A 252452-nucleotide genomic window follows, 5' to 3' on the forward strand; every position below is an offset into this window, starting at 1 on the left:
CCTGAAACCAGGACCCATCTGGTGTGGGAAAATCTGATTGCAGTGATAAAGGAAACCAGATGCCTAAACAACAAAAAATTATGAATCACATTAGAAAAAATGAAGATGTGGCCCAGTCAAAGTAACAAATTTACATTTCAACTGATATACAGGTGTTCAAATGACTAATTAAATATCTTCAAACAAATATGGTAAATCAATTCAAAAACCAAATTACTGAGTTGAGAAAAGATATAGCAAAAGAGATAAAGACATTGGGTGAACATAAGGAAGAACTTGAAAGTTTGAAAAAACAATTGGCAAAATTTAAGGGAATGAATGGCACAATAGAAGAGATGAGAAAACACAATGGAGACATACAATAGTAGATTTAAAGAGGCAAAAGAAAGGATTCAGAAACTAGAGGATAAGACATCTGAAATCCTACACACAAAAGAAAAGATTGGGAAAAGAATAAAAAAATATGAGGAGGGTCTCAGGGAATTTAATGACAACATGAAGTACATGAATATATGTGTCATGGGTGCCCCAGAAGGAGAAGAGAAGGAAAAAGGGGCAGAAACAATAATGGAGGAAGTAATCACTGAAAATTTCCCATCTCTTATGAAAGACACAAAATTGCAGATCCAAGAAGCACAGCATACCCCAAAGAGAATATATCTGAATAGATCTACTCCAAGACACTTAAAAATCAGATTATCAAATGTCAAAGACAAAGAGGGAATTCTGAAAGCAGAAGAGGAAAGTGATCCATCACATACAAAGGAAGCTCGATAAGACTATGTGCTGATTTCTCAGTAAAAACCACGCAGGCGAGAAGGCAGTGGCATGATTCATTTAAATATTGAAAGAGAAAAACTGCCAACCAAGAATTCTACATCTGGCAAACTGTCCTTGAAAAATGAGGGAGAGTTTAAAATATTTCCACATAGACACAGAGAGTTTGTGAACTAGAGACCTGCTCTACAAGAAATAGTAAAGGGAGCACTACAGGCAGACAGGAAAAGACAGGAGAGAGAGGTTTGGAGAAGAGAGTAGAAATGAAGACTATCAGTGAGAGTAAAGAGAGTGAGGGAAAATAAAATATGACATGTAAATTCCAAAAGTCAAAATGGTAGACAGTAGACATTACGTTGAGTGAAATTAGCCAGAAACAAAAGGACAGGCACTCTATGAACTAATATGAACTAATATTGACAAGTGAAATTTGAGAGTTAAAGTTGAGAACACAGGTTATCAGGAGAGAGAAAGATGTTAGAAATTGGATATTTGATGCTGAAGGAGTGTATAAGGGCGAACGGGATTGAGTGTATAGATCCAGAAATGGATAACATAATACTGTGTGATGGTAGCACAATACTGTAAGTACTCTGAATGAAGATGAGTGTGAGTACAGTTGAAAGAGGAAGGCTAGGGGTTGCATGGTTTGTGAATATATCTCAATAAAATTGCATTAAAAAGAGAATAAAAACTTCAAATCAGAGACCTAACCTCAGAACTGGTAGAACTAGAAAAATAAGAGAAAACTAAACCCAAAGCAAGTAGAATGAAGGAAATAACAAATAATAGAACAGATATAAATGAAATAGAAAACAAAACAGAAAATCAGCAAAACCAGAAGTTGGCTCTTTGAAAAGATCAATAAAATATACAAACCTTTATCTAGACTGATAAAGAAAAAATGAGAGGGTAAAAATAATTAAAATCAGAAGTTAAAAGGGGGACATTATTAGCAGATCTACTGAAATAAAAAGGACTATAAGAGGATATTATGAACAACTGTATGCCAATAAATTTGGCAACCTGGATGAAATGAATAAATTCTTAGAAACACACAAACTATGTACATTGACTGAAGAAGAAATAGAAGATCTCAACAAACCAATTGCTAGTAAAGAGATTGAATCAGTAATCAAAAACCTCCCAACAAAGAAAAGTCCAGGACCAGATGGCTTCACAGGAAAATTCAACCAAACATTCCAAGAAGACTGAAGTCCAATTCTACTCAAACTGTTCCAAAAAAATTGAAGACGGAACACTCCCTAATTCATTCTATGAGGCCAAAATCACCCTCACACCAAATCCAGATAAAGATACCACAAGAAAAGAAAATTAAGGACCAATATCTCTTATGAATATATATACAAAAATCCCCAAGAAAATACTAGCAAACTGAATACCAATGCATATTAAAAGAAGTATACACCACGATCAAGTGGGTTTTATCCCTGGTATGCACAGTTGGTTCAACATAAGAAAATCAATGTAATACATGACATTAACAGAACGAAGGGGAAAAACCCATGCAATCATTTCAATTGATGCAAAAAAGGCATTGACAACATCCAGTACCCTTCTTGATAAAAATACTTAGAACGGTAGGAATAGAAGAAAATTCAATATGATAAATGGCATATATGAAAAATCCACAGCTAACATTCTACTTAATGGTGAAAGAACTAAAACTTTCCCTCTAAGATCAGAAACAAGACACTGTTATTCAACATTGTAGTGGACATTCTTGCCAAAGCAATTAGACAAGAAAAAGATATAAAAGGCATCCAAGTTGGAGAGAAAGAAGCAAAAGTTTCCCTATTTGCAGATGATATAATCCTATAGACAAAAAAATCCTGAAAAACCCACAACAAAGCTCCTAGTGCTAATAAATGAATTCAGCATAATAAGTTGTCCCATGCTCACTTTGAAACTTTCCTTTTCCTTCACCTAGAATCAGTTATTCATTCAAAGAATCCAGAATCCTTTCAGTGGAAAAGAATACTTAGAAACCAAAATCTGGGTGCTACTGGTTATCTTAGTTTCTAGACCCTTTCATTGGGCATTGCTAAGAAATATATGCTTTAAAAATCATGAGTTCAAAATTACAATATGCTCAGCAGTGCAGAATTAAAAGAGGTATTTTTAGTATTAGTAAAGATTTAGAGTATCCTTCACAGTACTGTTTACATCTAAATAAAATTCCCACAGTGCCAATTAATGAGAAAAATTATATAAAAATGGTATAAATATTGTGTCAGAAATCAAGGAGATACTCAAATATTAATGGATTCATGTACAAAAGACAAAGGAGCCAGCATGAAGAAGCATTCAATGTTCGAATCTGAGATACAAAAAGTAATGATGACAATGATACATGCTACAACATGGAGGAATCTTATAAAAGAACATAATAAGTGAAAGAAGCCAGCAGAAAAGACCACATATTGTATGATTCCATTTATGTGAAATGTTCAGACAGGCAAATCTATAGAAACTGAACGTAAGTTATTGGTTGCCAGGGGATAGGAGGTTGAGGGAAAATGGAGAGTAATTCCTCATGGGTATGGGATGTTTTTTAGGTGATGAAAATCCTCTAAAATTGATTGTGGTGATGGTTGCACAACTCTGTAAATACATCAAAAACCATTGATAGCAACTAAAGAATAAAATATCCAGGAATAAATTTAACAAAGAATATAAAGGACTTGTACACAAAAGCTACAAATTATTGCTAAAAGAAGTTAAAGAAGATATAAATAAATGAGATTCTGCATTCATGGACTGGAAAACTAAGAACTGTTAAGATTTCAATACTACCTACAATGGTTAAGTTCTTGTGCCAACTTGGCCAGGTTATGGTATGCAGTTGTTTGGTCAAGCAAGCACTGGCCTGATTATTACCATGAGGATATTTCATGGGCTTAAATAATTAGTAAGTTGACTGCATCTATAGCAGATTACATCTACAAACAACAGATGAGATTGCCTTAACAATGAGAGAAGTCTCGTGCAATCAGTTGAAGGCTTTAAAAGGAGACATTATGATTTCAGCAATCATAAGAGAATTTCCATCTCTACTTCAGCCAGCTGGCTTCTCCTGGGGAATTCATTGAAAACCTTCATCAGAGTTCCCAGCTTGGGGCCTGCCCTACAGAATTTAGACTTGCCAATCCCCACAGGTGGGTGAGACAATTCTCATAAAAATCTCATAATACAATGAGAAACAGAATCTTAAGAGCGAGATTTCTGAATTGGTTCTAGGGCTTTTGGAATTGGCTTTCTAATCTGATTAGATACAAAGGCACTAATAACCATTTCCAGTAACCAAGATGGCACTGATAGTCCATGGCAATAGAGATATGGAAAAATATCAACACTGGATATGGCAACTCAAATGCTTATAAGAGGCAAGGCTCTGGGAGAGTTTTTGCCACCTTAACAGAGCTTTGTGGAATTAAAAAGTATAATAATCTTCGCTGTTTGTTTCTAAATATACCAGATACAGTTGTAAAAGAAAGATACGAGCTCAAGGTTTCAAATTCCCAACTTAAGCACGAAGGATATGAAAGTTCCTGTGTCTTGAAAGAAAATCATATTTTGTGTAGCTGCAGACTTCAGATTTCTTAAAACCAGACTCAGAGTCTCATTGTGCAAGTGGCTGAATTACAATGTAAGCTAAATTCCAAACCTTGTCTGTTATTAATGTGTGGGCATTGATTGGAAAGGAATGGGATCTTGACAATTGGAAGGGCAGCATATGGGTTGATAATGATGGTGGTGGGGACACTGACATCCTAGATTCTGCAGTCTTTGCCAGATAAACCTATAATGGCCTGCCCTGAGGAATCTACATCCAGTCTCCACCTGAAGAGATTAACCCTGCTGTCCCTGTAACCATTTCCCCTGAGCAAACAGCCCTCACTCTTCTGTCTGAAGAGATCAATCCTGTTTCACCAGATGAAACTGAAATGGAATACCCTGAGGTAGCTGGCTTGCAAGACACTTCTAATTCTTCTCATCATATCCCAAACCCTCTTCTTTTCTTCCAGACCTATAACTAGACTGAAGTCCCAAAGGGCCCCAAAAGGTGAGGTACAAAGTGTGATGCAGGAGGAGACATTCCAAAAGAACTGCATGGTTTTTTTTTTTTCCAATTTATAAGGACAGGAATCAGGGGAATATGTGTGGGAATGGGTATTAAGGGTTGGAGATAATGGTGGAAGAATATAAAACTTTATCAAGCTAAATTTATTGATATGGGTCCACTAAGCAGAGATTCTGGATTCCATGTTGTAGCTCAAGGGGTTAGAAAGGGCTTTAATTTTGTTTGAGTGGTTGGCTAAAACATGAACCAAAAAGTGGCTTACATTTTCTCAGGTCAAAATGCCAGAACTTCCCTGGTATAATGTAGACAAGGGGATCCAAAGGTTTAGAGAGATTAGAATATTAGAGTGAATTTATCATGTAAGACCTGCTCACCCACAATAGGAATGTCCAGTGAACACACCTTTCACCAGGATTGTGAGAAATAAATTTGTGATACTAACTCCAACATTCCTAAAGAGCTATGTGGTTGCTCTTCTTTGTAAGTCAGATATTACTGTGGGAGCTATCACTGAACTTGGATCTTTAAGCACAGTGGGGATGACTGGATCCCAGTTTGGCAGAAGCCAAGTGGAAGCACTTAATTGCCAAAGACAAGGTAGGCATGGCTACCACAAAGGACAGCAGATTCAAAGCCGTAATCATAATAGTCTGATTCACAGAGACCTATAGCATTGGCTAGTAGATTATGGGGCACCTAGAAGTAAAGTAGATGGGTAGTCTACCAAATTCTTACTAGATATGTATAAGCAGAAGAGTTCTAGGTCAAGTGAACAAAAGTCTAGCTTGAATTACAAAAAAAGAGAGTCATGGCCCCTTAATCAATTCTCAAACTTGAGACACTTTGCAGACTCAGAGTCCCTTGAATGAAAGGAAGACCAGGACCCCACCCCATATATTGTAAGAATATCTATTGTATGCTATTTATTTTAGTACTGGGAAACTAAAACACACAGTATGTTCATTTCTACTTGCGACTTAATTTCATTATCTGCAAATAAATATTACAGATAGTGTTTCATCCCCAAACTGCTAAGCCAGGCGTTCATTTTTAAGAGTATTACAGCATGTTATAGTATTCGTCACTTCAGTTGACGTGTTTATTCAGGTAGTCATTAAAAGCAGTTATTTGAAAGCTATTTAATTGATCCATTCAAAGTTTATGGGTTTTATTTCCTTTGTATTTTTTTTTCTGGTGATCTTTCTAACTGCATTACTAAAGTGGTGGGAGTTCCATTCATTCTTCCATTTGGAGGCTTAGATCATCTTACTAAGTTCCATATTCAGAGTTTTTTTTTTTCTTTGTCATTAGGTCATTTATTTTTTCATTATGCTTAGTTTGTATTATGACATCAAATTCAGCCTGAGGGATCACTATAAACTATCCTAACATGATTACAGACTTGAGTTTGAATTATGTGAATACTAAGGGGGCATTCCATTTAATACTGTTTCATTAAATTAATTTTGGAATAAAAAAATCATAGCTTTCCATGTTATGAGATCACATATTTACTAAATCCTGGATTCTGTGTGCAATCTCCACATTTTAGTACTTCTTGATTTTTTATCTCATGTAAGATGATTACTAAAGGAAGCAGGCAGGTGGTGCCAAATAAATTTTTTAATGTGCTAATCTCATATCAGTGGAACTTTTGTACAGTCTTGGATCAGCACGTGTAAGTATTTTGGGCCCCAGTAGACCAATAATTAGAGCTCCATTTGGAGCTGTGATTAAAATGGCTAAAAATGCTGTTGTCATCACATCCCTTGAATACTCTTCCAAATGGGGTGCGCTGATTCTTGCTGTTTCTAGAGCCAGAGGACCTAATACAGCCTGCATTTCAGGGCGGGGGGAGATGGGCATAAAGAAAAATGTTAAACAGAGTTAACATAAAATAAGAGAAAATGGTTCTGTTAAAACAAACCAACCAACCACACCATACTATACTATTAGGAAAAAAGACAAGACTATAAAAGTGCTGAGCAATTTACATGAATGACTTATCAATTCTGTGTTCTTCGTAGCAAATATATTTGGAGGAAAAGAGGAATATTGACAAATCTGCATGAAGACATTTTAGGGCTAATTTTGTACTCTTGTGCTCTCAATTTTCCCCCATCTCTTTTTGGAGTGTTCACATAACACTGAGATCTCAGGAGTACTAACTGAACCAGGGATTTGCTTAGTTGCCTTCACCATGTGCCAATGGGTTCTTGGCAACAACAAGACAACACAAAATACTGAAGTCTCTTATGGTTCTCTGGGATTTCTTGCTCTTCTTCTTCTTCCTACTTAAGAGGCAGTGTGATATGGATGTCATGAGGTTTGGAATTCAGTAAACTGGGTTTGAATTCTGGTTTTGCTGCAACTAGATCGTGATCTTGTTCAAATGATTCAAGCTTTTTGAGTTTCTAATTACTTACTTGTAAAAGGAACAACATAATACTTACCTCACTGGATAGTTTTAAGGATTAAATATAGAAGTGCAAAGAACATCTGCTACATAGTGGATATTCAGATAATCAAAAGTTTCTTTCTACTTTCCACTCACTCTCCATACTCTGCCAGTGAGGGGATGAATTCCTTTGGATTCTTTATTGTTTTAGAATGAGGTAAAAACACCCCACTGGGCCACAGATTTTTTTCCCTCAGGTATCTTTTAGCAAATTTCTTCTTTTCTTAATTTAAATGCAATTTTATTGAGATATATTCACACACCATACAATCCATCCAAAGTATATACAATAAGTGGCTCCCAGTATCATCACATAATTGTGCAACCATCACCACAATCAATTTTAGGATATTTTCAATACTCCAAAAAATAATAAGAAAAATAAGAACAAGAATAAGAAGATAAAATAGAAATATAAAAGAAAACCCAAAGTATCTCATATCGTTTATTCATCCCACCCTCCATTATTGACTGCTAGTATTGATGTGGTACATTTGTTACTGTTGATGAAAGAATATTAGGATAATACTGTTAATTATAGTCCATAGTTTGCAAAAGGTACATTTTCTCCCACATAGCTCTCTATTATTAACTCCTTGTAATAGTGTCATACATTTGTTCCTGTTCATGAAAGAACTTTTTTTTATATTTGTACTGCTAATCATAGTCATGGTCCACCAGATGATTCATTGTGTTATACATTCCTGTGTTTTCACCTCTAGCTTTCCTTCTGGTGACATACGTGACTCTAAACTACTCCTTTCAATCATGTTCAACTCACAATTCAGCATATTAATTATACTCACAATAATGTGATACCACCACCTCTTAGCATATTTCTTCTTAATAACATAAAGCAAATTTCCTGCTCTTTTTCTTTGCATTTAGTAATCTAGGCATGAAATTGCCTTAAAATTTTTAGGGGTTACATATAAATATGTATCTTCTATGGAGTTACAAAGTAGCAGCATAATGGTAGAGAAATTACCTCTTACATGTACATTATGGCAAAACAATCCCTCAATTTAAGATCAATTTCCAAATTCCAAATCAATGATTAAACATGGTATAGTTTTTATATGGTAATTTTTTGTTTATTGAACACAGGCCAATATATAAGATGCTGTGGAGAAAAAGATAAATCAGACAGAAAACAAAATCCAAAGACTCTTACAGTTTAGAAGAGAATTTAAGTATAAGAGAACAGTCAAAAAAATAATTGGCCTTTAAAAGATGATGATGATAATGATGAAACTAAGAGTAACATTATTTATAGTTACATAGCATTTGCCATTCAGCAGGTACCATTTTTTAAAGCTTTATGTTTATTAATTAATTTAATCCTACAATCCTGTTATGTGGGTACTGCTATCAGATGATAAATGGTTTCCACCTAAGAAGCTAATTAACAAACTGATCTTACATTTGAGAACTAAATTCTTTATTTTCCCTCTTACTTTATTCCATTTTCGGCTCTACTTTTCAGCAGTATATCTACACAGTGGAACGAGAGAAAGGAGTAAAGCTCAGCCAATTCTATTAGACCAGCAGAGAAAGAGGGAAGAGGATAAATGTGAAAAATCTTGACTAGATTTGAAAGTTTAAATTATTTAATTCAGTTCATTTGTGACATTATCATCATGTATTGTTATTACTTTGACTCTCTACTTGCACAAATATTAATTTTGTATGTCTAGTTAGTCCCTGGAACTAACTTGATATTCTTTGTGCATGGAGTCAGTAGATTTGAGGAGGCAGAAGCAGAATGATACTGCAGGACTTCAGTGAACATTCTCTTTCATCAAACCTGTCTTTCTTTCCCCCCACTTTATAAAAATTATGTAAAATGAAACTGCAAGAGTATTGTTGGAAGGAGAAAGAATGGAGGGGGGGACAGATACTTTTATAGATTTATTATTCCCAACAGCAGAGATCAAAAACAGAAAAGTTAGTATTATTAATTGTTACCTGAAGGTAAGACAAAATAATGACAGCAGCAACATTGTTAACTGGGCATCACCATATGCCAGATACTGTATTAATCACTGTTCTGGTTTGCCAATGCTGCCGGGATACAAAATACCAGAAATGGATTGGCTCTTATAAAGGGGTTTTATTTGGTTACACAGTTACAGTCTCAAGGCCATAAAATGTTGAAGGTAATGCATCAACAATTGGGTACCTTCGCTGGAGGATGGCCAGTGGTATCTGGAAAACCTGTTAGCTGGGAAGGCACGTGGCTGGCATCTGCTTCAAGTTCTGGTTTCAAAATGGCTTTCTCCCAGTACATTCCTCTCCCAGCCACAGCTCCTCTTCAAAATGTCACTCTCAGTTGCTCTTGGGGCATTTGTCCTCTTTTAGCTTCTCCGGAGCAAGAGTCTGCTTTAAACAGCCATCTTCAAACTGTCTCTCATCTGTAGCTCCTCTCTCAGCTCCTACGCATTCTTCAAGTGTCTCTCTTGGCTGTAGCAAGCTCTCTCCTTCTGTGTGAACTTTTATAGGGTTCCAGTGAGCTAATCAAGGCCCATGCTGAATGGGCAGAGCCACATCTCCATGAAAATTATCCAATCAAGGTTATCACCCACAGTTGGGTGGGTCACAGCTCCATGGAAACAGTCAATCAAATCTACACTAAAACATCTGCCCACACAAGACTGCATCAAAGATAATGGCATTTTGGGGGACATAATATATACAAACCAGTACAATCACTTTACGTGGATTATCTCATTTCACAACACTGCTATGAAGTAGCTCTTACTGTAAAGATGAAGAGATTGAGGCATTGAGGGATTAAGAAGTAACTTGCCTATTCTTAAAGGACTAGTAAATGGGGATTCAAACATAGGCATTCTGGCACCATAGCCTGCTTTTCTATCCATGATGCATAGAGAATTTTGTTGCATGGAAACTAACAAGCTTCTGTTTTGGAATAAAAATGGAGAAAAGAATCCTGGGAAATCAAGACATTATGCTGCTGGATTAAACAGTCTAATAATAAGTAGCAGTACCTTTTAGTAAGTGGAGAGTACCATTGAATCACAGGGCAAAACCACAAGGTTTCCTATTCATTCATTCATTCATTCATTCATTCTTGTAGGCATACCATGCATATTTATTGTGTACCTCCTGTGTGCCAGGCACTGTGTGAAGTGCTAGGGAAACAATGAAATGAAAAAATAGCACCAGTCCCTTTCCTTCCCATATTGCCTAGTGAAGGGAATCAGTTGTTAATCAAATAGTCCTACAAATAAATATATAATTTAAAACTCTGATAAATGTGTAAAAAGAGAAATAATAGGTGCTCTGTGAGCATGTAACAGAAGAATGTGACTCCTGCTTGAGCTGAGATTCTTCCCTTCAGGAAGTAGGTATCCATGAGTTGACAAGTGTGTAGAGAAGGTGTCCTGGCAGAGGGAGAATGGCAGGTTTGTGGAGATAAGTTTCAGTAGATAAGACTTGGAGATATGCAGATACCACATCAAGCAGAGCCTTGTTAGCTCCTGGAGAAGGTAAGAATGGTGAAGCTGATGACTGTCTAGAGTAAAAGTAAAGCTTCAACTATTTTGATATATTTAAACATGAAGAAAACATGCATATATATGTGGGTGAATAGGTGGCAGGGGTAGGAAACATACATATATATATTTTAAATTACCATTCTTTCATGAATAGTAACAAATGTACCACACTAATGCAAGGTGTTAAACAGGGTAGTATATAGCAAGATTTGTTTGTAAACCTACAGCTTCTCCAATTAAAAAAATATAAATATATATAAATATATATAAAAAATCATATTATCTCTACGTAAAATAACATATAGCTCTACTATACTCAATAAACTGTAAAAATTCCAATTTACAGATTAACTTATATTTCACATTTTAGTTTAAAAAATAGAAAAATAAGTTTCATAAGTTAAAGAACTATTTGGCACTAAATGCACACTTTTCAATTTCAGAAGAATTGCTTTTAAAATTTGATTTTCAAAGATTACATTAATCTTAATGAGTAGCTATGATCAATCCAACATTTTAAAAGTAAAACTAATAGCTCACATTTTGTGATGGGAATAATATTTTCATTTAGAATTTTTAAAAATCATCAAAACTAAAACTATTAGAATAATTTAAGGCATATTTACCTGGACTGTAGCTTTGGGCATCCATGATAAAGCAATAAATATTTTCTCCTTTAGACTAAAACCAGCAAAACACATCAAGAAAAATGTGGCACAAATTCGTACCAACAATGCCAAACTCACAGTAGCAACACAAGTGCCTACAACAGATAAAAACAAACAAAAATACAGAATATTTGGGAAGAAGTAGTTCTTTAGCTCTAGAGATATGATCTGTAAAACTTTGAAAGCATTTTAGGTTATTACCTCTGTGCATCTTTATTTTTTTAAGTAAAAATAATTATAAAAACACAAATATAATTGAGACTTCTTCTACAAAAGGTGTAAGAGATTATATGATCGTGGAGGTACCATGAAAAATAAGACAGAAAACATTTATTCAATTCTGGGAGAATAGATTGAGTTTTTATCATAAATTAAAGCATTCAAAAGGTGTTGAACTATCTAATATTTCAGTTCAGGGAAGTCTTCATTTCCTCAGCTCACTCAGGTAAGACATTCAGGGCAGTTGTGGGTAACAAAGAACACAAAGGGGAAAGGAAGAGCAAATATATGTTACTGTATCAACATGAGTTGCTGAAGAAGGTCCTTGCAGCCCTTAAAAGATATATTGTAAGTAAGTGAAGAATATTCATAGTTTTATTAAAGATTTTCAAACATTATATTTTTTGTGTTCCTCTAATTATTCTTACCAATAGCATTTGCTCTAAGAGAGAAAACAGATACTTCTGCTCCAACCAAGCCAAAAAGAAGGGGCTGAAAAATATTCCATGCACCTGCAACAATTTTTTGGACTCTAATCTACAGGAAACAAAAATATAGTTATAGTAACACATAAAATTAATTACATTTCAGAAATTTAAAGTCTTATTTAATAAACGACATTTTATTTTTAGAAGAAATGTTAACACCTAATAAGTAAAAATTAAGTAGGTTAATTTTTACTATTAAACATTGACATAGAATTTGACTAAAAGAAACCTACAAAGTTGTAATATAAACAATATTATTTGATAATTTTGTCACAGAACAAGTGAGGTGACTTATTATGGGTCTTTGGATTTCCCAACGTGCTCTGATAAGAGTTACTATGTTCAGTAAGATCTCTAGCTTTTGTTTGTAAGGTAAACTTGTAATAGATTTAGAACTGTGTCAAGCCTGATAACATATCCAGCTCATGCAAATATCTTGGCTCTCCAAAGGGAGTTGGGGAGACCTCCACAATCATGCTGGGACCAGTCCCAGGGAGGTGAATCCTGATATATTGTTGTGCTGGTTTGGATATATTATGTCCCCCAGAAAAAGCCATATTCTTTAATCTTTTTGATTAGGGTATGACCTCTTGATTGAATGTTTTCATGGAGATTTGACCCCGACCATTCAGGGTAGGTCTTGATTAGTTTACTGGAGTCCTTTATAAAGAGCCACATAGGCCCAGATGCTTGCTGAATGCTGATGTTTAGGGATGTTTGGAGATGTGGACAGAAGGGTGTTCGGAGATGCGGACAGAAGGACATTTGGAGATGCTAAGCTAAGAGAGGACAAAAAGCCCCAAGAACAGTTGAGAGAGACTTTTGGAGAGATGTTGGGAGCTGACACTGATGCTTAGAGATGCTTGGAGTCATATGGAGATGCTAGCCCAGAGTTTGCCCTGGAGAAGCTGAGAGAGACCCAGAGACATTTTGGAGAATGCCATTTTGAAACGCAACCCAGGAGCAAAGGAACAGCAAATGCCAGCCATGTGCCTTCCTAGCTAACAGAGGTGTTTCAGATGCCATCGGCCATTCTTCAGCAAAGGTATCATCTTGTTGATGCCTTAGTTTGGACACTTCTATGGCCTTAGAACTGTAAATTTGTAATAGAATAAACCTCCTTTATAAAAGCCAATCCATTTCTGGTATTTTGCATAATGGTAGCATTAGCAAACTGGAACAGTTGTAAACTGCTGGGAAAAAAATTCTTGTCTGTTAGGGCTGCTTCTAAAGATCCCATATTGAGAACTTCAAAGTTACCTTTTCCTTAAAATCAAACCAAAAAGGTACATGAGATACTTATTTGGATGCTTGTCCAGCTCCCCTTTCTGGGAATTAATCCTTTGCAGTCCCCCTTCCCCAATTTGTCCCCTATTTTCAGGATATCATCCTAATCCCTTCCTGTAAATACACCAAAGGTCAACCAGAAGCCCTTCTCCAGGAATTTGAAGGGGCTTATCTTTTATTTTTCTTTTTACAGATGATACATAAAACATTGATGTCCCTTGCCTGAGCACAGAGTGTCTTAATTATTACTCTATGATTTCCATTTATAAAAATAAAGTTTAAAAAAGGGAAGAAAAATAAACAAAGAAAAAATACTATTTTCTTCTTTATAGAGAATTATTCTTTACTTTTAATCTCTAAAACCTATTCAAATTTGTCTTTTATTTCCTTTATCATATAAAAATAATTCTAGTAGTTTTTATCTGATTGTATTTTATTTATAATTAACTATTTAATTTCTTTTATAATTATGATTTTATTGTAATAACAAACAAAATGCCAGCATGATTTCTTGGGAGAAAGTTCTCAGGCTGATTTAAAATTTATCTAAGTATGAATATGGGCAGGGACAGCCAAGAAATATTTGAAAATAAGCACAATGAGGGAAAAATGTCTATATTAGATTTTGAAAAATAAAATTGCAGTGTTTTGAATAGAGTGGTAGTGAAATAGGAATAGATAAGTAGGATAAAAATATATTCCAGAAATGAACCTATGTATATCTGAGAACTAATTCATGATAAAAGAGACATTTAAAATCATCAATTAATGGATTAGTCAATAAATAATTTTGTGAAATTAAATTTCTAATTTATATACATATATATAAGTATATACATGTCTATTATACATGAGTATATATACCTTTGAAGTGTATGTATACCTCAGAGCATTCACAAAAATAAATTCCAGATGGATCAAAGAACTAAATACAAAAACAAAGCAAAGCAAAACAAAAACTACCAAAGTACTAGAAGATAATATGGAAAAATATGTTTATAATTTCCACTGAGGAAATCCTTTTTAAACAAGATGCAGAATCCTTCAAAAAGGAAAAACTGACAGATTTAACTTTAGGAAATTTTACCTCCATAAGATACCATAAACAAAGTTGAAGATAAATAAAAATTATATATATATTTAATTTTATATGAATATATAAACCAAAGGATTAGCAGTGCTAACTTATAGAGAATCCCTATATATTAGAATGAAGAAGCCAAAGAATATGGTAAGTAATTTAAAAAAAACATTTCAAGTGAGACTCCACTAGTAATCAGATGAAAGTAAATAAAGAATAACAATGTCATATAGATTCCTATCCATCAGATTGTACACACACAAAAAGAATAGGAAAGAAAAAGAAAAGAACTAGTAATAATATCCAGTGTTGGTGATGGTTTCAGGTATTAGGCACTCTCTTATACTTTGGTAGGAGTGTAAATTAATAAACTCTTTTGAGAGATAATTTGGCAGCAACCATAAAAATCAAAATGTACCATCTCTTAACCTAGCAATTCAGTTTCTAAGAATCCCTACGGAAGTATTTGCACATATGCAAAAAGACATGGCAGCACAATTTGTAATAACAAAAAATGGAAATGATCTAAAATAGAGGACTGTTTAAAATAAATTATTAATTATGGGAAGGGGGATTTGATATTTGGAAGTGGTGGGGGATAAAGGAATCATTCATTTTCTACTCAACATGTGGCCCTCTGTATTGTTTAAACCTTTTTATTTGGCAGTTTTATTGATATATAATTCACATACCATATAATGCACCCATTTAAAGAGTACAATTCAATGTTTTTTAGTATATTCTTATATATGTGCAACAAATTTTGGAACATTTTCATCACCGCAGAAAGAAACCTTGTACACTTTAGTTACCACCACCTACTCTGGCATTCCCACCCCCCACTTAGATCTAAGCAACTAACCTACTTTCTATCTCTTTCTATCTCCATTCAAGACTTTCATATGACTGGAATCATATAATACATGGCCTTTTGGGACTGGCTTCTTTCTCTTAGTATAATGTTTTCAAGGTTCATCCAAGTTACAGGGTGTATCAGGACCTTGTTCCTTTTTATGGCTGAATATAATTCCATTGAATGGATATACCATATTTGTTTATCTATTCACCAGTTGATGGACATCTGGATTTTTTCCACTTTTTTGGCAATTATGACTAATGCTGCTATAAACATTTCTGTACAAATCTTTGTGTGGACATGTTTTAATATGTTATGAGCATGTTTTCATATATTAATTATATAACCAAAATTTTAATGAATAAAATAATTTAATTAATAAGTAATAAAATCATATAACATAAAATTTGTGAAAATAACAGAAAGAAACCTGGTAACTGAACTTCTAATTGCATTTTAATGTATGTCCAGATGCTTTTCCTATTCATTTTATTTGGTTGTTTCATATACTTCTTCAAAAGCACATAAAATTTTGGAACATATTCCAACTAGAAGAGGGGACATCATCCAACTGGAATAGGGGGATTTCCTGATTGTCAATTATATATGTAAGAAAATCAGTTATTTTATCTTTATTAAATAATTGATGTAGTAAAAATATTCACCTTTTCTTTGGCCCACCTTAGCCCTGCAACGAAAGTCAACACTATTGTGCATAATCCTCCAGCTCCATGTAAACCAACTCGGTGGCTGCCTAAGACAGCAGTAACACACAGACCCAAAATAAGGAATGCTCTCTTCCATTCAAGTTTTGGCTAAAATTAGACAGTTTAGAGATTAATTTACATTAAATATTGAATACAGGATTTGACATTATCTATTTTTGACCCTTTGATGCCAGGTCTCTAAATGCTATATTACATAATGTCTGAAATTTTTACTTTCTTCCTTACCAAATATTGCTTGCTACCAAGTAACAAAGTTTGCAACTATTAAGTTTCATTTTCTGCCATATCTCTGGTGTAACGGTCAGTAGAACAGTTACAATACTTTCACTATAAGTGTAGAAGAAAGGAAAGAGAGCCATATAACCCTCAGTTTCATATAACATATCCAATGAATTCTTTAAAATAAATTTCTGAGTATCTCTTGAGTCTATAACAATTGTTACAGGGAAATTAGAATGGAAGTTACAGAAACACAGGAATAATGGCATGTCTTTTAAGGAAGGAAAGGGTTAAATATAATAACGTTGCCTTTGTTAAAGGGGAATGGGAGCAAATTTAGGTCAGTCATGATCTAGATAATGGGGAGCTACAGGGCAGGACCTTGGACAATACGGAAACATAAATGGGATACTCCCTCCCCCAAAAATATTTGAGGTAAAGTTTTGGGGAAAAAAAAGATTAGGAATAATTGTCAGGAGTCAGTAGCCAACCCAGTGGAGGAAAGGGTGGGGTGGAGTGGAAAGGGGGTACTCATGAGTTAAGCACAGTTTTCTGAAGCAGAGATTTCACTCAAGGCCATTGACCTGGATCAATCACAACTGTGAGGTTCAGAGAGTTGGTACTGGAGACTACTTGGTGACAGAGTTTTTAATATTAAATTTAGTATTTCATGGACCTTCTCAAAGTTCAAATTTTTAAAAGAAATTTTTAGGCACTACACTTCTACAAAACAGATTAATTTTCTTCTTACCTGGTCTCTACTTGGAAAATATTGAAGAAAAAATCCCAAAGCCACTCCTAGCAGCACACCAAGGATTACCTCCCACAAAGAGCTTAGGAGAGTATTAAGTAGATCACCTGTAAAGGCACACAATAAGGAGAACATTTCACTGAGAAATATTTTCACATATCCTACACATCAGAAAATCAAATCTAGGTGGCTCATGAAGCAAAGCAAGCATTTTATAGTATAAGTATGTGAAAATAGACCTCTAATAATCATATGTGAAAACGTGTATCTATTTGTTAAGTTAAACATATACTCTTAAATAATTTAATATAATACATAACTCAGAAATTCAATTGTATAAATAGGCCAGGAAACAAAAAAGTAAGAAGCCCATATATCCCCCCTTATACATCCAGTCTAACATGCCAAGTGAGGTATAAGAATGGAGACTGACAAGGGAGCCCCTTTGGCACCGAGCACATGACTGGTAAGTGCTCATATGTATGTCTTGTCTGATGCTCTATTGTGAAAAAGAAACAAATGATTTAAAAACAAAAAGAGCTGTTAGACAACAAAAATTAAAAAAAATGTATTCCAGGGTTAATTCAAGGAATATCCAAGGGTCAACTAAGTTTCCAATATATTTTATGTATCTGCATTTGTAGCTCATTATAATAAATAAGATATTGACTCTGAGTAACAAAAATTGCTCAATTTGCTATATTTGGCTCAATAAAGTATGTAAATATATACATATTTCCCATGAAAAATAATGAAAAAAACAAACACCAGTATTTACAATAATTCAAATATGCTAAAGATGGCATTTCAGTAAGTGGAGAAAGATGTAATGTTCAAAAACAGAGCTGAAACAGCTGGGTAGTTAGTTGGTTAAAAATAAAGTTATATCTCTATATCTACTATATTCCAAAATATAGATCTATTATATATCTAATGCATAAAATCAAACCATCAAGGTCCTGAGAATTTTAAGTGACAGTTTACACAGTTGTTGGGTGGGAAAGAATTTTCAAAGCATGTACTTGGTTTGGTTTTTTACTTCCTTTGGTCCTCCTCAAATTAGATTTGGTCTCCTGTAATATGTTCCCATAGCATCCTGTACTTCAATTTTGTAAAATTCATCACACTTATAATTACTTGTTAAATATAAGCTCCTTGTGGACATAGGCCAGCTGGTCTTGTTTGATGTTTTGGGAGGTGGATAGAACAGGGTTAAAAGTGAGGATCTGCAGTCAGACTGCCAGTGTTTGCATCTTGATTCGTCTGCTTACAAGATCTGTGACTTTCAGCAAGTTACTTAACCTCTGTGCCTCAGATTTCTTAGGCACAGAGGTTAAGTAACTTGCTCAAAGCCTCAGATTTCTTACCTATAAAATAATCATAGCACTGATGTGACTATTAAATGAGTGGAAATGTTATGGGACTCAACAAGTTCCAAGCAAGTACTCAATAAATGCTAATGTTGTTCACTGTTTATACACAGTACTTAACACAGTGGCTGACACAGTGGAAGCGGAGCTCAAAATTTTTCTTTTGAAAGAATGGCTGATGCTAATGATGAAGGAAATGATTACAACTGGACAATATAAAAATATAAGACTTTTGAATGGCCAATGACATATATATATATATATATATATAGAGAGAGAGAGAGAGAGGGGGGGGGGGGGGGGAGAGGCATGAAAAGACCAATTATGAACTGGGAAAAATTAATATATAAAATAAAGGGTTAGTGTTCTTAATTTTATACAGAATACTGACAAGTCAAAAAGAACAAAAGATGAACATACCCATAGGAAATAGGCAAAAGACGTCAAGAAAAGCAATTTACAAAAAATCCTAAAGTTCCAGTAGCCAATAAACATGAATATTTGTTTAACATCACTAATAATCAAGGTACTGCATTTAAAGAGATCCCACTTTTCATCTATCAATTAGCAAAAGTAAAAGGGGCTAGTAATAAGTCTTGAAGAAGGTGAAGAAAAATGGCAAGTTTATGCACTTTGGTAGGACATGATAGTGGGGCAATGTATTTCAAAAACCTTACAATTATATATACTTTTTAACTCAACAAATCTACTTTTAAGAGTAAGGAAATATTAAGATTGGGGGAAAATATTTAGCAATAAAATGTTCAACAAAGCATTATTTTAACAGTAAAAACGGGAGTCAACTTCAATTTTCAGTAGGTTAAGTAATTATGGTACTGCCAAATAGTGGAATACTTTGGGGGTGGAAGATGGAGGTAGAAATGATGTCATAGAAATATATTTGCTAAGGAGAACATGTTTGTAATATACAGTTAAGTGCAAAACAACTCAGGATACAAGAAAGTACAGTCAATATTCAATAATTTTAATAAGAATATTAAGGATGGAGGGAGAGAGGGAGGGAAAGAGAGAGAAAGGGAGAGGAAGCACTCACAAGCAAAGTTGAGAGGATTCATATCAAAAGGTTCAGAATTATCTCTGGAGGTGTGACTATTGCAGATATATTTTAAAAATCTTTTCCTTCTTTTTTTCCTTCATATTTATATTTATTGATTTTAAAAGAAACTATATATATTACTTTTCAAATTAAAAAGTATTTGGTGCTTCAATAGTATAAAGATTGAATTCCTATCATTGCATATAATTAAAGTATTACTAAATGTGGAAATGCTGACTTTCACAATTTCCACAGAGTGACATTCAAGACCAGGTACCACCTTGGAAGTCAGAATTGGTGTAGGATCTTGTCTCACCGCTACTAAAAAGGCACACAGTTGTCCAGGCTTTTTTGTATAAGTTGCCTTAACAATAGAGCAACCGGTAATTTATAAGGATGGCCAAAAATGTACATTTCTAAAACACCTCTTAAACATGAGTAGTATTAATGATACTGCAACTTAAAATTTTCTAGTGAAAACTGATAAAATTCCAAAGCAACATGAAATGATAATGATTATACAGGTTATCAAATGAATGGAAACACAGATAGGGTTATTAAAATGAAGCAGTGTGCATTAAGTAGTGGTTTCTTAACCTATTGAAATGTCTTCCCTGGTCTAGAATGGGATTTTTATGAAGAATGAAAAGAATTTAAATTTAAAAGTCTTGATTAATAAATTAAGAAAATCCAGAAACCTTGTTCAGAGAACTAACAGAAAAGGCTATGAATGATATGGAGGCTGTTGCATTGTCTTATTTACCTGAGGAGAAGACTATGCTCAAGCATGCATTGAATCCAGTGATAGCCACAATGTCGTCTATACTGCTAGCAGCTACTAGTAAGGTTGGAATGCCTTTCTCAATACCATATCCATGTTCTTGCAAAAACAGCATAGAAGGGACAACAACAGCAGGAGAGACAGCACCTAGTGTAAAACTGAAAGGGAGACTTTCAAAACCAATTTTAAAACATCTTTTTAAACCAAATAGTGTTTTATATTTCTTTACAATTGAAATATTACAATTTCAAATGCAAGAATTTTGCTTGAGTGAATGCTATTTAATGGTGGTATAGTTTTCCATACACTCTTTAGTGTTGGTTAAACTTTTATAGTGATTTAGTTCCAGGTGTTGGACTGAGCACAAATTGCCACCTCTCTCTCTATCCCTAAATCCTTTGAAATGAAGACACAAAATTAATATGAAAATTCATAACCCAACTGCAACACAAAAAGGGAACCCTTGATGGGTAAGACACTAAGTATATCACAAGAAGAATAAGAGACATTTGAGGATTGAAAAAAGGAAACCAAGGTCCAAAATACATGTAAGTAAAGATTGGTACAAAAGATACGGTTTACTCCATATGGTGCTCTAAGCCCTGAAATGGAAGATGCTAGGAGCAGGAGGGGACTCTGGAAAAATCAGAAGGGAGATAATTTGGAGTACCGCTATAAGAATAGCCATAAAAACCTACACTCAACACCATTCCCACCTCTTGAGCAAGGCAGTAAGGAACAGAGATGTCCACCCCCAAGGAGAAGCAATGAGTGTGGGCACCTGTTACAAAGGCAAATGTTCTGGTTTGCTAATGCTGCTTTAACAAAACACCAGAAATGGATTGGCTTTTATAAAGGGGGTTTATTTGGTTACAAAGTTACAGTCTTAAGGCCATAAAGCATCCAAGGTAAGGCATCAACAATAGGGTACTCTCACTGAAGGATGGCTATTGGTGTCTGGAAAACCTCTGTTAGCTGGGAAGGCAAGTGGCTGGCATCCACTTGCTCCCAGCTTGCATTTCAAAATGGTGTTCTCCAAAATGTTACTCTTGGGGCCTTTTGTCATCTCTTAGCTGTAGCTCCTCTTCAAAATGTCACTCTCAGTTGCTCTCAGGTCCTTCTGTCTGTGAATTCCTTTATATGACTTCAGTGATCCAATTAACACCCACCCTCAATGGGCAGGGTAACACCTCCATGGAAATTATCCAATCAAATGTTTCTTTCACAGCTGATTGAGTCACATCTCCATGGAAACATTCAAAGAATTACAATCTAATCAACACTAATATGTCTGTCCCCACAAGATTGCATCAAAAAACATGGCATTTTCTGGGGGGCATAATATATACAAACTGGCATAGCAAATGAGAAAATTCATGGGGTGGTTGATGATGCACAGGAAGAATGGAGGAACTTCTGCTCTTGTGTTGTCATATCCCATCCAGAACTTTGCCGTATCTCTTCCACATTCACTTTGTAGAAACTGAAGTATACCCTGTGTAGAGATGCTATTGGTGCCCCACCAGAACCTATTTATCAGGTCAATGCACATATCCCCCAGCTGCTTCTTATTGTCTGCTAACCACCAACACCTGCACCTTTTTCTGGACTTGCCCTGGCTGAAAAGAGCCTATCTAGGGGTGCTAGGGAGGTTTTGCCTCTTTCTAGTATCCCCCAGACAGCTGCTCACCACTGACTAACTGATGTCTAACAGTCTAGCTCCTTTTCCTCTGCCTATACAACCTCTCTTATGCAGTTTATGCTCCAGATCTCTCTGTGGACTCAGGAAGAGGCTAGACTTCTGTGATACCACATATTTGCCTAGCTCAGTGGTTCCTGAACTTTGCTGCACATTGGAATAACCTGCTTAACAAATCATCCCCAAATTTAACAGCTTAAAACGTTTATCTTAGCTTCTGTGGGACAGGAAGCTGAATATGGCTTAGCTGTTGCCTTGAACTCATTAGATGAGTGAGGGATGCACTTCCAAGCTTACTCATGTGTTGGCAGGCTTTCAGTCCCTCACCAGCGGGGCTTACCACAGGACTGCTTCACTACATGGCAGCTGGCTTCTTCAGGGAAAAGTGATCAAAGAAAATGGAAGGAAGCATGCAAGACAGAAGCCATGGGTTTTATAACTCAATCTTGCAAGCAACACCCCAGCACTTCTTTGTATTCTGCTTATTAGAAGTAAATCAAATCCAAGAGGAGGAGATTACATAAAGGCATGAATATCAGAAAGGAGGGATTGTTATACGTGGTATTAGAGGTTGCCTGCCAAACGTGGAACCATTAAAAAATAGTGATACCTGGCTCCCCTTCCAAGACATTTTGATTTAATTAGTATGGAGTGTGACTTGAGAATTGCAATTTTAAAAAGTTTCCAGGTGGTCATAATGTGTAGCAAAGTTTGGTAATCACTGATTCCCCTAGCCATATCCTGCTTTCTTCACTTAGAAGTTTATCCTAACAGCTGCCTCAACAAATCACTTGCTTAAGAATTCTAATCTCAGTCTTTTTTTTTTCCTACTGAACATACAGTGGCTTCTTTGGTAGACAATAGGAAACTGGCCTATTCCTCACAAGAAGGCAATAGTAAACGGATATAGAAGTCATAAGTTAATAGTTAGTCTCAAATACAAAAATGAAAACTCATTAAAGCATCCCCAAATACTTGGGGAAAGCCAACACTTTGAAATGAGGTACCATTAAATGGAAGAATTTACACCTGAGGAAAGAAGACATACCGGAGACAGAACAACCAGAACATGAGTTTAGAATAAGTATAAATAATATCTTCAGTCACGAAAGCACACTGCATCTAACCATAAAATTTTAACTGTAATTCTTAGAAATTAAAAATTGCTGAAATTAAAAAAAAATAAGTGACATGGACATAGCTGAAGAGTGAGTTAGTAAGCTGGAAGGTTGAGCAGAGGAATTTTTCCAGTAGGTACTGCAAAAGGACAAGCAGATGAAAAGTATAAAGAAAAGTTTAATTGGCATGGAGAAGGTAGTTACAGAAGAAGATAACAAAGAGAACTGAGGAGAAAATATACTAAAAGATCCAAGAAATGGAAAAAAACTCAAACATAGATACGACAATCCTCTGACTGAAAGAGTCAACAAATACTGGGCAGAACAAAATTTTTAGAAGATCCACCTAAAAATATTAAAGAATCATTGAAAATTTAGTTACAAAAATGATCTTATCTTTTAGAAATACATACTGAAGCTATAGGAGTAAAATACCAGGATGTCTTTAATCTACTTTACAATTGTTTAGGAAATAATATGTTTAAGGTATGGTTATTTGGGTGTTCATTTAAATATTATTCTCTTCAATCTTCTATTTGTTTGAAAAATTTCACTAAGAAGAAAGACCTGAGAATTTTCTTTTCAAAGTTTAATATATAAACAAATTATGTGGTGATCTAGGTAAAATGCAGATTCTTCTTCAACAGGTCTGTTTTGGGCTCAAAATTTGGCATTTCTAACAAGCTCCTTGGTTATACCAATGTTGCTTGCTACATGAAGGACCTCACTTCGTGTGGCAGTGAATACTTTATTGGAAAAATTCAGAACACCAAGCTTTCAAAAAGAAAAAAAAAAAAGATTAGTTTTTTTTTTACATCTTCATTTCATTGAGATATATTCACATACCACGCAGTCATACAGAACAAATCGTATATTCGATTGTTCACAGCACCATTACATAGTTGTACATTCATCACCTAAATAAATCCCTGACACCTTCATTAGCACACACACAAAAATAACAAGAATAATAATTAAAGTGAAAAAGAGCAATTAAAGTAAAAAAGAACACTGGGTACCTTTGTCTGTTTGCTTGTTTCCTTCCCCTATTTTTCTACTCATCCATCCATACACTAGAAAAAGGGCAGTGTGTTCCTTATGGCTTGCCCAATCCCATTGTCACCCCTCATAAGCTACATTTTTATACAATCATCTTCAAGATTCATGGCATCTGGGTTGTAGTTTGGTAGTTTCAGATATCCACCACCAGCTACCCCAATTCTTTAGAACCTAAAAAGGGTTGTCTAAAGTGTGCATAAGAGTGCCCACCAGAGTGACCTCTCAGCTCCTTTTGGAATCTCTCTGCCACTGAAGCTTATTTCATTTCCTTTCACATCCCCCTTTTGGTCAAGAAGATGTTCTCTGTCCCATGATGCCAGGTCTACATTCCTCTCCGGGAGTCATATTCCACGTTGCCAGGGAGATTCACTCCCTGGGTGTCTGATCCCACGTAGGGGGGAGGGCAGTGATTTCACCTTTCAAGTTGGCTTAGCTAGAGAGAGAGGGCCACATCTGAGCAACAAAGAGGCATTCGGGAGGAGGCTCTTAGGCACAATTATAGGGAGGCCTAGCGTCTCCTTTGCAGCAACCGTCTTCCCAAGGGTAAAACCTATGGTAGAGGGCTCAACCCATCAAACCACCAGTCCCCTATGTCTGTGGTCATGTTAGCAACCATCGAGGTGGGGTAGGCCAATACCCCTGCATTCTCCACAGGCTCCTCAAGGGGGCACTAAATATTTTTTTCCTTGTTTTTCTTTTTTAAACCAACTGAATGAAAAAAAATTAAAAAGAAAAAAAACATACAATAAAAGAACATTTCAAAGAGACCATAACAAGGGAGTAAGAAAAAGACAACTAACCTAAGATAACTGCTTAACTTCCAACCTGTTCCTATTTTACCCGAAGAAAGTTCCCTAATATAGCAACATTTCTTTGAACTTGTTCCTACTATATCCATCAGAAATTAACATACCATAGTCATTCCTAGGCATCCCCAGAACGTTAAATAGCTTATCTGTTCTTCTTGGATTATTGTTCCCCCTTCCTTAATGGCTCTCTATTGCTAGTTCCCCTACATTCTACATTATAAACCATTTGTTTTACATTTTTCAAAGTTCACATTAGTGGTAGCATATAATATTTCTTTTTTTGTGCCTGGCTTATTTCGCTCAGCATTATGTCTTCAAGGTTCTTCCATGTTGTCATATGTTTCACGAGATCGTTCCTTCTTACTGCCGTGCAGTACTCCATCGTGTGTATATGCCACATTTTCTTTATCCACTCATCTGTTGAAGGACATTTGGGTTGTTTCCATCTCTTGGCAATTGTGAATAATGCTGATATGAATATTGGCGTGCAGATATCTGTTCGTGTCACTGCTTTCCGATTTTCCGGGTATATACCGAGAAGTGCAATTGCTGGATCGAATGGTAACTCTATATCTAGTTTTCTAAGGAACTGCCAGACTGACTTCCAGCGTGGCTGAACCATTCTACAGTCCCACCAACAATGAATAAGAGTTCCAATTTCTCCACATCCCCTCCAGCATTTGTAGTTTCCTGTTTGTTTAATGGCAGCCATTCTAATCGGTTTGAGATGGTATCTCATTGTGGTCTTAATTTGCATCTCTCTAATAGCTAGTGAAGCTGAACATTTTTTCATGTGTTTCTTGGCCATTTGTATTTCCTCTTCAGAGAACTGTCTTTTCATATCTTTTGCCCATTTTATAATTGGGCTGTCTGTACTATTGTCATTGAGTTGTAGGATTTCTTTATATATGCAAGATATCAGTCTTTTGTCAGATACATGGTTTCCAAAAATTTTTTCCCATTGAGTTGGCTGCCTCTTTACCTTTTTGAGAAATTCCTTTGAGGTGCAGAAACTTCTAAGCTTGAGGAGTTCCCACTTATCTATTTTTTCTTTTGTTGCTTGTGCTTTGGTTGTAAAGTCTAGGAAGTGCCTGCCTAATACAAAGTCTTGAAGATGTTTTCCTACATTATCTTCTAGGAGTTTTATGGTACTTTCTTTTATATTGAGATCTTTCATCCATTTTGAGTTAATTTTTGTGTAGGGGGTGAGGTAGGGGTCCTCTTTCATTCTTTTGGATATGGATATCCAACTCTCCCAGCCCCATTTGTTGAAAAGACCATTATGACTCAGTTCAGTGACTTTGGGGGCCTTATCAAAGATCAGGCGGCCATAGATCTGAGGGTCTATCTCTGACTTCTCAATTCGATTCCATTGATCTATAGGTCTATCTTTGTGCCAGTACCATGCTGTTTTGACAACTGTGGCTTTATAATAAGCTTCAAAGTCAGGCAGTGTAAGTTCTCCCACTTCGTTTTTCTTTTTTAGAGTGTCTTTAGCAATTCGAGGCATCTTCTCTTTCCAAATAAATTTGATAACTAGCTTTTCCAAGTCTGCAAAGTAGGTTGTTGGAATTTTGATTGGGATTGCATTGAATCTGTAGATGAGTTTGGGTAGAATTGACATCTTAATGACATTTAGCCTTCCTATCCATGAACATGGAATATTTTTCCATCTTTGAAGGTCCCCTTCTATTTCTTTTAGTAGAGTTATGTAGTTTTCTTTGTATAGGTCTTTTACATCTTTGGTTAAGTTGATTCCTAGGTACTTGATTTTTTTAGTTGCTATTGAAAATGGTATCTTTTTCTTGAGTGTGTCTTCAGTTTGTTCATTTCTAGCATATAGAAACATTACTGACTTATGTGCATTAACCTTGTATCCCGCTACTTTGCTAAATTTGTTTATTAGCTCTAGTAGCTGTATCGTCGATTTCTCAGGGTTTTCTAGAGATAAGATCGTATCATCTGCAAACAATGACAGTTTTACTTCTTCTTTTCCAATTTGGATGCCTTTTATTTCTTTGTCTTGCCGGATTGCCCTGGCTAGCACTTCCAGCACAATGTTGAATAACAGTGGTGATAGCGGGCATCCTTGTCTTGTTCCTGATCTTAGAGGGAAGGCTTTCAGTCTCTCACCATTGAGTACTATGCTGGCTGTGGGTTTTTCATATATGCTCTTTATCATGTTGAGGAAGTTTCCTTCAATTCCTAGCTTTTGAAGTGCTTTTATCAAAAAGGGATGTTGGATTTTGTCAAATGCTTTTTCAGCATCTATTGAGATGATCAATTGATTTTTTCCTTTTGACTTGTTAATGTGTTGTAATACATTGATTGATTTTCTTCTGTTGAACCATCCTTGCATGCCTGGAATAAACCCCACTTGGTCATGGTGTATGATTTTTTTAATGTGTCTTTGGATTCGATTTGCAAGTATTTTGTTGAGGATTTTGGCATCTATATTCATTAGGGAGATTGGCCGGTAGTTTTCCTTTTTTGTAGCATCTTTGCCTGGTTTTGGTATTAGATTGATGTTAGCTTCATAAAATGAGTTAGGTAGTGTTCCATTTTCTTCAATGTTTTGAAAGAGTTTGAGTAAGATTGGTGTCAGTTCTTTCTGGAAAGTTTGGTAGAATTCCCCTGTGAAGCCATCTGGCCCTGGGCATTTATTTGTGGGAAGATTTTTGATGACTGATTGGATCTCTTTGCTTGTGATGGGTTGGTTGAGGTCTTCTATTTCTTCTCTGGTCAGTCTAGGTTGTTCATATGTTTCCAGGAAATTGTCCATTTCCTCTACATTATCCAGTTTGTTGCCATACAGTTGTTCATAGTATCCTCTTATAATTTTTTTAATTTCTTCAGGATCTGCAGTTATGTCACCTTTTTCATTCATTAATTTGTTTATATGGGTCTTCTCTCTTTTTGATTTTGTCAGTCTAGCTAGGGGCTTGTCAATCTTGTTGATCTTCTCAAAGAACCAACTTTTGGTGATATTTATCCTCTCTATTGTTTTTTTGTTCCCTATGTCATTTATTTCTGCTTGAATCCTTGTTATTTCTTTTCTTCTACTTGGTTTAGGATTGGTTTGTTGTTCATTTTCTAGCTTCTTCAGTTGATCCATTAGTTCTTTGATTTTGGCTCTTTCTTCCTTTTTAATATATGCGTTTAGTGCTATAAATTTCCCCCTTAGCACTGCTTTTGCTGCATCCCATAGGTTTGGTATGTTGTGTTCTCATTTTCATTCGTCTCTATATATTTAGCAATTTCTCTTGCTATTTCTTCTTTAACCCACTGATTGTTTAGGAGTGTGTTGTCTAACCTCCAGGTATTTGTGAATTTTCTAAGTCTCTGATGGTTATTGACTTCTAATTGTATTCCATTGTGGTCAGAGAATGTGCTTTGAATAATTTCAATCTTTTTAAATTTATTGAGGCTTGTTTTATGTCCCAGCATATGATCTATTCTGGAGTAAGTTCCATGAGCACTAGAAAAGTATGTGTATCCTGGTGATTTGGGATGTAATGTCCTGTATATGTCTGTTAAATCTAATTCATTTATCAGATTGTTTAGGTTTTCAATTTCCTTATTGGTCTTCTGTCTGGTTGATCTATCTATAGGAGAGAGTGATGTGTTGAAGTCTCCCACAATTATTGTGGAAACATCAATTGCTTCCTTTAGTTTTGCCAGTGTTTCTCTCATGTATTTTGTGGCACCTTGATTGGGTGCATAGACATTTACGACTATTATTTCTTCTTGCTGAATTGCCCCTTTTATTAGTACGTAGTGGCCTTCTTTGTCTCTCAAAACATCCATGCATTTGAAGTCTATTTTATCTGAGATTAATATTGCTACACGTGCTTTCTTTTGGCTGTGGCTTGCATGAAATATTTTTTTCCATCCTTTCACTTTCAGTTTCTTTGTGTCCCTGTGTCTAAGATGAGTCTCTTGTATGCAACATATTGATGGTTCATTTTTTTTGATCCATTCTGCGAATCTATATCTTTTAATTGGGGAGTTTAATCCATTTACATTCAACGTTATAACCGTGAAGGCATTTCTTGAATCAGCCATCTTATCCTTTGGTTTATGTTTGTCATATTTTTCCCCTTTCTCTATTAATATCCTTTATTGTACCCATACCGAATCTCTTTAGTACTGAACCTTTCTCCAAGTCTCTCTGTCCTTTCTTTATTTCCCTGTGTGTAGGGCTCCTTTTAGTATCTCCAGTAGGGCAGGTCTCTTGTTAGCAAATTCCTTCCGCATTTGTTTGTCTGTGAAAATTTTAAGCTCTCCCTCAAATTTGAAGGAGAGCTTTGCTGGATAAAGTATTCTTGGTTGGAAATTTTTCTCACTCAGAATTTCAAATGTATCATGCCACTGCCTTCTCGCCTCCATGGTGGCTTCTGAGTAGTCACTACTTAGTCTTACGTTGTTTCCTTTGCATGTGGTGAATTGGTTTTCTCTTGCTGCTTTCAGTACTTGCTCCTTCTCTTCCATGTTTGACAGTGTGATCAGAATATGTCTTGGAGTGGGATTATTTGGATTTATTCTATTTGGAGTTTGCTGGGCATTTATGATTTGTGTATTTATGTTGTTTAGAAAATTTGGGATGTTTTCCCCAACAATTTCTTTGAATACTCTTCCTAGACCTTTACCCTTTTCTTCCTCTTCTGGAACACCAATGAGTCTTATATTCGGATGTTTTATATTATCTATCATATCCCGGAGGTCCATTTCAATTTTTTTTGATTTTTTTTCCCCATTCTTTCTTTTGTGCTTTCATTTTCCATTTTGTCATCTTCCAGGTCACTGATTCATTGTTCAACTTCCTCTAGTGTTGTACTATGGGTATCCAGAATCTTTGTAATTTGTCAACAGTTTCTTTAATTTCCATAAGATCATCTATTTTTTTTATTTAGGCTTGCAATGTCTTCTTCATGCTCTTCTAGGGTCTTCTTGATATCCCTTGTGTCCTGTACTATGGTCTCATTGTTCACCTTTAGTTCTTTGATTAGTTGCTCTAAGGACTGTGTCTCTTCTGATCTTTTGATTTGGGTGCTTGGGCTTGGGTTATCCATATCATCTGTTTTTTTCATATGCTTTATAATTTTCTGTTGTTTTTGGCCTCTTGGCATTTGCTTAACTTGATAGGGTTCTTTCAGGATTTGTAGACCAATTGAAGTCCTTATCTCTAATTTATCAGACCTACAGCTTCGTGGAGTACACTTTCTCTAACTAACCAGCAGGTGGAATCCACGAGCCACCTGTTCTCTACAAGCCAGTTCTCCCCTGCTTTGCCTTTGTGGTGAGTGGGGGAGTGAGTCTTGTGGGGTCCAATTGGTGTACTAAGCTTGCGTGTGTAGTTGGTGTTGCCTGCCCTGTATACGGGGCGTGTGTCTGGGCGGTCAGGGAGTGGAGGTGGCTGTAACAATCAAATCTTCCTGGTGTTCCTGGAGTTTTAAAGCTGTTGCAACAGTTTAATCCTTCAGTTCAGTCCTGCCACAGTTTGTCTCTGCCACTGACCCACAAGTCCTTGGTATTGGCGTATGGCTCCTGAGACTTGCGAGTGGGTCCCTCTTCCAGGCCATGCACCCCCGGGTCCTCTGTTTAGGGATGACTGTGCTATGTCACAGGTGAGTGCTGTCCCCCCAGGGCAGTTCTGGGCTGCTGGGCTGTGTAGGGAGGCTCCCAGTCTGCTGAAATGATGGCTGAATGGGGCTTTGTTAATTCACACTGCTCCATCTTCCCAACTCTTGGACAACTAGCTGAGTGTGCAGGGAAAGCTAATGTCCACACCCAGTTTTGTGGTGTGTGCGTGTTATTTGAAGCACTTCCGTCACACTGGGTTGTCTGGGGCAGCTCTGGACTATGGGGCTGGCGATGGGCAGGAGTGTTTCTTGTCCACGAGGATTATGGCTGTGAGCAGACACCCCGCTTTTCTTGGGAAGTTGCGGTGTTTAGTGAATTTTCTCAGCGACTGGATTATTGCCTTTTGTCTCAGAGCTCTCTTAGTTCTGCTCTTGTCTTGACCTGCCCAAATTTCAAGTCTTTGAGGCTTTATGTATTGGGCTTCTTAGAGTAATTGTTTTAGAAACAGAAAAAAAAAAAAAAGATAAAGGAAAGAAGCCCTCCTTGCAGATCTAATGGGTTATTGTAATGCTAAGAGACAAAGCAATTAGGGCTATTAAGGAAAGATACAGGGGGCAGAGAGATCAGCTTTTCTTCAGGATTTGCATATGAGCCTCAGGGCCTGAGCTCTGCTCTTCCCCTTTCTATGTTCACCAGAACTCCAAAAAGCCTCCCCTTTTATTTTTGAGTTTGTCTTGCTGTTTTTTGCTATGCCTATCTCCTCTCTGCTGGGATGGCTGCTCTCAGATTCTCTGGTGTCTGGTCTCAGTCTATCTATGGTTGGAGTTTGGATCAGTAGAATGAGTTTCTTATAAGAGCTGCCACTGCAGTTCTCCCTCCTCACTCCCAGCGCTGATGGCCCCTCCTCCCACAGGACTGAGCCTGGCAGGGAGGTGCGCGGGTCCCCTGGCTGCAAAGGCTTACAGATTTCGGTGAGCTCAGCAGTTCAACGTGTTCATGAGTGTTGTATGAAGTAGGCCCAAAGTCAAATTGCTCTGCAGTGTCCAGTCCACGTAGTTCCTGGGTTTCTACCTACTTTCCTGGAGAAGTAACTAAAACATACAGCTCACCAATCCGCCACCTTGTCCTGCCTCCTTATAGATTAGTTTTAAAAGGAATTAAAAATTAGATTGATAAATTAAATTAGATAATTAAATCAAATTAGATTGAAAAGAGATTCCTCATGGGAAAAATTAATGCAAGTGGTATCTCTGAGATAATATCTTCAAAGTATTGAGGGAAAATCATTTTAAAATTAGAATTCAATACCCAGTCATACAAAAGTTATTTTCAGACATTTGAGAATACAGTTTACAAGATGCTGATCAGTTTAAAAAAAAATTTAGTCCAAAAGGAAAAAGATCCGAAAGAAAAGAATATGAGGGGAAAGATGGCCAAGAATGGAGATCCAGGACTCAGTCTGTCCTCTGGGGCAGCTGGTAAACAGTCAGAAACTGCCTGAAACAACTAATCTGGGGCTCTGGAGGCCAGAAGAACACTGTATAGTATCCAGGGAAGAGTGGAAAGAAGAGACCAGTAAATTACAGTGAAGAATTGAGTGCACTCTCCATTCCAATGGTGGTTAGATGCCATCCTCCATTCTCATGGCAGGCTGCTTTGGGATCCAGTCCCTGCCTGGCTGCTGCTGTCAGAGCATAAAGCAGAGCAGTTAGGAAATAAATAAATAAATAAATAAATAAATAAACAAACAAATAAATAAAATATATCTGAATTGGATAGTAACAGTCACTGTTTGCAGATGACATGATGCCATATTTAGAAAGTCTTGAAAAATCTACCACAAAGCTGCTAGAGCTTATAAATGAATTCAGCAAAGTGGTGGGATACAAGATTTACATACAATAATCAGCAGTGCTCCTATAAAGTAGGAATGAGTAATCTGAAGATGAAATCAAGAAAAAAAAATTCCATTTACAATAGCAAAAACAACAAAAAAATCAAATATCTAGAATAAAATTAACCAAGGAAGTAAAGGACTTTTACACAGAAAACTACAAAACACTGCTAAAAGAAATCAAAGAAGACCCAAATAACTGGAAGGACATTCTGTGTTTATGGATAAGAAGTCTAAATATCATTAAGATGTCAATTCTACCCAAATTGATTTACAGATTCAATGCACTCCCAATCAAAATTCCAACAGCCTACTTTACGGAAATGGAAAAATCAATTATCAAATTTATTTAGAAGGATAGGGACTCCAAATAGCCAAAAAACAGGTTGAAAAATAACAAAGTTGAAAGATTTACACTTCCTGACTCTAAAGCATAATATAAAACTACAGTGGTTAAAACATCATGGTCCCAGTGATGTCATCAACATGGCGAAATAAACAGCTACTGAAAACTCCTTTCCAGAGATGCAATGAAACAAAAGGACAATTCTGAATTGTTTGAACTCTGGAAGAAGATATAGACTGGAGAAGGACCCTGCAGATGCTGAACTGAAGAAAGAAGAAATATCAGGTAGGAATCTTCCATCCCAGACCAGCCAGTCATTTCCCCTCCCCTTCACTCAGGCTTAGTGTTGGAAAGGCACAGAATCAGCATATGGGAATCCTTCTACCAGGGACACAAATTTTCAAATCTCTCAAAACATTGAGACATACCCCCACTGTTTGAAGACATGGGGGATAGGTGAGGACATCTCAAGGCCTGGGTCAGTGAGGGACAAAGAGACTGAGAAAATGTGGACAGAGACTGTATTTTCAGCCCTTTGTCTGAAAACCCTACCCCACCCTTGAGGCAAGCAGCAGCTGGTGGCCGTTCCATTGCCTTGGGGATGGCTGGAATACTGGGTCAGCTGAGGGAGTACTCTGCCAGAGGAGTAGCCCCACATCAAGCCAGATTTTGGCTGGCAAATTGAGGGCATAGGAATCCTGCAGTTTCAGCTTCACCTGTGTAGACACAGCCTGTGCTTGGAGGCAAAGTGGCTCTGAGGATGATCAAGTTATGAAACATTTCCATCAGCTGGACAGTCCGGAAAGTGCAAAGGGATAAAAACACTTAAAATGATGTTCTGAACCCTTTATTAGGATCATAGAAGCTGGTCAACATGCCCTACACAGAACCCCAGCCTGGTTTTGGCTGAGAAATACAGACAACCCAATTGTCAACAAAGGGCTCTAAAATAAACCGAGGTCTTGCTGACAAGCAGAAAACAGAGCACCACCGGAAGCCAGCAGATCTATATTACCACACACAGTGAACTTGCTAGGGTATCCAATGCCTAAGTCCCATCCCTGTGGCAGGACACAGTGGGTGCCTGATTTTGGAGGGAGACTTGGTGGGGGGGGGGCAGATCCAATCTGACAACTGGCAAGTGAAAGAAACAAATATAGAGATCAAAGAAAGCCAACAAGAAAACTCAAGGCAAAAGACAGAAAACAACCTCTGAATAAACTAATCAAGAAAATCAGATGCTGTACCAGTTTGTACATATTATGTCCCCCAGAAAAAGCCATGTTCTTTGATGCAATCTTGATGGGGCAGACATATGAGTGGGCATTAAGTTGGAATGTTTGGATTAGGCTGTTTCAATGGAGGTGTGGCCCCACCCATACAGCATGGGCCTTAATTAGTTTACTGGAGCACTATGTAAGCTCAGACAGAAGAAGTGAGCTTGCTACAGCCAAGAGGGACACTTCAAAGGATGCACAGGGGCTGAGAGAGGAGCTGCAGATGAGAGACAGTTTGAAGACAGCCGTTGAAAGCAGGTTTTTGCTCTGGAGAAGCTAAGAGAGGAAAAACACCGCAAGAGCAACTAAAAGTGACATTTTTGAGGAACTGTGGCCTGGAGAAGAACATCCCGGGAGAAAGCCATTTGAAACCAGAACTCTGGAGCAGACACCAGCCACGGGCCTTCCCATCTAACTAAGGTTTTCCAGACACCATTGGCCATCCTCCAGTGAAGGTACCTGATTGTTGATGCATTACCTTGGACACTTTATAGCCTTAAGACTGTAACTATGTAACCAAATAACCCCCCTTTATAAAAGCCAATCTATTTCTGGTGTTTTGCATTCCAGCAGCAAATTAGAACAGATGTCTAAACAGCAAAAAATCACAAGGCACATCAGGAACTCAAAGATATGGCCAAGTCAAAGGAAAAAACTAATGCCTCTACTGAGATTCAAGAGTTGAAACAACTAATTAAAGATATTTAAACAAATCTTCTAAATCAAGTCAGCGAGTTGAAAGAAAATGTGACAAAAGAGAGGAAGGATATAAAGAAGTCACTGGGTGATCAAAAGGAACAATTTGTAAGCTTGAAAAAACAAATGACTGAACTTATGGGTATGAAAGGCACAATAGTAGAGATGAAAAACACAGTGGAGACATAAAACAGCAGACTCAGAGAGGCAGAAGAAAGGATTACTGAGCTAGAGGACAGGACATCTGAAATACTAAACACAAAAGAACAGATAGGGAAAAGAATGGAAAAATATGAGCAGGGTCTCAAGGAACTGAATGATAACATGAAGCACACAAATATATGTGTTACAGGTGTCCTCAAAGGAGAAGAGAAGGGAAAAGGGGCAGAAAGAATAGTAGAGGAAATAAGCAATGAAAGTTTCCCAAGTCTCATGAAATAAAAAGCTTTGAGAGTTAAAATTACAGGTCCAAGAAGCACAACACAACCCAATGAGAATTTATCCAAATAGACCTACTCCAAAACACTAATCAGATTATCAGATTTCAATGAGAAAGAGAGAATTTTGAAAGCAGCAAGAGAGAAGCAATCCATCACATACAAGAGGAGCTCAATAAGATTAAGTGTGGATTTCTCAGTAGAAACCATGGAGGCAAGAAGGTAGTGGTATCATATGTTCAGGATACTGAAAGAGAAAAACTGCCAACCAAGAACCCTATATCCAGCAAAACTGTCCTTCAAAAATGAGGGAGCATTTATGATGTTTATAGCACCATTATTCATGATTGCCAAGACATGGAAACAGCCCAAATGTCCATAAATGGACAAGTGACTAAACAAACTGTGGTATATACACACAATGGAATAGTACACAGCTGTAAGACAGAACAAAGTCACGGAATATATAATAATGTGTAAGATCCTTGAGGGCGTTATGTTGAGCAAAGTTAGCTGGAAACAAAAAAAGCAAATACTGTATGATATCACTAATATGAACTAACATTAATGAGGAAACTTTGAGAGTTAAAAGCTGAGAACACAGGTTATCAGGAGATAGAGGGTAGAGATCAGGCATGTGATACTGAAAGAGTATAGAATGTTAAGCAGGGTTGATTGTATAGATCCAGATAGCAGAATACTGTGTGATGGTAGCACAATATTGTAGGTACACTGAACAAAGACATCTGTGAGTAAAGCTGAAAGAGGAGGGCTAGGGACATGTATGACACCAGAGTAAAGATAGACTTGGACTGTATAACTTAGTGAAAACTAGAGTGGTCAATGATGGTGACTAAATGTACAAATATAAAAATGTTTTTACAAGTGAGAGAACAAATGAATGTCAACCTTGCAAAGTGTTGAAAAAGGGATGGTATTGGAGAAAATATAATCAAAGCAAACTGGAGTCTATGATTAACAGTAACATTGTAATATGTTTCCATTAAATGTAACAAAAGCAATATACCAAAGCTAAATATGTATGAGAGGGGGATATAAGGGAGGATATGGAATTCTTGGTAGTGGTGTTATTGTCTGACCTTATTTGGTTGGGTTTGATAATGCTACCATTATGCAAAATACAAGATTGGAACCTTTTGAGTGTTTTCATGGAGATGTGACTCAATCACCTATGGGCAAGACCTTTGATTGGATAATTTGCATGGAGATGTTACCCTACCCATTCAGGGTGAGTCGTAATTAAATTGGCTTTTATAAAGGGGGCTTATTTGGTAACAAAGTTACAGTCTGAAGGCCATGTAAATGTCCAAATGAAGGCATCAACACAAGTATACCTTCACCAAAGGAAGGCCAATGGCATCTGGAAAACCTCTGTTATCTGGGAAGGCATGTGGCTGGGGTCTGCTGATCCCAGGCTGTGTTCCAGCTCCTGTACATTCTCCAAAGTATCTCTCTTGGCTGCAGCACTGAGTTCTTCTGTTTGTCAACTCTTTTATATGGCTCCAGTGATTTTATTAAGACCCACCCTAAATGGGTGGGGTAACATCTTCATGCAAATTATCCAATCAAAGGTCTTGCCCACAGTTGACTGAGTCACATCTCTGTGAAAACACTCAATAGGTTCCAATCTAATCACACTAATACATCTGCCCCCACAAGATTGCATTAAAGAACATGGCATTTTGGGGGACATAATACATCCAAACTGGCACATTATCATATTGTATTGTATGGCATTTTATTTTTTAATTATCTTTTTATTATTCTTTAATAAAATTTTTTTGTAGTAATAAATATGCTCAAGTGCTGATTCTGGTGATGAATGCACAACTATGATGATACTGTGAACAACTGCCTGTATACTGTGGATGACTGTATGGTATGTGAATATATATCTATAAAATTGCAGGGAAAAACAGAGGGTTATGAGTGCTGGAGAAAATGTGGAGAGAGGGATGTACCTCTGCACTGTTGGTGGGGAAGTAGAATGGTGTAGCCTATCTGGAGGACAGTGCGGTGGTTCCAAAAGAAGCTAAGTATGTGGGTGCCATAAGATCCTGCCATAAGGTACCCTCACTATGGGGTACATATTTGAAAGATCTGAGAGCAGGGATATGAACGGACAATGCTCACTGGCATTTATGGAGGCAGTATTCATGATTTGGAATGTGTGGAGGTGGTCTTAGCATGCATTGACCGATGAACAGAATGATGAAGCGTGGCACATGCATACAATGGAATACTGAGCACCTACAAGAAGGAGTGAATCTGTGAGACATGCAATGAAGTGAATGGATCCTGCGGACAGCATTTTGAGTGAAGGATGCCAGAAATGAAAAGACAAATGTTAAAAAGCCTCACCAATATGGACTAACTATAATGTGTAAACTCTGAGAATTGAATCTTAGAGCACAGCTTATCAGGGGAATGCTTATTGTAATAGTCCCTAGATTGTAAGCCCTTACAGCACTCACATTTATTCCTGAATTGTAACAGTTCTTAGAGGTTGATCTCTGTGTATAACCTGGTTGGTTTCTGGAAATTTGGGTATCTCTGTGACATCTGAAACTCAGAGCTAGAGCTTGGAAGCTATGAATGTCAGTATTGGCACATACAGCAACTGTTAAAAAAGCTGAAAAAGAGTCCAGACTTCAATTAGAGGTATGAATGAAGCAGATCTGGTTAGGACTAAGGCAAATCAGGCCAAAAGGTAAAGGACAATATTGACTGTCCTTTGAAACTTCAACTTCAATGTGAGACCAAGGGTGGAGATGTTTATTTGGAGCAGGATATGTATCTTCTACAGCACACAAAATAATTTAACCTGTATAGTGTGCTGGTTTATATATATTATGTCCCTGTTCTAGTTTGCTAATGCTGCCAGAATGCAAAACACCAGAAGTGGATTGGCTTTTTATAAAAGGGGGTTTATTTGGCTACACAGTTACAGTCTTAAGGCCATGAAGTGTCCAAGGTAATGCATCGACAATTGGGTACCTTCACTGAAGGATGGCCAATGGTGTCCAGAAAACCTCTGTTAGCTGGGAAGGCACATGGCTGGCATCTGCTCCGAAGTTCTGGTTTCAAAATGGCTTTCCCCCAGGACGTTCCTCTCTAGGCTTCAGCTTCTCTCCAAAATGTCATTCTCAGTAGCTCTTGGTGTGTTTGTCCTCTTAGCTTCTTGAGAGCAAAAGTCTGCTTTCAAAGGCTGTCTCCAAAATTTCTCTGTGAGCTGAAGCTCCTCAGTTCCAGTGCATTCTTCAAAGTGTCCCTCTTGGGTGTAGCAAGCTCACTCCTTCTGTCTGAGCTTATATAGTGCTCCAGTAATTTAATTCAAACCCACCCTGAATGGGTGGGGCAACATCTCCATGGAAATTATCCAAACAAAGGTCTTGTCCACAGTTGATTGAATCACATCTCCACGGAAACACCCAAAGGACTCTAAAATCTAATCAACACTAATATGTCTGCCCACATAAGATTGCATCAAAGATAATGGTGTTTTGGGGGACATAATATATCAAACTGGCACAGTCCCCCAGAAAAATCCATATTCTTTAATGGAATCTTGTGGGGGCAGACATATTAGTGTTGATTAGGTTGGAACCTTCTGATTGAGTGTTTCCATGGAGATGTGACCTACCCAAATGTGAGTGACAATTTTTGATTAGGGTGTGACCTCTTGATCCAATGTTTCCATTGAAATGTGGCCCATTCAGGGTGTGTTCCGGTTTGCTAATGCTGCCTGTTATGCAAAATACCAGAAACAGATTGGCTTTTATAAAGGGGGTCTACTTGGTTACAAAGTTACAGCCTTAAGGCCATAAAGTGTTCACAGTAAGGCATTGACAAATAGGGTACCTTCATTAAAGAAAGGCCACTGGCATCCAGAAAACCTGTTAGCTGGGGAGACACATAGCTGGCATCTGCTTGCTCCCAGGTTGCATTCCAAAATGGCATTCTCAAAAGTGTTGCTCTTGGGGCATTTTGTCCTCTCTTAGCTGCAGCTCTTCTTCAAAACATCACTCTCAGTTGCTCTCCAAATGTCACTCTTAGCTGCTCTCAGCTCCTTCTGTCCATGAACTCCTTTATGTGGCTCCAGTGATCCAATTAACACGTACCCTGAAAGGGCAGAGTAACACCTCCATGGAAATTATCCAATCAAATGTTTCACTCACAGTTGGTTGAGTCACATCTCAATGGAAACACTCAAAGAATTCTGATCTAATCAACACTAATATGTCTGACCCCACAAGATTGCATTAAAGAATATGGTTTTTCCTGGGGAACATAATATATACAAAACAGCACAGGGTGGGTCTTGATTAGTTCACTGGAGTCCTATAAAGAGAGCTCACAAACAGAGGGATCTCAGAGCAACTGAGAGTGACATTTTGAAGAGGAGCTGCAGCCTAGAGAGGAACGTCCTGGGAGAAAGCCCTTCTGAAATCAGATCTCCAGAGCAGACACCAGCCACATGCCTTCTGAGCCAATAGAGGTTTTCTGGATGCCATTGGCTGCTCTTTTGTGAAGGTACCCTATTGCTGATGCCTTAGCTTGGACACTTTTATGGCCTTAAGACTGTAACTTTGTAACCAAATAAACACTCTTTATAAAAGCCAATCCATTTCTGGTACTTCGCATAATGGCAGCATTGACAAACTGGAACATATGATCATTTTATTCAAATACCATAATTACATGGAATTTAAAAAGGAAGTGAGATCTGGCAGATTTGTACAGGTTAGTTTGAAATAGTAAATACATCACAAAGTAATCTGGGCGGAGAATAAAAGTATATTTGTAGGGCCCCCCTGAAGAGCTGGGGGAAAAACGCAGAAATGGACATCCCCACCTGGGTTATTGCTGATATTCTCACAAAAATTGAGGACTGAAAATTTGGTATGCTGAGCTCTTGATCTTGGGGCTTGCTCTTATGAGGCTTGTTACTGCAATGGTGAAACTAAGCCTGCTTATAATTGTGCCTAAGAGTCTCCCCCAGAGAACCTCTTTGTTGCTCAGGCCCTCTCCCTCTAGCTAAGCCAACTCAGCAGGTAAACTCACTGCCCTCCCCTCTATGTGGGACCTGACTTCCAGGGGTGTAAATCTCCCTGGCAATGCAGGATATGACTCCTGGGGTTGAGTCTGGACCTGGAAATGTGGGACTGAGAAAAATCTTCTTGCCCCAAAGGGGGAAGTGAAATGAAACAAAATAAAGTTTCAATGGCAGAGAGATTTCAAATGGAGTTGAGATGTCACTCTGGAGGGCATTCTTATGTGCTATATAGGTTATCCCTTTTTAGTTTTTAGTGTATTGGAATAGCCAGAAGGAAATACTTGAGACTAGAAATGCAACCCAGTAGCCTTGATTCATGTATCTGTGTGATATATGAGACTCAGAACCAGAGTCTGGCAGCTATGAATGCAGCATTACCCCATACAGCAAATGTTAAGGAGTCTTAAAAAGAGATCAGACTTCAATTAGAGATATGAACAAAATGGATTTCATTAAGACTAAGTAAGGGAAATCAGACTAAAGGGTAAAGGATGATATTGACAGTGTTTTAAAACTTCAACTTCTGTGTGAGACCAAAGGAAGAGATGTTTATTTGGTGCAAAATCTATATTTTTTGTAGCACATGATACAATTTAACTTGCATGGTCAATTTATTCAAACACCATAATTACATGGAATTTTGAATAGGGAATGAAATCTGGTCTGTTTGTACAGGTGAAGCCCTGATACATTCCAGAGTAATTTGGGCAAAGAATAAAAATGTATTTGTAAAGCCCCCCTGAGGGACTGGGCAAAATGTGGATATATTAAACTTCCCCACCTGGGGAATTACTGATATTCTCACAAGCATTGGGGACTACCAATTTAGAAGGCCAAGCCCTTGATCTTGGGGCTTGCCCTTAGGAAGTTTGTTACTGAAGGTGAAACAATTACACAAAAGTCCAGCCTTAAAAATTGTAGTACACATCCAGGGCAAGAATCAGATGTAGAAGAACCAAGAAAATCTGATCATTTAAACATGGGCTACTCTAAAGGTCTATAATAAGTTGGACCAAGTATCAAAGAAGATCCTAACACAATATCAGTCAACAATCAAACCCTAGATATGAGGGAGAAACTGACCTTCAGAGTTAACTCATAAAGATAATCAGATGGCTAGGAATCAGAAGAAAAACAAATTACATGTCACAATAAGAAATGGGAAGATATGGCTCAGTCAAGGGAATAGATGATAACTTCAGTGGAGATACAGTTTGAAATAACTAATTAAAGAATGTGATGGTTAGGTTCATGTGTGAACTTGGCCAAGTGATGGTACCCAGCTGTTTGGTCAAGCAAGTACTGGCCTAACTGTTGCTGTGAGGATGTTTGTGGTTGGTTAATAAACAAACAGGCTGGTTTATTAAATCATCAGTCAATTGGCTGCAGCTGTGACTAATGTCAATGAAGGGTGTGTCTTCCACAATGAAAGAATGCAGTTGGCTGGATTCAATCCAATCAATCAGTTGAAGACTTGAAGTGAGACAGATGGAGGACCTTCACTTCTTCCTCAGCCGACCAGCAAAGCATTTCCTGAGGAATTTGTCAAAGTTGCCGGTTCATTTCCTGAGGAGTCTGTTGAAGTTGCCAGTTGATTTCCCGAGGAGTTAATCAAAATTCTTCATTGGAGTTGCCAGTTTGCTGTCTGCCCTACAGAATTTGGATTCCTGCATACCCACAGTTGCATGAGACACTTTTATAAATCTTATATTCATAGATCTCTCTCATTGATTCTGTTTCCCTAGACAACCCTAACTAATACAAAGAAGTTCAAACAAATTTCCTAAATCAATTCAAAGAGTCAAAGGAATATATACATAAAGAGATAAAGGATATTAAAAACACAGCATGTGAGAATAAAGAAGAACTTGTAAGTATAAACAGAAACTTAACCGAACTTATGGGAATGAAAGGCATACTAGAAGAGATTAAAAATACACTAAAGGTATATAACTGCAGATTTGAAAACACATAAAAAAGAAACAATGAACTTGAAGATGGAGCAGTTGGAATCATACAGTCAGAAGAATGGATACAAAAAAAGAATAGAAAAAATTGAGCAGAGGCTCAGGGAGTTGAGTGACAGCACAAAGCGCACAAACATAAGCATCACGGGTGTCCCAGAAGGAGAAGAGAAGGGAAAAAGGGCAGAAAAATATTTGAAGAAATGACTGAAAATTTCCCAATTCTTATGAAAGACATAAATATACATGTTCAAGAATCACAACATACTCCAAACAGAATAAATTCTAATAGACCTATTTCAAGACACACATTAATCAGAATGCCAAATGCCAAAGATAGAGAATTCTGAAGCAGCAAGAGGAAAATGATTCATCACATACAAGGGATCCTCAATAAGATTAAGTTCAATTTCTCATCAGAAACCATGCAGGCAGGAAGGCAGTGGTATGATATTTAAGGCACTGAAAGAGAAAAACTGTCAGCTAAATATTATCTATCCAGTAAAACTGTCCTTCAGAAATGAGGGAGAGTTTAATATGTTCACAAATAAAAAAAAAACTGAAGGAGTTCATCAACAAAAGACCTGCCTACCAGAATCACTAAAGCGAGATCTGCAAGTTGAAAGGAAAAGACAGGAGAGAGTGGCTTAAGTAGCATGAAGAGATGAAGATTATCAGTAAGGGTAACTAAAAGGGCAAATACAAAACCCAATAGTACTGTATCCTTAATATACAGCTCTACTCTTACATTCCTATGAGGCAGAACACAATTGAACAAGAAAAAGGCATATTTGTTGATAATGGATATTAATGGAATATTGAAATATTACTCAGCCATAAAAAGAAATGAAGTCCTAATGCCCATGACAATATGAATGAACCTTGAGGACATCATGCTGAGTGAAATAAGCCAGACATAAAAGGACAAATATTGTAGACCTCACTGACATGAACTAATTAGATTAAGCAAACTCAGAGTTAGAATCTAGAATATAGGTTATCAGTGGATAGTGCAGTAGGAGAATCGGGAGTTGACTGATGCTTAATTTGTACAGATTTCTATCTAGGTTGATTGTAAAGGGTTAGAAATGTATAGTGGTGATGGTATGAATGTAATTAATAGCACTGAATTATACAGGTGAATGTGGTTAAAGGGGGAAACTTCAGGTCTTATATGTTACCAGAATAAAAATTAAATGATAAAACAAAGGACTGTATAACACAGTGAACCTTATTGTAGATGATGAACTACTGTTTAGTACAAGTCTAAGAATGTTCTTTCATGAATTATAACAAATGTATGACAGTAATATATCATGTTAATAATAGGGTGGTATATGGGGAAAAATACAGCTAATGTAAACTATGGATAATAGTTAATAATACTATTTAAAAATTTTTTTATTGAGATAAAATTATCCAGAGATCCAAAGTGCACAATCCATTGCCCATGGTACCATCATACAGCTGTGCATCCATCACCACAATTAATTTTTTGCTCAATTTTTAGAGCATTTTCATTACTCCAGAAAAGAAATAAAGACAAAAAAAGGAAACTCAAATACTCCTATACCCCTAAACTCACCCTCCATTACTGACTCATAGTATGGGTATAGTACAATTGTTACTGTTGATGAAAGAATATTAAAATATTAACTGTAGTATATAGTTTGCAATAGGTATATTTTTTCCCTCTATTATTAACTTCTAGTTATAGTGTTATACATTTGTTCTAGTTCATGAAACAGATTTCTAATATTTGTATAGTTAATCATGGACATTGCCCACCACAGAATTCACTGTTTTATAAATTCCTATCTTTTAGCCTCCAACCTTCCTTCTGGTGACATTCATGACTCTGAGCTTCCCCTTTTCACTACCATCATGTATCATTCAGTTCTCACAATGTGCTACCATTACCTCTGTCCATTTGGAAACACTTATGTTCAACCTAGTTGAACATTCTGCTCATAATAAGCAACTGCTCCCCATTCTTTAGCCTCATTCTATATCTTGGTAACTTATATTTCATGTCTATGAGTTTACATATTATAATTAGTTCATATTAGTGAGACTGCACAATATTTGTCCATATGTGTCTGACTTATTTCACTCAATACAGTGTCAAGGTTTCTTCCTCAACCCATTTTTTTAAAGATGGTTTTGTTCACAAACCATACATTCTGTCCTAAGCAAACAGTCAATGGTTCCCTGTATAGTCACATATTTATGTATTCACCACCATCACCACTATCTATATAAGGACATCTCCATTTCTCCCACAAAGAAGGAGGAAGAGTCAAAGATGGCACAGAGAAAAAAGAAAAAGAAAAAAGAAAGAGAAAAAAATGAAAAAAAAAAACCACACCAAACATGACAGCTAGGAAGCAACAAGAGGAAAGACAGCATTAAACTAAAGTAGAATAGAGTCAGACAACATCACCAATACCAAGAGTCCCATACACCCCACTTATGTCCCCCTCTTATATACATTTAGCTTTGGTATATTGCCTTTGTTACATTAAAGGAAGCTTAATACAATGTTTCTGTTAATTATAGTCTCTAGTTTGCATTGATTGTATTTCCCCCCCCAATACCACACTATTTTTAACACCTTGCAAGGCTGACATTCATTTGTTCTCCCTCACGTAAAAACACATTTGTACATTTTATCACAATTGTTGAGCACTCTAGGTTTCACTGAGTTATACAGTCCCAGTCTTTATCTTTCCTCTTTCCTTCTGGTGTCCCACATGCTCCTAAACTTCCTCTTTCAACCATACTCACAGTCATCTTTGTTCAGTGTACTTACATTGCTGTGCTATCATCACTCAAAATGGTGCTCCAAATCTCTCACTCCTGTCTTTTCCTATGTCTGTAGTGCTTCCTTAGTATTTCCTGTAGAGCAGGTTTCTTGTTCACAGATTCTCTCATTGTCTGTCAGAGAATATTTTGAACTCTCCCTCATATTTGAAGGACAGTTTTGCTGGATATAGGATTTTTGGTTGGTGTTTTTTTTTCTTTCAGTATCTTAAATATATCACACCACTTCCTTCGTGCCTCCATGATTTCTACTGAGAAATCCACATAGTCTTATCAAGCTTCCTTTGTATGTGATGGATCGCTTTTCTCTTGCTGCTTTCAGGACTCTCCCTTTCTCTTTGTTGTTTGATAATATGATTATTAAGTGTCTTGGTGTAGGCCTATTCAGATCTATTCTGTTTGGGGTATGCTGTGCTTTTTGGATCTGTAATTTTCTGTCTTTCAAAAGAGACTGAAAATTTTCATTTATTATTTCCTCTATTATTGCTCCTGTCCCTTTTCCCTTTTCTCCTTCTGGAACACCCATGACATGGATAGTCATGCATTTCATTTTGTCAATTTCCTGAAATGTTGGTCATATTTTTCCATTATTTTCCAAATCTGTTCTTTTGTGCATAAGATTTCAGGTGTCTTGTTCTCCAGTTCCTGAGTGTTTTTCTGCCTCTTGAGATCTGCTGTTGTATGTCTCCATATGTCTACCTTATGTTCACCCAGTGTTTTCATTATATGCTTCATCTCTTTTGCCATATCTTCCCTAAACTTTTTGCATTGATTTACCATTAGTTGTTTTGATTCATGTATCTCAGTTGAAGTGTAAGTTTGTTTCTTTGGGCCATAACTTTGTTTTTCTTAGTGTAGGTTGTAGCTTTCTGTTGTCTAGGCATCTGGTTTCCCTGGTTACCCCAATCAGGTTTTCCTAGACCAGAATGGGTTCAGATCTCAGAAGGGGGCAATATTCAACATCACGTCTCCCTGAGGTTATGTCTTAGAAGACTGACACACCCTATGAGGCCTCTAGCTGCTTTTCCCAGCAGGTGGCATCTGTCAGCCTGTCCCTCCTGACTGGTGTAGGGAGGTGTGACTTGCAGTTTCTGTTTTGGCAGTTTTCCCCCAGGCTCTGGGGTCTGGTTCTGAATGGGAGGCTGGTAGTAGGGCTGGACACCACCTCCTTCTTCTTAGAGAAGATACACCCCATAGGGAGTGATCATCAGCATTTAAATAGGTTCTTTGTCTCTTTGACTCTGCTATCTCCACCCCAGTCTGGGTCAGAGAGCTGTGAACTGAAAATGGCTGCAGCTTTCTCCACCAAGCTGCCCAGGTTGAGAGAAAAAGGGACAGAAAGCCCTCCTTCAGGTCCAGTCCATGGCCCCTGAGCTTCACCCACTGGCCAGAGATAGTACCTGGTCCTTGGGCTCCCCCTTCTGGTACAGAGAAGTCCTCCAGCTCTTTAAGGTCAGTTGTCACTAAAAGCCTCTGTTTGTTGGGGATTTGTAGCTTGTATTGAGCAGTCTACATTTGTTAATTAAAACCCCAGTTGGAGTTTGACTGAGGTATATTTGCTTGTTCAGAAAGAGCTGCTCTCTATCACAGTGAGGCTTTGCAGTTTGGGCTGCCATGGGGGTAGGGGCTCCTGGCTCTGTTTGTTTGTTTGTTTGTTTTTCATTTTTATTGAGATTATTCAGATACCATACAATTATCCAAAGATCCAACGTGTACAATCACTTGCCCCTGGGTACCCTCATACAGCTGTGCATCCATCACCACATTTAATTTTGTTCAATTTTTAGAAACTTTTCATTACTCCAGACAAGAAATAAAGTGAAAGATGAAAAAAGAAAAAAAGAAAAGGAAACTCTAATCCTCCCCTATCCCTAACCACCCCCCCTCAATTGTTGATTTGTAGTATTGGTATAGTACATTTGTTACTGTTTACGAAAAAATGTTGAAATACTACTAACTGTAGTATATAGTTTGCAATAGGTATATATTTCTTCCCTATATGCCCCTCTATTATTAACTTCTAATTGTATTGTCATACATTTGTTCTGGTTCATGGAAGCGATTTCTAGTATTTGTACAGTTGATCATGGACATTGCCCACCAGGATTCAGTTTTATACATCCCATCTTTTGACCTCCAACTTTCCTCTGGTGACATATATGACTCTGAGCTTCCCCTTTCCACCTCATTCACACACCATTCAGCACTGTTAGTTATTTTCACATCTTGCTACCAACACCCCTGTTCATTTCCAAACATTTAAGTTCATCCTAGTTGAACATTCTGCTCATACTAAGCAACCACTACCCATTCTTAAGCCTCGTCCTATATCTTGGTACCTTACATTTCATGTCTATGAGTTTACATATTATAATTAGTTCCTATCAGTGAGATCCTGCAATAATTGTCCTTATGTGTCTGGCTTATTTCACTCAGTATATTGCCCTCAAGGTTTTGTCATCAACCCATTTTTATTTTTTTAATATGGTTTTGTTGACTCACCATACATTCAATCCTAAGTAAATAATCAATGGTTCTCTGTATGGTCATATATTTATGTGTTCACCACTATCTATATAAGGGCATCTACATTTCTTCCACAAGGCAGGAGGGAGAGTCAAAGAAGATAGAGAGGCAAAAGAAAGAGGGAAAAAAATGACAGCTAGGAAGCAGCAAAAGGAAAAATAACCTTAAATCAAAGTAGAGGAAAGAATCAGACAATACCACCAATGTCAAGTGTCTAACATGCCTCCCCTATCCCCCCCCTTATCTGCATTTACCTTGGTATATAACCTTTGTTACATTAAAGGAAGCATAATACAGTGATTCTGTTAGTTACAGTCTCTAGTTTATGTTGATTGCATCCCTCCCCCAATGCCTCCCCATTTTTAACACCATGCAAGGTTGACATTTGCTTGTTCTCCCTCATAAAAGAAAATATTTGTACATTTTATCACAATTGATGAATACTCTAGATTTCATCAAGTTACAATCCCAGTCTTTATCTTTCCTCCTTTCTTCTGGTGTCTCACATGCTCTCCACCTTACTCTCTCAACTGTATTCATAGTTATCTTTGTTCAGTGTACTTACATTATTGTGCTACCATCTCCCAAAATTGTGTTCCAAACCATGCACTCCTGTCTTCTATCGCTCTGTAGTGCTCCCTTTAGTATTTCCTGTAGGGCAGGTGTCCTCTTCACAAAGTCTCTCATTGTCTGTTTGTCAGAAAATATTTTGAGCTCTCCCTCATATTTGAAGGACAGCTTTCTGGATATAGGATTCTTGGTTGGTGGTTTTTCTCTTTCAGTATCTTAAATATATCACACCACTTCCTTCTTGCCTCCATGGTTTCTGCTGAGAGATCCGCACATAGTCTTATTAAGCTTCCTTTGTATGTAATGGATCGCTTTCCTCTGGCTGCTTTCAGTATTCTCTCTTTGTCTTTGACATTTGAGAATCTGATTATTAAGTGTCTTGGCGTAGGCCTATTCAGATCTCTTCTGTTGGAGGACGCTGCACTTCTTGGATCTGTAATTTCATGTCTTTCATAACAGATGGGAAATTTTCATTAATTATTTCCTCTATTATTGCTTCTTCCCCTTTTCCCTTCTCTTTTTTTTCTGGGACACCAATGATACATACATTATTGTACTTTGTTTCATCCTTGAGTTCCTGGAGACATTGCTCATATTTTTTCATTCTTTTCTCCATCTGCTCCTTTGCGTGTAGGCTTTCAGGTGTTTTGTTGTCCAGTTCCTGAGTGTTTTCTTCTGCCTCTTGAGATCTGCTGTTGTATGTTTCCATTGTGTCTTTAATCTCTTGTGTTGTGCCTTTCATTTCCATAGATTCTACAAGTTGTTTTTTTGAACTTTCGATTTCTGCTTTACATGTGCCCAGTGTTTCCTTTTACAGCCTCTATCTCTTTTGCAATATCTTCTCTAAACTTTTTGAATTGATTTAGCATTAGTTGTTTAAATTCCTGTATCTCAGTTGAAGTTTACATTTGTTCCTTTGACTGGGCCATAACTTTGTTTTTCTTAGTGTAGGTTGTACTTTTCTGTTGTCTAGGCATGGTTTCCTTGGTTATCCAAATCAGGTTTTCCCAGACCAGAACAGGCTCAGGTCCCAGAGGGAAGAAATATTCAGTATCTGGTTTGCCTGCAGGTGTGTCTTAGAAAATTGCTCCACCCTGTGATGCCTCAGGTCACTGTGCTTTTCTGCCCAGCAGGTGATGCCTGTTAGCCTATAATTCTTGACTAGTGTGAGGAGGTATGGCCATGTTCCCCCAGGCTCTGGGCTCTGGTTCTGAATGGAAAGGGCCCCACCCATTTCCTCTTAGAGAAGATAGACCCCCTAGGGGGAGGTCATTAGCATTTCAATGGTCTCTCTCTCTGCTTGTGCTGTCTCCACCCTTCTCTGAGTCACAGCCCTAGAAACTGAAAATGACTGGGGCTTTCTCCACTGAGCCGAAAAAGAAACAGATAGTCCCCTTCAGACCCAGTCCAAGGCGACCCTCTGGCTCTCCAAGGTCGGTCGTCACCCAAAGCCTCTGTCTGTTTTTTGGGGATTCATACCTGTAGTGAGCAGTTCACACTCGCTACTTAAAACTCCAGTTGGAGCTCAGCTGAACTATATTTGCTTGCTGGGAGAGAGCTTCTCTCTGGCACCACGAGGCTTTGCAGCTCAGGCTATGGGGGAGGGGGTCTCACGACTTGGATCCACAGGTTTTACTTACAGATTTTATGCTGTGATCTCGGGCATTTCTCCCAATTCAGGCTGGTGTATGATGAGTGGATGGTCTTGTTTGTCCCCCTGCAGTTATTCTGGATTATTTACCAGTTGCTTCTGGTTTTTTGTAAGTTGTTCCAGGGGGACTACTTAGCTTCCATTCCTCTCTATGCCACCATCTTGCCCCAGTATCCTGGCTCTGTTCTTACTTACAGTTTCTACTTACAGATTTTTTGCTGCAATCTCAGACATTCCTCCCAATAAAGGTTGGTGTACAATGTGTGGACAGTCATGGTTGTCCCCCAGCAGTTATTCCAGATTATTTACTAGGGGTTTCTGGTTGTTTATTAGTTGTTCCAGGGGGACTAAGTAACTTCCACTCCTCTATGCTGCTATCTTCTTCCATCTTAATCATACTATTTTAATAATCTTTCATCAATTGTAATAAAGGCAACTACTGTTAAAAATAATAGTGCAATTACAAAAAAGTGCTACCATCAATTGTAACAAATGTTCCACATGAATACGAGCTGTTGGTGGTGGGGTGGTATACAGGAATCCTATATTTTATTCATGATTGTTCTGTAAATCCACAAATTCTCTAATTAAAAATTAAAAAAAACTATCAAAGGCTTAGGGATAAATGAAATTATATACAGGATCTGTATGCAGAAAAAATATAAACCTTCATTAAGAAAAATTAGAGAATATTTAAATAAATGGAGGAATATACCATGATCATGTATTGAATGATTCAAAATTGTAAAGGTATATCAATTCTCCACAAATTGCCCTATAGAGTTAACATAATCTCAGTCAAAATATCAATTTTAGGGTGGAAATTAACAAACTGATTCTAAATTTATATGGAAATATAAAGGGCTATGAACAGCTTTCTTTTTGTAGAAGGTCATTAAAGTGGGAGTATTGTTTTAACAAGTATGAAGACTTATACATCTACAGTAATTAAGAAAGAGAATAGACAAATAGATGATTGGGTAAGAATAGAGTATCCAGAAATTGACTAAAACATATACAGAAACTTGATTTATGACAAAGGTGTCTTTGCAGAGCAGTGGGAGGAAGAGGTCTTTAAATGAATTGTGCTGGATCAACTGGATATCTATAAGAAAATAAAGAAGAAAAAAAATTTGACCCTACCTCACACCAAACACAAAAATCAAGTTAAGGTAGATTGTGGATTTAAATGAGACAGGTAAAACAGTAATTTCTAGATGATAAAATAGGAGAATATCTTTATGACCTTGAGGATAGGAAATGATTTTTTAAACAAGACCCCAAAAGCACTAACAGTGAAGGAAAAGATGGATATATTGGACTACATTAAAACAAAGTATTTTTACTATTAAGAGAATGAAAAGGAAAGCTGCAGTACAGGAGAAAATATTTGTAAGATATTTAACAAAGAACTAGTAAGAACTCCTACCAATCAATAAGGAAGAAAGCAAACAGAAAAGCATTAGAAATATGGGAAAGAGACTTAAACTAACACTGTTTACTCTCAATAGAAACCAGGGAAACGAGATATCACAGCATAACCATCAGAATGGCTCAAATTAAAAAGACATGATTCCAAGAGTTGGCAGAGATGTGGAGTAACAGGTACTTTCATATATTACTGGTGGGACTGTAAACTAGAAATACTGAACGATAATTTGGCTTAATCCACATTTAAACAAATACTTATCTAATGAATCAACAATTCCACTCCTAAGTTATATACTTAAAGAAAACTGTGCAAATGCGTAATAAGAGATATGTATGAGAATGTTTATAAGAACATTATTAGTAATAGGCCCCAACCAGAAACAAACTAAATTCACAATGACAGTAGAATTGATAAATAAATTGTAGTTTATTTATGCATTGGAACACTACACAACAAAGAAACTGAATGAATTGCATCTAAACACAATATAAATGAATTTCAAACAATGTTGAGTGAAAGAGAGAAGGCATTAAAGAATATATAATGCATGACTTCATTTATATAAAGTATAACTAAACAGTAAAACTTAAAATTTAGTGTTAGAAGTTAGGATAGTATTTATTGGTGGAAAGAGGAAGGGGAGTGGTTAAGACAGAGCACAAGGGTACCTCTAGGGTATGTACTTTCTTCACCTGGGTAGTGGTTACATGAGTATTAACTTTTTGATCATTCAATGAGTTGAACATTGTTTTTGTACTTTTCTGTATGTGAGCTTAATACTTAATTAAAAAGTTTAAGAATTCAAATTTGGAGAAATTCATTCCAAAGAAAGAGTACCCAAAACAAAATATCAGAAATATTAATATGTGATAAAACAAAATTCCAGATAGATAAGGATTAAAAAGGGAAAGAAGGATATTTAATATTGATAAGGAAATCCACCAGAAACATATAATAATCATGGACCATTGGTACCTAATAACAGCTTTGAAATGTGTACAGCAAAAATTGACAAATATCATCAGATGTCAGGGTGTCAGACAAGAAGTATCAAGAACTTATAATAAGCATAATGAACATACTAATCAAGATAGGTAAAAATAATGGCAAAATAAAAAGAACAAGAAAAGTCATAAATATAATGAGCTTAAAATATTTGGTGTATATAGTTGAAATATAAAACACAAATTGTCATTTAATTGTGTGTTTAATTTAAATATTATCAAGCATACAAGACTTAAAAAAAATGTACCACCCAAGGACCCACATTAACAAAATTTGGAGAAAATAATCAAATAGGAGGAAAACTAAATCCAGGAATTGTTGCAAGAAAGATACAAATTAAGAGTATTCAAATACCTTGATAATGTTTGTACATATCTTTATTTTAGAAAATAAAGTAAGCTAAGACCAAAGGAAATAAAATTCATTTCCATTATTAAACCTGCATTAAAATACTAGATATAAAAATGAAGCGTTTTGAAGCAGAAATGGCATAAGAAGAAGAAGAAATTAAGTTGGGCAAAGGCAGCACTAGACCACAATTCAATCTCATTCATGACCTTACAGGTAAAATTCCTAAACAAGCATGACAAATTGAATTCATCTGTTTGTTAAAAGAAATAAAAAGCAAACCTACTCAGTGAATGTAATGATGTTTTTACATTAGGAAATACCACCAATATAATTCATTACATTATCAGATTGAAAGTAAAAAATATCATACCAAAAGATTTTTTCACTAAAAAAACCATTGGTGAACAAGAAATAGAGGAAACTTTCCTTAATTTAATAAAAGCATCTACCAGCATCCTATAGTAAACACCATATTAATGGTAAAATATTAAAAGTATTATTGAAATAATTTAAAAGGTAAAAATATCCTCTTATGCCATCAATATTCAACATTGACCTGGAAGTCTGAGATTACACAGTAATGTAACATCTAGAGATTGCAATACAAATACTGGAAAAGAAAGAGAATCAAGTTTATTTGCAGATAGTATTTAATATTAGAGCTATTAGGAGCACTAACATGAGCATTCAACAAGGCAGCCATGTACAAGATCAACTTTAAAAAATCAGAGGTAGGATATTTGCTTACTGGTAGGAGGGAATAATAGGTTTTGGAATTGTCCTCCTGCTGGAAACATCAAGGAAAATATGCAAGAAAACTGCAGACATTGGAAAACAGATCACATAGGATTGTCACATATACGAAAAGGGAAATATCTGAAGTAAGTCACACTGTTGCTCATGATTTCTCCTTGGAGGTAATTTCCAGGCTGCAGTGCAGGGGTGGGGCAATTAAATAGAGCCCAGAAATCTTGCTGAGTTGAGGAGACAGAAAACAGAATTTGGGGAATCCAAGACAGCTAGAATTTTCAGGTAAGTACCTGAGATAAAAACTACAAAAAAGAAATGAATTTGCATTGTACTCTCTTTGTGTCTTCAGCTGAATACCAATGAGTACAAGCATAGTTAGCAACCCGGAAGACCAGACAAGCACAACTTCTGGAAAAAGAATTGTGAAGAGATAAAATGAATAATTTCAAGAGATCAAAGAAGGCTGGGAAACCTTTAAATCTCCACAAGCTGCAGTGGAGAGACCTTATCCAAAACATGGGGCATTTAGTGGAGACTCAAAAGTGTCACACCATGGAAGGGTGCCAAAGTAGCAATATGGTAATCTGGATTTTTCCTAAAAGATCTTAAAAACAAGCCACTAAAGGATCAATTAATTTACAAATAACTTAAAATTGCCTTCCAGGACAAAATCCAACACTCTTTAAAGAAAAATAACAAAGTCAGCATTCAACAATGCAAAACCCACAAAGTTCAACATCTAATCAATAATCATTAGTTATAAGAAGAGAAAAGATAATATAACTCATAACTGGGAGAAAAAAAATCAGTCAATACAAACAGACCCAGAAATGTCAGAGATAATGGAATTGGTTTGGCAGAGGAGAACATTAAAACAGCTGTTATAAATATGTTCCATTGCTAAAGAATTTAAAGGAAAACATGAACATGATGAGAAAAATTGAAGATATACCAAGGCAATGGAACTTTTAGAAATAAAGCACTCAATCTCTGAAATGAAAATTTCACTGTATAGGATTAACTGAAAGTTAAATACTGAAGAATAAAATGTTTAAAAAATAGAGGCTGCAAATTTTCCACTTGTGATGAAAAATTGTAAAACCACAGATCCAAAAAGCTCAATAACACAGTGTAGGACAAATATAAAGAAAACCACAATATAGCACATCATAGCCAAACTGTTGAAAACCACTGACAAAAAGATCATGTTAAAGGCAAACAGTGAATAAAAATACAGAGATAATAACTACAGCCTTCTTGACAGAAATTATGCAAATCAGAAGACAATGGAAAACATCTTTAAAGTAATAAAAGAAAAAAACTTGTCAATCTAGAATTCTATATCCAACAGAAATATCCCTTGAAAAAGGTAAAACAAGAATTCTTTCAGACAAACAAAAGCTACAAGAATTCATTCCCAACAAGTCTTCACTACAAGAAATGTTAAAGGAATTTCTACAAGCAAAAGGAAAATGATAGGTAAAAATTTGGAACTGTATAAAAGAATAGAGTGCCACAAATGATAAATTGTGCATAAATATATGGCATGTTTCTCATTTTTAAATCCCATTACAAGACAATTCACTGTTTAAAGCAAAAATAATAAAAGTGTAAAGATATTACATTCTATATGAAGTGGCATAATTTCATGTAACTTGAAGGAAAACTATATTAAGTTAAAGATGCATAATGTAAATCATAGGACAACAATTTAAAAAATAAAAAAGGAGACACAGTCAATGTTCTAGTTTGCTAATGCTGCTGGAATGCAAAACACCAGAAATGGCTTGGTTTTTATAAAGGGGGTTTATTTGGTTACACAGTTACAGTCTGAAGGCCATAAAGTGTCGAAAGTAACACAGCAGCAATCGGGTACCTTCACTGGAGGATGGCCAATGGTGTCCAGAAAACCTCTGTCAGCTGGGAAGGCACGTGGCTGGTGTCTGCTGCAAAGTTCTGGTTTCAAAATGGATTTCTACCAGGACATTCCTCTCCATGCTGCAGTTCCTCAAAAATGTCACTCTTAGTTGCTCTGGGGGTGTTTGTCCTCTCTTAGCTTCTCTGGAGCAAGAGTCTGCTTTCAACAGCCATCTTCAAACTGTTTCTCATCTGCAGCTACTCTCTCAGCTTCTGTGCATTCTTCAAAGTGTCCTCTTGGCTGTAGCAAGCTCACTCCTTCTGTCTGAGCTTATGTTGTGCTCCAGTAAACTAATCAAGGCCTACACTGAATGGGCAGGGCCACACCTCCATGGAAATTATCCAATTAGAGTCATCACCCACAGTTGTGTAGGGCACATCTCCATGGAAACACTCAAAGAATTACAATCTAATCAACACTGATACATCTGCCCACACAAGATTACATCAAAGATAATGGCATTTTTGGGGGACATAATATATTCAAACCAGCACAGTCAATAAGTGAACAAAAAAAATCCATAAATTGTAAAGTGTGCAGTAAAAGAGAAAAGAAGAACAACAACAAAAAAAGGCGTAAATATAAAGCAAATAATAAAGTGGTAGCTTTAAATGGTACACTTAAAATTATCAACAAACTTGATAATTATATCAATATGTAAATTGTCCAAATACTCCATTTAAAAGAGAGATTGCCACACTTGATTTAAAAAATCAAATTATATGTTGTCTACAAGAAACTTACTTTAAAGTAAATATGCAAATATAAATTATATTTCTATTGATTACCAGTGAATAATAGGAAATTAAAATAACAATGTAGCTCACAAATGTACTGAAAATCACAAAATACTTAAAAATAAATTTAACAAAATATGTTTTGGACCTGTATGATATAAAGTATAAAACATTGCTGAGAGAAAATAAAGATAACTCAAATAAATGGAGAGATTATATCATGTTCATGGATTGGAAAACTCTATATTACATAAGCCAATTGTCTCCAAATTGATCAATGAATTCAACCTAATCTCAATCAATATCTAGGAATTCTCTCCTGGGTAGAAATTGACAAACTTATTCTAAAATATATTTGTAAATGCAAATGACTTACAACTAAAGCAATAGTAAAAAAAAAACAAACAAATTTGGAGGACTTACATTACTTTATACCAAGATTTACCATAAAGGTACAGTTATCAAGACAAGGTGGTACTGGTGTAAGAAGAGAAACATAAATAAGTGGAACAGAATAAAGAGTCCAGAAATAAACCCACACATATATGGGTCTACTGATTTTTCAACAAAGGTGCCAAGATAATTCAATGTGGAATGGATAATATTTCCAATAAATGGCACTGGAATAACTAGATTGCTTTATAGAAAAAAATGGACCTCAACTCTTATCTCATAGTATCCACAAAAATTGACTGAAAAATGGGTCATAAACCTAAGTTCAAAAGCTAAAATGATGAAACCTTTAGAACAAAATATAGAAAATCATGGTGACAATGGTTGGGGTAGGCAAAAAATTCTAAGTCTTCACACAAAAAGCACAAACCATAAAGGAAAAGAAACCAAGTTGGACCACCTTAAAATTTAAATCTTCTGCTCTTGGAAAGAAAGCATTAAATAAATGAAAGGCAAGTCACACTCTTGGAAAATCAACTGCAATACATATATCAGACAAAGGAGTTCTATCCAGAATATAAAATTAACTCTTAAAATGCAATAACAGGAAAATGAACAACACATTTTTTAAAATTGGCAAAAGATGTGAACTGACACTTCATCAAAGAAGGTATACAACTATGTTCAATGTCAGCAGTTGTGGTAGTTTGAAGCTGTGTATGCTCCAGAAAAACATGTTCTTAAATTTAGTCTAGTCCTGTGGATGTAAACCTATTATTGTAAGTAGGACCTTTTAATGAGGTTACTTCTTTTATGGTGTATCCCACCTCAACAGGATGGGTCTTAATCCTGTTACTGGAGGCCTTTAAAATGGAATGAATTCAGACAAGGTGAGAAAGCTTCAGGAAGCAAGGAGCTAAAATGGAATGTGAAATAGAAGAGATGAGGAGATAGCACCATGTGCATTGCCATGTGACAGAGGAACCAAGGGTCATCAACAGCCAGTCCAGAATGCCAAAGTCGTTGGGGAGAAAGCATAGCCTTAATGATGCCTTGATTTGGACATTTTTCTGACCTCAAAACTGTGCACGAATAAATTACCACTGTTTAACCTGAGTCATTTCATGGTTTTTGCTCTGAACAGCCTAAGACATAACCAAGTATCAGAGAGGATGTGGACAACCAAGCATTTCAAACATTGCTGGTGATAATATAAAATACTACAATACCTTGGGAAACTGGCAATTTCTTACCAATGATATATCAACCCCTTTCCTAGGTATATCTACAAGAAATGGAAACAAATATTCACACAAAAACTTAAATGCAAATTTCCATACCAGCTTTATTCCTAATAGCCTCAAACTGGTAACAACCCAAATGTCCATCAACAGATGACTGGATAAACTTTGTGGTAAATACATACAATGAAATACTACTCAGGAATAAAATGGAATGAACTACTGCTTATAATATGAATGCATTTCAGAAACATCTTGTTGACTGAAAGAAGCCAGAAAAAAGTGTACACACTATGTGAGTACATTTATATAAAAGTCTAGAAAAAAAATCTATTTTATTGTGACAGAAAACAGATGATGGATTGCTTGGGGTTAGTGGGGAATTGACCAGGAGAGGACACAAGAGAACTTTTAGGGGCAGTGGAAATGTTCTTCATCTTGATTGTGTTATTGGTTATATGGATATATAAATTTCTTAAATTTATTGAATTGTTTACTAAAAATAGCTGATCATTTTGTTGTAGGAATACTATATCTTAATAAAGATTTTTTTAAAAAGCACTAGCTTTCTTATACATCTGCAAAAACCTAAATAGAAAGTGTAATGGGAAAAATCATATTCATAACATTAATAAAAAACAAAATACTTAAGAAGAAGTCTATGAAAATAGTCTAGACTTTTATAAAAACTATAAATATTATGGTACTTAAGATAACATCTGAATACTTAAATAGTGTTTCCACATTTGTGGATAAAAAGCCTCAATATTGTAAAATGTCATGTCTCCCCCAAATTAGTCCATGAATTCAGCATTATATCAAAAATTAGTCCATGAATTCAGCATTATGTCAAAAATAGATAAAATGGAAAGAAAACAGACTGGAAGAAAACAGAATACAAAGTGTGTAAACAAATCTATGGGATTTGTGGTAAATGATAAAAACGACATTTCAAATCAGTGAGGGAAAAGAATGTACTATTCTATAGTGTTGAGATAACTACCTATTCATGTGGAAAGAATACAGCTAGATCCCCAGTGATAATAAATTCTAGATTTTAAAATTCTACGTTTTAAAAACTGAACTTAAAAATAATATGAATAACTTATAGGAGAATATATTGGTGACCATAGAGTAAAACAGGTCTTTGGAAATAAGACAAACAAAAGAGCATTACATATAAAGGGATACACTGGTAAATTTTATTACATCAAAAAAATTGGTACATCAAAAGAAATTCTATTGCATTCCCTCCTGCCCTTTGTCCAATTTTCAAGGCCTGGTTCATACTTTTATGTATTGGCTAGTCTATCTGTTGGAAATAATGAAATACCCTTTTCAGATTAAGGAAGCATCACCAACGTTAAATATCAAGTGACATACCAGCCAAGATATTGTCAATACACAAAATAGACAAAGCATTGATAAGAAGAAGAACAACTCAATAGAAAAATGGACAAAAGATAAGAACACGCTAGTCACAGATAAGAAAAACCAAAAAGACAATACATGTATAAAATATGCTCAAACTAATTAATAACCACAGAAATTCAAATTAAAACAACAAGGATACCTTTTCTTATTCACTATATTGGAAAAAACATAAAGTTTGATAATATCAAGAATTTTCAATAATTTGAAAGAACACCAATTACTCTCATGCCCTGTTGGTATAGGACAAATTGGCATGGCCATGTTTACGGCGCTTTGGCAGTATCCATCGACGTTGAATATAACCTAGGTAACTATTTTAGACAAACGCACATGCATTTGAAATGAAACATATAAAATGCTATTTTTGTAACATTGTAAATAAAATCTGGTCTAGTCATAGACCATACTATACAACAATTAAATACTATACAACAATTAAAAGGAATGACCCACATGTTTCAACATGAATAGACCTAAAGAAAATTGCTGAGTTAAAAGAGCAAATTGCAAAATGAAGCATTCTTTGATACTATTTATATAAAAACACACAAAACAATATCCCTTTGTTCCTATGGGTTCATATTTATGTATTTTTAGAAGTCTGGAATGTTAATTCTTTACGCCTGGAATGATGAAACTCATGAGAGTTGTCACTTTGGGTAGGGGTATAGCACTAGGATTTGAAGGCATGGTCAAAAGGCACTTTACTTTTACCTGTAAGATTCTAATTTTTCAAAAGAAGAATGCACTTGGGTATCATTTTAATAATAAAAAATAATTTTAAAAATCCATGGGATTTGGCAAAAAATATGTCATGGATATGCTTTCCTATACATTTCCCTGGAATGGATAAGTAGAGGCCAAAGGAGTTCAAGATCTAAAGATGGTGAATATAGACTATTATTTAGAGGAATTTAACCATAAAGGGACAAGGATGGTGGGTAAAGATAGATGCGACATTGAATAGAGGGAAAGGGATTTTGTTTATTTGTTTTTAAAAAAGGAAGAGTTTTATTTAGATATCCTTACCTATATTAAATCTCTTTATACACACCCACAACACACACTCATATATACATATAATATATGAGGTGTGAGGAAGGGGCCATTAGATAGATTAAAAAATAGATTACAATACAGTAAAGAAAGAAATTGATGAAGCAAATTATCTTGACACCAGTGTTTAAGAACTATGCATATTTGTCAAAGATATGGTAGATATGGAACATGGATCTTTCTGATCAACTTATTCCCAAGGTTTTCCACCACTGTGAAAATAATGTTAATAAGAAGATTATACAATATTCTGAATATTTCAAGAATTTTAAACCAAGAATCTCTAACTGAAGATTTTCATGCAGAAAAATGATGAAAACTTACCCTAAAAGAAATGCCCATTGCCAGGGAAATTTCATAATGAGGTGGGAAAAAACAGCAGCTGAACATGCCTCCAAAAGGCAAGGACCCATAGACAATCTTACACAAATTTTCTTCAATTGCTTCAAAACCTGAAATGTACAAATAGTCACAGTTGTATAAACTTACAATGACCTACAAGAAAATTATTTAAGCAAATATTGAAGTATACAATCTTGCTTAAATAAACTTTTATTAAACTAAATCTCATCTTCTCAGATTGTCACACTGGATTTAAAACTCTTAACACAGCTCATTTTATATGCTATCATAGATTAGATTAAAAACAATTTCATATTTTATAAAATGTATTTTAATTATTAAAAGAGATCCATTTCTCTGAGACTAAATAACTATTTCTACTTTCCTTAATCATCCCAGTAAATAGGATAATGATAATACCCGATAGGTTTATTTCCATTTCCATCATTTAGAGTTGAACTATTAACTCAATAATTATAAATAGGAAATATCAAAGTGTCAAAAAGAAAATCACCAAAAATTGTATAATTAACTAAAAGATAGAGCTTTAAAACTTTCTCATTAGCATAATTTTCCTATGGGAGAATAAAATAAATCATTGTCCATAATGATTAATGTTCTTGGGATATTTCCGTTAAATCCATACCTTTGCCATATTTATTTGGGTAGATCTTATATACATAACTGATTATCTTTTAAAAGCTCCAAAATATTTGCAATTCCTAGATAAGAATATTTTAAGATACTAGCTTTTATAACAATGCAAAGGTAATCAGGAACATAATTCTGTGGGAAAGAAAGTTATGAAATGTAACGTCATTGAAATTCTTGACCTCCCTGAAAAAAAAGCAAAAACTTTTAATGGGGTAACTTCACCCTTTGTTAACTGAAAAATAAACAGTTCTCCACAGAAGAGCCACAAACTCCCAAGTAATACAAGTGCTACATAAGTGACATTTATCTCTATGCAAATATTTAAACATGATCTCTAATAGAGTTCTTGCATCAAAGTGATGTCTCTTAACATCAGCAGTAATAGTGAAAAAAACAGAAACTAAGATGCCATCATTTCTGCAAAATCTTTTTTCTTTACCTTAGTTTGGTTTACAGACTCTACTTAGAACAACTATAACAAAAATTCTGCTTTTTCTCTTTTTCACCAGCCTCTAATATCTAAAATAACTTTACTGGTGTTATAATTGAAAATATACCTTTGGATCAAGTCCAAGTCCAGCTCGTATTAGTATAATAGTTAGGGCAGCATTTCTTAAAGATGAAGACCACTTGCCACTAATTTGGACATGTTGACTGATGAATGGAATATTCCTGACTGTAAAACCACCCAGTAACATCCCTTAAAAGAAAGAAAATAAAGTATGCTTGATTTAGTTCATTTTAGTTCATTTGTCCCCCTCTCATACACATTTAGCTTTGGTATATTGCCTTTGTTACACTTAATGGAAGCATATTACAATGTTACTGTTAATCATAGACTCCAGTTTGCTTTGATTATATTCTTCCCTAATACCATCCCTTCTTCAACACTTTGCAAGGTTGACATTCATTTGTTCTCTCACTTGTAAAAACATTTTTATATTTGTACATTTAGTCACCATCATTTATCATCTATCTTTACTCTGGTGGAAAGAGAGGAAACAAAAATGTTTAATTTCCCCTCTTCAAACACACCATGTCTCTCATTAGTTTGGTGAGGTGTGGGTTACATAAAGTAGAGGAGGCAACATAACTAGAGGCAGATAAGAAATGATATCTCTAAGTGGAGTGCAACAAGCAGTTCAATGTTGTTGGAACATAAAGGGCATAGATGGGAGTGGGAAGATTGAGCTAGAGGAGCCAGATCATAGAATGCTCCCCTCCCACTCCCATTTGACAGAATAAAGCACCATGGGAAGGTTGTAGGCAGGAAGTGACATAGTGAGTTTTGCATTTTAGATGTGATAGCCTTGCTGAATTAGGTAGGGATAAAACTGGAGACAGACACTGTTAGAAAATTCTGCCATAGTTGACTCAAGAGTTGGAAACAAAGAGCCTAAACTGGGGTAAAGGTGGAAGATTTGGAGAGGAGGAATAAGATTCAGTGAATATTTAGGAGGTGCTGCATGGGTGTATGGACATTGAAAGGGTATGAGAAATAAGAGAGATTGTCTGGGAATCTCTACTGACAGTGTACTCAATAATTAGATGTACTGAATACTTAGAAGATAAGTGGCACCTCTGCCATAAGTTCTTCCACTAATTTACCTATGTTCTCTGCAGAGTTATAGGAGAATGGTGCTGGAGAAACACAGCATAAAAATAGGCAGAGATACATCCATAAAAATATATAGTGGAGATGTTCAAACAGCTTACTCAAAAACCACAGGAACTGTTGTTATAATATTTGAATCTTGTAATTCTAATTGAGTTAGGTTCTCTACAGAAAAATTCAGACTTTTCCAATTTTTTCTTTTTCTATAATATGTTTTAAATTAAACAAAACATGTCTGATTAAACAACAAAGCAAAAGAATTATATTTTGAAGCTATTCAAACTATTTTAAAAATATATTTTGGAAAATATCTATATATAAACACACATATACGTATACATTTATAAATATATATATACATAAAGGAACTATATATATCACATTCCATTGAAATAATTCTAAATTAGATCTACTTCAACTAGAAAATATTTATAATTTACATATAGTCAACAGCAAAGAAAGGAGGGCTAATTATACACTTACCAAGAAGAGGCGGAAGTTGAGGCACAGAAGGTATTTTAATGACTTCCAAAAGTTTTCCCCCCAGAAGGGAGCAATAAAAAACAATTAACAGTCCAAATAAACTTCCACCAGGGAGAACTTCAGAGCCTGAGAATGACCAGGTTACACTCCATAATAAAATAAGTATAATTCCTGAAATATTAAAAAGTATACATCCATATGTCTACATAGACAGACATGCAAATAAAGAGGATGAATTCTATTTTATCAAACATCATATTAATAGCCAGCCCTACATAATGAAACATACATACTTTAATGTTGCTTTGCTTTCTATTTAAAATTTATTCCAAAATTCCTGTCAATTTATGGGACAAGTTTTAAGCAAAATACTTTTAAAAAATATATTTTAAAAGCATATGTGAATTCTTTAAATTGACAAATATTCCTTATAATACATAACATTTAAAAAATGCCATGGCAATATGATGGTATTTATTTCATTTTATATTTTAAAATAGCTTTTTCATCATGAATAAGAGGATGATTGGTTGTGATGGGAAATTTCAAATTCACTGAAGTTATAGTAGCAGGGTGTTACTTTTTTTTTTTTTTTTTTTAACAGAGCAGATTAGATCTGTATTGAAAGGATAACTCAGTTGATATTTGATGTCAAGGTATTAGAGGGGCTATGGGTTGGAAAAAAAAGTGAACATGGCCTTTGGGGGAATGAGAATAAATAATCTCAGATTATGTATAAAAAGGAGACGTATACAGAGCCAGTAAGGTAGTTGATATCTTGCTGCTGAAAATTAGGTACTAAGGAAATATCCTACTCAGAGGGGAATCCATACACTACTATAAAGGACAGGTAGTTACATTTTACACTGTAAATTGCTATCTGCAAATTAAATGGCCATGTTTATTTACTATAAACCACAATTTCTAATGCTTTTTGGGTTCTAAAATAGCTTAAGTTCATTTTCTAGTTGTGACCCTTTTTGTCTATGTAGAACAGCCATGACAAAAGAATTTTGCCTTGTGCAAGGCAAGGAGTTAGAAACTAAGATTGTTGCTTCCATTCCCCTGATCATTGCTACTAATGAAGAGCTGAACTTTTAATCTAAGAATGGACCAGAAAATATCGTTCTACTGACACAAGGAGAAGGCAAGGCAATTTGTCTGTCTTATCTGGTCTCCAGGTGGCAAAAACACCTTTGAGAATTCATACATAAAATAGGCCTCATCTAACTTATCTTTAAGTCCCAAATTTACATGGTTTACATGGTTTGGGAACCCCAAAGTCCTGTACTTAGCATAACCCCAAAGTCCTGTATACTTAGCATAAGGATTATAAAAGAATCAAATAGAACATATAGAAAGAAACTAAAACATAATTGAATTTTAAAAAATCACTAGGTATCTTAAACATCAGGCTAGACATAGCTGAAGAGAGAGGTATATAGCAAACTGGCATATGTGGGTATATTATCTATGTGTAGCATAAAAAGAAAAATGAGGTGGAATATATGAGAGATTAAGAATATGGAGGATAGAATGAAAAGGTAATATAAATCTAACAGTAGCTCCAGAAAGAGGTAATTGAGACAACAAAGAAGAGAAAATATTTGAGAAGGTAATTGGCTAAGAACCAATCAGAATTGGGGAAAAAAAAAAGCCTATAAATCTTTGCAGCCAGGAAGCATTGCCATGTGCCAGGAAAGCCAAGGAATCTCAAGGATTCCCAGCAGAAAGCATGAAAAGGATACAGACTTTTGGGAGAAAATGAGACTTGCCAATATCATGATTTTGGACTTTCTGTAGCCTCAAAACCATGAGCCAATAAACTCCCATTGTTTAAGTCAACACTTTGTGTGGCATTTGTGATAGCAGCTCAGATAAAACTAAGAATAGGTATAAGGACATAAAACCAAAAAGGAAGGAATGATGTAACAAGAAATTTGTACACATGCATGGAAATCGAAACAAGCTTTGGTTGTATAACACATTACTAATGACAATTGCTAAAAAGGTGTTACAAAAATGAAGTATGGAGGGGCCTTCCAATAATGATGACATGAAGAAGCTGGTAATTTATTTTCTCAAAAAAAACCACATATAAAACTGGACAAAATTGTAAAAAAAACAATCATTTTGGGAAAATTGACCAAAGGCAGACATCATAGTGAGAAGTATTTATTCTTGGAAAAATTGCTAAAGTTTTGGACAGAAACAGTGGGTGTCTGAGGCCTCCTGGTTTGGGATTACTCCTATCACTGCCCCTGACCACCACCACCTCCAAGTCATTTGGAAAAAAACTAGTATTTCCAGCATGGAGCTGGATGTGAAAAATAGCAGCTTTGCTGCTAGATGGAGTGGTGTGATTTGGGGTGAAGGGAAAATTGGTTTGGAATAGACAGAAAACATATAGCTTTACTAGTTTAAGGTTGCAGTCCTGGTTGGAGCAAATGATGGACTAGCTCAAAATTTAAGTGGGATATTTGGATAGAATGAAAAGGTAATATAAATCTAGCAGTAGCTCCAGAAAGAGGTAATTGAGAAAACAAAGAAGAGAAAATATTTGGACAGGTAATTGGCTAAGAACCAATCAGAAATAAGAGAGCCATAGAAGGGGCTGAGATAAGTTCTTCATACATCCATGACTGATTATGGAAATATGCAATCACAGGGAAGACTCAAGAGAGTATGACAAAAAGTAAAAATGAAGGGAAACTTGAGAACTGTCTGCAACTTTGAATGTATCCCCCAACCCATGTACAGATCAAATGGCAGAGGGTAGAAGCCTTACAGACTTGAGGTGTTTGAATGCAACTTCTCTCAAATCATTAGGAACTACTAAGCACTGCAGACACAAGAAAAAACCTGTAGGAAGGAAGCCAGGCTAAAAGAAAAAAAGTTGGTAAGAGGCATCAGTTGCTGCAAATATTGGAGCAGAGAGATTCCACAGTTTAAGTATAGGCACATTACCAACAACAACAATAATAACCCTCCCAAAATCCACAAAACCAAAACATAAACCTGAATGCAGAGTTATTATAATGTGAAATAAAATGTCTATTTTTCAGCCCAAAATTGCTAGCTATAAAAAGGAACAGAAAAATATGACCCATGAAAATAAAGGGCAGATTTTCACACTGGATTAAAAAGCAAGATACAACTATATGCTGTTACGCTGTCTACAAAAAACATACTTTAGATAAAACAATCAACCAACCAAATAGGTTAACTATAAAAGGATGGAAAAGATATATCATGCAAACAGTAACCATCAGTAAAAGAGAGGAAAAAAACCCCACAAGGGTAATTAGAACATATCTTATACTGAATGAAAATGAAACACAAGAGATCACATTAATGGAATGCAACTAAAGCAGTGTGTAGAGATTAATGTATAAGTTTAAAAGTATATCAAGATGGCAATATAGGATGTCCTGTTAAGTGCTCTTCCTTAGAAACAAAGAAAATACAAGGTAAAATCAACTCTAAAATCTCTGAAAGATGATCAAGACTAGACAACAACACATGCTGGACTGGAAGGAAAAAAAAAAACATCTAAAAACAATAGGAAAGCAACAGGACAAATTTACTGGTCTAGGTCCCTCCCCATGCTGAATCACCCTAGCAGTTTGTGCCAATTACAGCAGGGGCCCCAAAGTCAGGGGTCATTTTACTGCCTGTCCCTGACCACTAATCCACCCATAGTGGCAGTTGGATGGCTTATTAGCATTCAAACATGAGATTTTGAAACTCCATAGACCCATGATGGCAGTCTGCATACACACACTTAAGTGTAACTCTTGTAACTGGATCAACCTGCAGTGCCACTATGACAGAGTCCAGGTTTCTGATGGCTGATTACTGGTACACCTAAATGAAAATATTGAGTATTTTTGTACATTGACTCCATATGGTTCTATGGAAGACAGGTTCAGGTTGCAGGTCTGGGTCCCCTAACCTAGAAGTTACAGGGGGTAGAAAAGCTGCAAAAAAGGGGGGTGGTGGGGAGAAGCTATTGTACAGCAGGGTAGACCCAAGGTTGAAAGCTGAAGTGAAAGGGTGGTTCAAAGGATGGGAGTTGTGCTGAGCTACCACAGTTGCCAGGGTGGAAAAAAACTATAAAACCAAGGACACAGCTCAGAACCTTAGAGGAGGAGTTGGAGAGAAGAAATCCTCTCCTGGAGGGGAAACAGTCATATATACTAGGGAATTCTTGAAAGTTAAAATGCATGCCCAGGGAAAGATGAAGACTTGAGGAGACCTCAGAAAAATGGAATGGTTAACTACAAGCTGTTCTAAAGGCTCAGTATACATTGGGCTAAGCATTAAAGAAAGGACTTAGCACACAGCCAATCTATGCTAAAACCTTAGGGAAGAGGGAGGAACTGACTTCTAGAATTGGCACATCAAAATAATCAAATGGACAGACTTCAACAAAAAAATCACAGGTCATAGAAATACACAAGAAGAGATGGCCCAAAGGAACAAATTACAACAGAAGAAGCACAAACATTGGAACAACTAAGCAAAGATGTTCAGTCAAATCTCTTAAGTAAGTTCAATGAGCTAAATGAAAACATGAACACAGACCTAAAGGAAACAAAGATGACAATGCATGAACAAAAGGGGGAATTATGAATTTTAAAAAGGAACGAAACAAACATTTAGGGATGAAAAAGCCAATAATAGGGATTTAAAATATACTAGAGGCATTCAACAGCAGATTTGAACAGAAAGGAGAAAAACTCAGTGAAACAGAAGACAGGAGAATGGAAAGCATGCAGTCTGAAGAGAAGATAGAGAAAAAAATTATAAAACATAAACAGAGCCAAAGGGACTTGAAGTGTTCCGATATACACTTTATGGGAGTCCTAGAATGAGAAAAGGAAAAGGGGGCAGAACAAATATTTGGGGAAATAATGGCTGAAAACTTCCCAAATCTGACAAAAGATATTACTATACACATCCAAGATGCCTAAGAACTCCAAACAGGATAAACTCAAACAGACCGAATACAAGATATTTCATGACCAAATGATGAATGCCAAAGATAGGGAGAGAAATCTGAGAAATTTGAAAGCAGTAAGAGAGAAGTGATGTGTCACATACTAAGGAGCTTCAATAAGATTAAGTGCCAAATTCTCATCAGAAACCACAGAGACAAGAAGGCAGTGGTATGACATACTTAAAGTACTGAAAGAGAAAAAATGCCAGCCAAGGATTCTATATATGGCAAAACTTTCCTTCAAATATGAGGGAGAGTTTAATACATTCACAGATAAAAAAGCTATGGAAATTCATCTCCACAAGACCTATCCTAAAAGAAATGCCAAAGGGAGCTCTTCAGGTTGAAAGTAAAGGACAGAGTTTAGATAGCAGCTTGGAGTCATATGAAGAAACAAAGGCCTCTGGTAAAGATAATGACATGGGTAAACCAAAGTACCAGCATTAATGTATTCTTGGTGTGTAATTCTACTTCTTATTTCCTATAAGATTTAGAATACAATTGTGCTGGTTTGTATATATTATGTCTCCCAGAAAAAGCCATATTCTTTAATGCAATCTTGTGGGGGCAGACTGATTCATCTTTTTGATTAAGGTGTGACCTCTTGATTGGATGTTTCCATGGAGATTTAACTCTGCCCATTCAGGGTAGGTCTTGATTAGCTTATTGGAGTCCTTTAAAGGTAGCATGCACAGACAGAAGAAAGATGAAAATGCCCTGGGATATGCTAAGCTGAGACCCAAATGCCTAGCTAAGAAATGCTGGCCCAGAGTTTGCTCCAGTGAAGCTAAGAGAGGACAAAACACCCCAAGAGGAACTGAGAGAAACATTTTGGAGAAGGCTGTTGAAAGCAGATACTTAGAGATGTTTGGAGATACTAAGCTAAGGACACACAGGAGCTGAGAGAGGAGCTGAAACAAAACCTGGGACAGATGCCAGCCATGACATGCCTTCCCAGCTAACAGAAGTTTTCCAGATGTCATTGGCCATTCTTCAGTAAAGGTATCCTATTGTTGATGCCTTAGTTTGGATACTTTTATGGCCTTAGGGCCATAACCTTGTAACCAAATAAACCCCCTTTATAAAAGCAAACCCATTTCTGGTTATTTTGCATAATGGCAGCACTAGCAAACAGGAGCAACAATTGAATAAGAAATAATCATATCTATTTTTTTTTGTTTGTTTGTATGTTTGTTTTTTTATCTTCATTTTATTGAGATATATTCACATACCACGCAGTCATACAAAACAAATCATACTTTCGATTGTTCACAGTACCATTACATAGTTGTACATTCATCACCTAAATCAATCCCTGACACCTTCATTAGCACACACACAAAAATAACAAGAATAATAATTAGAGTGAAAAAGAGCAACTGAAGTAAAAAAGAACACTGGGTACCTTTGTCTGTTTGTTTCCATCCCCTATTTTTCTACTCATCCATCCATAAACTAGACAAAGTGGAGTGTGGTCCTTATGGCTTTCCCAATCCCATTGTCACCCCTCATAAGCTACATTTTTATACAACTGTCTTCGAGATTCATGGGTTCTGGGTTGTAGCTTGATAGTTTCAGGTATCCACTAACAGCTACCCCAATTCTTTAGAACCTAAAAAGGGTTGTCTAAAGTGTGCATAAGAGTGCCCACCAGAGTGACCTCTCAGCTCCTTTTGGAATCTCTCTGCCACTGAAGCTTATTTCATTTCCTTTCACATCCCCCTTTTGGTCAAGAAGATGTTCTCCGTCCCACGATGCCAGGTCTACATTCCTCCCTGGGAGTCATATCCCACGTTGCCAGGGAGATTCACTCCCCTGGGTGTCTGATCCCACGTAGGGGGGAGGGCAGTGATTTCACCTTTCAAGTTGGCTTAGCTAGAGAGACAGGGACACATCTGAGCAACAAAGAGGCATTCGGGAGGAGGCTCTTAGGCACAACCATAGGGAGGCCTAGCCTCTCCTTTGCAGCAACCGTCTTCCCAAGGGTAAAACCTGTGGTAGAGGGCTCAACCCATCAAACCACCAGTCCCCTATGTCTGTGGTCATGTTAGCAACCATGGAGGTGGGGTAGGCAAATACCCCTGCATTCTCCACAGGCTCCTCAAGGGGGCACTACATCTTTTTTTTTTTCCTTGTTTTTCTTTTCTTTTTTTTTTTTTTTACCTTTCCCTTCTTTTTTAAATCAACTGTATGAAAAAAAAAGTTAAAAAGAAAACAAACATACAATAAAAGAACATTTTGAAGAGATCATAACAAGGGAGTAAGAAAAAGACAACTAACCTAAGATAACTGCTTAACTTCCAACATGTTCCTACTTTACCCCAAGAAAGTTACCTAATATACCAACATTTCTGTGAACTTGCTCCTACTATATCCATCAGAAATTAACAGACCATAGTCATTCCTGGGCATCCCCAGAACGTTAAATAGCTTATCTGTTCTTCTTGGATTATTGTTCCCCCTTCCTTAATTGCTCTCTATTGCTAGTTCCCCTACATTCTACATTATAAACCATTTGTTTTACATTTTTCAAAGTTCACATTAGTGGTAGCATATAATATTTCTCTTTTTGTGCCTGGCTTATTTCACTCAGCATTATGTCTTCAAGGTTCATCCATGTTGTCATATGTTTCACGAGATCGTTCCTTCTTACTGCCGCGTAGTATTCCATCGTGTGTATATACCACATTTTATTTATCCACTCATCTGTTGAAGGACATTTGGGTTGTTTCCATCTCTTGGCAATTGTGAATAATGCTGCTATGAACATTGGCGTGCAGATATCTGTTCGTGTCACTGCTTTCCGATCTTCTGGGTATATACCGAGAAGTGCAATCGCTGGATCGAATGGTAGCTCTATATCTAGTTTTCTAAGGAACTGCCAGACTGACTTCCAGAGTGGCTGAACCATTATACAGTCCCACCAACAATGAATAAGAGTTTCAATTTCTCCACATCCCCTCCAGCATTTGTAGTTTCCTGTTTGTTTAATGGCAGCCATTCTAACCAGTGTTAGATGGTATCTCATTGTGGTCTTAATTTGCATCTCTCTAATAGCTAGTGAAGCTGAACATTTTTTCATGTGTTTCTTGGCCATTTGTATTTCCTCTTCAGAGAACTGTCTTTTCATATCTTTTGCCCATTTTATAATTGGGCCGACTGTACTATTGTCATTGAGTTGTAGGATTTCTTTATATATGCAAGATACCAGTCTTTTGTCAGGTACATGGTTTCCAAAAATTTTTTCCCATTGAGTTGGCTGCCTCTTTACCTTTTTGAGAAATTCCTTTGAGGTGCAGAAACTTCTAAGCTTGAGGAGTTCCCATTTATCTATTTTCTCTTTTGTTGCTTGTGCTTTGGGTGTAAAGTCTAGGAAGTGGCCGCCTAATACAAGGTCTTGAAGATGTTTTACTACATTATCTTCTAGGAGTTTTATGGTACTTTCTTTTCTATTGAGATCTTTGGTCCATTTTGAGTTAATTTTTGTGTAGGGGGTGAGGTAGGGGTCCTCTTTCATTCTTTTGGATACGGATATCCAACTCTCCCAGCCCCATTTGTTGAAAAGACCATTATGACTCAGTTCAGTGACTTTGGGGGCCTTATCAAAGATCAGGCGGCCATAGATCTGAGGGTCTATCTCTGAATTCTCAATTCGATTCCACTGATCTATATGTCTATCTTTGTGCCAGTACCATGCTGTTTTGGCAACTGTGGCTTTATAATAAGCTTCAAAGTCAGGGAGTGTAAGTCCTCCCACTTCGTTTTTCTTTTTTAGAGTGTCTTTAGCAATTCGAGGCATCTTCTCTTTCCAAATAAATTTGATAACTAGCTTTTCCAAGTCTGCAAAGTAGGTTGTTGGAATTTTGATTGGGATTGCATTGAATCTGTAGATGAGTTTGGGTAGAATTGACATCTTAATGACATTTAGCCTTCCTATCCATGAACATGGAATATTTTTCCATCTTTTAAGGTCCCCTTCTATTTCTGTTAGTAGAGTTATGTAGTTTTCTTTGTATAGGTCTTTTACATCTTTGGTTAAGTTTATTCCTAGGTACTTGATTTTTTTAGTTGCTATTGAAAATGGTATCTTTTTCTTGACTGTCTCTTCAGTTTGTTCATTTCTAGCATATAGAAACATTACTGACTTATGTGCATTAACCTTGTATCCCGCTACTTTGCTAAATTTGTTTATTAGCTCTAGTAGCTGTATCGTCAATTTCTCAGGGTTTTCTAGAGATAAGATCGTATCATCTGCAAACAATGACAGTTTTACTTCTTCTTTTCCAATTTGGATGCCTTTTATTTCTTTGTCTTGCCGGATTGCCCTGGCTAGCACTTCCAGCACAATGTTGAATAACAGTGGTGATAGCGGGCATCCTTGTCTTGTTCCTGATCTTAGAGGGAAGGCTTTCAGTCTCTCACCATTGAGTACTATGCTGGCTGTGGGTTTTTCATATATGCTCTTTATCATGTTGAGGAAGTTTCCTTCAATTCCTACCTTTTGAAGTGTTTTTATCAAAAAGGGATGTTGGATTTTGTCAAATGCTTTTTCAGCATCTATTCAGATGATCAATTGATTTTTCCCTTTTGACTTGTTAATGTGTTGTAATACATTGATTGATTTTCTTCTGTTGAACCATCCTTGCATGCCTGGAATGAACCCCACTTGGTCATGGTGTATGATTTTTTTAATGTGTCTTTGGATTCGATTTGCAAGTATTTTGTTGAGGATTTTGGCATCTATATTCATTAGGGAGATTGGCCGGTAGTTTTCCTTTTTTGTAGCATCTTTGTCTGGTTTTGGTATTAGATTGATGTTAGCTTCATAAAATGAGTTAGGTAGTGTTCCATTTTCTTCAATGTTTTGAAAGAGTTTGAGTAAGATTGGTGTCAGTTCTTTCTGGAAAGTTTGCTAGAATTCCCCTGTGAAGCCATCTGGCCCTGGGCATTTATTTGTGGGAAGATTTTTGATGACTGATTGGATCTCTTTGCTTGTGATGGGTTGGTTGAGGTCTTCTATTTCTTCTCTGGTCAGTCTAGGTTGTTCATATGTTTCTAGGAAATTGTCCATTTCCTCTACATTATCCAGTTTGTTGGCATAGAGTTGTTCATAGTATACTCTTATAATTTTTTTAATTTATTCAGGATATGCAGTTATGTCACCTTTTTCATTCATTAATTTGTTTATATGGGTCTTCTCTCTTTTTGATTTTGTCAGTCTAGCTAGGGGCTTGTCAATCTTGTTGATCTTCACAAAGAACCAACTTTTGGTGATATTTATCCTCTCTATTGTTTTTTTGTTCTCTATGTCATTTATTTCTGCTTTAATCCTTGTTATTTCTTTTGTTCTACTTGGTTTAGGATTGGTTTGTTGTTCATTTTCTAGCTTCTTCAGTTGATCCATTAGTTCTTTGATTTTGGCTCTTTCTTCCTTTTTAATATATGCATTTAGTGCTATAAATTTCCCCCTTAGCACTGCTTTTGCTGCATCCCATAGGTTTTGGTATGTTGTGTTCTCATTTTCATTCGTCTCTATATATTTAGCAACTTCTCTTGCTATTTCTTCTTTAACCCACTGATTGTTTAGCAGTGTGTTGTTTAACCTCCAGGTATTTGTGGATTTTCTAAGTCTCTGATGGTTATTGACTTCTAATTGTATTCCATTGTGGTCAGAGAATGTGCTTTGAATAATTTCAATCTTTTTAAATTTATTGAGGCTTGTTTTATGTCCCAGCATATGATCTATTCTGGAGAAAGTTCCGTGAGCACTAGAAAAGTATGTGTATCCTGGTGATTTGGGATGTAATGTCCTGTATATGTCTGTTAAATCTAATTCATTTATCAGATTGTTTAGGTTTTCAATTTCCTTATTGGTCTTCTGTCTGGTTGATCTATCTATAGGAGAGAGTGATGTGTTGAAGTCTCCCACAATTATTGTGGAAACATCAATTGCTTCCTTTAGTTTTGCCAGTGTTTCTCTCATGTATTTTGTGGCACCTTGATTGGGTGCATAGACATTTACGATTGTTATTTCTTCTTGCTGAATTGCCCCTTTTATTAGTATGTAGTGGCCTTCTTTGTCTCTCAAAACATCCCTGCATTTGAAGTCTATTTTATCTGAGATTAATATTGCTACACCTGCTTTCTTTTGGCTGTAGCTTGCATGAAATATTTTTTTCCATCCTTTCACTTTCAGTTTCTTTGTGTCCCTGTGTCTAAGATGAGTCTCTTGTATGCAACATATTGATGGTTCATTTTTTTTGATCCATTCTGCGAATCTATATCTTTTAATTGGGGAGTTTAATCCATTTACATTCAACGTTAGAACCGTGAAGGCATTTCTTGAATCAGCCATCTTATCCTTTGGTTTATGTTTGTCATATTTTTCCCCTCTGTCTATTAATATCCTTTATTGTACCCATACCGAATCTCTTTAGTACTGAACCTTTCTCCAAGTCTCTCTGTCCTGTCTTTGTTTCTCTGTCTGTAGGGTTCCCTTTAGTATCTCCAGTAGGGCAGGTCTCTTGTTAGCAAATTCTCTCAGCATTTGTTTGTCTGTGAAAAATTTAAGCTCTCCCTCAAATTTGAAGGAGAGCTTTGCTGGATAAAGTATTCTTGGCTGGAAATTTTTCTCACTCAGAATTTTAAATATATCGTGCCACTGCCTTCTCGCCTCCATGGTGGCTGCTGAGTAGTCACTACTTAGTCTTATGCTGTTTCCTTTGTATGTGGTGAATTGCTTTTCTCTTGCTGCTTTCCGAACTTGCTCCTTCTCTTCTGTGTTTGACAGTGTGATCAGTATATGTCTTGGAGTGGGTTTATTTGGGTTTATTCTATTTGGAGTTCGCTGAGCATTTATGATTTGTGTATTTATGTTGTTTAGAAGATTTGGGAAGTTTTCCCCAACAATTTCTTTGAATACTCTTCCTAGACCTTTACCCTTTTCTTCCCCTTCTGGGACACCAATGAGTCTTATATTTGGACGTTTCATATTATCTATCATATCCCTGAGGTCCATTTCGATTTTTTCAATTTTTTTCCCCATTCTTCCTTTTATGCTTTCATTTTCCATTCTGTCATCTTCCAGGTCACTGATTCGTTGTTCAACTTCCTCTAGTCTTGTACTATGAGTGTCCAGAATCTTTTTAATTTGGTCAACAGTTTCTTTAATTTCCATAAGATCATCCATTTTTTTATTTAGTCTTGCAATGTCTTCTTTATGCTCTTCTAGGGTCTTCTTGATTTCCTTTGTATCCCATACTAGGGTCTCATTGTTCATCTTTAGTTCTTTGAGTAGCTGCTCTAGGTGCTGTGTCTCTTCTGGTCTTTTGATTTGGGTGCTTGGGCTTGGGTTATCCATATCGTCTGGTTTTCTCATATGCTTTATAATTTTCTGTTGTTTTTGGCCTCGTGGCATTTGCTGAACTTGATAGGGTTCTTTTAGGATGTGTAGACCAATTGAAGTCCTTATCTCTGATTTATCAGATCTACAGCTTCGTGGAGTACACTTTAACTAACCAGGAGGTGGCATCCACGAGCCACCTGTTCTCTACAAGCCAGTTCTCCCCTGTTTAGCCTTTTTGGTGAGTGGGGGAGTGAGTCTTGTGGGGTCCAATTGGTGTACCAAGCTTGCGTGTGTAGTTGGTGTTGCCTGCCCTGTATATGGGGCGTGTTTCTGGGCAGTCAGGGATGGGGGGTGGCTCTAACAATCAAATCTCCCTGGTGATCCTAGAGTTTTAAAGCTGCTGCAATAGTCTAATCCTTCAGTTCAGTTCTGCCACAGTTTGTCTCTGCCACTGACCCACAAGTCCTTGGTATTGGCGTATGGCTCCTGAGACTTGCAAGTGGGCCCCTCTTCCAGGCCGTGCACCCCGGGTCCTCTGTTGAGGGATGACTGTGCTATGTCACAGGTGAGTGCCGTCTCCCCAGGGCAGTTCTGGGCTGCTGGGCTGTGTAGGGAGGCTCCCAGTCTGCTGAAATGATGGCTGAATTGGGCTTTGTTAATTCACACTGCTCTACCTTCCCAAGTCTGGGACAATCAGCTGAGGTTGCAGGGAAGGCTAATGTCCACGCCCAGTTTTGTGGTGTGTGCCTGTTATTTGAAGCACTTCCGTCCCACTGGGTTGTCTGGGGCAGCTCTGGACTATGGGGCTGGCGATGGGCAGGAGTGTTTCCTGTCCACCAGGATGATGGCTGTGAGCGGACACCCCCCTTTTCTTGGGAAGTGGTGGTGTTTAGTGAATTTTCTCAGCCACTGGATTATTGCGTTTTGTCTCAGAGCTCTCTTAGTTCTGCTCTTGACTTGACCTGCCCAAATTGCTAGTCTTTGAAGCTTTCTGTATTGGGCTTCTTAGAGTAATTGTTTTAGAAAAAGAAAAAAGGATTAAAAAAAAAAAAAAAGGGGCCCTCCTCAGAGATCTAATGGGTTATTGAAATGCTAAGAGACAAAGCAACCAGGGTCATTAAGGAAAGGTCCACAGGGCAGAGAGATCAGCTTTTCTTCGGGATTTGCATATGCACCTCAGGGCCTGAGCTCGGGCTTGAGCTCTGCCCTTCCCCTTTCTATGTTCACCAGAACGCCAAAAATCCTCCGCTTTTATTTTGGAGTTTTTCGTGTTGTTTTTTTTCTCTATGCCTGTCTCCTCTCTGCTGGGCTGGCTGCTCTCAGATTCTCTGGTGTCTGGTCTCAGTCTATCTATGGTTGGAGTTTGGATCAGTAGAATGAGTTTCCGATAAGGGCTGCCACTGCAGTTCTCCCTTCTCCTTCCCGGAGCTGACAGCCCCTCCTCCCATGGGACTGAGCCTGGCAGGGAGGGGCGCGGGTCCCCTGGCCGCAAAAACTTACAGATTTCACTGATCTCAGGAGTTCCACGTTTTCATGAGTGTTGTATGAAGTATGCCCAAAGTCAGGTTGCTCTGTGGTGTCCAGTCCACGCAGTCCCTGGCTTTCTACCTACTTTCCTGGAGGAGTAACTAAAACATACAGCTCACCAGTCTGCCATCTTGCCCTGCCTCTCTCATATCTATTTTAAGGGCATGCAAAATATAAAGAAGTAATATTTGACAAAATAAAGAGGGGAAACAGGGTCGAGGGGCAGATGTTGTGTATGTGATTGAAGTTAAGTTGTTATCATTTCAAACTAGTTGGTTATAGACTTAGGTTATTTAACACAAATCCCATAGTAACCACAAAGAATGTATTGAAAGTATATACTAAATGGAAACAAGAAGGGGATCAACCTTCTTCATTACAAAAGATTGACTATACAAAAGAAAGCTGCAATGAAGGAAAAGAGGGACAAAAAAGATACAAGATGACCAAGAATCAAAGAACAAAATGGATAGAGTAAGTTCTGCTTTATCTGTAATTACTCTGAATATAAATGGAATAAATCTATAATCAAAGGATTCAGATTGGCAGAATGGATAAAAAATATGATCCAACTACATGTTTCTCATGAAGACTCACCTTAGATTCAAAGAAATAAATAAGCTGAAAGTGAAAGGATGGAAAAAGTAATACATGCAAATGCAATGCAAATGGAGCTGGAATGGCTATACTAATATTGGAAAAAATAAGCTTTAATTAAAAACTATTACAAGAGACAAAGAAGGTAATTATATATTAATAAAAAAGTCAACCCACCAAGAAGATATAACAATTATAAACATATATGCACCTAATTGCAGAGTTCCAAATTACATGAGGCAAACATTGACAAAACAGGAGAAATAGATACTTCTTTAATAAAAGTTGGAGACTTCAAAACACCCCTTTCTTTAAACTTGAACAATATTTTAAAGGAACTAGACCTAACAGACATATATAGAACACTTCACCAAACACCAGAAGACTACATATTCTTTTCAAGTGCTCATGGTTCATTATCCAAAACTGACCACATTTTAGGTCACAAAAGAAGACTCAAAACATTTTAAAAGACTGAATTATTTAAAGCATCTTCTTTGACTTCTATGAAATGAAACTAGAAATCAATAACACAAGGAAAACTTTAAAAGGTACAAATATGTGGAAATTAAACAACATATTCCTAAACAAAAAATGAGTCAGAGAATAAATCACACAGGAAATTAGGAAGTATCTAGAGATGAATGAAAATGAAAACACAACATATCAAAACTTATAGGAAACAGCAAAGCAGTGCTCAGAGGGAAATTTATAGCTATGAATGCCTACATTAAAAAAGAAGAAAAGTGTCAAATCAATAACCTAACTTCAACTCTGGAGGATCAAGTAAAAGAAGAGCAAACCAAATTTAAATTAAAGCAGAAGGAAAGAAATAATAAAGATTGAGCAGAGATAAATTTCCTAGAAGGTTTCAGCAACAGATTGGAGCTGGCAGAAGAAAGAATCAGTGCACTAAAAACCAAGACAACTGAAGTTGCAAACTGAGGAGCATAAAGATAAAAGAAAATAAGTGAACAGAGCCTCAGAGACCTGTGGCACATCATCAAGCATTCCAATATGGGAGTCCCAGAAAGAGAAGAAAGAGAAGGGCAGAAGGAATATTCAAACAAATAATGGCATAAAACTGGCCAAATTTAATGAAGTATATCGAACTGCAAACAAGATCGACTTGAAGAGAACTATGCCTACACAAATAGTAGTCAAACAGTCAAATGCCATGGAAAAGAGAGATTTCTGAAAGCGGCAGGAAAATAGCAGCATATCACGTACAAAGGAACCTCAATAAAATTAAGTGCTCATTTCTCATCAGAAAATATTGAGGAAAGAAAGCAGTGGGACAAAATATTTAAAACACTGAAAAAAAAATTGCCAACAAGAATTTTATATTCAGCAAGGAGTGATTTTTCTTTCAAAAAGAAAGGATGATTAAGACATTCCCAGGAAAACAAAGCTGAGGAGATTCATCACCACTAGCCCTCCCTACAAACAATGCTAAAGGTAGTTCTTCAGACTGAAAGGATAAGAAACTGGATAGTGAGTCAAGCAGCATAAAGAAGCAGAGACTTCCAATAATGGTAGCCATATGGGTAATTGTAAATACCAGTATTATTGTTTTGTATTTTTTTGGTATATAATTCCGCCTTTTCTTTTTACAGGTTCTAAAATACAAATGCATAAAAACCATGATAAATTTATAATTTTGGACAAACAATGTATAAATATATATTATATAGCAAGAAAAACAAAAAGGTGGGGCAATGAGGGGTATAAGAACAATGTATGCAGATGCTATTGAGGTTCAGTTAGTATCAAATCAAAATGATTGCTATAGATTTAAGCCTCATGGTAACCACAAAAGTATGAAAAGTATATACAGAAAGAAACGAGAAGGAATTACAAATGGTACATTACAAAAAGTCAAATACATATGAACATTGGAATTAACAGAGAATTGAGGGAAAAATGATATCAGACAAAACAGCCAAAGGGCAGAAGAAAGTCTCAAATTACCAGTAATTACTTTAAATGTAAATGGATTAAACTCTCCAGACAAAAGGCAGAGATTGGCAGAATGGGGAAAAAAGCATGACCCAACTATATGTTGTTTATAACAGACTGGCCTTAAATCCAAAGTTGGAAGTAGGCTGAAAGCAAAAGGATGGGAAAAAATGTACTATGCAAATAGTAACCAAAAGAGAGCTGTTATGAGGGACAAAGAAGGTCACTTATACTGAAAAAGGGGTAAATGTGCAAGCAGACATAACAATTATAAGTGTATTTGCACCTAACAGCAGAGCTGCACAATATGTGAACAAAATATTGACAGATTTGATAGGAGAAATAATAGTTCAGCATTAAGTAGAGGAGACTTCAAGACAGTACTTTCAATAATGGATCGAACATTTAGACCGAAAATCAATAAGGAAATAGAAGTTTTGGATGATACTATAAACCAACTGGATCAAACAGACATAAACACTGCACCCAACAGCATCAGAATACACAGTCTCCTTTAGTGCACATGGATCATTCTCCATGATAGACCATATGTTAGGTCACAAAACAAGGGTCAATATATTCAAGATTTTGAAACAATACAATGTAACTTCTCTGACTACAGTGGAATACATCTAGAAATAAATAACAGAGGGAGAATTTTGAAATTCACAAATATGTGGAAATTAAACAACACACTGTTTAACAAACAATGGGTCAAAGAAAAAATCATAAGGGAAATTAGGAAATATCTTGAGACAAATGAAAACAAAAGTACAACATACAAAATTTATGGGATGCAGCAAAGACAGTGCTGAGAAGGAAATTTATAGTTCTAAATGCTTATTATAAAAGAAGAAATATCTCAAATCAGACAACTAACCTCGCAATTGGAGGACCTGGAGAAAGAAGAGTAAACTAGAATCAAAGTGAGCAGAAAGAAGGAAATATCAAAGATTAGAATACAGATAAATGAAACAGAGAACTACAAAAATAGTAGAGAGAATCAACAAAACCAAAAGCTGGTTCTTTGACAAAATTGATAAAATCAACAAACCTTTAGCTAGACTGACAAAGAAAAAAAGAGAAAAAATGAACATAACCATAATCAGAAATGAAGGGTGGACATTACTTTCAATCCCACAGAAATAGAAAGAATATGAGGATACTATAAACAACAGTAGGCTAACAAATTCAATAACTTAAGTGAAATGGACAAATTCCTACACACACACACAAACTACACATACTGACACAAGAAGAAATAGAAGATCGCGATAGACAAATAACATTAATGACATTGAATCAGTAAGCAAAAACCTCCTAACAAAGAAAAGCCAAGGATCAGATGGCTTCACTGGTGAATTTCACCAAACATTCCAAGAATCAATACCACTCTTGCTCAAACTGTTCCAAAATATTGAATAGGAGGGAAAACTTCCTAACTCATTCTATGAGGCCAATATCTGACCAGAGCCAGATAAAGATACAAGAAAGGAAAATTACAGACCAATATCCCATATGAATATAGATGCAAAAATCCTCAACAAAATAATAGCAAACAGAATCAACAGCTCATTAAAAGACTTATATACCATGATCAAGTGGGTTTTAACCCAGGTATGCAAGGGTGGTTCAACATAATAAAATTAATTAATGTAACACCACATTAATAGAATGAATGAAAAAGAAACCCCACATGATCAACTCAAATGATGCCAAAGAGGCATCTGACAAGACCCAGCACTCCATCTTGATAAAAACACTTAGAATATCCCTCAACTGATAAAGGGCATACAAGAAGAAACCACAGCAAACATCATACCTGTGCTGATTTGAATCTATTATATACCCTAGAAAAGACTATGTTCTTTTAATCTTGTGGGGGCAGGCCTATTGTGGGTGGGACTTTTTTAATGCAGTTTTATTGAGATATATTCACATACCATACAATCATCCAAAGTGTACAATCAATTGTTCACATTACCATCATATAGTTGTTCACTGATCACCTCAATCTATTTTTTGAACATTTTCCTTGTACCAAAAAAAAATGAAAATAAGAATTTAAAAAATGAGTAAAAAAAGAACACCTAAATTGTCCCCCCACCTCCTGCCCTATTTTTCCTTTAGTTTTTTGTCCCCATTTTTCTACTCATCCATCCATACACTGGATAAAGGGGATTGTGATCCACAAGACTTTCACAATCACATTGTCACCCCTTGTAAGCTACATTGTTATACAAACATCTTCAAGATCAAGGCTACTGTACTTCTAGCTATTCCAATACATTTAAACCTAAAAAGGGTTATCTATATAGTGCGTAAGAATGCCCACCAGAGTCACCTCTTGACTACATTTGGAATCTCTCAGCCACTGAAACTTATTTTCATTTCATTTTACATCCCCTTTTTGGTCAAGATGTTCTCAATCCCATGGCATTGGGTCCAGATTCACTCCCGGGAGTTATATCCCATGTTGCCAGGGAGATTCATACCCCTGGGTGTCAGATCCCACAAAGGGGGGAGGGCAGTGATTTCATCCACCAAGTTGGCTTAGCTAGAGAGAGAGGGCCACATCTGAGCAACAAAGAGGTATGCAGGGGGAGACTCCTAGGCACAATTATAAGCAGGCCTAGCCTCTCCTTTGCAGTAACAAGCTTCGTAAGGTCAAGTCCCATGATAGAGGGCTCAGCATATCAAACCGCAGGTCCTCAATGTTTGTGAGAACATCAGCAACCATCCAGGTGAGGAAGCCCAAAAGCTGCATTTTCCCTGAGCTCCTCAGGGGGGCTCTGCATATTTTTTCATTTTTTTTTTATTAACTTTATCAAAAAATAAAAAAAAAAACAGAAAATAAAAAAAAAATTTCAAACAAAACCAAAACAAAGGAATAAGAAAAAACAAATATACTAAAATAACTACATTACTTCCAACATGTTCCTACTCTACCCAAAGAATAAACAGACTATAACCCAACAAAGGAATAAGACAAACAAATAACCTAAAATAACTACATTTCTGTGAACTTGTTCCTACCATAACCTCTAGAAATTAACAAACCATAGTCATTCGTGAGCATTCCCAGAACACTGTTTACCCACAATAACTTATTTGTTCTTATTAGATTATTGTTCCCTCTTCACTATTTGCTGTCTATTGCTAGATCCCCTACATTCTACAATATGAACCATTTATTTTACATTTTTCAGTGTTCACATTAGTGTTAACATACAACATTTCTCTTTTTGTGCCTGGCTTATTTCACTCAGCATTATGTCTTCAAGGTTCATCCATGTTGTCATATGTTTCACGACATTGTTCCTTCTTACTGCTGTGTAGTATTCCACCATGCGTATACACCAAATTTTGTTTATCCACTCATCTGCTGAAGGACATTTGGGTTGTTTCCATCTGTTGTCAATTGTGAATACTGTTGCTATGAACACTGGTGTGCAGTGTTTGTGTCACTGCTTTCAGATTTTCTGGGTATATACTGAGAAGTGCAATTGCTGGATCGAAGGGTAACTCTATATCTAGTTTTCTAAGGAACTGCCAGACTGTCTTTCATAGTGGCTATACCATTATACAGTCCCACCAACAATGAAGAAGAGTTCCAATTTCTCCACATCCTCTCCAGCATTTGTAGTTTCCTGTTTGTTTAATGGCAGCCAATCTAATTGGTGTGAGATAATAGCTCATTGTGGTCTTAATTTGCATCTCCCTAACAGCTAGTGAAGCTGAACATTTTTTTTACACGTTTTTTGGTCATTGTATTTCCTCTTCAGAGAAATGTCTTTTCATATCTTTTGCCCATTTTATAACTGGGCTTTTTGTACTACTGTCACCGAGTTGTAGGATTTCTTTATACATGCACGATATCAGTCTTTAGTCAGATGCATGGTTTCCAAATATTTTTTTCCCATTGAGTTGGCTGTCCCTTCATCTTTTTGACAAATTCCTTTGAGGTACAGAAGCTTTTTGAGAAGTTCTCATTTATCTATTTTTTTTCTTTTGCTGTTTGTGCTTTTGGGTTTAGGTGATCTCCTAAAACAAGGTATTGGATATGTTTCCCTACATTATCTTCTAGGAGTTTTGTGGTACTATCTCTTATGTTGAGGTCTTTAATCCATTTTGAGTTAATTTTTTGTGTAGTGTTGAGGTAGGAGTCCTCTTTCATTCTTTTTTGAAAAGACTGTTATGTCCCAGTTCAGTGGTTTGGAGGGCAGGACTTTTTAAAATTCAGTTTTATTGAGATATATTCACATACCATAAAGTTATCCACAGTGTATATCAATTCTTTACACTACCATCATATAGTTGTGCATTCATCACCACAATCAAGTTTCGAATATTTTCATTGCTCCAAAAAAGTAAAAAATAAGAACAAAAATACAATGTGACCCACCCAATTCAAGGTGGGCTTAATCCTTTACTGGAGTCCTTTAAGAGAGACAGAAACACCCCTGTAGAAACAAGCAAGAATCCACAGATGCTGAGACAGAAGCCCAGTGGCATTTTGGAGAAAGCCACTGAAACCAGAAACTAAACTCAGGAGAAAAGTTTCAGCAGAGCCAGCCATGTGCCTTCCCTTGTGACAGAGGAGCCCCAGATGTCATAGGCCTTTCCTCAGAAAAGGTATCTGCCTCTTGATGCCTTATTTGGGACATTTTCATGGCCTTAGAACTGTAAATTTGCAACCTACTAAATCCTCATTGAAAAAGCCAATCCATTTCTGGCAGCTTTATCAAATCGATGGTGAAAGAATGAAAATTTTCCCTCTCAGACTGGGAGCAATATGGATGCCTACTGTCACCACTGTTATTCAACATGGTATGGTACTGGAAGTTCTAGCTAGAACAATTAGGCAAGAAAAAGAAAGAAAAGGCATCCACTTTTCAAAGGAAGAATAAAACTTTCCCTATTTGCAGATGACATAAACTTATATATAGAAAATCCTGAAAAATATACAACAAAGCTCCTAGAGATAATAGACTATTTCAGCAAAGTGGTGGGCTACAATACAGCATGCAAAAATAAGTAGTGTTTCTATGTAATATTAATAAGCAATCGGAAGAGGAAATCAAGAAAAAATTCCATTTATAATAACAGCTGAAAGAATCTAATACCAAGGAATAAATTTAACCAAGTATGTAAAGGACTTACACAAGGAAAACTACACAGCTTGCTAAAATAAATCAAAAACCTAAAGAAATGGAATGGTGAATTTGTGTTCATGGATTGAAGACTAAAATTTAAGGTGTCAATTCTACCTAAAGCAATTTGAAGATTCAATGCAATCCCAATAAAAATTCCAATAGCATTCTTCGCAGAAATGGGATATCCAATCATCAAATATATATGGAAAGGTAGGACCCCAAATAGCCAAAATCATCTTGAAAAAGAATAACAGAGTTGGAGAACTCACACTTCCTTATCTTAAAACTTAATACAAAGCTACAGTAATCAAAACATCATGGTACTGGAACAAGGACCCATGTAATCAAATTGAGAATTCAGAAAAACACTCTTACATCCAAGGCCAAGTGGTTTTTTACAAAGGTATGAAATTCCACTCAGTGGGGAAAGACTAGTTTATTCAACAAACGGTGCTGGGAAAACTGCACATCCATATGCAAAAGAATGAAGGTCTAATACCTACCCAACACCTAGTACAAAAATCAACTCAAAACAGATCAAAAAACCTAAATATAAGAAAGAAATCTGTTAAATTCCATAAAGAAAACATAGGGAAGCATCTTCAGGATCTTGTGTTAAGCAATGGTATTTCAGACTTCACCCATAAAGCACTAGAAATAAAAGGAAAAAAAAAGTAGATAAATGGGACTTCATCAATATTAAAATCTTTTGTGCATCAAAGGACTTCATCATAGAAGTCAAGACAGTCCATTGAATGGGAGAAAATATTTAGAAACCACATATCTGATAAGGGTTTAAAATCCAGAACATATAAGAAATCCCATACCTCAACAACTAAAAGACAAACAATCCAATTTAAAAATGGGCAAAAGACTTAAATAGACATTTCTTCAAAGAAGATACACAAATGACCAAAATGCACATGAAAAAATGCTCAATATCTTTGGACATCCTGAAAAAACAAATCAAAACTGCAATGAGATTCCATTTCACACCCACAAGAATGGCTACTATTAAAAACCAGAAAGTAAGTGTTGGAGGGGGTGTAGAGAAATAAGAACACTTGTTCATTGTTGATGGGAATGTAAAATGGTGCAGCTTCTCTGGAAAACAGTTTGGGAGTTCCTCAGAAAGTTAAGCATACAATTACCATATGACCTGGCAATCCCACTTCTAAGTATATACCTAAAAGAACTGAAAGCAGAGACTAAAACAGATATTTGCACTCTGGTGTTCCTAGCAGCACTATCCACAATTGCCAAATGATGGAAGCAACCCAAGTGTCCATCAACCTATGAATGGATAAATAAAATGTGGTATCTACGTACAATGGAATATTATTCAGCCATGAAAAGAAAAGAAGTTTGGATACATGTGACAACATGGATGAACCCTGAAGACATCATGATGAATTAAATAAGACAGAGGCAAAGGAGAAATTGTGTGTGATCTCACTGATATGACATAGTTAGAAGAAGCAAATTCACAGAGTCAGAAATGAGAATACAGATTACCAGGAGCCAGGGTGGTGGTAGGGAATGAGAAGTTAATATTTAATTGGTACAGAATTTCTGTTTGTAGTAATTGAAATGTTTTGGTAAAGGATGATGGTGATGTTAGCACAACACTGTGCCTATAATTAACACTACTGAATTATGTATTTGAATGTGGTTAATAGGGAAATTTTAAGGTGTATATATGTTATTAGAATAACAATTTAAATAAACTACAGGAATCTTAATGTAAACTATGGACCACAGTTAATAGTATGATTATAATAATATTGTTCCATCAATTGTAAAAAGGTACCACACTGATGCAAACTGTTAAAAACAGGGAAAACTATTTGTATGGGTGGGTGTGTGTTTATGGTAACTGTGTTTTCTGCATGATTTTGCTGTGCACTTACAACTTCTCTAATGAAAAAAAAGTAAAAAAAAAGCTAGAAAAAGATGAGCAAATCAAACCAAAAGTACATAGAAGGCAGGAAATAATAAATATTAGAGAGGATAGCAATTAAATAGAAAAAAAGTAGAGAAAATTGAAACTAAAAATTTATTATTTGCAGATGTCAAAAAGTGGATAAATATCTAACTAAACTGAGCAATAAAAAAGAAGACACAAATTACCAAAATCAGGAAAGACAGAGGAACATCACTGTGGTAATTTGAAGCTGTTACGTACCCCAGAAAAGGCTATGTTCTTTTAATCCATTCCTGTGAGTGTAATCTATTTTGGTGGGTGTAGATCTATTTAGCTATTTCAACTGAGATGTCACCTACCTCATTGAAGAGTCCAGGTATCATCCTGTTGATGCCTTGAGTTGGGCATTTTCATGGCCTTAGAACTGTAAATTTGTAAGCTAATAAATCTCCATTGTAAAAGCCAATCCATTTCTGGTATATTGCATTTGGTAGCTTCAGAAAACCACTAAGAGCCTACGTAAATTAAGGATGCTAAGGAAATAGTATGAATAATTTTAAGATAAAAATTAGATTACTTAGAGAAAATAGATAAGTTCCTAGAGAAACAAAAATTACAATGTCTGATTCAAGAAGAAAATAAAATCTAAATATATGTATATTGAGTAAAAAATATTGAATTAGTAATTTAAAGTCTTCCTGTAGAGAAAAGCTAAGATGCAGATGCTTTCACTGATGAATTGTATCAAACTTTAGGAAATAATACAAATATTACGCAAACTTAGCACATAGAGAAAAGAGAAACTTCCCTCCTACATGGTAGGAGATCATTTATAAATTACAATTACTGTTAATCATTTCAGCTATGACTAAATTCAAATTTTTAAAAATTCTTTTCCTACCTTGTTCTCAAAAATAAAAGGCCAGTATACCTTATAATTTTTGAAGTGACAACCAAAGAATGAACATAGCCCTTTCAGTAGGGGATTAAAACAAAATTGAATGAGGAAATCAAAAGCTTTTCTGACAGTTTCAAAATCTAAAGCACAACAAAGAATTGTGTCCATTCTTAGGATAATTAAGGAAGGGGATGATATTTAACCCAAGCTTTAGAAGGGGGGAAGGGGATAGCCATGTAAGAAATGGTGGTGGTGGTCAGGAGGAAGAAGGGGCAGAGAACATTCTAGGTAAGAAAAAATTTGAACAAAGCACAGAGAGACTTAGGGAAAGTTTTAACATGATGCTGTGAAAGGTACTATAAAGAGCAGTTACATAAATAGTTCTACTTATGACAGGGTAAAACAACTGAGCAAACACTCTTAACTGAATGCATGACTTCCTAAAAAAAAATTATAACATGATATTCTAGATGGGAACTCTTCCCAAGTTCATCAGTATTAGAGATAAAACTTTTGAACTGTCTCCCATCACTTACTTGCTCTTTTCCAAGGTTGGAATATTAAGTAGATAGCCTGATTGGTAAGAATATTGTATCTTTTTTGACTGATTTCTCATAAACTAGTGGGCAGAATTCCTTTGCCTCAAAAGCAAGAAACCCATTGCTCTTTTCATTTCACATTGCCTGATTAGTACACTGTTACCTTTTTGTTTCTTGTTCCTAATGGTCAACACAGTGAGTTGCGCCACCCACTTTTCTCTTCTTCTCTTTGGTGACTTAAGTCTGTTAATGACTGTGTTGGTATGGCAAGTCCTTCCTTATAGTTGGCTGGATTCTCAGGGTCTGCTCTGGAGAACTAACTCTCCATACAGGCACGGAGTATGGCCTATGGAGAACTATGGTCTTTTTTTCCAGCTTTGCCAAGGGTCTCCATTAATGAAGCTATTTTCACCCCCATTTGGCTCCTCTACTGATTATAACACAATAGGAATGGGAATACTATTTTGAACTGTAATCTTCTTTGACTATTTATTAACTTCTTAAAAATGAAGATAATTTTAATGAAGAAATTCTGGCCCCAAGGTTATCTGAAAATCATAGTTGGATGTATAGCAAAACTTTTCCTTCATTTATTTAAGGGAAAAACAACTTCATGAAAATGTTAATAATTTTATTGAAATTAAGCTAAAACCAAGCAAACAAAGGAATAATAACTTAAAACCTAAACCTACTGCTCATAATATCCATTACTTTGATACTAGGCAGGCTACCTCCCAAGGAAGAGATGTAAGCATTGTGATTAAAAGTGATGAGACTGATTTCTGTGTGTGGTATAGAGTTCATATTTCTTCTTTACATGAACTTGCAGGCAAGGTAGGATTGGAAAATTAAATATGATTTGTAAGAAATTACAGCTCTACTTCCTTCTGTTTATCTAGAGTATAGGCTGTTTTGGGGGTTTCTTTAGCTGTGCAGTTCCAATTATACATGTTTCTAAATCACCTATTTCTGGATGGGGCTGAGGGAGACTTTCAACAGTGATATACACTAAGCATACTCATAGATTGGGATTCTATACATGGTGTATAAAGGAGCCAGTATGAACACAGTGTGTGTAGATAAAAGAGGGAAAGACACAGAAAGAAAGCAAGAGAGAAAGATTGAAAAAGAAAGTACAGGCATGTCTTCTTTTATATGATTTTCAGAGGTTCCATTTTTTACTAACTGAAGGTTTGTGGCAACCCTGTGACAAGCAAGTCTATAGCGCCATTTTTCCAACAGTATGTGCTCACTTCATGTCTCTGCAGCACATTTTCGTAATTCTCACAATATTTCAAACCTTTTCATTATTATTAAATCTATTATGGTGACATGACAAGTGATCTTTGATGTTACTATTGTCATTGTTTTGGGGTGCCATGAACTGAGCTCATATAAGATGGCAAAATTAATCGATAAATATGTATGTTCTGACTGCTCCACCAACTGGCTGTTCCTTCATTTTGCAACCCCTCCTTGGGCCTCCGTATTCCCTGAGACACAAAAGTGTTTAATAATTTTAGGTCAATTAATAACCCTACAATGGCCTCTAAGTGTTCAAGTGAAAGAAAGAGTCACAAGCTCTCACTTTAAATTAAAAGCTAGAAATGACTAAGCTAAGTGAGGCAGGCATGTCGAAAGCAGAGCTAGACTGAAGGCTAGGCCTTTTGCACCAAAGAGCCAAGTTGTGAATGCAAAGGAAAAGCTCTTGAAGGAAATGAAAACTGCTCCTCCAATGAACACATGAATGATAAAAAAGTGAAACAGCCTTATTGCTGATATGGAGAAAGTTTTAATAGTCCGGATAGAATATCAAACCACAACATTCCCTTAAGCCAAAGCTTAATCCAGAACAAGGCCTTAATTCTGTTCAATTCGAAGAAGACTGAGAGAGATGAGTGAGCTGCAGAAGAAAAGCGTGAAGCTAGCAAGAGGTTGGTTCATGAAGTTTAAGGAAAGAAACTGTCTCTATAACATAAAAGTGCAAGGTGAAGCAGCAAGTGCTTAAGTAGAAGCTGAAGCAAGTTATCCAGAAAATTTAGCTAAGATAATTGATGAAGGTGGCTACAGTAAACAACAGATTTTCAATGTTGTTGGAAGAAGATGCCAACAAGGAGTTTCCTAGCAAGAGAGGAGAAGTCAATGCCTGGCTTCAAAGCTTCAAAGGACCGGTTGACTCTTGACAGGGCTAATGCAGCCAGTGACTTTAAGTTGAATCCAATGCTCATTTTCCATTACAAACATCCTAGGGCCCTTAAGAATTATGCTAAATCTACTCTGCCTATGCCATAGAAATGGAACAACAAAGTCTGGATGACAGCACATCTGTTTACAACATGATTTACTGGATATTTTAGGCCCACTCTGGAGAACTACAGCTCAGGAAAAAAAAGATTCCTTTCAAAATATGACTGCTCGTTGACAATGCACCAGGTCACCCAAGAGCTCTGATGGAGTTGTACAATGAGATTAGTGTTGTTTTCATGCCGGCTAACACAACATCCATTCTGCAGCCCATGGATCAAGACTTATTTCATGTCTTCTTATGGAAGAAATACATTTTGTAGGGCTATAGCTCCATAGATAGTGATTCTTCTGATGGATATGAACAAAGTAAATTGAAAACCTTCTGGAAAGGATTTGCAATTCTAGATGCCATTATGAACATTTGTGATTTATGTAAGAAGGTCAAAATATCAACATTAACAGGAGTTTGGAAGAAGTTGATTCCAACCCTCATGGATGACATTGAGGGGTTCAAGACTACAGTAGAGAAAGTAACTGCAGATGTTGTAGAAATAGCAAGAGAACTAGAATTAGAAGCAGGCCTGAAGATGTGACTGAATTGCTGCGATCTCATGAGAAAACCTGAACAGATGAGGAGTTGCTTCTGATGGATGAGCAAAGAAAGTGGTTTCTTGAGATGGAATCTACTCCTGGAGAACATGACAACAAAGGTTTTAGAAAATTGCATAAACGATGGTTTGAGAGGATTGTCTCCAATTTTGATATAAGTTCTACTGTTGGTAAAATGCTATCAAACAGCATCACATGCTACAGAGAAATCTTTTGTGAAAGGAAGAGAATAGATGTGGCAAACTTCATTGTTGTCTTATTTTAAGAAATTGCCACAGCCACTTCCACCTTCAGCAACCACCACCCTGATCAGTCAGCCATCATCATAGAGGCAAGACTCTCCTCCAGCAAAAAGATTACAAATCACTGAAGGCTTGGGGGTGATGGTTAGCATTTTTTAGCAATAAATTATTTTTTTAATTTAATTTTAATTTTTAAATTAAGGTATATACTTTTTTTTAGACATAATGCTATTGCACACTTAATAGACTACAGTATAGTGTAAACATAACTTTTATATCACTGGGAAACCAAAAAATTCATGTGACTTGCTTTATTGCAAAATTCACTTTATTATGGTGGTCTGGAACCAAACCTCTAATATCTTTGAGGTATGTCTGTACAAGAATGTAAAACCTCCCAAGATAGAAACATGAAAGCTATGAAAATTGCCTTTTCCTCTAAATTTCTATAAAATTACAAAATTAAAAATGAAAGAAAACAAAAGGCAAATGGGGTTATAGGTCTAAGTTTGAAGTTTCAATGCATGATATTCTAGACCCCCTTAATTAGATCCTGAGCAAGCTTTGCAGTCCAACCTCAGCAAATTACCTGTGGTGCCCAACACATTTTCCTCTCTTTCATAGGCCCCAGCTCTATACACAACTGCTCCGTAGAAACCACCCACTAAGTAGACAGGGTCATAAGGATGTGCATGTCTTTAAAATATTATCAAGTAACTCTTATGTCTGTTAAGACCTATATGCAGAAATTGTATTTACAAAACAGCCTTACACTGTAAGGATAAGGCCCGTTCAAGTTGAAAGAAAAATTTCATTCAGTACCTTAAAAATATTGACATTAATTAAAAAGCAACCTTTGTTAAATGGAAACTAAATAAGTAAAATCTGCTCTCAAAAGTTAAAGGTTAGCAAGTAGTCAATAAGAAAATGAATTTTTAAAAATTCAACTACTTACTAACTTTATCATATTTTAATCTATTTTTTTCTCTGCAGGCTCTATACTTGCGGAGATCAAAATCTCTCTCCCTTCATTTTAACTACATAGAATATCTAGAAAAAAATTAGGAAAATTTTGTTTATAAATATTTGATGGTAATGAGAGATAGTTTAAAAAAATTAGTGGGTAAGGAAGGTTTACATGACTCTTTAAAAGGCTACATCAGTTTAAAAATTGGGATCTAATTTTATTAAGAATCCTAATATTGCCGGAAGTATAATGTTCTTCCCAATTAATGTAAAACTAAACATAGAAAGTAGGTTTTAAATAGAAATCTTTAATCAATGCTGCTTCTAATCCCAAAATTTAACATGAGAAGGCATGAAAAAGAGTAAAATATCTGTTACCCGGTATTGCTTTTTGTTATTGACAGATTCAAGTAAATATTTCCTCTTTACCACCATATTGCTTATTACAGAGCTGATCATCAGAGTATAAAATTAAGCAGTGCTTTGTTGTCTTGTATTTTAACTCATTACATATATTTTTCATTGTCTCTCCATTTGTATATCTTATTTCACATACCATTTGTAATAACTTTATTCAGGGTTCCTTGTGGAGGACAAATAATTTGTATCTTCTTTTCCTTCTTTGGTTTTCTTTCCTCTGTTTCTGACAGGGCAGTTTCCTTAGATTCTTTGTGTTCTCTACTACCTTTGAAGATCTGAGGCAAAACAATAAAATATTTTAAGAAATATACTTTCCATACAATTTTATGAATGTACTAAATCATCAAATCTCATAACTAAGTCCACATTACTAATGTCAATTTGGAGGATTACACACACACAAGAAGACTCATGTTCTATATCAACAGATTTTATCCGACATATGCTGTTGCCTCAGGAATATATTTTGCAGGACACCTTGGTTTAGCTTTACATAGCCTTGGGTCCCTGCCATTTTCATTTGCCATTCACACAAACTTAAGTGAGCCTAACATGTGGATACAATAATTAAATGTGTCCCCTCTCAGTCTACCTTCCAGAGATTATTCACCAAAATTTTTGTGGAATAAAAATGCAACTAAATTGGAAATGTGGAGAAATACAATTTTACTTGGACACATTTCATTTGAAAAAATAATATAACTGAAAGGAAAACGAGAAAAACATATGTCAAGCTTTTAGAAATGTAAGTTTCATGCTTCTGCTAATATTTACATGTAACCTATTTACCTCAATCTTCCAAGCTTTTTAATGGTAGTTAGTCTAATTATGAGACTGCTGACTGGGAAAAAAAGAAATTTTTGTTTTGGAAGAATACTGAAAGGCTTCATCCAGAGTAAAAAAATGAAGCAAAGCAAAACAAACAGAGTAGAATTAACCCTGAAGTATGGATCCCCAAATCTGTCTTATGATCATCATGATGTGTGTGTGTATGTGTGTGTGCATGCCAGCACTTTGTGTGTATTGATAACACTTTTTGAGTGCAGCGGGAAAGAGGACATCACATTGTCACAGGAAATTGTCACAAATGCTAAGGAGCATGGAGAGAAGAAGGAAAGGGGGAGAAAACATTTAATGAATAGTCGGATGAGCATCACAGTAGCTGATGACAAAAAATCAGTTAAGTGGCTCTTCAAGATCAAAGTTCTGGAAACCTGATTACGATTGATCTTTTGGAGTTCTGGTGTAGAAAATTTTTCTGGAATATCCATCACTGTCCAAAAGCCACAAAGGTGAATTTTGATTAGGGCATGTAAAGGGTCATATACAGTAAAATTATACTTAAAAAATTCCATTATTTCAGAATTTAAAGTAAGTTGATAAAAATTTCAATAGGATGAAATCTTTACAGATTAATAATGTTATTAGAATCAATGGTTGTTATTTTAAATATTTCAAAGAGGACTTTTTGGGGGCCCTAAGAAGTGTAGTGATATCTATGTAAAGTACACATAGCAACTAACTCTAATTATGAACAATTATTATTAAAATTAGACCAGCAAAATGACTAATGACTTACTGTATGCACGTATACGTTTTAAAAGTTGAGTCTTATGGTAGGTTGAATTATGTACTCCAAGAAACATACATTTTTAATCTTAATCCACTTCTCATTGTAAATAGGACCTCCTGAAGATGTTATTTTTAGTTAAGGTGTGGCCCATCTGAATGAGAGTGGGTCTCAATTTGTATTACTGGAGGCCTTAAAAAGAGAAAGCTATAGGAAGGAGCCAGAAGTGTACAGACTCTGGGACAAAGCAAGTCTTGCTAATATCTTGATTTTGGACTTCTTTTAACCTCAAAACCATGAGTCAATAAATACTTGCTGTTTAAGTCAAAACCAGTTTTTGGTATTTGTGACAGAAGCTCAGGCAAACTAAGACAGGTCTCTTCAAAATATGTAGCACAACATTTTAATCTTTTCTTCCTCCCTATCAGTTAAAGTTACTGAGATATTTCCTGGACATGACAAGAAAAAGTAAGCCACAATTCCATTATTCCTAAAATTTGCCCTCTTTAGTTCCAAAATACTCTGTAGTCATCCCTTTTCATCTGTTCCATAAAGCACCCTTTTGCTTACTTCCTAAGACCCATTAGAACTAGCAATTTTGAAATTACTTCTCATTTTTAAAAGACTCATAAAATAAATCTAATAGGTAAACTTAGACATAAATTTTAAGATCAGACATTTTTTTTTTTTTTGACTTTTACAAAAGGGGGTTTATTTGGTTACACAGTTACAGTCTTAAGGCCATAAAGTGTCCATCAGGAAAGGGTACCTTCACTGGAGGATGGCCAATGGTGTCTGGAAAACCTCTGTTAGCTGGGAAGGCATGTGGCTAGTGTCTGCTCCAAAGTTCTGGTTTCAAAATGGCTTTCTCCCAGCATGTTCCTCTCTAGGCTGCAGTTCCTCAAAAATGTCACTCTTAGTTGCACTTGGGATATTTGTCCTCTCTCAGCTTCTCTGGAGCACGAGTCTGCTTTCAACGGGCATCTTCAAACTATCTCTCATCGGCAGCTACTCTCTCAGCTTCTGCGCATTCTTTTTTTTTTTTTTTTAATCATCATTTTATTGAGATATATTCACATACCACGCAGTCATACAAAACAAATCGTACTTTCGATTGTTTACAGTACCTTTACATAGTTGTACATTCATCACCTAAATCAATCCCTGACACCTTCATTAGCACACACACAAAAATAACAAGAATAATAATTAGAGTGAAAAAGAGCAATTGAAGTAAAAAAGAACACTGGGTACCTTTGTCTGTTTGTTTCCTTCCCCTATTTTTCTACTCCTCCATCCATAAACTAGACAAAGTGGAGTGTGGTCCTTATGGCTTTCCCAATCCCATTGTCACCTCTCATAAGCTACATTTTTATACAACTGTCTTCGAGATTCATGGGTTCTGGGTTGTAGCTTGATAGTTTCAGGTATCCACCACCAGCTACCCCAATTCTTTAGAACCTAAAAAGGGTTGTCTAAAGTGTGCGTAAGAGTGCCCACCAGAGTGACCTCTCGGCTCCTTTTGGAATCTCTCTGCCACTGAAGCTTATTTCATTTCCTTTCACATCCCCCTTTTGGTCAAGAAGATGTTCTCCGTCCCACGATGCCGGGTCTACGTTCCTCCCCGGGAGTCATATTCTACGTTGCCAAGGAGATTCACTCCCCTAGGTGTCTGATCCCACGTAGGGGGGAGGGCAGTGATTTCACCTTTCAAGTTGGCTTAGCCAGAGAAAGAGGGCCACATCTGAGCAACAAAGAGGCATTCAGGAGGAGACTCTTAGGCACAAATACAGGGAGGCCTAGCCTCTCCTTTGCAGCAACCGTCTTCCCAAGGGTAAAACTTATGGTAGAGGGCTCAACCCATCAAACCACCAGTCCCCTATGTCTGTGGTCATGTTAGCCACCATGGAGGTGGGGTAGGCGAATACCCCTGAATTCTCCACAGGCTCCCCAAGGGGGCACTACATCTTTTTTTTTTCCTTGTTTTTCTTTCTTTCTTTTTTTTTTTTTTAACTTTCCCTTCTTTTTTAAATCAACTGTATGAAAAAAAAAGTTAAAAAGAAAACAAACATACAATAAAAGAACATTTCAAAGAGACCATAACAAGGGAGTAAGAAAAAGACAACTAACCTAAGATAACTGCTTAACTTCCAACATGTTCCTACTTTACCCCAAGAAAGTTACATAATATAGCAACATTTCTGTGAACTTGTTCCTACTATATCCATCAGAAATTAACAGACCATAGTCATTTCTGGGCATCCCCAGAACGTTAAATAGCTTATCTGTTCTTCTTGGATTATTGTTCCCCCTTCCTTAATTGCTCTCTACTGCTAGTTCCCCTACATTCTACATTATAAACCATTTGTTTTACATTTTTCAAAGTTCACATTAGTGGTAGCATATAATATTTCTCTTTTTGTGCCTCGCTTATTTCGCTCAGCATTGTGTCTTCAAGGTTCATCCATGTTGTCATATGTTTCACGAGATCGTTCCTTCTTACTGCCGCGTAGTATTCCATCGTGTGTATATACCACATTTTATTTATCCACTCATCTGTTGAAGGACATTTGGGTTGTTTCCATCTCTTGGCAATTGTGAATAATGCTGCTATGAACATTGGCATGCAGATATCTGTTCGTGTCACTGCTTTCCGATCTTCCGGGTATATACCGAGAATTGCAATCGCTGGATCGAATGGTAGCTCTATATCTAGTTTTCTAAGGAACTGCCAGACTGACTTCCAGAGTGGCTGAACCATTATACAGTCCCACCAACAGTGAATAAGAGTTCCAATTTCTCCACATCCCCTCCAGCATTTGTAGTTTCCTGTTTGTTTAATGGCAGCCATTCTAACCGGTGTTAGATGGTATCTCATTGTGGTCTTAATTTGCATTTCTCTAATAGCTAGTGAAGCTGAACATTTTTTCATGTGTTTCTTGGCCATTTGTATTTCCTCTTCAGAGAACTGTCTTTTCATATCTTTTGCCCATTTTATAATTGGGCTGTCTGTACTATTGTCATTGAGTTGTAGGATTTCTTTATATATGCAAGATATCAGTCTTTTGTCAGATACATGGTTCCAAAAATTTTTTCCCATTGAGTTGGCTGCCTCTTTACCTTTTTGAGAAATTCCTTTGAGGTGCAGAAACTTCTAAGCTTGAGGAGTTCCCATTTATCTATTTTCTCTTTTGTTGCTTGTGCTTTCGGTGTAAAGTCTAGGATGTGGCCACCTAATACAAGGTCTTGAAGATGTTTTCCTACATTATCTTCTAGGAGTTTTATGGTACTTTCTTTTATATTGAGATCTTTGGTCCATTTTGAGTTAATTTTTGTGTAGGGGGTGAGGTAGGGGTCCTCTTTCATTCTTTTGGATATGGAAATCCAACTCTCCCAGCCCCATTTGTTGAAAAGACCATTATGGCTCAGTTCAGTGACTTTGGGGGCCTTATCAAAGATCAGTCGGCCATAGATCTGAGGGTCTATCTCTGAATTCTCAATTCGATTCCATTGATCTATATGTCTATCTTTGTGCCAGTACCATGCTGTTTTGGCAACTGTGGCTTTATAATAAGCTTCAAAGTCAGGGAGTGTAAGTCCTCTCACTTCGTTCTTCTTTTTTAGAGTGTCTTTAGCAATTCGAGGCATCTTCCCTTTCCAAATAAATTTGATAACTAGCTTTTCCAGGTCTGCAAAGTAGGTTGTTGGAATTTTGATTGGGATTGCATTGAATCTGTAGATGAGTTTGGGTAGAATTGACATCTTAATGACATGTCGCCTTCCTATCCATGAACATGGAATATTTTTCCATCTTTTAAGGTCCCCTTCTATTTCTGTTAGTAGAGTTATGTAGTTTTCTTTGTATAGGTCTTTTACATCTTTGGTTAAGTTTATTCCTAGGTACTTGATTTTTTTAGTTGCTATTGAAAATGGTATCTTTTTCTTGAGTGTCTCTTCAGTTTGTTCATTTCTAGCATATAGAAACATTACTGACTTATGTGCATTAATCTTGTATCCCGCTACTTTGCTAAATTTGTTTATTAGCTCTAGTAGCTGTATCGTCGATTTCTCAGGGTTTTCTAGAGATAAGATCATATCATCTGCAAACAATGACAGTTTTACTTCTTCTTTTCCAATTTGGATGCCTTTTATTTCTTTGTCTTCCCGGATTGCCCTGGCTAGCACTTCCAGCACAATGTTGAATAACAGTGGTGACAGCGGGCATCCTTGTCTTGTTCCTGATCTTAGAGGGAAGGCTTTCAGTCTCTCACCATTGAGTACTATGCTGGCTGTGGGTTTTTCATATATGCTCTTTATCATGTTGAGGAAGTTTCCTTCAATTCCTACCTTTTGAAGTGTTTTTATCAAAAACGGATGTTGGATTTTGTCAAATGCTTTTTCAGCATCTATTGAAATGATCAATTGATTTTTCCCTTTTGACTTGTTAATGTGTTGTAATACATTGATTGTTTTTCTGATGTTGAACCATCCTTGCATGCCTGGAATAAACCCCACTTGGTCATGGTGTATGATTTTTTTAATGTGTCTTTGGATTCGATTTGCAAGTATTTTGTTGGGGATTTTGGCATCTATATTCATTAGGGAGATTGGCCGGTAGTTTTCCTTTTTTGTAGCATCTTTGCCTGGTTTTGGTATTAGATTGATGTTAGCTTCATAAAATGAGTTAGGTAGTGTTCCATTTTCTTCAATGTTTTGAAAGAGTTTGAGTAAGATTGGTGTCAGTTCTTTCTGGAAAGTTTGCTAGAATTCCCCTGTGAAGCCATCTGGCCCTGGGCATTTATTTGTGGGAAGATTTTTGATGACTGATTGGATCTCTTTGCTTGTGATGGGTTGGTTGAGGTCTTCTATTTCTTCTCTGGTCAGTCTAGGTTGTTCATATGTTTCCAGGAAATTGTCCATTTCTTCTACATTGTCCAGTTTGTTGCCATACAGTTGTTCATAATATCCTCTTATAATTTTTTTAATTTCTTCAGGATCTGCAGTTATGTCACCTTTTTCATTCATTATTTTGTTTATATGGGTCTTCTCTCTTTTTGATTTTGTCAGTCTAGCTAGGGGCTTGTCAATCTTGTTGATCTTCTCAAAGAACCAACTTTTGGTGATATTTATCCTCTCTATTGTTTTTTTGTTCTCTATGTCATTTATTTCTGCTTTAATCCTTGTTATTTCTTTTCTTGTACTTGGTTTAGGATTGGTTTGCTGTTCATTTTCTAGCTTCTTCAGTTGATCCATTAGTTCTTTGATTTTGGCTCTTTCTTCCTTTTTAATATATGAGATTAGTGCTATAAATTTCCCCCTTAGCACTGCTTTTGCTGCATCCCATAGGTTTTGGTATGTTGTGTTCTCATTTTCATTCGTCTCTATATATTTAGCAATTTCTCTTGCTATTTTTTCTTTAACCCACTGATTGTTTAGGAGTGTGTTGTTTAACCTCCAGGTATTTGTGAATTTTCTAAGTCTCTGATGGTTATTGACTTCTAATTGTATTCCATTGTGGTCAGAGAATGTGCTTTGAATAATTTCAATCTTTTTAAATTTATTGAGGCTTGTTTTATGTCCCAGCATATGATCTATTCTGGAGAAAGTTCCGTGAGCACTAGAAAAGTATGTGTATCCTGGTGATTTGGGATGTAATGTCCTGTATATGTCTGTTAAATCTAATTCATTTATCAGATTGTTTAGATTTTCAATTTCCTTATTGGTCTTTTGTCTGGTTGATCTATCTATAGGAGAGAGTGATGTGTTGAAGTCTCCCACAATTATTGTGGAAACATCAATTGCTTCCTTTAGTTTTGCCAGTGTTTCTCTCATGTATTTTGTGGCACCTTGATTGGGTGCATAGACATTTACGATTGTTATTTCTTCTTGCTGAATTGCCCCTTTTATTAGTATGTAGTGGCGTTCTTTGTCTCTCAAAACATCCCTGCATTTGAAGTCTATTTTATCTGAGATTAATATTGCTACACCTGCTTTCTTTTGGCTGTAGCTTGCATGAAATATTTTTTTCCATCCTTTCACTTTCAGTTTCTTTGTGTCCCTGTGTCTAAGATGAGTCTCTTGTATGCAACATATGGATGGTTCATTTTTTTTGATCCATTCTGCGAATCTATATCTTTTAATTGGGGAGTTTAATCCATTTACATTCAACGTTAGAACCATGAAGGCATTTCTTGAATCGGCCATCTTATCCTTTGGTTTATGTTTGCCATATTTTCCCCTCTCTGTATTAATATCCTTTATTGTACCCATACCGAATCTCTTTAGTACTGAACCTTTCTCCAAGTCTCTCTGTCCTTTCTTTGTTTCTCTGTCTGTAGGGCTCCCTTGAGTATCTCTAGTAGGGCAGGTCTCTTGTTAGCAAATTCTCTCAGCATTTGTTTGTCTGTGAAAAATTTAAGCTCTCCCTCAAATTTGAAGGAGAGCTTTGCTGGATAAAGTATTCTTGGCTGGAAATTTTTCTTACTCAGAATTTTAAATATATCGTGCCACTGCCTTCTTGCCTCCATGGTGGCTGCTGAGTAGTCACTACTTAGTCTTATGCTGTTTCCTTTGTATTTAGTGAATTGGTTTTCTCTTGCTGCTTTCAGAACTTGCTCCTTCTCTTCTGTGTTTGACAGTGTGATCAGTATATGTCTCGGAGTGGGTTTATTTGGATTTATTCTATTTGGAGTTCGCTGAGCATTTATGATTTGTGTATTTATGTTGTTTAGAAGATTTGGGAAGTTTTCCCCAACAATTTCTTTGAATACTCTTCCTAGACCTTTACCCTTTTCTTCCCCTTCTGGAACACCAATGAGTCTTATATTGGGACGTTTCATATTATCTATCATATCCCTGAGGTCCATTTCGATTTTTTCAATTTTTTTCCCCATTCTTTCTTTTATGCTTTCATTTTCCATTCTGTCATCTTCCAGGTCACTGATTCGTTGTGCAACTTCCTCTAGTCTTGTACTATGAGTGTCCAGAATCTTTTTAATTTGGTCAACAGTTTCTTTAATTTCCATAAGATCATCCATTTTTTTATTTAGTCTTGCAATGTCTTCTTTATGCTCTTCTAGAGTCTTCTTGATTTCCTTTATATCCCGTACTATGGTCTCATTGTTCATCTTTAGTTCTTTGAGTAGCTCCTCTAGGTGCTGTGTCTCTTCTGGTCTTTTGATTTGGGTGCTTGGGCTTGGGTTATCCGTATCTTCTGTTTTTTTCATATGCTTTATAATTTTCTGTTGTTTTTGGCCTCGTGGCATTTGCTGAACTTGATAGAGTTCTTTTAGGGTTTGTAGACCTATTGAAGTCCTTATCTCTAATTTATTAGTTCTAGAGCTTCGTGGAGTACACTTTCTCTAACTAACCAGCAGGTGGCGTCCACGAGCCACCTGTTCTCCACAAGCCAGTTCTCCCCTGCTTAGCCTTTTTGGTGAGTGGGGGAGTGAGTCTTGTGGGGCCCAATTGGTTTACCAAGCTTGCGTGTGTAGTGGTGTTGCCTGCCCTGTATGTGGGGCGTGTTTCTGGGCAGTCAGGGAGGGGGGGTGGCTCTAACAATCAAATCTCCCTGGTGATCCTAGAGTTTTAAAGCTGCTGCAATATTCTAATCCTTCCATTCAGTCCTGCCACAGTTTGTCTCTGCCACTGACCCACAAGTCCTTGGTATTGGCGTATGGCTCCTGAGACTTGCAAGTGGGCCCCTCTTCCAGGCTGTGCACCCCGGGTTCTCTGTTGAGGGATGACTGTGGTATGTCACAGGTGAGTGCCATCCCCCCAGGGCAGTTCTGGGCTGCTGGGCTGTGTAGGGAGGCTCCCAGTCTGCTCAATTGATGGCTGAATGGGGCTTTGTTAATTCACACTGCTCCACCTTCCCAACTCTGGGACAATCAGCTGAGGTTGCAGGGAAGGCTAATGTCCACGCCCAGTTTTGTGGTGTGTGCCTGTTATTTGAAGCACTTCCGTCACACTGGGTTGTCTGGGGCAGCTCTGGGCTATGGGGCTGGCGATGGGCAGGAGTGTTTCCTGTCCACCAGGATGGTGGCTGTGAGCGGACACCCCCTTTTCTTGGGAAGTTGTGGTGTTTAGTGAATTTTCTCAGCCACTGGATTATTGCCTTTTGTCTCAGAGCTCTCTTAGTTGTGCTCTTGACTTGATGTGCCCAAATTGAATGTCTTTGAAGCTTTCTGTATTGGGCTTCTTAGAGTAATTGTTTCAGAAAAAGAAAAAAGGATTAAAAAAAAAAAAAAGGGCCCTCCTCAGAAATCTAATGGGTTATTGAATTGCTAATAGACAAAGCAACCAGGGCCATTAAGGAAAGGTCCACAGGGCAGAGAGATCAGCTTTTCTTTGGGATTTGCATATGCGCCTCAAGGCGTGAGCTCCGCCCTTCCCCTTTCTGTGTTCACCAGAACTCCAAAAATCCTCTGCTTTTATTTTGGAGTTTTTCGTGTTGTTTTTTTTTTTCTATGCCTGTCTCCTCTCTGCTGGGCTGGCTGCTCTCAGTTTCTCTGGTGTCTGGTCTCAGTCTATCTATGGTTGGAGTTTGGATCAGTAGAATGAGTTTCCAATAAGGGCTGCCACTGCAGTTCTACCTTCTCCTTCCCGGAGCTGACAGCCCCTCCTCCCACGCGACTGAGCCTGCCAGCGAGGGGCGCGGGTCCCCTGGCCGCGAAAACTTACAGATTTCGCTGATCTCAGCAGTTCAACATTTTCATGAGTGTTGTATGAAGTATGCCCAAAGACAGATTGCTCTGTGGTGTCCAGTCCACGCAGTTCCTGGCTTTCTACCTACTTTTCTGGAGGAGTAACTAAAACATACAGCTCACCAGTCTGCCATCTTGCCCCGCCTCCAGACATATTTTTATATAATATAATACAGTGTTAAGTTTTTACCTGAGGAGTTGGAGATGGTTGGGGACTTTTGTTCTCCACATGTTCGTTGCTCAGTTTTGTGGTGTACATGCTAAGAGTTAAAAGAAAAAGAATTTGAATGAAAAAAACAGGACAATAAATCCATGTGAAAACAAATATGGTTATGTGGAATTAATTTTTAATGATTTTTTATCATAAAATTCTATTATCAAATATCTTCATACTCAGAACAGCTCCAAATATTCATTTTGCCATATGCATAACTTTTTAAAATGATTATAAAACAGAAATTTAGCACTTCTCAATAGTTCATAGGGCTGGACCATCACTTAATAGCATCTATCAGAAAACTCAGTTCTTTACTACATGCACAGAACAAGTATGTTTGGGATAATTTCTACTGCTGATTTACTCTACCTGCAGTCATGCTCCTGTATGAGACTACAGGAAATTTAAAATTGAAATTAAATTGAAAATCAACTACATTAATACCTATATCTGTAAGTTACTGATTTTTTTTTTTACATAATCCATCTGAAAGGTCTGTAGATCAAAAATTTAATTTATCTATAAGGTTTTATTTTGAATAAGAATGAAGTAGAACTACATTGAAAGAAGAATTAAGTCTAAGAAACTTTTATTTTAAAATATCAGTTGTTTTCACCTCTGTGATTCTTTGTTAGCTTTTGAATGTAGGGAGAGTGCCTTTGCCTTAAGAAAATCTCTTTCTCTCAACTTTTGAGTTAACTAAAGCAGATTCCCAAGTTCTAATTATTTAGATACTCTACCAGAACATAACCCCCTATAGGGAACATACAGTGGTCCCCAAATGATATGTCCAAGTCCTAACTCCCATTATCTGTGAATTTGACCTTATTTGGAAAAAGGGTCTTTGCAGAAGTAATTAAGTTAAGGATCTTGAGAGGAGATAACCCTGGATTCAGGATGGGCCTAAATCCAATGAAAAGTGTCCTTATAAATGACAGAAAAGGCAAAAAACTCAGAGACATACAGGAGGCCATATGAAGACAGAATTATGCTGCCACAAACCAAGTAACACCTACAGCTACCAGAGACTGGAAGAGGCAAGGAGAGTTCTCCTTTAGATCTTCAGTGGGAGTGAGGCCCTGTTGACACACTGATTTCAGACTTCTGGTCTCCAGAACTGTGAGAGAATAAATTTCTGTTGTGGGAAGCCATCAAATTTGTAGTGGCAGATCTAGGAAACAGATACACCCCCTAATGTTTCAAGCATCTATATTTTTAAAATAGGCAAGCAATTTTACTAGGAAAAATTTTAAATAAAAAGAAAGGGAAAAGGAATGTTAACATTTGAGTACCTACCATATGCCAGGTGCTTTAAACATGTTACCTTGCTTTAATGAAATAACCAAAATATTAGTGTGTAAAATTCTATAAGGGATCATAACTGATTTTATGACTTACTAAAGCAGAGAATACCATTTATTCTAAAAATCTGATGAGAAAAAATCAGATCTACAAATCCCTTAAAGTAGAAGATTGAAGAGATTATCAAATTTACTACTGTGTATTCTTATGTCATTAAATTAACATCAGCTTTTAGATTAGGAGCTAAGCAGTTATGAGAACAAGGAGGTTGGGTGAATAGCCTAAGCTGTGCCAAGTTCTAAAGGGGTAGCCTGAGGGTTAGGACCATTTAAAGAGTTTGGATTGAGGTGCACATAAACCATGAGGTCAGGACAGAAAGTTCATTCTTTTTTGATAATTTTTGACTTCCTACTCCTCCGGGCTCTGAAGAGAAAGTGGAAAAAGGAAGGACAAAACATGAATTTAGGTTTCTGCTTCATGAAACTTACATCTTGTTGAGGGGAAAGGGAAGACAATAAACAGTATTTTCAAACTGTGATAAGACTGAAAAAAATAAACCAGGGTGATGTTACAGAATGACATTTGAGGTGTGATCTGAATGAGGAGAAGCTGCATGTCATAACTAAGCAGATAGACTAGGACCAGGCAAACATGACACCAAGAATCATACAAGTAGAGAAATCAAGAAACCAGGCAGCATTTCATGATCAGGATAGCAGGGTTTAGAATCCAGGCAAGTAGCTTATGCATTAGAGCTTTGAAACCTAGGTAAGAGGTCTCAATAATAAATGTTCAGGTTTGCAGTTATAAGTGAAGCTTGATACTGAGCTGCAATATTTGTGCCTGGCAATTATTCAACATCCTGCATATCTGCCAAGAAGGGAATTGGTTGGTGGTGTGCATAGTGGCTAAAAGCAAAGGCTTTGAATAGACATATATTTCATTCTCTCCTTTAACATTTAATAGCTGTGGGAAGTGGTCTATAGCCTTTGGTCTCAGTTTCCTTAGCTGTAAAATAATGCTATCAATAGTGCTTAATTCATTATTTGAGGAGTAAATTATTCAGTAATTGCGACACAAATTGAACTATGTTAGGCACTTAACATGAATTATTTCATTCAGTTGTCACAACGGGTTTATGAGGTGTAGTACTATCATTATCCCCATTTTACAAATGTAGAAACTGAGTCCAAGGAAGGTTAAGGACTTTTTCCCAAAGTCACACAGCTAGTTAAGTGGGATGTGAGCCAGGCCCTCTTTACTTTTCCTCAAATTAATAAATAAATAACTGCTTCCTACAATGCCTAGCAGAGTTAGTGTTCAATAAATGATAGTTATTTTGATTATTATTTTTCTTAGAGTGCAGACAGACACAGGCCCTGATAAGTAATTGGGACCATCTGACAAGAGCTGGAATAAAGCTGTAGGCAGTAGGCCAACAATGGCAGAAATCCTGTCTTCTAGCTGAGTACAATCCCCATCCTTGCCTTACACTGAGAGCATTTTTACCAAATTTTATGATGAATTAAGTTTTTCTGTCTGATTGCTTCAGACAGAAGATTCTACCCGATCTGGAGTGGGTGTGTATCAAGTTTAAAAGTTTGTCCAACTTTCTCTTAGTGGGTAAGACAACAGAATGCACAAATGCCCTATTCTTATTCAATTTGGCAGAAAACAGAAAATTAGGGAATATCTGATATGTCTGAAACAGAAAATAGATTCTGTTCCTGATTCAATGCAAAAAAAAGGAATTTTTTCTTCACAGGCAAGGGAGGGTTTTGGTCTAGACAATGGTCTGACCCTTTTGTACTGCTACCAAATAAGGAAGCATATGGATATACTTTTACTAATTTCTCACCTATAAGAAAAGGAACTCCGTACAGTTTTAATTTCTCTTTTTATCGAGGTATAACACACATTCAAAAAGTTCACAAATGATAATCATATAGTTCTGTGAATTTTCACAAAGTGAACACACTTGAGTAGCCTGCACCCAGATCAAGAAACAAAAGATTACCACCCCCCAAAACTCCCTTAATGTCTTCTTTTCAGTCGCTAAATACTCCCTTAAGGGTAACTACTATATTGACTCCTAACACCCTTAGATTAATTTTGCCTGTTTTTTAACTTTCAAGAAATGAAGTCTTTCTATTTGACTTCTTTTGCTCAACATTATTTTTGTGAGATTTGTCTGTGCTCTTGCATATAGCAAGAATAGTTGTAATTAATTCCCTCTCATAACTGTATAGTAATCTATTCCAAGAATACACTAAAATTTATCCTTCTACATAAAGGACATTTTTGGATATTATGACGAGTGCTATGAATTTTTGTGTTCATGTGTTTTGGTGGGCATCTACACATTCGTCTCTGGAATTGCTAGGTCATTAAGTAGGAGTATGTTCAATGACACTACATTATGCCAAATAGTTTTTTCAATTTATTCTTCTGATAGCAATTCAATATATTTCATATTTCCAGTTTTTCCACATCTTTGTTAACCTTTTTATTGTACTTTTTCTTTTAGTTTTTCTTTGTGATATTGCATGTGGGTTTAATCTGCATTTTCTTGATGACTAATGAACACTTTTTCATATATTTATTGGACATTATTTCTTCTTTAGTAAAGTGTTTTTTTCAAACCTTTTGTTCATTTTTTTTATTGTGTTGGCTGCCTTTTTTGTTATTGATTTTCTGGAGTTCTTTATGTAGTCTAGATAAGAATCTTTTGTTGGATATATAAATTGTAAATATCTTCTCCCACTGTGCTTTTTTCACACTGACAATGTCTGTGAACAAAGAGAAGTTTTATGTTAACTTAGTCCAATTTATTGTTTTCTTCCTTTATAAAAGAGCTTTTAGAGTTTTTAGTTTCAGAATTCTTTGCTTGCCCTAAAGTCATAAAGTATTCTCCTCTATAAACTTTTAGAGGCAGTATGGTTTTGCCTCCCATAACTTAAGTCTTTGATCCATCTGAAATTGATTTTTACATTTAGTATGAGAAAGGGGTCAAAATTAGTTTTCCCCATAAGGATATCTAATTGACCCAGCACCATTCATTAAAAAGGTAATCCTTTACCCATTGCATTTCCATGTCTCCTTTGTTGTAAATCAGGTAATCATATGTACATGAAACTATTTTTGTTTTCCATTTGTCCTACTAGCCCATTTGTCTATCCTAAGGCCAATATGTATAGTGCTTGTACAATAGGTACTGATACCTAATAGTGTAAGTTCTCCAGTTTTGTTATTCCTTAGAATTGGATTGACTATTTTATTTTTCCATATAAATTTTAGAAACAGTTTGTTAATTCATACACACACACAAACACAGCTGGAATTTTGACTGACATTGCATTGAATTTATAGATCATTTTGGGAGAATTGACATCTAAGAATATTGAGTCCTCCAATCCCTGGATATTGTAAATCATTCTATTTATTTAGATTTTCTTTATTTTGCCATAATAATGTTTTGCAGTTTTCACTGTAGAGGTTTTCCACAGCTTTCATTACTTCTTCAGTTAGAGATCTTATGCAGCTTCATTACTTTTTTCCATATATTTGTTATTTTTTGATTCTGCTACAAATAGCATCATTTAACATCCCCTCCCCCTTTTTGCTAATATATAGAAATACAAGTAATTTTTATTTACTTGGTATCCAGTCCTTAAATTTTTTATTTAATTCTGATAATTTGACTGTAGAGTATTTTGTATTTTCTAAAGTATCTAAGCATGCTGCCTGCAAATATAAGCTTGATTTCAACTACATTTGCTTCTTTCCCTTTAATCATTCTTCAACCTCATAAGGATATGCAGTTGCAATGGTACCTTTAGCTCAATCTTTGGTTTTTCCTTTTCTTTAATTCCTTTTGTATTCAAAATCTGCAATCCATCATCCTGAAAACATTGTTACCAATATCCTAAATTCCCTTAGCCTCGTTTTCTGTTTTGTTATTGCACTTTTCTAGAAAAACTTCAATGCTGCACCATCCCTATGATACCATTTCTTCCATTCCCTTAACTGAGCAAACTTCTATAGAAGGCTACACTAAACAGTAACATGACATCTCTATAATATATAATTAACAGCCTCAAATGGGCTGATCCTAACATATCATTCTCTTGTCAATTCATTTCCCCAATGACCATTCCCAAACCTTTCATTTTTCTTAAACCACTGATTCTCCACAAATTCCCCCTCACTCTCAGTAGATATCTTTGCCTCCAATTTCCATGTACAAACCTATCCTCTACTTTTCTCCTCCTCTTAAATTAAAAGGAAGTGCCCTTCTTTCTAAACAATGAGACCATTGTGTTTTGGATCATATCTCCTTTTGCTTTCTCAAGAATTTTTCACTATCAACAGTCCCTTCTCTGCCTGTATCAATGTTCTCTTCTCTCCCACTTCCTCTCAGTTAGATCCTTCCCAATGAAATTTAAAAGAGTTTTTCTTAATAAAAAGATTCCCAGAAATGCCACAACCCCTTTCAGTTACTACCCTATCTCTCTCCTTCCCTTCACCAATAAACATTGGTGGGCAGTTCTCACAGTCTTCATTTCCCCACCAAGCACTCACTCCCAATGTACTAAAGTTGAGATTCTACTCCTGTCATTCCACAAAATAATTCTAGCTACCATCACAAATAAACTCCATGTGAACAAATGACATGACGAAACATTCCATTCTACTTTGGCTTCTGTGAAACCATACTCTCACCGCACAAACCCCCGCCCCCCCCCCACACACACACGCACACTTCTTATTCCTTCTCTGTTTCCTTTGTAGGCTTATCATCTACTCAACTGATAAAAGTTGGTGATCTTGAAGGTTCAGTCCCTCAATCTCTCAACATATCACTGACTGTGTCTCCCAGTACTCTTCACTAGCTTTCCACTGCCCTTAGGACAAAGAAAGATATTTAACATGGCTTATAGAGTTCTGTACAATGTGGTCCCTGGTCCCCTCTCCAACATAATTTTATACCATTTCCCGTCTATTTGTTTCACTCCCAGTAACTCTAGCATTTTTTCAGTTTCTTAGAGTTGCCAGGTTCCTTCTGTAGGGCCTTAAAACTTGCTTTTTCTTCTAACTGAAACACTGCACCACCAAACTCCCTTTCATTTTGTTTGCTCTTTTTTATCCCTTAGCTCAAGGACCATGTTGAGCCATGTACTTAAAGAAATATACATGACACCACTTCTGTCCTTAGTCAAAATCAGGCCCATTTGTTATATGTATGTTCTTGTGGAATCCTGATAATTTTCTTCAGAGCACTTATTTCAGTTTATAATTATACATTCATTAGGATGATTATTTGTTTAATGCACCTGCCTCATTAGTCTGTAAACTCCATATTGTCCCAAATGTTCTCAAAGCACTCTTCATTTTATTATTCAATTCTTTTTTCATTTTGCTTTTCAGATTGGATAATTTCTATTGATCTAACTTCAAGTTTACTGACTCTTTCCTCAGTCATTTCCATTCTGTTATTGAGCCCATTAGTGAATTTTTAATTTCAGATACCATATTTTTCAGTTCACAATTTTTCACTTTTTTTTATGATTTCTAATTTTCTGCGATGAACTAATATCTTCCCAATCATTATAAGTATGCTTACCTTTACCTCATGGAACATAGTTATAATAGTTGCTTTAAAGTCTTTGTCTGATAGTTCCACCATCTGTGTTATCTTGGGTTGGCATCTGGCGAGATTCTTTTCCCTTGAGATAGCCATTTCCTAGTTCTTTATATATTGAGTAATTTTGGATATATCCTGCACATTCTGTTATGTAAACTCTAGGTCCTCTGGTGAATTTTTAAAATATGTTTTTTTTTGTTTGTTTGTTTCAGCAGGCAATCAACCTGGTTAGATGCAGACTGTAAGCTTTCACTTGATTTCTGTGAGCAGTGGTTCCAATCAATTCAGTTTTCAAAGCTTCTGCTAGGCTGCCCTGGGTCTGTTCCATGCATGTGCCACTCAGGGCTTAGTTGGTGACTTGGACAGTGGTTTACATCATAGTTCACTGGGGTCTGTTTCAGATATGCACAGTTTGGGGTGACCCAAGGACTTGGTTGAGTTCATACACAGAATTAAGGAACCCTATTCTCTACCTTCCTCCTTTCCTGAAATGCCCCCACCCCTACTAACTTTCAAATTCTATTTTCCTGGTTCCCCTGGCCAGAAGATGGGATTTCTCTCTCTCTGCCCACGCTCCCATAAATAAGGCCTGACCTCAGGCAAAACTGCAAGAGGAAAAAAAGGGGGAACAAAATAAGGATTCCTTACACTCTCTGTGGATAATAGGAACCCATTTTCCCAGTTCCTTAGGCCATAAACATACCTGTGGTTTTGGCCTCTTGTGCTGCCCTTATACAGTTACCTGACTTAGATCTCCCTTCACATCAAAGACATGAGAGAAAAGAGAAATTCAGCCTTGTATAGGTAACTTCTTGAAGTTTTGACTCCCCTTCACAGTCTGCCTCTACTTTTCAGAGTTCCCTAGTAGTTAGTTGTGGTTTTTCTTTTTCCATTTTATCCAGAATTTTAGTTGTAAGTAGCAGGGAACGATAGGCTGTAGTATGTCTATTTCATCCTGGAGGGAACTGGAAATCTATGGACTCCATGAGCATAGGGACTATATCTGGTTTTGCCCTTGATCTACACAATGCCTGACACATAATAAGCACACAATAAATATTTGTGGAATAAACATCAAATGAACTGAGAATAAAAAATACCAGGTACTCAAAGTAACAACAAAACAAAAACATTTCAGTGGTGGTTAGCAAAGAAAGGCATATTTTTGGTCAAAGAGTAAAAGATTCCAAAACCAACAGGCTTTTCAATACATTAAGAAAAAGGATGCAAATTACGGAATGAATAAAATCCTTAATGATTATGCTGCAAAAGCAGACAAATCAGTAGGACAACTTAGAAAAAGGTTCTGTTTTTATACAATAAAAACCTAAACAGTGGAAGTTTTCAAGTAGTAGGACCCTGACTAGGTTGGATGTTTGACCCAATTCTAGGTGAATGAAGCAGAAGAGGAAAAACCAGATACCCAAGTAATGTAGGCATCAGAATCAAGCTAGGCAGAATATATCAGACTTAGCTCCCCCCATGCCCCTTTCCTTCTTTTTAAATATTATGCCTGACCCCTTTCTTCTTGACTCTAAAAATGTCCTTATCTCTATCTTCCTTTGGATTTATCTTTTCCTCTGGGCATCACTTTCTATCGCTTATCTGACCAAATAGAAATTAGGTATTTTTAAATGCCTATTTCCTTAATATAATATTAATTTTGTAATTTAAAATGTTGATAAATTAAATTCATGAATTTTACCTTTCTCTTAACTTCTTTTAGGAGTCATTCTCAATAGAAGAATGTTTTGTCAAAAGTTCTTGTGCAACTGTTTGAATCTTGTGCAACTGTTTGAAATAAATTTGGTGCAAGCAAAAGCCTACCTATACAATTCAGAAGTAATTGTGGTAATCCAGATGTCTAAGTGTTACAATGACTGCATTCTGTTAGGAGTCCTCTCATTATATGTCTGGATAATGGAAAGAATGAGGGCTTTGTAATCAGAAATCTACTAGTTATATGATCTTGCATAAACCTCTCATGGTCTTTTAAAGAGCCTAGTATGATCTACTTTTCCTGCTTTGTACTGTCAGGAAAAGCAGAATCAAATTTGAAAACACACAACCAAATATGAGTTTTCTGGGTAAGTTTATCGAACTTCATGGCATGACTATTGCTTACTAAAGTAAGACTGTATACTGGTTTATCTTTCATTCTTTCTGATAATGCATGTATTTTTTATATTATGTTCTATTGATTTCAATAAGCATCCTAAAATCCTTTTTGGAATGAGGCAGAAAACACACACACACACACACACACACACACACACACACACACACACCCCTTGCTATTGTGGAGATGGGAATTAAATGAGATGTTTTTACAGCTCATAGCAAAAATTGTGGTATTGAATTGAGAATTTTTATTAGTAACACTAAGTACAATCTTCATATTGCCAAGCTTTGACTTTAAAGCAGTGGAATATATTGATGGATTTTGAGGTTCAGTTTTCACCTTGTTTGATTAGAACATCTATTTGAGAGTATATATTAATAATGGACACAGTGAAGTATTGTAAAAAAGTTGGGCAATCTAAATTCTCTCCTTTTAATTTGCTATATAATATTGAGTAAATCATTTGTCACTTCACCTCTCTGTACGTCAATTCCAAACCTACAAAATAAGGTGGGGAGGAAGGATCCTAGATTATGTCATAAGGCCTCTATCAGTTTTAAGTTTATGATTCTATTCTTTTATGAACCTATTAAGACACAGGGTGAGAGGAGAGCAGTGCATGCTGCTTGTGATCTTCACTTCTTACATAAATAACTTGTAACTATATATGTACATCATTTAATATAATCAGCTTCTTGTCTTTTCTTTGGTGTGTGTTCATGTAAAGTACTTTGGTTTTATTCTATTGAAGCAATGTTGTAGAATAGTGACATCTAGTGACTATACCACAGAAGAACAAAGATTTGTGGTCAATTCTTAGTCCTTTAAATGTGGATGATTCACTTGGCGGCTTAGCCAAAATCACTCCACCTCACCTCAGCCCCTGATATTTAAGAAATACCAATTAAACTTGGTAGTAACATTAATAATTGGCTATATAATAACTGACATTTCCTTCAAAAATTATAATGAATACAGAGTAAGTATAAACTAAGTGGAACTGCAACTTATTTCCTTCCATTGGAAGTAGTAAAATTGGGATTTGAACCCAGTTGTGTCTCAATCTATATAGTCCATGCCCTTAAAATGCTTTATTGCATTGCTGACTGTGCCGGTTTGAATGTATTATGTCCCCCAAAACACCATTATCTTTGATGCAATCTTGTGTGGGCAGATGTATCAGTATTGATTAGATTGTAATTCTTTGAGTGTTTCCATGGAGATGTGCCCCACCCAACTGTGGGTGATGACTCTGATTGGATAATTTCCATGGAGGTGTTGCTCCACCCATTCAGGGTGGGTCTTAATTAAATTACTGCAGCTCTATATAAGCTCAGACAGAAGGAGCAAGCTTGCTACAGCAAAGAGGGACACTTTGAAGAACGCACAGGAGCAGAGAGAGGAGCTTCAGATTACAGAGACATTTTGGAGATGGCCTTTGAAAGCAGACTTTTGCTCCAGAGAAGCTAAGAGAAGACAAATGCCCCAAGAGCAACTGAGAGTGACATTTTGGAGAGAAGCTGAAGCCTAGAGAGGAGCATCCTGGCAGAAAGCCATTTTGAAACCAGAACTCTGGAGCAGATGCCAGCCATGTTCTTTCACGTCTCTGAAACTTTATGCATTTTGTATACTGCCTCCCAAATCCTCTGCTTTTCTTAAAATATTATTTAAGGAACTGGCCCAATGCTTTAGTAGGGCCACCTGGTGACAAGTTGATTACAGTGAATCACTTCCACCACGGAAGGGGCCGTGGTTTGTTCTTACCGGAATAAACACTGATTCAGGGCACAGATTTGCCCTAATTTAAGATTAATCATACTTAATCTCTAAATAGAGACAATTTCAACATCATACTTCCACATAACATGATACAACTATACTGTATACAACCAAAAATGCACCAAAACTTTCCCTGGAAGAGGATGCAAAGTTTTTGGATGATGGGCACTCTTCTCCTTGATATCTAGTAGCTTAAATACTATGATGTAAAGTTAACAATACTTAAATACTGTTTCAGTTTCCTAGCTGCTAAAACAATTACTGTATGGTGGATTGACTTAACAATGGTAATTTACATGCTCACAGTTTGAGACAAGGAAAAGTCCAAAATTGAGGCATCAGCAAGGTGATGCTCTCTTCCCAAAGACTATGGCATTCTGGGGCTTGTTGCCAGTGATCCTTGTTCATTGGCTCTTCTGTCCCATGGCAATACACACGGCAGCATCTTCTCCCTTCTTTCCTGGGTTCTGTTGACTTTCAACATCCAGATGCTTCCTGTGGCTCTTCTCTGTGGCCTTCTCTGTGAGGTCTCCAGTGAATAGGATTAAGACAATCTTCATTCATTTGGCCACACCTTAACTAAAAATAACTTCATCAAAGTTTCCATTTACAATGAGTTCACACCCACAGGAATGGATTAAGATTAAAAACAGATTTTTCTATGGTACATAATTCAATCCCTAAACAATACTATGAAGTAAAGTTAATACATCTTATGTTATATGATAAGGCAATAAGGGAAAGAAGAAAAAAAGATATATATGTATATGCATATAAATGGAAGAAATACTCATAACAATTACAGTTCTCATTTTTGCAACTATCCATGTGGTTAAAATTAGTATTTATAACTTTCTTCCATTTTATTATTCCATAATTGTTCCATAATTCCATTATTATCCCCTCACACTCCCTTTGCCCTCAGGAAGTATATCAACTGGTTGTGGTTCTTTGCCTGGTGGGATGACTCAAACCTTAATTTCTGAAGGGTCTGGGCCATTATTACCCCTGCCTGAATTCAGCTGTGGTAGGTTTCCATTGACTTCAATCACATGGCTTGAGTGTGCTAAGAGATGCCCTAAGGGATCTCCTATATTCCAGATACAGTCTTCCTTACCTCCAATGTGTAGTAGCAGTCAAATTTATCCTTGGTAATCAAGATCAGTCACCGAGTACAGTAATTCCTTTCTTTGCCTGTTCATTCAGAAGCTTGAGAAGCCCAAAGTGGCCAGGAACAGTCTTAACTTCCAGTTCAATGGAAGCATTGTTGAGTCTCCAGGTGGAAGTGTTTCTCCCTTTGGAAGTAAGGTCTCTAAGAGATCAGAAGATCACAAGGTCATAGGGACAATAAGCAAAAATGTTGCTCATGGTGATAGTGAGTGTGGCATTCCATTTCCACCCCTTGATTCCTAGGCCTGTGAATCCTGGCTATGGGAGAAATAGCACCATATATTGCATGCTAATTTAGACCATATACAGCCTCCTGGAGAACATTGCCCGAGCTTTACAAGGCACTGCCCTCTAGTGCTGGATCTGTCTTCAAAAGACTACTCCATGTTCTCTCAAGCCAGTTGCTTCAGGACAATGGGGAACATGGCAAGACCAATGAATTCCATAATGGGCCCATTGGTGCACACTTATTGTGAAGTGATTTCCTTAATGAGACAATACTGTGTATGATGACGGTGGATAAGGCATTCTGTAAGTCCACATACGGTATTTTGGCAGAAGCACTATGTGCAGGCAAGGCAAATCTGTGCCCTGAATCAGGAGAGTAGTTACCTGCAGGGGATGGCAGGACTTTGCTCCTATAGGGGCCTGCCAAAGGCTCTAGACAGCATTTCTATGTACCACTGACATTTCAAGTGCCATTGGGATCTGTTGGATCAAATGGCCCAGGTGGCAGAGCAGCTTGCATGGCAGCCTGGACCCATCACAGAATCTTCTCTTGATTTGTGTCCCACTCAAAACTAGCAGCTTTTCAAGTCAATGAGTAAATAGGCTGAAACAGTACACCAAAATGAGGAATATACTGCCTCCAAAATCTAAAGAGGCCCACCAGGCATTGTCCTTCTCTTTACCTTTTTCTGATTGTAGGACAAATGCAACAACTTATCCTTCACCTTAGAAGGGCTATCTTGACATGCCTCACATCACTGGAACCCTAGAAAATTCACTGAAGTAGAAGACCCTTGAATTTGTCAGATTTATTTCTCACTTCCTGACATACAAATGTCTTACCACTAAGTCTAGAGTAGTTGTTATTTCTTGCGCACTAGGTTCAATTTACCATAACGTCATCAATGTAATGGATCAGTGGTATGTCTTAGGAAAGGGAAAGGCAATCAAGGTCTATATGGACTAAATTATGACATAGGACTGGAGGGTTGATACACGCCTGAGATAGACAGCTGGCCTGCCAGCTGAAAGAAAACTGCTTCTGATGGTCTTTTTGACAGGTATTGAGAAAAAAAAATCCTTTGCCAGAGCAATAGCTGCCTCCCAGTTACCAGGAATGTGTTGATTTGCTCAAACTACATCTGGAACAGCAGCTGCAATTTGAATCACCAACTGGTTAAGTTTATGATAATTCACTGTCATCCTCTAAGTTCCATCTGTTTTCTGCACAGGCCAAATAGGGAAGTTGAATGAGAATGTGGAGGAAATCACCACCTCTACATCCTTCAAGTCCTAGATAGTGGCAGTAATCTCTTCAGTCCCTTCAGGAATGTGGTATTGCTTTAGTTTACTACTTTTCTAATTAGAGGTCATTCCTAGCGATGTTCACTTGTCTTTCCTGACATAATAGTCTTCACTCCATTGGTAAGGAAACCAGTGTGGAGATTCTGCCAGTTGCTGAGTATGTCTATTCCAATTATGCCTTCCAGAACTGGGGGAATAGTTACTAGATGGGTTCAGGGACTGACTGCACCCCCTGTGAGATGGATCTGAGCTAAAACTCCATTGACCATCTGACCTCCATAGGTCCATACTCTGACTGGTGGCTCACAGTAACATTTTAGGTCTCCTGGAATTAGTGTGAGATCAAAGCCAGTGTCCAGTAATCCACCAAAAATCTGTTTCCTTTCCCCTACTGTACAGTCATCCTGGTAAATGGCCATAAGTCTCCAAGGGGAAGACTGGAAGAAAGACTAGCAGTATAAATTTTTGGCAGTTAGCAGGGTCCTTTTCTCAGGGGGAACCAGACTCCCCTTCATTTAAAGCATTCTGGGTTAGTAAACTGGCTCAAATCTAGGAATTGGTTGAGGGGCTTTAATTCTGTTTTGGTGATTCCAGTTGGATTTCTGTTTACTTTACCTAGAACTCCTTTGCTTCTACAAGTAAGGATTTAGCAGACTGCCCATCTATTTCTTTCATAGGGACACAAGATCAACTAGCCAATGCCATAGGACTCTGTGAATCAGACTATTCTTATTACTGATTTGAACCTGCTCTTCATTTGGTAACCACATCCGCCTTGCCTTTGGTGATTAAGTGCTTCCAGTTGGCCCCTGTCACTATAGGATCCAATTTTCTCCATTATATTTAAGAATCTCAGTTCAGTGGCAGCATTTCCCACTGTAATTTCTGACCTACACAGAAGAGCAACTACAGAGTTCTTGAAGTATGCTGTGTTTCCCCTCACAAGTTTATTTCTCATAGTTATGGTGAAAGGTATGTCCACTGGGCTTTTCCAGGGTGGGTGAGCAGGTCTTACATGATAAATCCACTTAAACATTCCAGTCTCCCTAAGCTTTTGGATACCTTCTTCTACAGTATAACATGATAGTTTCAGCATTTCAACTTTATTTAATATAGGCCATCTCTTGGTCCATGTTTCAGTCAACCAATCAAACAAGCTGTTAGAACCTTTCTGAATCCCTTGAGCTACTACATTGAATCCAGGATCTCTGCTTAGTGGGCCCATATCAATAAATTCAGCCTTATCCAACTTCATCTTCCTTTCAGTATCATTCCACATCTTTAATATCCATTTCATGACATATATTACCCAATTTGTCTGTATTAATTGGAAAAATGATGCAGTTCTTTGGTGTGGAGTGTAGCATACCTCCTCATAGGTCACACTTTGTTTCTCATCCTTCAGGACTTGTTGGCACTTAGTCTAGCTAAAGGTCTTTAGAAGCAAAAAGTGGTTGTGCAGGTGGATCCTGAGAATTCTCAGTGTCTTACAAGGCACCTACCTCGGGGGAAGCCATTATGGATTTCTTAGGCAAAGCAGAGTTAACCTTCTTAAACAGGGATAGAAGGGCCACTTCTACTGGTATAGAAGACTCAGCAGAATTTAGGGGTTCAACATCTTCAGCATCATCAGGATCTGCCTATATGTCTCCATTCAGATTTTTAGGATCACATTCCTTTCTGATCAATGCCCTCACTTTAACAACAGATACTCTGCTAGTTGGGAATTCAATTTGCATTGTAATTCAGCCACTTGCAGAATAAGACTCTGGATTTGGTTTCAGAAATCTCAGCTCTCCAACTATAAGAGATATGGGTTTCTTTGAGGAAAGACATAGAAACCTTCAGGTTATTTATGCATCACTTGGGCTGAGAACTTGAAGCCATGAGTTCATCTTTTTCTTTCCCTACTTTTTTCAGTATAGTTAGGAGCAAGCAGGCAATTCCATTATACTCATCAGTTCGAAGGTAACAAGTACATGGTCGCATGGAAACTTGCCTTTTATAAACATTTGATTAAGAGTATTCAATGGTGAAATTTTGCATATCTCTGTTGCCACATCATGCCAAGATGATCGGTGCCCTCTTTACCACTGGAAATATGTTATTAGTGCCTTTAAATCTAATCAGATTAGAGAATCAAGTCCAGAAACCTCAGACTCAATTCAGAAAACTCATCCTTAAGATTCTGTTCCTCTAGACCCTCTCTCAGTACCAAAATCTGTATCAGAGTTCTTCAGAGAAAACAGAAACAGTAGGATGTATACATATACATGTAAAACTTATTTTAAGGAGTTGGCTCATGTGATTGTGGGGATTTGTCAGTCTGAAATCTGTAGGGTAGACTGGCAGGCTGGAAACTTAGACAGGAGTTGGTGCTGCAGTCTTGAGTCTGAAATCCTTAAGGCAGGCTAGACTGGAAAAGGCAAGAATTTATGCTGAAGTCTTGAAGCAGAATTTCTTTTTCTCCAGAAAACCACAGTTTTCTTCTTAAGGCCTTCAACTGATTAGAAGAGGCCCTTCTGACTTACCAAGGGCAATCTACTTTACTTAAATTTAACCAATTGTAGATATAAATGACATCTACAAAATACCTTCAAAGCAGCATCTAGATTAGTGTTTGATTAAATAACTGGGTACTATAGCCTAGCTGGCACACAGATTCAACCATCACTGTGTCCAAGAAATGCTTCGTAGTGACTTGCATTCCCCTCTATTCCCCTACTAGATTAAATCTGTGGTGAGTTCATAATCATTTCTGAATTCTCTGAATTACTGAACACAACAGATGATCTATTTAATCCCACAATGTTTTTTTCAGGAGGAGGACTTTTATTATGTACAGAAAAGTCAACTGTGTACATTTAACCCAGCTTAATGGCAAGTTCTTTAGCCTTTGCCTTCTCCAGCTTGGCAATGCAAGCCACAGATTTTGGACTCAGGACACTACCTTCCCAGTGACTACAGATCTCATCATATCTGTTGTTGTAATTGGTCCCTATAGCTTCCACCAGCTTAGCTAGAGCTCCTTTGTCTTCAAAGTTAACCTGCGTGAAGGTGACAGTGGTGTAGGTCTTTCTGAGGACAAGGTGTGCAATCACTACCAGACAGGTCTTCTTGTTTTCTACCAAGGTGGTGACAGTGTTCACCCTTGCTCGAAGCACAGGCGGCCTCTTAGTGGGGACATCCCCTTCACTGGCAACTTTCTTCTCAGCCTGGGCCAACAACCTCTGCTTCTTTTCTTGCTTTGTCTCTGGTCTATACTTGTGAGCTAGCTTAAGCAGTTGAGTAGCTATTTGGCAGTCCAAGGCCTGGGTGAACTGGTTGATGGCAGCGGGGTGGGGTGGGGGGTTGGGGGGCATTTTCTGCCACTTGTAAAGGCTGGCCCTTTGCCGCTGAAGTCAGATGTAGGGGGACCATTTTACAGAGTGAGTGAGGTCTCTTTTGGGCTTATTAACCTATGCAATGCCAAAATTCCTGGGCATTTTCTCAGAGGATTTACCACCTTCTTGGCTTCCTGCTTCTTCACAACAGCAGGGGCTGGGGCCACATTGTTTCGCTTTGCCTTCTTTACTTTTGGCATCTTGGGTGGTGAGGCAAGATGGCAATTGTTGGGCTTTAAACACATACAAAACATTTCTGCATGTTAGAGCCAGCCATTACTATCTACCAAGCAGAGTTTTCCTTTGATATCATTTTGAATATAATAGCATGTGAAAAGCAAGGCGGTAAGGTACTACAGTGAAACATATGTGATTTTGAGTCAACACTGTGGTTTATAATGCTGCCGCTTACTAGGTATGTATACTTAGTCAAGACCCTTAATCTCTATGAACCTCAGTTTCCTCATTTGAAAAAGGCAGTTACAAACATAAAGTGAATCAAGAAAATGATGACACAAAATATAAAGAGCTATCCAAATGCTGTCTATCATTTTTATTGTTACTAGAGTCACTACAAATCAGGTTTCCCTGTTACTGTTCATTCCAGCTCTATAAGGCAACAAGATTTCCAGATTTCATCCTTCATCTTCCCCTTATCACTTAAGAGATGGCTTTTATTTATACTTTAATAAACACATATTGATGGAACTAGTTAAGAAAAAAAAAAAAAAGGAAAAAAAACAAGCCAAAAAATTAGTAAGTAAAAACTGCAGGGACAAAGCAGACAAAATTATAAGCCTATGAAAATCTACAACTTGGGTGTATGGACTAAAACAAAACAAAACACACCAAAAAAAAAAAAAAAAAAAAAAGAAACCCACAAAAAAATCACGTGGCAATTTTTTTTCACATTGGCTAGAAGAGTATGGGTCTCAAAAAGGTGATGCTATGAGCCAATGTTCTAAGTAAAACTGTAATTGACTGAGCTGCAAGTCTGTGTTCAAGGACTAGTTTAGCTACTAACTAAACCACTCATACCCAGGTGGGTGACCCAGCCTATACTGGTCTTTCAGACCAGATCTCCTTGGTTCCTATAATCTTTCCTCCAACCTCTCACAAGGTCACACAACTCAAATGGCCACACAGCACTGCCCAGTTGTGCTATGTACTTCTCTGATATGTTTGCTTTCATCCCTCAAAATGACTATTTTAGACCTTCTCTTTTGTGGTTAAACCTCCTGTCCAAACATTTCTCCTTCTCAGCCCCTTACTGATCTTGCCTTATACTTTACACTTCATTTGGAAAAAGAAAATCAGTATCAGGCAGAAATTTCCTTACCTTCTCACCACTGAATCTACCCATTCAACTGCATCTCTCCCCATACTAGCTGAGTTTTTTTCTATCATTAAGAATTAAATGCTCATTCTCCTACCCAAGGCCAACACTCTCCTTCCTCCCCCACCCCCAAACTGTTTATGCCCTATCTTTTGTATTTAGCAAATGGTACAACCAGCCACTCAAGCTCAAGGCAAAAACCTAGGAGCTAGGGATGACTCCTCTTTTTTTCCTCACCTCACATTCAAAATATCTGTAGTCTCGGTGTCCAAAACATATCTCACATCCATCCATTTGTCTACCGTTTTAGCCCAAACTGCCATCATTCCTTCCTGGACTTCTGTAATTGCCTTCTAACTGCTACTAATCTTGCTCCTGAACCCTTATGATCTATTTACATCATACAGGTGGAACAAATCTTTTAACAATCCAAATCAGATCATATCACTGTCTTCCTAAACTAACTACTGGTTTCTCATTACACTTTAAATAAATTCCAAATTTACCATCATGGCCTACTCAATGCCCTATATGATTTGGCCTCTACCTATCTCTCAAAGCTCATCTTTTACTACTCTCTCTACATTCCAGCTACACTCAGCTTTAAGATGTTTCTTGAAAGAGCCAAATTCTTTCCTATCTTAAGTTTTGGTAGGAAAGACCAATTTGCAATTATAGTTTCATTTACCTGCAATGTTTTAGCTTGCTAAACCTGATGAAATACAATATACCAGAAATGGACTTGTTTTTACAATAGGGATTTATTAACTTACAGGTTTATAGTTCTGAGGCCATGAAAATGTCCAAATCAAGGTATCAACAGGTGATGCTTTCTCCTGGAAGACGGGCTACTGGCGATCCTCAGCTCCTCTGTCACATGGCCAAGCACATGGTGACCTCTGTTGGTCTTTCCCTTTTCTCCTGGGTTTCCTTTCAGTGACTTCCTTTCTATTTTCTATGTGTCCTCTCTCAGCTTCTCTGGTTTTTCTCTCTCACCTTCTCTGGGGCTTTTATCTGTGTGCTTCTCTCTATCTTTTATCCTCTTATTAAGGACTCCGGTAAGAGGAGTAAGACCCACTTTGAATGAGGTAGGTCAGGTCTCAACTTAAGATCCTACTCGCTAAAAGATCTACTTACAATGGGTCCACATCCACAGGAATGGATTACACCAAATATTCTCATGGTTGGCTTTCTTTATATCACTGAGGTCTCAGGGCAATTATCAGCTCTTCAGGGAGGCCTTCCCTAACCAATCAATCTAAACCTCTTCCCAGGTTTCTCTCCACAATTTTACTTCTTGGCTGCACTTACTATTGTACAAAATTTCCTTGTTCATATATTATTTGTTTATTTTCTGTCTACGCTCACTAGAATTTAAACTCCAGGAGAACAGGGATCTTTCTTACCGTTGTATTCACAATGCCTAAAACAATGCTTGGCAAATTAAGAGATTCTCTAAACATATTTGATGAATATCTGCCTGTGAGCAACTCACTCAACCTTTCTATTTAATTCACATTTGCAGGCTTCTTCTGCTAGACTTACATTTGTGTCCAGGGAATACAAAGGTGACGAAGGCAAGGTTCCTTGAGAATCTCATCCATTTATCCCTTCAACAAACATTTATTGAATGTCTATTATACTATGTTCCAGATAATGTTCAATCTCACTGTTTAGTTTCCACCCTATTAAAATGAGGTTTTGTTAACCAACATTATCTCAAAAAAGTATATAATTAAACAGGACGGATAGGAAAATTATGCACAAAATGAGAAGTGCTATAAAGATGTTACTTTATATACTACCATTACAGCACCTGCTTTTTTCCTTTTGTCTGGTAATGGGAAGGAGTTTATGACAAGAGGCAACTGACAAAACCAATATTATTTTTCCTATTCACAGAAAACAGTAAACATGAATGCCCTTTTCGTAGTTATAAGTGACTAAAACATTTGGGACATGAATTTCTTAGGTGTGATAGTAATAAATTTTAATTTTCCACATTTCTGTTAGATAGGTAACAATTCTATTTACCCTTATGGAAAATCAGGGGACGGGGTGTGACTTCCCTCTGTGCCACCCCGGCCAATTGCCTCTCCTCATCGGTTCTTCTTATATTTCATAGTCCCTAGAACACCTATAGCGGGTTGTCATGGACCTGGTCTAGGTCTACAGAGCTGGCACCTCTTATAAGGACTTCTGAATAATGTGCGTGATGCACGGCACCAGTGCAACAACTGTCCTTAATCCTTGAAAAACATTGATCTAAAGTGCTTGTCCACTGTGACAAGGCCAACTGGAATCGGAGGGGTGGGGGGTAAGGAGTCCTCACAGGATCAGCAACCAATCCTGGTACACATCTCCAGTCACAGGAGCATTTGAAATTTCCTTTGCAGAGAGCCACCATTTGTACAACAGTCTGCGCTTAATAAAATTAACTTTGTGGTCAATCTTTCGTGGCAGACCTCTTCTTTCTCACTTGCAGTACTTGCAAAATGAGAGAAAGTAACGGAAGAGGAAGGGAGAGAATAAAAAAGAGAGATAAACAGATGAGGGAGTAAAGAGTAAGGGAGAAGAAAGAAAAGATCTGCGACGGTTTCATCACTGCCTGGCACAAGGAAACGACGTTTGTCCCTTGAACTGAACGGGGACGACAGACGCTTCTGGAGGCTACCAGAAGGTAAATGACCGCGGGAAACTAGGGACGAGCGCCCAAAGGCCTAGTAATTGAAAGAACTAGAGAAATGGGCCATACCTACAATTCCTCTAGCATCCCCCGCCGCCCCGGGAGCAGCCTGGCGCCCAGCAACCGCCGCGCAGGCCACGCACAGCTCGGGAGATAGGTGGCAGCCCGCGCAGGGCCTGACCCGCACGCGGGCGGCGGGGACCTGGCTGACGACGGGGGGCGGGGCCAGTGGCGGCGGGGCGGGGCCAGTGGCGGCGGGCTGGGCCGATGGTGGCGACGCGTTTCGGTGACGTCGTGGCCGCCCAGGTCTGCGGACCCTAGGAGAGTTCAGGCACCCGTAGACCGAGTGCGGTGTTTTCAATATGTTCAACTCTTTCCTTTCGAGGTCTCTTCTGAATATTGACCTGTCCTGTTGTAAAAGTCCCGGGACAGACTTGACATCACTGGGCACGTTAGCCAATGAGCAGCGCCCGAGGCTGCACGGGCCAAAAGCAGCTTGTCCATAGTGGGATCCTTCCTCCCCATGAGTCAGCTTAAATGTAGTGCAGTTGATAAAGGGCGTACGTAACTCTCTGGGGTCAAGACTGAGCTCATAGTTCAGCACTTCCACTTTCTAACCATGGGATCGCGGTCTCTCTGTGAGCTTCCGGTTTTTTCATCTGGAAAGAGTCACTCCTGGGATGGAGTGAGGATAAATGGATTGGTACATGGCAAGTGTCTGGAATAAAAGTTTTGTTTTCTCCCACATGAAATTTATATGGACTCCCCATATAAAAAAGTTAAAGCAGAGCTGCTCTAGGTGAAAGTGGACCCAGAAACCTGGACTTCTCAGGTCCCCAAAGATGGTGCATAAAGTTCTTTTAATGGTTTAAAAGTTGTTTCCTCCATTGTTTTAGAAGGATAGACGGGGTCTTGAGCGATTATAAGGTTAAGGAATGCTCTGTGTTCAGGTTAAGGAAGGGAAAAGAAAAAGATCTCCGAAGATCTCCAAAGATACTGGGAAGGAGAACCCCCAAAGGGGAGTTTGTGCCCCAGACACAATAGCCTGCTGGAGAATTCACTGCTTTAGGGTCCATCTAAGGGAAGTGGAAGGCATATCAACTAATGGAGTTTCAAAATTCTCACAGTGTCAGAGAGCTCAGGCCAGATATAATTTGTTAGTCAACTAAAAAATGCAGTATTACTTGCTTCCAAAACGGCATGAAGCAATTCCCACCTGTATTTACAGATAATTACATAAATGATTCATATAGAAATATGTTCTGAAACATTTTTTAAATAGTACCATTTATTTAAAGACAATATAATGAAAATTTAACAATGGTTTTAAAATACATTTAAAGAAATATTTTATTCCTTTTCTTGTAAAAAATTAAAAATTATACTTTCCACAATGTCATAGAAAGTAAAAAATCTTTGAGGAACATGAAGAGAAACTTGTTCATGACAGTATTTTCCACTAAATTTGATGTTTTGCAAATAGTTTAAAAAATATCCCCTACATAAATGCTTATGTACTTCTGAAACCATGTGAATTAAAAATAGAAATTTGGCCAATGATCTATTTGTTAGGAGATAAGTACCAAAACTTTCTTTTCCAGTCTCTCTCTATTTATCAGCTATAAGTGCCTATCATTCACTATGGTATAGGTTTTACTGTTGCCAAACATTGCTGGTATGTAGGTCCTCTACCTAAGTTGTTCCTGTATTTACCTTATTATCTAATACTACCCATCCAAATCCTATCCACTTTTGAAGGCCCAATTAAAATATCATCTCTAAGTAATCATCCTTGGTTTTCCCACTGAGAACTCTTGAATTATTCATTTGTATTACAGCTGTTTGTGCACATCTTATTTCCTTGTAAGGTTCTTATCCATATTTGTATCTGCCTCAGAGTTAAATATGATATATTGCCACTAGAATTCAAGTTCCATTGTAAAGAGAGTCCCTGAGTATCTTGCTCATCATTGAATCCCCAGGACTTAGCCCAATGCCTGGCAGATAGTAGGTTGGTTATATATTTTGAGTGAGTAGATGAATTTTAAAACATAAGCTTCACCAAGGCAAGGATTTGCCTGTTTTATTCACTGTGAAAAGAATATTCAAATATTACTGGATAAACGATTGATTTTTTTTGGAAGACTTAGCATTCATTACATGCAACAAAAACTCAAATCTAAATATCTTCATAGAATCAGATATAGAGGATTTTTGTCTTTCATTCAACTAATTCAGTGGATGATAAAGCTTTCTGAAAATATGATCCTCCAGAGTTGCAAGAGTAAAATCAATATAAAATGGGTTTTTAAGTTCTGTATTCTTCTTTGTACTTTTCTTTGTTCTAAATTTTCTGCAATGAAATGTAATATTTTTGTAATCAGAAAAATAATCAGTGCTACCTTTAAAGAATGTAATGGGTGATATCATTTGTAAATGTATGGCTGAGGAAATTTTGGTGAACCCAAAGTTCAATCAAGGTCATTTGGGGTTAATACAAGAAAGAAAAAACTGGAATGTGATAATAACTCAAAGACCTGAAGCCTAATCAATCTCTCTGAAAAAGCAGTTCAGAGAAGGTGGATGGACCCTAGAAAAAAGGACACTGGAGAACAGGAATTCACAGTGCTTGTTTAGCACCATCCTTGGAAGTATGACACCCCACGTGAATTGTTGGGTGGCAGGTAGTTTTCTGACACTGGAAGAAAATGATTGAGTCAGTAAATATTTATTTAATGTCTACTGTGTTCCATGCCCTGTGGTAAGTGCTGAGTATTCAGAGATGACCACAACAAGGCTCCTTCTTCTAAGGAGCTGATTTTTGGAAACAATCTGAAGTGTTATGGGTGCACTGTCAAAAGTATGTATAGGGTACATATACTCTTCTTGCAGGGACCCAAAGGTTAGGGTCATTGTTTCTATCTGTGGTTAGGTGGGGTAAATTTGGTTGGAACAAGTCAGTATCCTGGATCAAGTTAATTCTGAGTTCATCAACGAAGTCAAGAGTCATGACAAACCTGAGGCTTCATGTGATGAGCCCTGGACAGTGGTTAGGCTTCTTTACTCTGACCTCATCATGTCTGCTATAGATAATGGCAACATAGTCTAGCAATTAATAAATTCCTTTGAAGAGTTTCCAGTAATAGGCACAAAATTCAGAGATCCAATGGAAGAAATCAAAAGGCCAGTCTGGACATAATCATAGAGGGTGTTATTAGATGGTGGCTGCACAATGGAGAAAAGGTAAAAAAGAACTTGCTGCATGCCCTGAAAAATGAAATAGATTAGTTGGCAGTGGCCTAATGTGCCATGGAAGGTGCCATTTCCAGACTCTGTGGCCTTCCATTTCTAATTCTTCTCCGAATGTTGGAATGTTTATAATGGCATCCTCATTTAGTTTGACTAAATATTTTCTATATGTTAACAGGTATTCAAAGCCTGCTATTTGTAGAAAACACTACTGGTGACATGGGAAATGGCACTAACTGCAGCATGCTTCTGTCTCAAGCCTCTTCTGCTGGCTAAATTCTAATCATCGCTCAGGTCCCAGTTGTGGCCCTGCTTTCTCAGGGAAGCTCTGCCTAAACTGACCACTGCTGGATTGGTTGTGAGCTCCTGCTATAAGCTCCCTAGCACCGCCGTACTTCCTGTATACGAGCACTTATACTTCTTTTTTTTTTGCAATTTCTTGTTTAATTGTCTGTTTCTTTGTCAAAATGTCAGATTCTTAAGGATAGAAATGATAGTAAGCTTGACGATATGCCTGGATCACCAAATGTTTTCAGTAATTATTTGATAAATGAATCTAGTTTCAGAGCCTGCAAAAGTAGAGAACCAGATCAGCATTTTGTTTATGGTGCCCCAACAAGGTGAACCTAATCAGTGAAGTTGTTTGAAACATCCATCTGACATTTGGTACAAGTTAATCCAACCCAAATTGAGAACATAAACACTAAGAGAATGCAGCTCCATAGAGTAACCAGAGGCAGGAAGCTTTTTTTTTTTTTTAGAAGAGATGAATATTAAGCTACTTTTGAATAGAGGTGAAGTAGAAAGTGCAGAAACAGTAGTCTAATGAAGAGAGAGGTGGACAGGCTTTATACTGCTCAGCTTGATGCGATTAAAATATTCATCATATAATAACTTAATACATATTTAATATCCATTTCAAGATTAGATTGATTAGTTTAGATAGGATATGACAAGTAAGTAATACATACTTCAGGTACATATATAATGTGATAAAAGCTGTATTTGAATATAATTATTCTAGCAACTAGGTGGGGAGTGACCTAGAGTGGAAATGAACTTATGGGTGATACAAAAAATCAGAGATGGCCTTTTATATAAGTGGGATAGGATGTGACCTATGCAGATAAGCCTTTTTTTATTATAATATCTTCTCTGCTGCATGTCAGAGTGCCTGAAATTCCTGCCACAGCAGTCACTCTATTGGTTTTGTTCTGTCTTTAGAAGGTCTTAGTTAGCATACAAGAATATACTACTAAGTGACAGTAAGATCCAGCACAACGGTAGCTCTGGCTCCCAGGTCTGACTTTTTTGTGCCTCTAAGGAGTGTGGATGTCTAGCTAGAGACAGTACTTGTCAACACCTCACAGCTAGGTAAGGTCATCACTGTTGGGTTCGGAGTCGTTCAAGAATCCACATAACGCAGCGAGTCAAAGTGTTAAGTAGAAAGTTTAAGATTTATTAGAGGAAGAAAGCAGGTGGGAGCCAGTGAAAAGAAAGAAAATGACTCCGGCTCTTTTTCGGAGAGCTGCATTTTTAAAGAGAAAGAAAAAACATCGCGTTGGGAGGGAAGGGAGTCAGCTGAGTGATGTCCTGTACCTGAGGGCTTATCATCTTCTGAGCTGATTGGCTGCTGGGGTTCTGAAGTACTACTCTTCTTTGAAGTGCAGCTACATTATCTATTTGGAGGGAGCAAGCCTTTTGGGGGTTGAGGCGCCACCATGACTGGAGTTTTAAACAGCCTTCAACCCATATTTTATGGCCCATCTGGTTTCTATGAGTTAAGCTTGGGGGCCCCTGGGTCCGAAATTCCTTCTATATGTTTGACTCCTTTTCTGGGATCTGACAATCACCAATGAATGTAAAAGGAGAGATGTACCCAATTTTCATATCACTTCCTTGAAAGTAAATTGCTTCCCTTGGACTTTCTCTTCTTCCTCATGGCTAGGAAGGAGACATGGTAGAAATCTAGCATTAAGTTCCTGAGCTAGTGCACAGAACAGCCTCATGATAGAAGGACAAGGGTCTCCAAATGACCTTCCAAGCAGAGTTAGCCTGAAAGGATCAATCAGTCAACCAGTTTCATGAGAGGGAAATAAATTTCTGTTTTAAGCACTGTATTTTTGCCTCTTCATTGTAGCAGCTTACCTGTATCTTAATTAATGTAATATTCATGTGCATGGAATAGCTTTGAAAATTAGTTATCTCTCGCCTGGGGAACATGAAGACGCTGAAGACATGGGTCACAAGAAAAATAATAATGGCTGGGTGAAGACAGACACAGATGAGCCACTGAAATGGAGGACTCTGTGTGGCCTGCTAGGGGATGAGATAAGGTCTTTTGATGTCTATGTGGGGGCAAAAGGAAGAACCAATGAAGACTCCTTGTTTACTTAAAAATTTCAATGGGGATCAATCAGTTATAATAATTCACAGAGGGGTAGAGAAATAGAGAAGCAGCAGAATAGCAGGGAAAATGTGGGTAGGAATTGATGAGAGACTGAATTATGTTTGTTTGTTTAAAAAGAGGAATGAGAACAATTCAAGGGATGAGAGCTTGAGGCAACCATGAATCATGAAACTGTGACAGCAACAGTTAGTGAGGGCAACTGTTGGCTGGCAGAAGGGGATACTGAACTCAGTCTTTACCATGTTAATTTTAAATAGTGGTAACACATTAAAGCAGATATGTCTCCATACAAATAAATGTATGCCATGAAGGGGTGTTTGAAAAAAAAAGAAGGTAAGAGAGATCAGGATTGGAGATTTAGAACATTACCAACCATATGGAAAGAACAACGGCTACACATACTGTTAAAAGAAACTGCCTCACTTTTCGTTCTACTGACCGTAAACATCACATATTTAAATTTCCATCTTGATAAAAGCAGCCTCCTGTACTAGATAAAAGTAGCCTCTAGTAGGTTTTCTAATCATTACATACAGCGTTCTCTCCTTTCACCTCTAAATGTGTATAGATGTTTCTCCTTGAACTTCTTCAACTTTATTTTGATGTTCAGCTTTCTGGAGAAGCCTGGGACCCAGCAAACCAATAAGTAGACTTCCAATTGGAGCTGTGATGAGGATGGCCAGAAATGCCACTGTCAACACATCCATTCCATATTCTTCTAGCTGTTTCTCTCCATGTGCTCTTGCTGTGTCCAAAGCCACAGATCCTATTGCAGCCTATAAAAGTTTGAGTAAAGTACGAAATAGGATACCAGAAGTACATATTAAAAAGGTGAATTATTTTATCATATGCAGAAACAAACTGCTTGTTCTTTTATTTGATTTAAGAAAGTTCTATTAGATTTCAAAGTGTTCACAGTTGATTTTGATGATCTGAAAACAGACCCTACCTTTGCATGGGGACAGACTGATGATTCATATTCACCTATTTGCATAGGGTAGGATTACAAAATATCAGGTAAATACATTTCATGGCACAAGGCAGAAACAGACTCATAATATCAATGAAAATATAACATGAAGTTCAGTATACTAAATCTCTCCTGAGTAAAGACAAATGTTACCAGTTGCTTCATTCTTTTATATTTAGGAATTTGGAATTAAGAAAGAACAAGATGAAAAAATGCAGTGATAATTATTGGAAGATGATGAAGTTTTAAATTTGGGCTAAAAATGTAAGAATAGTATTACTTTAGAATTTAAACTAATCATTAAACATGATGAAACATGAAAGAAGTAAGCAATACAGGAAATTGAAGTTAATCTTATTAGGTATTTGGTAACTCTTTGTCCCAGGAGTTGGTGAAATATTTTATTTAGAATTTATCTACTAGGTCTGAAAGCAGTGACATGAACAGATACTTGCACACCAATGTTCATAGCGGCACTGTTCACAATTGCAAGGAGATGGGAACAATCCAGATGTCCTTCAACAGATGAGTGGATAAATAAAATGTGGTATATACACATGATGGAATACTATGCAGCAGTAAGAAGGAATGAGGTCATGAAACATATGACAACATGGATGAACCTCAAAGACATAATGCTGAGTGAAATAAGCCAGACACAAAAGGGGAGATATTATATGTTACCACTAATATGAACTCTGTGAAAAACGTAAAGTAAGTGTCTTAAAATGGAGACTATAGTGGACCTAGAGATAGTCAGAACCTAGTGAAAGGGGAACAATAATCTAATATGTACAGAAATGATAATAAGGATGATCTTAGTGGAATGGCCAGGTGTGACTATGGTACGTTAATGGGATTATAAGTATCAGTGACACATTGAAGTTCAACATGCTTGTAAATGGTTGTTTAAAGGCAAGCAACCCACAGAGTAGCACCAAAAACCTAAATAAGTGCTAGCATGATATACTTATAAGGTATGACACTGCTGCACAGGGTTAACAACAGAGTGGTATGGAAAAACTACCCATTACGCATTGACTATATTTAATAGGAATATCTTACCAACTCTACACTAATACTAGGGATGAATAATTAGCAGCTGGTAAGAGCTCTGGGATGTATTATGTTAAGATAATCATTTAAAGTTGAGAGTGATGATCATTGTACAACTAAGTGAAGATAATGTAAGAAACTGACCATTTATCTTGGGATAGAATATATATTAAGTAAAGTTAGGAACCCACTACTTAATAAGTCAAGCCCTTGACTTGAGACTTGCTCTTGTGAAATTTAGGGTTGTAAATAGGAGGCTGAGTCCTCCTATAATCACGCTTAAGAGGCACCTCCAGGCAACCTCTTTGTTGCTCAGATGTGGCCTCTCTCTCTCTCTAAGCCCAACTCGGCAAACAAATTCATTAACGTCCCCCCCAACAAGGGGCATGACTCTCAGGGGAGTGAATCTCCCTGGTGATGTGGGACATGATTCCCAGGAATGAGCCTGGCCCTGGCAGTGAGGGATTGAAAATGCCTACTTGACCAAAAGGGGGGAAAAAAGAAAGGTAACAAGCTGAGGTCACAGTGGCTGACAGATCCCAAATAGAGTCGAGAGGCTATCCTGGAGGTTTCTCTTATGGAAGCTCCAGTTAGAATCCTAATTGGTCACAGCATGCCATGCCCTTACCAAAATAGTCTCCAAATACCTAGGTCCCTACTTGATATTCTATACAAGATGCACTCACTGAGTTTTATCTTTCAGAAACTTAAATACACTAGAGTATTCCTATACCAGACAAGTACTAAAACCCAGAGGCAACAGCCTCTTTAAGATCAACTATCAGATGCGGCCCCCTTCCCCGTACTGTCAATACCCCCTTTTAATATGAACAAGTTAGTGTGCTCACTGCCTAGACACCCCTGAAGATGGAGAAAGAGATTGAGAGGATAAGATTGAACAAAGATCTATGGATACTGAAACTTTATATAATTATATATATATATATCTATATTTTGGATGCTGGGGTGTTGGAATGGCTGGAAGGAGGTAAATGACATGGTGGAACTACAGCCTATAGCACCCTTGGGATTTGTTCTACAGCTGCTTGCTGAATTGTGCCTTGAAGGTCTTCACCTTTCTGTACATACTTTGTGTTGCATAATAAGGAAAGAACTGAAATTTTCAAAATTACCTATATAACTGCTTGTTGAGCTGTACATTGAGAGATGACACCATTCTGTATGTATGTTATATTTTACAATAATGGAAATGGCTGAAGCTGTGGCACTGTGACCCATGACATTCTTAGAGATTTGCTCTCTAACTACTTGTAAAATTGTACACTGAAAGTTATCACTGTTATGTCTAGATGTTTAAGTTCACAATAAAAAAAATGAAAAAATAGAATTTATCTTCTGAAAGTATTATGAAAATTCTCATTTTCTTTTAGAGACAAAGTGCAATATTATGAATGCACCTGGGGAAATATATACTAATCAATCTTATTATCAGTTTATTCTACAGAGCACAACAATGTTAGCCTCCACGACAATGAAAACAGAAGTGAAAATATCAGATCCAATGACAGAGTTGTCTACAAATATCTGAACGCTCCCCTTTTCTCTTCAATATTAGAACTCCTGAGTTTTAGCCTGTCACAAAGCTGTCCAGCCTCCTTTGCAACTTGATAAAGCTGTGTTTCTAAGTTCTGGCCACTGAGTGGTGAGCGTAAGTGATAAATACTGCTTATAGATTGCGCCCTGAAGAATGGAGCAAGTGTGTCCCTTATTCTTTTTCCTCTTCACTGGATGGAACATGGTGAGAGTTGGAACTGTCACCTTGGGCCCATGAATGGAAGTTACACACTGAGGATGGCAGTTACCCTGTCAGCTTTGGCATGTCCATGCTGGCCTCTCACTTAATATTATGTTATGATAATCATTTCTAAGCCCAACTCGGCAAACAAATTCATTAACCTCCCCCCCAACAAGGGGCATGACTCTCAGGGGAGTGAATCTCCCTGAGATTCATTTTGGAGGCTCTTTGTTACTGCAGCTTATCTTATACCATAACTAATTTAATGCTTCATAGATTCTTGGTAAGAACCGCACACATTTCAGCACAGTATCTTTCTTTCAGTTCTCTCTGTGTGTATGTGTACGTGTGTGCATGCTTTGGGGTTTGTATATATGCTGGGTTGTGATGTAAAATATATTTCTTATAGAGGGTCATGGACAAAGAAGCTTAAAAAAATATATATATATATATGTTTTGTTTCTTGTGAAGTGGCAAAAGGAGAAAAAAAATTTCTACATAATACTTGCCTCTATAGAACAAACATCCAACACATCCTATATATTTTTTCCTTATTTAAAAATTTAGCTTGATGGAAGGAAAGTGCCTTCTTTCACATCTTGACATTTTGTAACAAATCTTTCATACAAAAGCTACTAGATAAATATGTTGATATTTATCTGCCAAAGCTAATAGAAATTGAGTGAAAGGTGGAGACATAGTGAGTCAGAAGTTATTCCACTTATTGTACTACAGTAACCTCATTATTTCTCAGGTATCTTTGAAAGTCTGATGGGAGGGGAGGGACTTCTCTGGAATAATGCCCAATTGTCTCACAAAATCTGGCATATAATTACAGAGTATACACATCCCCCAAAGCTTCTTAAATTAAGAACACCTGATTTTTAATTCCATGAAAGTAGAAATTTGCATATTTAATAATTGCAAAAGAATCTGGGGTGAAACATGAAACCTGGTTTGCTACAATTAGTTTGAAAACACATGATACAATGAGTAATGTATTATATTTGCAACAAATCACAGCTTATACAGTTCTAATTTAGTTAGTAATTACAGATATCCTACCAAATCCATGATCAACAGCTTTAAACACCTATCTGTAAATGCTTTCTTGATCACTTGCTTATTAGAATGTAAAATTTCATGTCAAGTGAATGAGACATCGGCAGGAATGTTAGCTTGTTTGAATAACTTACTATCAACTGATAATCTAGGAAGTCAAGAAAGCATTTTCTGAGTTATTTACCAATAATCTTCTTTTTCTGTTATATATAAAAACTGTGTCCAAGCATCACTGATAATCAGTCATGTTAAAATGGGAGTATTTCCAAACACTAAGATGGGTCATGCCATTTCTGTGTCACTCTCTTCTTGAAAAATACTGAAATAAAAAGAATTGAAAACTGTGTATGATTTAGAGAGATAGGACTAATAGTTCAAATCTATCAATCCTACTACTACTGCTTTCTAGTAGTGTAGGGATTGCATTTTTAGCTATATTCTGATGATCTAAAGAAACTTAAATGAGCTGCCATATTTAAGGAATCAGTATAGTAAAAATTAAACTTTTACAGACTATATAAGTATAAACTATTTTCATAAATCAAACTTTAAATACTTATTGTCACTAAATTTTAAAAGTCTTCTCATTCAATATTTCAAGGTATCATATAGAAATAGCAGTTAGAATACTAGGCCATCCTATTCATCATTACCTGGACTGTGGCCTTGGGGAGCCATGCAAAAGAAATAAATATCTTTTCCTTTAGGTTAAAACCAGCAAAACACACCATCAGAAATGTAGTCAAAATTCGTATCAATACTGCAATGCCCAATGTGGCAATACAGAGCCCTGTAAGAAAAATGCAATTTTCAAAAATGATGAGATACTGGGGGGGGAGGTTGGGGTGGGAAATAGCATTTCACCATTACTGATTCAAAAGACTATCAACAGAAATAATTAAAGAACATTAAAAAAAACCTAATAATACAAATATGGTTAGGCATGATTTAGCAGAAAAACCAATAGCAACAATCAATCAGACTATTTGTTTAAAATAAGACGTTTTCCCTAGAATAACACCAGAAATTAATTAAGCATATTTAATTTCTACAAAGGAGATTTGAATGTCAAATTTCTTATGTTTTATAGCAAGAACAACACTTTTTTCCATGTGTTCATTTAATAAGAATTTATTAAATGATAATTATGCATGACAGGCTTTGAACTAGGCACTGGGTACACAAAGACCTATAATGGACAGACTCTGCCTTTATATCAAAGTCAGAGGAAGAAACATGAACTAACTTTATATACTCTGTGGTAAATGAAGTATAAACAAGCTGATAAGAGGGAAAAGAAGAGTAAACAATTATATTTTCATCAAAGAGGTTGAGGATTCTTTACAGAGTATAAAGCCAGAGGTGACATTCAAAATATTTATCAGTCATTATGGAGGCTACTGGCCAATCAGAATGTGACTGGCATGGTACTCACCAATCTGAATGGACACAGGCAGTAGTTACATAACTGTTTCACTATATTGGTGCATACTGACTGCACATTAGCCCTGGATGACTTTCACAGCAACTTAATTCAGTTGTTTACAGCTATTTGCTGATATGGACAAGTTCATTCTGATTTGAAAAATAAGGGATTTTGACTAGCTCTGCTGCTGGCTACTGGACCTCAGCTAAGGTGACTGGTGAGAAATACAGTTACAAAGTAAAATAGCATTTGTTGATTGTTTACTCTATGCCAGGTACTGGCTAAGCCTTAAGTGCACTATTTTACTTAATCTTTACAACCTGTGGAGTAGATGCTATTATTATTCTCATTTTAAAGCTTAAAAAACTGAAGTCCAGAGAGGGAGGATAAACAACTTTCCCAAGTTCAAAGGGCTGGTAAAACTCCAGATAGACTTTCTGGAAGATCTGTTGTGATTCTGCAATATGGTTTTTTAATAGAAAGAGTTTGTAGCACTTTTGTTGAAGGGTATTTCTCCCAGGTCAGTCAGTATTCAAAAGTATCTGTTGCTTGAAGTACAAGATACAAAAGAGAGAGTACCACTCTCAAAAGGAAACACTGAAGGAGGAGGAGGTTTGGAGAGAGGATGATGTAAGTAAGTTTTAGACATACTGAGGTTGAAGTTTTATGGGACACACAAGTGGTGACATCCAATTTGCAACTGGATAAATTGTTTTAGAGATAAATATTTTGTATTTATATAGTTGATATTTGAAGACATTGAATGTAGATAATCTCAGAGAAGTAATACATAGTGAAAAGAGAAGGCTTTGGAAATAACTGATGAAGAGCTTCATGTACGCCACACATAGTGTAAAGAAAGACACACAGTGTAAAGGTAGGAACTGGAAAACATGAAGCGTCAGAATTCAGAGTAAGAGAGTGTCTTAAAGAGACACTCAAATGTTGCTCAGAAGTTAAGTACAATAAAGATATAAGTATTCACTGATTTTAACAATATCATCTTGATGAGAACAGGTTTGGTTGTTTGATGGGACAGAAGCTGTATTAAATGTGTTGAGGAAGGGAATGGGGAATGAAAAAGTGGAAAAGGGAAATGTAGTTACCTCTTTTGAAAAGTTTGAAAGAGGAAGAGAGAGGTAGTGTGGCAGGTGAGGGGGGAAGTGAAATGAAGGAAGGGTTTGTGTGTTTTTTTTTTTTAAATAGGAGAGATTAGAGTCTGTGTAATTCTGAAGAGAAGAAAACTGAGACAAGGATATTTGAAGATGTATAAGAAAAAGGGAAGAATCCATGTCTGAGATTCAGAAGGTGGCAGTGGATGGGATTGCTAGTAAGGGTGGAAGAATATTGTGATGGGAGGAAAGGGGAAACAATGAATATGTAAGCTAATTAATTTTCAAGTTCAGTGCTACGAAACAAGAGTATTTTAATATGATGATGTTTGAATGTATGCATGAATAAAAGAATGAATGAACAAACATTTCTCTTCCCTGGGTACATATTTATAACTGACTAGTTTTCTTTAAAATTCTGGCCTTTGAATCCAAGGCTGGATGAACAATAACATTATTATTCTGGGAAAAATATTTTAAGGCCTGTATTATCTTGATAGTGGTCAGCAGTGGCACCTTTCTTTACAAGGAACAAAATGGTATAAAATTCACTGTTTTAGATATACTAGTATTATTGTCTAACCAACTGTCTAAAAGCCTTAGATTAAACCACTGAATACACATCTGTTAAAAATATTTCAACCGGATATAGAAAGACATCATTTTAATTTAAAAGTGCTACCTTGAAATTCTTACCAACAGTTTCTGCTCTGAGAGATGCAATAGATACTTCTGCGCCAATCAGCCCAAAAAGAAGGGGCTGAAAAATGTCCCAGGCAACTGCAATTATTTTTTCAACCTCTGCCTAAAAGAAAAACAAACAAAACACACACACACACACACACACAGCAACAAATACACACAAAGATTATTTTACTATGTGAAATTACAAGCACCAGCAATTTTATAGTTTTAAATTTGAGTTCATTTGATTTGACATAGGCTTTATTTCTTGTTATCTATAAATAGAAGTTAGCTAGAATAAAGCAAAAAGTTGCATGGGGACAGTTAAGATATTGTGTGAGATGCTTTAGCATATTTAGTGTTGATTTACAAATAGTCGTTAGTTGTAAAGATTCTTACAATTTTGGGAGGACTTCTACCTCTGAATACGCAATTGTCAGGTAATTAATCATGTGAATCTGAAAACTTTTAAAACTGTACATGTATTTATTTGTATTTTATGCAAACTTTTAATTTTGTACTAATCCTCTGATTTGGTGCAAGTTAGACACCAACTTTTATTCTGAAATCACATAATGTGGAAAGAAAAACACAGATTCTCATCTTGGTTTGTCACTGGGTCAGAGGACCCCAGACTTGCAGGACCTCACCATAATACCACAGTCTATACACAATGTGTCTTGAGGCAGCTCTTCAGCTCCTGAGTAGCTCTAATTGTTAGGACGCTATTACTTAACATTGAGGCAAAACATGTCTTCCTGTAACTTTCCACTAGATTTTGCTTTCATAAAGAAATCACAGGACCATCAATTTCCACACAGTAGGCCATCAATATGTGAATACAGCTATTGTATCTATCCTAAGACTAAACATTCTGAAATTCTCATTACTTCAAATTTAATAAGTTAGGAGATCCTTTACTACCCTTCTCAGTTTGTCACTGTATCTAATTACCTACCTAATTTTCTATTGATCTATCCAGCTATATCAATAGGTAATACATTCATCAAAAATCAATACGTATAAAAGAGCAACCAGTGGAAAGTCTTTCTTTGTCCCCCCTAGGCACTCAGATGCCCTCTTAACTGGAAACACCTGTTATTTGATCTTATGCACATAAAAGCAAATATACAAATATATTCTTTTCCTTACTTGTCTATAAAATAATAGCATAAATTATTAATATGCAAACTATCGTGTACCTACTTAACAAAATATCTGGGCAATTATTCCCTCTGGCTACATAAAAAGTTTCCTCATTTATTTTTAAAGCTCCATTGTATTCCAATTAGAGATTCAGCATACATTATTTGATACTTTCTGATAGTTTTTTTATTTAAAAAAAATTTTATTAGAGAAGTTGCATAAAATACAGGATTTCCATACACTATCCCATCGCCAACATGTTTCATTGGTGTCGAACATTTGTTATAATTAATGATAGCACTTTTTTGTAATTGTACTATTTTTTTAAACAGTAGTTACCTTTGTTACAATTGATGAAAAATTATTAAAATAGTACTATTAACTATCATTCATAGTTTACATTAGGTGTATTTTTCCCATATGCCATCCTATTATTAACACCTTAGTGTCATACATTTGTCATAATTCATGAAAGAGCATTCTTGTACAGAAAAATACTGTAACAAACAGATCAATTGTATTTCATATGTGTGCAAGTATATAGACAGCATAAATACCTAAAAATATAATTGCTGAGTCAAAGAGCAATTCTGATAGACAGCCAAATTGCCTTCCATTGGCAAGGTATAAGTGTGCATATTTTCCTACAAACTTACCATCATAGTATGCGGTCACACTTCTGGAACTTTGATAATCTGATAAGTGAAAGCATCTCTTTTTAAAAAGTGTCTGTAAAATTTAATTCTTCTAAGTACTAGTTTCTTCATCTAAAATTCTGATAAATTCTTTTCTTGCTTTAAAATTCCACAATTCCACGAACAATCCAAACCCCATTCTACTACTGTGAAGTAATATAGCATTTGTACTCAGCAACACTTTGATTTGAAAAATTTAAAAGAAATGATAGCAGGACCAGATTAGAACATCAAAGCATAGTATGAAAAAGCCATGAGTAATGGAGTAACATTTTTATTAATTATTGTCAAATCTGTATTAGCTAAGATTAAAAAAAATGGAAAAAATAAATTTTCCAACTCAGACCTAGAAATAAACCTAATAACAGAAACATAGTGTTCCGTGTTTTTAAGTTTTCTCCCTGAAAAATATTGCTTACTTTAGTGAGAGTTTCAGGGCTTTATTCCTTGCAAATTAAATAAAAATTTTCATGAATCACATTTTAAAAAAAACTAATTTACTAATGCATATGAACACAGGTAAGAAGGAATAAATCAATATTCCTTACTTATGTCCAGCATAGATTGTTATGTGCTCTGAATACATGAGTCTTTGCAATGCTGATTTTTATGATGATTAAGATAGGTCTTAAATCTTCCTATTTTTAATTTTAGCTTAAGGCATATTTCCCAATCCCATAAGTTCATGTCATCAGAATAGTAATGGGCCTGAGTTCATACCTGATTTAAGCACTGAAGGAAACAAAGCCCTATATATACTCATTCATCAAATATTAATGACACAAAGAATTATTGTGAGGCCCTGAACTACACACTCAGCAGTTGTTCATATTTGATATCATGAACTGACTGGATAATTTTCCAGAATTGTTCTTTTCTTATTTGTAAGAGCTGCTAAAATCTTGAAACAATAATTCTTAGAAGGCTTTCCTCCATTTCATGCATATTTTTTTTCTTCTTTTCTTTGCAGAACTTCCCCCCCTTTTTTTAGTAGTATCAATAAATATTTAATAATAAAAGTGTGTTCACATTAAATCCTAATTTCGGGGTCATGACTAGAAAGATTTTTATATACTCAAGGGACTGTATCATTCATTCATTTACAACTACTGAAAGAGCAATAGGAATTTATTTTTTAAATTGAATTTAGAGACAGGAATTCTTAATTTTTATAATTTTGGACATTTTTTCTCTCATGCTTTGAAGTCAGTTTAGGCAATTTAATATTTGAAGTCATGGCTAGACATTTAAAATTGTTCAAACTGTCACATTAGTCTGTGTATTTCTCAATCTTGGACCTTCTGAATTTTCTACATTCTAGTTCTATATCTCACTAACCTCTCTTAATTACATATATCATGTTTGAGAAATAAGAAGATTTGGGTTTAGTTTTTAATTTTTTGAATCCGCTTAGATTCTCTACTGGAAAATGCTTAAAGAGTGAAGGTAATCACTCTCACTAGTTTGCTGTACATTATTCCAGACAGGTTTGTATACATTTGCTATATTTATGTACATATTGTATGCAATACATAATACTATGTCATAGTTGAAAATTTTACATTAATTTTTATTCAATATAACTTAGAGATCTTACAATATTAGTACATTCATCTATATATGTACCACATTCTTGATGCACAGGTAATCCATGGTATGGAAGTACCATGGTTTATTCAATCATTTCTTTATTGATGGACTTTTAGCTTGCTACCAATTTTATTTTATCTTTACAAAAATAATATAAAAAATCATCAAATCCTTGACAAAAGTAAATCCCAGGTATGGTAAAGTACAGTGCCAATTATCAATTTATCAAGTGCTCTGCTCCAAATTATCCTTTCATTGTCTGCTTTGCAGAATATGGAAATGGGCCCTTTAAATATTTTTCCTTTGCCAGTTGGAACTATGTTAAGCTTTGTGTGTAGAGGGCCCTGGAGAGATACTGCAAGAGGAAGGAGGCTTTCTTCCTGGTTTCTGTGCCTCCGCCCAGCAGGATTCTGTAACATGCCCTTCAACACGAGGCACCTGCAGCCTGGGTGCTTATCCAGCCCAGGCTTCTAAGGTAAATAGTGGCCAGCAGCACCCAGTGGCCAGAAGCTTTCCCCAGGACACCCCATGGGAAGTTTCACAGCAGACTGCGTCTGGCAAGTCACCTTCCCAAACACTCTAAAGGGTAGATTTCCTGCAAGTGCGGAGAATGGGCTTCCAGCAAATTTCACAGGCATAGCCCATAGTGACTTCTTGGCCATCCGGTGAACCACAGCTGTGCCCGTTCCCAAAGTCAGCCTTGGGAGAAGGGTGGGAGGGTGTCTTCCTTAGGTGCTCTAACTCAGTTCTAGGGGTAATGGCTGCTCTTTATAGCTGCTATTCCTATATTCTTTAGAATTCTCTTTACTTCTAATTAGCCAGTCCCTTGTTACTCCAACATCCTGTTGTAGTTAATAATTCTTTATATTAAACTTCCCCTGTTCAAGTTACTGTACTGTGTGGTTTCTTTTTCCCAATAGAACAACAACAACAAAAAAAAGATGAGTGACTAGGAGAAAATATCTTCAGCATGTAAAACAGAGTAAGGAGCAATATTCAAAAGATAAGAAAAGACATAAAATCAAATAGAAAAATGGGTGATGTATAGGCAGAAATGATTCACATAAGAGGAAATTCAAACGATCACTGAACATAAGAAAAGATGCATCACCTGGAACTCGATAAAAGCGCAAATTCTCAGGCCCACCCTAGACTTACTAAATCAGAAATTTGGGGGTGGGGCTCAGAAATCTGTTTTAACAAGTCTTCCAAGTGATCCCCAGGCATGCTAAAGTTTGATAAGATTGTAGTGAGATAAGTACTTTATATATTGCTGATGGGAAAGTAAATTGATACAACTCTAGAAGCAGTATGGTAATATGTGTCAAAACCTTCAAAATGTCTTATTATTTGACTCAAATATTTCACTGTTACGAATGTGCCCTAAGGAAATAATCAAAAATTGGATTTCAGCATAACTTAAAACAGCAGAGACTGAAAATAACCTAAATACATAGCTCTGTGGGAATGGTTAAAAAAATATATAGTACATGTACATGTGTGCGTGTGTAGATATATACATAAGCAAGTGACCAACGGTAAACATGGAAAATATACTTTAATGGTGATTCTTTCTCTGGGTTATGGGAATACATTGATTTCTTCTGTATATTTAGGCAAAGTTGTGGCAAATGTAGGCAAATCAACCCTATGTCTCAGTTTACAACCACTTTTTCTACATAATCCACATGATAGTTTTTCTGAAGAATAGTGTAATTGAAATCTATCCAAGTTTTCCTTTACCTCCTTTTTCTTTTTGTGCCCATAATCAATGGCCAATTCCATAGGCATGAGCCTTCCCTTTGAGATTTCTGCTGCTAAAACTACTCTTTTATGGTCTATTCCAAATGAGATTGCTCCTTCTCATTGTTTCTTTCTTTTTATCCTATAATTTATGAATTTAGAAACAGTTTTAAATGGCAAAGTTTAGGATTATAATGCTTTTCTTTCATTTAGCATGTGTTACTTAAGTAGATGCCAAAATATAAAAATGTGGCCTGCACAAAAATGCTACATTTCCAGGGTAGTACAAGTGACTTTGGAGTCAGATAAACCTGAACTCAAATCTCAGCAAGGCCAGTTCCTAGTTTTGTGACTTTGGACATGTTATTTAAGTTTTTCTGACTTATACTCTTCATAAAATGGAAATAGTAATACTTCCTCAAAGGGTGTGTATGTGAAGATAAATAAGAATATCCATTTAGCGCCTAGCACAGGGCCATACAGAATGGCCCTGAAATTTTATTAGTTCTCTCCCCTCTTTTCCCCCATGACAGTATAATATAATAAGTTAGATGTAATTTTTGAAGATTTTTAAGAAGTCACAATGGAAAGCATTTACCTGTAAAGTTCAATTTTAAAAAACTTACTACAAATATATTTGAGAATTTTACTGTTGAATAAACTGAAGGTAAATAAGTCAAAATATTTAAATAGTTTGATGAACTATTGTCTTCAGGTGGTAGAATTACAGATGGTTTTTTTTTTAATCTTCATTTTATTGAGATATATTCACATACCACGCAGTCCTACAAAACAAATCGTACATTCGATTGTTCACAGTACCATTACATAGTTGTACATTCATCACCTAAATCAATCCCTGACACCTTCATTAGCACATACACAAAAATAACAAGAATAATAATTAAAGTGAAAAAGAGCAATTGAAGTAAAAAAGAACACTGGGTGCCTTTGTCTGTTTGTTTGTTTCCTTCCCCTATTTTTCTACTCATCCATCCATAAACTAGACAAAGTGGAGTGTGGTCCTTATGGCTTTCCAAATCCCATTGACACCCCTCATAAGCTACATTTTTATACAATTGTCTTCGAGATTCATGGGTTCTGGGTTGTAGTTTGATAGTTTCAGGTATCCACCACCAGCTACCCCAATTCTTTAGAACCTAAAAAGGGTTGTCTAAATTATGCATAAGAGTGCCCACCAGAGTGACCTCTCAGCTCCTTTTGGAATCTCTCTGCCACTGAAGCTTATTTCATTTCCTTTCACATCCCCCTTTTGGTCAAGAAGATGTTCTCCGTCCCATGATGCCAGGTCTACATTCCTCCCCAGGAGTCATATTCCACGTTGCCAGGAAGATTCACTCCCCTGGGTGTCTGATCCCACGTAGGGGGGAGGGCAGTGATTTCACCTTTCAAGTTGGCTTAGCTAGAGAGAGAGGGCCACATCTGAGCAACAAAGAGGCATTTGGGAGGACGCTGTTAGGCACAATTATAGGGAGGCCTAGCCTCTCCTTTGCAGCAACCGTCTTCCCAAGGGTAAATCCTATGGTAGAAGGCTCAACCCATCAAACCACCAGTCCCCTAAGTCTGTGGTCATGTTAGCAACCATCGAGGTGGGGTAGGCCAATATCTCTGCATTCTCCACAGGCTCCTCAAGGGGGCTCTACATATTTTTTTTCCTTGTTTTTTCTTTTTTAACTTATTTTTTTTTTAAAAATCAACTATATGAAAAAAAAAATTAAAAAAAATTAAAAAAAAAACACATACAATAAAAGAACATTTCAAAGAGACCATAACAAGGGAGTAAGAAAACGACAACTAATCTAAGATAACTGCTTTACTTCCAACATGTTCCTACTATACCCCAAGAAAGTTACCTAATATAGCAACATTTCTGTGAACTTGTTCCTACTATATCCATCAGAAATTAACAGACCATAGTCATTCCTGGGCATCCCCAGAACGTTAAATAGCTTATCTGTTCTTCTTGGATTATTGTTCCCCCTTCCTTAATTGCTCTCTATTGCTAGTTCCCCTACATTCTACATTATAAACCATTTGTTTTACATTTTTCAAAGTTCACATTAGTGGTAGCATATAATATTTCTCTTTTTGTGCCTGGCTTATTTCGCTCAGCATTATATCTTCAAGGTTCTTCCATGTTGTCATATGTTTCACGAGATCATTCCTTCCTACTGCCGTGTAGTATTCCATCGTGTGTATATACCACATTTTCTTTATCCACTCATCTGTTGAAGGACATTTGGGTTGTTTCCATCTCTTGGCAATTGTGAATAATGCTGATATGAACATTGGCGTGCAGATATCTGTTCGTGTCACTGCTTTCCGATCTTTTGGGTATATACCGAGAAGTGCAATCGCTGGATTGAATGGTATCTCTATATCTAGTTTTCTAAGGAACTGCCAGACTGACTTCCAGAGTGGCTGAACCATTATACAGTCCCACCAACAATGAATAAGAGTTCCAATTTCTCCACATCCCCTCCAGCATTTGTAGTTTCCTGTTTGTTTAATGGCAGCCATTCTAATCGGTGTGAGATGGTATCTCATTGTGATCTTAATTTGCATCTCTCTAATAGCTAGTGAAGCTGAACATTTTTTCATGTGCTTCTTGGCCATTTGTATTTCCTCTTCAGAGAACTGTCTTTTCATATCTTTTGCCCATTTTATAATTGGGCTGTCTGTACTATTGTCATTGACTTGTAGGATTTCTTTATATATGCAAGATATCAGTCTTTTGTCAGATACATGGTTTCCAAAAATTTTTTCCCATTGAGTTGGCTGCCTCTTTACCTTTTTGAGAAATTCCTCTGAGGTACAGAAACTTCTAAGCTTGAGGAGTTCCCATTTATTTATTTTTTCTTTTGTTGCTTGTGCTTTAGGTGTAAAGTCTAAGAAGTGTCCGCCTAATACAAGGTCTTGAAGATGTTTTCCTACATTATCTTCTAGGAGTTTTATGGTACTTTCTTTTATATTGAGATCTTTGGTCCATTTGGAGTTAATTTTTGTGTAGGGTGTGAGGTAGGGGTCCTCTTTCATTCTTTTGGATATGGATATCCAACTCTCCCAGCCCCATTTGTTGAAAAGACCATTATGACTCAGTTCAGTGACTATGGGGGCCTTATCAAAGATCATTCGGCCATAGATCTGGGGGTCTATCTCCGAATTCTCAATTCCATTCCATTGATCTAAATGTCTATCTTTGTGCCAGTACCATGCTGTTTTGACTACTGTGGCTTTATAATAAGCTTCAAAGTCAGGAAGTGTAAGCCCTCCCACTTCGTTTTTCTTTTTTAGAGTGTCTTTAGCAATTCGAGGCATCTTCCCTTTCCAAATAAATTTCATAGCTACCTTTTCCAAGTCTGCAAAGTAGGTTGTTGGAATTTTGATTGGGATTGCATTGAATCTGTAGATGAGTTTGGGTAGAAGCGACATCTTAATGACATTTAGCCTTCCTATCCATGAACATGGAATATTTTTCCATCTTTTAAGATCCCCTTCTATTTCTTTTAGTAGAGTTATGCAGTTTTCTTTGTATAGGTCTTTTACATCTTTGGTTAAGTTTATTCCTAGGTACTTGATTTTTTTAGTTGCTATTGAAAATGGTATCTTTTTCTTGAGTGTCTCTTCAGTTTGTTCATTTCTAGCATATAGAAACATTACTGACTTATGTGCATTAATCTTGTATCCCGCTACTTTGCTAAATTTGTTTATTAGCTCTAGCAGCTGTATCGTTGATTTCTCGGGGTTTTCCAGATATAAGATCATATCATCTGCAAACAATGACAGTTTTACTTCTTCTTTTCCAATTTGGATGCCTTTTATTTCTTTGTCTTGCCAGATTGCCCTGGCTAGCACTTCCAGCACAATGTTGAATAACAGTGGTGACAGTGGGCATCCTTGTCTTATTCCTGATCTTAGAGGGAAGGCTTTCAGTCTCTCACCATTGAGTGCTATGCTGGCTGTTGGTTTTTCATATATGCTCTTTATCATATTGAGGAAGTTTCCTTCAATTCCTACCTTTTGAAGTGTTTTTATCAAAAACGGATCTTGGATTTTGTCAAATGCTTTTTCAGCATCTATTGAGATGATCATTTGATTTTTCCCTTTCGAATTGTTAATGTTTTGTAATCCATTGATTGATTTTCTTATGTTGAACCATCCTTGCATGCCTGGAATGAACCCCACTTGGTCATGGTGTATGATTTTTTTAATGTGTCTTTGGATTCGATTTGCAAGTATTTTGTTGAGGATTTTTGCATCTATATTCATTAGGGAGATTGGCCAGTAGTTTTCCTTTTTTGTAGCATCTTTGCCTGGTTTTGGTATTAGATTGATGTTAGCTTCATAAAATGAGTTAGGTAGTGTTCCATTTTCTTCAATGTTTTGAAAGAGTTTGAGTAAGATTGGTGTCAGTTCTTTCTGGAAAGTTTGGTAGAATTCCCCTGTGAAGCCATCTGGCCCTGGACATTTATTTGTGGGAAGCTTTTTGATGACTGATTGGATCTCTTTGCTTGTGATGGGTTGATTGAGGTCTTCTATTTCTTCTCTGGTCAGTCTAGGTTGTTCATATGTTTCCAGGAAATTGTCCATTTCCTCTCCATTATCCAGTTTGTTGCCATAGCGTTGTTCATAGTATCCTCTTATAATTTTTTTAATTTCTTCAGGATCTGCAGTTATGTCACCTTTTTCATTCATTATTGTGTTTATATGGGTCTTCTCTCTTTTTGATTTTGTCAGTCTAGCTAGGGGCATGTCAATCTTGTTGGTCTTCTCAAAGAACCAACTTTTGGTGATATTTATCCTCTCTATTGTTTTTTTCTTCTCTATGTCATTTATTTCTGCTTTAATCCTTGTTATTTCTTTTCTTCCACTTGGTTTAGGATTGGTTTGCTTTTCATTTTCTAGCTTCTTCAGTTGATCCATTAGTTCTTTGATTTTGGCTCTTTCTTCCTTTTTAATATATGCGTTTAGTGCTATAAATTTCCCCCTCAGTACTGTTTTGATGCATCCCATAGGTTTTGGTATGTTGTTTTCTCATTTTCACTGATCTCTATATATTTAGCAATTTCTCTTGCTATTTCTTCTTTAACCCACTGATTATTTAGGAGTGTGTTGTTTAACCTCCAGGTATTTGTGAATTTTCTAAGTCTCTGATGGTTATTGACTTCTAATTGTATTCCATGGTGGTCAGAGAATGTGCTTGGAATAATTTCAGTCTTTTTAAATTTATTGAGGCTTGTTTTATGTCCCAGCATATGATCTATTCTGGAGAAAGTTCCGTGAGCACTAGAAAAGTATGTGTATCCTGGTGATTTGGGATGTAATGTCCTGTATATGTCTGTTAAATCTAATTCATTTATCAGATTGTTTAGGTTTTCAATTTCCTTATTGGTCTTCTGTCTGGTTGATGTATCTATAGGAGAGAGTGATGTGTTGAAGTCTCCCACAATTATTGTGGAAACATCAATTGCTTCCTTTAGTTTTGCCAGTGTTTCTCTCATGTATTTTGTGGCACCTTGATTGGGTGCATAGACATTTACAATTGTTATTTCTTCTTGTTGAATTGCCCCTTTTATTAGTATGTAGTGGCCTTTTTTGTCTCTCAAAACATCCCTGCATTTGAAGTCTATTTTATCTGAGATTAATATTGCTACACCTGCTTTCTTTTGGCTGTAGCTTGCATGAAATATTTTTCTCCATCCTTTCACTTTCAATTTCTTTGTGTCCCTGTGTGTAAGATGAGTCTCTTGTATGCAACATATTGATGGTTCATTTTTTTTGGTCCATTCTGTGAATCTGTATCTTTTAATTGGGGAGTTTAATCCATTTACGCTCAATGTTATAACCATGAAGGTATTTCTTGAATCAGCCATCTTATCCTTTGGTTTATGTTTGTCATATTTTTCCCCTCTCTCTATTAATATCCTTTATTGTACCCATACCGAATCTCTTTAGTACTGAACCTTTCTCCAAGTCTCTCTGTCCTTTCTTTGTTTCTCTGTCTGTAGGGCTCCCTTTAGTATCTCCAGTAGGGCAGGTCTCTTGTTAGCAAATTCTCTCAGCATTTGTTTGTCTGTGAAAAATTTAAGCTCTCCCTCAAATTTGAAGGAGAGCTTTGCTGGATAAAGTATTCTTGGTTGGAAATTTTTCTCACTCAGAATTTTAAATATATCATGCCACTGCCTTCTCGCCTCCATGGTGGCTGCTGAGTAGTCACTACTTAGTCTTATGTTGTTTCCTTTGTATGTGGTGAATTGCTTTTCTCTTGCTGCTTTCAAAACTTGCTCCTTCTCTTCCGTGTTTGACAGTGTTATCAGAATATGTCTCGGAGTGGGTTTATTTGGATTTATTCTATGTGAAGTTCGTGGGCATTTATGATTTGTGTATTTATGTTGTTTAGAAGATTTGGGAAGTTTTCCCCAAGAATTTCTTTGAATACTCTTCCTAGACCTTTACCCTTTTCTTCCCCTTCTGGAACACCAATGAGTCTTATATTCGGATGTTTTATATAATCTATCATATCCCTGAGGTCCGTTTCAATTTTTTCAATTTTTTTCCCCATTCTTTCTTTTGTACTTTCATTTTCCATTCTGTCATCTCCCAGGTCACTGATTCGTTGTCCAACTTCCTCTAGTCTTGTACTATGAGGGTCCAGAATCTTTTTAATTTGGTCAACAGTTTCTTTAATTTCCATAAGATCATCTATTTTTTTATTTAGTCTTGCAATGTCTTCTTTATGCTCTTCTAGGGTCTTCTTGATATCCTTTGTATCCCGTACTATGGTCTCATTGTTCATCTTTAGTTCTTTGAGTAGCTGCTCTAGGTGCTGTGTCTCTTCTGATCTTTTGATTTGGGTGCTTGGGCTTGGGTTATCCATGTCATCTGGTTTTTTCATATGCTTTATAATTTTCTGTTGTTTTTGGCCTCTTGGCATTTGCTGAACTTGATAGGGTTCTTTCAGGATTTGTAGACCAATTGAAGTCCTTATCTCTAATTTATCAATCTACCCCTTCGTGGAGTACACTTTCTCTAACTAACCAGCAGGTGGCGTCCATGAGCCACCTGTTCTCCACAAGCCAGTTCTCCTCTGCTTTGCCTTTGTGGTGAGTGGGGGAGTGAGTCTTGTCGGGTCCAATTGGTGTACCAAGCTTGTGTGTGTAGTTGGTGTTGCCCGCCCTGTATATGGGGCGTGTTTCTGGGTGGTCAGGGAGAGGGGGGTGGCTCTAACAATCAAATCTCCCTGGTGATCCTAGAGTTTTAAAGCTGCTGCAGTAGTCTAAATCCTTCAGTTCAGTCCTGCCACAGTTTGTCTCTGCCACTGACCCACAATTCCTTGGTATTGGCGTATGACTCCTGAGAGTTTCGAGTGGGTCCCTCTTCCAGGCCGTGCACCCCCTGTTCCTCTGTTGAGGGATGAGTGTGCTATGTCACAGGTGAGTGCCGTCCCCCCAGGGCAGTTCTGGGCTGCTGGGCTGTGTAGGGAGGCTCCCAGTCTGCTGAAATGATGGCTGAATGGGGCTTTGTTAATTCACACTGCTCCACCTTCCCAACTCTGGGACAATCAGCTGAGGTTGCAGGGAAGGCTAATGTCCACGCCTAGTTTTGTGGTGTGTGCCTGTTATTTGAAGCACTTCCGTCACACTGGGTTGTCTGGGGCAGCTCTGGGCTATGGGGCTGGCAATGGGCAGGAGTGTTTCCTGTCCACTAGGATGATGGCTGTGAGCGGACACCCCCCTTTTCTTGAGAAGTTGTGGTGTTTAGTGAATTTCCTCAGCCACTGTATTATTGCCTTTTGTCTCAGAGCTCTCTTAGTCCTGCTCTTGTCTTGACCTGCCCAAATTGCAAGTCTTTGAGGCTTTCTGTATTGGGCTTCTTAGAGTAATTGTTTTAGAAAAAGAAAAAAGGATTAAAAAAAAACATAAAAGGGCACTCCTCACAGATCTAATGGGTTATTGAAATGCTAAGAGACAAAGCAATTAGGGCCATTAAGGAAAGGTCCACAGGGCAGAGAGATCAGCTTTTCTTCGGGATTTGCATATGAGCCTCAGGGCCTGAGCTCTGCCCTTTCCCTTTCTATGTTCACCAGAACTCCAAAAATCGTTTGCTTTTATTTTCGAGTTTTTCGTGCTGTTTTTTTCTATGCCTGTCTCCTCTCTGCTGGGCTGGCTGCTCTGAGATTCTCTGGTGTCTGGTCTCAGTCTATCTATGGTTGGAGTTTGGATCGGTAGAATGAGTTTCCGATAAGGGCTGCCACTGCAGTTCTCCCTTCTGCTTCCCGGAGCTGACAGCCCCTCCTCCCACGGGACTGAGCCTGGCAGGGAGGGGTGCGGGTCCGCTGGCCACAAAAACTTACAGATTTCACTGATCTCAGCAGTTCCACATTTTCATGAGTGTTGTATGAAGTATGCCCAAAGTCAGATTGCTCTGTGGTGTTCAGTCCACGCAGTTCCTGGCTTTCTACCTACTTTCCTGGAGGAGTAACTAAAACATACAGCTCACCAGTCCGCCATCTTGCCCCGCCTCCTACAGATGGTTTTTGTCTTTCCTTTTCTTTGTAACATTTTTCCTCCAAAGTTCTACAGTGTGCATATACCACTTTCATACTCAAAGATAAAATAAACTTTATTAAAAGAACACAGTCTACACATTAATATGATATTTTTACAGTGCTGAAAAAAAGGTTACTATTAAGAAGAAATTAAGGGACATTTGGCAAATACTGATGCCAGACAAACTTCCCAAATGTCGGGCAAAGGGTCAGTCACAGTGCAAATGCAGTAGCTTCCCTATACTAAAGGACCATTGCAAATCTTTGTCCTGGGGCAAAAGTATAGATCAGCTCCAAAGAGCAAGGTGGTTTAGTGAGGAGCTTAAGGCTTAGATAGAGGGCAAACGCAGTGAGTCCTCAGAGATAACCAAGGTAAAGCACCAAGGAGGCAGCACCCCTTTTGTCTCGAGCTGAGACTGGATAGAGAAAGGCTGACCAGATGAGGAGAGATAACATTGCCTCAGCTCACAAGTAAAGTGAAGTCATGTAAAAACAAATGTTCTGACAAGAGCAAATGTTTATGAAAGATGAGGATGCTTAGAGTACCCAAGTTATGCTGAGAAGTCTGTTTACCTTTACCTTTGCTCTTGGTGAATGCTGTTACTTATTTTCTGAAAGTAGAATTTTATGATATAGAGGCTGCTACTAAAAAAGCAGACCTGAAAGAAGTCTTGTAGTGAAGTCTCCTGACAAGGCAGCAAACCTAGGTGTCCATCTAGTGCCCAGAGCAGAGTTGAAAAGGGACTCTTCTCTTTTCTAAAGTACAACCCAAACTCAGAATCTATCTCATCTCTCTTTCCTGTGGCCTCAGCACCCTTCTCCACACAATGCTACAGCAGCTTCTACCAATCCATACTTCCTCTAAAGAGAGATGATTTGCAAACATACTTGTCCTACTTTTATAATCATACCCTTATTTGGTGAAAGTCGCCTAGCTGAATGCTGTTTACCCACAATAAAATTCTGTCTCCAGTAGACCCGCTGCAGAAATTCATTTAACTGAATATGATTATGTACCTAATCTCAAGACTTATGATCTTTACATAAATAATTATTTTAAGCTTAATTATTTTGAACAGTTGTCTTCAAGTTTTGTACAATTATTCCAAAATGATATAGACCTACATTTAGTTTAGGTAACCTTCCTATAGTTTCTTCATTAAGCAGAATAGCATGTGATCTGGTCAAGTTCAAATTAAGATAAATAAATAGCAACCAGCTAATTTCCATCACACATATTAAGATAATTAATAATATTAATGATCTTAAAAATCAATAAGAAAATCTCAAACAAGTCTTAAAATATGGGCAAAATCTCCCCGGCAACGTGGAATATGACTCCCGAGGAGGAATGTAGACCTGGCATCGTGGGACGGAGAACATCTTCTTGACCAAAAGGGGGATGTGAAAGGAAATGAAATAAGCTTCAGTGGCAGAGAGATTCCAAAAGGAGCCGAGAGGTCACTCTGGTGGGTACTCTTATGCATAATTTAGACAACCCTTTTTAGGTTCTACAGAATTGGGGTAGCTGGTGGTGGATACCTGAAACTATCAAACTACAACCCAGAACCCATGAATCTTGAAGATAATTGTATAAAAATGTAGCTTATGAGGGGTGACAATGGGATTGGGAAAGCCATAAGGACCACACTCCACTTTGTCTAGTTTATGGATGGATGAGTAGAAAAATAGGGGAAGGAAACAAACAAACAGACAAAGGTACTCAGTGTTCTTTTTTACTTCAATTGCTCTTTTCCACTTTAATCATTATTGTTGTTATTTTTGTGTGTGTGCTAATGAAGGTGTCAGGGATTGATTTAGGTGATGAATGTACAACTATGTAATGGTACTGTGAACAATCGAATGTACGATTTGTTTTGTATGACTGCGTGGTATGTGAATATATCTCAATAAAATGAAAATAAAAAAAATATGGGCAAAAGCTTCTGAACTGGCTAGTATATATATTGAAAAGATGATTACTTTCACTCATAAAGCAATGCAAATCAGATCAATAATGAGATACGTGTTTCACTTATCAGATTAGCAAAAAAACTGAAGACTGAAAATACTCATGCCAGAGAAAAAGATCCTCTTACATACTGTTGTCGGGAATGTAAATGGGTGTAGCCTTTTAATAGGGCAAATTGATTCTGTCCATCAAAAGTTTCAATATGCATACCTTTTCATGGTGCAATCCTATTTCTGGAAATTTATCTTATAGATAAATTCAAATATATGATATATTTCATTTATTCTAAGACACACATATTTTTCACATTTTAACATTTCTGAAATTAGGATGGCCCACCATTGTTTAACTTGCAGCATTTTTTTCCCCTTTCTTGGTGGCATATAAAATAATGTTGTTTCTTAGAATTGATAGTCTTAGTGTTTATGAAACACAGTATATATAAGGATATTTTCCTGAAGCACTGCTTGTCTTAGTAGAAAACAAGAAACAACCTAAATGTCTGTTATAGGAGACTGGTTAAATAAAGTATGGCATAGCTATACAATGCAGTACTCTGCAGCCATTACAAAGAATAATAAAGGCATCATGGAAATATGTCCATGATATATATTAAATAAAGACATTAAATTATAGATTAGTGTGTAAGGGGAAAAAAAAGGATGCATATTCATACATTACAATGCACATTTGTACATTACAAAAAAGGATGTGTACATTAGTGCATGTGTAGAAAATAGCTTTTATGATCAACATTGTTATAAATTTTATACTTAAAAAGTATTTAGAAAGAAAAGATTAATCTGACCAGAAAGTAGTTGTGAACAGCGGAACTTAAAATAAAATTTACCTTTTTGCTGGTCCATCTCATGCCTACTAGGAAGGCCATGACCAATGTGCACAATCCTCCAGATCCTGGGAAACCAAAATTCATGCTGCTGAACACAGCCAGCACAGAGAACCCCAAAATGAGAAATGCTCTCTTCCACACAAGTTTGCCCTTTTGGAGAAAAAAAGTCAATTAGTTCAATTATTTCAAATAACCGATTTCTAGTTATTTATTTTTCTATATAAAAGATTTATAGGAAAATAAAAATGTCATATCTGCTTGCATAAATGGATGACTCAACATTTATCTTCTTTTCCTTAACAAAAACAGAGTTAGTGCAAGTAAAAATGTAGGTTTCTCTTCCAGGAACACCAATTATCTTCTGCTATGGTTACAAGAGCAGAATTTCATAGGGCTGAATGGAGTAGCAGGAAAAGGTTTTAGAGTCTGAGAGACCTGGGTTAAAATTTTAGCTCTTTTACATCATTGGTGTATGTGGTGGCCAAGGTTCTTAACCTCTCCGAGCTTTGTATCCTCATTCATGAAAGCAATTACATCGTAGGGTTTTGTGAAGGTTAAAGATATCATTCGTCATTATCTTCAGTTTGGTGCTTCCTTGGTTTTCCTTTCAAAATTCTTGAAAACCAAGAAGATTTAAGAGTCTGTACACTGCGAGTAGTTTACTTTCTTTTTGTAAAAGTCTGAGAATTGTGTGTAACTCTCTCCCTTTACTTTTCTCCTGTCCAGTCTTTTAAACTCCTTGATCACTTTAGAAGGCAGGTCTTTAGAAATGCTTGACTTGGAGGCATACAGGCTCAGGCTTTCCTGACTTCAATCTCAGCTCCAATGCTTTCTAGCTACAAAATTCTATTCAAGTCACTTAATCCTCTCTAAGCCTCAATTTCCTTATCAGTAAAATGGTCATAGTAATTGGATCTCCCTGTGGGTTACCGTGTGGATTGCACTAGATTATGTTCCATAATGATGGAAATATTCTGTATCTGTGTTGTCCAATACAGCAGCCACTAGTCACAGTGGCTATTGAACATTTGAAATACACTAATGAATAACTAAATTTTTAATTTTATTAATTTAACAACCACATGTGGTTAGAGACTTCCATATTGAACAGTATAGCACTAGATGATGACTTTAACGTTCTTATCACAGCATTTTATACAAAATAAGCAAAAATTAAAAAAAAAGAAAACGTAAACTCATGTTTCTTTTTATTTTGTGTAATTGGACTAATCCTATCATTTTCTTTTATGCATCCATAGAATCTCTTACAGACAATCTAACTTGAAATTTTTTTGAGTAACGGCACAATAAAAATTCAAACCAACAAATATTCTGATAATGGAAATACTAATTTTATTAATTAAAGTTCTAATTTAATTAAATTTCTGATGAACTCCATTCAAAATGCCCTAAAATCTTAAAATAATGCTGATTCTTATATAAAGAAAAGATTTCTATGCTTATCTATCCTAAGAGACTTAAGAGGGTAAAGGGAAGCAAACAAAACCTTTGTTGCACATTGAGAAATAACTGTATGCAGTAAAGAACTTTAATCTCCTTGGTGAGAAATATTGGACTGCATTACAATGATATGTTAAAGTGTATCTATTTGATTGCATTGGATCCTAATGTAATTTTGATTCTAAAAAAGGGACAAAAAGCCACTGCATATCTTGATTCAGTGGAGTATTATGAAAATTTTAAAAATTGCAGATCATATTGGAATTGTTACTTTTTAACAGTGAAATTCGAAGTGTACACTGTATAAATTAGAGGAAACAATTTTCAGGATTGCGTTAAATATTTTATACATTTATCCCTCTATAAATTTCATGGGCAGCACTAATAGAGTAGTAAGCTATTTTAAACTGTGGTTCATTTTCAAAATTACATCCTTCATGTTTGGCTTAGAGGGAAGTGTTCCGGTGTTTTCTGATGACACTCTAGGGCATGAATTTCCCACAGATTATTTCCTTCACCTGGTCACTGCTTGGGAAGTACTGAATAAAAAATCCAAGAAGAGATCCAGTTGCCACACCTATTACAACCTCCAAAACACCTCTGAGGACATTAAAAACTGTGGAGCCTGAAAAACACATATAAAGGAAAACTTCAGATAGAACTCTTAATCCATAGATAAATAAACTTTATTTCTACAATCATCAAAATAAAGCATCTAATTACATATGAGGAAAAGTTTACAGACATTTCCTGCCCTCCACATTCTTAAATATAGGAGACTTAAAAGGTCTAATAAAATGTGCCTATACTTAAAAGGTCTAATAAAATGGGCCTATTTTACCTCTCTCTCTCTAAGCTCCCTATGTGGGACATGACTCCCAGGGGTGTGGATCTCCCTGGCAACATGGAACATGACTCTCAGGGATGAGCTTGGCCCCGGCATGGTGGAATTGAGAAAGCCCTCTTGGACCAAATGGGGGAAGTGAAATGAAAGAAAACATTTCAGTGGCTGAGGGATCTCAAACAGAGTCGAGAGGACATTCTGGAGGTTATTCTTATGCATTATAGTTTTTAGTGTATTGGAATAACTAGAAGAAGATACCTGAAACTGGCGAACTGCAACCCAGTATCCTTGATTCTTGAAGATGACTGCATGTGACTTACACGGTGTGACTGTGTGACTGTGAAAACTTTGTGGTTCACACTCCCTTTATCCAGTGTATGGACAGATGAGTAGAAAAATGGGGACAAAAATTAAATGAAAAATAGGGTGGGATGTGGGGGAATGGAATGTTTTAAGTCTTCTTTTTTATTTTTGTTTTTACTCTTATTTTCACTTTTTTTTGAAGTAAGGAAAATGTCCAAAAATTGATTGTGATGAATGCACAACTATATGACGGTACGGTGAACAACTGATTGTACACTGTGGATGATTATATGGTATGTGAATATATTTCAATATAACTGAATTTTTAAAAATGGGCCTATTTTATAAGAAAAGTTTGCATATTATTGGAAACAAATTTGAAATAGGCTTAACATATAATTTGTGCAATTTTGTATGTTTACTTCAGTACAAGTTTACTTAATCGGCTTAAGGAAATATGAAAGATGAAATTCAAAATTCAGAGCTAATTTGTTCTATTACGTTTTATGCATTGGCTGGGTGAGTAGACATATCTAGTTAGGTTTTCAAATTACCATTTAAGAAACTGATTTTTAAATAATTGATATACAATGATTTTATTAGCTCCGGTAAATATAGAATACAGTAATTTAAGAATTTGGCAATAAAAATCAAGAGTCTTTTCTTACTATAATGAGAACAGGGGATCTACACCTTCTCAAATGTTTATTCTAAAAATAAGTCTGAAAAATTATTTTTGAGATTCATCTTAGAAGTCTTCACTTGTTGCTTAACTTCTTTGAAATACCCTTATAAAGAGGTAAGTGAAAGTTATATTTTTCTTCATACAATACAAGATTAAAGAAACTCTGATGAGAAAATCTTCATTAGCACATTGTACAGAAAATTATTTTAAAATTGCCCAACACCTAAAGCCTTTCTTCATATACTGTTCTAAAGAAAAATGTGCTAAGTAACTAGTTATTGTGGTTTCTTAATTGTAGCAATTATCTCTTGTTCTTTTTTAAATTACCTCTGTGGTGTTTTTCTTTAGCTAGCACAGTTCTCTGCTAGGTAATGATGTGAATGTCAAAAGCATCTAGCTGTGATATTAGCATAACTCTCAAGCTATTACAGTAAATAATTTTCCATAAATGTGTAGAAAGTAATTAATTAGTTTTGGTCTTTAGTATATTAAGGTTGTTTAGGAAAAAAAAAAAAAAAGACTCTTGGGCCTTATCCATGGAAATTCTGATTCAGAAAATCTGGCAGGTCCCGGGCCTGGGATCCACACTCTAATGAGGCACTCAGGTGGTTCTGATCCAAAAGGTCCACGGCATCCCCGCAACCCTAGATTGTAAAAACCTCTGCCCTGGCAGTTTGTCCTTGTTGCCCTCCCTGTCCCTCTCCCTCTCTTTCTGATTCTAATGCAAACTCTATTGTTCTAAGGCAATAATTCTCAATCCTGGCTACCCTGGTTTCCATTTCCAAAGGTTCTGATTTAATTGGTGTAAGGTAGGGTCCATACCTCAGTATTTTTCAAAACTCTTCAGGTAATTCTAGTATATAGTCAAAACTGAGAACCATTGTTTTAAAGGTATGTATCTGGAAAATAGTGAGAAAATAAATTTGGATAAGGACAAAAGTGTAGACTTGCACTAATAAGTAATAGGAAATCCTCATTGTTATATGAACAAGAAGATAACATTATGAAAACACTGTACAAGTGATACAGGGCAGGAATTGGATGGAAGGCAGACTCTGGGGCAATGTGAAGGACTGAGGTTCTAGGTAATTGGCATAAATCATATATAATCATAAAATGATAAGACAACTACAGGGCTGTAGAGAGAATGGGAATACATGACTTTCCAAGAAGGTGTGTTCTCACTAAATAATCTGAAGCTAAATTTAGGTTACAATTACATTTTGTCAATAATGTGAGGTTGCAAATCTTATTTCCCAATCTTGGAACAAAGATTAAGAAATGAACTTAAACTTGTGCTAAAGGATAGTAAGGCTCTTGAATAATAGTGGGAGAAAAAAAAATGCCTTAAGTTCCTAATTATTATTTTTACTTAAAAGACATTCAGGTCAGACATTAATTATGCACTGATTGTTTATAAGGATCAAAGGAACACCTGAAATCATTACTGTTACTACTCATAAAATTTTAAAGTTGAGGAAACAGAAATTGTTCCTATTTTAGAAGTAGACTGTTCTTTCCACTTGGACTGCTCTCTGTCATTTGTGTTCAGTGAAAAAGCTGCTCATCCTTTTTGCTATGTCCCCAATGTTAAACTTTCCCGGATAACACCCAAGCAGAAGCTTTCTTCCATCTTTAAATTTTACCACCTTGCATCTCCACCCCCCTTATCACCTACTACTTGAGCTGTATTTATCCAGAGAAAGGCAGAAAAGCTAAGTAGCTATTGCTCTTCCCCCTACATACAGAACTCTTGGAGTTGTTTTCTTTATTTTTAATTTACCTTAATCAATTATCAAACAATTATGCTATGATTATAACATTTTAATCCATGTCTCTGAAGCTCAAGAGAACAGCACGTTGTCAACTGATTGGTTCACCTGTGGAAAATGCTATGCCCAGGCATGTGTTGAAGCCTGTGATGGCCAGAATGTCATCGAAGCTGCCTGCAGCCATGAGTAAGGTTGGGACACCTTTGTCAACACCATAGCCTCTTCCCTGCAAAAGGAGCATTGAAGGTACCACAACAGCTGGAGATACAGCACCTAAAACAAAACTAAGCAGGCAGCACTTTAAGCATTTATGACAATATCTTATTATTTTTTTTTTTGTAATTATAATTACCTCTACACTCTTAGAGGTTAGACTTGGGACAACTCCAATCTTTCAAATGGCAGAGAAGTGCCAAACCAGAAACACACACACACACACATACACACACACAATTTCCACAGAAGTGTTTTTCAAAGTGTGGCCAAGTAAAACCTGCATCAGTCATTCAAGTTGCCTAGAAAATACAGATTTCTGGGTGGTATAGAAGATCTAATGGCATCAGGCCCCAGAAATCTGCCTTTTTAAACAAAACATTCATGTTATGAGTTTAAAAAAATCGGCATCCCATGTTTAGGCTTTCTCTTATGTGAAGTAAGACAACAGATTAGAAGGAGGCGGCTATAAAGGACAGCCAAAGTCATTACAATAATAGCAGCAGCAGTAACAGCAGAAAGCACTTTAGAGTGCTACTATGCTACTATGTTCTAAGCACCACTTTAAACACTTTACATATATTAACTAATTTAATCCTCACAACAACCCTATGATGTAGATACAATCACTAACTTCATTTTATAAATGTGGTAATTGAGGCACAAAGAAATTAAATAATTCACCAAGGGTCACATTCTAGAAAGCAGAGCTAGAATTTGAACCATGAAAAAATGTTAAACATGAAAAGGAAGAATTTCTTACTTCTTACCTACTTATCAGTACTAAGTACTTAAAGTGCATTCTTATTTATTTAGTTCTCATCATTCTTAACCATGAGAAGTAAGAACTGAAAGTCCAAGAAAGAGACAGTAGAAGCACCAAATTACAAGGTGTGGTGATGAGGAAGGAGTGTTGCTGACTGTTGGTGTGTTTATTATCCTTTCTACAGACTCTGAGGTGAGATGTGGCATCCCTATCACCAGGCATAGGTAAAAGACCATTATTTCTTCAACTGGTTTAAATTATTATAATCACTGTAAAAGTTTGTGCCTACAAAGAAGACATATACTATATTTTAAAGTTGGAGAATTTAGATTATACTTGGATTTCTATGTTGCATTTTCATGTCCTTAAGAAAATGCTCTTAAACATTCTCTTGTATGGAATCAGAGAAAGTCCTAACTAGTCCCTGCATGTTTTTATACAACAAAGAAAAATCATTACCCCAGTATAAATCCCCATTGCCATGGTAAACCCATTAGGAAGTGTGCGAGAAGAGCAGATGTGCACGCCTCCACAAGACAAGGACCCATGGATAGTCTTACGCAGACGCCCTTCAACTTCTTCAAGGCCTGAAATATAAATATAGGCAGACTGAAACAATTCTTCAAAAACATTCAGAGAAGATGACCTTAAATGCTTTTGCTTCAGGGTTCAGACCATATCTGGTTTTGAATTATAATCATCATGAATCTTCCAAATAATTAGTTTTATTTAACAAATACTTCAGTGTTATAAGTGTTTTAGAGATAACTTACTTAATCTTCATAGCAACTCTATTAGACAGGTAATATTATTATATTTTTTCAGGTCATCTATAAAATCACAAGTTAAAGTGCTGAGGCACAAATTAATTTGTCAAAGATCATGCATCACATGAGTGGTGAAGACTTTGAAACCACTCATGCAGCTTCCAGACTTTGTGTTCATAATCCCATACTAGCTGATTTATCCTCTCTCTCAGCATTATCTTTTTGTAAAAATCTATTTGTGGGCCCAGAATGAGGCTAGGGAGAAGAACCTCATCGTCTCCATGACATCTCCTGAGAACACTCATTCCTGCATTCAAAAACATAAATGAAAAAAAAGAATAAAAAATACATGAGACTCATTCGATATACTAGGCAGTATCCTGAGCCAGTATAGCTAGCCCTAAGCACTTGTATAAGGCTTTGCACACCAAAAATATGATGTCTTCTCCCACTTTGGTCGTTATTTACAAGCATGGCCCATATCTCTGTCAGAGAAAAGGGGAGCCTCTATTCTTGGTGCTTACAGGCAGTAACTCCACTTTTCTCCAAGAAAGAGTGTGGGAACACCTTCAGAGGGCTTGTGAAGCACATGTCCTACCAGAAAAACAGCCCCGAATAAAATAAATCCCTTTTTCTTCTTGAGATAGTCATGTAAAATGTCCATAAACATTTCAAAACCATAGTGATTTTAAATACTTGCAGGACTGGAGGAATAAAACTCTTATTCAGTAATTACGAATCTATATTTCATACCTTTGAATCAAGCCCAAGACCAGCACGAACCAATATGATAGACAGGGCAATGCTTCTCAAAGAGGATGACCACTTGTGCTTGATCTGTACATTATCACTGATGACTGGGATATTTCTGATGAGAAACCCAGCAAGGAGCATGCCTTGAATGCAGAAGTCAAACAATGCTTTAGTTAGTTTTCAGATACAGAAAATATTTTTCAGCATATTAGATGTGAAAGAGACTACTATATAATCCCAGGAACTGCTTCCTCTCTGTTTAGTCCTTGAATGAAATTAAAGTTAAACTTTTAATTAAAAAAACAGAGTAATATAATAAATCAGAGGAACAAAGAAAAGACTTCAATACGGAGATAAAAAATAGATTAGGATAATTAATATTCCTAAAATAAATGAACCTTGAAAGTGAGAAACCTTGGATAAAGAGTGTGATCAAATTGTAAATATAATGTTTTATTACAATGCCCCATTTAGTCATTCCTTTTTGTGCAAACAGCAAACACCTCCTGAAATTATTTGCTATGTCAAATTACCTGAAATACTAATAGATACTTACAAGGATTCCATTTTACCTTCAAACCATGTAATTTAATAAAAAAATAAAAATAAAAAACAAAAAACACCTAACCTACTTTGCTTCTGAGCAAAGGCTTACAAGAGAGTTATAATGAAATGGACAACATTGCCCTGTCATGTCGGCTGGTAACTTTTCTTTCATTCAGGTATTCCACATTTACCTGATGCCTTGGGTATTTCAGACACTGTGGTAGGTATTAGAAGTCTTATGGCTATAACAGTGAACAAAGACTCAAGTACTATACCTCAACAAGCTTTCAACCTCCAGGGAAGCAAGATAAATAAACTGACAATCCCAATTTCATGGAAGCATGAGGAGGTGGTGTATGAGCTGAGATGGGGAGGATGAGTAAGAGGGGTCCAGAAAAGGGAAAAGGGGATGAAGTAGGGTTCGAATTGAGAAGTTTCTGGGAGAGACAATGGGCATGTGTGTATATAGAAAGCCTGCCACTTACTCTCTCCCAGAGGTTTACACTGTTAAGGGTTTCCTGTGCCCTCCCCAAAAGATTCGATACCTATTCAAGTATGCCTGTGTGCGCTCTTTTGCGTTGTCCACAGATGGAGCAGATTTATATACTGCTGTGCATTTTTTTTCACTTAACATATCCTGGACATTTTCCCACTAAAGCACATATATATTTGCCTTACTCTTTTAAAAATAGCTGCAATAGTATCTTATTGTTTGGAAGTTCCATAATTTTTGGACTTATTAATGGACTTCAGAGAACTTTTCAGGCTTTTCGATAACAAACAGTGTTGAAATGAGCACAATTTATACATCAAGTATTTTTTATTAAGTGGCTACTCCATGGTAGACCCATACTAGATAGAACCTGAGAATAGAGAGGTGAGCTAGACCAACGTGGTCCTTGTCCACTTGAAGGTTACATATACCTTTGAAGGTTTGTGCAAGTTCATAGGATAATTCCTAGTAGTGAAAATGTTAGGATCCAGCGTATAGGTGTATATCATCTTTATAGGCATTGACAAATTACCCTCCCAAAATGCTACACTAACCTTATATTCCATTAATCTGTCAATACTGCTTTACTGAAATTTAAATTTACTTAAATTTATACCTACACCACTTGTAAAAGAAAAGGGCAATACATAGTAAAATAATTAGGAAGTGATCAATTTTGAGCATTTATTGCCCTTGTTTTTAATATAAGTTATTTAATAATTTTGTAAACTTTAATTTATAAAATGGCCATACTTAAAACTATGTCACAAAATTCCCCGAAACAAAAATCAGTTTTGGCTCTAGCACTCCAAATATATTCCTTTATTTCTCAAAACTTTCCAAGTTATTATTTTATCTCCATTTTAAAGTATGATTTACCCTGAAGAAAACAAGAAATGTTTAGCACTTACCAAGAAGAGGAGGCAGCGAAGGTAATGTAGGTAACTTAATGAGCCCCAACAGTTTACCTCCAATCACAGCACAATAGAACAGGATTATAATTCCAAATAGATTTCCTCCAGGAAGACATTCACTGCCAGTAATTGACCAAACTACAGCCCACAGAAGAACAACCATGGTAACTGAAATAAACCAGGAAAACTAGTTTCTATCAATAAGTTGTCATAGGCAGTCTTTGGTATTATTTAAAAATTATTTTTTTAAAAACTAATATTGAATACATATAAAATATTTAGAACCACGCGTAACTTATAAAGAACACGAGTAACATAAGCATCTGGGTAATCACGACCATCTTAAGAAATAGAACATTACCAGGACCTTTGACTCTGCCTGGGTGACCTTCCCTGATCCGACCCCCCACTTCCCATCACACTGCAAGAAGGAACCATTATATTGAATTTTTTTAATCATTCTCCTATTTTTCTTTATAATTTTACCACAAATATATCATTAGTTAATATTATAAAGAGAAACAATCACTATCTTTACCCTTTTTCCAAGAAACATGAACATATTTGAACTCCAATCACACTCCAGTAGTTTAGTTCTGTCTTGATTTAATAATTATTATTGTTTCTTTTTTGTTTTTTTACCAGCAATGCTTGCCTAGAATTATCCATGTAATTATTTGTATTTTTAAATTATCATTCATTAGGCATCTCAAACCTTTCATACGGAATAATTATTCTGCTGGCTGAAGTATTTCCTTTAGTACAGGCATTTATGTTAGAATGTGAAGTATGTTTCCCTGTTTGAAAACCTTGTGTTCTACAAAATTGTAAAACAAAAGCAGAAAGGTACATGGGAGAATGAATTGGGGCAAACCACTCAAAATCTATAAACAAAGCAAAAGTACTAACACAGTTAAATCTCCACTGACATTTCTATCTTGTCATCACAGGCAGTCCATTCTGCCTAATCCCTGTGGACATAGTTCCTACTCCAAGATGAGATTTTTGAGGGACTTTGCTTTAAATAGGGAGCCATTCTATCAAAATCTGATCCAGATTGTAGCCTTCTCCATCAATAAAATGTTTTTGTTTGTTTGTTTGTTTTAACAGAGGGAAATATGTTGGCAGCTTTTTTGTCTGTACTCTCAACTTCTTCATCCCCATGTGTTGCTTCTTCAGAGAGCTTAATGTTGTGGAACATTTAAGAGTCCTTGGAACTCCTAAACCAGCCACTAACTACACTAAAAGATGGCACTTCCACTTCAGCTTTTTAAAAGGTCCTCATATGTTAGTAAGGTTTTATTTTTAATTGTAAGAAATCTTCTACAGTACTTAGTCACTTTTGTTTTGTTTTGTTTTCAATTCAGTTTGCAAAAACTTGCTATTTCTTGATGATGCAACATTTATGTGCTAGGAAAAATCATGTACAAAAGTGCAAATTTCATAGTATACTGATTCAATTCCCCTATTTACCATTGTATATGGGCTAATTCATAGCACAGAAACTTTTTTTTTAATATTTTTTTTAATTGAGATTGTTCAGATACCATACAACTATCCAAAGATTGAAAGTGTACAATCAATTGCCCATGGCACCACCATACAGCTGTGCATCCATCAGCACAATTATTTCTTTTTATAATTTTTAGAACATTTTTACTACTCCAGAAAAGAAATAAAGACAAAAAAAAGGAAACTCAGATCCTCCCATACCCCTAACCACGCCCCCCCTTCCATTATTGATTCATAGTTTTGGTATAGTACATTTGTTACTGTTGATGAAAGAATGTTAAAATACTACTAACTGTAGTATATAGTTTGCAATAGGTATACATTTTTCCCTATATGCCTCTCTATTATTAACCTCTAGTTATAGTGACATATATTTGTTTTAGTTCGTGAGCGAGATTTCTAATATTTGTATAGCTAATCATGGACATTGTCCACCACAAGATTCACCGTTTCATACACTCCCATCTTTTAACCTCCAACTTTCCTTCTGGTGACATGCGTGATTCTGAGCCTACCTTTTCCACCACCTTCACACACCTTTTAGCACTGTTAGTTATTCTCATTACATGCTACCATCACCCCTGTCCTTTTCCAAATATTTAAGTTCACCCTAGTTGAACATTCTGCTCATAATAAGCAACTGCTCCCCATTCTTTAGCCTCATTCTATATCCTGGTAACTTATATTTCATGTCTATGAGTTTATATATTATAATTAGTTCATATCAGTGAGACCCTGCAATATTTGCCTTTATTTGTCTGTCTTATTTCATTCAATATAGTGCCCTCAAGATTTCTTCATAAACTCATTTCTTTTAAGATGGTTTTGTTCAAACATTATACATTCCGTCCTAAGTAAACATTCGTTGGTTCCCCGTATAGTCATGTATTTATGTATTGAGCACGATCGCCACTCTCCATATCAGGACATTTCTTCCACAAAGACGGAGGAAGAGTCAAAGAAGGCAGAGAGGCAAAAGAAAAAGGCAAGAGAAAGAGAAAAACAAACAAAAAAACTTGATAGCTGGAAAGCAACAAAAGGAAAGATAGTATTATCCTAAAGTAGAATAAAGAGTCAGACAACATCATCAATGCCAGGAGTCCCATACCGGTCCCCTATTCCCCCACCCCCGCCCCATAAGCATTTAGCTTTGGTATATTGCTTTTGTTACATTAAAGGAAGCATAATACAATGTTTCTGTTAATTCTGTCCTCTAGTTTGCATTGACTATGTTTTTCCCCCAATCCCACCATATTTTTAACACCTTGCAATGTTGACATTCATTTGTTCCACCTCATGTAAAAACATATTTGTACCTTTTATTACAATCGTTGAGCACCCTAGGTTTCCCTGAGTTACACAGTCCCAGTCTTTAGCGTTCGTCTTTTGTTCTGGTGTCCCACATGATCCCAGCCTTCCTCTTTCAACCATATTCACAGTCATCTTTGTTCAGTGTACCTACATTGCTGGGCTACTATCTCCCAAAATCGTTTTCCAAACCTCTCACTCCTGTCTTTTCCTTTCTGTTTGCAGTGCTTCCTTTAGTGTTTCTTGTAGAGCAGGTATCTTGTTCACAAACTCTGTCATTGTCTTGTTTGTCAGAGAATATTTTAAGCTCTCCCTCATATTTGAAGGATAGTTTTGCCGGATATAGGATTCTTGGTTGGTGGTTTTTCTCTTTCAGTATCCTAAAAATATCACCCCACTTCCTTCTTGACTCCATGGTTTCTATTGAGAAATTCACACATAGTCTTATCAAGCTTCCTTTGTATGTGATAGATCGTTTCTCTCTTGCTGCTTTCAGGATTCTCTCTTTATCTTTGATGTTTGATAATCTGTGTCTTGGCATATGCCTATTCAGATCTATTCTGTTTGGGGTATGCTGCACTTCTTGGATCCATAATTTTTGGTCTTTCGTAAGAGATGGGAAATTTTCACTGATTATTTCCCCTATTATTGCTTCTCCCCCTTTTCCCTTCTCTTCTCCTTTTGGGACACCAATGACGTGTAAATTTTTGCTTTTTGTTTTGTCTTTAAGTTCCTGAAGACGTTGCTCATACTTTTCCATTCTTTTCTCTATCTGTTCTTTTGTGTGTATGCTTTCAGGTGCCTTGTTCTCCAATTCCTGAGTGTTTTCTTCTGCCTCTTGAGATCTACTGTTATATGTTTCCAGTGTGTCTTTCATCTCTTGTGTTGTGCCTTTCATTTCCATAGATTCTGCCAGTTGGTTTTTTGAACTTTCAATTTCTACCTTATGTACATCCTGTGTTTTCATTATAAAGTTCAGCTCTCTTGCCATATCTTTCCTAAACTTTTTGAATTGACTTATTATTAGCTGTTTCAATTCCTGCATCACAGTTGAAGTGCAAGTTTGTTCCCCTGACCAGGCTATAACCTCATTTTTCTTGGTGTAGGTTGTAGTTTTCTGTTGTCTAGGCATGGTTTCCTTGGTTACCCCAATCAGGCCTCCCCAGACCAGAATGGGCTAAGGTCCCAGAAGGAAGACATAGTCAGTATCCGGTTTCCCTGAGGGTGTGTCTTAAAAAATTGGTACACCCTGTGATGCCTCTGGTCACAGTGCTTTCCTGCCCAGCAGGCGGCGCCTGTTAGCCTATAATTCTTGACTGGTGTAAGTTCTGAATGAAAGGCAGGTAGTAGAGCTGGGCCCCACCCCTTTCCTCTTAGAGAAGATAGACCCCCTAGGGAGACGTCATTAGCATTTCAATGGTCTCTCTCTGTCTGTGCTATATACCCTTGTCTGGGTTACAGAACTGGGAACTGAAAATGGCTGAAGCTTTCTCCACTGAGTCGAAAAAGGAACAGAGTCCCCTTCAGAGTTAGTCTGAGGCGACCCTCTGGCTCTCCAAGGTCAGTCGTCACCCAAAGTCTCTGTCTGCTTGTTGGGGATTTGTACCTCATAGTGAGCAGTTCTCACTCACTAATTAAAACTCCAGTTGGAGCTCAGCTGAGCTATATTCACTTGCTGGGAGAAAGCTTCTCTCTGGCACCACGAGGCTTTGTAGCTCGGGCTGTGGGGGAGGGGTCTCCCGATTTGGATCTGCAATTTTTACTTACAGATTTTATGCTGTGATCTCGGGCATTCCTCCCAATTCAGATTGGTGTATGATGAGTGGACGGTCACGTTTGTCCCCCTGCAGTTATTCTGGATTATTTACTAGTTGTTTCTGTTTTTTTCTAGTTGTTCCAGGGGGACTACTTAGCTTCCAATCCTCTCTATGCTGCCATCTTAGATCCTTGAATAGAAACTCTTTTTGCAGCATAACATGCTATATTTCTCACAAGGCTCTCTTGGTAGTAAATTCTTAGTTTCATTTGCCTGTAATTATCTTTATTCTCATTCTTAAAAAATAGCTTTTCTGGGTATACAATTCTAGGTTGACAGTTCTTTTCCATGAGTTCCTTGAAAATTTTATTCCTTGGCTTCTTAGCTTTCATTGTTGCTGTTGAGAAGTCTAATTGTTGCTTTTTAAAGGAATTCTTTTCCTTTGGCTGTTTTAAGACCTTTTTCTTCATTTTTCTGCAATTTTAGCATAATGTCCTTTGGTGTGGCTTCCTTTAGGTTCACTTAGGATGTGTTTATGTTTTTCATCAATTCTGGAAAATTCGGTCTTTATTTCCTCAATTTTTCCTTTCCCCTTCTTCTCCCTATTCTTTTATTCTGGAACTCTGATTAAGTGTGTTTACAGTCTCACATTCTGTTCACCATGTTGCTAACCCTAGTTTTCATATTTTCTATCTGTCTTGGCGTACTGCATTCTAGATAATCGCTTCAGATCTATCTTCCAGTTCACTAATTCTCTTTTCAGTTAATCTGCAGCCTGATCTGTCCACTGGATTTTAAACTTCAATTACTATACTATATCTTTCATTTCTAGAAGTTCAATTTGGTTCTTATTCATATCTGCTTATTCATACTTTGATAGGTACTTGGTTTGTACTTATATTTTCTATCTCCTCCTATACATTTATACACACATTGAAGATATTTGTCTTACATGCTGTTTTCTGAAAACACAAATTTTTGAATTTTTTTTTCTGTTTTCTTGTGCATGTGGTGAATTTTTGTTTTTGTTTTTGATAGCAAGCTCCTCCCTGACACTTTGTCTGTGGGAATTGTAGGAGCCCTGGCTCGAATGTGAGTTTTCCCTCATGGCATATGAGTTTTCTTTTACCATGTGCTTAGAAGCTTACCACCCAGCACACTTTTAGATAAATTTTCATCCTGAAGGTTTTTCTGACCAACACAGATAAGGTGCATTCGCACCATAAATCAGCATGAAGTTATGAATTTTTAGTGGAGATGTCTTCCCTAGCCAGCACCAAAGTCCAGGCAGACCCATTTAGTTATAGTCCCCATCAGCAGGTCAGGTTTATTTCAAACTCACCATTACAATGGGTTCCAGATAATTAGGAGGTTTCACATTTCCATTTCAGTACCACCATTTTTTTTTTTTTTTTCTTTACTCAATATACAGTTCTGGACAAATAAATGAAAATATGGTCCTGTATTTGATCCTAAAGCAGATTTTTTTCTTTTGTTAATAAGAACATTTGTAGGACAATTGATGAGATTTAAATAAATGCTGTAAATTAGATAGTAGTATTATATCAGAGTAAATTTCCTAATTTTGATCACTGTACTTTGGTTATATAAGAGAATATCTTTGTGCAGAGAAAATACACATAACACATTTAGGGATAAAGGGACATTATGTCCTTACCCACCATTAATGTGGGTGAGGGAAAATGATTTTTCCTGTTATACATCTGCCATCTTGGGCAGCCTAGCTTAGCCTCCTGCCCTCTGTACTCCATGTAGCTCTCAAACAGAATCTCAAGTTCACTGGTGCTTGGCAGAAGCCTCCAGGCTGACAGCCAGCTTGAGCACTTAACCTCTCCCGCTTAGCCTTTTTTTTTTTCTGTTTTTGTTTTGTTTGTTTTGGTGATTAATGATTTCTTATTTCTGAACAGATAAAAGGTAATTTTAAAGCCAAAATATTTTTTTTCAGATATTTTCTTGGGTTTAAGTGAGAGGATTGTTCATTGTGTTTTGTCTACCGGAGACCAAATCCAGTGTCCCACTTTTTAACTCTCACAGAATTGTTTCAGATTTTCTAGGCCTGTGAATGCTATCACAGTGAAATAACTAAGGGGTCTTTGGTATTTCTCAATTGACTACAGAAACTGAAATTTTTATGCAATCATGGAAGCATAACAGGAATTGCCAAGTACTAAATTCTACTTTATCACAGCAGAAACCCAACTTTATACTAAATTAAGCAAGGTAGAATTAAGAGGTTTCACGTTTCCATTTCAGTACCACCAGTTTTGTTTTTCTTTATTCAATACACAGTTCTGGACAAATAAATGAAACATATGGTCCTGGATTTGATCCTAAAGCAGACTTTTTTCTTTTGCTAACAAGAACATTTGTGGGACAATTGATGAGATTTAAATAAATGCTGTAAATTAGATAGTAATATTATATCAGAGTGAATTTCTTAATTTTGATCATTACTTTGGTTATATAAGAGAATATCTTTGTGCAGAGAAAATACACATAACACATTTAGGGATAAAAGGGCATTATGTCTGAAAATTATTGTCAATGGTTCACAAAAAAATTATTTAAAATATGTACATAAAAAGAGGATGATGACACAAACAGTAAAAGATATCTACTTGGGGAATCTGGGAATTTTTCTATAAGTCTAATTTTTATAAGAAATTGTTTCAAAATAGAAAGTGTTTATATAGATAACATATGTAAAAGTATGTATATAAAAAAAGTTAGTGCTGGTGCCTCACAGGATTTTTTTTTCCTATTAAATAAAGACAATCTGGCCCTGTATAGTAGTGGTGAAAATAACAGTAACTAACTACCAATATTTAGAAATTTTTTTTAAAATATCCTTGCCTTTATTTGAATTTCTTTCAAGTCTTATTGTATGGACAGTGTTATGGTTTGCTAAAGCTTGCCAGAATGCAATATACCAGAAATGGGTTGGCTTTTGCAATAGGGGTTTATCAGCTTACAATTTACAGTTCTTAGGCCAGGAAAACATCCAACTCAAGGCATCAACAGGATGATACCTGGATTCTGAAGAAAGGCTGCCAGAATCTGGGACCCCTCTGTCACTTGGGAAGGCACATGGTGACGTCTGCTGGTCCTTCTCTCCTGGGTTTCACGGCTTTTAATTTCTGGCTTCAGTGGCTCCCTCTCCCAGTTTCTCTGGTGCTCTTCTCTGTAAGCATCTCTTAATTTCATCTCTTTTAGCTTTTGTCTCTTTTAGCTTCTCTGTTTCTTTTATCCTCTTATTAATGGACTCCAGTAAGAGTATTAAGACCCACCTTGAATGAGGTGCGTCACATCTCAATTACCTAATAACCTAATCAAAAGGTCCCACCCACAATAGGTCTACACCCACAGGAATGGATTAGCTTTAAGAACATGATTTTCTGGGGTACATAACAGCTTCAACTACCACAGATCCTTACCATATAGCATTTGAATTTAATGCATTTAGATGCTTGCTTCCAAGTCTCAGACTAATAATTATATTTCCTGTCATTCTCAACTGCATGTTTTGACTTTCTAATTAGACCATGTATTAGTGTTCTAGGGCTGCCACAACAAAGTACCACAAACTAGGTGGCATTAAACAACAGAAATTTATTCTCTCACAGCTCTGGAGGACAGAAGTCTAAAATCAAGGTATTGGCAGGACCACATTCTCTCTGAACCTTCTAGGGGAAGATCCTTCCTTGCTTCTTTCAGCTTTATTAGCCCCAGGCACTCCTTGGCTCCAATCTCTGCCTCATTCTTACATCTGTCTTCCTTCTGTGTCTGTATCTATGTGTCTGAATTTTCCTTCTTTTTATAAGGACACCAGTCATATTGGTTTAGGACCCACCCTAATGCAGTATGACAACATTTTGACTAATTACATGAGCAAAGAGCCTATTTCCAAGTAAAGTCAGATTCACAGGTACTGGGAGTTAGAACTTGAATATATCTTTCTGGGGGCACAACAGAACATAAACTCTTTAAATGCATGAACTGGCTTTAGTTTATCCTTTTTTCCCCTCTGAATGTCTAGGATAGTGATTTTCAGTCAAAATAGTCTTATTAATGCTTCTTAACGGGCTCTAAGATCTTAAAGGAATAATATCAAATCTACAAACTAATGGAGGATTATGTTATCAACAAAATTATGAAAGCATTTCTTAAACATTTCTCTTATTATAAAAGTAATGTGCTCCATCACAAAGTAATTTGGGGGGAGAATAAAAATATATGCAGGGCCCCCTGAGGAGCTGGGGGAAGATGCGGAAGTGTTGGGCTTCCTCACCTGGATTGTTGCTGATGTTCTCACAAGCATTGAGGACTGACGGCTTGGTATGCCAAGCACTCCATCTTGGGGCCTGCCCTTATGAAGGTCGTTACTGCAAAGGAGAGGCTAAACCTGCTTATAATTGTGCCTAAGAGTCTCCCCCTGGGTGCCTCTTTGTTGCTCAGATGTGGCCCCTTCTCTCTAGCTAAGCCGTCTCGGCAGGTGATCTCACTGCCCTCCCCTCTATGTGGGACCTGACTCCCAGGGGTGTAAATCTCCCTGGCAATGCACGATATGACTCCTGGGGATGAATCTGGACCCGGCTTCATGGGATTGAGAATATCTTTTTGACCAAAAGGGGGATGCGAGATGAAACAAAGTGAAGCTTCAGTGGCTGAGAGATTTCAAATGGAGTCGAGAGGTCACTCTGGTGGACATTCTTATGCACTATATAGATAACCCTCTTTAGGTTTTAATGTATTGGAATAGCTAGAAGTAAATACCGGAAACTATCAAACTCCAACCCGGTAGCCCTGACTCTTGAAGATAATTGTATAACTATGTAGCTTAGAAGGGGTGACAGTGTGAATGTGGTAACCTTGTGGATTGCACTCCCTTTAGCCAGTGTATGGATGGATGACTAGAAAAATGGGGACAAAAACTAAATGAAAAATAGGGTGGGATGGGGGGGGATGTTTTGGGTGTTCTTTTATGCTGTTATTTTTTATTCTTATTCTGATTCTTTCTGGTGTAAGGAAAATGTTCAAAAATAGACTGGGGCGATGAATGCATCACTATTGATGGTACTGTGGACAGCTGATTGTACACCATGGATGACTGTATGGTATGTGACTATATCTCAATAAAACTGAATTTAATTTAAAAAAAAAGTAATGTGTGTTATAAAAAATTTTCAAAATAAAAAAAGTAGAAAAAAATGATCATAGCCCACCTCTTAGAAGCAAAAGGGACATTTATATGTCCCTCTTACATATAAATCAAATTTCATAATTAAATCATATTTAAATGTATGTATTTGCTAAAGGTTATCTCATGGAGAGCTTTTTGTAAACCGTGAAGCACAATGTAAGTGTAAATACATAACAAATGTATGTTTATAAGGTTTTTTGACATCTTATATTATTCAGTTAATGCTTTACTTCTCATTTATGATTTTGGAAAATCATATTTTCACATGTAAGATTTACTTCTCAGAAGGATACTTAGAGAATACCAATATTCACAGGGAGAGGTGTTGGACAAAGTTGTTTTGAAAACCCAAGGACCAGAAGTACAGGAAATCAAGTGATAGGGGTGTTTATATACAAAGTAAACCCCATCCCTTAGGCATTACTTTAGACAATGATTATAGAATTATTTTTTTAATTTGAGTCTCAAATTCCTATCATTCACTATGTCAATTCATATCTATTTTATTATAAATGTTTTAACTAGAAATTTTCCATAATTTGAATGGAAAAAGCTAGTGTATATTTTGGAATCTGGTTTTCCCTATGTGTGCCAAAGAAAGTTTGAGCCTTTTTTTCTCATGCTACATTAGAACTTTACCTAATTTCATTTAAGACATATATAGGGCTAAAAGTATATTATACTTGGCTTTTCCATAGTCTCAGACAGAAAAATGTCTTAGATGATAAAAATGTCTGTCAGAGCTCATGCATGAAGTATAATCATAAAAAAGTGAGTTCTGATTTTTCAGTAAACATAACTTATAGATAAAATATTTTACATTCTTCAATGTACTTACTTTGGGAGGCCATATATGTAATCCAAAGGAGCTTTCATTTCACACGTCAGTTTTTGAAATTGTCTTTAAATTTGTCTTTATAGACAACTTTGAAGTCCCTTCTCCTTTCCTCTACTATACTACACATTTCCCAATATTAACACACAAATATATATGCAGACACACACTTCCTTTTTGAACCAAAAAAATGATATTACTGAAACTGAACATTCCTTTTATTCAAATTAATCAGAATAATATACTTAGTTATTACTCAAATATCTTTAGATATATTCAAAACCCAAATTTATTCCCAAAAGACAAATATTTCCCAATCCTAACAATATTCAAAATAGTGCTCAGATAAATTCCCAAAGACAAATCCCCCAAATATTTGAAGTAATGGCAGTTCTACCAAAATAAGTTTAATTACAAATCAAGATCCTTACTTGTAAAATGACAGGAATCATTTGGAAGTATAAATTGAGATATGTTTGCTCCATATTAGTTGCATTACTTAACAGTAATAACAACCAACATTTATGTAGTGCTTTCTGTTTACAAGTGATTTCACAAGCATTTTTTCTTCATGGATCCCTAAAGTAATCCTGGGAAATGACTACTTAGATGAAAAAAAGGAAAAGGCCCTTGATTTCTGCGCTTGTCCCCATCCTGCTGGCTGGAACAGTGATTTAGCCCTGTGTTGAAGATAGTAGAGCCCGTTTACATACCATTTGTAATTACTCTGTCCAGTAAGCCATGTGGAGGGCAAGCAAATGTTTGTCTTAGTCTTTGCAGATGATTTGATTCATTTGGTGTTTCTTGTGGCCTTTTTTCACTGCTATTTAACAGATTACTTCCTTCTGTTGGCTCATTTCCATCCACACTTTTGAGGTTTACAATTGTTTGCTCCTGTATTTAAAGCAGTGAAAAAAAAAAATCCTTAAAATTGTATATTTGAGTACATTTTTACAGGAACTGAATCATCACATCACAAATCAAATTTCCATCACTAGAATTAAGGCTAACACCTGATAGGGAAAGTGCGCCGCTTTACTACTAGCTAATCAGCTGGTGCTTGAAACAAGAACTAAGCTAGAAGTACTTAGAATTGAATCACTATTTGTGGTAGTATACATGCTTGTGTCACATCAAATTTATTTATGTTTTGCAATATTGGTTTTGAAAACCAGCATATTTAAGATCTGATACAGGGGAACAGGCAGTAAATATGCCAAAATGGTTCAAAAGAAGATTACTATCTGTGGTGAAAACCAACACACAGTCATTCATCTACTTGAATTGAAGCAATAAAGCAGAGTGGGAAGAAACCAAAACCATTCTAGGGGTTAGGAAGCAAACACAAAGCATTTCAGAGGCCTTCCATTTTTCCACTGTCAGGAGCCAGGTGTTAATGGCTTTAGCTGGGAAAGCTGCTAGTCACACCTACCCTCGACTGTATGACTTTGGGTATTAAGAATGGAAAGAATTTTTAAATGAGTTATAGGGAATGAAGAGAACACATTCATAGATTTGAAAATAAAAAGTTTCTTCCTTAAAATCTGTGACATTCTACATTTGTTCATAGATTTACCTGTGTTTCTGGAGGCATATAGGCTGTGGGATTCACACCTGTGGATGGTTCTAAATCTTCACGTTCAATTGTTTTATCTTCATCCCTCATGGTCTATAATTAAGAAAAAGATAATGGAGGAGGAACGAGATCTGTTTTGAAGGAAAAACAACATAAAGCAGCAATTTAAAAATCTCTGTAATTAAATGAATGAATTGTTTCTATTTTTTCCCTTGGAACTTTTAATGGCTAAAATATTTTAAATTAGATTACTCTTCACTTCCAATTGCTAATCTTTTACTTCATTCCAATATATTATCCTCATTCTAATCTACCTTTTGAACTCTCTTGGAAAAGCCCTTGTCGACTAATCATATTTTTATATAATTTTCCCCCACCCTATTTTAAAAGTTTTTGAAATTTCAAAATATTCTGAGCAATATTACTGTTAAATTGCCTTCTCTAATGAGCCAACTCAATGAAGGAGGAAAGCTTCAAGTAAATTTCCAGTGCTGACATGAGGAATAATTAACCAAAGGAAAATCTACAGATTCCATTATTTTCAGAGAAACCAGAGTCACTAATTCTTGCCAGGTGCTTAATTCTAAATTAAATTAAAAACAAAGAAACAAACAAACAAACATTGATTGTGTAGCTACAATGTCTTAGATACTGAAGTGATTCTATGATAATCACTTGCAAGGAACTGTGAATAATCAAATATTACCAAAACACATTATTTGCTCTCCAGAGTCTTACAGGAAAGATAAATTTACACCAAATAACTAGAAAACCTGAAAGGCAGACCTAAGCTTGGCTCAACCGATACCCACTTCAACCCCGTCTCTCCTGCCTTCCCAAACTATAGAGGCTGAAAAGCCCAATACTCAATTCCTAGCCACTAAAGTTGCACCTAAAGTTGGCCTGTGTCACAGTTTGGTCAAATGGGACATAAGTGGGAGTCCCTGGGGAGGTCTTCCATTCCCAAACAACAAGGCAAGCTTTTTGAAGATCACACTTTTACTCTTTGCTCTCCAACATCTCCCTTTCTCCTGCCTAGAATGCAGATACAATGCCTAGAGGTGTAGCAGCCATTTTCAACCATGAGAAAACGGCCTGTGCTAAGGATAGTAAGTCTGACAGGAGTAGCCAGTTCCTTGATGACATTCTTGAGTTGCTACATCAGTTTTGGACTGCCAAGCTTTAAAGTAATCTTTTAAACCACCTTAGGCAAGTTTTCTTCTACTAGTAACTAACGTTATTCTTAATGGATACAAGTGTGAGGAGTATTATAATAAAGGTACAAACTACAAACTTTGGTAGAACCAAAGAGATAATTATGTTAGAGAAGGGAAAATCTAATTTAACACATATTTAAGTGCCTAATATGTGCCAGACACTATGCTAGGCCCTAGAAACTGAGATTTATTAGATAGGACCCCTGCCTCAAGGAATCATTTTCTCAGTTTAACAAAGCACCGAAATGTCTGCATTTAAAATTTTAAAGAAAATTATAGCCTTTTCACAGCTATGACCACCACCACCACCACCACCATTTTTTTCGTTATAAAACACAATGCTAACCCTGGGCACTGGCTGCCGGAGCGGTCCCCTCTAATCCCAAGCAAAAGCAGCTCCAGAGAAAGACTGACAGTTGTGAGGTACATCTTTTCTTTTCCTAAAGGAATTTATCATGTCAGAAAGAAAGGAAGCTATCTGTGTACAGTGCTGTCTGTGGAACTTTGGAAGGCAATAAAACAGCCTTCAGTTCTACAGGGAGCTTCTTTAGATCAAGCTATGGTGAAAAATGTTTCAGAAAGGCAAAAAGCGACACAGTAGTAGCAGTTCCCAAAGTAATGAAATCAGTACTAAGAGCAAGTCTGTAGATTCCAGCCTTGGGGGACTCTCTCGATCCAGTACTGTAGCCAGCCTCGATACAGATTCCACCAAAAGCTCAAGACAAAGCAACAATAATTCAGATAACTGTGCAGATTTCTGAATAAAGTATGTTGGTGCCACTGAGAAACTGAAAGTCTCTGAGGGAAAAAGTCTTCAAGGGCCACTAGACCTGATAAATTATATAGATGTTGTGCAGCAAGATGGACAGTTGCCTTATGTTCCTCTGGTGGAAGAATTCATTATGGGAGTTTTCAAGTATGGTATAAAAGTATCAACATCAGATCAGTATGATGTTCTGCATAAGCATGCTCTATATTTAATCATCTGGATGGTGTGCTATGATGGTTGTCTGGGGGCAAGAAAAAGCTTACTGCCACAGATGCAAGCAATGACAAATACAGCCTATGGATTTATCAATGCAAAAGCCTGGAACAAGCACAAGCAATTTGTAATGTTTTATCCAACCATGAGAAAAAGGCCTATGCTAAGGATAGTAAGTATGACAGGAGCAGCTGGTTCCTTGATGACATCCTTGAGTTGCTACAGTTTTAGACTGCCAAAATCTGAGAAATATTGAATTCTGCAATCAAGTGGAAGTCCACTTCATTTGGAAGAGAGTTCAGAAGTTTTCTAAATGGTTCTTTTTCAGTCTGCAATGTTGAACTATTATGGAAATTTGAAGTAATCCATTCTTCTAGATTTTTTGAAGAAAAGGAAATGTGTAAAATATTAATCATCTATTTTTATATTAAAATCTGAGGGTCTTAACTCCCCCCAAAAAACAAAAAAAAAAACAAAGTTAACAAGAGTGACATTTTGTAAAACCTCACATATTTTTATGTGATATAAATATGTATTTACTTATATATATCATGCATAATATGCATTATATATTATATATTATGCATTGTATATAATTTTTAAATTTAAATACTCACTCCATAGTTTAGAATAATAATGAGAAAGACAAGCATTTAGCAGGAAAATGTTGGGCTCACAGAATGTTGGTCTTCAAGACATGGAGGCATGAAAGGTAGTGGGGATTAGATTAGGAGAGAGAGAGCAAAATTCTACTTGGTGAAAAACACTAGATAAAAGACAGAAAGTGCTCCAGAAAGTGGTTCCAGGGTTCCACCAGCTTGGCAGGGACTTCTACATCCATAGTGACTGTGTACTTAGAGAAACCAAGAGACTGTGCTTGGGGTCATGTGAGTGTTCTGTCCTGAAAACTGCTGGGAAAACAGCAGCTGAAACTGCAGTCAAGGGTGGTGGGGAGAAACTGAGAGATGGTGTTTGGAGGTGGGTTGGTGTCCGACCCAGGGAGCTGGCAGTGGAAGCCACAGCAGAATGCGGTGGGAAATGCCTTCCATACCCTGGGCACCGGCCTCACTATCTGGCCCTTTGCACACCTACAGTAAAGAGCCCCTGAGCCAGGGATGGGCTGTTGCAGCAAGTGGATGATCAGGGAAGTGGATAGCTTGCACGCCCCATGCAACCATCTTTGCAGTGGGCTGGGAGACGACCCCTTACAGTGCCGAGGACAAGAGCTTCCTTAAGGAAATTTGAGATTTGGCTGGTTTGTGACGGTGGACATTCCTTCTCCATGCAAGCCCACAGTAAGCAGAGCCTAGAGGCAGGGTTGCCACATGGAAGTGCTGGGAGCCCTAAACCAATCCCAGGGACTTGTGGGCCCATGGAAGAGAGGGACTGTGGGGAATGTGAGCTGAAGGGGTAGACACATTCTGCAGCCCCAGGGTATTCCAGCTGCAGCCCTGGGAACAGTTGGGAGTACTGAGTCTTAGAGCCATCTTCCCTGCAAAACAACAGAGGGCATGTCCCTATCCACAGGGCTGGCAGTCCCCACTGCACATGGAAAATTGGTGCACTGATTGGACCTCCACATGGCTTGTGCCCCTACTTGTTGCAAAGATGAAGCTGGGGAGATCTGGCTTGAAGGTAAGAGGTAGCTCAGGAGCACCATGTGCTGGTAGGTCAGGGAAAGTGAACTGCACCAAGCTGTAGCTCTGTCAAATTATAGATAATTGTTTAAATAAGCCTGCATATCCTAAAAGAACCCTATCAAGATAAGCAAATGCCAAGAGGCCAAAAACAACAGAAAATTATAAAGCATATGAAGAAACAAGAAGATATGAATAATCCAAACACCCACATTAAAAAACCAGAGGAGACACAGAACTTGGAGCAATTAATCAAAGAAGTAGTCAAAAACACCAGTATCATGGCTCAGGATATAAAGGACATCAAGAAGACCCTAGAAGAGCATAAAGGAGAATTTGCAAGAGTAAATAAAAAAAGTAGCAGATTGTATGGAAAAAAGGAAACTGTTGATCAAAGTAAAAAGATTCTTGAGTCACATAACACCAGATTTGAAGAAATAGAGGAATGAATAAGTGAACTCAAAGACAGTGTGTTGGAAATGAAAGCACAAGAGAACAAATGGTGAAAAAAAAAATTTGAAGTAGATCACAGGGAAATGATGGACGACACGGAGCACACAAATATAAGAAGCACTGGTGTTCCAGAAGGGGAAGAGAAGGGTAAAGAACTAGGAAGATTATTCAAAGACATTGTTGGGTAAAACTTCCCAACTCTTCTAAATGACTAATACACAAATCATAGATGCCCAATGCACTCCAAATAGAAAATCCAAATAAACCTGCTCCGAGACATATTCTGATCAGATTGTCAAATGCTGAAGAGAAGGAGCAAGTTCTGAAAGCAGCAAGAGAGAAGCAATTCACCACATACAATTCACCACAACATAAGACTAACTAGTGACTACACAGTAGCCACCATGGAGGTGAGAGGGCAGTGGTATCACATCTTTAAAGTTCTGAAAGAGAAAAATTGCCAACAAAGAATTCTTTACCCAGCAAAGCTCTCCTTCAAATTTGAGGGAGAGCTTAAAATATTCATAGGCAAACAAATGCTGAGAGAATTTGCTAACAAGACACCTGCTCTACAAGAAATACCAAAAGGACCCCTACTGGCTGAGAAAAAAAGAAAGGATAGAGAGGTCTGGAGAAGAGCACAGAGCTAAAGGGTTTTAGTAATGTTACATTAAAGGAAATAAAGAGAGAGAGAGAAAAAATACATCTGACAAATAAAAACCAAAGGATATGATGGCTGATTCAAGAACTGCCTTCACAGTAATAACACTGAATGTGAATGGATTAAACTCCCCAATTAAAAAATATAGATTGACAAAATGGATTAAAAATATTAACCATTGTATTAGTTAGGGTTCTCCAGGGAAACAGAATCAATGAGAGATATCTATGAATATAAGATTTATAAAAGTGGCTCATGCAACTGTGGGTATGCATGAGCCCAAATTCCATAGGGCAGCCAACAAACTGGCAAATCCAAAGAAGATGTTCAATGAACTCCTCAGGAAATGAACTGGCAACTTCAACGAACTCCTCAGGAAATGCTTCATTGGTCAGCTGAAGAAGAAGTAAAGGTTCTCTATCTGTCTCACTTAAAAGTCTTCAACTGATTGATTGGATTAAATCCAGCCAACTGCATTCTCTCATTGTGGAAGACACACCCTTTGTTAAGTCATCAGTCACAGCTGCAGCCAATTGACTGATGATTTAATAAAACAGCCTGTTGGCTTATTAACCAGCCACAAACATCCTCACAGCAATGGTTAGGCCAGTGTTTGCTTGACCAGACAGCTGGGTACCATCACCTGGCCAAGTTGACACATGAACCTAACTAACACATCCATCAATATGTTGCTTACAAAAAACTCATCTTAGACCCAGAGATACAAAGAAATTAAAAGTGAAAAGATGGAAAAAAATATTCCATGCAAGCTATAGCCAAAAGAAAGCAGGATTAGCAATATTAATCACAGATAAAATAGACTTTAAATGCAAGGATGTCATAAGAGACAAAGAAGTACACTACATACTAATAAAAGGGACAATTCAACAAGAAGAAATAACAATCATAAATGTCTATGCACCCAATCAAAGTACATGAGACAAACCTTGGAAAAACTGAAGGAAGTAATAGATGTTTCCTTAATAATTGTGGGAGACTTCAATACATCACTTTCTCTTGTAGATAGATCAACCAGAGAACCAGTAAAGAAATGGAAAACCTAAACAATGTGATAAATGAATTTGACTTAACAGACATGTCTAGAGCATTACATCCCAAATCACCAGGATACACATTCTTCACTGGTGCTCATCGAACTTTCTCTAGGATAGATAATATGCTGAGTCATAAAACAAGCCTCAATAGATTTAAAAAGATTGAAATTATTCAAAGCACATTCACAAATCACAATGGAATACAACCAGAAATCAATAACCATCAAAGATCTAGAACAGACACAAATATCTGGAGGTTAAACAACAGACTCCTAAACAATCAGTGGGTTAAAGAAGAAATAGCAGGAGAAATTGCTAAATATCTAGAGATGAATGAAAATGAAAGCACAACATATCAAAACTTATGGGATGCAGTGAAGGCAGTATTGAGGGAGAAATTTATAGTTCTAAATGCATACATTAAAAAGGAAGAAAGGGCTAAAATCAAAGAACTAATGGAACAACTGAAGAAGCTGGAAAATGAACAGCAAACTAATCGTAAACCAAGTAGAAGAAAAGAAATAACAAGGGTTAAAGCAGAAATAAATGAGATGGAGAGAAAAAAATAGAGAGAATAAATAAAACCAAAAGTTGGTTCTTTGAGAAGATTGACAAGCCCTTAGCTAGACTGACAAAATATAAAAAATAGAAGACCCAAATAAACAAAATAATAAATGAGAGGGGGGACATTACTGTGGATCCCAAATAAATTTGAAAAATCTAAGAGGATACTATGAACAACTGTACACCAACAAACTAGATAATTTAGAGGAAATGGACAATTTTCTGGAAACACATGAACAATGTAGACTAACTAGAGAAGAAATAGAAGACTTTAATAAACCAATCACAAGCAAAGAGATCCAATCAATCATCAAAAAGCTTCCCACAAACAAAAGCCCAGGGCCAGATGGGTTCACAGGGGAATTGTACCAAACTTACAAAATAGAACTGACACCAATCTTACCTAAACTCTTTCAAAAAATTGAAGAAAATGGAATATTGCCTAACTCATTTTATGAAGCTAACATCACTCTAATAACAAAACCAGGTAAAGCTGCTACAAGAAAGGAAAACTACAGGTTCACTCTCCCTCATAAATATGGATGCAAAAATTCTCAACAAAATACTTGCAAATTGAATCCAAAGACATATTTAAAAAATCATACATCATGACCAAGTGGGGTTCATTTCAGGCATGCAAGGATGGTTCAACATAAAATCAATCAATGTAATACAACACATTAACAAATCAAAAGGGAAAAATCAAATGATCATATCAATAGATGCTGAAAAGGCATTTGACAAAATCCAGCATCCTTTTTTGATAAAAACATTTCAAAAGGTAGGAATTGAAGGAAACTTCCTCAATATGTTAAAGGGCATATATGAAAAATCCACAGCCGACATAGTACTCCATGGCAAATGACTGAAAACTTTCCCTCTAAGATCAGGAATGAGACAAGGATGCCCACTGTCACCACTGTTATTCAACACTGTGCTAACCAGAGCAATCTGGCAAGACAAAGAAATAAAAGGCATCCAAATTGGAAAGGAAGAGGTAAAACTGTCATTATTTGTAGATGATGTGATCTTATATTTGGAAAACCCTGAGAAATCAACAACAAAGCTACTTGAGCTAGTAAACAAATTTAGCAAAGTAGTGGGATACAAAATTAATGCACATAAGTCAGTAATATTTCTATACACTAGAAATGACCTAACTGAAGAGACACTCAAGAAAAAGATTCCATTCTCAATAGCAACTAAAAAAACCAAGTACCTAGGAATAAACTTAACCAAGGATGTAAAAGACCTATACATAGAAAATTATATAACATTACTAAAAGAAATAGAAAGTGTGCCAGTTTGGATGACTTATGTCCCCCAAAATGCCATGTTCTTTAATGCAGTCTTGTGGAGGCAGACGTATTAGTGTTGATTAGGTTGGAATGTTTGGATTAGGTTGTTTCCATGGAGATGTAACCCACCCAACTGTGGGTAATACCTTCGATTAGATTATTTCCAAGGAGGTGTGGCCCCACCCATTCAGCATGGGTCTTAATTAAATCACTGGAGCCATATAAAAGAGCTGACAAACAGAAGGAACTGAGTGTGCTGCAGCCAAGAGAGATATTTTGAAGACAGCCATTGAAAGTAGACTTTTGCTAATCCAGAGTTTGCCTGGGAGAAACTAAGAGAATACCCCCAGATGCCTAGAGAGAAAAGTCCTGGGAAAAAGCTATTTTGAAACACAACCTGGGAGCAAAGGAAGAAGACACCAGCCATGTGCCTTCCCAGACAACAGAGGTGTTCTAGACAGCACTGGCCACTCTTCTGTAAAGGTACCCTGTTATTGATGCCTTAGCTTGGACACTTCTATAGCCTTAAGACTGTAATTTTGTAACCAAATAAGCCCCCTTTTTATAAAAGCCAATCCATTTCTGGTATTTTGCATTCCAGCAGCATTAGCAAACTGGAACAGAAGGGGACCTAAAAAGATGGAAAAATATTACGTGCCCACGGATAGGAAGGCTAAATGTCATTAAGATGTCAATTCTACCCAAACTCATCTACAGATTCAATGCAATTCCAACCAAAATTCTAACAACCTACTTTGCAGACTTGGAAAAGCTAGTTATCAAATTTATTTGAAAGGGAAAGATGCCTTAAATTGCTAAAAACATTCTAAAAAAGAAAAACAAAGAGGAAGACTTCCACTTTCTGACTTCAAAGCTTACTATAAAGCCACAGTAGTCAAAACAGCATGGTATTGGCACAAATATAGACATATTGATCAATGCAATCAAATTGGGAATTCAGAAATAGACCCCCACATCTACAGTTGACTGATCTTTGATAAGGCCCACAAACTCACTGAAGTGGGACATAACAGTCTCTTCAACAAATGTTTCTATGAGAGCTGGATATCTATATCCAAAAGAATGAAAGAGGACCCCTACCTTATACCCTACACAAAAATTAACTCAAAGTGGATCAAAGATCTCAATATAAGAGACACTACCATAAAACTAGAAGATAATGTAGGGAAACATCTTCAAGACCTTGTATTAGAAGGTCACTTCTTAGACCCTGTACCCAAAGCATAAGCAACAAAAGAAAAACCAAATAAATGGGAACTCCTCAAAATCAAAAGCTTTTGTACCTCAAAGGAATTTGTCAAAATGGTGAAGAGGCAACCAACTCAATGGGAAAAAATATTTGGAAACCATTTATCTGATAAAACACTGATATCTTGTGTATATAGGGAAATCTTACAACTCAATGACAGTAGTACAAATAGCCCAATTATAAAATGTGCAAAAGATATGAAAAGACATTTCCCTGAAGAGGAAATACAAATGGCTAAAAAACATATGAAAAAATGTTCATCTTCACTAGCTATTAGGGAGATGCAAATTAAGAACACAATGAGATATCACCTCACACCAATTAGAATGGCCGCCATTAAACAAACAGGAAACTACAAATGCTGGAGGGTATGTGGAGAAATTGGAACTCTTATTCATCACTGGTGGGACTGCATAATGGCACAGCCACTTTGGAAGACAATCTGGTGGTTCCTTAGAAAACTAGATATCAAGTTACCCTTCGATCCTGCAATTTCATTTCTCGGTATACACCCAGAAAATCTGAAAGCAGTGACACGAACAGACATGTGCATATTGATTTTCATAGTGGCATTATTCACAATTGCCAAGAGACATATGTACTTCAACAGATGAAATGATGAACAAAATGTGGTATATACAAATGATGGAATACTACATGGCAGTAAAAAGGAACGAGGTTGTGAAATACATGACAACATGGATGAATCTTGAAGACGTAATGCTGAGTGAAATAAGCCAGATACAAAAAGAGAGATATCGTATGTTACTACCAATGTGATCTCTGTGAAAAATGTAAAATAAATGTTTTATATTGTAGAATGTAGGGGACCTAGAAATAGAAGGGTGAACGATAATCTAATAAGAATAGATAAGCTATTGAAGGTAATCTTCATATTATGGGAATGCTCAGGAATGATCATGGTTTGTAAATTTTTGTTGGTATGGTAGGAACATGTTGGAAGCAATGTAGTTATTTCATGTTATTTGTTTTTCTTATTCCTTTGTTTTGTTATGGTTTGTTAATTTTCTTGGGATATGGCAGGAACATGTTGGAAGAATTAGTTATTTTAAGTTATTTGTTTTTCTTAATCCTTTGTTTTGTTTTAAAATGTTTTTTTTTAATTTTTTGATAAATAAAGTTTAAAAAGATAAATAAAACAATGCGGTCAGATACAAAAAAAGGTAGTGGGGTTCAGGGGAAACTGCTGGAGCATGTGGTAGGCTGAGAGTAAAGGAAGATGAGGTTAAAGAATGAGGCATGGAAGGTCTATTCCAAACCATGGCACTTGGCCCTCACCCTCTGAAGGGAGTAACCTCTTGATATCATGGTAAATGATGAGGTCTTTTGGCTTGGGAGTTGGACAGACCTGGGTCTGAATCCAGCTCCATCATCTATCAAATTACTTAGCCTCTTTAATTCCTTATCTATAAAATGGAGATAAGAATAATTCCAACTATGCAAACAGTTAGCAATCAATATTGCTGGTTATTGTTTGCCATTCACATGCCTTCCCTCTGATTTTTCATGAATCTCTTAAAAATCTGTTTTGTTTTTCCTATTCAGCATGACCAGTTCACTCCAATCATGAATTTACTACTTATTCCCATCAATTTTCTTTTAACATGTGTAATGTTCATGTGTCAATTTGGCCAGGTGATGGTACCCACCTGTCTGGTCAAGCAAGCACTGGTCTAACCATTGCTGCAAGGATGTTTGTGGCTGGTTAATAAGCCAACAGGCTGGTTTATTAAATCATCAGTCAATAGGCTGCAGCTGTGACTGATGACTCAACAAAGGGTGTGTCTTCCACAATGAGAGAATGCAGTTGGCTGGATTTAATCCAATCAATCAGTTGAAGACTTTGAAGTGAGACAGATAGAGGTCCTTCACTACTTCTTCAGCTGCCCAGAGAAGCATTTCCTGAGGAGTTCATTGAAGTTGCCAGTTCGTTTCCTGAGGAGTTCATCAAACATCTTCATTGGAGTTGCCAGTTTGCTGCCTGCCCTACAGAATTTGAACTCATGCATACCCACAGTTGTGTGAGACACTTTTATAAATCTTATAATCATAGATATCTTTCATGAATTCTTTTTTCCCTAGAGAACCCTAACTAATACAACATGGTTTTTACCTCTTTCTGTCAAGGTTAACTTCTTGAATAGGTAGACGTAATACTCACCTCTGTCACTTCTTCACCTTTCTTCCTGGTTGTATCACATAAAAATTCTCGGGCAATGTCACTAAAATCATCTCCTTTATTAAATTCTCAAAATCAGCCAATTCTGATACTTACAAAAATATTTTTAAGGATCAAATAAGTGTAATTTATTATTTCTAGTAGACATAAATGACTGGCTACAACAAAGCCTTTAATAAATTTTATTAATGTTATTCTAGTACTTTTTAGCAAACAATTAAAACTTGGCATATTGCATGGTATACTCTGTCTATGGAAATTTATACAGATTTGTGCTCCAAAAAATTTCCCCTCTTCTTCTATAACCTCCATAATGGATGTCAAAGTACTTATTTTGGATCAGAGAGACATTGTAGAGAGGAAAGGCAAAATAAAATACAGGATGTTAGTATTTTAATAAGTCCAGTGAGACAACTTACAACTGCTGAGCTCTGTTTGTTTATTCTCTGCTATGTTTTCATTTCCAAAAGAACATTTAAACTACCTGTCTCATTTCAGAAACCCACTCAAATTTAGGAAAATCAAGAAAATATTAGCTTCACTTGCACTGCTCATAATCATTGGGTTTTGAAATTACAATAATTATGTTCCCTATTAGGAAGGCAGTTTTGGCAAATAAGTTAGAAAATATGCAGAAATGATCATTGAGGGGCCATAAGAAATGTCACAAAATCCTAAGCAGAAGGGTTATACTCTTTATTCATAGAGAAGCTCTTAAGTCCTCACTCACAGCCCATTAGCTCTTATTTTGAAAGCAATTCTAATGACCTTGCTCATCTGGTTTTCAAACATTCAGAATATAAGATGCTATGAATTAAATGGTAGGAAGAGATTGCTGTTATAGAGTCAAACCAAGAGCAACATGAGTGACAGCTGGCAGTAAAGAAGTTAGAAAAGAGCAACCTAGGAACACAAAATGTGGGGATAAATATCTCTTCCATAAGAGATATTTGTAGTTTGGGCTGCTAAGCATCTTTCCCCCATTCTTTTAGTAGCAGCACACTAATTTTCTTTTGTGGACTCTACGTGTTCCCCAACCATGTGGTTCAGATGAGACCTTAACCTCCCTATCCCTCACACTCCACTCTGTTCCAGAAGGAGCACACACTCAGATGCAGTCCTTTCTTCCACCTCACCCCCAACACTGACTGTTTCAGGTATGAGCATGTGGACCACATCTGGCCAATGAGACCCAGCTTTGGGCTGTTTACTGGAACTAGGAAGGAGCTATCTTTCTCCTGGGGTTGCTAAACCTAGACTTGGTATTGGCAATCCTTGTGATACACAAGAAAAGCCTTCTAAAGAATGAAGTGACCACAGAGCACAGTAGATTCTTGATATGGAAAGAAAAGAGAAAGCTCCAAACTAATGACCACATTGTTGGTATACTTGTAAACAGCTACTTTTCAATTATGTAAGCCGATATATTCCCCTTATTGATAAGGCCAGTTTGTGTTTCTCTCACTTGCCACCAAATGAATCCTAAGAATATTTACATCTTAATAGGCCCTGTAGATTCCCCTAAATAATAGCATATGTTTAAAAAAGTGATTCTGTATCTTTAAGAAAAAGAAAAGAATTATGTTGGAATATTTTCTTGTTTAAAAGGAATTAAAATATATAGTAATTTAGGGTTTTTCTTTTAAAAAAGAATGTTCAAGTTCTTGCTTTCAACTCTTTGAGGTATATACCTAGAAGAGGGATTGCCAGGTCATATGGTAATTCTACACTTAACTTTCTGGGGAACTGCCAAACTGTCTTACATTCCCACCAGCAATTAAAGAATGTTATTATTTCTCCACATCCTCTCCAACATTTGTAATTTTTTGTTGTTGTTGTTTTTTTAATAGTAGCCATTCTACTGGGCATGAAAGAGTACCTCATGGTGGTTTGCATTTGCATTTCCCTAATAGCTAATGATGTTGAGCATCTTTTCATGTGTTTTTTGGCCATCTGTATATCTTCTTTGGAGAAATGTCTACTCAAGTCTTTTGCCCATTTATTAATTGGGTTGTTTGCCTTCCTGATGTTGAGATGTGGGATCTTTCATATATTCTGGATAGTAAACCCTCATTGGGTATGTAGTTTCCAAACATTTTCTCTCATTGCATAGGTTGTCATTTTACTTTCATGATAAAGTCCTTTAACGCACAAAAGTTCTTAATTTTGGTGAGATCTAATTTATCTATTTATTCTTTTGTTGCTTGTTCTTTGGGTGTAAGTCTAAGAAACCACTGCCTAACACAAAGCCCAGAAGATGCCTCTCTACAGTTTCTTCTAGGAGTTTTATAGTTCTGGATATTATACTTAAGTCTTTGGTTCATTTTGAGTTGATTTTTATATATGGTGTGAGGTAGAGGTCCAATACAGTCTTTTACAAATGGACATCCGATTTTCCCAGTACCATTTGTTGAAGAGGCTATTCTTCCTCAATTGTGTGGTCTCTGCCTCCTTGTCAAAAATCAGTTGACCATAAATGTGAGGGTTGATTTCTGCGTTCTCAATTCAATTCTATTGTCTATATGCCTGTCCTTGTATCAGTACCATGCCATTTGATTTCTGCAGCTTTGAAATAAGTTTTAGGATTGGGACATGTGAGTCCTCTAGCTGTTCTTTTTCAAGACGGCTTTGGTGATTTGGGACCCCTTACCATTCCATACAAAATTTGATGATTGGCTTTTCCATTTCTACAAAGAGGTGGTAATTTTCATTGGGACTGCGATGAATCTGTAAATCATTTTAGGTAGAATTGATATCTTAACAATATTTAGTCTTTCAATCTATGAACACAGGATGTCTTTCCATTTATATAGGTCTTCTTTGATTTTTTTTAACAATTTTATAGTTTTCTGTGTATGAGTCCTTTATATCCTTGGTTAGATTTATTCTAGATAGTTTGTTTTTTTAGTTGCTGTTATAAACAGATTTCTTTTCTTGATTTCTCTTATGATTGGTCATTACTAGTGTATAGAAAACAGATATTTGCACACTGATGTTCATAGCAGCCTTATTCCAATTGCCAAAAGATGGAAGCAACCCAAGTGTCTATGAATGATTGAACAGATAAGCAAAATGTGGTCTATACACAGAACAGAATGTTATTCTGCCCTAAAAACAAATGACGTTCTGATATATGCGACAATATGGATGAGCCTTCAAGACATTATGTTGCGTGAAATAAGCCAGACACAAAAGGACAAATACTGTATGATCTCACTGATATGAAATCATTAGAATAAGCAAACTCATAGAGTCAGAATCTAGAATACAGGTCACCAGGGTATGGAGTGGGCATAGGGAATAGCGCGTTAAGGCTTAAAATCTATAGCTTCTACTTGAGACAATGGGAATCTTTTGGTAATGGATGATGGTGATGGTGGCATAACATTGTGAAAGTAATTAACAACACTGAATCAAATATTTGAATTGGTTAAAAGGGGAAATTTTCAGTTGTATATATGTTACTAGAATTAAAATATTTAAAAAAAAAATTTATGGAACAGCACAATTCAAACAGTGAACCTTAGTTAAACCATGGTCTATAGTTAATAGTACAATTCTGAAATGTGCTTTCATCAATTGTAACAAATGTACCACACCAAGGCAAGGTGTTAATAATAGGGTGGCATATGGGTACCTGTATTTTAAGCATGATTTTTCTGTAAACCCACAATTTCTCTAATAGAAAAGCAAGAGAGACTCTTATCTCAGATGTAGCAGACTCACTGCAGTTTTATAGTATCAGAGTAGTAATTCACACCCAGAGTAATAAAGAAACTCATTAAATGTAACAGAGAGAGAGAGGAGAGTGAGAAAGGTTGTCAAACTAGTTTGGTATTCAAGAAAGTAATATCAGTTTTCTAGAAAATTAACTTAAGTGAAATGCTTTGTTCTTCAACAATGTTGGTTCAAAGAAATGCTATTGATGTTAAAGGAACTTTATTTTTTCATTGTGTTTACAGAAGTCTTTTAAAATCCAAACCCTTAATTACTACTGTTCTAGTTTGTTAATGCTGCCGGAATGCAAAACACCAGAAATGGATTGGCTTTTAAAAAGGGGGGTTATTTGGTTACAAAGTTATAGTCTTAAGGCCATAAAGTGTCCAAGGTAAGCCATCAACAATCAGTTACCTTCACTGAAGGATAACCAGTGGCATCCAGAAAACCTCTGTTAGCTGGGAAGGCACATGGCTGGCATCTGCTCCAGAGTTCTGGTTTCAAAATGGCTTTCTCCCAGGATGTTCCTCTCTAGGCTGCGTTCCTCAAAAATGTCATTCTTAGTTGCTCTTGGGGTGTTTGTCTTCTCTCAGCTTCTCTGGAGCAAAAGTCTGCTTTCAACGGCTGTCTTCAAGCTGTCTCTCATCTGCAGCTACTCTCTCAGCTTCTGTGCATTCTTCAAAGTGTCCCTCTTGGCTGTAGCCAGCTGACTCCTGTCTGAGTTTATACAGAGCCCCAGTAAACTAATCAAGGCCCACACTCAATGGACAGGGCCACACCTCCATGGAAATTATCCAATTAGAGTCATCACCCATAGTTGGGTGGGGCATATCTCCATGGAAACACTCAAAGAATTACAATCTAATCAACACTGATACTTCTGCCCACACAAGACTACATCAAAGATAATGGCATTTAGGGGGACATAATACATTCAAACTGGCACAACTACCTTGGTTACAGAGAAGGTTCAAGAGAGTTATTTAGAATTTAATCTGCTTAAAAAAAAAAAAAAAAGAATCAACTTGACTCCAAAGAAGATCTACGAATGTCCAATAACCATATGAAAAGACGCTTAAAGTCTTTGACCATTAGGGAAATGCAATCAAAACCACAATGAGATTCCATCTCACATCCACTACAATGGCTACTATTGAAAAAAAAAAAAAAAAAAGGAAAATAACAAGTTAGAGAGGATATGGAGAAAGAGGAACACTCATATTTTGTTGGCGGGAACGTAAACTGGTGCAGCCACTATGGAAAACAGTTTGGCATTTCCTCAGAAAGTTAAGTAGGGAATTACTATATGACCTGGTAACCCCACTTCTAGGTAGATACCCAAAAGAACTGAAATCAGGAACTTGAACAGACATTTGCACACCAATGTTCCTAGAGCATTATTTATAATTGTTGAAAGGTGTAATCAAGCCAAGTATCCAAAATGTCATATATACATACAATAGATAATTATTTGTATTTTGGATAAGTAAAATGTGATATATACATACAACAAAATATTATTTGCATTTGGCTGTAAAAAGGAATGAAGTTCTGATGCATGCTACAATGTGGATGAGCCTTGAAGACATCATGTTGAGTGAAATAAACCAGACAAAAAAGAGACAAATACTGGATGATCTGACTTATATGAAATAAGCAGAAGATGCATACTGATAAAGTCAGAAACTAGAATACAGATTACCTGGATCTGTGTGGGGGGTGGGGAATGGGGAGTTAATGTTCACTTGATATGGAGTTGCTCTCTGACGTGATGAAAAAGTTTTGGCAATGGAGTTTGGCAATGGAGGTTCAACTTTGTGTATGTAATTAACACCACTGAACTGCATATTCAAAAAGGGATAAAAAAGAAAAATTTTGGGTTGTATATAAGTTACACACACACACATACACACACACAGAAACACATAGAACTGTACGACACACAGAGTGAGCTCTAATGTAAACAGTGGCTTAATGTTAATAGCAGAATTATAATCATATTATTTTATGAATGTTTGTTACAAAGGTACCACACTTTGTATTGCTTTGGTACAAAGGTACCACATTAATGCAAAATATTAACAATTGGGAAAACTGTGTATGAAGGGGGATATATGGAAATGCTGTACTTTCTGCACGATGTTTCTGTAAATCCACAACTGCTCTAATATTAAAAAAAAAAAGAACCAATTTGAGATGTTAGATGTTGGGGAAGGAAAAATTAAAACGTGGAGAAATATGGAGAAACTAGATGGTTTCCAGCAACTAAGAATCAGCTATTAATGGAATAATAATAAAATGTGGAAAGGTCTTCAGAAATTACCTAGTACAACCTCTTAAATATTCAAATGAGAAAAACAAAGTCTACAGAAGCTAAATAGCTTTTCTCAACTAATGCAGTCAGTATCAGCTATGCCTTGAAGTAAAACATTATAAAATTTGTGAGATGAGATAGCTCTTTAATTTATGTCTTTGATTTCCTGTGTATATGCTTTCTACCAAACCGCTGCATTAGATTTTTACATTTTTGCTATAATATTTTTCCACTTAGGTATGCCTTAAGTTTCTAATAATCAAGGAGCTTTTCTTTTCTAAAATCCCAGTTAAGTTGTTTTGAGAGAAAATAATATGGCAAACTATGAAGGCAAGGTACATTTCATATAAATACTGAAAGTGCCTATACATAGAAACATTTTATTCTCAATCAAGATATTGCATTATTCAGACTGATACACACAGTCTATGAATTGTATTAGAAAAAAATTATCCTGCTTAAAATGGCAAATTTTCACAAATTTCAAAATTGAATAAATTACCTCAATTTAATCAGAGTTCTGTGACTCAAATATAGATTTCAACAGAAGAATGAGATTTGACCTAAGTCAAGGGATGTGGCTGTTACAACTGTTTTGATTACCTACAGTCTGTTTTTAAAAAACACATGCAATGAATGGTGGCCATTCATGTACCTCTTTAGCATGTGGAGTATTCAGAAAATTCTTACAGGTCTGATTCATACACTTATAAACTATCTGAGGCCTAGTTTGAGCTTTATTTTCCAGTATTTGAGACAGATGCCAACAAAATCATAGATCTGTGGATTTGAAAGGAAGTCTTCTTAGTCTTTCTTCCCAACTGCACGTAGATCAAGAATATAAGCAGTTCTGTATATTTCTATGTAAGCACACATATGTATGTAAATAAAAAGTAAAAGAGAAACCTGTTAACAGCAGTTGCCTTTGGGGAGGGAAATGGAACTAAAGTGGTTAGGCTTCTGTTTTTACTCTATTTCTGTATTGCTAAGATTTTTACAGTAAGAAAGTTTCCTTATGCAATTGTAAAAACATTTAAAAAGAGTCTCTGCAATTCTTAAAGCTCTAGAGAAAAGAAAATTATACAGTTTTCCTTGGTAACATTATTCATAGGTAACTATCTGGTAATTTGATCATAAGTAATTTAATCCCATATGACACAATTTAAGGTGATTTTTTTAATTTATGACTTTCAAAGAAGACGGGGAATTGGGTAGAATGCTCTATAGCAGTTTTCATATATTTTTTAAAGGCAAAAATCTTTCACAAAATGAATCCTTATCCTGAAATCCAACAAATGAAGCAGATAAAGGCAAAGCTGCAGGAGCCCTGTCCACTTACCCCTGTTCCCTCTGGCAGTACACTTCTGTAAATACACTTTTTTTTTTTTACTCATTTTTAAAATTAGAGATATAATGGATTATTCACTATAAAATTAGCATGAGTATGCAGATTCTGTTTGCTACTAGATATTATAGGTCACTTTACACTTTGGTTATCTTATTACAATGGCTATGGTTTTGAAAAAATAAAAACAAATATTTGGCTGTTATTAATACTGACCCACAACACAGAAGAGACAAAAAAGATATTTATCACAAGGACAACTTATACATACACAATTCCCTTAGAAATTATTTCATTTCACTTTGTATAGAATTTTCAATCACAAAATATCTGTGACAAAAATATGAGTTACAAGCCCAAAAGACTATAACTAATTTCATTTTAGGTGCACACCAAAATCCTAAACTTAAATTTATCTTATCAGCCCACAATTTGGACATTTGGAAAACTTTAAGACTTACTGCTCCCTAATATTACAGCTTCAGATAAACCACTTAAGAAGCCTACAGAAGCTGGGAGAGGCGGGGCAAGATGGTGGACTGGTGAGCTGTATGTTTTAGTTACTCCTCCAGGGAAGTAGGTAGAAAGCCAGGAACTGCGTGGACTGGACACCACAGAGCAATCTGACTTTGGGCATACTTCATACAACACTCATGAAAACGTGGAACTGCTGAGATCAGCGAAATCTGTAAGTTTTTGAGGCCAGGGGACCCGCGCCCCTCCCTGCCAGGCTCAGTCCCGTGGGAGGAGGGGCTGTCAGCTCCGGGAAGGAGAAGGGAGAACTGCAGTGGCAGCCCTTATCGGAAACTCATTCTACCGATCCAAACTCCAAACATAGATAGACTGAGACCAGACACCAGAGAATCTGAGAGCAGCTAGCCCAGCAGAGAGGAGACAGGCATAGAAAAAAAACAACACGAAAAACTCCAAAATAAAAGCGGAAGATTTTTGGAGTTCTGGTGAACATAGAAAGGGGAAGGGCAGAGCTCAGGCCCTGAGGCGCATATGCAAATCCCGAAGAAAAGCTGATCTCTCTGCCCTGTGGAACTTTCCTTAATGGCCCTGGTTGCTTTGTCTTTTAGCATTTCAATAACCCATTAGATCTCTGAGGAGGGTCCCCCCTTTTTTTTTTTTTTTAATCCTTTTTTCTTTTTCTAAAACAATTACTCTAAGAAGCCCAATACAGAAAGCTTCAAAGACTTCCAATTTGGGCAGGTCAAGTCAAGAGCAGAACTAAGAGAGCTCTGAGACAAAAGGCAATAATCCAGTGGCTGAGAAAATTCACTAAACACCACAACTTCCCAAGAAAAGGGGGGTGTCCGCTCACAGCCATCATCCTGGTGGACAGGAAACACTCCTGCCCATCGCCAGCCCCATAGCCCAGAGCTGCCCCAGACAACCCAGTGTGACGGAAGTGCTTCAAATAACAGGCACTCACCACAAAACTGGGCGTGGACATTAGCCTTCCCTGCAACCTCAGCTGATTGTCCCAGAGTTGGGAAGGTGGAGCAGTGTGAATTAACAAAGCCCCATTCTACCATCATTTCAGCAGACTGGAAGCCTCCCTACACAGCCCAGCAGCCCAGAACTGCCCTGGGGGGACGGCACTCACCTGTGACATAGCACAGTCATCCCTCAACAGAAGACCCCGGGTGCACAGCCTGGAAGAGGGGCCCACTTGCAAGTCTCAGGAACCATACGCCAATACCAAGGACTTGTGGGTCAGTGGCAGAGACAAACTGTGGCAGGACTGAACTGAAGGATTAGACTATTGCAGCAGCTTTAAAACTCTAGGATCACCAGGGAGATTTGATTGTTAGGGCCACCCCCGCTCCCTGACTGCCCAGAAACACGCCCCATATACAGGGCAGGCAACACCAACTACACACGCAAGCTTGGTACATCAATTGGACCCCACAAGACTCACTCCCCCACTCACCACAAAGGCTAAGCAGGGGAGAACTGGCTTGTGGAGAACAGGTGGCTCGTGGATGCCACCTGCTGGTTAGTTAGAGAAAGTGTACTCCACGAAGCTGTAGATCTGATAAATTAGAGATAAGGACTTCAATTGGTCTACAAATCCTAAAAGAACCCTATCAAGTTCAGCAAATGCCACGAGGCCAAAAACAACAGAAAATTATAAAGCATATGAAAAAACCAGACGATATGGATAACCCAAGCCCAAGCACCCAAATCAAAAGATCAGAAGAGACACAGCACCTAGAGCAGCTACTCAAAGAACTAAAGATGAACAATGAGACCATAGTACGGGATACAAAGGAAATCAAGAAGACCCTAGAAGAGCATAAAGAAGACATTGCAAGACTAAATAAAAAAATGGATGATCTAATGGAAATTAAAGAAACTGTTGACCAAATTAAAAAGATTCTGGACACTCACAGTACAAGACTAGAGGAAGTTGAACAATGAATCAGTGACCTGGAAGATGACAGAATGGAAAATGAAAGCATAAAAGAAAGAATGGGGAAAAAAATTGAAAAAATTGAAATGGACCTCAGGGATATGATAGATAATATGAAACATCCGAATATAAGACTCATTGGTGTCCCAGAAGGGGAAGAAAAGGGTAAAGGTCTAGGAAGAGTATTCAAAGAAATTGTTGGGGAAAACTTCCCAAATCTTCTAAACAAAATAAATACACAAATCATAAATGCTCAGCGAACTCCAAATACAATAAATCCAAATAAACCCACTCCGAGACATATACTGATCACACTGTCAAACACAGAAGAGAAGGAGCAAGTTCTGAAAGCAGCAAGAGAAAAGCAATTCACCACATACAAAGGAAACAGCATAAGAGTAAGTAGTGACTACTCAGCAGCCACCATGGAGGCGAGAAGGCAGTGGCACGATGTATTTAAAATTCTGAGTGAGAAAAATTTGCAGCCAAGAATACTTTATCCAGCAAAGCTCTCCTTCAAATTTGAGGGAGAGCTTAAATTTTTCACAGACAAACAAATGCTGAGAGAATTTGCTAACAAGAGACCTGCCCTACTGGAGATACTAAAGGGAGCCCTACAGACAGAGAAACAAAGAAACGACAGAGAGACTTGGAGAAAGGTTCAGTACTAAAGAGATTCGGTATGGGTACAATAAAGGATATTAATAGACAGAGGGGAAAAATATGACAAACATAAACCAAAGGATAAGATGGCCGATTCAAGAAACGCCTTCATGGTTATAACGTTAAATGTAAATGGATTAAACTCCCCAATTAAAAGATATAGATTCGCAGAATGGATCAAAAAAAATGAACCATCAATATGCTGCATACAAGAGACTCATCTTAGACACAGGGACACAAAGAAACTGAAAGTGAAAGGATGGAAAAAAATATTTCATGCAAGCTACAGCCAAAAGAAAGCAGGTGTAGCAATATTAATCTCAGATAAAATAGACTTCAAATGTAGGGATGTTTTGAGAGACAAAGAAGGCCACTACATACTAATAAAAGGGGCAATTCAGCAAGAAGAAATAACAATCGTAAATGTCTATGCACCCAATCAAGGTGCCACAAAATACATGAGAGAAACACTGGCAAAACTAAAGGAAGCAATTGATGTTTCCACAATAATTGTGGGAGACTTCAACACATCACTCTCTCCTATAGATACATCAACCAGACAGAAGGCCAATAAGGAAATTGAAAACCTAAACAATCTGATAAATGAATTAGATTTAACAGACATATACAGGACATTACATCCCAAATCACCAGGATGCACATACTTTTCTAGTGCTCATGGAACTTTCTCCAGAATAGATCATATGCTGGGACATAAAACAAGCCTCAATAAATTTAAAAAGATTGAAATTATTCAAAGCACATTCTCTGACAACAATGGAATACAATTAGAAGTCAATAACCATCAGAGACTTAGAAAATTCACAAATACCTGGAGGTTAAACAACACACTCCTAAACAATCAGTGGGTTAAAGAAGAAATAGCAAGAGAAATTGCTAAATATATAGAGACGAATGAAAATGAGAACACAACATACCAAAACCTATGGGATGCAGCAAAAGCAGTGCTAAGGGGGAAATTTATAGCACTAAACGCATATATTAAAAAGGAAGAAAGAGCCAAAATCAAAGAACTAATGGATCAACTGAAGAAGCTAGAAAATGAACAGCAAACCAATCCGAAACCAAGTAGAAGAAAAGAAATAACAAGGATTAAAGCAGAAATAAATGACATAGAGAACAAAAAAACAATAGAGAGGATAAATATCACCAAAAGTTGGTTCTTTGAGAAGATCAACAAGACTGACAAGCCCCTAGCTAGACTGACAAAATCAAAAAGAGAGAAGACCCATATAAACAAAATAAACTGCAGATCCTAAAGAAATTAAAAAAATTGTAACAGGATATTATGAACAACTCTATGGCAACAAACTGGATAATGTAGAAGAAATGGACAATTTCCTGGAAACATATGAACAACCTAGACTGACCAGAGAAGAAATAGAAGACCTCAACCAACCCATCACAAGCAAAGAGATCCAATCAGTCATCAAAAAGCTTCCCACAAATAAATGCCCAGGGCCAGATGGCTTCACAGGGGAATTCTACCAAACTTTCCAGAAAGAACTGACACCAATCTTACTCAAACTCTTTCAAAACATTGAAGAAAATGGAACACTACCTAACTTATTTTATGAAGCTAACATCAATCTAATACCAAAACCAGGCAAAGATGCTACAAAAAAGGAAAACTTCCGGCCAATTTCCCTAATGAATATAGATGCAAAAATCCTCAACAAAATACTTGCAAATCGAATCCAAAGACACATAAAAAAATCATACACCATGACCAAGTGGGGTTCATTCCAGGCATGCAAGGATGGTTCAACATAAGAAAATCAATCAATGTATTACAACACATTAACAAGTCAAAAGGGAAAAATCAATTGATCATCTCAATAGATGCTGAAAAAGCATTTGACAAAATCCAACATCCCTTTTTGATAAAAACACTTCAAAAGGTAGGAATTGAAGGAAACTTCCTCAACATGATAAAAAGCATATATGAAATACCCACAGCCAGCATAGTACTCAATGGTGAGAGACTGAAAGCCTTCCCTCTAAGATCAGGAACAAGACAAGGATGCCCGCTGTCACCACTGTTATTCAACATTGTGCTGGAAGTGCTAGCCAGGGCAATCCGGCAAGACAAAGAAATAAAAGGCATCCAAATTGGAAAAGAAGAAGTAAAACTGTCATTGTTTGCAGATGATATGATCTTATATCTAGAAAACCCTGAGAAATCGACGATACAGCTACTAGAGCTAATAAACAAATTTAGCAAGGTAGCGGGATACAAGATTAATGCACATAAGTCAGTAATGTTTCTATATGCTAGAAATGAACAAACTGAAGAGACACTCAAGAAAAAGATACCATTTTCAATAGCAACTAAAAAAATCAAGTACCTAGAATAAACTTAACCAAAGATGTAAAAGACCTATACAAAGAAAACTACATAACTCTAGTAAAAGAAATAGAAGGGGACCTTAAAAGATGGAAAAATATTCCATGTTCATGAATAGGAAGGCTAAATGTCATTAAGATGTCAATTCTACCCAAACTCATCTACAGATTCAATGCAATCCCAATCAAAATTCCAACAACCTACTTTGCAGACTTGGAAAAGCTAGTTATCAAATTTATTTGGAAAGGAAAGATGCCTCGAATTGCTAAAGACACTCTAAAAAAGAAAAACGAAGTGGGAGGACTTACACTCCCTGACTTTGAAGCTTATTATAAAGCCACAGTTGCCAAAACAGCATGGTACTGGCACAAAGATAGACATATAGATCAATGGAATCGAATTGAGAATTCAGAGATAGACCCTCAGATCTATGGCCGACTGATCTTTGATAAGGCCCCCAAAGTCACTGAACTGAGTCATAATGGTCTTTTCAACAAATGGGGCTGGGAGAGTTGGATATCCATATCCAAAAGAATGAAAGAGGACCCCTACCTCACCCCCTACACAAAAATTAACTCAAAATGGAACAAAGATCTCAATATAAAAGAAAGTACCATAAAACTCCTAGAAGATAATGTAGGAAAACATCTTCAAGACCTTGTATTAGGCGGCCACTTCCTAGACTTTACACCCAAAGCACAAGCAACAAAAGAGAAAATAGATCAATGGGAACTCCTCAAGCTTAGAAGTTTCTACACCTCAAAGGAATTTCTCAAAAAGGTAAAGAGGCAGCCAACTCAATGGGAAAAATTTTTGGAAACCATGTATCTGACAAAAGACTGATATCTTGCATATATAAAGAAATCCTACAACTCAATGACAATAGTACAGATAGCCCAATTATAAAATGGGCAAAAGATATGAAAAGACAGTTCTCTGAAGAGGAAATACAAATGGCCAAGAAACACATGAAAAAATGTTCAGCTTCACTAGCTATTAGAGAAATGCAAATTAAGACCACAATGAGATACTACCTAACACCAATTAGAATGGCTGCCATTAAACAAACAGGAAACTACAAATGCTGGAGGGGATGTGGAGAAATTGGAAGTCTTATTCATTGTTGGTGGGACTGTATAATGGTTCAGCCACTCTGGAAGTCAGTCTGGCAGTTCCTTAGAAAACTAGATAGAGAGTTACCGTTCCATCCAGCAATTGTAGTTCTTGGTATATACCCGGAAGGTCGGAAAGCAGTGACACGAACAGATATCTGCACACCAATGTTCATAGCAGCATTCTTCACAATTGCCAAGAGATGGAAACAACCCAAATGTCCTTCAACAGATGAGTGGATAAAGAAAATGTGGTATATACACACGATGGAATACTACGCGGCAGTAAGAAGGAAGGATCTCGTGAAACATATGACAACATGGATGAACCTTGAAGACATAATGCTGAGTGAAATAAGCCAGGCACAAAAAGAGAAATATTATATGCTACCACTAATGTGAACTTTGAAAAATGTAAAACAAATGGTTTATAATGTAGAATGTAGGGAAACTAGCAATAGAGAGCAATTAAGGAAGTGGGAACAATAATCCAAGAAGAGCAGATAAGCTATTTAACGTTCTGGGGATGCCCAGGAATGACTATGGTCTGTTAATTTCTGATGGATATAGTAGGAACAAGTTCACAGAAATGTTGCTATAGTATGTAACTTTCTTGGGGTAAAGTAGGAACATGTTGGAAGTTAAGCAGTTATCTTAGGTTAGTTGTCTTTTTCTTACTCCCTTGTTATGGTCTCTTTGAAATGTTCTTTTATTGTATGTTTGTTTTCTTTTTAACTTTTTTTTCATACAGTTGATTTAAAAAAGAAGGGAAAATTAAAAAAAAAAAAAAGAAAAACAAGGAAAAAAAAAAGATGTAGTGCCCCCTTGAGGAGCCTGTGGAGAATGCAGGGGTATTCGCCTACCCCACCACCATGGTTGCTAACATGAGCACAGACATAGGGGACTGGTGGTTTGATGGGTTGAGCCCTCTACCATAAGTTTTACCCTTGGGAAGACGGTTGCTGCAAAGGAGACACTAGGCCTCCCTATGGTTGTGCCTAAGAGCCTCCTCCCGAATGCCTCTTTGTTGCTCAGATGTGGCCCTCTCTCTCTGGCTAAGCCAACTTGAAAGGTGAAATCACTGCCCTCCCCCCTACGTGGGATCAGACACCCAGGGGAGTGAATCTCCCTGGCAACATGGAATATGACTCCCGGGGAGGAATGAAGACCCGGCATCGTGGGACGGAGAACATCTTCTTGACCAAAAGGGGGATGTGAAAGGAAATGAGATAAGCTTCAGTGGCAGAGAGATTCCAAAGGGAGCCGAGAGGTCACTCTGGTGGGCACTCTTACATACACTTTAGACAACCCTTTTTAGGTTCCAAAGAATTGGGGTAGCTGGTGGTGGACACCTGAAACTATCAAACTACAACCCAGAACCCATGAATCTCGAAAACAATTGTATAAAAATGTAGCTTATGAGGGGTGACAATTGGATTGGGAAAGCCATAAGGACCACACTCCACTTTGTCTAGTTTATGGATGGATGAGTAGAAAAATAGGGGAAGGAAACAAACAGACAAAGGTACCCAGTGTTCTTTTTTACTTCAATTGCTCTTTTTAACTCTAATTATTATTCTTGTTATTTTTGTGTGTGTGCTAATGAAGGTGTCAGGGATTGATTTAGGTGATGAATGTACAACTATGTAATGGTACTGTAAACAATCGAAAGTACGATTCGTTTTGTATGACTGCGTGGTATGTGAATATATCTCAATAAAATGAAGATAAAAAAAAAAAAAAAAGAAGCCTGCAAAGCAGTTAAGCATGTTAATCTCCTGCTGATTTAGGTTTCTGACACCCAAGAAGAGTGAAGTTCAGGTTTTCAGTTATTTCAGAGTCTTCCCACTTGCAGCAAAGCAAAACAATTTTGCTTTTTTTTTTGCTGCCACTTAGCAGAAAAGTTCTGAGCCCTTTAGGAACTAGTTTCCAATCAACTTTTGTTGCTTCCAAAGCGACAATTTAACTAGTATTAACGATTTACTAGCATTAACTAGTATTTTCAGTGCCCACGAGCTGTACTAAATAAATTCCCCCAGAGCTCTGCCCGATTTTTTCTCCAGATAATCTCCTTCAACCCACATTCTCAACCACCCCCAACCTCTGTCCTATAAACCTAACCAAACCGCTCCCTTTTCCCGCCCCACCCAGCCCATGCCAGTGCCAAGCTGAACCTCCCCCCCCCAAACCCCACCTCAGGGCTCTAACATCTGAATGCCAAGAGTACTCTGAAATCTAATCAAGTAAAATTCAAGTTAAAAATACACGGAGCAAGATGAATCACAGATCAAGATGAATCACAGATCACTGCAGATAATCTGCAGTACTGCTCCGAAGGCCGAAACTAGATCTCTGTGTGTCTCCAACCCACAGATTCTGGGATGACCAACTTGTACCCTTCTCAAGATTGAGCACAACACAGTGACCACCACCCACCCACCCTCCCTCAGTTTACCAGTCTGTCTCATCTAAATATTCCCTCTGCTTAACCATTAAGAACTTGAACAGCTTTCCCCAACACACAGGTTAAATCATCACACTAAAAATCCCTTGGACCAATGCATAGGTAGGTAGGTAAGCAGGCAGGCAGACAAGCAGGCAGGAGGTAGGCGAGAGGGCACTGGGGCTCTGACTGCAAGCTTCATCTACAAGGCATCACGTGTTGTAGCATCAACGTTAAAATGTTTGACAGCTTAGAATCTTCTCGATCCTTCATAGCACTGAACTAGTAGTAAGAATATGAAGGGTGGCTCAATTTAGAAGATGCAGCATCTGAAAAAACCTCCACCCCTGAGAAAAGTAGGGGTGTCTGGAGGCTGGGGTCCCCGGATGAGACATTCAATTCAAACCAATACCTCTGCTGAAGACTGGGGAGGGTGCATCTGCTCTTGGGTTGCTTTTTTTTTAAAGATCACCAATCATAAGCTCATCTGAAAACCTTAATGGCGGCCTCCCAAATACAGGGCATCCTGAGCCAGGCCTGGAAACATGACACTGGAGAGCTTCCTCCTCCTAAGCCTCTGGAAACTGAATCTGCAGGCATCGATTTAGGCAGGCTCTCTCCTTCAGGGCTCCCCTCCTGCACTGCTATGACTCAGGACACTGGCCAGGGGCTCTATTTCTCCTGGTGCCATCTGATCGCCATAACGAATGCGGCAATTCTGTCTCCACCAGGAGCTGCAGCTAGTTCCCCGGGGCTTACCAGCTAACCAGAAGCAAATTTTTAAGAGAATGGATACCCTCAAAAGAATTAAAGGGAAGAAGAAGAGAGCGTGAGTTCACAGAAGAGGACAGCTTCAAACCTAGAAGAGAAAGTCCAAAGGAGAGCACTGCCACCTCACAGTCAGACCTGAGTGCCACCTGGCTGTAGCTGGAGGCTTAGCCACCATTACATACCACCCTGGGCCATGCTGTCAGCCCCGCAAGGCTAAGTTCAGTTTCCACAAGACCAGGTCTCATCCCCAGCTGGGGTCACAACCTTCAGTCTGGAAAGAAAAGGGGCTCCTGCTATCCACCAGTTCCAGGTCTGCCCTCCTGGCCCCCCCCTGCAGCCCTGCGCCCCACTGCCTGCCTTCCCACTCATTTCCAGGGCAGCTACTGTCCAGTTCTGCCTGTCCCCTTCCATGAGTGGGTACCCCTTCAGCCTCCTCCGCCTGACTCCCTGCCTTCCTTCCCACACTCCAACCCGGGCACCCCGGGGCCCTCCCAGAGGTCAGGTGTGCCTTTGCGCCCTCTCTAGCAGCCAGCAGGGCCAGTTCGGCCCAGAACCTTGCTGTCCTCTTTCCAGGCTCTCTCCAGGTCCCGTCCCCTCTCCAATCTTCCTTCTCCTTGCCCCTGACCCCCCAAGTTCCCCCTAACTCTGCTCTCTTCCCCCATCTGTCAGCTGAGGCCCTCAACTGGCCACTTCCTCCCACACAACTCGACCCAGCGCTCAGCCCTCCCTAACGCTAACTCCTCTGTAAATGTACTTTTATATACACAGAAATGTTTGTTAAATCAGCCTTCTCTTTTCCAGGTTATTTTGTTTGTCTAAATGTCTAAAAGTGCTTTCTGTAATATTCCAGGGGAAATAAAAGAACCATCTATTTGTAAATGTTCATAGGCTCTTGGTCAAGTAAAAATGCTTACCGATATCAACTGAATTGTTGCTAAAAGACCATTATGTGGAGAAAGACTGGTAATTGTCATTTTTTTGTCTGTGATATGGATAGTCTGACATTTAATGGGGTAATTTATTAATTATATTTACTGCTAGAGTATTGCATTGTGTTGTATCTATGCATTTGAAAGAATACCACTCTGACTGCTCATTAAATATTCTATAATGATCATAATAAAAAAAACCTCCTACATTTGGTATTCATTCATGTGTTGAATGTGCAGGCTCACAATCTCATATGTTATTCCTACATAGAACATACAAAAACTTTCTAGTTTCTGGAATCTGCTTATCAACTCTGATCCAATGCTCATTTTCCAAAAGGAAATCAACCTTACAGTGAGAATTTAGATCAGGCTGCAGCATAGGGCTTAAAACTTTCCTTGACAAATCATTGCTAAATGACCAAGAATGTTTCACTGAATGAGAACTACCTTATCTGAAACTGGTAGGTGTGCTTACCACGAAAGGCCAAGTTACCTAAGGAAAACAACTTCTATTATATTCAGTCAGCTGATAAAGTTAGCTGATTTGGTTCAATCAACATGAAGTAAAACACTAATAATGAGATATGAATAAAAGGAAATTATTCTTAGGTAAGAAGGGACCCAATACCAGACTCTCTCTCCTCTCATCTCTCTCTCCACTAGGAGCAAATGTAGTTAAAGTCTAAAATACTATTTCTAGACCTACTAAAACTAGAATCTCAGAGATTGAACCTAGGAGTGTTTCTAAATCTCCCGAATTTGACAGACACTACTTATTACCTACCCAACAGCCATTTGTTCAGGAATGGCAGTGGGTACATTCCCCAGCCCTTGGAATGAATCATATTGCCCTAAGTCAGTCTCTGTAACTCCAGTCCTCCTTGCCAGTGGTTGGTTTAGGGATCAGAATGATTTTTGCCAAGGAATTTTCAGGTAAGGGTATTGGGGGGCAATGGGTAAGACTTTCCTTCCTAATAAAAAACCAGAAAAGCAAGAGGAGAAACCTCTTTTGTGTGGGGGTGATGGGATGGGACTGGGAGAGGATTGTATCGTATTTCTTGGACTACTAGCAGCCATCATTTACCCATGAAGAAAAAGTCAAGATTAGCACAGAAAAAGCAACCTAGAGACCTAAAATAGTGCTGTTACCGGAAAGAGGTGTGCTGCTATTACAAATACCTTAAAATGCAGAGATAGCTTTGGAACTGGGTAATGGGTAGAAGCTGGAAGAATTGTGAGGCACTTGACAGGGAAAGTCTATATTGTTTGAAGAGTCCGTTGGCAGAAACATGGACACCAAAGCTACTTCCGTTGAGGCTTTAGAAGGAAATAATGATTATGTTATTGGAAATTGGAAGAAAAGTGATCATTGTTATAAAGTGGCAGGGAACTTGGGGAAACATACATCTGATGTCAGGTGGAAGGAAGGGAGAACTTGAAAGAGATGAGCTTGGATATTAGGTTGATGAGATTTCCAAGCTAAGTGTAGAGGGTGCAGCCTGGTTTTTCCTTGCAACTTACAGTGAAATGAAAAGGGGGAGAGAAAAACTGGAGATTGAAGTTGTAAGCCCAAGAAACCAGCAATTGATGCTTTGGAAAATTCTCAGCCTCTCCAGATAGTGTGCTCAGAGATCAGGGCTGGAAGTGGCTCTATCACGGATCTCCCTGAGCTTTTAGGAAGTTAGTTCCTAGAGGACAAAGCTCCGTATTGAGGGTTTAACTGAATAACCCTTTGCTAAAGAGGGTGTGGCTGACATGGATCCAGTCAGCCATTTCAGTGGAATTCAGGATTGGAAATGCAGTTATCCAGAAGAATCCTTAGAAGTCTCTATTGTCTGATGGTTTTGACCACTGGAACTGCATGCATACCTGACAAGGTTTGTGCAAAATGTGTGTGAGCAGAACCTCTCCCAAGCTCGGCTTAAAGGGACAGAGAAGGGATGAATTGAAGGAAGAATGACTTCAAGGGCAGAAACATGGAAGCAAAAGTCTGGACCTAAACTATCTCCTCAGGTCAAGAGAGTGGACCCAGCCATATGTGTGTGGGAAGGTCAGATCCACTCCTGCTGTTGTTGGGTACAATCCATCTGTTCCGCACTTGGAGGATATGGGCCTTGTGCCCTGTTGTTCAGAAAGAGTGTTGCCACTCAGTGCTTGGAGATGGAGGGATGCTCCAGCATTTGTGGAGTGCCCAGCTGCCATCCCTAGGAGGGTGGGGCCTGTGTCCTGGCATTTGTAGATGACCTGGCAGGCATTCGGATGCTCAGAGGGGGTGGGGCTACTACCTTACCCCAGTGTTCAGGCAGAGCATGGCCACAGTGCAAGCACTTGGAAGGGATGGGGCTGCAGCTCTATCAGGCCTGGAGGACCAAACATCAATTTGTGGATGTTTCTCAGATTTAAAATCAAATGCCCTGCTGGGTTTCTCACTTGTTTGGGATCTGCAAGCCCTGCTTTCGTTCCATTTTTTCCTTCTGGAATGAAAGTATTTATTCTATGCCTGTCCCACAATTGTATATTAGAAGATAACTTGCTTTCTAGGTTTCACAGGGCCATCAGACAGAGAAATTTTGTCCCAGGATGGACCACACCCACAACTGATTTTGATGAAACTGTGCTTAGCATTGTTTTAAAATGGCTTAAGGTTTTTGGGGGTTGTAATAGAATGAATGTATTTTGCATGTAGGAAGAACATGTCTTTTTGGGGTCCAAGGGACAAACTATTGGGGATTGAATCATATCTCTCTCAAAAGGCATGTTCAAGTCCCAACCCATGGCCCTGTGGGTGTGACCCTATTTGTATATAGGACCTTTGAAGATGTTATTAGTCAAGGTATGCCAAACTGAATGGGTGTGGGCCTTAATCCAATATGGCTGAAGTCCTTATAAACAGGAAATTGGATGCAGAAGAAGCCACAGGAGCAGCCAGAAGCTGGGAGTCAATGGAACCCAGGACGGAAAGGAGACGATGCCACCATGTGCACTGCCATGTGACAGAAAAGCCAAAACCAAGGATCAACAGCAGCCAACCCCAGGATGCCACAGTCTTAAGAGAGAATGTACTGGTTTTGGATTTCTCTTAGCCTCAAAACCATGAGCCAATACATTCCCATTGTTTAAGCCAACCCATTGCATGGTATTTGTTTTATCAGCTGGGAAACTAAAATAAGCCTGATATCATCGAGCTACTAAACAAACCCTGAAACCACTTACCTCAAGAATCTTGTGTGGGAAAAGTAAACTTGCATTTTTGAAGGCACTTTTGGTTGAAAACCCTGTTTACCTGTAGCCAAAAAGCATCCTAACTAAAACAACAGGTGATTTTGATGCATGGCCAGCTCTGAGAAGCCCCGATGAAAACCAGTGATGAGAAACCTTTGGCTTACACATGTCACCTTGGGTTCTTGATGCAGTCCAAAATCTTTATAGAGGACTAAAGATGAGAACATTGCCTTTATTGATATTTCTCAAAAGTTTCCAGAAAATAACATTTAAGTACTTAATAATGAGTGCCATTTTTCACCACCCTTCTTTTAAGCAACAGAGAAGATGATATAAATATATTTGTATATTTCCCTTCTGCATCCCTGAAATTCAACTGTAATATTTTAATTTTGCATGAAATAAAAAAGTTGGGCTTATAGACAATTGATTGTTTTCTAAATTTCTACTCATGTAACAAACAAAACAACCACAACAGCAAAACACTGCCACCATTTCATAATATTCACTACTTTATAATATTCTACTAGTCATTCACAATCTATCTCAAATGTCACCTTCTCAATGAGTAGTCCCTAGCTCCATTTAGACTATTTCTCTTCCTTTGTTTTTTCTCTGAGGAATCATTCAACAAATACCTATTAAGCTCTTGCTATGCTTTGGCCTTATGCTGGAGATTCTGAAGTGAAAAGTCTGACAAAGTTCCTATCCTCAGAGCTTGCGGTCTAGCAGGGGAATGATAATTTCTTAAGCAACAACATTAAAGTGCTTTAATTTTAGGCGTGTGAGATAGCAACTCCATCCCTTCACAATCAGTGAAGTTTAACAGGCTTTTACTGGGTTTCTGTGTGTGCGGAGCACAGGAGATAGAAAGATGAATAAAACGCCATTGTTTTCCTTAAAAGGGGACAGAGACTGCTATGTGTTTACCAAAACTAGTTTCCTCTGTTGCCTGGGCACACAGATGGTTTACATTTCCCAGCTTCCCTTGCAGGTCAGTGTACCATGGGACTGAGTTCTGGCCAATGGAATGCGGACATAAATAATGTATGCTACCTCCAGTCCTTGTGCATTAGAAACCTCTCATGCAATCCTCTACATACTCTCTCTTTTCCTGTCCACTGCCTAGAAACTAAAGACTTCAAGGTCTTCGGGGATGGCAAAGTCATAATATAAAATAAGTTTGAGTTCCCAAATCACTAAGTAGAAGGCCACCAGCTGAACACGTGATTGGACTTCATATGAGTGAGAAATAAGCTTCTACTGTTTTAAGTTTCTGAGATCTGAGGGATTTTTTTTTTTAAATAGCAGCTAGTGTTATCTTAAGATAATTTAATCGTGATGTGACAAATGCAGAAATAGCATTGTACAAGATGGGAGAAGGTATTGCCCTGTCTGGCTGAAGTCAAGTAATGCTTGAATCAAACCTTGTAAGATAACTTAGTCTCATAAAGAAATTAGATAAAGACCATTCCAGGCACAGAAACTGCATGAGCAAACGATGATGTGTGAAAAGGAAAGTGTGCAATTCTTTATTAACTACAGCATCATGTGCAAGATGTGAAGCAGTAGGAGGAAAATGTACATGAAAACCCGAGTGTAAATCCTTGCCCTGTTGCTTCATAGTTGGGGCATCTTGGGCAGTTACCTAATCAATCCGGGCACTTTCCTCATCTGTAAAACGATGAAAATGCCTACGGCACAGAAAATCCTAAAACAGTGCCAAATACATCATGGGGTTCCAACAAAAATATATTCCTTTTATATGGTCTTCTTTGAGAAGGAAGCCATACATATTCTGCATTAAAGAGCACAGATAAGGGACACCAGTAAATTAAAACCTTTTGGTCTTCCATATAAAACACAGAAAAATAAATGAGTGGATTTTTAAAAAGAAAAACACAGAAGCTTTTATTTTGCTGACAACATATACTTAAAACTTTGTAAGGTTGTTAAAATCTCTGTAGAATTTATCATAATTGTGTTTTGGGGTGCATTACATGACTATAAAATACTAAGAACACCTCTTCATTGTTTTATGGTCACATCCTTTGTATGTGTGTATTTTATACAAGAGCATATATATGTAGGTCCATTTTCCCACATTCTGTGTTCCCAGGCTTTGTGTTAAAAGGAAAATGTAAACCCTTTTTCTCCCAGAGGAAAACTCTGTTCTGTCATTGGGGTTTGTATGCTGATGAATTAGCTGCATATAAACTATCAACAGAACAAATAAATAGGCCATGAACCAGATATTCAACAATCTGTACTACCATAAATATTTATTTTTATTTTTTTAATGTGGTAATTTAAATATAAGAAAATTTGCCATTTTAATCATTTTTAAGTGTACGATTCAGGGGTATAAATTACACGTACAATGTTGTGCTACCATCACGACTATGCATTACCAAAACTTTTCATCACCTAAAACAGAATGTAACTATTTTAGATGAAGGAATGTTTCACATTATACTTGGAGAGCAAGCAATGTCAGAGATATTCTTGTCTATGAATATCAAACCCAGTGCCTTCAGGGGTCAGGCAGGTAAGAAACTTGGCGACTGGTCCAACTGAAGGTATTCAAATCACTGCAGGCCCCTGGATCTAACCTCCTGGTTTCACTTCCTATCCCAAGAAACTAAAGTCTAAAGAGATTAGGTTTAGGTGACTCTTGCAAGTTACAGAGCTAGCATATTAATCAGACTTTGTGCAGAAAACAGAAGCCACTGCAAGAACTTCAAGCAGAAAAGGATTTTATACAGGGAATTTAGTGTTCACGAGATTGCTGAAAGAGCTGGAATTACAGAGTCCAGGCTGGGCCTCCAGTAACGGTTACAAGAACACTGGTAACTCAACTACCATGGAATATACCATTTTTGCCACAACCAGGAGGCCATTACAGGGAATATGGACTACAAGAACTCCTTGTAGGACACCCAAATTAATAAGCCAAGCCCTTGATCTAGACGCTTGCCCTTATGAAACTTCTTCCTGCAATGGTGAAGCTAAGCCTATTTATAATTGTACCTTAGAGTCTCCCCCAGAGGACCTTTTTTGTCGTTCAGATGTGGCCTCTCTCTTCCTAAGCAGAACTTTGCAAATAAACTCACTACCCTCCTCCCTATGTGGGACATGACTCCCAGGGATGAGCCTGGCCCTGGCATCATGGGATCGACAATGCCTTCTTGACCAAAAGGGGAAAAAGAAATGAAACAAAATAAAGTTTCAGTGGCTGAGAGATTTCATATGGAATCAAGAGGTCATTCTCAAGGTTACTCTTTTTTTAATCTTCATTTTATTGAGATATATTCACATACCATGCAGTCATACAAAACAAATCGTACATTCAATTGTTCACAGTACCATTACATAGTTGTACATTCATCACCTAAATCAATCCCTGACACCTTCATTAGCACACACACAAAAATAACAAGAATAATAATTAAAGTGAAAAAGAGCAATTGAAGTAAAAAAGAACACTGGGTACCTTTGTCTGTTTGTTTGTTTGTTTCCTTCCCCTATTTTTCTACTCATCCATCCATAAACTAGACAAAGTGGAGTGTGGTCCTTATGGCTTTCCCAATCCCATTGTCACCCCTCATAAGCTACATTATTATACAATTGTCTTCGAGATTCATGGGTTCTGGGTTGTAGTTTGATAGTTTCAGGTATCCACCATCAGCTACCCCAATTCTTTAGAACCTAAAAAGGGTTGTCTAAATTGTGTGTAAGAGTGCCCACCAGAGTGACCTCTCGGCTCCTTTTGGAATCTCTCTGCCACTGAAGCTTATTTCATTTCTCAAGGTTACTCTTATGCAAGTGTTCTAGTTTGTTAATGCTGTGGAATGCAAAACACCAGAGATGGATTGGCTTTTATAAAAAGGGGGTTTATTTGGCTATACAGTTACAGTCTTAAGGCCATAAAGTGTCCAAGGTAACACATCAATAATCGGGTACCTTCACTGGAGGATGGCAAATAGCGTCCGGAAAACTCTGTTAGCTGGGAAGGCACATGGCTGGCGTCTGCTCCAAAGTTCTGGTTTCAAAATGGCTTCTCCCAGGACATTCCTCTCTAGCAAGCTTGCTCCTCTTCAAATAACATCACTCACAGCTGCACTGCCTTTAGTCTCTTTGAGTCAGCATGTTTTATATGGCTCCACTGATCAAGGCCCACCCCCGAATGGGCGGGGCCACACCTCCATGGGAACATCTCATCAAAATTATCATTACCCACAGCTGGGTGGGGCACATTCCAAGCAAATCTCTGCCCCACAAGACCACAAAGATAATGGCATTTGAGGGACACAATACATTCAAACCGGCACAGCAAGCTTCAGCCAGATATTGCAAATTGCCAAGTATGCCAAGCCCCTACCAACGGTATTCCTGAAACCTAAAGAATACCTTGGGCTAATTAAGAGTCTATATAAAGTTTTACCTATTAAATTTATTTTTTTCAGAAACTTAAAGGCTCCAGATTGTTCCTATGCCAAATAAGTCCTGAAACCCAGAGTTACCAGTCTCTTCAAGAACATCAACCAGTTTCTTTCCTCTACCTCATAATGTCAACACCCCTTTTCAGCATAAGGAAGTTAGAATGGTCATGGCCCAGAAGATCGAGAGAATGATCAAATCAGAGGGAGGAGCTGAAACTGAGAAATTAGGATTTAACAAATGATTATGATTACTGAGTCATTATATGGATGTTTCTTTTCAGTTTCTAGTGTATTAGATTAGCCAGAAGGAAATACCTGAAATTGTTGAACTGTAATCCAGGAGCCCTAACCTTTGATAATGACTGTATAACTATCCTGTGCTTTTATCCTGTGACCGTGTGATTGTAAAAATCTCGTGAGTGACACCCCCTTTATCCAGTGTATGGGTAGATGAATAATAAAATAAAAACATGCACAACAACAACAACAACAAAAAGTTAGGGTAGGGGATAGGGAAAGATTTAATGCTTAAATTGTGCAGTTTCCATTTGAGTTGTTGGAAAAGTTTTGGAAATGGATGGCGGTGATGAGAGTACAACATTGTAAATGTAATTAACAGCACTGAATCATATATTTGAATGTGGTTAAAAAGGGAAATTTTAGGCTGTATATGTTACTAGAACAAAAATTAAAAAAAAAATAAACCATAGGACTGTACAACATAAACAGAATCCTAGTGTGAACCATGGACCATAGTGACTAGCACAGTTGTAATAATATTCTTTTATCAGTTGTAACAAATGTACTAGACTAATGCAAGCTGTTAATATGGGAAGTATATGGGGCTCTGTATTTTTTGCATGATTTTTCTATAAACCCACAACTTCTTTAATAAAAATTAAAAAAAAAAAAAAAAAGAATTCTCTTTAACTGTGACCCATAGAAGCTGGGATCTGGGAGTTGCGTGGAGAAGGAACACAGAATGTGTTCACCCCCTCCCTCAATTGTCTCTTAACTGCCATAGAGCTGGTGATCCTGCAAGGCTGAGTTCACTGTCACCACTGCTGTAAGTGTCTCCCAACAACCCACAACACTGGATCTCCTCTACCTACTCTGCTAGCAGAAAACAGCCAAAAATAGTAGGAAGGTGGCCTCTGTCTCACCCCTGCCTTTGTAATCTCATAAAAGTTATCTACTTACCAGACCCTAATTTAGCATTCAGAACTCTAGCTGAAAGGGGGTCCAGGAAATGTTTCTACTTTCCAGTTTCTGCCGGACAAGCAGGCACATGAGAGGCAGGAGAGAATGGATGTGAATGCCAAATTTCCACATTCAGCATCAGCAACTTTGGTATGGGCCCGGGACTAGGTCACTGACTCTTTTCCACATTATTACATGATGCCTCCATGAAAGTCCTAGAAAAATGGCAAAAATGTAGTCAACAGGGTCATAATTCTAAAGACCTTAATATGCTAGGAAATATATTATGTGAATTAGTCACTTTGCTCAATTAATTAGTATAGCTTGAATCACGTGGTACTAATTACTTGTTTAAGTATATTCTGATCCATTGGATGTAGAGCTCCTGAATGGAGGAAACTGTATTTAATTCATATTTGTATCTCTTGTCCCTATGCCTGTTTGGCACAGAGAAGACTCATAGACATTTGCTGAATGAACATGTCATTCTTGCCTTTGAGACAGAGTAGACCAGAATTTAAAGAGAGTACTATAGCAGCAATAACTGTGAGGTGGAAACCCCATTATAGAAAAAGGGTGGGGAAACGGGGTTTTAGCCTTTCAGTGAGAAGACAGGTTCACCTGGTAAACCTCTGCGGAAAGCTGGTGGTGCAGATTTGTTGTTGGAAGGCTAAAGAAGTGGTGGCTTCCTGCGATTAATTTTTTAAGGCAACATATCACACACATGGCTAGGTGAGACAACAAGAGTGAGATAAACTGATGCCAGATAACTAAAAAAGCTGAGCCCTGAAACTGCTCTTTGCGCAGGTGGTTATGTTCAGAGGAACAGATGTTTCTTAGCACCTCCGGGGTGCTAACCTAGTTCACAACATCCACACCTTCTAGCTGATTTGAAAACAAAAACAAACTAGAAAAATCCACTCCTAACAATAGCTAACAACAAAGCAACCACACACAAAAAGTCATTGGGTATAAAACTGAAGGGTATGGGCCCTGGCTCCCGGTCTCCAGACCGCCGGTTTTATTTACCCCTAGTGTTCTCCCTGGGCCACTCACCTCAAGGTCTCCCGCGCAGGAAATCGGCTCTGCCCGATCGATATGGAAATAGGTTAAAAGAGGTTTGCAGAGGAATCGGTAGAGCCGGACCCAGTCTCTGCGCGCTGGATTACGCAGTCGGAGCATCGCCCCAGGAGGAGCCGGAGGCTGCGATGATTAGCAAATAACGGCGAGTTGGGGACCACGCCTTCTCGGCACACCCGCAGGCGGCGGCCTCTAGGAGGGAGGCCTGGACCCGCGGCGCCAGAGGAGGCCGGTGAACGAGCGCCGGCGCGTCTGGGATTGGGAGCCGCCACCCGGTTTCAGGTTTCCGCGCCGCCGGCCTAGGGCCGCGCGCAATGCCGGGGGCACGTTGCTTCTCCGTGTCTGGGGGCGCCTGGCTGACCTCTCGGCCACCCCGCCGGACCCAACCACCGAGCCCGCTTCCCGGGGCCTCGGAGCCGGCACCGCGCAGCGTTTCAGTTGTTTATTCTCGCTGGCTGCTTCTTCGGCCTCCGAATTCAAGAGGAGCGCGCTCCCGCGGGAGGCTCCCAGGAAAGGTTCCCCAGCAAGTGCAGAGCAGGCAAGAAAGCGCAGGGCTGGCGTCTTCAGGTGACGGGAGAGTGTAGCCCGACAACCAATTGCTTGGTTCATCGTTCCCCAAACCAACTTCCAAATTTTGTATTTTTACTCCACCTTTTAGTTGTATTTTTACAAGTATCTTCCCTGGTGCGGTGGGAAAAACAGGCTTCTTTCTTCAGATGACCAATTCAATGGTCAGATAAAAATACTTTTACATTTCCTACCCCCCTTTAATCGCTTTTTTAATGCGTTCCCCTCTTGCTGTATTTTCTTAGCTTTTAACCGTAACATCAGCATTTTGATGCTTTTTCATTAAATTCTCACATTTCCATGCCTTCTTCCCTCTGTATTTCCCCCCTCTTAACTGTACGTGTCTCCGCGCGCGCACCCTTTTATTTCCTTCAGAAATAAAAATTTTCTTACCTGCTTTTCACTCCTTTAGGCAAGTGCTCATGATTTATTTTAATCACCGATTTTCAGGCTAGCAGGACTGTCCTCACGTAAATTTCTTCACCGGGCACAAACCACTCATTCTTCCTCTCTCAGTTTCTTCCTTGTGGAGTTGAATGGATAAGTCTAGATTCCTTCCTCTAAGACCCTTCTTCACAACATCTAAGGAATGATTATTTTCCTAAACTGAACTGTTCCTCTCCTAAAGCTTGCAAAAGTTTCTAGTGACATCCAGCTTTCTGTTGCAACCCAAATGATATATATTTTTCTTTCTTTTTTTTTTCAGTCATATGATCTTCAGTGATATATCACCTGATTTGATCCACATGACCTTGGAGAACATTGAATTTTTTGGTGGGATTTTACTGTTTTTTGTTTTTTTTTTTAATTTATAAAGTTTTATAGTTTATAGTTAGTTCTGACAGAACTCAGAGAGCATCTGCTAATATTAGAATTCATTTTGTAGAACTGATCTTGTGTTGGTTTAAAATTCATTTGTTCATAGCTATACATATACATGTATACCTGCTCAGAGCATAAGGAACTTGATGACATATTTATAAGCTCAATGTTGCATAAATTCTTTGATAAGAAGTAACTGCATCTTGATTATACACCAAAAGAAACCCAGGTCATTTAGCCTAACTCTAATATCATAAACCAGAAAACTAATTTAGGTGACTTTGTCCAAGTCACAAATCAAGCTATCATGATCCAGTAGTGAAATAGCTGGTCTTATAACCCCAAACCAAATCTTACAATCAAGGACTCCTCTGAAATGCTGGCTAAAATATCCTTCATTGTGAATTTTAACTCCTCTTCATCAATGTATAATATTCTTTCTCATACTTGAATGTTATCCTTTCATTTCCATTTCAAAGTTTTCCTTGCTATATTAATTAAGATTCTTGGAGAAAAGGCTAAGAAATACTGCTCATTTATGTAGTAGATCTGTTTGTCCACCATACCACTTTGTCTTTTGAGGTAGCAACAGATAAACAAAATGCAAACATGAAACCCCCAAACTAGAATTTAAAAAAAACAAATTCTGCCTAAAAATTGATTATAGAATTATGATCCATGAATTTACTTAAACTTTTTCTTGAAAATTTTATTTTCTTTAATTATATAACTCTAAGAATGTTTCATTTTTTTCCCTGTTATATGGTATACTTGCATTTATCCAGAAACTATTTCCAGATTTCATGTCTTATGGTCTGTTATCCTGGGACTTATTTATTTTTAACCTAGAAAATATCCCCCAAACTGACAATATGTCCATTTAGTTAACTATATGTCTTCGGCCCATGTCAAATATCATTGCCTATTTTAATAAAGATTGTTTAGCTAGACTAAGAAAATAGTGCTTATTTGTAAGTGATGACATTCATTGAGTACAAATACTTGATTATTTTTCTATTATGTAACAGATCAACAATATGTTTCTGAGTTAAGAAATGTAAACATTTACTCCAAGTTATTGAAGTCAAACCTTAGGTGTTCATTTATAACTGTAAAATTTTCAAAATAGGATTCCCATATGCACTTACTGCACACTTGTACAAAATATTTTGAGTATTGGAAAATAGAAATAAAGTAAAAATAGTCTTTTTCCTAAAAAAAAATCTTTTTCTGTCACATTCACATTTTAATATCATATGCTTACAAGTTGAGGTTTATTTTTAAAACTATTCTCATGTGAATTCAATATCTTTTACTTCATCTACCTACAATGATTTTAGAAGGGGCAGAAAAAGATTAATATATTTAAAGAGTCAGACTCTTGTGAGCAGTGAATGAAAAGGCTTTTTTTCATGACTACTCTTTGGAGAGGTGATTCAAATGCTCTTAATAGGAAAGAGATGATCAATAAGTTTTCTTCATATCTGTGTCCACCGTAGTTTGCAAGAGTCTGCTTTCCCAGCAAGGAGATCCTGAAATCACAAGCTCCAACCTCCGTCAATGATGACAGGGTTACCTGTTACATAGGCAGACTGCAGTGATAAACACAAGGAGACAGAATGATTAAACAGGGTTAACAACAACTCTTGTTTTTTAAATGTTTCTATGACTGGGGAAACTAAACAATTTACTCTCATGTAAACGGGAAACCTCACTTAGCAAATAGAATTTGGGAAAATCTGAATTAAAGTTCTAATTATTTAGGATTGCTGTGAGTTCTTATGAGCTGGAGCTAAATGGCCTCTGGCTGGTGTCTAAGTGTCATATTTTAAGCAGGGTCTGTTTGGGGTTTGGTCTCAGAATCAGAAAATCAAGAAGTGGTGATGGATAGGCATTTCCAAAATTAGGATAAAGTGTAGGCTAAAAGAACACATTTTCATTTTGAAACTCAGTAGTATTCAAAACTAGATGAGTTTGTATGCCACTAAAAAACTTTTGAACATAATTGTGTCATAAAGTGGGCACATCAATTACCAAACAGATATATACTTATGTAGGAGTATAAAATTACTGAAATGCTACTTTACCAGGGAACAAACTTTCAGTTTCAGATAATTTTGAGAAATTCCTATCCTTTATATCTGATTTGGTAAATAACCAATTAGAAGTTATGATTGTTTTATTTTTACTGTTTATTTTTTTCTCTGCCTTATTCCAAGTGTGTTTAATTTATCAAGTTGACAGAATACATGTAGATTATAATATAAAAACACATTGCAAGTTTTATGTGAAAAAATTTCAGTGTTTACCTTGAGGTACTCCCCAATGAATAATCAAAGTAATTAAGTATTTCAATTTTTGTTTTCAGAGCATCTTTAACCCAAAGTAACTTACTTAGTTGATCAATATACATAGGGAATTCTAGGATCTGAAATGCCCTAAATGTGATTTTTAAATTTATATGAATAAGTATCATTATAGTCTATTAAGTTATAAAAACAATTGTGTACTAGTTTCAGACATGCAAACCTTTGCAAATTGTAAAAATTGCAGGATTATAAAAGAAAATACTGCTTTTTTCCCCACAGAATTTTCCAAAGAATTAACGCTGAAATAATCCTTGTGGTAGACGTTTAAAGATCTTATAACTTAAACATGGATAATTAAGACTCACATTTGTGCCGTTTGTTTTAAATTCCAGAAACAGTGGGAGAGACAGAAAGGAAAGACATCATAATACTAGTAGAGAAACTTGAAGAAATTCATTATAGGAAAACTGATCATATAGGAGATGGTTAGTCATTTAACTAAATGAAAAGATCCCAACCCCCACAAGTTCCTTTAAATGGCAAGCTCAGTTACATATATGGACTTGTCTGGGCTTCTCTAAAAAGCCAAAAGTCCTTTTGTTGCATTTCAAGCCAGAACATTTCCAAATAATTGGTAACCTAAGCTTTGGCTAAACAAGGGAAATTCAGCTTATCAGCAGCACCCCCAAATCAAATGAGCCTTCTGAAGACATGGAGTCAGAGAAATCACAAAGGAAAGAGGACTTCTTCCATTACTAATTTGTCTACCATTTTCCCCAACTATAAACAATTGTTGTTAATAGTTCTGAGAAGTGGTAACTGCTTTGTCACTGAAAGAATTTCAACCCCTGTATCTGTCACATTCACCACCACTTGACATGCAACAAGTCAGTATAAAGAGCTACTAATTGATCAGTAACCCACCTCCTCTCTCACATCTACTCTATTTTCCTTCTCCTCAACATTACAGTTCCCCGGTCATGTAATATTCTAGGACATAATATAAAACAGAGAGGATGTTCTGGTATGCTATACCTTATAAATGTAGTTCCTGCTTTCTTGCTGTATGACATTTAAAAATATACAATGGCTATTCAGGAAGAAAATGGTTACTAAACACAGACAGCAGAAAGCAGACAAAATTAGGAATTTCCATATATGATGATGAACAAGTAAGAATTAATGGGAAAAAAAAGAGCCTGTGGAATTCTCCTAAAAAAGTCACCAGTAAAACTAAAAACATCATGTGCCAGTTCTGTGTCCCCTGAACACAATTAAAACTGGTTAACCCTCTCCTCATTTCACCTCAAGCTATCATAATTCTGGAGGTTCATTTGTTAATTTACATCTAATCAGGGTTCCTCCATTTGTAATTTTTGACAGCAATTGTCTCTCAGAAAATTGAGAAATTTATTTTTTTTTCCACCATCCACTTCATTCATTACAAGCTTTTGTGATGTATAAATTTGAATGAGAAAGTCAGTGGCTCAAATCAAAGTCACCTTTCTTTGAGTTAATTAAATCAGAACTTGTTCCTACCTTGAAATGCAGCATCTTAGCATAAATATACCATACCTGTTCTAAAATGTCATTATTTCGATGGACAAATAGTGGCTAAATGTGATTCAGGATAATAAATTCCCTGAGAAGCACAGTGCTTACTTCATCAGAAGCCAAATAGACGCAGAGCAGGGCTACCTCTTCGGCAGTTGCAAATCTTCCCGTCTTCTGTCTTTTCAGAAAATCACTCAATGCCTGTGACCAGAGACCATACCAGATATGAGTGATGTGAGCTGAAGTAAGTACCCACCGGCAGCTCCTTCAGGTGATCAAAAAAGGCAAGAGGGATCTACAGAGGTACCACTGGCTTGCTGCCTTCCTTAACCATGTATGATACACGAGAATCTCATTAATTGGGGATCAACCAGTGTTATGATGACTCCCCCAAGCTACTCAAACTGTTTGTGTTATACTAAAACCCACAGACAATGTGACAGATCAGAAAGTTGGTATTAAAGAAGAGAACATTTTTTAACCAAAAGGTTTAAACAGTGAAAATAGGAGATATACCTCTTCAGGATTTGGATTGGCTTGTATTCTCTCTTGCAGAGATGGGGTATCAACCGTTCCTACATCAAAAGGAGACATTCAGCTTGGTTACTTCCTTAAAATGAAAAAGAAATTGACCACTTCACCTCTCCTTGCCTGATCCCTTATAACTTCTCTAATAACATTTCCATGATTTTTAAAGCACAGACTATGTTCTTTGTGACACTACAGACTCTGAGTCAATCACACAGTGCCCCCAAGGATATATATTTCAATCACATTATATTTATATAATGCTTTACAGAATTTAATTACTTTTGTGTGTATTATTTAATCCTCAGAGCCATCCTGGGATGTAGATACATCATGCAAGCCATTTGCCTGTATGAGAATCCAGATCGCCTCAGTGATCTCAAAACCACTCTTTGCTGCCATGTTCACTGTGGTAATCCTTAGACAACTCTGTCACACCCTCGGTAATTTCAGGAGATTCTGAATTTTCCTTTTTATCTTGACTCTTTTCATTGGTTTCAAATTCCTGTTTTTAGCTACTTAATTCACGTTTCTCATTGAAAAACATAATGTAAAATTATTTTGTTTAAAAAATAAGAATGACACTAAGTGTTAAAAAAAATGTCCTATTTAGCTCATATTACTCTAAAGCAAGTTCCTCAGACTTTTTTCATTACTCCTAAAAATAAAATAAAAATAAAAAAGAACATCCAAAACATTCCATTCCCCTCCTCCCCCAGTTGTTCGTTTACTTTTTTTAACACTCATTCATTGATTTTTTTTAACTTTATCAAAAAATTAAAAAATGAACAATAAAAAAACATTTCAAACAAAAGCAGAACAAAGGAATAAGAAAAATCAAATAACTTAAAATAACTACATTGCTTCCAACATATTCCTACCCTACCCCAAGAACATAAACAAACTATAACCCAACAAAGGAATAAGAAAAACAACCTAAAATAACTACATTTCTGTGAACTTGTTCCTACCATACCCCCCCCCCCCCAAATCCCTCCACAACTTATCTGTTCTTATTAGATTATCGTTCCCCTAGAAGGGGATCTTTGTTATGTAGTTTCAGACAGTTTGGCAACACCCTTGCCTGGAAGGTAGAATGTACTCCTAATGCACTGGGTGATTTCTAGCTAAGATGATTTCCAACCAGAGTGTTGGAAAAGGAGCTAGAATGTTCTGATTCTGAAAATTCTCATTCTCTCCAGAGAAATGGAAAAAAAAAATGCTAAAATTAAGAAATGGTTTCCAAGAAAAGGAAAAATCCAGGATATTCTCAGGAAAGCATGATGTAAAGATGAAGCTGAGGGTATGACTGCAGAATAATTTGTTATGACCTAAGAAAGATCATGTGGTGACCAACAGCATTGTTCAGTCAGACAAAGCCTCTCTGAAGAGATTAAGGCTGTGCCTCCCAGATCCTCTCAAGAAAACAATAGGTCTTTAGAAAGCATTGTGGGAGTTGCCCCTCAGCAGAAGCTCAAAGTAAAGCATTTGTCTTGGAAAAATTCACTGAAGTGAGTTTTATCTAATGGAGCAAACCCCAAAAAGATTCATAAGATTTAAGGGAATTATATAATCAGAAACAGCACCAGCTTGGACTGAAAGGAACAGAGATAGTTTAAGTAGAAAACTATTTAGCTGCAAACACTTGGTGTCTTTCATGAAATAGAAAGGATGACTCAGAGGGTGGAGCTAAGAGCCAAGGGGACTCACTCCTGGGCAGGAGTAGGACTGAGTCCTAATCAAGGAACTTCCAATACTTGCCCAGCTGGATTTCAAAATTGCCATGGACCAATGACTCCTGCATGCCTCCTGTAACCCCCACCCCTCCCCCCGACACACACACATACCTTTTGTATGGTAGTATTTATGGCAGTTATCCTATGCCTGCCCCACCATTTTATATTGGGTATGTCTCTTCAGTTCACAAGTTTGCAGTTTGAGAGGAGTTATACTTGGGCTGTATATAAGAAACTACACCTGAGAAGTCTCATCTGCACCTGGACCTGATATACATGATGATATTCTGGATTTTCAGCTAGTACTATAATGGGATAGGACTTTTGTGGTCTTGGGAAGGGATGGGAGTAATTTGCATGTGAGAGGAATGTGAATCATTGGGGGCCAGAGGACTGTGATTTCCAAGATGGTCCCCAATGTCCCTGCCTCCTGGAACTCACACTCTTGTGTACTCCTCTCCCACATTGTACCATGGTTGGTGTGTGCGACCAATAGAATATAGTAGAAGTGATGGTACGTCACTTCGGAGATGAGGTTATAAAAGACTGTGCCTTCCATCTTGCATTCTCTCTTAACTCACTCTGGAGGGATCCAGCTGCCATGTCATGATCAATTCTATGATGAGCCGAACCTTCCTGCTAACGGATATGTAAGTAGGCATGGAAGTGGATCCTCCAGCTCCATTCAAGCATTCCTGGCTGACTGCTTCCATGAAACTGGGGCTGGCTAACTTAGCTTGTAAGTAGGGTTAAATCTCAGACGCTTCACAGTTCTTAACAAGGGATGGACAGATAAGGTGCTATACCTAGGGCAACAGTATAGTATTGTATCAGTGGAGAAAAGTAAGCATGGAAGATGCTCTTTTTTATAATTCTCAACTTGATTTAAAGGAAAAGGAGTTACATTTATTGTCTACTATGTAATAGGATTATTTCCCTGAATCCTCATATCAGACATTTGAGATGCTACTGTGAATTTACAGATTAAATGAGCTAATATATGTGAAATAAGAGATGTGAAAAATGTGTTAATTCAAACTTCCATTTTCAGAGGGAGAAAAGTAGTCTGGGAAGATTAATTTCTACCCTAACCCAGAACTTGTGAGAGGCCGCTCTCACGCTGCAAATGAGCATGATATTACATTTGGCTGGTATGTAATGGCTATTAAATGAAAAGTCTAATACTTCAGAGTAATTCCATTGTCACCAGCATTTGCTGTGTCCATGGCACTGACATATCGTGCCATGGTCTACACACGTTTGTTGGAAAGTTGTGACTATACAACCATCCTCATCATCTGAGACACAGTCATTTCTCCTTGGGTTTTCTTCTGTGACTGGCTCAGTGAGTCACAGCTAGAGCATTACTCTCACAAGTTCCTTGTTCCAGAGAGTTTGTTAACATATTTTCCAATCTTCTGAAAAGTCCAGCTTCTAAAACAACCACATTTTCCAAATCATTTTGCCATTTTTTCCACTGGGGGAAGTGGCACCAAGAATAGATAGACTCAGGCTTCACCAGTGTGCAGGTTAAAACCCCATAAAGCTGTCTCTCCTGTATCCTCCCTTTTCCACATCAGTGTTACCTACGTTTAACTTTCTATTCCTAGAAAAATGAAGCCTAACATCTCAATCATGGAAATCCTGTAAATAAAAGGGTGTTTAGTACTTCTCCCTCTTTAGTAAGTTAGTGGTTCATATCAAAGTGGATCATCTGAGTCTCCTGTGGGACTTCCCACAATACACATAGTTTTCCACATCAACTCCTTTTACAAATTCCGGCACGTCTTTTGAGTTTTGAAAGATTACACAGGTAATTTTGAAGCCTCCATTCCTCAGTATCAGTTGAGAACTGCTGAGAGAAGCCTTGATCGTGGATATGAAATATTCAATTTCTTTTCAGAAAGGAAATTCATAATTCTTCTTAGGCACCCTAAACTCATTTTGGGTAGCTGGAACCAGGTGAAACAGTGTATCTATTTAATTCAAATGGGTGTGTATTATTTACAAAAATAGCTGATGTGCCAGATTTGGCCTGCAGGCTGAAGTTTGCTGACCCCTGTTTTATAGCATCAGGGGAGGCTCAGGCTTCCTTCTTACTTACGGACCACCCTAGGTGATTTACAGGACTCCAGTAGACCCAAGTGTTCTGGGAGGCTGTTCCTATTTCTGACTTTCTTCCTGCTATTCTGTGAGCACTGTCTACTTCTCATCTTTCCCTTGACAGTGTTATCCTGGTCTGCTTTCAAAACACCAAGCTCTGGTGCCTTATGTCTCTTAGACACATGATTCTGAATTTCGTTACTCACATGGATGACATTTAAATCCTGTGCATCTGTGGATCATTCCTAATGACTTAGCATCTCTTCTCCAACTTAGAAGTTATCTTAATAAGGCCAGACTTTTTCTTTTGAAGTTTTCACAGTGACAGAACACAAAACATGTTGCAAGCAAGCTGATATAGATATTTTTCACGGTGGCAAGTTGGATGGCAGAAAGGACAAGCTCACAGCCCCCTAGCACATGACTCACCTGGGCACACACAGTTGCACCTGATCCCCTGCTGGATGAAGTCGGCAGCCACGGACTTTGTGAGGCCGATCACAGCAGCCTTGGTTGTGCTGTACACACATCTGTTCACGACTCCTGAGGGCGAAGACAAGGTTCAACAACTGACGGTTCAACAACTGAATTAAAAACATGCCTCAGCAACCATTTTCATGCCTCCTCCCACTCCTTTTTCAAAAAGCCTGATACCAGGTTTTCTCACTTAATAGGGCTAGTTTCTGAGTCTGGGAAATTGACATCATCATTGGCACAACTCAGTTGTAACTTATTTGTTGAGGTGTTGTCATTATTTAAAAACAGTTGACTTAGTTTTCCGTCATCAGTTGGTATAACCCTGAGACAGATTCCAAAAGGAAAAAAAGGATTAACAAAAACAAGATAAAACAAAAACCAAACAAATAAAAAACACGAGACCTAGGTACTTGTTTGCATTGCTCTGTTGTGCATGCTTAATGTGTGTATCCTTGCAAAGTGGAGAAATGTTATTTCAGCAGTAGTGATTTCACTGTCAACTAACAAGTCCATCTGTGCAGACTATGACATTATCTCCGTTTTGCACTGTTAAACTATTCCTTCACCTTGGCTTCCATTTAGAGCCCAGGGCAATTGTCTTTGTGAAGCACCCTCCAACCCACAGGCAGTGTTACCTCCCTATATATTGAGAGCTCTTTGTGCAAACTTCTGTTATAATACTATCACACTGCACAAGGCCCTTGCTTGGTTGTCTCTCTCTCTCTTTTAGACTGTAGGGCACAGGGTGGGTGCTCAAGATATCTTTTTTGATTAATTAAGCGATAAATGTTTCCTTTTCCATATCCATTAGAAGGAATAAAATTGAAGGCAAAGAAAACACAATTTTTATTTAGTTTTATGACTGATTCACATCTAAAGCAAAAGGTCTGATAATTAAGGAACTTAATGCCAATTTTTTAAAAAAGCAGTTTTGAAAGTATGTGCAGATTTCATGATCTCTGTTATGCTTGTTCTCAAAACCAATAGCTCATAAAGATGTCTGAGTGTCAGCATCATGGTCCCTAGAGGAAGACAGACCTACCTTTGATGCTGGAAGCCACAGAGGACATGTTGATAATATTTCCAGACCTCTGAGCAAGCATCTGCCCAAACAAACCAGAACAAACATAATAAAATTCCATTCTGCAGGCTAAAAATACTACCTCTTAAAAATATTTGCATTTACTTATGGTTTGCAGAATCACTTTGATGGTCTAATTAGCTATTAATTAGCACTGTTAAGCAGTCTTAATAGTGAACCCACAACACCTCAGCCAATGATTCCCGGGAATGGTGACCTCAGTGTACACTCATTGGCAGGAACATTTCCAAGGGGGTTATTGCCTTCCTGCGGTACAAGAACATCAGCAAGACCAGGGATGAACTCTGAGCTAAACGGAATGTGAATGAACATTGATTGTAACTGCATGTTCCTTATGCTAGAAAGCTCTTACTCCATTCAGCACGTATTTGTTGAATACCTACTACAGCCAGGTATTGTGCTAAGCCCAGGAGAGTCAAAGATAAAAGATACAGTCCCTGTCTATTGAGAGCTGCCAGTTTGGTTGGAGTGGTTGACATAACTAGCATCCGGCAACAGGCCTGCACAGAGATGTAAGCCAGCATTGGGGTGGAGAGTAGGGGTGGTCACGCAGGCCCAGGGACAATGAGAGGAGGGCTCGGGAGGAGGAAACTTGGGCTGAATTTTGAAACTAGAGTGTCAGTCAGAAAAATGAGAAGGGTGATTTAAGGAAAGGGGACTATAGGAATAAAGACAAAGATATGAGAGAGTGTGGCTCTGTCAGGGAACTGGGAGGATGGTTCCATCTTGCTGGGATGCAGGGTATGGGAGGAGTGAGGGCACAGAGATCACAGGGCCTAAATTTAGGAACTTGGTTTTACCCTGAAGACAGTGCAGTGACATGGAAGCCTTTAAAGCAGAGGAGTGGGCTGTTTGGGTTTGGGGATTACAAAGATCACACTGGTGCCATGCAGAGGAGGCTGATGCAGTGATTTAGGGAAGGAGTGATAAAGGTTATCAGCCAAGGCAGCATGGCAGAGGTGACTGGGTAACAGAGTGGAGACAGTTGAGGGAGATGGGCAAGACTTTGTCAGTGGTTACAAGTATGGGGTGTGCCTCTCGCACCCAGGACAGGGTCTCCTAAGAGCACCTCCTTCAGAATTCCCCCACTAGGATGTGACCTCCTAAGGGCAGGGTTTTTGGCTGTTTTGTCTGCTGTTGAATCCCCAGCACTTAGGGTACACAGTAGGCTATCAGTAAATATTTGATGAATCAGAATCTACTGAGGTGTTAAATTTAAAATTCAGATTGCTGGGCCTTGCCCCAGACAAATACATAATGAAAAAAGCTACTGTGATTCAAGGATGTTTTTAAATGAACTTAAAGTTTATTAAAAGAATGTACATATATTTACGGGCATGAGCACCTATGAATATTTTGGGGGAAGGAGCAGGAAGTCGAGCGAATTTATTCTGTTGGGCACTAAGTCCTCAGTGGAATAAAAAGCTGGGAAGATGTCTATGACGAACAAGAGGGGAAATGATGGAGTATATAAGAGAGCAGTGAAAAGTTAAAATAACTGCTGGAGGGAAAATCAAACAACAAGAGTGAGAGAACAGAAGAAGGAAAACCAGGAAATGCTATAACGTGAAAACAAAGCAAAGAAAGCATTTAGAAGAGGAAGGAGTCTTGGAGGCAGTGTAAAGGGTATAGGTGAGAAAAAAAATGATTTCTGTTGGGGTGAGTTTCTCTAGCAGCTCTCAGAAAAAGAGGTGTAGGAATGGAGAAGGTGAATGTTGGATGGATCCAGGGCTAGGGTTGCCAAGATTATACATTTCCTTATGATATACTTAAGAGCAGAGAGTATAAAATAACCTTAAGGCATTGTGCTGGATGGACACAATGCCTTACAAAGGATACAAAAGAGGGACTGAGCTGACCCAACCAGGTCAAGGAAAACAGCAGGGGAGAGAATAATATTTAATTCAACTGTGTTTTGCTACAGAATAAAGGGATCATAATTAAATGGGGTCCTCATGAAAAGACCAACAAAGTTATTGAAGTATAATGGTGTTCAAAACTAAGCCTTAAATTCTTTTCTCATTCAATTTAGTAAATAACATGACTCATTTTTAATACCTATAGAACACGTCACCCTATTTAGTATATCAGAATGGACTATTAGGTTAAGTTTGCTCTTCAGTCTTCTGAAATGAAATGATTCCTCAGGCTAAATCTTAGAATATAATCACCTACGAGATCTAGTGCTGCCCTATAACACTTTGCACTGTTCATTCAAACCAGGCCCCTCTGTGCTGATTCTACAGCCCCTAGTCTGGCCCCTTCTATCATCAGCTCATCACCTGCTGCCATGATGTAATGCTCTTCCTGGCTCCCCAGGCAACGGCCCTCTCTGGGAAGTGCAACTATAAAGTGAAGTGCCTGGTACATAGTAATGAGTTTCTTGATCCTCCAGAAACTCAGGGCTTAACCCCAATCCTAAGTGGAGACCAGAAAGAGCTCCGAAGAGTTTCTCTAGCTGTATCTAGTTGGTCCTACTCTGACCCAGCTCTTCTGTCTCCATTTACTAGAGCTCAGCTCCTAACTTTGGCAGACCTTTGCCACTTGGATCTCCAGTAGTTCCATGCCTGGCCTCCACCTAGATTGACAGCCTAGATTTGTTTATTAATTCAATATGTTTGCTGAGCACTGCTATGTGCTAGAGACTCTTCTAAACCCTGGAGATACAGCAAAGAAAACAACAATAACAGCAACAACAAAGATAATCCTGAATCCTTGCCCTATGGAGCTTCTCTTCTCTAGAAGACCTTGGATTCTGTACTGACCTCTTATAGTACTTTCAACTTCTTTTCTCCTTTTGACTGATCTTCCAGACTTGGAATGGTTTTCTGTGTGTCTACCCATGAACAAAAATTTCCTGTAAGTGTTCCTATGTTTTAACCACCTGACCTTTCAGATCTGCCTGGACTCTAAATCCTGGCTTCCCCTGGAAAGTTTTAACCTGGTATATGTGCATCATGGTTAATGATTCAGAGGATTCTTGACAATTAGGCCTGGAAGGAATTGTGTAATCTATCACCCTCAGTTGTAGAAGAGGAAATAGACAGTAAGAAATTGCAAATGGCATGGTCTAGGGTACATGGTGTATAAGGGACAGAGCTCAGAGTGTTCCGAAGTTCTGATGCCAGCAACTGAGATCTGGAATCAAGGGTGGTCAGGGTCACCTTTAGCAAGTGGCACTGAATCCCTGTGATTCCCCATCCCAGTCATTAATATCTCTTGGGAATTTTTATAAGTGAGTGTTACTGGCTCACATGCATTATTGTTAGGATGCTTTAAAATCATAGGCAAATTTACTAATTTGTAAATTAGCTTTCAATATTTTAAAAATTATCACCCACTCACATGTCTAAATCCACCCTATCTGACATCTGTTTCCTTAACTTATACTTGTGAAGACCTGCAGAATTGAAGTAGGCTGGTTTTGCAAACAAGTCTCACTCATTTGCAATGTCTTACCCAACTGTGACCAAAGCTTTCCCCTTTACCATGCCTCTATCTCTCACTCATATCACATGCTAAGGATCTGTCTTCAAAAAATACATTCAAGTTCCAAGTAACACAGAGTCTCATGAACTCCAAATGGACATTAGAGGCAATTTACATTTCTTAAAATCTTGCTTGCACAACACTCCGTGGGCCTGCTCAAAGAGTCCTTCTAAGTGCTAAACAAGTAGTTTAAAAAAATCCTTCATGGCTAAGTCAATTTGTTTAGTTTTCCTGTTAATGTTCATCTGGATCCTGATAGACATGAGGTTGAAAATTCAGTGCAAAGCATCAGCCTGACTGTGCCATTAACAAAGCTGATCTTCTGGCATGGGTTGAGCAGCGTTCAGTACCTTTTATTTAATCCGGCTGGGAAGAAAGGGAAAAATAGCTCTTCTGCATTCCAGTTCACAGCCTTGAGCTGTGCTGGTTCTGCACTGCTTTCATGGCTGAGCCCGTGCTGTCTGCCACCAGTGGCTTATAAGCTCATTTGAAGTCAGGGCTGTATGTTTCTCATATTTATATCCTCCACAGCACTGAGTACAGTGCTTTATACAAAAAGGTGTTAAATGCTTGTTTGTACATTAAACACACCGATGGGCTGTTGAGTTAAGGCTGGGAATTCAAGGGAGGCAGGCCCAAGGGGAATGCCCTCTTTAGCACACACTGTCCCTTACCTCTCTAGTACCTCTGTGGCTTGGCTAAAAACAGGAGCAAAAGGAGACTGTCCAGAACAGAGCAAAGCAATTGACTGTATCTATCTTGGTGTGTGCCTGGACACTGAAATTCAAGAGGAACTGAACTTCCAGGGTTTAAATCCTGGCTCTAACCAGTTGCTAGTTATATGACCTTGGATAAGTTATCTCAATTTTCAGTTTCACTCAGTGGAGGTGATGGAACGGCATCTACTTTCCAGGACTGTTTTGGTCATGTGTGTCCCCTTGCTCGTCCCTCTGCCTGGAGCCCTCTCCCCAGGTACCTGAATGGTTAGCTCATTCACTTAATCCCGATCTCTATGAAAATCTCACCTTATCCACGAAGCCCTTCTGGACCTCACTAACCTCCTAGCTTATTTTTCTTTATTTACTTATAACCACCCTGCATATTATATATTTATTTGATTACTTATTATCTTTTCCTACCCCTCAATAATATAATCTCCCTTATAGAAGGGACTTTGTTTATTTCACTGATATGTCGTCTTCACCTAAAGCAGAGCCTGCCAGGTAGAATGTGCTTAATAAACATTCCTCATTAGATGAATAGAGGTTAAATGAGTAATATATATTAAATGCCTTGACCTAAATGCTCAATACCCTTATATTAGCTACTGTCACTCCTCAGCACATGTGGGCATCCTTCCTGGGAAGGTGGTGTGATCCTAGCAGTGGCGGTTGTCTCACTTTGGGAAGGAATGCCTTGATCATCAGGTACATGCTGCGGACGTTGAGATTCATGGAGAAATCCCAGTCTTTCTCCTCACAGTCCAGGATGGTGCCGTGATGGACAAAACTGGAAGAATCATTAAGCAGCAGAAAAAATTCTTGTTTAAAAGATTTCATATTCCATTTCCTTCTTATATTTTTACTGTCATTTATTGACTTAGGCTATTGTCCCTTTCTCTCCCCACAATTTAAAACAATTCAAACATAGCATCACTTAGTGTATTAGGTAGTAAGTATCCAACAATTTAAGTTAGAAAACATTATTTAATCACAACATCCTTGAATCTATCTCAATAAAATTGAATTTTAAAAAATTGTATTTCCAATAGAATTTTACTTTTTATGTTTTAAAAAAAAATCTATCACTTAAAAGAAGGTGAGTTTGGGGGCCACCAAACATCAGAAACTCTATATCAACTGCACTAGAAGCATCCATGCCATTGAAAATAAACAAATAAATGGGAACATGGCATCTGCCCTTTGTGACTTCTATTTCAAGAGTAACAGTGCCCTCCGGTGGCACAGATTCAACATTCTTAAGGGAAATCCAAATTGCAAGAACAAGAGCTTCACCATCTCAGGGCAGCACAATGGTAATATTAGTATTGTATAGTTACAACACTTTGAGTAAACAAAGGAGAACAAAACAAAACCCTTGAAATAATCTCTGTTTTTCAAGTCACACTCCCTTAAGGAATCTTTCTAACTACTGGGCTCCATATTGATTTCACTGTCCTCTGGACCAAAATTATGTAATTAATTGTAAAATTTTGTTGGTTGTGATTCCCATGTACTGCTTCCTGTACTTCTAGTTCAATCAGAATGGCAGTTTCCTGAGAGCAAGAAACATTATATTTCTATATGACCTCCACTGCCAGAAATGGAATAGATGCTTGAAAACTGTTTGCTAACTGATTTTTTTTTCATGCATCTGCGTGTATTCTCAAATGAACAGTGAGCAGGTCCTTTATAAAACAGATCATTACAAACTGTTGCTTTAATTTAATTTCCATACATTGTAATACATGATAAACTATGGATAGACTGGGATATTTTTTCACCCATAACATGGTTTGGAAGAACCACAAAAATATATTAATTAGAAGGTTCTAGATATTTTTTGTCAGTGCAACAGCACAAGAAAAGTGGTATATCAGAATATATATAATTAGTTCCTGGGTAAGCCTCAATTCTGCTCATCTCTATTGTTGGGTCTGATAAGGGAGAGTGAGTACTAGCGTCAGTTTGCTTCTGCATGTGGCTGCTCTGTGTTGTCTCTGATCATACATGCTTGGTTCAGCAGGCTCCATGCTGCCCCAATGAGTTCAATTAAGCCAGTCTCTTTGTGATGTTTATAAAAGTGTAATATGGAAACTTTTTTTGCTGGGATTTATTGTCCCAATAAAAAACGCTGAGCTTGGGATGTGTAAAGGACTTGCTAGTGATGTGCCAAAAAATCAGGAACATCTGCATTTCATTAAACTTAGTACTTCGCTTCTGGTAAATGTACTTAGTTTCAAAGAAACGCTGCCCGAAATAGTTTTTCATTTTGTTTTATGTCCTAGTGGACTATCAGCCACTGCAACCCTGTTTGAAGTGAGTCTTAAAAATATCATTAGCTTTGTATCCTATCAGTTGTCTTGGGTAGACCTTAATTGCTATTAGACTCCAAATGCATATCGTCTTTCATGGCTGTCTTACTTGCTGAATCTTATGTGTAACGAAAACACTGTCAGAAATGTAGCTATCTTTCCCAAGAAATTAATTATGGTTCACAGTGAATAAATTTGCCACATTATCTAATTTCTTTTAATAAAAGCTATAGAAAACTCTCGGTAAGGAAAGTGAAATAAAAAAAGTTATGAATTACCCAGCAACATTAAAGAGAACATCAAGTCTTTCAACTTCATTGGCAAACTCTTCAATTTGTTTCTTCTTTGTGACATCAAGAACACGTGTTTGAATACCTGGAAAACAAACAAAAGACACTATTTACCAATAGCCATAATGTTGAGACTTGAAGATTTAGTTGTCTTGTAGGATTGTTGATGCTTAGAAGGGCAATTTGCATCCATATGAAGAATCTCATTAACAAAAATCTTAAAGGCCTCTCCATCTTGACCTCTGAAACTTCTCTGTCTCCCTCTTGCTCAATCTCTCTCTCCCATTTTCTAAAGTGAATAATAAGGTAAGGGTCTTTTCTGAATAATGACTCTACAGTGACGTATGAATGATCCATGTTAGCTCTTTCTCAGGAAGCAGGCAGTGATAACTGAAAGTGGGCTCATTTTAACCATTCTTTCCCCCAGGGTATGAGTCACTGGTATAGTAATGCTGAATTCTGATGCTGGGAGGTGGAATAAGGGCAGGGTGGTAGGGGAGGGGCACAAGAGATTGTTTCTTTTTGTGAGCTTTACCTGTATGTCATGTCCATTATTTATTAGGAATGACTCTGTTGGCCAAGGGTATTATCGCTTATTTCTGGCCTAAACTGCAAGAAGAAATGAGGGGGCCAGAAGAAGAGATGAATCACTTGATGTCTAGACATGAGAGATCTCTCATAGGGTCTGAGAGATACATACTGTATTGGTTACTAAAGAAGATCCAACATTCTCTAATGAAAGCAGCAATCATTATTTTTACATTTTCTCAATATGTAGTTTATTTTATTTTATTTTTGGCTATAGGAAGGAAAAGGTTAATAACCAAAGAAAGGAAAGCTGAAAGTAAGTTTCAGAAAAATTTTCTTTCCATTGTGCTATTCCAGTAGAGTAGTTTTACTTTGACTTGTTGGAATTATAATTCAAGATAGTCTAATTCAGTGACTAAATTCAATGAACTAATTGTGTTTGATCATGTAACATGTTCTATTTTGCTGGGACAGTTCACTTTCAAATGAGTTCTCTGCTCTGCTTTCTTTCAGGGTAAGGCTAATTGAAGCCCTTTAACATTGGCATGTTAAGTGTGGTTGAGAAAAGTGATACAAAGAGGGCTCTGTGGACAGGTCACTCTGGGTTGTTGCTAGAAGGGTTAACTAGGGTTTCTTTCTTTCACCACTGTCAGCTTAAGACTTTCCATTAAGAAGTTCCATTAACAAAGTTTCTAAGGACAAATTCCATTTTGTTTGCAGCAACTGATAATCCAAACCAAAGCCTTGAAACCCTTCTGGACCCTACCTGCTCCCTCTCCTCCCAGAACCAGTCTACTCATACCTGTTAAATAAACAGATATTTATTGAGGATGCCTGATGAGCAAGCCTCTGCCCCCATGGGGATGGCATTTTAGTAGGAGGAATCATTTACCAAGCTCTGCCAATTTATGTAAATATCTCCTTGAACCCTTGAACACATTTTTTTTTTTTCCCACTACCACTATCTTACTTCAAACCAGACAGATTACTTTGTCTTTCCATTTGGCCCCTCCAACCCACTCTCCACAACTGCAATCGTGATTAAAAAAAAAAAAATTAAAAATCTGTTGATTCTCAATCAACCCACTACAGCAACTTGTGGTTTTTCTTCATAACATATAAGCTCTCTTGTGACTTTATGTTTGACTTGTTTGTTTTTGTCCCTGTTGTCTCTCTAACATACAGTCAGACACATAGTAGACAGCCAATGAATATTTATTGAATGAACTGAACAAAAATTCAACAAAATTTCCTAAGAAAATCCTACCCTCAGTCTAGAGCCATGTTAAATTGAGCAAATTTGAACACATCTGTAATGTATTGAATTATGTACCCAAATTTAGACATGTTCTTGATCTTGATCAGCACACTTGGGGGTATGAACCCATTATAAATAGGATCTCTTGAAGATATTATTTTAGTTAATAATTATAACTAAATGATTGAGGGTGGTCCTTAATCCAGGTTACTGGAGTCCTTTAAAAGCAGAAGAAATTCAGACACACACACACACAGAGAAAGCCACAGAGGAAAGCCAGAAGTTGGAAGTCGGTGGGAACCTGACTTCATGTGATGGGAAAGCCAGGGAACCCAGCTATTGCTGACCAGTCAGAACTCTACCGGCTCCAGGAGGAAAACAAGCCTTTTAGCCAGCACCTTGATTTGGACTTCGGATCTCTGAAACTGTGGGCCAAGAAATTCCTGTTGTTTAATCCAACCCATTGTGTAGTATTTGTCATAGCAGCTTGACAAACTAAGACAGCACCTAAGTAATTTGGGTAATCTCTTAGAGTTTCTGATCATGATATTTGATCTTTAGTGAGCCAAATCTTTGAGCAAGCTATAATATGGTAGCCACTAGTCTCATGTGGCTATTGAACATCGGCAATGTGGCAAGTCTGAATTGAGACATACTGAATATAAAAGACACATGGATTTCAGAGATTTGGTATGAAAAAAAATAAAGTATTTCATTAATAATTTTTATATTGATTCTATGTTGAGATGATAATATTGTAGATACACTGGGTTAAATAAAATATATTATTAGAATTAATTTCTCCTTAAATTTTTTTTTAACTTTTTGAACATAGCTACTAGAAAATTTAAAATCATACATGTAATACACATTATGGTTCTATTTAATAGCACTGGCCAAGAGGAGAAGGAAAGGAGGCAGAAGGGAAAAGCTGTCATAAAAATTAATGTAACAATTGTTAAATTTTCATATATAACTCTGTGCCTAGGTACTAAATCCCTCAACATGTAGGATAAATAAAAAATTTTCAGTACACATCTGTGATTTACATCGGTAGGTTCACAGAATATAGATTTGATATCAGAGTCACACTCTAAAAAGGCTATTGGAGGTGGGCAGCCAAGGAATTTTCTTTCAACATGTGAGTAGTATTGCTTTTATAATACTGCACAGGCTCTGAATCTCAAGTGAGAGCTGCTGAGTTGCTTACCTGGGTACTTTTCCAGTTCTTGAAGTTTGGATGCATTGATATCTGTGGCTATGACTTTGGCACCTTCTCTTGCAAAAGCCTGGTAGACACAATGCACAAATAAATCCTCTGTTTACTTGTTAAACTGATCTCATGCTTGGGAAGTCATTTGGCCTTTTTCCCTTTTTCTTATTTTCATTGTTGTTTTCCCTATGAAATAGGTGGAATCTCAACCTATTTAGTCTTACCCCATCCCCCATTGTTATTTTTATTATTAATTAGCAAAATTTGACATAGATTAGCTTGCCTTCTGATTTTGTCTCTTTAAGTAATGTTAGATAAAAGAGGGCTTTTTGGACTAGGATTCTGTTATTAACACCTCTCAAAATACTGCTGCTCTGGTTTGGTAGCCTTTATTTCATTTCTGATAGGTGACTCAACTCCAAGTAATAAGAGAAAAATGGACGATTTCATGTTTTTCCCCCTAAGAGTATACTAGTGCTTTTATAAATGTCAAACTGTACCCCACCATTATATGGAAAGTGCCTTATTAGTGCAGGTCAGGGTATAATGTGGCAGAAGCTGAGATAAATTAGACAGCAATGGCAACTTGATAATCATAGGACCTGGTAGTTCTGTATCTGAATTGACGTGATTTCAGAATGCCAAGTACCATTAAAGGACTCCTGCAGTCCATTTATGGTGCAGAGAAACTGAGTCAGAGAAACATTTTTCAGGGTCAAAGATTACCAGTGATGTCACACAATAAAAAAGTGAGGCCTTCATTCCTTCACCTGCCTAGGGCAGAGGTTAACAACTTTTTTTGTTGTTTTTGTAACTTAAGATGACAGAAGCACAAAGTCAATAGAAAGTGGAATTAAATGACAGCAGAATTGTTCCATATAATTCAATCCTTCAAAAGTCAGTAAGCCAACAACAAAAGATTGTAACTTACTAAGGCAGCTGCCTGACCAATCCCCTGGGCAGCGGCTGTCAGGACGATGAGCTTCCCATCAAGTCGACCCATAATGGAACCTGCAGTTTAATCTAAAGACATGGGTATTAAAGGCTTACTCCATAGCACATACACCTGTGCAGTTCAATGTGTTCCTTTAAGAATCTGAAGACAGCACCTCTGTACAAATAGTCCCACCATCAGAATTCTCCAAGAATGCTTACTACAGAAACTGAAAGTGACAGACAGGCAGTAGACCTTAACCTACTTTTTGGTTGCTTCTATACCTAGAGACGACAGCCTCAGAGGTTGAGACATGCTTTGTCCTTGCCACTGCCACCATCCTCCCCGTTGTCCCTGCTCACATTGCTATTGCATTGTTTGTGTCTTTACTACTTGGGGCTTCTTCTCGCCTTCTCTCTTGTAAGCTTTGTTGAGGTTTGCACTATCAATACTCTATGGTTTTCCCTTGTCTCTTTAAAAGATTTCAGGGCTGGCTTCAGAGTCATTGACCAAAGAGTTGGAAAAGCAAATCATGCCCAATACCTCCATTTTACAGATGAGGAAACTGATCAGAACTGCCCAGGATCATGGAGCCAGTCAATGGCAGAGCCTGAATTAAACTCAGGCCTCCTGACTCTGTTCTGTGAATATTCTACCCCACAGTGCAGCTGATTGTATACATTTAAGCTTGCAGTGGACATTTTAACAGGTACAGTCATTCGTTTTTAGAAGGAAGGATTGAGAGAGTCTGACAGGGGAAATATGATGTGCATGAGATATTTGGCCAATGTTTGATTGTAGATTGTAGGGTGAGAGTAACAGCTAGTGATGAGGCTGGGGTGGTAAAGTGTCATATGGTGGTCAACTGAGGCTGGCTTCAGGGAACCAGGTTCTTCTATTGCTCTGCTCTGTCCTTAATGTGTGCCTTCCAATCACACCAAGTCACAAAATGACTGCTATGTCTCCAGGCATCATATCCACATTCCAGGCAAAAAGGAGAGGAGCAAAACCCAAAAGCTCCTTTGGTTTTTAGAATGCCCTTGTGTTTTTCTTCAAGGAAGCCCTCCACAGAAATTCCAACCTACATTCCATTGGCCAGATCTGTGTACTTGGCCATCCCTAGAACAAATGAGGCAAGGAATTTGAGAGTTTTGTGTTCTAGCCATTATGAAATGAAAGACAGCAGAAAGCGAGTTGGATGGAGTTGAGTGAACCAACTTCTAGTATGTGGGCAAATAGCCTACAAAGCACTCTGCTCAGATACCCACCTGATGAAGTATAGGTTGGTAGCCCAGCCTATAAGGCTCATTTTATCTAGTCATTTCATTTTGATCTTTTCTCTGTTCTCTTTAGCCTCTGCACTTTTGTTCAAGTTCCATATGCTGAACTTGTTACTTCTGTAGGCAATGGGCACTGAAGGATTTATGGAAAGAGAGTGGCATGATCAGATTTGTATTTTAGAAAGATCAGTGTGGAGAATAGCTGTGGGGAAGGCACAAACAAGCAGGAGTGGCGAGTTCAGTTATGAGGTTGTGCAGTTGTCTAGACAGGTGCCCATGGAGGTCTGCATTGAAATAGCGGGTAGAGTATAGGCGTGGATTGGAGAGGTATTTAAGAGATAAGGGAGAGGGTCTGGTCACCTCTTGGGCTAGTTTCAATGAGATTATGTGGGTTTCTAAGTGTTTCACAGCTCTGAGAGCTGAATTCAAACCTAGGCTTCCTGATTGCAGGTCCAAGGAAGACCACTTGACTCATGGCGTTCTGCTTAGGGTACTCGCATTCCCAAGAGACCTTTCTAAATCACCACTGCTGTGGCCATCAGCATGTGCACTGCAGACTTCCAAATACAGGAAGCAAGTGACCAAGGACCCCAGCTCCTGCCCCTGACATCCATCGCTGTTAGTTTGTGCTGAGGCCATGTTTCCCATAGGCTGTTCCCAGTCAGAGCTTGAGTGCAAGTGACACTAAGGCAGACCCGTTCCTGGAAGCTGCAGAGCTCTTCTCTCTGACCACCGACGTTGACTGGAGAACTCCCGGAAAGCCTTGCATGGCAGTCTAGGATGCCTCCACCCAACTGGCTTCCCTCGCTTCTTCCCCTGGGTCAGACTTGCGTGGTGGTCTGACAGCTCCCCCAGCTTTACCCATCCCCTGTTCATTTTTTCTCACACAGGCATTTTCCCTAATAAAACCCAGTCATGTTTAATTCTGTCTTAGAGTCTGCTTGTCACAGGACCAGACTAAAACAACCACTTTATAAGAATTGGGTCCAGGGATCAGCTTACAACTCACTGATCATCTCTGATTTCTTTTTTAAAAAGCAATTATATGAATGTCATTGAGAACAGAGATTTTTATTACAGGAAAAATGACATACAGATGTGAGATTAGTGATGTGAAGAAAAACCTGTGGTTCTGCACTTGTATTGGAAGTATCATTATGAACTCACGGTATATATTTTCTTTTTCTGTCTTTTCCTCAAAGGACACAGAGTCAAGTGGGAGGTGATGGTCTCTGGTTTTGCCATTTGTTACATAATGAAGAAGCTAGGTTTCTACATTGCCTGACCTACTCTGATGCAATTAATTTTTGTCTTTTTTTTCTTCTTGAGTGGTAAATTTTCACTTTAAATATGGAAAGAGTTAAGAGATACATGCAACTATGCCTTAGAAAGTAAAAGGCTCTCATAATCTTTACCCCTCCCCAACTCTGGGCATGGTATCATTGAAAAAAGATGGTATTTACACCACTTCTGGAGCATTTCAAAGGGTTTCACTAGAAATCTTTGACACCCAGAGAAGCACTTAGGGAACAACTGCTAAAGCACAGAACAGCTTTTTACTTACTCTGAAAACGCTCCCCTAGCTGGCCTCCCTGTTTTCTGGGACCAGATTTTGGAGCCAAAGTCCTAATGTTAGATAAATTGTATTCACAAATTAAAAAAGGTTTCTTTGGGAAAATGAGGGCAAACATGGCCTACAATGTAAAACAAGGCAATTCTCAAATCAAAAGTGATGCTGCATTTGTTGGCTTTGTCACCGTAAATACTAGAAGCAATATGTTACATTTTGATTAGCAGAGATACAACTAGATCATTTTCAGTAACTCTAAATGTTTTCATGAGCTAGGAAGAAAAATGTTCACTTAGGACCCTGTAAAATCCTTTTACTTTGACTATCTTAAAAAAATGTATAAATACACCAGAACTTCAAACTTGTTAAAACAAAACAAAACGAAACAAAAAACAAACAAAAATAACCCACTCTTGTCCTAATCTGACGGCTAAGCTTGATTATGAAATAGGCAACGTGCAGAACAAACCAACATTTGAATGTCAAACCTCCCCTGTCCCCAGCCCAAAGTTTCATTTAAAAAATATCAGAAACTCTTACTTTAGAGTAGTGACTGGATGGCGTATTCCAGATTCCTGCACGAGCAACAACTTGAGACCTTTGTGCAAGCCAGATGCTTAATAACGCATGCTGGGATATGTAGTTCAGCTTCCTTCTATGCTTGCCAGTTCCGTTTCCTTTGGTTTCTGAAAAGGAGTCGCAAGACTCATATTCTTTATGTGTGTACGTGCTGCCATCTAGTGGAGCTCAAGTAGAACTAAGACGGTGAGAAGTGGAAAATCTTTTTCCTTCCCTTGAACTTCAAGTCTCTCTAGTATTTTGTGCCTATTATGTCCCTAAGCACCTGGCCATGTGCTGTTCTAGATTAAATGAGGTGTTATCTGCATGTGGAAAATAGCAGAGTAACAGAAGAGAAGGAACCCAGGTCAATAAAGATTCTGGAAACTTCCTGGCCTTTGAGAGAGGGAAGTAAAATTCTATTGTGCTTATGGTACAGTTGTTATTTATCACTCTTAGCCTCATCTAACCCTAATAAACATTTAGTGGTAGGACACAGACATCCTGACTACACTGGGGGTTGGGGGGGCACATGGAGCTTGAACAAGAGTGCAAAGGCTTGAAAGGCACAAGGATGTTAGGTTACAGCAAAAAAAAAAAAAAAAAAAAAAAAGTTTGGTTGAAGAGAACTAAAATAAGATAGAAAGAAACCGCGTTCAGCTGAAGAAACCAGAGGTAGGATAGAAAAAAAAAAACAAGTAAATAATATGAACCTTCTAGGCTAGGCTGTAATCGAGACATTAGGATTTAGGGGATTATTACAATTACTGAATTATTATATATAGTTTCAGGTATATTAGCATAGACAGAGGGAAATACCTGAAATCTCTGAACAATAATCCAGATGCCTTGTTCTCTGATAATGATTGTACAGCTTTCATCGGGTGACCTTGGACTGTAAAAACTTGGTGACTGACCCTCACTTGTACCCCCTTTATCTGTTTTTTTTTTTTTTTTTTCCTTTAGAAACTTGTAATCACAAGGGCAACTCCCCCCTGCCCGCCAATGCTCATGGAGGAACTTGAATCAGCTCAGAACTAACCACTAACTTGGTTCTGGTCCAGTTCCACTCCTTTACATTTGTACGTTGTTTCTACTTACATTTGCTATTGAAATGGTAATGACTCTATGTCCCCTTGTTTGAATCCATACAAACTTTGAACTCCTTAGACTCTGGGAGACAGATTTTTAGGCCGTTAAGCCATCTGCTCTCGTGCTTCGTGTCTAGCAATAAACTCTTTGTCTCTTGGAAACCTTTCCGTCTCGGGAATTGGTCATTTGAGTGCATCGGGCAGAGAACTCACTGCATTTGATCCGTAGCAAGGCTATGAAATTGTACTTTATCAGACAGCTAATTGAACAGAGTGATTGTGTAGGTTATTTGTGCACATACTATAGGTTGGTTTACTCAACATCCATTCAACTTCTTTTCCGCCACTGTTTATTGTATACAACCTGGAAAGCAAAAGTCTTAAATTTCTAGCCTCATTTGCTGCATGGGGAGCCAAATAATACACATCTACCCAATGAAATGTAGGCTGAAATTTCTAAGGAGTGCTTCCTTCTTCACTAGAAGGGCGCAGCCTTTCTAAAAGGCTTTTGGGTTTTGCTCCTCTCCTTTTCGCCTGAAAGCAGATATAATGCCTGGAGACACAGCAGCCATTTGTGACTTCGTATAAGGTCAGAAGTTACACATTAAGGAAGGAACTTGACTTCTTGAAGACAGCCTTAAGGCACCAGCCCTGAACGAATTCCTAACGGTCACAAAGGTTAAGAAGCAAGATTGTGGAACCAGGAAGTCTAAGGTGAATCCCAGATGTTTCCTTTACTAGTTCAGAGAATAAGTCCCTTAACTCTCCAAACCTCAATTTTCTCATTTGTAAAATGAACGTAACCAGAGCACCTACTTTAGGGATGTTGTAAAGAAGAAAGACTTGGCATGTGAAACTATCAGCACAATGCTTGGCACATATGTGCTAACTGAGGAGTTAGGATTTAACAAATGAGGATGACTACTGTTCCGGTTTGCTGGTGCTGCCATTATGCAAAATACCAGAAATGGATTGGCTTTTATAGAGAGGATTGATTCGGTTACAAATTTACAGTTCTAAGGCCATAAAAGTGTACATACTAAGGCATCAACAAGAGGATACCTTCACTGAAGGAAGGTCAATGGCATCCAGCACACCTCTGTTAGCTGGGAAGGCACATGGCTGGTGTCTGCTGGTTCTTTGCTCCCAGATTGTGTTTCGAAATGGCTTTCACCAAAATGTCTCTGGGCTCCTCTCTTTCAGCTCCTGTGTGTCCTTGCTGCTTTCTCCCAGGGCGTTTCTCTCAAAGTGTCTGGGGGTCCTCTGTTAGCTTCTCTGGGGCAAACTCTGGGATTGCTTAGCATCTCCAAACATCCTTCTGTCTTCATCTCCAAGCATCTCCAAGCATCAGCAAGCATCTTTGTTGGCTCTTCAGTTCTCTTAAGTATTCCAGTGTACCAATCAAGACCCATCCTGAGTGGGCGGGATCCACACTTCCATGGAAAAAATTTAATCAAAAGTTTCCATGCCTATCAAAAGACTAATAAGCTTGCCCCCACAAGATTACATTAAAAAACATGGCTTTTCTGGGGAACATAATATATCCAAACTGGCACACCTACTTAATCATTATGTAAATATTCCTTTTTACTTTTGGTATATTTCTGTAGACAGAGGGAAATACCTGAAATCTCTGAACTGTAATCCAGCTGCTTTGATCCCTGATACTGATTGTATAGCCTTTGTTCTGTGCCCTTGTGAATGTAAAAACCTTATGACTAACCTTCACTTGTACCCTTTTTTTTTTTTTTTTTTTTTTACTTTAGAGTCTCATGATCGCTAAAGACAGCACCTAATGTTTGTTAATGAAGGGTCTTGGGTCAGCCCAGAACTAACCCACCCAAGCCCAAGGTTATCTTGATAACTGAAACTGGATCTAACCAAAATGGGCCGTCTGACATGTGCAGTAGCTTAGACTTCAACCCATAAGTAACCTATACCTCATTATAATACTTAAAATTACACCTATCCTCATATTAAGGCCACCATTTCCTTACATACGTTCTGAGGCTAAATATGTGATCAGTCGGCACCTGCTCAATAATTAGATCACCTCTAATTACATTATCTGGGGCCATTGGGCTCATTATAAAAAAACCTACCCATCTTTTGATGCTTTAAAACTATCAGAATTACTGCAGTTCAGGGAGACAGATTTTGGGCCGATAGGCCATTTGCTCTCCTGCTTTGTCCTAGCAATAAAACTCTCTCTCTCCAAACCCCAGTGTCTAAGGAGTTGGTCATTTGAGTACATCGGGCAATGAATCCAGTGCCTTGGTCCTGTATCAATTTGGTGACCCAGATGGGACAATGCCCGAGGCTCTGGAGCCCTGGTAGCATGGGTAAGTGTGGTAACTGAGCTGTTTGCGGCCACTGGACTTAGTCTAGAGGCTTGGCAATCGTATTTTTTTTTAAATTCAGCTTTATTGAGACATATTCACATACCATAGAGTCATCCATGGTGTACAATCAACTGTTCACAGTACCATACTATAGTTGTGTATTCATCACCCCAATCTATTTTTGAACATTTTCCTTATACCAGAATCAGAATCAGAATAAAAAATAAAAATAAAAAAAGAACACCCAAATCACACCCCCATCCCACCCCACTTTTCATTTAGGCCTTATCCCCACTTTTCTACTCATCCATCCATACACTGGATAAAGGGAGTGCGATCCACCAGACTTGCACAATCACTCTGTCACCCCTTGTAAGTTACATTGTTTTACTATCATCTTCAAGAGTCAAGGCTACTGGGTTGGAGTTTGGTAGTTTCAGGTATTTACTTCTAGCTATTCCAATGTATTAAAACCTAAAAAGTGTTATCTATATAGTGCATAAGAATGTCCACCAGAGTGTCCTCTCAACTCCATTTGAAATCTCTCAGCCACTGAACCTTTATTTCATTTCATTTCGCATCCCCCTTTTGTTCAAGAAGTTATTCTCAATACCATGATGCCAGGTCCAGATTTACACCCCTGGGAGTCAGGTCCCCTGCAGAGCGCAGGGTGGCGAGATCACCTGCTGAGTTGGCCTAGCCATAGAGAGAGGGCCACATCTGAGCAACAAAGAGGCACACTTAGGGGGAGACTCTGGGGCACAATTATAAGCAGGTTAAGCCTCTCCTTGCAGCAACAAGCTTCATAGGGGCAGGCCCCAAGACAGAGGGCTCACCACATTAAGCTGTCAGTCCCCAGTGTTTGTGAGAACATCAGCACAATCCAGGTGAGGAAGCCTAACACCTCTTAGCAATTGGTTTTTCTCTCCTGCTGGCACTCCAGACCCTTTTGGCACCTTAAACATCTTCAAAGAGAGGAACCATTTCCAGTTTCAAGTCAGGACACCTGACTGGCTGAGTGAGTCATCAGGGTAAAAATGGATCAGGGAATTAATACAACAGTTTAAGTCCCCTGGACCTGGCTTTGAGGCCCAGTCCTGCCTCCATATTGATCCCCTTTCCTTCAACCTCTACACCTTTCTGTTTTCTGGGTACCATTCTGTACAGGGTCCATGGCCCTGACCTGAGTTTGTCTGTTGAGTATATTCCTGGAAAATAAGTAATCCAACAATTAATTGGCATTCAATTAAATTAGGTATGCCTGTTTAACTGTTAACCAGTGTGTTACCTAGGTATAGTAAGTGTTTAATGCTTGTTTGACTGTTAATCAGTGTGTCACTTAGATATAATGATGCCTGTTTAATTGTTAATTGATGTGTTTGCTTTAGTTATTAATTGGTGTGTTACTTAAATATATAGTAAGTGTTAAGTGGTGTCTTTAAATTTGTTAGTTGGTGTTTACTGCAGTTGTATGGGTCAAGTGTTCCTAATTGGTTTCTGATTACAGACATTCTTTAAAATGGGAATCTTTTGGCTGTATTGAAAAATTGGTAAGATTTTAATTATGAACCTGTGAGAAAAAGGGTTATTTCTGTAACACAATCTGGCCTCAATATGATTCTTTTAAAAATTTTATTTTGAAATAAATTCAAACTTACAGGAACAGTTGCAAAAACAATACAAACCCCACACACAGAACTCCAGCATACCCCGACCCCCCTCCCCAACACCCCGATCCACCAATTTTAACATCCTGTCACACCATTTCTTTCTTACCCTCCTTCCTTCCCTCCTTCCCTATCATCCATCATCTGTTGCTCTGTCTTCTGAACATATGAGAGCAAGCTGCACACATCCTTGAACAAACAATAAAATTCACATATACAATTCCCACGAACAAGAATATTCTTTTTGCAATCCCGTTAAGCACAGCTAAGAAGTTCAAGAAATTCAACACTGATACAAACTTACATTCTATATTTCCTTTTTATCCTTTCTTATGTCCCAACTGTGTTCCTTTAAGCCCCTTCTCCTCCATCCTCAGATCCCACCCAGGATCATCCTTGGCATTTAATTGTCATTATCTATTTAGACTGTCTTTTTTTTTTTTGCAATTGTGGAAATATATATACAGCCTAAATCTTCCCATTCTACCCCTCCCTGGCATTCCATTAGTGGGATTAATCACATTTAGAATGTTGCAATGCTATCACCTTCCCACCATCCATTACTAGAAATTTCCCTTCACCCCGAACAGAAACCCTACACTCATTTCTTAACTCCCCATTGCCCCTTCCCCCACTTCTTGGAACCCATACTCTATTTTTCATCTCTATGGTCATATTCTCTGATGCTTTCTTTGTATTTACCGTGGGGCTTAAATTTAACCTCTTAAATCTATAACAATCTTATTTTTCTTTGATACCAACTTAACTTCAATAGGACACGTAAACTATGTTCCTATACTCCTCCCTCCTCCCACCTTTATGTAGTTCTTGTCAAAAATTACATATTTTACATTGAGTCCAAAACCACTGATTTATCATTACCATTTATGTATTTTAGAACCTGTAGGAAGTAAATAGTGGAGTACAAATCAAAAATACAGTAGTATTGGTATTTATATTTACCATGTGATCTTTACTGGAAATCTTTATTTCTTCATGTGATTCCAGTCAATTGTTTGCTGTCCCTTCCTTTCCGCCTGCTCAATTCCCTTTAGCATTTCTTATAGGACTGATCTACTGGTGATGAAGTCCCTCAGCTTTTGATTATCTGGGAATGTTTTCATCTCCCCCTCATTTTTACCCTTCAGTTGTTTGTGAATTTTCTAAGTTTCTGATGGTCATTGACTTCTATTTGTATTCCATTGTGGTCAGAGAATGTGCTTTGAATAAATTCAATTTTTTTTTTATAATTATTGAGGCTTGTTTTATGTCCCAGCAAATGGTCTATTCTGGAGAAAGATCAGTGATCACTAGACAATAATGTGTGTCCTGGTGATTCGGGATGTAATGTTCTATATATGTCTGTGAAATTTTTCTCTCTCTCTTGCTCCTTTCTTTGTTTCTCTGTTGGTAGGGCCCCCTTAAGTATCTGAAGTAGGGCAGGTCTTTTATTAGCAAAATCTCTCAGCATCTGTTTGTCTGTGAAAAATTTAAGCTCTCCCTCAAATTTGAAGGAGAGTTTTGCTGGATAAAGTATTCTTGGTTGGAAATTTTTCTCTCTCAGAATTTTAAATATATCATGCCACTGCCTTCTCGCCTCCATGGTGGCCACTGAGTAGTCACTACTTACTTTTATGTTGTTTCCTTTGTATGTGGTGAATTGCTTTTCTCTTGCTGCTTTCAGAACTTGCTCCTTCTCTTCAGTATTTGACAGTCTGATCAGAATATGTCTTGGAGTGGGTTTATTTGGATTTATTCTATTTGGAGTTCACTGGGCATTTATGTTTTGTGTATTTATATTGTGTAGAAGGTTTGGGAAGTTTTCCCCAACAATTTCTTTGAATACTCTATCTAGACCTTTACCCTTCTCTTCCCCTTCTGGGACACCAATGAGTCTTAAATTTGGACGTTTTATTTTATCTATTGTATCCCTGAGATCCATTTCAATTTTTTCGATTTTTTTCCCCATTCTTTCTTTTGTTCTTTCATTTTCCATTCTGTGGTCCTTGAGGACGCTGAGTTGTTGTTCAACTTCCTCTAATCTTGTATTATGAGTATCCAGAGTCTTTTTAATTTGGCCAACAGTTTCTTTTATTTCCATAAGATCTTCTATTTTTTTATTTACTCTTACAATTTCTTCTTTATGCTCTTCTAGGGTCTTCTTTATGTCCTTTATATCCTGTTCCATGCTCTTCTTCATGTCCTTTATATCCTGTGCCATGCTCTTGTTGTTTGTCCTTAATTCTTTGATTAATTGCGCCAAGTGCAGTGTCTCTTCTGATCTTTTGATTTTGGTGTTTGGGTTCTCCATATCGTCTGTTTTTATCATATGCATTAAGATTTTCTGTTGTTTTTGGCCTCTTGGCATTTGCTTTGCTTGATAGGGTTCTTTCAAGTTCTAAAAAAAAAGATACCAATCTAATTTTCAGAAACACAGTTTGGTGACGTACACTTTCTCTAACTAACCAGCAGTTGGCGTCTGTGAGTCACCTATACCCCTCAAGTCAGTTCTCAACCTTGTTCCCACAGTGTGTGGGGAAATGATTCTTGTGGGGTTCAGTTGGAGAACTCAGTTTGGGTGTGTTGCTGGAGCCGTCCGCCCTGAACGTGGGGCATGTGTACGGGTGGCCAGGGAGGAAGGGCAGCTTTAATATTCAATTCCCCAGGTTCCCGGAGATTCAAGGCCGCCGCAAGAGTCTAAGCCTTCATTTCATTTCAGCCCCAGGCCCTCTCTCTCGCTGCCCCACAAACCACCAGATTTGGCATAGTGTCCCTGGGTTCTCTGAGTGGGTCCCCCCTCCCAGCCGCGATCCTCCAGGAGCTCTGCTAAGGGAATGCCATGCTATGTCACAAGTGCGTGCCGTCCCTTAAGGGAAGCCCTGGGCCACCAGGCCGTGCAGTGGTGCTCTCAGCCTGATGCAAAAATGGCTGAACGGGGCGTCTCAACCACCCCCTCCTCGCACAGTTCCTCCTTCCCAGCTCTGGGACAAATGGCGGGGATCTGGGCTGTGGGCATGGCCCCGGGCAGGAGTTTATCCAGCCCTCCGGGGAGCCAGCTGTGAACTGCGGGGTTTCTTTCAGCTTCCAGCTCTCCCCTCCAGTCCCCCGGCCCTGAGGGTATCTGCAGCAGACTATCCTCCAGGTCAGACACCGAGAGGCCAGACCAGCCCCCTCTTGCTGTGTTTTACTGCATGGTTCCCACTCCCGCAACTGCAGCCACTCCTGGGTTTTTCCCTTTTTTTTTAAAAGAGCCAGTTGGTCTCCAAATGCCAAGCCCTGGCTTCCCCACAACACCGCATGGCTGCAGGTCTTCCAGCCAGCTTACTCACTCGTTTCAGAATGCAGACTCCCGGTTTCACCAAGTATATGGCCCCTGTGATACTAGCAGACCTCATCCAGCTGGCGCATCACTGTAACCGGTATTCTGGGTCACTTTCTGGTTTTTATCTAGTGTTTTTCACGGAGGTGTTTTTTTGCCCTGTCTCACCTAGCCGCCATCTTAGTTTCTCCCCTGGGCTCTTGAAAAGTTTTACTTATTAAGTTTGTTTTTCAGAGACTTAAAGCCTCTAGATTGTCCCAATGCCAGATAAAATCTGAACCCCAGAAGTACCCGTCTCTCCAAGAGCAACCAGTTTCATCTCTCTCCCCCATAATGTCAACGCCCCTTCTCAACATGAAGTTAGAAGAGTTGTAGCCCAGATATCCTTCAAGATTGAGAGAAAATTTCAAATGAGAGGGAAGAGTTGTAATGGAGAAGTTAGGATTTAACAAATGAGGATGACTACTAAGTCATTAAATAAATATTCCTTTTTACTTTCTGGTATATTAGATTAGACACAGGAAAATAACTGAAATCTCTGAACTGTAATCCAGGTGCTTTGATCTCTGATAATGATTGTATAGCTTTTATCTTGTGCCCTTGTGATTGTAAAAATCTTGTGACTAACCTTCACTTGTACCCATTTTATCTGGTTTTTCACCTTTAGAGTCTTATGATTCCTAAAGACAACCCTGGTTACATATGTACTTGTTTTAGTTTCCTAACTCTAAAACAAATACCATACAACGGATTGACTCAACAACAGGAATTTATGGGCTCACAGTTTCAGAGGCTAGAAGGTTTGCTTCCTCCGGGGGGTTGATATCTTCCAGCTGGCTTGCAATCTTTGGGGTTCCTGGCTTTTGTCACCTCGCGATGCACATGACAATGTCTTCGTGTTTCTCCAGATTCCGTTGACTTCTGGCTGCTCCTTGTAGTGTCCCTTTCCGTCTTTGACTCTGCTTATAAAGGACTCTAGTAGTCCAGGTTAAAGCCCAATCTGATTCAATTGGGCCACACCTTAACTGAAATAACATCTTTAAGAAATCTTATTTAAATGGATCCATACCCATCAGAATGTGGAACAAGATCAAGAACACGTCCAAACTGGGGTACATAATTCAGTCCATCACAGTACTCAATAAACATTAGTGATCTTTACCACGGAAATTGCCAGAGATATTTAATTATAATGTATGGTAGAAAAAAATGCCATTAAAAAAATAAAAATCTTAGTTTCTACATGTGTCCGTGTGCAGTCTTTGGTGAAACTGTCCCTCATTGCCGCACTGCAGCTTCTAATGCTGGGTTCTGTTGATGTTTAAACATACAGCTATGCTCCTTGCTTTAGTAACAGTGCTCTTCTTTTGACAAAATTTTGAGGATTTTGGAATAGACTTTTTACGAATACAAGAGTTATCTAATCAAGGCTAACTCTGATATTCTGTTTTTGATGCAGCTTTCTTCAGCCTCCTTTTGTGTTACGATCTTCAATGTTTATTCTACAACAGCACAAGTTATTGCAAATATTTGCCAACAAATCTGTATTGTCACCAGATAAATTCTTCAAGGCTAAAGACTGTATCTTTCTCATGATTACATTGTGCTCAGCTCATATTAAACATGTATTAGTGTTTGTTTTCTCCTCTACCAGTTTCATGAGCAGTGCTTTTTAGTGCTAGGCCAGTGATCAGCATATAATAGACACTCATTGAATTTTGCTGTGTGAATGGAAGGCTCTTAATAAAAGTTTGCTGAATATAATTCTGCCAGGCTTTCAAAAAATGTTTCCTATGAATAATATCATATTTTGCCTTCTCCGGTTTCAACTTTACTTTTCAGACCTTTTTTACTTTTCTGACATTACTGCCTTTTTTTTTTAAAAAAAAAATCAGTTTTATTGAGATATATTCACATACCATACAGTCATCCAGTGCACAATCAGGTGTTCACAGTACCATCATATAGTTGTGCGTTCATCACCCCAATTTTTGAATATTTTCCTTACTCCAAAAAGAATGAAAATAAGAATAAAAGTAAAAGAACACCCAAAGCATTCCATCCCCCTCCATTTTTCATTTAGTTTTTGTCCCCATTTTTCTACTCATCTGTCCATACGCTGGGTAAAGGAGTGTGAGCCACAAGGTTTTCACAATTACACAGTCACGCCATGTAAGCTACAGTTATGCAGTCGTCTTCAAGAATCATGGCTACTGGGTTGCAGTTTGACACACACTACTCTTTTTAATACTCTTGCTGTTTCCTTTGCAGTTTTCTTCATTGTTCCTTCACAATCATTCATTATGATATTGAAATCATAAGAGGTGAGCAACATCCTAATAGACTGCATACATGACAGGTGATTATATTTTTAATGGCCTTTATTAAAGTAGTTTTGCCATCCAGATGAACTTTATCCACTAACTTTGGGTTACTTTTATTCATTGGACATTGTAATGAATCAGACCTCTCTCTGTTATAGTGTGATATTTAGACAAAGTTGGAAAAAAGAGGCAAAACTCCCATGGGGCAGGTCTGGGGGAAGAGAATTATAGGAAGGGACATTTTCCTCTTAGCCCTAGTAAATTCCTACCATGTTAAGATGAAACCCTATATACAAATTTTGGAATGGCAGGTTATTATGCATAATCTCTTTCTTTGAATAAATGTTTTTACCAAAGAGTGAACAAGGCCACAGAATCACTTTATCTCTGTTCTATAACCTTATTCAACTTGTTGTTTTGTGTTTTTTCAAAGTTATATGATGTAAAATCAATAAAGGATACTCTCTAAAATGACAGTTCTTAACCTTTTGTAAGGTTACAACCATTATGAGTTTATGATGAAAGAAAGTATAGACCCTAGTATCTTAGAAAAATAAATCCACACAAAAAAATTTGACATAAAATTTCAGAAGATTTACAGGCTGCATGAAGCCCATCAATAGGAGCTTTTAGTATCTGTGGGGACCTCAGGTTCAGGAAACTTAGATAGAAATTTTGGAGTGGTTTCCTCATGTCTAAAATGAAGAGGTAGAACAAATGATCTATACTGTTCTTTCAGCTGAGAGTAGGGTATAATGGAGAACAAAGTCTAATACCAAACCAACCAGTT

General features: G+C 37.4%; 3 protein-coding genes and 2 pseudogenes across 9 annotated transcripts; 1 reads left to right on the forward strand and 4 right to left on the reverse strand.

The window, feature by feature from the left end:
* Positions 1-6462: 6462 nt before the first annotated feature.
* On the reverse strand, positions 6463-115355 carry SLC9B1 (solute carrier family 9 member B1). Its single transcript, XM_037830367.1, has 12 exons — positions 115194-115355; positions 103203-103272; positions 92874-93012; positions 63307-63477; positions 61766-61908; positions 60537-60664; positions 20349-20524; positions 17159-17265; positions 16126-16275; positions 12177-12285; positions 11488-11624; positions 6463-6718 (listed from the first exon to the last, which is right to left on the reverse strand). The coding sequence occupies exons 2-12, from the start codon at positions 103269-103271 to the stop codon at positions 6506-6508; spliced, it is 1542 nt and encodes a 513-aa protein (XP_037686295.1). The 5' UTR covers position 103272; positions 115194-115355; the 3' UTR covers positions 6463-6505.
* Positions 115356-119643: 4288 nt separating this feature from the next.
* On the reverse strand, positions 119644-120362 carry LOC119529721 (annotated as a pseudogene).
* An 8501-nt stretch (positions 120363-128863) lies between these two features.
* Positions 128864-216911, reverse strand: SLC9B2 (solute carrier family 9 member B2). Of its 7 annotated transcripts, XR_005215925.1 has the most exons (14): positions 215544-216466; positions 214488-214702; positions 176200-176330; positions 175337-175517; positions 163989-164159; positions 162039-162181; positions 160978-161105; positions 159648-159823; positions 156454-156560; positions 154475-154624; positions 137922-138030; positions 135341-135477; positions 134872-135006; positions 130495-130619 (listed from the first exon to the last, which is right to left on the reverse strand). XR_005215925.1 is itself a non-coding variant. In XM_037830361.1 (13 exons), the coding sequence occupies exons 3-13, from the start codon at positions 176287-176289 to the stop codon at positions 130398-130400; spliced, it is 1614 nt and encodes a 537-aa protein (XP_037686289.1). In that variant the 5' UTR covers positions 176290-176330; positions 214488-214702; positions 216528-216910; the 3' UTR covers positions 128864-130397. The 7 variants fall into 7 exon arrangements, 6 of the variants coding, with proteins under 6 accessions (XP_037686289.1, XP_037686292.1, XP_037686288.1 ...); XM_037830361.1 differs by lacking the exons at positions 134872-135006; positions 215544-216466 and adding an exon at positions 216528-216910 and having other exon boundaries at positions 128864-130619; XM_037830364.1 differs by lacking the exon at positions 134872-135006 and having other exon boundaries at positions 128864-130619; positions 176200-176292; positions 215544-216467.
* Positions 177986-178629, forward strand: LOC119530388 (annotated as a pseudogene).
* A 151-nt stretch (positions 216912-217062) lies between the features above and the next one.
* On the reverse strand, positions 217063-241035 carry BDH2 (3-hydroxybutyrate dehydrogenase 2). The gene is made up of 10 exons (XM_037830368.1): positions 240902-241035; positions 237509-237600; positions 236575-236653; positions 233567-233663; positions 231655-231763; positions 226706-226766; positions 225616-225729; positions 221336-221394; positions 220928-221020; positions 217063-218548 (listed from the first exon to the last, which is right to left on the reverse strand). The coding sequence occupies exons 2-10, from the start codon at positions 237578-237580 to the stop codon at positions 218495-218497; spliced, it is 738 nt and encodes a 245-aa protein (XP_037686296.1). The 5' UTR covers positions 237581-237600; positions 240902-241035; the 3' UTR covers positions 217063-218494.
* Between the last annotated feature and the right edge of the window lie 11417 nt (positions 241036-252452).

This window comes from Choloepus didactylus, chromosome 3 (assembly GCF_015220235.1).
Source record: "Choloepus didactylus isolate mChoDid1 chromosome 3, mChoDid1.pri, whole genome shotgun sequence".
In the NCBI taxonomy this organism is placed as follows: domain Eukaryota; kingdom Metazoa; phylum Chordata; class Mammalia; order Pilosa; family Megalonychidae; genus Choloepus; species Choloepus didactylus.

Coding starts and splice junctions, on each gene's coding strand:
- BDH2 (XM_037830368.1), bottom strand. CDS start 237,580: ATGGGTCGACTTGATGGGAAGCTCATCGTCCTGACAGCCGCTGCCCAG. Junction 231,764..233,566: donor GTTCTCTTTAATGTTGCTGG/GTAATTCATAAC, acceptor TGATTCTTCCAG/TTTTGTCCATCACGGCACCA. Junction 218,549..220,927: donor TCTATTTGGCTTCTGATGAA/GTAAGCACTGTG, acceptor TTATCACTGCAG/TCTGCCTATGTAACAGGTAA.
- SLC9B2 (XM_037830365.1), bottom strand. CDS start 176,289: ATGAGGGATGAAGATAAAACAATTGAACGTGAAGATTTAGAACCATCC. Junction 161,106..162,038: donor GTCTTGGGCTTGATTCAAAG/GTATGAAATATA, acceptor TTTATATTTCAG/GCCTTGAAGAAGTTGAAGGG. Junction 154,625..156,453: donor ACTTCCCAAGCAGTGACCAG/GTGAAGGAAATA, acceptor TTTCTCCAAAAG/GGCAAACTTGTGTGGAAGAG.
- SLC9B1 (XM_037830367.1), bottom strand. CDS start 103,271: ATGTACACCACAAAACTGAGCAACGAACATGTGGAGAACAAAAGTCCC. Junction 17,266..20,348: donor GAGCATAGTCTTCTCCTCAG/GTAAATAAGACA, acceptor GTGCCTTTACAG/GTGATCTACTTAATACTCTC. Junction 6,719..11,487: donor TGCCCAAAGCTACAGTCCAG/GTAAATATGCCT, acceptor CCTGAAATGCAG/GCTGTATTAGGTCCTCTGGC.